Here is a 243793-nt window from a genome sequence, read left to right as displayed (position 1 = left end):
GGGGTTCCACTCCACGTTGGATATTGGGGTGAGGGGGGCTGCTGCTTTGCACAAGGAGGGGCCTTGCTAAAGGGGTGTGGTGGGAGAGGAGGCTGTGGCTAGCAGCCCCTAGGCACCATTTGGTCCTTACTTGCCACTGCTTGGGCACCAGATATTATGTTCATTTTTTAGTTGGGAGGGGGGAGAGCACAAAGAAGTCTGTTTGGCAGGGGGCTGAAATGTGCATGGCCTGGGGGTGCTCTCTCTCTCTCTCTCCGGGCATGTCTAGTTCCAGCTGGAGCTGTGGGGACAGGGAGGTGCCGGCTGGGGACCCCGAAGGGCTGCATCCTTTCCTTTGTGTCTTCCTGTTCCTGCTCAGCACGTGTTGGTGTCCCCATGAATTTATTCAGTAAATGTGACCCCAAATGCTTCCTCTGTCCTGCATTCTATTCCCACTCGGCCTTAGACCAGCGCTGATGGCCCAGGGCACGCTCTCACCTCCCCAACACCCTATTCCCAACAGCCACACGCAAAATGGCCCCAAGAAGCCAGCGCTCTGGCCCTTTCTCCAGCAACCTTCTGCACCAGCCACATCGGTTTTCAGAAGGCTGCAGGGAGGGCTTGTTAAGGGCCTCCGCCCCAGCAGCAAGGACTCCGACTCCCTCTGAGCAGGGACGGCCTTCTATTAGCCCATTGGGTCTTCTTTGGAAGAGAAAGCAGGCCCCTTGGCCCTTGGCCGCCCTGCCCCTGACTCCCAGCTGAGCCCCCCAAGTGCCGATAGGCATATTGGAACTGGAGAGAATTCCAAAATGAAAGGAGGGGATTTAGTCAGCCCTCATAGGAAGCGGCCATAGACTGAGTCAGACCCTTGGTCCACATAGCTCAGTATTGTCTTCACAGACTGGCAGCGGCTTCTCCGAGGTGGCAGGCAGGAGTCACTCTCCCAGCCCGACCTTGGAGATGCTGCCAGGGAGCGAAGAGAGGCTCCATCCCCTCAGGGGCGTATCTTCCAGTGCTCACACATCACGTCTCCCATCTAAGAGGGGGCAGTTCATGCTTGCAACCACCAGACCAGCTCACCTCTCCTTCCTGTTACTTGCGGAGTTGATTCCTGCCAGGCCTGCCTGAACTGTCCAACTGCACAGCCAACCTGTCCTCTGGCTACCGGGGGGGGGGGCGGCCACTGGACCCCGGCCCCCAGTTCTCCTGTTGCAATGGTGAGCAGGCCTGGTGGGGAGGTGTCTGGGCGTGGGCTGAGGCAGCTTTCCCCCTCTGGCTCAGCCCCCCAAGACTTATTCCTCTGCTCCAGAGTTGGGGGCAGGGAGGGAGGGAGGAGTTGGCAGGACACTTGTAGCTGCTCTGCAGCAAGTGCTGGGGGGGGGGGCTCCTGTTGGGACTGGCAAAGTAACCCCCCTCCCCCCGAAGGCAGAGGAAGAGGATTCAGTGGGGAGGATGTGGGCCCACCCCTGGAGCAAGAACACCCCCAGCTGGGCCCAGCCAGCCCCGTTCTGAACTGCAACTAAGCTGCCATAAGAAACTCTTCACGAAAGGAAAGGCAAGGAGCGTTTTTATTTTGAATCCTCCCCGAAGGCTCAGAGCAGGTCACAGCAATTAGGAACAAGTAACAAAACACTTAAGTCTTCATTTAGACAACAACAACCAGCCAGCAATTCACACATTTGGGAAAAGGAAAACCCAAACCAGACATGCCATTTTAACTCTGGCAGCAGCTTCACATTTCTGAAGAGTTGCCTGGTTTTGTTTTGGGCTCGTCAGATCTGACGCTTTTCCTGGATGGTGAACAGAAAGGGGCAGCGGGGGGGGGGGAGCAGTCTCAGATCTGTCCGTCACTTTGGCACCCAGCTGTTCCTTCATGAGGCTCAGCTCATTGGGGACCCCCCCCCATTTCATCCTCACAGCAACCCTGCAAGGGAGGCCAGGAGAGAGGCTGGGCCAAGCCACAGGTCCGGCCTCTGGGCCTTGCAGCTGCCAGACTGGCCCGGTGAACTCTCCCTCTGGGCACGGCCAGGGCTCCGGGGTCACCCCCCAGATCTCGGGGAAGGAGTCTGGGGGCACTGCCAGGGGGGCCTGCCGGAGGAGTCCGAGTCTGGCGAGGCAGGGAAGGGGCAGGGCTCCATGGCGGCGGCGGCAGCAGCAGCAGCAATGCCTGCTTGGCAAGTCTGGGAAAGACCCCCTCGGCCTGCCGGGGCATTCTGGCTCCGCACCCTCCGGGGCCTGCTGAGCGGTTGCCCTGCCGTTGGGCGTCCCCGGGGGGAGGGAGGGAGGGAGCTCCCGCGGAGGGCCTGCCGCACAGCCCCCTGGGGGTGGCAGGCGCTGCTTGATGGGGCTCTGGCCTGTGGCCGCCACCTCTCTCAGCAGGGCCTCCCGGGGGAGTTGGGGACGGGGCTGCCCTGGGAAACGCAGTGAGCGCAGCCGAGTGGCTCTCCTGGCCCAGCCGAAAGAGCTGCTCAGCAGGCCCCAAGCTGGCTTGACGGCAGTGATGGTGGGGCCACCGGGGGGGGGAGTCTCATGAAGCCCCAGCCGCTGGGTTCCCCCCACATGAGCCAAATGGGGGCCCTCTGGAGCCAGCCGCTCAGGGGCCCGAGTCTCCATCTCCCCAGCAGCTGGGATCTCGCTGGGGGCTCCTCATCCCACCCGCTGGCCGAGATAAGCCCCTGGGGGGGGCGCCCTGCTGGCCTGCCCTTGGCCCTCCCGCTGGGGTCTTCTGCCTGGCCTACCCAGGGGCCCCACGTCAAGACCAGACACGTTCAGAGGGGAAGAGCCCCAACGGGTGCAGCGCCACTCTTCTGCCCAGCTGCAGAGAGCGACTGACACACGTGGCGGGAGACCCAGAGCCCCCCCTCCTCCCGCCCCCCACGGCAGACAGACACATCAGTACGATACAGAGGAGCCACAGGTGGGGGCTCACGAGGGGCGGGCCCTCAGGGGCAGGGCACGGGCTGGGCTGCTGCTGCCTCTTCCTCCTCCTGCTCCTGGTCCTCAAAGGCTCGGTGTGCGCACTCCAGGTCCTGGAGCACCTCCAAGAGGCGGGCGGCTGCTGGCCTGCTCCGGGCGCGGGTGTCTGGGGACAGAGGAGGGAGGTCAGAGGGCTCCGTGGAGGGGCTAGAGGCGTTCTTCCTTGCCCGGGTCATGGGCATCATCGGCCGTCCATCCAGGAGATGGAGTCCCTCCCACTCGCTTAAGGGCTGCCAGGGCACGTGGGGCGGGGAGGAGAGCAGAGCCCCCTGACTTCCAGCTCTTGTGGGGGTTTGAGAGGATCAGAGGAGGTGGGGAGGATTTCAAATGAATCGGATCTACGCAACGAAACAGAAGCCATGGCCTGCCCATCGCTGGTGGAGTTCTCTCTCCACACCCATTGGCTGAGCTGCTGTGACGTCACGCAAGGTTGTGGGGGAGAAGATTCAACAGGGGAATGCTGAAAACGGCGGCGCCGTCTGCCAGAACAGCAGCAGTAAGAAGAGGGGAGAAGAGCTGCTCCGGCTGGGGGTGGGGGGTGCCGAGATCCCAGGAAAGAGAAGGCCCTGCAGCGGGCCGGAGTCACAAGCACTTTCCTCCGCCTGGGGGACCCCGCTGGCAATGGGGGAACTACAGAAACTGCCCTGAGGCAGGGGAGACTCCTGGCTGCAGCAGCTCTTGCCAGGGCCTGCCTGGGCTGGCTGGCTTCAAGGACACGTCCAGGGGGGCTCTTTGGGGGAGTCCTGAGCAGAGCTGCACACCTGCTTCCGCCCCACAGTTGCTATTGCATGTTCCTGGGAACACAGTATATCAGGGGTTCTTGAACTGGGGTCCCCAGATGTTGCTGGACTACAACTCCCATCATCCCCAGTCAGGAGCGGCTCATCCTAACAAGCTTGGGGGGGGTTGCTAGAAGGGGCACAGTCGTCTCTCCTTCCCAAGCTGCGTTTGCTCCTCTCTCCCATCCCACCCCACCTCAACATTAGCGAGAGCCGTGCTGCCTGCAGGCTGGCCATTCATCAGGTAGAGCTGTGCGGTTAACCATGCAGCTCTACCTGACGGGTGTCCAGCCTGCAGGCCGCATGGCTCTACGTGGGGTGGAATTGGGGAGAGGCAGCGGTGCCTCCTTTGGAGCACACCCCCCCAGCAACAAACCATCCTCATCTGGGGTAATGGGGGCCCCAAGGTGTGGAAGCCCTGAAGTCAGCCGAGCCTCTCGCTTCTGCCGGGGGCTGTTGTGTCTGGGCCTCTCCAGAAAAGACGGGAGAGCCACACTAGCCACCGTCCCCACTCGGACATCGGAGGGGTGATGAGGGGGTCAAGTGCACTGCCCAGACGAGGGAGTGGGCACGGTTTGGCCCCCCGTCCGGAGGGACCTGGAGATGCCTCGCTCTGGCCCTGAGCCCAGCCCACAGGGACACACACCACCAGCCGGCCGGCCGAAGCGTGAGCTGCCTGCTCTGCTCCGCTGGGCCCTGGCCAAGCCCACCCCGCTGCTTTGGCCTACTGAGCAAAACGGACCCAGCTTTGCATTAGAAGAAGGTCGCCCCGCTCTGTGCGACCAAAGGGAACCACAGGGGGGCTCTGTGGGCACCAGGAGTCGAAAGGGACTGGGCAGCACCCTTGACCGCCCGCCCCACTATAGACCCACATCCTCGGGGACGGGAGGAAAGGGAGAGCCCAGAAGGGACGCCGCAGCACGAGTGGGCCGTACAGCAGAGGATCTGGCAAGCATAAGCCCAATGCCCGGAGGCCGGATTCTGCGCTGTGCAGCACAGGGGCAGCCACGTCCTCAGTGAGTCATTTTGCGCCTCTTGGGAACCACAGAGAGAGAGAGAGAGAGACTGAGCGCGTCTCAGTCCTACCTTGGGGGGCTCCGTGGCCTGGCTCCATCCCGGTGGCTGCTGCCCTGGACAACTCCACGCATTTCTCCCTGGGGAGATCCAATCGGCGTTAGAGCTGCAAACTCTCAAACCAACTGATTCGCGCAATGAAGCCGCGGCCACTTGGACAGCAGGCCCCGCCAGACCCCTCTGGCTGGAGGAGGAGGAACACTTTCGCTTGAGGCAAAGCCACATGGAATCCAGATTTTCTCCAGAACCTCGACCCCTTCTTTAAAAAAGAGCTTTCATAGGATGATGCTGTGGGTTTTCCCCACACACAGCTGGGCAGCCCAGCCCGGCCAAGAGAGCACCCACTGGGGCCGCTCTCTCTACTCAAGCAGTGCCCAGTTCGACCGAGAAGCCACCTCAGCCTAGACCAGCGGCCCCAACAACAGCGGCCCCCAGAACACCACTGTTCCCTGCCCCAAAGGCCCCCCAGCGGCCTGAGTCTCCGTAACCGTTTCACCGAAATGGGCAGGCAAAGCATCAGACCCGGAGCGGTTCATCCTAAGGAGCCAGAGGGGCCAAGGTGGCGGCTGGGGTTGCTCCTCTCCCCCCCTGCTGCCTGCAGGCTGGCCATCCGTCAGGTAGAGCTGCACAGTCCATCGGGACAGAAGGCCAGCCTGCAGGCAGCAGGGGTGGGGGGGGAGAGGAGCAACCCCAGCCGCCGCCTTGGGCTGAGCCGCTACGCCAGAACCAGAGGGAAGCTCCATCCAGGTCATCTGTGGTTCCCGGTTCTTTTGATGGGGCCGAACCCGTTGGAAGGGGGTCCCTTGTGACGGGAGACGGAGGGTGGCCACTGAAAGCGGCAGCGCCCCATGCACTCCTCCCCCCACCCCCACCCCCACCCCGGTATGCGTGGCAAGTGCTTTTGTGGCACGACACCGGGCACCCCAGCTTGCCTGCCCACATAGGCCCAGGGAGGGCTTGTCCCGGAGGAGAGAGGAGACGATGGCCTCAGACAGCACCTGCAGGACGGGGCCGTGAGCGTGGGCCCCTCGCTGTGCAGGCCATCGCCTCAACTGCCTGCCGCTGCCACCCCCCCCACCCCTTCCATTCCATCCAGCCCCACTTCCCCCATGCACCCCACCCTTCTCCACTTCCCCGCTGCCTGACTTGGGGGCAAGCGGAGATTTCAAGCTGCAGTGAGAAGGAGGCGGGGAAGGAACTCTGGCTTGGCTGCCTGCTGGCTGCTTCCCCCCCCTCCTCCCCCCACACCCTGGTCCGTGGAGGGAAAGCACCCAGCAGGCAGCAAAGCCAGGAGCCCCTTCCTCGCCCCCCTCGCCCGGCACTGTCAAGCTGCAGCTTGACATCTCCGCTGGCCCTGCAGGTGGGGCAGCCGGGCGGTGGGTCTGGCCCTCTGCCCTAAGGTGGGCGTCAGCACTGGGGTGGGGTGGAGGTTTGCTGGGCCCAGCCACAGAGCCTCACAGACGCCGTCTTCTCCGGGGCACGAGACCCCCTGCAATGGGGTGTGTGTGTGTGTGTGTCACACGGCGGGTCTCGGAAGTGGCTTCCGCCCTTTCTGCGTTGTGACGACGCAGTCCCTACGGGGACAGATTGTTCCGGATTTAATCGCTGCGATATACAGCTAGGCGATCCCAGGCCAGCCCTGAGCGGCCCAGCTGGTCATCCAGGCCCCCATTCAGGCAATGCGTTCAGTCTAAGCGGCAGAGCATGGAGAACCCAGCATGGCCGAGCCCAGTCACACCAGGTGAGACCCCCGGCCCATCCAGCCCAGCACTGGCCCCTCCGGCTGGCAGCAGCGCTTTCCCGGCTCTGGCAGGGAGGGGTGGGTCTTCCGCAGCCCGTTCGGCAGGCCAGGCGGTTGCCCTCCCCAGAGACAGGAAGCTGCTTTGAACGGAGTCAGGCCATCGGTCCCTCTGGCCAGCTGTCTGCTCTGGCATGCAGCAGCTCCCCAGAGTGCCCGGCAGAGAGGGGCCCTGGCTGCCCAGCCTTGCAGGGGGAAACCGCAGCCCTGAAGACCGCCATGGTCTGGAGCCCCCCAGGGCTGCTGCTGCCGCCTCCCCAGCACCTGAGCAAGGCAAGCCGAGGTGAGCTGTGAGCCCGAGCAGAATGAATTCCTGGGCAAAGGGCTCCCTCTGGTGGGGAGACCTGGCGCTACAAGACACACTCTGGCCGCATGAGGCGCCATCTCCCCAAATTTACAGTGGATATGAATTTCACAGGAAAAAAGCCACAAAAGCAGGTAAACTTGACTTGGGATAGGTCCTGAAGAATAAGAAGGAAAGGGTTCTGCTTGGCCCGAGGACCACTAAGGGTAAGATATCTGGGGAGGGTGAGCAAGTGTCAGGGTCCCAGCAGGTATCCAAGGACACCGAAAAGGGCTCAGTGGCCCAAGGACGCAAGTTTGCTTTTTGGAGGTGCAAGATGTTGTTCTCTCTCGCGCATGAGGCTTCTGCTAGCCCTTGAAGGCCAGTGACTGCTCGCTGCAGGACACTACTGGGCATAGTTTATACAGGTCACAGATTCTGGCTTTCCTTGTGGCAGAATCTGCCTTTCAAGTTTTGGGGCATGTCTTTGATCTTCTGTGTTTTAACCACATCCTTGTACCCACATCGTTGCTTGAGGCCTACAGGAATTCTCCGCCATTCTGTGGGGATTCCCGCATGCCACAAAACAAAACTTCATGTTTTATTCAACCCAAATAAGAGTTTATTTGCTTCGACTCCATGTAGCATCTCCAGCCAGGAAGTTCTCTCCCGTCCCCTCCAGCTAGATGATGGATTCTCCTCCACCCCCAGCACTGCCCCCCCCCAAACACCTCGCTCTCCACTGACCTGAGCTTGTCTCTGCCCAGCAGAAGCTGCCTGTATATCACCTGGGCCTCCGTGTCTGGGTCCAGAGGATCACTCCAGTCGCCGAGTGTCACAGCAGAATGCGTGCGGCTGCAGCCACGAACTGTAACCAAAGCAGAGCCACGGATGGCCTTGTAAGGCGGGGGAATGGGTGGCCCTACCTCGTGCAGGGTCTGATCCAACCTGGGGCCACTCTTCAAGGAAGCTGAGAGCCGAGGTTCCCAATGTCTGTGCCCCAAACCCTAACCTTGAGTCTGCTCCAGCCATGAAGCCCCCCCCCCAAAAAAACCTTCCCCTTTAGGTGAGAATTCATGGTCCTGGCTGCAGCCATGCCACAAAATAAAACATCGGATTTATTTTTCCATCCATATTTTTAAATGGAAAGGCGACTCGGAGCTGTACAAATAAACTAATCAAGGCGGGCGGTTGGCAAAAGGTCGGCAGGGGAACTGATGGTGCAAAGATGGGCTGACGGGCAACCACCACCCAAGGGGACCGAAGAAGTTTCTTCCCCCCCATGGCTCTAACTGGGTCCTGACGAAAACCGTATTAAACTATAAATGAAGCGAATGCCCAGCAAACCGAGTGAGGACCCGTCTGAAATGAGCCCCCCGCCCCGGGGCCCCCAGCCCCCCCGCCCCCCCTGAGCTGGGTTACCGGCACGATCCGTCTGCAAGCAGCACGTCCAGCGGTTGCCCCGGAAGGTGCCCGGGTGGCAGAAAGGGAGCATCCACTCGTTGGAGATGGTGGCCTTGCGGACGGCCGAGAGCCACTGGTTGAGTTCGTTGACGTTCTGCGCAAGACAAGAGTTCCAGAGCTGCTGCAGGGCCGGGGGGGGGGCGGGGGCTGCTGCTGCCCCTTCCCTGCCCCTCCCGAGCCGGAGATGCAGCCGTGGAGGCCGGAGGTGCTCTGTAAGGGGGGGGGCACTAAGGCTGCATTTCTTTCTCCTGAGCAGATCAGATGTGAAGCCAGCCCACCGACCCTCCCAGGCTCCAGGCAAGGGGCTTTTCCTTGAGCGGCTGGTCCTCAAGGGCCAAGGGGCCCCCCAAGGAGGCACAGTTGCCTCTCCTCCCTGGAGCTCCCTTCTCGGCTCCTCTCTCGCCCACCCCACTCGCAGGCTGGCTGTTGGTCAGGTAGAGCCGTGAACCTGAACCGCACAGCTCCGCCTGATGCATGGCTCTCTCTCATTAAGCGCTGGACGGCCCAGGAGAGGGAGGAGCAGAGCAGGGAGCTCCAGGAAGCAGAGGCAGCCGTGCCTCCTCCGGTGCCCCCCCCCCACCGCCCCAGCCTTGGGATGAGCCGCTCCTGCTGGAGACGCTGCCGGGGCCTGAACCGGGGCCTCCTGCCCCCAAGGCCACTGCTCCGCCACCGAGCGGCTGCCTTACCCCCCAGTTCAGGGGTCCAGTTTCTCACTGTACACATGTCTGCATCATCGTGGGCCACGGTCCAGCCCTGCAGGAGGAGTGAGGGGGATCGCAAGGCTGGGGAGGGAGAGGGGCCCAGGCAGGAAGCCCCCGCCGCTCTGTCCTGGGGTGGGGCCACAGTTGGCCAACTGGGCTGTCGCCTTGGCTGACACCCCCCCCCCCCAAGGCTTCAGGTCTCACACGCCAGGGAGGGACTCGAGCCGCTTTGCTGCAAACACCGATGCTGGCCGGTGATGCGCATTTAAAATGGGAGCAGCTGTTTCCGAGCTGGCCACTGCCCTCCAGGCAGAAATCCAGGATTTGGGCAAAGCTATGATTGGGCACCCAGGGGTGTCCTCCACCCCCCCCACACACACCCCAAAAAGGTGCTAGCACAGAGAGGCGTTTATCCTCTTCCCAACTTGGATTTCACACCCTATGAAACACTGACATGAATCAACTACCTCGATTTATTGGGCAGGGGCTCCCCACCCTTGGGCCCTCAGAGGCTGCTGGACTACAACTCCCATTGCCTCCAGCCACTGTGGTGGGAGATGATGGGAGTTGTAGTCCAGCAGCATCTGGGGACCCGAGGTCAGCAACCTCCATTGCAGAGGATCCTGGCCAATGAAGGCTTCCAACTTTTCCTGGGAGTTTCGTGTGTGTGTCCGTCGGGACCCACCCGCTGCCGCTGAAAGGGCCGGGCCCCCGTGTGTCTGAATGCCAGGGCCCAGCTCACCCACCGGGGCCTCCCCCTTCCCCACCCAAGACGGCCGCCTTCCGGGCCTGGGCGAGGCCAGGCCTCACCTTACACTGGATGTACATGGTGAGCAACTGGCCTCCGTTGTCCCGTGTCGTTATTTGCATCATGTGCGGCTGCTGGAAGGCATTCTCGTCGACGCGCTCCACGGCACAGATCCGCTGGACGGGGATGGATGTGCGCACCTGGACGTGGGGGAGGAGAGCAGCCCCACTCCGGGTCAGCTGGGTGGGTGCCATTCCCACGCACTCTCAGCACCCTCTTTGCAGCCAAGCAGGACTGCTGCCAGACGGCTGCAAACCTCTTCCACTGTGGGCTTGCCTCAAAGCAGGGCTCCCGAAAAGAGGGGGCTAGTACCCCAGCGGTACTTGAAGGGCTCCCGGGGGCCCTCCTCACGCTGCAGCTGCGCTGTTTGCTCCCCATTTGTGGATTGCCAGCTGGAAGCCGATGCGTCCTCCGTGTCCGCTGCAGAAGGGGCGGGAGGAGGGTGAAGCCCACCCTCCTCTGTTCCTGATTGGCTGGCTACGTGCTGAAGCTCAGCAGGCCCCTCCCCTCAGCCTGACTGACAGGCTTCAGAAAACTAGCATTGAGGACTCCCATTGAAATTAATGGGACAAGTAACCATGTCCCATGAATGGCAGCAAGACTCCTCCTGAGTAACTTAGTGTTGATGTGAGCCAGTGACTGCAGCCAAGGCACTGGCCCCAAAAGAGAGCCCTGGAGAACCCCACTGCTGACATCTCTCCATTGTGAATACTGTCGGTGCATTCCCACCCTCCCAATCCACTACGTAGCTCAAATGGACTTCAGCTAATAAGCCTTATTTGCTTTATACTGTGCTGCAATCCCACCCAACCCGCCCAGCCGCCCTTGTTCTGGACTAGCTGCAACCAGAAGGCTTTCTGCACTGCTCCGTCGTCACTAGAGCTGAGCAGTTTTGCTCAACAGCCACAAAGGACAGCAACCTGTTTATCACGTAGATGTGATCCCTGAGAGGGGCCGGGATTAGCAACCCGCCCGGCTGGGCCCCCCTCGGCTCCCCGCTCCCAGTACACACACCTGCCATTCAGGAGACTTGGCGTAGGTGAGGGTCTCGTTGCTCAGCCAGAAGTAGCGCTTCTTGAAGGTGAACCGGGAGACCAGGTGGAGGCCGTCAGCCCTGCGCTTGTTCAGGTAGCCCTCCTTGATGGTGGCCGAGGGGTGGAAGGGGGCCCAGGGCTCCTTCTCACGGCCTTCTGAAGACAGAAAGAAAGACCGGCAGACACCTTCCTCGGTCATATTGAGAGGCTGCCTGGTACGTGTATCTCCAGGCGGTGCACACAGTTCAGAACACAACAAATACTAAACGGAGTAAAGACAATTAAAGCAACTTCACAGAGTCAACACGCCCTCTTGATCTACCCCAAGGCCCAGCGGGGTGTGAATGTGGCCCCAGGAATCTCCTTGGCAGGGGCTAAAGGCCTCCCACATGCACACCCAGGGACGCCACGTGCTGGGGATTCCATGCAGCCGAGGAACCGAAGCGGGTTAGGGTTAGGGTTAGGGTTCGGGGCAGTTCCCTGCATGCACCAGAGCGTCACCTAAACTTAAAACCTCTCGGCTGCCTTGAACCAGAATCAAACCCAGAATCAAATCACTTTCCCTGTTTTTATCCTGATGTACATATTTTGTTTGTAAAAATTTTTTTAAACCCCAGTTAAAACACAATCAAATACTTTTCCTGGTTGTCGTTGAATTCATTTTCCAGAGTTGGTTCACAAGCAAAACAATTCCAGACCATTCTGCACAAAATGCATCTAGACAGGCTCCAGATCTGTTCAATCTGCTACAGCCCTTCCTTGTGCTGGGCAGGCGGCTGGAGCAGACGACCTCCCAGGCCCCTTCCAGCTCGGACATTCTGGGATTTTGTTATTCCAAAGCATCTGAACCAGTTACTGAATCACTTTTTAAAACTCCATGTCTGAACGGGGTGGGGGTGGGGGGCTAAAGGGTACTGGTGAATCGGACTCAGACGGAACCCAAGTTCCCAAGCGGGTTCTCTCACCACGCAAAGTGGCCTCAGTGCCCCATCCGGGACAGCAGGAGTTCCATCTCTACAACTCCCATAGTTTTTTGGGGGGGAATGTTAAAAGATGGGGCAGAATCCAGCTTCCTGGGACTCTCTCGTTTTTTCGCAAAGCAACGCCCGAGTCCTTGAGGCTACAAGGATATGCTTGGACGCATGTAGCCAAAGCCTGCGGGAATCTCTCGGACGCAAGGGTTTGAGGTGGGGGTCTCCGGCCCCTGGAGCTAGCGCGCCCTGAAGGATGCAGAGGGATCCCGGAGGGAGCTCACCATTCTCGGCCTCCACGTCGACGAGCCTGTCCAGGAAGTCCTTGACTTGCCCCACGCTGGCCAGGATGAAGGGGTGCAAGGGCTCCATCCACTGCTCCTTGCCGCGGCCCACCTGCAGCCCCAGGTTGCCAATGCTCTGCACGGCCTGCCCGGGAGAAAAGCCGACAAGGAAAGGATCGTGGGGGGGGGAGGGGGGAGAGGCCTCCTCCAGATGACTCACAACCACCCACCAACACTTCACAAACCAAAAACTGGGGCAGGGTGTATGCAGCCCCCATATGCTGGCCCCAGGAGTGGCATCTTCCCAAGGGGGTGGGGGAGGTTCTCACCCCCCCCCATGGTTGCAGCTGGCCTCGTTTTGAGCGGTAACCCTCTAGACCAGGCTGGGCTGGGGGAACATCAGGGCCGCCAGGAAATTCAGGATGGACAAAAGGAAGGCCGTCTTCACACAGGGCACCCTTAGTCGATGGAATCCTCTGCCACGGGATGCGGTGATGGCCACCAGCTGGGGTGGCTTGAAAAGGGGCTTAGACAAGGTCATGGAGGAGGACAGGGCTATCCATGGCGACTAGGCTGGTGGCTCTAGGCCCCCTCCAGCCTCAGAGGCAGGACGCCTCTCCATCCCAGGGGCAGGGGAGGCACCGCAGCAGCAGGAGAGAGGGCCTGCCCCTTTGACCTCTTGCCTGTGGGCTTCCCAGAGGCACCTGGTGGGCCACTGTGGGAAACAGGATGCTGGACGAGATGGGCCTCCTCAGGCCTGATCCAGCAGCAGGGCTGTTCTGATGTCCTTATGACCCATCTGGACTCTGACTAGGAGGACGACGACTAGAACACACCCTTGTCGAGGCTCTGGGTCCCAATGAAATCCTCCCAGATTCAATGGGCCCTGATCAAGCAGAGCTTCTGACCCCGCCTGTGGCTGCTGCCCACTCAGAAAAACCCTGGAACAAAGGGGATCCAGTGCCCCACCCGCTACAGGGCTCCTGTCCCCTCCCCAGAAGCCCCTCCATGCGCCACTCGGGGGTCAAGCGCCAGCCCCAGAGTTAAAGTGCTCACTAGAGGCGGCCAGCTGAGCTGCCTGCTGGAGCTCCAAGAGGGGAGAGGGCGGCTCGTTCCAAGACGACCCTTTGAGCCATTCAAAGTCCAGACTCGCTGGTCCAGCACTCCCCTTGCCGGGCTCCAGAGTTCCGCTTCTACAAGGGCTGGAGCTCAGCTTTTAAAAAAAAAAAAATGAATGCTGAAATCCAGGCAGATCTGAGAGGGCTAAGCAATCTGGGCGAGATGCTTAAAATCTGGGTAAAACCTGGAATTCCCGGGGGCATGGCAACTCTCCCCTCTCGATCTGGGCACAGACAGGTATCTGGAAGGCTGGGCAGGTTCTTTGGGGAGATGGGCAAGTGCCTCTACACCTGGAAGGAAGGTGGGGGCTCCCCTGCACAGCTCTCCCACTTCGCCAGAACATCTGGCCCATTATATTTCTGCTCTCTCAACCATCTCTCTCGCCCTCTCTTTCTCGCTGCGACACGCAAAACCATCAATTACTTTGTGGCAGCAACCCCCTGTAGAAACCCTGGAGTCATCCACATAAAGGCACCCCACCCCAAGGGCACGGATCCCCACCCCAGCCATGGGGCAACCCGGCAGGGGTGGTACCTTGGCCAAAAGCAGGAGGGTGCGGCTGGTCTGGGTGTCGGCATGCTGCTCGCGGAGGCTGAAGAGCTTCGGGGTCAGGATGGCCGGAGCAAAGAAGCGGAGGAAGAGGAAGCCACTGATGGCAACGTACTTGGCATCCTGGGGGAGAAAGCACAGCAGAGCCCAGCCCCACCTCAAGCCTCAAGATCAGACGCGCACAAAAGGTTCTCTGTTGCGTCCGTCATAAATACCTTGAAACAGACCATCCACACCCTCCTCTCTAAATAGAGAGAGATGGACAACATCTGGCCGCATGGAACTCAAAACGGCCCAGGGGGCTTGATGCCAGGAGCACTGCCAAGCTCAGTCTTCAGGGGGGGGGGCGGTCTTCCCGGCACGCAAACAAGCGGCTAGTCCAGGTCTCTGATGGGCAGCTCTTCACTTGGCCCCACAGGAATTAATGCCACCAGGGAAAATACTGGGGTGCAGCCGGGTGGGGCCGGGGGCTGAGGCTGCCCTGAGGGACCCCCTGCATGCTCCGATAGGAAAGCCCAGCTCACAAGGGTCCCACCTGGTTCTCCATCCCGGGGAAGCATTTCTCCACTTGCTTGTGCAGGTGCTTGAAAGACACCCTCATGGTGGGGGGGCACCTCTCCACCGAGCCCACAATGGCCTCCACAATGTCCCGCAGGTAGCCCTTCAGCACCTCCAGGCTGCTCTCTTGGATCCGGGCCTCGGACAGGGAGCTCTTGAAGGAGATCCTCCTGGAAATCCCATCATGAGAAGAACATCGGTGAGGAGGCGGAGGAGGAGATTCACACACCGCTTTAGAGCAAAACGCCCTCGAAGCAGAGAAGGTGGTTTTCCGCCTGCAAAGGATTCACAATCCCAAAAGCGGCCTGCAGGGCTGGCATGCACAGGGGCCTCTTCGACTGACTGCTTAATTAGCACGTACAGAGCCAGGGAATTGGTCAGAAAGCTAATATAGAAGCACTCCCCACTTTCCCAATAGTGTTGGGGTTTGTGGTTTTTGGTAGAAGGCGGCTTCCTATAGGTATGTACAACACACACACACACAGACACAGACACACAGAGTTTACAGTTTCTTTCCTCTATGCCCACGTATGCTCCCCTTATCTTATTTAGGTGGGATGCTCCCCATTTTCTGGTGCCTGTTCCTGGAAAACTGGGTCCTGCAGCTGCCTTGGTTACCATTTTAGTGGGGGGTGCATCTCCCCTCCCCCCGAGTCCCAGGAACAGAGATCTCGGAGCAGGGAGTGGAGGTCCGTCTCGCAAGGGCAGCACAGTGCATGGTTCTGTGAGAGAGGTGGGGGGGGGTGGGAGGGGGGGAGAACTGGGGCATGAAAAGCGTGCCCCTCTCTTTATCCGGGAAGCACTGGAAGGGGGGCACACACATGGGGGGACGTCTATGGCAGCCGCAAAATGGGCTCTTCTGGTCCACCAAATCCCTCTCAGCCCATGGAAAGGAAATCATTCGTCGTCCAGGGGTCCTCAGGCCTGGAGACCCAAATGTTGTTGGGACTACAGCCCCCATCACCCTCAGCCACAGTGACCATGGGAGTTGTAGTCCAACATCATCTGGGGAGCCTCGTCTGAGACCCCCAGCCTGGTCTTTCGAGTGCCACAAAGCAGCACTTGGTGGTTTCAGGTCCAGGGCTTCATTTCAGGTCCAGGGCAACCCACACGTGTGTGTGTGATTTTCAGAAGGGGAGCAGCACCACAGCGGGCGGGGGGGGCGCCTTGGGAGCTGCTCAGGCTTCTGCGCATGGGCGCTCGATCACACATGCACGCTACTCCGTCCCGCCACATCAACCCTTGACGTTCGAACGAAATGAACATGCTTCTCCGAGACCTTAAATACGAATGGCTTCTAAAGTCCAGCCTCCAGGCACAGGCACACGTGTGCAGAGGCGCTCAGGCAGCTGCGTAGAAATGTGCTCCCCAGCCCAGAAAACCCCAAGGCCTCTCTGCCATCTCTCACGGCAGCCACCCAGCAGGACCCAGACATGGAGGAGGCCGGCTTCCCAGCAGCCCCTGGTCTCTCTCCATGAGGAAAGCGCCAGCTCAGCGAGACACTCGGCGCACTGCCATGCGCTCCTCGAGAGCATCCCAGAGATGGCGTTGCTTAGCAACGGGCAGGAGCCGCTGAATCCTTCCTGCAAGCCCAGCCTGGCTTCCAGTGCCGACCTTCTATGGGCCGTCCTGAGGGAAAGACACACACCGCCGCCACCACCACCACCACCCCATCCGCACCCCACACGTCTGTAGATACAGGGGTGACCCTCACACAGATCAAGCACGCTGCCCCCCCCCCAGCAACGCCCCAGCCATGCTATCAAGAAGACAAGGACAGAACAAGCTTCTCCTGCCTGCACCAGCAAAGGCTGATTCTCACGAGGGTTAACCCTTGGCCTGCGCCCAGGTTTTGATTGTGTGCGCAAGGAAAAACTGGCGGGGGGGGGAGTGGTCGTGTGGGTGCCCCGTGCTGGGTAGGGCAGCTTTCCCTCCTAACCAGCTGCCCACAGGTGCCTGCGTGTCACGGTTTCACTGCCCCCACCGGGAGGTCTGTCTTCCCAGGTCAGGCTCGTGAGAAGCAGCCCCGCCTCTCCCCCCCGCCTGCTCCCTCGGGACCCCTCCATCCCCACCAGGAGACCTTACGGCCTGCCACCACCACCGACACTCCACACACACACACACACACACACACACACACACACACACACACCTGGACGCTGCACCAGCCGAGATATCACGGCTCTCCCCAAAGAATCCGAGGATGGTGCTGAGAATTCGCTTAGAAATCCCCAGGCTGGGGGATTCTGAAACGGGACCCGAGATGGGGTTGCACTACAACTCCCATCATCCCCAGCTGTGATGGCTACAGGAGGACACTGGGGATGGCAGTCCTGGAGGGGGACAAGCAGGACCCAAGGCTGAGAAGTCCCCAACTAGTCACTTCCCCACAGAAGTGGGATCTCCAGGATTCCTGGCTTTGGGCAAGCCATGTTGAAGCCCACTCCCTCCATTTGGCAGAGGTTGTCCAAGTGGAGAGCTGTGTGCGGGGGGGGCGGGGGGCGGGGATCGTTCCATGGAAACAAGGCTGAAGGTGCCACTGGGCTTGCACAGGCCTGGACATGCTGGCCCAGTTCCCTGGAGTTTGGCCACTGGGCTACCATTAAGGGCAGGCGGGTCCCGTCCCAACTCTCAGGCCCAAGACCTGACCTTACCCAGGTGGCAGATGGAGGCTGCTTTCCTTCTCTGTGAGCTGCCAGCAACCACCGTATCCTAGGTGGGGGTCACTGCCCACCACGTCTTTCCCCCACCAAGTCAGTGGGATTTCGAGTGGGGAAAGGGCTCGGCAGCCCCACCTCCCATCTCTGCTCAGGCCCTTGAGGCTGCTTTTCACCCCCCCCCCCCGAAATGGAATTTCCCTTACAAAGAAGCAGCCGGGCCTGCGCCCATCCACGTCTAGTTTGTCCCTGCTGGACCTCAGACACTTTGCAGAAGCCAACCAGGCCCCTCCTGGCCGAGCGGGGCCTTATTGGCTGCCCTTTGCTCCACGGGCATCAGCTTCACAGCAACCACCACCTGCCTACAATCCAGGATCGGCCAGGGGTGGGCCACTGAAGCAGGCAGGCATCTTTTGGTGGGGCGGGGGGTGGCGGCATTCGCTTCCTGGGGCTTTTTGCTGCTCTGCTGGTCTTCTTCAAGAGCACCTCCGTTTCCAGCAACCTCTCTGGTTCTGCACAAGGAGGGATTTCAAAGATCCACACACAACCAATACCCTTCAGCTTCACAAAACCTCATTTGCAGTTCCGTCTCAAATGTCTCAAAGAGCTTGGAACACAGGGGATCTCATAGGCACCTAGGAAGCTGCCACTCACCGAGTCAGGCCCTTGGTCCATCTAGCTCAGGATTGTCAACCCAGACTGGCAGCGGCTTCTCCAAGGGTGCAGGCAGGAATCTCTCTCAGCCCGATCTTGGAGATGCTGCCAGGGAGGGAACTGGGAACCTTCTGCTCTTCCCAGAACGTCTCCATCCCCTGAGGGGAATCTCTTCCAGTTCTGCTCACACTTGCAGTCTCCCATTCATATGCAACCAGAGTGGACCCTGCTTAGCTAAGGGGACAAGTCATGCTTGCTGCCACCAGACAAATGGGGAGAGGCCCACAGCTCAGTCGTGCAGAAGGTCCTCCCAGGCTCCATCTTCCCTGGCAGCATCTCCAGGATGCTTTCCACGCCCGGCGTTTAGCCCATATTTTATTGATTTATTTTTATTTATTAAAAGCTTTAATCTACCACCTAATCCACAGACTCAGGGTGGTGTAGAAAGCAAGAACAGCATCCAAGATTTTTTGTTTTGTTTTTTTAAAATTTAAAGGGCAAACCCCTGGCAAGGAAAAAATGTCTTCAAAAAGGTCTTCAAGGGAGGAGGCAGACCGAATCTGGGGTGGGGAAGAGAATTCCCAAGTGAAGGGGCAGCAGCAGAGAAAGTCCTTCCACGGGCCCTATATGGGGGGGGGTCACATTTTGGCCAGATTTACCCCGAAGTCCCTGTGAGCTCTCAGGGAGCAGTTCACACACAATTTGGGTTTTTCATTGCACATTAGACTGCAGCCCAATTTATATCTGGGGTTAAAAAAAATCCACTTTTTGAATTGGGGGTGGGGATGGGAACTCTGAACTCGCAGTGAAACACGCCCTGGGGAGGCCACAGGCTGAACTTGGGGCTCAGCCATTACGCCACAGCCCCTCCCCAAAACTTCCAACCCTCCTGAACATCTATCTTGCCCCCCCCCCGCCATGCTGAAATCTAAAAGTTCACCCTCAGCCCTCGACCCCCACCTCCACAGCCCTGTGGGGATCGGCTGGGCCAGAAGAGTGACCCCAGCCCCCCCCCCCACCAATCATGGCCACAGGGACTCCATGCGGGGCAGCAGGGGGCAAAAGCCCCCTCCTCCCTGTGGCTTTACCCTCCGCTTGGCAAGCCAGACTCCGGGGACCAGGGCCGGTCCCAACCACCACCCAGCATGGAGGCCTCCCGCCTCTCTGGCCTCTGCCTGAGCTGCGGCCGCTCACAAACCAGACCCCCCGAGCAGCTATTTCTCTTGGCCAGCAACGTCCCGTCGAATTATTCTGAGAGGCACAAACCATCCACCTGGCCGGCTTTGCCATTTCTGCTTTAATTAGCATTGAGGAGTGAGAAAAGCTACCTGCAAATGACACCCACTTTCACGCCCTGCTGTTTTAAAGATTTCTCACTGCCTTTACCACCCGCAACCCCCCCTGCTCAGCAAGTGCCACCGCCTTGCTCCAAAATCAGGATTCTTCCAGCCCCCCCACCCCACCCCACCCCTCCCGGCTCACACTTCCGGTGCCAGATGCACTTCCCCTGGGATCGCCCTGCTCCCCTCCCGGAAGGCCGACGGGCCGACAAGCAATATCTGGAGGACACGCAGGACAGCCGTTCCGTTGCCCTCCTAGATGCCGACACTACAGGACCCCCGAGGAGTGGACCTGCCCAGAGGGTGCTCAGCATGCAGGGCAGAGGCCCCGATCCCCCAAAGGAGGAGGGCAGAAAGGACAGGGGGTCTGCCTCTTCCCTCCTGGGATGACCTTCTGGGCTTGGGTGCAGTGAGAGAGCGAGAAAAACCTCTCCCTGCTCCACAGAGTCCCCTGAAGTGGCGCAGCGGAGAAATGCTTAACTAACAAGAAGAAGGTTGCTGGTTCGAATCCCCGCTGGTACGTTTCCCAGACTATGGGATACACCTCTATCGGGCAGCAGCGATCGAGGAAGGTGCTGAAAGGCATCATCTCATAAGACTGCGCGGGAGGCAGCCATGGTCAACCCCTCCTGTATTCTACCAAAAGAAAACCACAGGGCTCTGTGGACACCAGGAGTCGAAATCAACTTGACGGCACACTTTACCTTAACTCCACGCATGATTTTATAGACCTCTATCATGTCTCCCTTCAGTCATCTTTTTTTTCTGAACTACAAAGCCCAGGTGTCGTAGCCTTGCCTCGTAAGAAGGTGCTCCGGGCCCCTGCTCATCTCGGTCGCCCTTATCCGACCTTTTCCCTCTGGGTTGACCTTTTCCAGTTCTACAATGTCCTTTTTTAGATGTGGTGACCAGAATTGTACGCAGTACTCCAGGTGTGGCCACACCATCGTTTTGTGTAAGGGCATGATAATATTAACAGTTATATTTTCAGTCCCCTTCCTAATGATCCCTCGCACGGAATTGGCCTTTTTCACAGCTGCCACACATGGAGTCGACACTTTCCACGAGGTGTCCACCACGACCCCAAGATCCCTCCCTAACCAGCAGCTCAGACCCCCTTCAGCATATGCAGTATGTGAAATTGGGTGGTTTTTTGCTCCGAAGTGCATTACTCTACACTTGCTAACCTTGAAACTGCATTTGCCATTTTGTCACCCACTCCCCCAGTTTGGACAGATCCTTTTGGAGCTCCTCACAATCTACTTTGGATTTCACGTCCCGAAAAAGTTTGGTATCATATGCAAATTTGGACACCTCACTGCTTACCCAAATCTCTCCATAATTTATGAGCAAGTAAAAGAGCACCGATACCATTACAGATCCTTGGGGGGCCCCACTCCTTATTTGCTTCCATTTAGCGGACTTTCCATTTATTCCTACTCTCTGGTTACGGCCCTTCAGCCAGATCCCAATCCACACATGAACCTCTCTCCTTAACCCACGACTGCTAAGTTTGCTCAAGGGCCTTGTTTATTTACCTCATTTTTCTATGTAAACTGCTTTGTTGAAAAGCAGAACAGAAATATTAACAATAAATAATACATTTTAAAAATATATTAGAGGATCAAGAATAAATTAAAAACCCTTCTCTATACAAATAACATTTGAACAAAACACAGGGAAATTGACTCTTGTATATGCAACCCTGGCCAAACAAATCTAAAGGGTGCCGTCAAGTCGATTTCGACTCCTGGCGGCCACAGAGCCCTGTGCTTGTCTTTGGCAGAATACAGGAGGGGTTTCCCGTTGCCTCCTCCCTCGCAGGATGAGATGATAATGCCTTTCAGCATCTTCCTAGATCGCTGCTGCCCGATATAGTACCAGCAATGGGGATTCGAACCGGCAACCTTCTGCTTGTTAGCCAAGCATTTCCCCGCTGCGCCACTTAAGGCAGGGTTAGGGTATCAGGACTAATTTACTTGACATGAATGAGAGGAGTTCAACAGAAAGCAAATTTGTTTGTGGATGAGGAGCTCACGTGTCTAAATTACTGGGATAAGAGAAGAGAGCAGTGGGAAGAGAGGAACCACTTGGCCTGAAGCTCATGTCGGTCTGTTTGACTTGTGCATGTGTGCTGCAAATCCGCGCCACGTTTACGTTCTATATATAACCAAATAACATTTTCAGTATTAACACAACAGTCCCAGCCCTGCAACTGACACCCTGCAAAGCCGATGAAGCAGGTCCCTCCTCCCCCTCCCGCCATCTGTGGTGTCAGAAGGTACCAGCCAGAGCTGGGCGCCTCTCTCCCTTTCTCAGCACCTCCTTCCTTCCTTCTGCTGGAAGAACTCCAGAATCCCTGCCAGAGCTCAAGTTCAGCTTGAAGTTACCAAGAGTAAGTGGGAACACATGCAGAGCAGCGGGGAGGAGGTATTCACACCACCACTCCCAAGCTCCTGCAAGAAGCTGATCCCTTCCTCTCCACAGTCAGGTCGCTTCTCTCTCACTTCCACCGTTTGCAAAAGAAACACTGCAGCCCACCAGCCAGCGGCTGGCTTGCTCTGGACTAGTCGACTGCAGGCAACACGTTTGCGGGAAAGGTGCATGTTTGAATGCTCTCCCACGACAATGAGCATCTGGATGATTGGGGCGGGGGGGGAAGAAGGAGTTTGAGAAAGGGCAGCCCACTTCATGACACCCTGCACCGGCTTCCTTTTGCCACCTGATTGCAGCTGCTTCTTACGGGGGTCTGCAGCTTCAGCACCACTGAACACCCAGAGGGCCTCTTTCTGAGGTGACCCCAGCCAGTCAGGAATCACAGAGCTGATGTGATAACTTCATGACACCGTGCAGCCTGATTTGGTTATAGCATGAGGTCATGGAGCCCAAAATTAAGAGTAAGGACAGGAAGACCGGCCCTCCGTCTTCCTAACAATGCCATGTAGCCAGTTCAGAGGAAAGGGCCTCCTGCCCTCATTCTGAATAGGCAAGCATTTTTGCTCCATTTCACAGGACTCCTGCTCAAGCACCTGCCAATATAAGGGAATGCGTTTCATGGGGGGAGTGCTCCCCCCACTCTCTCTCTCTCACACACATACGCACCATTTTGGGTCAAACCTATTTAAAATAACCTCCCAGGTAACACAAATGTATATGGGAAGGAGAAGGGTCTAGCCGTGTGCATGGATTGGGATTTGCTCTCAGCACAGCCACCTTCTGGATTCATTGTCCCGATACCCAGGAAGGTTCTCCAGACAGACACCAGCCCAACCTGAGCATGTGGCAGCCCTCCGTGAGCAGAGCCCCTTGCCCTCACCTGGTCCGGCTTAGCTCTATCTTGCACGGATCCAGTTCCACATACTTCTTCTCCTCAAAGATCCGGTTAATTATGGCCTTCAACACGTCATGGAGGTAAGGCATTCCCACCACCTGGGAGGGGGCAGGAAACAGGTGGGTTTGGAAAAGGGGGGGGGGACATGTTGGAAAAGAACAGACATGGGAAATAGTTAACAAGAAGGCGGAAAGAAAAGGGTGATCAGAAGTACATCGTGCTGATGTGCCCAAAGCACACGTCCACACTGCAACTCATATAACTTTTTGTGCCATTTTAACGGTCAGGACTTCCCTTCAAAGAACGCTGGGAATTGTAGCTTGCTGAGAAGACGGAGCTCTGTTAGAAATCTCAATCTCTGCTCTCGGAACTAAAGTTCCCAGTATGGACCAGGACGGACCATGATGCCAGTTTCAATATGCCCTAAATATTTTGGGCGGCGCTCGCTTCTCTGGCTCTCACTCCAGTGCTGGCCACACTAAATGGCAGCTGTGGCTGATCAACCCGCCTGCTCCCTTCTAGCAGGGGAGGAGAGCACGAACTGCCCCCTTTGTCTGCGCTGGCTTGCATCTGGATGGGGGGCCACAGGGGAGCAGCGTCTGCTGCAAGACCTCCCGCTCGCTCCGGGGTGGGGCCATCGCTCAGTGGAAAGCAACTGCTTTGCAGGCAGAAGGACCCAAGCGCGCTCCCTGGCGGCAGCATCTTTCTCCAGCTGGGAGGGCTGCGGAAGGAAGACTGCTGGACCTGAAGCCGTGGAGAGCCAGCAGGGAGAGTCCTGAGCCAGATGGCCCGGGAGGCTCAGTATAGAGAAGCTTCCTCGGTTCCTGTCCATGCTGAGATTCAGAGCTCTCAGAGGCTCTGCTCCAACCAAATATTGTAAGACCTCGATAAGGATCCTTCGACTGTCCTGGAGGCCCCTCCTCAACGTCTGGAACGTCCCGAGAACCAAGAGGGCCAAGCAAGCCACCGAGAGCAGGAAGGGCGAGGAAGGCATCTCTGACCAGCAGCAACAGCTGAGTTCTCCTGCTTGGGGCCCCAGGTCCAGCCTCTGGCCATCGTGGCTGGGGGTGGTGGGTGCTGCAGTTGTCCACAACATCTGGGGGGCCAAGTTGGAGAACTCCGGACCAAGTCTCTTCACGGGGGAAGCCGGTTTTGGGAAAGAGAAAAGTCCACGGCCTTTTAAGGCCCCCCCACCCTTCCACCCCCGCCTTGTGGCCACCCCAGCCAAAGATCGCACAGGCAAGAGTGGAAGTCGTCAGGCAGCCAGCTGGAGCCAGCTCTGTGCCAGTGTCAAAATCAAAGTGCCTCCCGGGGAGGCCCATTAGCCACACAATGCAGCGCCTCCCCCCCTTTGGACCAAGAGGCCTGCTGCTGTGCTTTGTGGCTCCGCATGAAGAGTGGCTTTGCACAGCCTGGGGGAACCTCCTCTTTCAGCAGGGCTGCCTCCCCCCCCCACTCCACAAGGGTAACATCCGAATCCAAGCAAAGAAAACCCAAAAGCTCAGCACACCTCTAGCCAAAACATGCAGGACGACTCTCTTTTCAAGCAAGCAAGCAAGCAAGCAGCCTTTCTGCGAGCACCTCCTTTTTCTTTAGAGCCCCCCCCCCACAACCGGCTGCTTCTTCCCCCACCCCTCACTCACCTTCATGAACTGCTCCATGGATTTTGAGGCCAGTGAGTTGGAGCGGAAAAGAGTGTTTGGATCGGCTGGAAGAACAAAGGAGGAGGAGGAGGAGGAGGAGGAGGGCTGGGGTTACTCAACGTGGAGAACTTTGTGGTGATGAAACTCAGCCAGGTGGCCACCTTGGCGCAAGACCCCGGTTCCGCTCCACCCTGAGTGCGGGGGGCCCTTCCTCCCGTCTGCCATGGACTGAATCAGTCTCTTGCCTCTTGTTATGGAAAGGGCAGAGCTTGCAAGGCAGACTGGCCAACCCTTTTCACCACAGGGGGAACCACCAGCTCAGACCAGACCTGCCTTTCCAGGAGGTGCAAGAGGAAGCCCATTGAGGAGGAGGGACAACACCAACCCTGCACTGACCCAGGAGACCAGCATTGCCTCAGAGAGGTGCTGGCTCTTCTGATTGGGTCCCAGAGCTGCCTATCTCCGGAAGCGGGGAACGCCTCTCCCCTCTTCCAGCTCTCCCAAATAGGGGGCAAGAGGACCCCTCGCCACTGGGCCAGACACGGGTCAAGTCAGCCTCTGCTGCTGGCGTCCAGAAAGGGGGTCGCTGAATAGAGCCACACACTCTCTGCCAGGGGCCTGCCTAAAACTCGTTCTAGTCAGTTGGTTAGTGTCTTGTATTTTCTTTTGAACTCCTGCACGCCTCTCTGTAGTCCCTCTTCTCCTCGGTTTCCCCCCATTTCTTATTCTATGTCCAACCCTTATTTCTTAATACATTTCATATCCTTCGAAGTGGCTTCAGGCGGGTTTTAAAAGGTTCTGGAGGGTGACTTGCACAACTCTTGGCCATGAGCCTCGGAAGGTGGCCAGCTGGGAGGGTGGCTTGGAAAGGGGCTCAGACACATTCAGGGAGGACAGGCCTCTCCATGGCTACAGCCCACCTCCAGCCTCAGAGGCAGCAAGAGGCCTCCGGACCCCAGTGGCAGGGGAGCCACAGCAGCAGCAGCAGCAGGAGATGAGAGGGCCTGCCCTCCCCTCTTGCCTGGGGGCTCCCCAGAGGCAGCATCTGGTGGGCCACTGTGTGGGAAACAGGATGCTGGACTAGGTGGGCCTCCTGGGGCCTGATCCAGCAGCAAGCCTGTCCTTAGGGAAGGTCATGCACTACTGATGATTTGGCTTTAGACCGATATGCTTTTTACAACAATGAATGCACCACTGAGACCCCTGAAAGGCCAAGCTGAAGACAGACCGTCCTGGAGAGAATCTATCTATGTGGCTGCTGAGAGTCGACACCGACTTGGTGACAATCAACCGATCAACCAGTCACGGTTTGTCTAGAGCTGGGCTCTGTGGACTCCGGCTACAACATGCCAATTGAGTCCCAAGCCAGACATCCGAGGGTTGCTTGAGCTGTGTCTGAGCCGGGTCAGTGGCTTTAGCTCAACTGGTGGCAGCCTACCTGGAAGCAGGAGCACCCTTCTAAATGGGGACCAGAACATTCTCTCTACCAAGGGTGGATCCCGTGAAGGCAGAATAAACCCTGAGTCCGTCACAGAGACTGGGGCCAAGGATGAGTAGGGAAGCCCAGGGCGCTTTCTGATCCCAGCCAATCAGGGATCACATTGGCACGAAGCGTCACAGCAAATCCCATCTCAGTCCTGAAGCCACTAGGTGGCTTCGGGCAAGCCAGTCTCCCCTCAGACTCGTCTTGCCACATTTCTGCATGACTAATATTCTGCACGAAGAGGTCACCAAGCCTGACACAGCAAAAACGGTATTTTGGAGCAGAATTGCAGACTTCTCTTATCTTGCACAACTCGCTTTGCTTCCGCCAGTCAGGACAAAGGGTCTCGTCCTAATCCGTCAGCTCCAGCGGTTGCCGACACCCCCCAGGCCTGACCCGCCCGCCCGCCCACTTTCAAACCTCTCTCTGAAACACACAAGGGCAGGAAAGAGGCTCCGGCTTGACAATGGCCTCAGGGAGCTGGATTGGGAGGCCGAGGGCGCTTCCTGCATTTCCTTCCCTTTCTCCATTTCCAGGGAACCACAACACCGATGCCGCTTGAGCCATGCATCCCTCCTGGGGGAGTTACTGGGCTGCCGAGCACTTACTTGTCCTGGAAGCCTCCCCGGCATTCAGGTAGTCCAGGAGGGGCACCACCAGGCCTTGTCCAAGGAAGATCTTGACCAGCTTGGTGGCCACATCCTGGCGACTGTCCACCGAGCAGATCTCTTCCAGCAGGTCCAGGGCCGTGAGCTCCTCCTTCCCCTGCAGGCCAACACAACAGCACCCAGCCCCCGTCACGAGTGCCGGCCAGGATTTCAAGCCTGCCTTCCTGGGTGCCAGAAACCAACCTGGGTGCAGATCCGAGCCCTGGAACAGCCTAGAGAGATCACCTGGGGTGTTTTTGCACCGGCCGGGCTTTTTCTGCCAGTGGGTGGCTCTCGGTGCCCCTGGAAGTGGCCAGGCCTCTCCGGGGGTCAGCGGCTGGCTTGGGCTTCCCCAAGGAGGTGCTGCAGGATCCTGCTCTGGCCGGGATCGGTGTCTCTGCACCCTGTCTGTCTGCCGGGTGAGGGTTGCCCCCAGTTGCCCCACGGCTGCGCTTGGACTCTGCCCTCCAGCATCCTGAAGGTTTCCAACCCAGCCAGGCCCGGATGCGCCCCTCTTCCAGATGGTGCAGCTCTTCCCCCCACCCCACCCCTTTGTGCCCATTCATTTCCAAAGCACCCTCTTCTGACTGGTTCTCTTTGGACTCCACACCCCTTTCACCACAAGAAATAAAACCCCCACACAGCTTGTCTTTAGCATTCAGCCAGTACCCACCTCTGGAGGGCACAAGACGGACTCCACCAGCAGGTCTATGAGCGGCTGGTAATACTTGGAGGGCAGGATCCTGTCCTCAGCGAGCTGAACCCGCAGCCTCAGGGCCCCCAGCTTCCCCCTGCAAGCAGAAGGCAGTTGGCCCAGCCTTGGCCCCAGCACCATACAAAGACCAGAGGCAAGCGACTCATTAGGAAGCTGCCACAGACTGAGTCGGACCCTTGGTCCATCTCGCTCAGCATTGTCTTCACAGACTGGCAGCGGCTCCTCCCAGGTTGCAGGCAGGAATCTCCTCTCAGCCCTCTCTGGGAGATGCTGCCAGGGAGGGAACGTGGAACCTGGATCCTCTTCCCAGAGCGGTGGCTCCATCCCGCAAGGGGAAGATCTCCCAGTGCTGACACTTCTAGTCTCCCTTGCAGATGCAACCAGGGCGGACCCTGCTTAGCAAAGGGGACCAGTCCTGCTGGCTACCACAAGGGCCAGCTCTCCTCTCCTCTCCTCTCTCAAGGCCGCTTGGAAAGGCTGCCCAAACAGGCCCAGCCCTCCGGTGACCCAGGGTGGCTGCTGGGTCCCAACCAGGACAGGGCCCCAGCAGCCGGGCTCCGCCCTTTCCCCCCAGCACGGCCGCAGGGCACACGGTGCAGCCACCTTGCCAGAGCTAAGCAGGTCTCGGTGTGGCCAATGCCTGGATGGGAGACCCACGGATGCCGCCCTTGGGGAGCAGCACACAGCTCAGCGGAACGGCAGGCAGGAGGACCCAGGTTCCCTCCCCGGCGGCAGCAGCAGCCTCTCCAGGACAGGCTGGGAGGGACGCCTGAGCCCAAAATGCTGCCAGCCAGTGCAGACAGTCCGGAGCCAGCGGGACCAGCAGGCTGGCTCGGCAGGGAGCCGCTTCCCATCTTCCTTCCCATGCGGAGATTCCGGGCGATGGGATGCTTTGCTCCAAGCAAAAAAGTCTCAGACCTTCTAGTGCACAATCCTGACCCCGAGGGACGAAGGGACTTCTAGCAGCTTCCTACGGAGCCACCCCCGGTCTGGTGGACCCAGCTCTGGGCTTCGAGGGCGCCCCACGGGGGTGGGGGGTGGGTGGGCTTCATGCCTAGAATCCCGACGTCTTTTTCTTTCCCAAAAAGCCTGCAGAGGGGGTGGGGCCGCTGTCTCAGGGCGGCCGCGTGGCGAGAGGATTCTCAAACCTGGGCCCCCCGGAGGTTGTTGGACCACAACTCCCAGAATCCCTTTGGCCATTGTGGCTGGGGATGATGGGAGCTGTAGTCCAATGACAGTTTGAAAATCCCGTCTTAACCCTGTGCCTCTGCACCACAGCCCCCCCCCCCCGTTCTAAATTGCCCGCCTCACAGGCAGCTGCGATTCATCACAGCTAACTTTCCTCTACATGGCCAACAGCAATTTCATGGGGGCAACTTGAACCAGGGGCTGAGGGGGGAGGGTTGGCCCCTCCCACTGCAACTGCAATTCAACGTGTGTGTGTGTGTGTGTGTGTGTGTGTGTGTGTACGCACATGCATGCACGCACCCATGCACGCACACCCTGTGGCTGCTTCTTGAGAAAGGAAAGTGTAATGGGCACTTCCAACATGGAGCTCTCGCGTTACATCTAGCTTAGCCCCTAAGTGGAAGGATTGGGCCCATCACCTGACCATGATCTCTTTGCTGGAAGAAGCTCCCCATTTACCCAGCATCCTCCTCTGCACCAGGGAAGGGAAGAAGCCGGTACCATCCTTTCAGAGGGGCCTTCTGGAGGACGTCCAAAGAGAACTCGACCTGCAAGGGTGCAATCCAGAAAGGAGCATTGGTTACTTGCCGTAAGGGCTTCTTCCTGCTGCTGGAACAGAGGACATCTCCTGTGGGTTATCCTTCCTACATTAGAAGGATGATACTAATTAGTTGGAAGCTTTTAAGGGCCTGAGAAAGAGAGCCCAACCCAGTTTCTAACGCCCAAGTCTGTTACTAGCAGAAAAACCAGCCGAGAGCAGGAGGAGTAATAATATACTGTGCAAATGGGAAACGGTGGCCTCAGCAGTCCAGGTAAGCCAACAGGGTGGGCCAGGATGCCCTCCATTCCAGCAGCAAGGAGAAGTCTTCACGATAAGTGTAGTGATCAGCCTCCCCTCCCCATAAAGAGTTAAAAGGAAAGGAACCCTGTCTTGACTGACAGGCTGGTGAACTTCAGGGCTCAGCTAATCAGCACACCAGGTGGGTGGGACCTAGAGAGCTGTTGCCAGGAAGAAGGGAGTTCCTTGTTAGAAGAAGCTAGGCTGGAGGTGCACAGGAGGACATGTGGCCATGTGGCCCATTGGTGAGATGTCCTCTGTTCCAGCAGTAGAGACGAGGCAGATCAGAGGAGAGGCCAGAGGGAAGGAACAGCTAGAAAGAGAGGAGCACAGCGAGGTGACGGTCCAAGCCCCTAAGTGTGGCCTCATTCCAGGCAGCAATCCTGACTGAGGAAGAGGCAACCTCTGAAAGTGCGAGGCAGGGAGATTCCGCCTCGGGAATTCCAGCAGATGTCGGCAAGCACCACGGCCAGTCTGGTGACAGACACCCCTGAGGAGAGGGATCCAGGCCAAGTGTGAGAATCCCCGGCTCCAGCTCTCCAGCCACTCAAGACCTCTCCGCCCCTTGTAGCTCCTGTCACGCCCACCTCCTGGAGGGGTTCCAGACCAGATCCAGACGAGACCTCCTCCAGGGAGGAGAAGGACCCCAGTCCCGGCCCAGCAGCCGGACTCCTCCCCACTGGATTGGCTGGGCAGCCTTTTGGGTGGGATTCTGAGCCACACAGCTGTGATGGGGGAAGAAGCCAGAAGCCGGCGGAGACGGCAAAGGGCACTCGTGGAGGCCAACCAACCATGCCAGGAGGCCAAGGCTTGGCCCCTTGCAAGGATGGCAAGCTTTCAACCAAGACAGAGATTCTCAACCCTGGATCCCCAATTATATTGCTGGACCTCAGCTCCCATCACCCTAGCCACAATGGCCAAAGGCCGAACCCCCACCCCACCCCCCTGAGCTAAGGGGGACTCCACCATCGGCTCTGCCTTTAGGTGTTTGGTCTTGCTCTGGGGTCTTGCTCTGGGGCTCCCAGCAGGGCCTCGCCGGGGCCCTCCTTGCCACTCACCCGCCCCAGGAAGTCATTTTTGCCCACCATGTCCCAGTCCCACACTTCCACCACAAAGGGGGTCTCTCCGGCCGTCCCCTCCTCCAGGACAAATTCCAGCAGCTCGTCCCAGTGTGGGAAGCGGGTCTTCTTGATGATCTGGAGAGGGGCAGAATAAAGGACAAGCATGAGCACCCGGGGGCCCCCATCCCAGCCCACCTGCCCCATAGCCAGCACAGCCCTTGCTCCGAGCTTCTTCCTAGAGGCTGCATTTCAGGGGGTGGGTTCAGGGTTAGGGGCAGAAGTCCAGTGTGAGGCTTTATTCACATAATCTGAGCCGTTTGGGAAGGGCGGTATATACATCAAATAAATAAATAGATAGATAGATCAATCAATCAATAAATCTACGTGTTTCAGCAGAGACACTTTGGTTCAGAAGAGAAGGTCCACCGAGGTCTTTACTCTTTCTCCCCTCAAGAAAATGATTAGGCACAGGGGCGTAACAAGGCTGGAGTGGGCCCAGAGACAAAAGTTTAAAATGGGCCCCTCGCTGATACACACACACACACACACTTCATGTGACTTGCCTCGGGGGGGGGGGCTCGAGGCGTGGGGGCCCCCAGGCAGCCGCCTCCCCTTGCCTAATGGTAGTTACGCCCCTGATTAGACGCTGACTGTCCCCCTGCAAACAGTTTATTAGGACTCACCACAAATCAAGGAAAGGGTGCAACAGGAACCAGGCAATTCAGCCGGCTGAAGGTGCTCAGCCTTCCAGGGAGATCTGCGGACCCTGTGCCATCCAACTTTTATACCATTTCCCTGGTCACAGCTGCCCACTTCTGATCTCAGCTGCTTTGAAATCTGGTTTCCCCCCATTGGCCTTGATCCCTCATCACTTGTTCCCCACTTTTGCATGCCCCCAACTGGTCATAAGAAGATAAGAAGAGCCCTGCAGGATCAGGCCCCAGGAGGCCCATCTAGCCCAGCATCCTGTTTCACACAGTGGCCCACCAGGTGCCACTGGATGGGAGCCCACAGGCAGGGGGTGCGGGCAAGCCCTCTCTCCTGCTGTTGCTCCCCTGCAACTGGCACTCAGAGCCTGCCCTGAAGTCCACGTAAATAGGGCTTCCCCACTTTGCAGCTGCACACAGCCAGGCTCTCTTTGCAAAGCCGAGGAAAGACAATCGGGGTTGGGAAGAAGCATTGTAGAGGGAAAGCAGGAGGGGGGAGCCCAGCCAGCCACCCCCACCCCACCCCAGTGCCCTCTGTGGCCCCCCCTCCAGTCCTCCCCACACTCTGCGCTTGACTGCCGATGCCAGCACCACGGAGCCCCGGGAGAGTGTCGCCCCCTGAGCTGGAAGACTGGCCGGCCGGGGTTCGAGACCACCAGGGGAGCCCTCCCTGAAGGCAGCACTCGCCTCTGCAAGCCAGAGCTGGACGGGGGAGAGCAAGCAGGGAGCACATCCGTGTGGGCAGCATGGCTGGCCAGCGTGCTCCTCCGCCTCCCCCTCTGCCCGGGTCCAATGCCTGAAGAGGGCTGAGGACCATTTCCAGTGTGTTTGTCGAGGGTCTAGCCCCAAGATGCCAAATCAGGAGTAAGAGGGACTGCCCCCCGCACCACACACACACACACACTCACACTCAAGGCCAGGGGAGAATTATCCAGCACTGGAGTGACTGCAGCCATCTGGGCTGGGTCCTGGGAGGGTTATTATGAAGGCCTCCTGGTCAGGCTGGGACTTCCCCAGGGTCCCCTCAGCAGGCCTTGGGGTTCCAGCTCTCAGCAGGTTCTCTGGCTTGGATCTCCCAGCCCCACCACTTGGCTTGACCGCCCGCCCCACGGCCGCCCCAAGTGCCCGGACGGCTCCAGATTCTACTCACGGCTGTTTCCAGGACCTGCCCGTTCCACAGCACCCGGGCAAACGGGTCTGAGGTGCCAGAGATGTCCCGGGGAGCGAGGTCTCTAAGGGGAAGAAGAGGGCAGATGGAAGCCAGTGAGAATCCGGCGGGTCGGGGGGGGGCATCTGCAGGAGGGATGCACGTTATGGGGGAGCCTTGAGGGCCCGAGACCCAGGATGTGTCTTTGGTTGCCTCCACTGGAGAAATGCCTCAGAGGCTGAAGTTGGTGGCAGGAGGACCTGTGATGTGTGTGCGCGCGCAACATCTCTCAATGCCATGGAGCTAGAGTCGACACACTCCCCCAGATCTGGGGACGAGGCAGAAAATTCAGGGGATGATTGACGAGGAGGAAGCCCTCACGGCCCAGACAGGAGCCCTCTGTACCAGAGAAGCCGTTCCAACACCCCCTTCTGGGGCTCAAGCATACAGCTCTGTCCTCATCCTTAGAGGGGTCCCTTGAGGGTCCAAGAGGTGGAGGCAGCCCCCTTGGGGCCAGCGGGGTCAGCAGCAGAGCCTGCCAGACTGGGCCAGGCCCTTGACCGGTCCCAGACTTCCCCAGGAAGAGGGAAGGGCCGGCCACAATCTGCAGGAATCTCCAGATCCTTGGCTGGAAGAACGTCTAACCTGCTCTGGTGTTGCTCTCCAAGGTCCTGACTCCCTTTGACTGGCTCTTGCTCTCCGTTGGAGCTGACCAGGGTCTGAATCCTACCCAGGACATTTGCCTCTCCCCAGACCCCTGCCTCAGCCGAAACCCGGACTGGGGAGAGGAGACTCCGGGGCTCTGCACGCAGCAGCCACCCATCTGGCCCACTCCCAGCAAGACCCTTCGCAGTGAAGGCTGCGCTATTCAGCAACGGGGCCACCATTAGGTGTGGGGGACTCAATCCTGTGGGAAGGGCGCAATGCAGACGTGGAGTGAATGTGGCACATACCACGAGCAGCGTTGCCTTTTTCCAGCTATCATCAATAATCAGAGGGAGGGTGGAGAGAGGATCTAGAGGGCCAGTCTCAGGCTGTGGCCTGAGGCTCAGGCTTGAGCGGGAGAGAGACAGGTTCAAGTCCCCGCTTAGCCACAAAGCTCACAGGCATCTCCTTGCAGCCTACCCTACTTTACAGGGTTGTTGTGAGGATGGGGGGGGGAACCGTGTATGCTGCCCTGAACCCCTTGCAGGAATGGCAGAATAAAAATATAATTAATCAATATAATTTCCCATTTGATATAAGACAGTACTTCTGAGCATAAACAGGGCCGTTCCCTTCAGCAATGAGCAATGGTAACATAAGGACATAAGAAGAACTCTGCTGGATCAGACCAGAAACTCATCTAGTCCAGCATCCTGTTTCCCACAATGGCTCACCTGATGCCTCTGGGAAGCCCACAGGCAAGAGACGAAGGCATGCCCTCTCTCCTGTTGTTGCTCCCCTGCATCTGGGATTCGGAAGCCTCCTGCCTCTGGGCCTGGAAGTAGCCTATAGCCATCAAGACTAGTAGCCACCGATAGCCCTGACCTCTAAGCTCCACCTGCTTAAAGCCATCCAAGATGGTGGCCATCACCATGTCCTGTAGCATAGAGTTCCACAGATTAACCTGCTGCTGCTGCACACTCAAAATTCGAGTGCAGGGCTGAAACAGGATTCAGCTCTTGAGGCCCAGGGCCCCTCATTTGTATAGAAATAGAGCCTCTGGGAGCAGTCAGGAACAGTGCCCACATCTTCCTTGGCAATCCTTTGAGAACCCGGTCCAGAACAAGCCACGCAGGGTGGCCCTTTGGGGAGGCACGGGGTAGCACAGCCACACCACCACCACTAAGCCTTCTGCTGGTGCGCCATCCCCCCAGCCCATAGCCCGCTCCCTGTCAACACCCCTGCAATCCTCTTCTCTCCGACTGCTCACTTGGTTGCCTAGGCACCCCTCTTGGTTTCCAGGGAGGCAGGATGCTTCCTTGGCTCCGATGAGCTCTCGCTCTCTCTCTCAGATGAGGCAAAAGGCCACGTTTATTTTCCTGCCCCCCCCCCCAACCCCCAGCCTTCCTGTGGCATCACACCTGCGAAGCAGGGCAAGGCAGGCAGGCAGCCAGGCGCTCCAGCTGGCAAGGGGGATGGTGCCAAGCCTCTCCCCCGAGCGGGGCGAGAGTCCAGCCTGCCTTCCTCAGAGGCAAAGCCTGCTGATCCGAAGGCTCCTTGCTGACGCCCGGAGGTGTGGGACCTTTAAGGCAAGCGGAACAGAGCTTTGCAGCCCCACTTCAGGCAAAGAGCGGTTCCTACAGACGTGGAGCCATAATCCGTGGAAGAGCACCTGCTGGGCAGGCAGGCAGGCAGGAGGGCCATCCCGGTTCCATCCCTGGCGGCAGCTGCAGGGAGGGATGAAAAGGACCCTCACCGGAATGCCTGGAGAGCTGCGGCCAGACCACAGAGACAACACTCAGCTAGACGGACCAAGGGTCTGACGCGGGGAAAGGCAGTTCCCTCTGTCCCAAAGCTTTGAAACCGCCATGCTTTCTCAGGGGCAGGTGTTTCCTTTCCGGCCCTGATCCAGACTGCATGCGTGCCTGCCTATCCCCCAGTCTTCACTAACAGATACTTCTTCTCAGCGGGCTAACTGCTGGTCCCTTGCGCACCCCCAGATTTCTTCCCGCTTTGAGGAAGTCTTTTTTACTGGCCTCCAGAGCATTTTGAACTCGCCAGTTCCAAGCAGGCGTGCAAGGGCTGCTGTCCTGGGCAGCTCCAATTTCCCTGCTCCATAAAATAGACAAGGTGCCTCCTTGCCCAGCGGGCAGGATGCCCAAGAGGTGTCAGGTGGCAAAGCAACTCCCTTCCAAGAAGGGTGTCTCTTAGACTGGACAGGAGGGCGGGGCGGGGGGAGAAGAGTTTCTACCTTCGGGAATCTGGCCCTCCTCCGTACTGAAGGGGCTGGGGAAGTCCTCCGTTTCAAAAGGGCTTGTGCTGCGATTCGGACGCTGAATCGTGTTTCGAGCACGTCCCTATTTCCAAGGCCTCGACACAGTGGATCAGCTTGTTACATCTGATTTCATTTTAAAATCTTTTGATCGTCTGAGGTCTGAATTTGAGTGACCACAGACGGCTAACCGGCAGTTGGTTCAGCTTAAACCTTTGCTAACGGAGCTTTTGGGACCAGATGCCGTTAATGGCTCAGGACCTCCATCCTTATTATTAGATTTGGAACATTTAAGGGATGGAGCTAAACCAGTGGTTTTTCATTATGAAATATTTAGAGAGAGAGAAAGGTAAGATGGATATGAATTACAGACGAGGACTTAGCAATAGGGAGCTGGAGTGCCCTCTTCTTGTACACCACTGGCACATGGCCCTGAAGGCAGCGAAATGCGCTTCTTTAGACCTCCAAATGAGGGTGATACAGCAGAAGCTCCCGTTTCATACTGATTAGACACCACAGAGAAGGATCAGAAGAGGCTGGCTGCAGACTCCCAAAGGCAGGCGATGCCATTCAGAGGATGGAACTCTAACTCTCTCTCTCTCACTCACACACAGTCTGGGACCAAAGTATGGAATCTATCTATCTATCTATCTATCTATCTATCTATCTATCTATCTATCTATCTATCTATCACAATGGATTCTCCAGGCATGGGGAATTGCCAAAGGACAGCAATACAGTTTTGGAAGGACAAGTAAACAGTTGTGGGTTATGGAGGTGTGTTCCTGAGCACGGTATGAAGATGTTTTTTTCGGGGACAAATTTGTTGCAATTTGGTCTAATTTTGATGTATGGATTTTGAAGATTATATTTTACAGGATTTTTTTTGGGGGGGGGACTTTTTGTTTGGTCCCTCCATTTCTTTCTCGTGGTACGGAGATAAATACTGTATTTTAAATATGAAGATCAGGAGGGAGGGACTATCTCTCTCTTTGGTTTGTTTTCCTTCAAAAAAATTGATGATATATGAATTTTAGTTGTATTGCTTACTATTTGAAATAAAGAAAGGGGGGCATCTGGGGACTCAAAGCTGAGAGCCCCTGAACTATCCTGCCTGTATTTCTGAGAGAAATGAATATATTTTGCCATGGCCAAGAAAGTTTTATCCAAATGGAAAGTTCAGCCAAGAACTCGAACGCACCGGTAACGCCAAGCTCCCCCCCACCACCACCCTTCAAACCTTTTCACAGCTCTCTGTTCCTTGTGTTTTTCCCCCCATAAGCTGTTAATTATCTCACTTCACAAGAGATTTTGGGAGGGAGGGGAGAGAATTCGCACTCGGCTTCAACAGCCACAACACCTTTTCCTGACAGCACCCTATCTCTTCACACTGCCGGAGCGAGGAGGCTGCAAATCGCCCTGTGTGCAGCTGTCTGAAAGATTAAGGACAAATCTCAGCTGCCACAAAACAGGGCCATTCCGCCTCTCTCCAGCGTCCTCGGACGTATTTTTCTCATTAGAGAAAAGCCCCCGGAACAAGGGGCCGGCTCACAAAGTTGATCACCACCATCAGCACCGCCAGGATGCAGACAGAATTCTGCAACTTCTGGGCTTGGGGTGTTCCAAGGGGCACGGAGCCTTCCCTGATCTTTCCACACACACACACGGCACAACAGGATGCCACTGGAAGATCCTCAGGGCACCAGACCTCTTGCGGAAGGCTGCTGTGGCCCTAGCGGGTTGGGAGCAACCGGCCCTCTCCCACCCCAGCACAGCATCCCTCCAGGGGCTGTTGCTGCCGCCCTCCTGGACTGAGAGGCAGCATAACTTTTAATAAATCTATCAATACATGGTGCGGGGTGTGCATGTAACTACACTCGCTTGCATGCCTCCGCCGTCAATGCCGCACCCTTCTCCCTGTCCAATCTGCTCCCTCCACCAGCGGTTCATTGTGGTGAATGCGCTTTGCCACACCTGGCTGGGAGTGGGGCGGCCTGCAAGGCGGGTCACCAGAACTGTGGGCTGGAGCCTGTCCCAGGGCAGCCAAGGGTCCTCTGGCTCTGGGCTGGCCGTGGGGCCCTGCTGGACAGGAAGGCTTCCTGGCTGGGCCCAACAACAGCCCCGCTGCTTCTGGCGTGCCCCTAGTCCAGACTCCTGGCCTGGTCCATCAGCTCAGGTCAACTCCTGGCTCCCGGCTGACAGCTGCCCACTGCTCAGTCCTCGTGGGGAGATGCCGCAAGCAGTCCTCTCGGCCTTCGCGGCAGACAGTCGTTTATTTCTCAAAGCACTCCGAACTTATTTACGGCATGCTTATCCCACCCTTCCTGCAGGGAGCTCAGGGCATCCTTGCCTGGGTCCAGCAGAGCAGGCTAGAGGCACCACTTCTAGAGCTGTTGAGCCAGCAAAAGCCTGGCATCAGCGGGCGAGCTACCTCTCACTTTACCGTCAGCTTCCCAGGATGGGCGACAGACTAAGACATCTGCTCTAGGAGACGAGGAGCTGGAGCAGGCTCTGCCCCCCCCCCGTTCCCTACCTGGCTTCGATGACATGGCAGCAGAGCACCTGCTTCTGGGCCTCCTCCAGCACCTGCAGCTCCAGCGAGATCTCCCCCTGCACCTCCTCGTTGGGGTCCACCCGACTCAAGTTGAGCCAGCTGTCAATTCCTGCAGTGGGGAAGAAAGTGCTCCTGTCTGCGCCAAGCAACATCCAGCCACCCCACCCCACCCCAGCCGGTGACAAGGATCTGTGCAGAATCTCCTCTCAGCAGAATGTCCTGGGACTTTTACACACAGCCGGCTTTCCTGGGAGACTTTCCTGCGAACTTGAAGTTGTCCCCAAAAACTGATGCAAACAGTTGATTTTTTTAAAAACTTTTTTTTTTTTTAAAATCAGGCTACACTCAACGTGCAGTGAAAAACCCAAATGGTGTGTGAATTCCCCGAAAACTCACAGGGACTTTGGGGCAAATATGGCCGATATGTGAACGCACCCCCCCCCATTCCAGAGGAGATGCGAGTTAAAGGGCTTTAAAAGCCCCGTGTGAAAAAACTTCCAGTTAACCGTCTCCTAGTTCTATTCAAGCCACCTAAGGGCACAGCGGGGAAATGACTTGACTAGCAAGCCAGAGGTTGCAGGTTCAAATCCCCGCTGGTGTGTTTCCCAGATGATGGGAAACACCCATATCGGGCAGCAGCGATATAGGAATATGCTGAAAGGCATCATCATTTCATACTGCGCTGGAGGAGGCAATGGTCAGTCCCTCCTGCATTCTACCAAAGACAACCACGGGGCTCTGTGGGCAGCAGGAGTTGACACCGACTTGACGGCACACTTTCCCTTTACCTTAGTTCTATTCCGCTGCCAGGGATAACGTGGCAGGCAGCCCAGCCCGGCCGTGCCACCAACCAAGGCTGCAAGATGGCGCTAGCGATCACCTCCCCCTGCCCCATCCCTACCATGATGCTACAGGGACCACCCCCCCAAATATGTCAACATCAAGTTGGAAGGTGGGGGCTGTAAAGCCGAGACTAGGGGAGGACTGGCAGGAAGAGGCTGGCAAACGTGGTTGTGTTTAGAAGGTTCTCAAGACGCACAACGTGCTCCACAGCACAATGGGAGGCCAGAAGCATGATGGCAACACAACATTAGGGGGCGCTAGACCGCGGCAGCACGATAGTTGCCTTTGCCTCGCCCAGAGCTGGGAGCCATCTTGAACCCCAGCTTGCAACAGCAGCACCCCAGGAATTTTTTCTGGAGTGGGCAAAGTATATCCACATATCCATAACATATGTAAACAGAAATCTAAATGCTGGCTGAGAATCCATGGGAGGCGGGGAAGAGAACGGCCCCCTCTTTTAAGGTTGCTGTTGTTTAAACCACAGAGCTGTGATCTGGAAGGACCTCACGCGGCCGTCCCCTTGCCGGGGCTGAGCTGGGCTGTGACTGGCGGCCAGGGAGGGGCTCTTCCTGCTTGCCTTCCTTGGCTTGACAACAAACATTTATAGACCGCTTTTCAACAAAAGTTTCCAAAACAGTTTACACAGAGAAATAATACATAAGATAAGATGGCTCCCTGTCCCCAAAGGGCTCACAATCCAAAGAGAAACGTAAGACAGACCCCAGCAACAGTCACAAGAGGGATGCTGTGCTGGGGATGGAGAAGGCCAGTTGCTCCCCCCATGCTCAGTAAAGAGAATCACCACGTTTAAAAAGTGCCTCTTGGCCCACTTAGCAGGGGTGACTCAAAGAATGTAGATAAGGGGGGTGCTGCTGCTGGAGGCCTGGGCACGACTGCCTTGCAGTTCAGCTGAAGAGCAAAACTCTATCCCAGCATTATTATTTCATACCCAAAAGTTCTTCCAATTTGGGGCCACCCCAATGCTGCCTTTACATGCCACTGTCTTGATGCCCCCCCCGCAAGAGACCATTGGACTCTTCCAGCACAGAGGCCACCTGAGATCCTGAGGGTGCCCCCCCTCCGCCACCAGCTGGAAGCACTGTCCTCCACCCCCCCACCCCCCAGCAAACTCTCCCAGCAGAGGGCAAGGGCACACACGCACACACATGCGCACACACACAGCACCTACCCCGCGGATGGGAAGAGATGAAGCCTTTGCTGAGGGAGATCTTGCCAATGACATCATCGTGCCTGCAAAGAGACAAAAATTGGGATGGGAAGGGCCACACTGAGGCCAGAGGAGGCCAGGATCGAGCCCATTTTGCCTGGGGAAGACCAAGGGCGCACTGAGGCATCTGCCACGAGCCGGAGAACCAAACCCCGATTCCTGACAGTGAGACTAAAATTTTTAAAATAAATTTTTGAATTAAAATGCAGCAAAATATTTAATAAGCTTGATTTCTGCTATAGGATTAACTTAACATGCAAATAAGACAGATATTGATACTCTGCTAACTGGGCAAAAAGGCCCCCTTCAAAGTGGTGAGAATCATATGCATGTTTAACAGGTTCTTGAACAAGTTGAAGGAACTTTTTCCCCTTGAAAAGTGGTATATAAATATTAACAATAGAGAGATTCAGTAAACGTAAACACCACTTTGTGAAACAGGGCATTTCCCCACAGCAGCTAACGGCGAAAATAGTAGAAACATCCAAACAAGAACTCCAGCTCAAAAGGAAAAACTACAAACCCCGAGGAAGGCCACAAGACAGACTGCGGCATCAATCAATCAGTCATCTCTATTATGGTCCAAGACCAGCAGGACAGACAGCAGCATAAAAGTCACTCAGCAGCTCCAGCCATCAGCTAAAGAATTATATGTATAAAACCAGCATTAAAAGCTAGCCTCAGTTAGAAGGCAGGAGGAACAAAAGTGCCTTGCCTTAGAAAAGAGGGGAGGGGGTAATTCCCCAGATCAGGATAGCTACCATTGTGGGGCCACCACAGACAAGGCCCTGTCTCTGCCTCCTGTCAATGGGCCAGAAACACACAGAGACGTTTCAGTTCCACGGCAGATCTCTGCTCACATGAAGCTTCTGGGGTGGTGCCCACAGGGGGTCCACACAAACAGGGAGCCCAGTGGGACAAAGAACCCTGTGGGGAAGACGGAGGCAACGGGTCTCCGCAGGCAGAGACATCTGCAGCACTTCACAGCAGGAAAGCTCACAGCTAGAACAAAATAGCATCTCTGTGCTCCCTTACATGGGACTCGTGCATAGGAACAGAGGAAGCTGCCATTTACTGAGTCAGACCACTGGTCCGTCTAGCTCAGTATTGTCTACGCAGACCGGCAGCGGCTTCTCCAAGGTGGCAGGCAGGAGTCTCTCCCAGCCCAGTCTTGGAGATGCTGCCAGGGAGGGGACTGGGAACCTTCTGCATGCAAGTAGGCTGGGGCTCTTCCCAGAGCAGCCCCAACACCGCCTAAGGGGAATGTCTTCCAGTGCTCCCATGTATCGTCTCCCATTGAAATGCAACCCAGGGCAGCCCCTGCTTAGCTAAGGGGACGATTCCTGCTTGCTGCCACAAGGCCAGCTCTCCTCCTAGCAAACATGCCTTGACCGCATGACGCTCGTGGGTCTTTCCCCACCCCCCACCCAGCCCCAGTTTGGGTTTTTGTCGGTTTCTACTGCCAACTTCCTCCTCGCACAATAGGATTACCGTCCTGCCAACCGCTCCGGCACAGAGGGAGGGAAACGCCACCTCTGCTCCCGCCCTACAGAAACCACCGTTGCCTGCCAGAAAATCAGAGAATTGGGATTAACCCAGCAGCCAAGTTCAGGGTCAGTGCAGGCCACGCTCCACTCTGGCTTGGCAGACTCCTTCCTGCGGGGGCCTTATGATCCCCGAACATCTTGTGCAGTAGCGAATTCTGTTCTGCTGCCTTCACTGCGATTTAAATTCCTGTTTCGACTGGCTGTGTGTGTTTGGGGATTTTAAAATTTTATTTTATGTTAAGGCACAGGTATCATGCCCATACAAAGCTTGAACAATACATTGGTAAATGTTCTAACTGAGCATTAATGCATATTACCATTAAATGAATATGCATACCATGTCACTGAAAAGGAAGTGTATGGAGGCAGACAGTCATGGAAATTACTATCCCAAAACTAAATAATGCGTATTTGTTTACAAATTTATCTGCGGTTTCATTTTCTTTTGAATTATTCAAAGTTTAAGTATAACTACAATCCTCCAGATACTAATTAACCAGGATGGTGGCAAGATTTTTTTTTTTTAACTGTAAACCACCCTGGAAGTTTGACTGAAAGCCTGTATAACTTTCAGTCAATCAATCAGTGGATCAAGTGTTATGTTTGTTTATTTATTTTATGTGCATGTAACTATATTTGCTTGCACTCACCCCTTGGAAATGCCACACCCTTCTTTCTATCCCCATCTCTCCAGTGTCTGAAATTTAGATTGTAAGCTCCTTGGGACAAGGACCTAACTTTTGCTCACAAGCAAAAGCATGAATGCTGATAGAAATCAGCCTCAAGAGGGTTCCCTGCGATCCCCTCCTTGGCGGGAAGAGCAGCAGGCCCTGGGTCCATGTCACTTTTCTGGCCTCCACTCGGCCCCTTACCCGATGGTGTCTTCATCCAGAACATAGAAGGAGAGGTTGTGGAACCCCATGGGGAGGTGCAGGGTATATTCCTCTCCCCAGAAGGGGTTCAAGTTCTTCCACACCGTTGCAGTCCTGCAAGGTAAAGGCAGAGGGACAGTCAGTGCCAAACATCCAGCCATCTTGGAACTGTCCAAAGCACGGGAAACAGCCATGCCACAATCCCCCACCGGTATGCCCATGCCACACCATGGCACCAGGCATGTGGAACTCCCTGCCTCAAGAGGAGCCTTCTCTCTGGGCACTTCCCTTTGGAGAGGGAAAGCAGGACACCAAACTGGTTATATAAAATAAGATGCATGTAAGTGTGGTGTTTCACGATGGGAAAAGGCCTGGTATCAATGAGGGCTGTGCACATGAATGCTCCTGGCGTGGCCATCCTCTGTGCCTGCTACGCTTGCTACACCCTGCTGTGCGCTTGAAGAGGACTTGAAGGCGTTACAGAAGCTGCAGACAACTTCATTGATCAGGGCCTGGCTTGCTACTCCCTTTGGACACCGTTTTTGTCTTCTTCTTGCCGGGGAGGGAGGGAGGGAGGAGAGGGTCCAGGCCACAGGGGCCCCCTCGGCAAACTGCGGAGGAAGCCAGGGTGCCCGCGTTGCTGTGACTGGGCAGCTGTGCCCCCCCCCGCCTCACCCAACCTCCAGGGCTAGTTCTGCGTGGAGCGGGGGCCTGTTGGCAGTTTCCAAGCCTGCGCCAGGCTGTGCGGCCAGGGTCCATGCGCCGCTTTCCTGGTTTGCGGAGATGCCCTGCGAAGCCGTCCCCAGCTCTGCGGTTCTGTCCACACAGACCTCTGGGGCCCGGAGGAGGCAGCCGAGTGCTAAATGCCCCCCCCTTGCCCTCTTTTTTTAAGCAGGGCATCCGAATGCCTCGCGGATGCCCCCAGAACTAGAAACTAGACGCCCTTTGCGTCAGCCTTGGCTGCTCCCTTTGGGGGAGGGGGACATGGGTGCCCTGCTGCTGCTGCTGCCCCCACAGCCACCCCGCCACCCCAGACCCCTCCAGTCTCATGTCTCCAGGCTTTCCTTCCACGGTGTGAACCCAGAAGCAAGCTGTCCAGACAACGCGGCAGGTTCTCCGGTTTTCGTATCTCGGGGGGCTCGGAGGGAATTCTCCGACTGCCCCCACAAGAGGAATACTTGATCTTGGGGTGGCCTCTTCTTGCCACACCAAGCGGCTGGGAACAAGAGCCTGGACAAGGGGCCCAGCGCCCTCTGCGCCACTTTCGTCCTCGCCGGGTTAATCGTTTACCCATCCAAGGATGAATCGGAGCAGCTCAGATCTTGCTCTCACTTCGAGCCCCTTGGAAGACAATTAACTCGCTCCTGAGCAAATATCTGAGGAGGGACCAGGTGGGACAGGCGTGTCGCCAGGGCCCGTGGATGAGGGCACCGCCCAAGGCGCAGTGGATCTCACCGGCTGCTGCCACCCCAGGCAGCAAGGGGAGCAGAGTTCCTTCGGCCTGCGGCACCGTCCCGTGCCAAGCTGCCAGGGGAGCAATACCAGCAGCACCCCTTCCACCAAAGGGGAAAGGGATGGATCTGCACCCCGGGCAAAACTACGAGCTCTCTCGGCCTGGACAGGCAGCAAGGAGGAGGGCAGGCAACCTGGGCTATGCTGAGCGGCTCTGCAGCTTAGAACCAGACAAGATCTGCTTTGCTTCCCCTTGAGATGCAAACAGAGAAGAGTTCTTCCCCCCCCCCCCCCCCACACACACACAGACTGAGGGCATTTGGGCGTTCTGTGTCATGCTTGGTTTCTGTCACTAGGTGTCGCTCTGTAGCCCCCACAATACAAAGAGGTGCCCACAGCAGGTCACTTTTGCTTTCGCTTTCTGGAACCAGGCAGAACAAATCATTCCAGTTTGCTGCTGGAGGGAGATCAAACTCATCGACACTTCAGAACAACAACCAGCGCTGCAAGCCATCTGGGACTGCCCCTTGGAAATGCAAGAGGGAGCCGGAGTTCCCAAGCTGGAAGTCTCCCCCAGGGAGAGAAAACTCTCTGGAAATGGAAATCGAGCATGTCAGGGAGAAGGCTGTCTTGGCATTATTCTCCCTCACGCACTTTCCTTCTACAGGCAAAAGGTTTCGGGGGTGGGGGAGCAGGGGCGTCACTAGAACGGGGCCAGGGGAGACAGTTGTCTGGGGGCCCACTGCCTTGGGGGGGGCCCAGAGGCAAGTCACATGACTGACTCCCCCAGCCGCGTACACGCCCGGGCTTCCTTCAGTTGTATTCATCCTCCGAAACTGATGTGAGTGTTAAGCCCGGGAGCGACCAGAACCGCATGTCTTTCTCTAGTACCATTCAATGACTTGCATCATCCACAATTTACAAAACCTTTTTAAAAATAATTGAGGATGATGTTCTATTATGGCACATAGTATGGATATATATATATATAGACAGACAGACAGACAAATTTTTACTCTGCTTTTGGTTACCACTATTCAGCCTCATTTAAGATTTCTTTACTTCATGAGCTGAGCTTCAGTGGGGGGGGGCATTTTAAAATCTTGTCACTCCAACCTTGCTACGCCCCTGAGGAGGAGAGAGTATCTTCCCATGATCTCGCAACTGCTTTCGAAGCAGTCTGAAGAGGTCCCTACCGTCTGCTTGGTTGGAAATGGAGATTGGCCTGAAGGTTGCGTTGCCACCATGTCCCCCAGAATTTAGAGTAGCCCCCCACATTTTGGCTCCTCCGCCTGGATTTCAAATGTGTTGCCCGGATTTTACTCTGGGTCCAATCACATGGGAGGGCAGAGAAGGAGGGAAAAGTATAAGAATCTGTCAAATAAATAGAATGCAAATTACTTGCCGCATAATTTGCATAATTTGACTACTGTGCAAATTAGGCCACCCGGATTTGGGAAGTTTGAATATGGCAACCCTACCCGAAGGCTATGACATGACGTGCAACAGAGTCAGGCAGCCCTTTGGCCCTCTCCACTTTACAGAATGATATGGGTTTGTTCCAGACTGGGATGGCTTCCCCCTAAAGAATCCTGGGAATTGCCGTCTGCTGAGAGTGAAAACTCTGTCACAGATCCCGATGCACCCTTTGGGGACGACAACAACTCCCAAGATTCTCTCGGGAAGAAGGGCCTCTCCTGTTCCAAGTGAGGTTGTTGGCTGGGAGTTATTCAAGGGTGTCCTCCAGGACAGGAGACCACCCCACTGTTAATCGCGGACTCAGTATCCATGATTTCACGTATCCACGGTTGGGGAATTGACACCCGACCTTAGTATACGCAGGGGAAAACCGGCTTTAGAAGGGTTAACCTGGTGTATCCACGGGTTGGAGGAGGGGTGGCCGGAAATGATCTGGGAGGTCATTTCTGGCTGCCATTTTGAGAGCAGGCGCCTCAAAATGGCTCTGGTATTTTAAAAAACGGGGAAGACCATGCAGTATTCAGCCGCCCCCCCTTTTAACTATTTGTGGGGACTTCTGGACTATGGGGGACCCATGAGGCATGTTAGGCCATTTCCCCCTGCACTTAAAGGGCCATTTAACCCTTTGTTTTGCCATTTTCCCGACCCCTGGGAACCGAAGGCATTGGCCCAATGCCTCCGTATTCGTGGTTTCCGTCTCCGCGGCAGGAGCGGAGAACGGAACCCCCGGCGAATACGGAGGCTCTCCAGTCCAGCATCACCCCTCTGTTGCGGCCACACATCAACCGAGCCACCCGTCAGGGGAGACGGAGGAGGCGTTCCAGACTTCCAGGTCCCACTTGTGCTCACCTGGCCACCACCTCGTTGTCAACCTTGATGATGCAGTAGGGGTCGCTGGTGCCAGACCTTGGGGAACCAAACACACACACACGTGAGTATTTTTTAAAGCTCCTCATTGTCGAAAAGCGGTATATAAACATCTCGACCACCACCACTTCAGCACGCTTGCTTATGCCTGCAGTTTTACTCAAATTTCCAGTGTGTGATTCAGCCGGGGGTGGGGGGAGCGACTTCTCTTTGCGCGGGGGGGGGGGCTTGCTCACTTCACTCCGCTTCCACCAGCACTGCTATGGTGGTTTGTCTGTCTGACCGAAATCCTCCCCGCCCGGCCCCTCCTTTTCAGGGGAAAAGACAAGACACAGAAGTCGGGGGTTCAGATGCCACCCTAAACCTTGGATCAGCACGATGGAGTGTGGATTTGCTTCCGTGAGCCGCAGTCTTAGGTGCCCCGTGCTGAACTCCGTGGCTATCCCCCTCCTCCTCTTATTTCTCCTCTTGGCCACATCTTTGGGCAAACAGACGCTCACGGCAGCCACGCGAAGCTGGAGCCTGCACTCTCAGATCACGAAGAAGAGGAGGAGAGCAGCTGCCAAGCCCCTCGCTGGCCCTCTCCGCCTTTCTCTTGCACAAGAGGAGATTTGCAGCTTCCCCTTTCACATCAGAACCAGTCACGGCTCCACCACGTGCCCACCTTGCTCCAAAACGCTGCGAGGTTGAAACAAGCCAGGGCCAAGCTGCAATTCCAGATCCTGATGCCTTGGCTGAGTGGGGTTAGGACACACTGTCAGACTAAGTTCATCTGTCAACAGGCCAGCAGGCCAGGGAGCAAACCTCCTCCTCCTCCTCCTCCTCCTGCTGTGTGCAAAAGAAGAGTGGGGGGGAGGCAGAGTGCGCAGAGTATGTGGCTTGCCGAGGCTCACTCGCCTCATAGCACTAAATTGCTTTAATGAATGGACAATTGAGAGCTTTAGCACTGCATCTGGACGAGGCCTGTGTCAGTTCTGGGCTGGTTTAAGGCAGGGCTTCTCAGACTTTGCCCCCCCCCCCCGAGATAGTCTTGCTGGACTACAACTCCCATCATCCCCAAATGGCCAAAGGCCTTTGGGACAGGGGGTGATGGGAGCTGTAGTCCAGCACCATTTGGGGAGCCCTGCCTCAAGCTCCTCCCTGCCCAGCAATGTGGCAATGCAACCAAGCCAGGAACCTCCCCTGAAGTGGGATCCAAAGCCAGCACGAAGCCACAGGACTGCGGAGAACAGCCAGCGTGACACAGAGCCACCAAGGGAAACCCTGCTCCATGTCATTCCTCCCCAAGAAACAATGAGATCTGGAAGCCGGTCAGAATCAATCCTGACTAACTGGAGGCCGTCCTCTGAGATCTCTGTCGATTTCCAGATCTCATTGTTATTTGGCAGGAATCCAGGGAACCAGGGGGGTCCCTGCGGGGAGATTTTGGACCACAAGCACAAATCCTTCCACACTCCAAGAAGTATGGCTGTGCCCATCCTTGCCTCTCCCTCCACTCCTTCGTCTAACCCCATGGGGGTGGTCTCTGGGGCTGACTTCTCCTTGCCATCCTTGTGGGACACCCCCCCCCCCGCATTTGGCAGGTTTGGTTCTGTGCAGCCAAGAGGCGCAAAGAAAGGCCGGCTGCCGGACTCCCCCCCCCTCTCGCTCTCGCCTGGCCACCTGCCCTGCTGAATCCGTGGGGCTGGCCTCTCTCTCTCTCTGGGGTGTGATGAAGCCCCGCCCTGCCTCCCCCTCCATTGTTTATAGATTACTATCAGCCTGAATTGCAGCTCGACCCCTAATTCAGCCTGCTGAGCAGAAGCAGCCCGGCAAAGCCAGATGGATGCCCCATAAAAGCTGCTCCGTGGGAGGAACGGGGGCGCTGCTCCCTTTCTGTGGGGTCCTTCTGCGGGGCCAGGGCTTCTGTGGAGTTGCCTGGGCAGGACGCCTGGTCTCGGAACAGAAGCCCCCCCCCCCCCCCAGCGCCAGCCGGTTCGCCAGCTCCTGAAGCCAGCCACACACAGAGAGTGGTGTCCCGACATCCATGGAAGCCGTAAGTCGGACTCGGCTCAAGGCAGAATCCTCCCTCTCCCGCGTCCCTTGAGAGCTCCGGCCTGCAAGGACCAGCCTGCCTGCCCGACAGAGAGGGCCACGGTGGGCTTGGCCCCGGCCCCAGCCCAGCCCAGAGCAGCAGCAGCAGGAGGTCAGAAACCCCGTCCCAAAAAGCAGGAGCGGCGCCCGGCAGGCTGCTGGTCCTTAGAGCTATGGGGCCTGGGGGAGATGGGCAGAGGCCCCTTTGCCCGCAGGGCTGCTGATCTCTGTGGGTGGGATCCTCCTCCTTCACGGCTTGGCTGCACCCAGAAAAACCCTCACGCGCTGCAAAGCCAAGGCTGGCAGCAGAGTCGGACCCCGAAGGTCCTGCAGCCGGTTCGGAGGAGGAGAACTGCGAGGGGTCTGCGTGTCTCTCTGTGCGCAGCGAGTCCTGTGAGGAACGGTCGGTGGGCTGGAGGAGGAGGTTTCGCTGGGAGAAGAGACGGCTCAGGAGGGACCCTCACGGTGGGAGCCTTCTCCAAATACCTCTGAAGGGCCGCCCTGGAGGAGGAGGAGGAGGAGGAGGAGGAGGTCGTCTTGTGGCAGCCAGCCTGACTGGTCCCCTTCGCTAAGCAGGGTCCACCCTGGTTGCATTTGAAGGGGAGACTAGAAGGGTGAGCCCTGCAAGAGATTCCCCTCCGCAGGGGATGGAGCCACTCTGGGAAGAGCATCTAGGTTCCAAGTTCCCTCCCTGGCAGCCTCTCCAAGATGGGGCTGAGAGAGACTCCTGCCTGCAGCCTTGGAGAAGCCGCTGCCAGTCTGTGAAAGCAGTCCTGGACAATAGCTAGATGGACCTATGGGGGGGGCCCCTCTGTCATGGGTGCCATTAACCAGCTGTGAGTCAGAACTCCTTACCCAGTGCCCACCCTGGACCATGGCCCAGGGATCTATCGGGAGCTCCCCCCCCACCTGCCTTTTGCTTGCCCCAGAGGGCTCCCAGGGCCAGCTCTCTGCCTCCAACACAGCAGCCCAGCCAGACACTCCGGAGGGGCTCCGGAGCCCGGCATGGCAGGAAAGACCCCGGCCGGCCCCTGGCCACTGACCCCTGTCATCCCCTCCTGCAAGCAGAGCAGAGGGAGGGAGGGGAAAGCAGCCGGCGGGCCTGATGCCTGCAAGCCCAGCTCGGGCACTTCCTGGAGCAAGGGTCCCCAGGGGGGATGGACTACAACTCCCATCACTTTGGCTATTGTGGCAGGAGATGGTGGGAGTTGTAGTCCAACCATGCCCAGGGACCCAAGGCTACGAGCCCCGCTCTGGCTGGCCCCTTTGGCAAGTGGGATGCTGGCCTTGACAGAACTGGGGCAATGCCTGACCCAGCAGGGCTTTTCTTAGGGTTACGAGCAGCAGCTCTGAGCTGAAGAGCCCCGGTTCAGTTTTCTGCGGTGCCATTTCCCCCCCAGGGCGAGCGATTCGGCAAGCGATTCGGCAAGCAACTCCCCCTCGGTCGACACTTGGACGTGCTCACGGAGTCACATCCTGGGTATGAAAAGGCCGCGGCCCCAAACGTGCCCCTTGCTGGCTTCCAAGGTGGCCCCATCAAAATCAAGAGCACTTACTTCAGAGAAAAGATACTGAGGAGGGGGACCTGGGTGATGTTGTCACTTCCCGGACAGAAGCTGAACATGTGGGGCAAAACCTGCCCCACTGAGATGCACTTTGCCACTTCTGCCCCCCCCCATCTCCCGTGCCCCCACTGGGCGGCTCTTCGAGGGCCTTGAGCCACATCCCGGCTTTGCCTCGCCCAGCTCTGCCCACCACACTGAACCCCATGGGGTCCAGATGTTCTTGGACTACAACTTCCATCACCCACCACCACAGTGGCTGAAGGCTAGGGGTGATGGGAGTTGTCGTCCAAGAAATCTGGGCCCTCAAGTGTGAGGACTTCTACTTTCCTACATCTCACCGATGTGCTTCCTACCTGCAGAAAAGAGGCAGCTAACCTGGCAGGACGAGAACAGAAGAGCCATCCTGAATGAGTACGAAGGTCCATCTAACTAACCCTATCTCCCGTTTCCGACAACAGCCAGCCAGATGCTTCTGGTACCCCCACATAGGGTACTCAGAGCTTCCCCATTCTTCATCCCCTAGCAACCGGTGTCGAGGGGTAGACTGCCTCTAAACCTGGAGGCTCCATTTAGTTATCACAGCAGATAGCCCAAGAATCCATAATGGTGTGCTATGGGAAAAACACAAGACCCCTCTCTTTTATGGGCCCAAATCACTCACTCATTTTATTTTATTTAAAATATTTTCTATACCACCCAAAACATACGACTCTGGGCGGTTTACAGTTAAAATCTCTTGCCCATCAGTTTCACAGGATGCCCCCCAACTCCTCCTGTCCGCTTTCCCCAAATCACACACCATTTTCTAAAACCCCTCACCTGCACTGTATCCCCACCACCCGGGCAGGGAAAGGGCTACCATGGCCTGTGCTTGTGGTTGCCTGGTATGGAGAGGGGTGGGGCCTGCAATAAGCCCCACAGGGGTTGGTGGGTCTCACCAGCCCCATATCCTCCTGCTGGGATGGACTCTCGGCTCCTGGCTTCTCGTGGAGAAGCTGTTGAGAATTTGCTTGGCTTCTATCCCGCCTCTTCCAAGGAACTCCAGGAGGGAGGGGGCATCCTTCGCTCCCCCCCAGCTTGTCCTCACAACCTCCCTGTGAGGTAGGCTGGGCAGAGAGTGAGAGGCTGGGCCAAGGTCACCCCTGAGGGGCGGGATCCGAACTCAGGTGGTCTCCCAGGTCCCCGGGCAACAACTCCAGCCTGCTGAGCATCCTAAATCTGCTCCGGCTCCTTCATGGGGGGGGGGGGCGGCACTTCCCAGAGGGGTCTTCTGGCTGCTGATCCCAAAGAGGGCCAGAGTCTCCTCCGTCCCAGGAGAGTGATTAGAGGGGCGGGGTGATCCTGACCCCAGGAAGCCATGTCACTGCCCGCCCCGCCCCCCACCCATTCTGGGCAGCCAGAATGATCAAAGCAGGGGGTCTCAAACTTGGGTCCCCAGAGGTTGTTGGACTACAACTCCCATCGTCCCCTGCCATGCTGCCCAAATGGCAAGGGATGATGGGTTGTAGACCAATAACCTCTGGGGAGTCCAGTTTGAGGGAACCCCTCTGGATTAAAGGTTTGGAGCACCTTCCCTGCCTGGAGAAGGTAAAGCGCTTGGGACTTTTTAGTTTTAGGAAGAGCTGGAGAGAGAATCTGCAGGAAGAGGCTTCTAAGAAGACCACCCCATGTGGAGGAAACAGGGAGAGAGAGAGAGAGAGAGAACTTCTTTCTGTGCCCCCCCCCCCACACCAAACCACACCCCACAGATCAAAGGCCACATTTCTCCACACCATGCAGAATTAGCATATGGAACTGGCTGCCACAAGATGTGGCAATGGCTAATGGCTTAGACCAAGGGTTGCTAGCAGAGGGGACTAGCACCCTTAGGGGTCCTGGAGGCCTTCCTGCGGTCCCCAACTGCTGCAGCCGCGCCCTTGGCTTCCAGCGTAGCATCCCCTGACCGGCAGGCTTCCGAAAACCACGGCAGAGAATTCCGACTCCCACTGAAGTTAATCATTGCAGTCAGATTGTTTATGAGGAACTTTGTGTGGATTATACGTGAGTCAGTGGCTGGATCCTGAACGGCGACACTGACATTTATGGGGAGGTTTTATGTCTGTGCACAAACACACACACAGATTTCAGTGTCACCCTTACGGAGCCCAGCAAGTTCCTTTGATTGCCATGAAAGAACTCGCGAGTAACCCCCGTCTCCCTAACCCTAACATTTCAGTCTCTCTCTCTCTCTGTGCGCGCGCACACACACACATTCTCTCTCTCTCACCCCCCCCAGAAAAACCCCTCGGGGGGGCGGGGTACCTGAGCTGCTTCAGCTGCTCGTCTTTACGGAAGGTTGGGGACCCGGGCATAGACGGCTCTTTGGAAGCACGGAGGACCCGCCAGCCCTAAGCGAGGGGCGGGGGGCGGCGGCTGGCTGCCCCTCATTCTGGGCAGCTCCTGCTCCTCCCTCCCTCCGATCCTTCCCCAGCGTGAAGGCGAGCCGCGCTGCTGCCTGCAGGCCGGCCATTCCGCAGGTAGAGTGCTCTCCTCTCTGGGGCAGCGTGAATGGCCCGCCTGCAGGCGCCGGGCCGGCTGGACGGAGCCTCCAGCCTCAGAGGCAGTGTACCTCTCATTGCCGGCTGCTGGGAGCGGCGGGCGCGCGCCACGTCCAGCCGCGGACACGCGCGGTGGGGCCACTCACACGTCCTTGGCGGGCAGGTCCCTTCCCTCCACCACGCGGAAGTGCAGCGACGTGTTCTTGGCCATGCCGGCGGCGGCAGCAGGGGCAGGGGCATGGACGGGGCTCCGCGGATCCTCGACGGCGGCGGAGGCGCCTCCCTCCTGCTGCTCCTCCTCCTGGGCTGCCCAGATGCAAAGCGCCGCCGCGGGCCGGGAAGTCGCCACGCCAGCCAAGCAGGGGAACCGGTCCGCCGAGTGCTTCGCCGCCGACTCGGGCAGCCTCTCAGCCTGGCTCGGCTGCTCCGGCGGCGGCGGCGGCGTCCCTTCTGCCCTCGTGCCCGGCGGCCGCAGCTGCAGTAGCGGCTACAGGTGGCCGCCGGGGCGGAGGAGTGGGGCTGGCCCGCCCCCTGGCGGCCACAAGAGGAACCACCGCGCGCCCCGGTCCGGGGGAGGAGGCGGGCGGGCAGGCAGGCAGGCAGGAGTCCTACAGGTGCACGAGCCACCTCGTGGCACCCACTGTCTGCTTGCTGCCTGTCTGCTGTGTCAAGCGCGCCGGGCTGCACACTGGCGTGGGCCGCCCTCTGCAAGGATAATTTGTTTGTAGACAATAATAATAACAACAACAATAATAAATTAGCGGCTCTGGAGGAAGAAAGCAATAGTGGGGCCCATAGTTGTGGGTGCCCCGGGTGCAGCAGTGCCCGAAGAGCTTGAACACCATCTCGACACTTTGGGCATCAGTAAAAGTACAACACATCAGCTACAGAAGGCCGCACTACTCGGACAGCAGGAGTAATAGGACAACGCGATCTCCGATGTTAATTTAGTTATCCTAGACCCTTGGAAAGGGCCCGATAATGAAAGTACGAAATCCAGTCAATAGCATCTGGGACTGTGTGTAAATAGTATCATCATCATCATCATCATCAATTAACAGATATACAAATAGAATTAAAATGGCATGTAGCACGTATAAAAGACCTTATGAATAAATGCACAGATTGATAATCAAATGCGCACATGCTGCAAAGACAATTAGGTCGTTTGACAAATATATGTCTGTGCAGTTTAATGTAATTTGCAATTTCTCCCATTAGATTAAGAAGAACCCGTTTGGTTCATACACAAAACCAGGTATGTCACAGGTTTACAGATTAGGAGACGTGCCATCTTTCGGTCTCTTATAGTGAATCCCACTTCTACTGTCAATAACATCCAGATACGGTAACCGTGTCACAAGGAAATGCCAGTTAGTATTAAATCAGGTGGTGCAGCGGGGAAAGGCTTGACTAACAAGCAGAAGGTTGCCGGTTCGAATGCCTGCTGGTCTGTTTCCCAGACTAGGGGCAGCCATACAGGAAGATGCTGAAAGGCCTCCTCTCCTCCTGCTGCGTGGGAGGAGGCAGGCCGTGGTACATTCCTCCTGCATTCTGCCAAAGACAACCACAGGGCTTTTCTGTGGGCGCCAGGAGTTGCAATCGACTTGACACTTTATTTTACCTTTATTAAGGGTTAGGATTACCTTGAAAGGCTCGTACACTTTGCCTTAAAAGGAAAGATTCCAGATCTTATCGAGGAGGTGTTTTGTTCTGGCTCCTTGCCATAATAGGTTTTGCAAACATTACACATCACCTACCAATTTTATTGAGGATATATTCCCCCATATTATTTGAGGAGAGGAGAGCTGGTCTTGGTAGCAAGCCTGACTTGTCCCCTTTGCTAAGCAGGGTCTTCCCTGGTTTGCATTTGAATGGGAGGCTTGATGTGTGAGCACTGTCAGATCTTCCCCTCAGGGGATGGAGCCGCTGCTCTGGGAAGAGCATCAAGGTTCCAAGTTCCCTCCCTGGAATAATTTCCAAGAAAGGGCTGAGAGAGATTCCTGCCTGCAACTTTGGAGAAGCTGCTGCCAGTCTGTGTAGACAATACTGAGCAAGGTGGGCCATAAGGACAAGTTAGGCAATGCATAATCCTTTTAATGCCAATAGGACTACTTGGTGCAATTTTCCTCATGTCAACCATCACTTTTAAGTTTAACTGTAATTAAATATTGGTTATTCTGGTCATCTTTTTTAGATTGCAAGTGCTTTTGTAACATGGAACTATTTCATTTCTTTTTTTAAGTAAACCTCTGAATTTTTGTTGAACAGTGATATACTCGTATTTGTAATAATACTTACTGTATATGTTATGTACAATTAATTGTTGTTGTTGTTGTCAATGCTATGTACTGCAGAACTCTTAAGAAAAAAAATTAGATTCTTGGACAACTGCGCCATGTATGAGTATACAACCCAAGATCACCACATTTTCTCTAACAGAAAGATAATTCAGAAGTGATGATGATGATGATGATGATGATGATGATGATGATGATGATGATGATGATGATGATATTTCTGTCTCACCTTTTGGCCCTTGACAGGGTCCCCAAGGTGGCTTAAGTTACAGACATCAAAACTAACCTAATGCAATTAAAAAACAAAACAAAACACGTCCAACATTCAGCAGTTTAAAACAGATGCCTTTGCAAAGCTCACCAGCAGGACCTGAAGGTGGTGGCCACCCATCCGTATTTGTGGGTCCATTGTGTTTCATCTTCAGAGGTATACTGCCTGCCTACATGGAGGCTCCATTCCTGGCTTTTGCAGTCCTCTGTAGAGGCCCTGGGTGAAGGGTCTCTAGCAGGGCCCTCGGCTGCGGCACCAAATTGCAGCGGGCGAAATGCTCTGGGGGAAGCCACGGCAGCAGTCAACCTGGAGGGACACTGTCGGTGCGTCTGCCTGGGGGCCCAGCCCTTGGCCTGCTGCTCGCTGACTGGGGTGGCCACGGCTTCTTGGGATGCAACCAGAGGTGGATGGGCGAGTTGGCGAAGCCATGTAAGCAGACGGATGTCGTGGCAAGGGGCCATTCTTGTCGCCAGAGATTCCCCTGCCCTTGCCTAGGCACAGGGGCTCTTCCTCACCCCACAACACGATCACGGTCGTATTTAGATCCCGGTCCTTTGCAGCTGGAGACGGTGTCTGGTAGGGAAACAGCCCCGGCGGCCCACGAAGGGGGTTGCCTGTCTCGAGCCTGGAGGCGCTGCGTCTTCCAGAGTCCGGCCTGCCGCCCCCTCTCCCCCCCCCCGCAATTCAGCCTGCCACTAATGATGGGTAAGGCGCGGATGCCGGCTGAGGAACAGGATATGCCGGAGCCTTCATTTCCTCCCCCTGCGCAACCTGACAGGGCCAAATGCAGGGCTGGGTGTCAGCAGCGCCCTCCCGCCAAAGCCAGCAGGAAACGTCGTCAGGCTCAGCCTTGCTGCCCAGCCATATCGCTGCAAGCTGGCGGAGTGAATGGCTTTGTCGACAAACGGAGGGGTCTCCTCGCCATCGGGTCTGTGGAGAGGCGGCAGTCCGGCAGGAGGGTCAGAAGGCGGCAGAAATTCGCTTCCGCACAACCCCAGCTTCCTTTCTTTGGGGAAATGCAAGCTGCTAGTCCTTATTATGGTTGAGCAGAACGTGAGGAAGGTTTAGCCTGGAGAAGAGAAGACAGGGGGACAGACAGCCTGCCTCGTGCCGTGGGGGGAGGGTTCAAGCAGAGGCGGAGTGACCCCTGTCAGGGACGCGGTGGCCGCTTCCTGCAGTGGGCAGCAGAGGTTGGACTAGGAGCCTCTAGAACAGTCTTGCTCAACACTTGGGGAGTCCTGGACCAGGACACTATTCATGTGCTGTTTCCTGGACCAGCAGTTAGTAAGGGGGTCGCCCCCCCCCCACCCCCAGGCACCTCCCCAAAAGCCATTCCGGGCAGCTCTCCGGAGTTCATTTCCAGGCAGCCCCCACTGCTGGGTAATGTTCATGTCGAGGAAGTTGGCCAGCAGCAAGGAGGCCTGCCCGGGAATGAGCTCTGGAGAGCTCCCACTGTGGCCCCCATTTTTGTGTGGGGGGTGCTGGTGCTGGTTTTTATTAGTGATGCCTCACGGACCGGTGGTTGAGAAACCCTCCTCCCGCCTCTTGTGACTGCGGGGTGTCCCTGCGGGTGTTTCCTCCTAGTGAGGTCTCAGGCGCTAGAGGGGATGCTGAATGAGACCCCCAGTCAGCAGCAGAGGGAGAGACTCTGGGGTCCCGCACAGCCCCTTGCCCCTTCCCCTGAGTTGTGCAAACTAGTCCAAATGGGCAATCATCAGTTTGCACAATTCTGCCATGTTTGCTGTTCTGCGCAGTTTATCCTGCTGAATGAGCATGATGGAATCGGCACATTTTTTCTCTTCTTGTTTCTGAGTTCTCTTATGGACTTCCTGCAAACATCAAGAACATGTCCATGATCCCGGCTCTTAAAAGGCCTCCCCGCCACCTCTCCCTTTCCCTGCCCTGATTGCTGAGGAAGACCAAGTTGAGGCTGATGACCCCAGCAAAACAGAGGGGCCGCAGCCTACCCCAGGGGCTCTCACACCCGGGTCCCCAGATGTCGCTGGACTACAAACTCCATCACCCCACCCCCCGCAGGGTTCCCTAGCCCCACCGGAGTCCAGCCCGCTGGCCGTGCAGTCTTCCACACCTCACCTCTGCAGGCATCTGTGCTCTGTGGCTTCATCAAGAGAGGCGCAATTGGGCTGCTGATCCTGCTAGCTCATTCGGCTGTCCTCCTGCTAACTGAACAGAAGAGGCACCTTGTAAGGTGGCGATTCTCTTGATTGAGCAGGGGGAGAGCAACTGGCCCTCTCCATCCCCAGCACAGCATCCCTCCAGAGGCTGCTGCTGGTGCCTGGTGTCTGCCTTGTGTTTCTTTCTTAGATGGTGAGCCCTTTGGGGACAGGGAGCCATTTTTATTTTTATGTATTTATGTCGATGTAAGCCGGGAACTTTTGATGCCACGTGGCAGACAAATCTTGGCCACAGATGTCATTCCCAGCTGCTGAACTGTTGCTGTGCAAGGCTCAGGCAGAAGCTTCTCACCTGCATGGACAAACCCCACAGCCGGGGCTGTCTGTATAACCCAGCGACAAACAGCACGACCCACGGGGGGGCTGGATCAAGGCGGTTGAGTCAATGGCGCCACCATCAGCTCGCTCGGCTGCAGACAAGGCTGTCTCCAAGCAACGGGTTCCTGCGCTTGCCTTCTGCTCCGAGGAGGGGGAGGCCCTTTTGTTGGCGAGCAGGCGGCCAATTGCTGTAGGACCCCACGGATGGGTCTCCAAGCAGCGGCTGCCTGCACGGGGGCGGCCTTGGCTCCTGGGTGGGGGCGGGGAGCCGCTTCCAGCAAGCCACCCCCGCCAGCTCCAGGCTGGCTCCCTAAGTGTGCGACCTTCTTCTTCTCCTCCTCCTCCTCCTCCATCACTGGGTCTGCCTTTGGGGTTAGTCGTGGCCCAGGCACTGAGTGGCCGACCTAGCGGGGTTGTTGTGAGGATGATCAAACAGGGCGGCGGGGGCCGGGCGAGGCAGGCAGGCAGGCTCCGGGGAACGAGGAGCCTGCAGTGCAAGCTGTCAGTCAAGGGAGCTTGATGCCGCTGGACCTGGGGAGCGGCACCCGCCCCCCCAGCCCGCTCGCCGCCGCCTCCTCCTCTTCCTGCTCGGGTAGCAGCAGCGCAACCCGGCGGACGCGCCCCCAGCCGGGAGGACGCGTGGCCATGGCAACAGTGGAACGTTGTGCTGCCCGTCTCCTGGGCAACGGGCAGGCGGGGCGGGGCGGGGCGCGCGCTCCGCGAGGGTTTCCCAGGCAGCTGCTGCTGCCGCCTGCGGTGGGGGCCGGTCGGGGCCGGGCTCAGGCAGGGGAGCTGCTCGCGGCGCTGCCAGGGAGTGGGGAGAAGAAGAAGGAGATGGCTGAGGATCTGGAGGAGAGAGTGCGCGCCGCTTTCCGGGACAAACTGCTGTTGGTGTAAGGTGGCGGGGCGGGGCGGGGCGGGGGGAAGAAGCTGGCCATTCGTCAGGTAGAGCTGCGCGGAACCACGCAGCCCTACCCGACGAACGGCCGGCCTGCAGGCAGCGCGGCTCTCGGGTGGGGCGGGAGGGAGGGAGAGGAGCAACCTTGGGCGCCCCCCCCGGCTCCTTAGGAGGAGCAGAAAGGGACCACACAGGCGAGTGCAAACTGGGAATGGATTGGGTTGGCCTAGACCTCGCACGAGGCCCCTGAATGCGTTTTAAAGGCTTCTTGCTCTAGTGCTTACTTGTTTGCTCAGAAGTCAGTCCCGGGGGGGTTCATTGGATGCACCCTTCGGTTGCAAGCCTGGGGGCGGGGGGGGGGCGGGAATCTCTGCATCTATCAAGCTGCCACTGAGCTCAGTACAGTCTTACCTACACTGATTGGCAGCAGCTCTCCAGTTTCCCTGCCCGGAGATGCTGTCAGCCAAGGATGGCAGCACCTGGGACCTGAGTTGTGGGGACTCCTGCAGAAGCTGTGAAGCTGCCTCATTGCACTCCGTTCCGCCTTCTGGCTGGCCCCAGGCAGCTCTCCTCTCCAGGGCTTGGGAGAGTCGTAGTCCTCCTAGTCTTCCTACCTGGAAATGTGGAGGGCGTTTGTGTTGGGAGGGCTACCAGCGTCCGATCTGTGGGGTGGCACAAGGGCAGGTCCAAGTCATGGCTCCGAGGCTGTGATCACCCAAGTCGTCGTCGTCTTCAGACATGATGCCGTCCGGGTTGACAGGCGTCTGGACATTATTATTATTAATAATAATTCAGTTTCTATACCGCCCTTCCAAAAATGGCTCATGTCGCTGTGTGAGGGTTGGGCCTGCATTCCTTTTAGGGCAGGGGCCCTTTCCAAGGCAAGGGACAGGCAGGACGTGGACAGCAGCTGGACACATGTTCCAGGTCATGTGTGAATGACCCAGTGTCCACTGCACACGGATTATAGGGGCATTGGATGTCGTGTGTCAACAGGGCTGTCATGGAAGCCAGACCCCTGAGCAGAGTCACAGCCCTGGCTGAAGAATGCAGTAAATCCTGGCCAACTAGTCACCTGAGCTTTCCTTGGCCGAGGGCCTCTGCATCCTGGCCAGGGAGGTGCGATCCATCCTCCCCACTGAGCTCAGGAAGGCTTGCTTCTGAGTGAACACCCATCAGTGGCCCAATAGTGTCCCACTGTGGAAGGGCTGGTCCCCGAATGGCCGGGATCGTCTCCCTCTCCCCCACCCCACACTTTGCCGGGTGCCTCATTGCCCTGCAGCCGGCTGCATGCCATGGACGCTGGGGGTGGTGAGCAAAGGCCTTTGCCCCACGGTGGGAGTGTGACCCCTGCCTGCCTGCCTGTTTCTCTGTGTGCCAGGGAAGCCCCAGAAAGAGAGGGCAGCTTTTTGCCGGCTGCCTGCTGCCTGCTGGAGAAGCGGAGAGAGCTGGCTGAAGTGGAGCAGGCCCTCCTGGCCCAGAAGGAGGTAATGGCGGCGGCGGCGGCTGTGGGGCTGAGCAGACGTGCAGCAGAGCTCCCCCCCCCCCCACTGCAGCACCTGAGAATGTGCTTCTTCCTGCCTTGTCAGATGATCTCCTTCCTGCCTTGGCCAAGGCACCACCTGGGCCTCTGCCCGGATGGCAAGGAGGCAACCTAGGGCTGGTTGCCTCCTTGCTCGCCTCCCCTCGGGGCATGCAGGACTCCCCCAACACACCACTGTGAAGAGCTCATCTGCAAGTTCTCCAGGAGAGGAGCTGACTCACCCTCCACACACTCCCCCAGGCTCCTGGCTTCCTTCCCAGTGTGAATTCACACTCTGTTCAGAGGCTCCAGGACGAAAGAGCTCCCACTTTCCTGGCAAATGGGAGAAAGCGTGGGCTATTCTTGGGAAGGAAGAGCCAGCCAGCAGGTGGCGCTGTGGAAATTGTGCAAGGTTCCTGCTGAGGGTCTGACCAGTGCATGGAATCCCCCTGGGGAAGAAGCTGGAAGCCCCCCCCCCCCGCCCCCATGTGAATAAGCTCTCCTTTAGAGCTTGCACATGGTGCATTCTGCTGCTGTCTGGAAGGACCCTTGGTCTGCGGGAAAGCTGATGGATTTGCTCTCTGGTGCCACTTCTGCTCAGAGCTGCCCAGGGTGGGGTGGCGGTGGGGGTGTGTGTGTCATCATACACATTTGAGAATCAAGGTGCTGTTGGGGTCAGGCACTGGCCAAGGGCCCACGTGGGGTGCAGCTGCTTCCTCTCCCCAAGAATGAAGGTGCCAGGGGTCTCTGGGATGAACCCCCACTCCTGTTGCCTGGGGTGTGGTGTGGTGGGGTCTAGCAGCAGCAGCTCCTCTGACATGACTGCTCCCCCCATTCCAGGGAGGGCTGCTACTGCTGCATCTCCCCCCCCAACTCCATGCACTGAGGGGGAGGTGGGAAGGAGCTGTCCTGCCCCCAATGGGCCCCCTCCTCACCGTTCAGCAGTTAGCTGCACTTGCCTGCCTAGGCATGGTGCACCTGGCGATATGGTGCTTAGGAGGTTGCCCTATGGCCAGAAAAAAACAACCTCCCTGCTCTTATGCCTTTAGCCTTAGCTTGATGAGACAGAAGCATGATGATCACCTTCTCGTGCTGGATGCTAAAGGCATAGCCACAGTGGCAGGCAGGGAAGTTGGCATCCACAAAGGCAAAAGAAACGTGTCTTCCTCCCCCTGCCCCTTTGTCAAAGGCTCTGTGTGTGTGGGGGGGGGTGATGCACCTCTCCTCCCAGCCCCCCAATGGATGTTCCTCCCCCCCCCGGCAGGAGTTTCAGATGAAGATGGAAACCCTGCAGCAAAGTCGCCAGCAGCTAAAGCACAAGGAGGAGCAGCTGAAGGAGGCCATCCTGAAGTTTGACAAGTTTCTGAAGGTCGGGGGCGGGGCAGGGTGGTTAGAAGTGTGTGTGGCGGGGGTGTGTGTGTTGTTTGCCAGTGTGAAGCCCTGAAAACCAGAGTGAAACTAGGCTAACACATGTGAATGCATAATTTATTAAATGAGTGTAATACATTCAGGGCTGCCCTTAGGGCGGGGCAAATAGGGCGACCGCCCCGGGCCCTACTCTTTCAACCCCCGTTAGAATTAATTGGAAGGGGGTCCCACAGTGGCTGATTTGCCCCAGGCCCCGCCCAGGCTCTCGAAGGACAGCCCTGAACACATCTGTGAGCAGAGGCGCTCTAACCCCTGGACTTGGGGGGCGAAGTCCGGGGCCTCCGTCCACACCCCCTGGGGGCTCCCAAATCCTCTTCAGTCTGCCCTGGGTGGTGTGGTTGCTGTTGGCCTGCACTGCGTCAGGTGGCTGGATGTGATTTTGACCTGTGCTGGGTGTTTTAGAGACAGAGCAGGGAGTGGGAAAAGAAATATGTGGGGAGGGGATATGTTGGGTTGTGTGTTGAAAGTTTCTGCTCATGCCTGTTTGCATAAATAGACCAATTTGATATTCCTACATTCTTGTGAGTTCAGTTTGGGCCCTGAAGAACCCATGTGTTAAAAATTGTGTGTGTGTGTGTGTGTGTGTGTGTGTGTGTGTGTGTAGGAGGAGGATGCTTAACTTGCAAGGAGGGGAGACGGGCCAGTCATGTCTCTCTCAGCCTAGCCTACCTCACAGGGTTGTTGTGAGGATCTACATCATAGCCATGTACACCGCTCTGGGCCCCTTGGAGGAAGAGTGAGCTATAAAGGTGTGGCTGGACTACAGCTCCCATCATCCCCAGCCACAGCAGGTCCTGGCCGGTGCAGCTGGGGATGATGGGAGTGGTAGTCCATCATCTCCCTGCAGGGAGCTGCATGTGTGTTTGGGCTGTGAAATGGGCGTGGCCACAACCCCCCTCTTTGCCAGGAGAACGACGCCAAGCGGAGGCGGGCGCTGAAGAAGGCAGGTGAGGAGCAGCAGCAAGTGGCCCAGAGGGGGGCCGAAGCCGAGCAGCTCCGGCAGGAAGTGGCCCGGCTGCTCGTGGTCAAGGAGCAGCTGCAGCAGCGCCTGGAGGCCCATAAGGTCTTCCCCCAATATCTGCAGAAGGTTCTGGAAAAGACGGAGCAGGTGACAAGGCAGCGGGGGGGGGGAGCCCAAGCAAAAGAGACCCCAGTGCCAGGTGAAGGAGCAGCAGCAGCCGGCCAGGCTGAGCTCTTGAACCACGATGCCACACTGGAACATAGGAAGCTGCCATATGCTGAGTCAGACCCTTGGTCCATCTAGCTCAGTATTGTCTACCCAGACTGGCAGCGGCTTCTCCAAGGCTGCAGGCAGGAGTCTCTCTCAGCCCTGTCTTGGAGATGCTGCCAGGGAGGGCACTTGGGACCTTCTGCTCTTCCCAGAGCAGCCCCATCCCCTAAGATGGGAATATCTTGCAGTGCTCAACCATGGAGTCTCCCATCCAAATGCAAACCAGGGTGGGCCCTGCTTAGCAAAGGGGACCATCCCAGCCCCTCCCACTGTTGTTGACTCTGGCTCCCTCCCTCCAGTTCCAGGAAATCCCAGAGCTGATTGGCCGGTTCCAGACCCTGCTGGCTACCCAGGCCGCCTTGGTCCAAAGGGAGCTTGCCGGCCGCGAAGCCCTGGAGGAGGAGCAAGCCCGTCTCCAGCAGTTTGTGGAGCAGAGCAGCAACCGGATCTTGGAGCAGAACAACCGGGTGGCTGAACTGCAGGCCCAGCTGGAGCAGGCCCACGCCCGGGTGCTGGAGGGGGTGAGGAGGTGGCGGGGGCAGCACCCTGTAGCTCTCTCTCTGGCCCAGAGGGGGCCGGGCGGGGGGGGCATGCCTGGCCCTGGGGCTGAGAGGGAGCCCCCCCCCCCGAGGAGCTCTGTGGAAGCTGGAGGCAGCTGCCAGCCGGAGCCTGGGCCAGGAGTGCCTGGAGGCCTCCACGGGGCAGACCCTGATGGCACACTCCCTCCTCCTTCATGCTGGAACGCTGGCTTTTGTGCCTAATGCCTTCTGGCTTGGCTAGTGGGGGGAGCGGCCAGGACCCTGGACAATCACAGTCTTCTTAGACTTATGCCTTTCTTTCCTGTCTGTCCCACCGGCCTGCAAAGGCTCTAGAAAGAGGCTTGTGAACAGCCCTGGGCTGCGGCTTCTGAGGGCGAAGACCTTGGCCGGAAGGACGGCAGCCGGATTCGCCCCCCACTGCCGCCACCTCCTGGCCTCCCTCCGAACTGCAGCCGCCCCCCAGCTGGGACTCAAGGGCCCGGCTGGGGTGCAGAATCATGTGCCACCCCCAGAGGGAGGCCCTGAGAGGCCATGCAGCAGCGCATGGGGCCGAGGGAGCCCCACCGCTGGAGACTGCAGCGGGTTGGATGTTTGTCCTGTGGCCGGTGGTGACCCTAGAATTTCGGGGCCTGACTGAAAAGGGACAACCCTGCCCTCTCACTGCCCATGCAAACGTTCAAGAACTGGCCACGTCCCACCCCTTTCGCCGATCAGAGCACATTCAAACAGACGCCTTCCGTAAAGAACCTTTCTATTCCACCAAAGGCTTTCCCCACACTCCGATGTTTCACTCTACCTGTTAAATGAGCCAGACCCCAGCGGCAGCATGAATGTTGCAGCCTTCTTGTGGATGTGCTGGTTCTTGCAGAAGCGCCTCCATGGGTGCAGAGCCTGGGCTGGCAGCAGCTCTGGAGACCCCCGAGGGCAAGGGCTGGTCGGCCTTAGCCAAGCCAGAGAGACAGGAATGAGGTCCCTTAGAAGTGGGTCCCGTTTTTGCAGGCTGGGGTTCAAGGGGGCTGCTGAGCATTAACCCTAGTCGTCGGCATTTGGGGGAAGCACTGCCCCTTGCATCAGGCCGGAATGCAGCTATCCAAGGCTTGAGAAAGCTGCACTTGTTGAATTTCTGCCCGGACGCCTCCTCCCCCAGCTCGGCGTTGAGCTGAAAGACCAAGGCAGAGTGTGGCTGCACAGAGCCCGGCTTGTGCAGCCAGCATAGTATGAGACGGTGCAAAGTCTTCACGGCTTATATTCTGTGGAAGTCACGGTGGGCACCCTAAGGGGCAATGCCCATGGTTTAGAGCACAGATGGCAAAAGGCGCCTTGCGTCTCAGGTGGGGGTTACGGGGGGGGGTGCAACACAGCACCTGCAGGTCCATGCAAAGGGCAACATGGCCGCCGCCGCCCCCATCCGGTAAAGTGGGGCAGTGTTGCTCTGCCTGGCCCTCCATCTCGTGCCCCCCCCCCCGGCAGGACTCCAGCTGGACGGGCATCCAGAACACAGCAGCCAGGAACACGCTGGAGCTTGGCCAGATCAAGCTGGCCGCCCTGAACCTCTACCAGATGGTGGCCAAGCACAGGCCCCTGCCAGCCAACGTGCCGCTGGAGGAAACGGAAGCCCAGCTGGATGCGGTGAGTGGCGGTGGGGGGGGGGAGGCGGGGCGGGCAACCCTGAGGCAGTGGGAGCGATGTCTGGGGCCGGGCCCCACTTGCCTTCCGGACAGACCAGCTGCAGGCTGGGTTGCAAAGGGGCACCTTCCTCTCCTTGGCCCAATCCATTCTCAAAGGGGAGCATTCAAAGGGCTGAAGACCCTCCTCCTCCTCTGCGCACAAGGCAGCCCCAGGAGAGGAGCCACAGAGCGGGGCACTCCCTGGCCAAGGGTGCTGCTCCCCTGCCCCTTTCCGGGAAGGGCCCCTTTCCCTGCCTCCTCTCCTCCTGCACACTCTGGGTGGGGTGGGGGGGGGGCTTGTGCCCTCACCAGGTCAGGTTGCAGGGAGGCAGCCAAGCCTCGTTGAGGGGACTTCCCTGGTTGGCAGAGGAGGTGGCGATGCAGGGAGGGATCCGTGATGGGGGCACCACATGGCAAGACGCCTGCCTGCCTTTCGTGGCCCCCCGGGGGTCTCAGGCAGTCTCCCATCCAGGGACTGACCAGGCCCAGGCCTGCTTAGCTCCAGCCAGGCGCCTCGGCCCTGTTCCTTCCGCTCCTCCCACACTCCGGGGCCTCACCCGAACCCTCTCCCAACTCCAGGTCCAGCTCTGCATGCAGGACTTAGCCGAGATCCTGGCTGACTTCCGCCGCCGGGAGACGCTGCCCGCCCCTGCCCGGCCTGAGCCAACGACGGCCCCCCGGCCTGCCCCCCGGCTGGAGCCCGGCTAGCCCCGTCCACATCGGCTGCTCCCACAACTTTTGCGAGGAGCTCAGGAGGCAACGGCCACTGCTCCACGAGGGTGGCAGAAGGAGCGGCATTTGTGGGCCAACGGAGTCAGGGAGCAGGGCGGCAGCAATTCTGTGGAGGCAGAGGAAGCCCAAGGTGGTCTCATCACTTGGCATTCTCTTGCCTTTCAGACTGCAAGCTCATCAGGGCAGAGACCTGTCCTCAGCATAAGCATTTCAGTCCCCCTTGGCAGCCAGAGCTGTGGTCTGGAGAAGGCAGCCCCTAGCATAAATTGGCGTTTTGCCCACGGGCTCCGATGACAGCCCCCGGCTCTAACCCCCTCTCTGCCTGAGCAGCCGAACGCCGACCAGACTCGCTCCCAGCTCCTCCTGCATTGGACTTCTCATGGGCCTCCGACTGCAGCCACTCTCTGGGCTCCAGGGAGTGGCGGTGGCCCCCAGGCGCCTGCCCCCACACCCCTCTTCTGACCCAGGGACCTCCCTCTTCACAGTCTCCAACGGCTTTGCCTGGGACGATTCCATCTGCCTAGCACGTAGTGGCCAGCACCTGTGCTACCAAGAGCCGGGCATCTGCTGGAGGTTTCCAGACAGACGCGCCGTTTCGGATTCCCCCGCAGTAAGAAATAAACGTGTCACCGTTTAATGTTTTCCTCGAGACGCAGAGTTTATACAGGAAGGACGGGGGGTGTGTGTGCGCGCCCTACATCCTCTTGCGCATCTTGCCCTTCTTGGCGGCCCCGCGCCCGAAAGCCGAGCGGCGCAGCTCCTGGACGCGCCTGCGGTTCTGGGCCTTCTGGCGCTTGAGGCCTCCGCCCTGCAGGAAGCGCTGCTTGGCCGCCAGCTTCCGCTGCTTCAGGATCTGCTGCTTGGACTTCAGCTCGGAGCGGACCCTGCCCTGCTGGGGGCGAGGGGGGGGCCCTCGGGGGGAGGACGAGGCGGGGCGGCCACCTGGGGGGAAGCAGAGCCGCGTGACCAGAGCGGCCGGCTCCCCCCTGGCCCAGCCCCCGGAGACGGCGGCAGGGCCGAATTCTGGCGCAGCTGAGCTCGAGGATCCCCCCTCGCCAGCCCTCACGGTGGGAAAGGGGCAGCGGATGCAGGGGGGCTTGGCCTGCAGGGGGGGCTCGGCCTGCAGGGGGGTCACTGTCTGCCCTGCCTTGGTGCTGCTGCTGCTGCTGAGGAAAGGGCCGGGCACGTGGCATTCGCTATAGGTTTTTTTAGGAGACCGGAGCCCAGTCCAGCGAGAGCTCCTCTCCTAGTCTCTCCTTGTCCTCATTCGCTCTCCTCTCCCGGGTCCCTTTCCCCCTCATGCGCCCCCCCACCCCACAACCCCCCCAGTCACAAGTCATACGGAAGGCATGCACAGCCATCCATGCGCATGCACAGCATGGGGAGAGGAGACGGCGGTGGAGGGCCCCCTCCCCGCCGCTGCTCCTGCTCCAGCTGCCCCCCTCCCGGGCCATGTGGCAGGCCACTCCCTTGGGCCCTCCCCCCAGACCCCTGGCAGCAACACCCTGAGAACAAGCCCCCCCGCCCCGCCGAGAGCCAGCAGCCTCTGCCAGCAGCCTCCAGAAAGGGAGGGGTTTTCCCAAATGCTTTTCCTGGGTGTGTGAGATCAGTTGGGGGGGGGCGCACCCCAATGGAGCCCCTCACTGGCAGCGGCAGCAGCAGCAGCACGCACTCACCTCTGCTTTTCGGCTTCTTCCCGGCTCGGCGCTCCCCTTCGGCCTCCGAGTCGGAATCCTGCTCGTCAATCTTGTTCCTCTTCCGCCACTTCTCATAGCTGGGGCAGCGCGTTCAGGAAGCCCAACAGGCTCACCCCCCCCCACTGAAGGCATCGCTGCCCCCCCACGGCAGGCCAAGAGCAGGCAGAACAGGCGGCCTCGGGGGCAGCGGAGACCGGGCGGGGCCAGGGCCCCTTGGAGGATCCCCCCCTCCCCGAGGCCGCGTCTGCCGGGCGTTGCTGGTGGGGAGAGGGGGAAGCAGGAGCAGCCGCGGGCGATGTGGGGAGGGCCCCCAGTGGCCTCAGTGGCTCTCCCGTGGGCTTGGATGGCGGTCCGTGGAGGGCAGCCACACGGAAGCCCCAGCTCAGAAATGCTGCTGGCATGCCCAGGGCAAGAGGGCCACCCATAAGGGGCCTCCTTGTGGGCTTGCCAGAAGCCTCAGCGTGACCACTGGGGGGGCCGGGATGGGGGGACCCGCCTTGGCTCGCCTTAAGTGCTTGCCGATTCCTCACCTAACCGGGGGCCTTGGAGGACGGGAGTCCTAGCCTCCCCTCCCCCATACTAAGGGCCCCACCCATGTTCACGGGACACTAGCATCCAGTAGCACAGAGTTCCACAGGCTCCTGCTACGAAGAACCCCCTCTTCATGGCCCTGGAGAGCTTGCCAGCGGGAAGCCCTCCTTGCCCCCCGCCCGATCTCCCCCCGCTTCTTCCACAGCTGGAAAGATACAGGTTGCTCTTGTAGGAGCTGTTGATGTAGGCGCCGCTCTCCGTCCGGATCTTCTTCTTGTCCTCCTGGCCTGTCTGGCCCACAAACCGCTTCCTCTTCCGGTCCCTGCAGCGCGGCAAGAGGCCGGCAGGGTTGGAGCAACCGCGGGGCGGGGCGGGGGAGAGGCGCAACCCTTTGGGAGTCCGGGGCCTGCTGGCGGAGGGGTCTGCCCACGGCTCCGAGTCCTAGAGGCCGGCTAGAGGCCGGCTCCTTGCGGAGTGCTGCAGAGGAGACCCTCGTCGCCCCCCCGCCCCCCCCGGGCACTCACCACTTCAGGAGCTTCTTGCTCTTGTTCAGGTTCTGGTTCTCATCGCCCAGCAGGTCCAGGACGGCCCCCGAGGCCTGCTGCTCAAAGGCGCTGCCCTCCCCGCCGACACACAGCCTGGCGACGCAGAGAGAGAGCGAGAGAGCGAGGGGGCCCCCGCCGGGGTCAGGAGCAGCTCCGCCTGAGGAGACCGAGCCCCCCCGCCCCCGCCCGAGCCCCCCACCTACCCCCGCTCGCTGTCGAAGTCTTTGGGCCGGTAAGGGACGTAGAACTCCTCGTCCCGCTGGGTGGGCTGCGTCCGCTTCTTCCCGCTGCCTCTTCCCGCCGCCGGCAACGGCTGCTTCCGTCTCCCTCCCACCACGCTGGAGAAGACATCCTGGGGCAGAAGCGTCAGGCAAGTGAGCAACCGTCCCCCAGCAGGAAAGCCCGCCCGCCTGCCCGCCCAGACCCACAGGGCCCTTCGGCAGGACGGTCTTCCCTGGGCGGCCGAGAGGGTCCCTCCTGGGAGGTCTGTCTGTCCGCGGAGGAGGCGGCAGCGGCTGCAGTCCTCCAGACGCAGCACAAGAGGGGCAACGTCTGCGCCCCGAGTTTCCGCATTAGATGTAGTGACGGGATGTGTCGGAAAGAAAATAAAGGTGCTGGTGAGGGCTTGTATTGACCAAATTCTGGAGAAGTGCAGAAGGGCCATTCATAAGATCAGAGGGAGCTGCCATCTACTGAGTCAGACCTTGGTCCATCTAGCTCAGTATTGTCTACCCAGACTGGCAGCGGCTTCTCCAAGGTTGCAGGCAGGAGTCTCTCTTTCGGCCCTATCTTGGAGATGCTGCCAGGGAGGGAACTGGGAACCTGGATGCTCTTCCCAGAGTAGCTCCATCACCCCCTGAGGGGAATAGCTTATAGTGCTCACACATCAGGTCTCCCACTCATATGCAACCAGGGCAGACCCTGCTTAGCTAAGGTTAGGCTTGCTACCACCAGACCATGCTTGCTACTACCTCTTTCCTGGGAGGTGGAGTGGGATAGAAAAAACTGGATGACAGCATTAAAAAACCAACAACCCCCCAGAAAGCCCCAAGTGGACAAAATCCGGAGTCACTGTCCCAGAGACACAGCTGAGCGTCTTTTTTGAGCAGCCCTTTCCCAAGTGAAAACTCTGTGCATTTCTGCCCAGTGTGGAAATCCTGTCAGTTTCCTCACAGTGGAACAACTTTGCAGTTCCTTCCTTCTGACACTCTCGACACATAATAAAACAGGCCGAGTCTTGGTTTATATTTTGCGTGCACGGTTTTGAGTCAGTCCAGCTACATCTAATTACTTTCCTCCATACATGGCACGTGTTGGCTTTTAACTGCATCTCTAGTCCTTGTAGACGGAGGGGAGGTCAGGAGAGACGCTGCTGCCTAGGATTTCAAGCCATCCCGGGGGCGGGAGGGGGGGCGCGATCTGTTTCCCGCATCGTTCTTTGACCCTGCCCCCCCCCCCCCCGAGCTGGCAGAAGCAAACTGGTGGGGAGTCAGACGCCCTCTGCCGATCTGGCTCAGCGGCATCGTCTCTGCAGGCTGCCGAATCCAGTTTTGTCCGACTGCAGAACTGGGCTACCTTGGAGCATTTCCCCAAGAGGCGTGCCCGGACCCCCCCCCCCCCCCGTGGCCCACCTCCTTACCTGGAGGGCCTCCTCCCTCTCCGCAGAGTCTTGCTGGGGGGCAGGTGGCAGCGCCAGGGCCCGGGCCTTCTCTGCCGCTGCGCAGCGCCTTTCCTGCTGCTTCCGCTGGTGCCGGTCGATGAGCTGCCGGTCGCGGCTGCGCTTGGTCCGCATGACGTCACTGGCCAGGGTCTTGCTGGTGGCATTGATTTCAAAGATGGTCTGGCAGGCGGAAGCGCAGCGGAGTCAGTGCTGGAAGCTCCCCTCCAGGCCCAGCCTCCGCCAAGGAGCCTTGGTGGCCAAGCAGAGAGGAGAAGAGCAGCTCCCGGGGGCAAGGCTGCTCTCTGCTGCCGCTGCTGGGCCCACCGGAGAACGGCCCTCTGCAGCCGCAGCAAGCGAGACAGAACGAGGCTCTGCCGGGGGGCCTCTGCCTCCCAGGCGAGCCTCCAGCAGCAGGCGCCGCCATCTGGCCAGCAAGGGGGTCGACCGGGCCCCTAGAGCGGGCCTGGCTTCCTCTCCTCTTGGCCCTCTGCGGCCTCCCTCCTTGCGTCCCCAGTTCAGGAGGTGGGAAGCCACCCTGCTTGGGGAGGGGCCCCTTTCTCGCCCTTGTCCAAGGCGGAGGACACTGCAGGGGGCCTGGGGGGGGGCACACCCTTGCCAAAGGCACAGAAACAGCTGGGCTTGGTCACAGGGGCAGAGAGGGCCACCCCACACCCCCGCCCCACAGCACGAGAGCAACGAGAAGAGGAAGGGGGCTTGGCCAGAGGCAGCGTGCAGAAGGTGCCGGGTTCCCTCCCTGGGAGAGACTCCTGCCCGAATCCTTGAAGAAGCCGCCCCTGCCGGCCAGTGCGGGCAATACTGAGCTCGAGGCACCGAGGGCCCGACTCCGCGGAAAGCAGCTTGCCGGGTTCTTTTGTTCACTGACCGCTTTGGAGCGATAGGTCTTGATGCTGTCCACAAATTTCAGGCGCTCCATCTCATCATCCTCAAAGCGCAAACCTTAAGAGAGAGAGACACAGAGCAAAACAGAATTGCTTTTGTTTGATTTCGACGCCACTTCTCGACCATCAGCTGACGGCATTTTAAAACCCAGTTTTGAGGACTTCCCAGGAGGCAGAGCAGGCAGGGACCCGAGACGCGGAGGTGTGTGGACAGGTATGGAGTGTGATGAAATAACTAAAACATTAATTAATATTGCATTGAAGACCTGGCGACCACAACACATTCGAGGCCAAACCAGAACAGCGAACAGAACATTTGGAGTCGCTTGGATACCACACACAGTCAACCTCTGCAGCAAGGCAGGGCAGTCAGACCATCCTTGACGCACGTTCAAGGACCACCCACTTTCCAAGGGGGCCAACTGGGGCATTTCCGTCAGAGCCTCTGATCTGAACCTGCGCCTTGAAATTAGGGGGCACATCTGGAACAGTGGCTGATGCAGAGACGCAGGGGAGCAGATCACCTGCTCGACCCATTTGCACAAAATCGGCACTGGGGGCCATTTCAGTTTAGAAACTAGAGGGGTCTAACCCCAACTGGCTTTTCCCCACAGAAGGGCAAATGCAATGCCGGAGTGACGCAGCCCGTTGCAGCACCTCGGGAGGCTCTGCACGTGCCGACCTGGGCTCAGGTGACACGTCATGTGCTAGCAAGCATGAACTGCCCTCTCTGCTAAGCAGGGTCTGCCCTGGTTTGCACCGGGGTGGGAGACGACATGTGTGAGCACTGCAAGATATCCCTCTTAGGTGGGAATGGGGCATGCAGAAGGTCCCAGGTTCCCTCCCTGGCAGCAGCATCTCCAAGAAAGGGCTGAGAGAGATTCCTGCCTGCAACCTGGGAGAAGCTGCTGCCAGTCTGTGAAGACAGTCCTGAGCTGGATAGACCAGTGGTCTGACTCAGAATACGGCAGCTTCCTATGTACTTTTAAGCAGATGCTCTCAAGTGGTTCAAGCAGCTGCCAGATCAAATGCCCGCCCTGCCCCCCGAACTGGGACTGTGGTAGGGGAGGGGGGGGAGGCTTTAGAGAGACTCCCCGCAGTCCTGATTTCCACTGCCCCACCCCCTGACCAGGCACACCAGTTCAGAAGGGGAAAAGCTCCAACTGGTGGCAAGGAACATCTTCACTCCCCTTGGCAAGTAATGCACATCGGGGGTGGGGTGGGGTGGGGTGGGGTGGGGGGGCATGCAAACACACATCTAGATGATCAGGACTCCAGCTGGGCAGATTCCTGCCACAATCCTGATTTGCAGGGGTCCAATCCAGTGGTTATTTAACTTTCAAGAAGCCAAGAACATCCAGAGAGGAAGGCACAGCCTGACCCTCACATGGAGCTCTGAGCCGATTCCTGTTGAGGCCGCCCAGCCAAAGCCTCCCAACCCCCCACCCTGCCCGGCTGAGAGAGACTCCTGCCTGTAACCTTGGAGTGGCCGCTGCCAGTCTGGGTGGGCAATACTGAGCGAGACGGACCCCGGGTCTGACTCAGTCGGCGGCAGCTGCCTAGGTTCTACCTCCCTGCACTCACTGAAGAGCGGGTGGATGCCCAGGAGGCCGAAGTCCATCTCTTTGGCCCTCTTGATGGACTCTGGCGAGGGGCCCGGCCGCGACTTCAGGTACTGCTTCTGGGCGTTGTCGGACACCCGGCGCAGCTCCCGCAGCTCCAGCGAGCGCTCGTGGCTGCTCTGCAGCAGGCTCTCCTCGTCGTCGATGACGCTCTGGGGGACGCGGCCAAAGACGCCGTCTGTGTCTGAAACGGGGAGGAGAGGAGAGGAGAGGAGGGAGTCATCTGGGCGGGCAGTCCAGGACGCCCAGCATCCGAGCCCAGGCCAGGGGAGGAAGACTCAGCCAGCCGGAGCCAGGAGCAGCGCCAGGCCCCGAGAGAAGAGCCACAGGCCCACCCCGGCAAGGCCGAGCGGGGCCCGGGGCCCTTTGCTGAAGGGGGCTGGGCAAGGTCACTGGGGGCAGGCGGGAGCCGGAGAGGTCTGCCGGCGGGCAGCGCGGAGGCATCGCTGCCCGCAGGGGCTCCGGCCGGCCTCCGGCTCCAGTCTGGGGCTGCCAGAGGCCCGTGTGGGCGGCGCACGGACTCCGCAGCTGGCCCGAGGGTGGCTCAATCTGCGGGAGGCTCTTCCGAGCAGCCGGGCCACGGAGGTCTGGGCCGCGGGAGCTGCTGGGGATGTGCCCCCCGGCCTCCACCGCCAGCCCCCACAAGGAAGGCTGAACTTTGTGCTCCGAACAGGCCGTGACAAGGGAGCGAGACGCAGGGCAGGGACCTCCGGGGACGAGGGGCAGCGCAACGCACAGGGGAGCCAGGCGCGATCGAGGGCCCGTGTGGGCCAACTGCGTCTCGGGGGCTCGGCTTCACCACCGAGTTCTGCTGCGCTGCGGTTGTGCCTTTCAAGTCCCCGTTACTCGCCACCTTGCAGGGTATCGACTGAAGGACAGGCATCCCGCCCTGTCCCTCCAGCAGCTGCTTAGCCCCAGAAAGCAGGACCGACAGGAGCCCAGCAGGCTTCACTGCAACGACAGGCTCCGCCATCATTCTGCCGGGGGTGGGCCAGCCGGAGACTCTCCAGCGGCTGCTGGGCTACAACTCCCATCATCCCCAACGTGGTGATTCTCTTGGTTGAGCAGGGGGAGAGCAACTGGCCCTCTCCATCCCCGGCACAGCGTCCCTCCAGTGGCTGCGGCTGGTATCTCTCTTATGTTTGTTTTTTAGACTCTGAGCCCTTTGGGGACAGGGGAGCCATCTTATTTGTTCATCATTTCTCTGTGTAAACCGCCCTGAGCCATTTCTGGAAGGGCGGTATAGAAACTGAACTAAACAACAGCAACAGCAACAACAACTCTGGCTCTGAAGCATGCTTTAGGTAACTCAGGGAAGGGAAGCGAGGAGAGAGATTTCGCGGGAGAATGGCCGATGTCTACATGACGCTCTCGACTGGGGTCAGACCACCCGGAGGTCCTTTGGGCGTTCTGCACCCTCGAGGCTTGGACGAGGGCCAGGCCAGAGCAGGCCGAGCGACTCACCTGCAGGCTTCTCATGCGGGCTGGCCAGGACCAGCGGGCGGCCCAGGAACAGGTGCAAGTCAAAGACGTAGGGGGCCTCGTCGGGGGCCACCAGGGAGAAGGCCGTGCCGCTCCTCCCGGCCCGGGCCACTCTGCCTGCGAGGCAGGAGAAAGGAAGAGGAGGGGGCAGCGTTCAGTGGCATCAGACAGGAAGCCGCTATCCCCCCCCCCCCCCCGCTCAAGCCGGGCCTCTGGAGGCGCTGCAGACGGCCTGGCTGCTTTTCCAGAGTCAGCCTGGTAGGAACGGACCCACGCCGCCAGATTCCCATGGGGCTCTTTATGGGGCACCTTACAGAGGACGGTTGTTTAGAGCAGGGCTACACAGCTTCCGGCCCCCAGGTAGGGATGGACTACAACCCCCATCATCCTCGGCTTTTGGCACCTGCCACCACAGAGCTAAGCTACAGGAGTCACACAGAGGCCCGCCTTCCTGCCCCATTTGGCCTGCCAGCCCACGGCCCAGATCCAGGGAGTTGCTCTGTCCCCTCGTCTCTGGGGGCCAAGCCCCCTTTGCCACCCAAACAGCAGTCTCCGGCGGGAACTAAGCAGTGCTCCTCGAACGGCCCTGGGACCGGGGCAGAGTCTCGGAGAGCGCGAGCAGACCGCGCTGGGCAGGATGAACCAGCCGCCAGCCGAAGTCCGCTTCGCAGGCCGAGCTGCGCAAGGCGCCAGACCTCAAGAACTCACCCACGCGGTGCAGGAAGAGCTTGGGCTTGGCCGGGAAGCTGTAGTTGATCACGTTGTCTAGCAGGGGGATGTCGATCCCGCGGGCAGCCAAGTCCGTGACAATCAGCACGGAGCACTTCCCGTGAATGAACTTGCCCACGTTGATCTTGCGAGCCGTCTGGTCCAGGGAGCTGTAGACGTGCGTGCAGTCCAGGCCCTGCGCCGTCAGGAGCTGCCGAGGCACCAGCACGGAAAGAAAGCGGGGTCAGTCTGCGCCCCCCCCACCCCCCCCCCCCGGGGCCATCAGCAAGCAGGAGCAGGTTGAGCTCTGCCCACGTCCCTCAGGCCTCCAGGGCCCCAGCACCGGACTGAGCCGGGAGCCTCCCGGTTTCTGAAGAAGCGGCGTAAGCAAGTTTCTAGCCCTCGTGGCTGGAAATAAGAAACTTTGGATTCTGCCGCTTTAGTCTGCTTGCAAATATTCCGTGTGAATATTTCACACGGCTCAAAGGTGTCGTTTGTGATGATGATGTCGCAATTCAAGCTGGCGGACATTTAAGGCTGAAGTGGGCTAACTTGTGAGGATGGTAATGATCAATTAAGATTATAGTGGAACCTAAGAAGCTGCCATAGACTGAGTCAGACCTTGGTCCATCTTGCTCAGTATTGTCTTCACAGACTGGCAGCGGCTTCTCCAAGGTTGCAGGCAGGAGTCTCTCTCAGCCCTATCTTGGAGATGCTGCCAGGGAAGGAATTGGAACCTTGATGCTCTTCCCAGAGCGGCTCCATCCCCTACTAAGGGGAATATCTTCCAGTGCTCTCACTTCTAGTCTCCCATTCATATGCAACCAGGGTGGACCCTGCTTAGCTCAGGGGACCAGTCCTGCTGGCTACCACAAGACCAGCTCTCTTCCTTGCAAAAGGGAAGTAGGCAGATTACTTCTTACCAGAACTAGTACTTTTTAAACACGGAATTCAAACGAGTTAGGTGAATGATGCATCTTCACATCATGAGATTTTAAGGCATTTTGAAAAGGAAAGTGTTTAGGTCACCAGGCCTCATTGGCAGCAAGTAAGGGGGTCAGTCTAAGTCTCAGCCAAGGGGGCCAAGCCTGGGACCCCACAGGTGTAGCTAGACTACCGCTCCAGCAGCCTGGGGCTGCCGGCTATCACTGCCACGGCGTTTCCCTGTGCAGACCCAGCCGGCCAGGCCCGTGAGCAGCCAGGCCAAGGGGGTGAGTGGCACACCAGGGCACGGCCTCTGGACCCAAGAGCAGCGCCAACATCCAAACAGAGCTACTGGCAACGGAGGGTGCAGATGACCAATGCGGTTCTGCCCAGGCCCGTAGGATTCCTTTCCGGCTGGGGAGGAGCCAAAAAACTTTGGGGAGGGAAAAGGAGAGCTTTGTGGGGGGGAGGGGAGCCCCCCCAGTCCCCCCCCAACCCCCTGCACCCCCAGCCCTCCCACACCTCCTTCAGGTACTCCGTGTGGTGCTTGGTGGCCACAAAGACGATGGTCTGGTCCTGGGGCCGGAGCACGGTCCTCAGCAGGTACAGCAGGGCGGCCGGCTTGTCATCCGCTCGCACGTGGTAGAAGGAGAGCTGGGGAGGAGCAGGAGTGGGGTGAGTGGCAGGCACTGGGCAGGACGCGTGTGGGTCACACAGGGGCCTGCCCGGACATACACACACTCACTCACTCACGCTGGCCGCAAGAGCCAAGCCAAGCCAGGAAGGACCCAGCCCTGCGGCCATTCTCAAGAGACACACGCAGGCCAGGCCAGTGGGGGCCCCGCGGGGGAGGAAGGCGCCAGGCCCCCCAAGGCTGCCTCCCCCAGAGCGGTCTCTTGGTCTCGCCACAAGGGGGCAGCACTTGCGGGGATCAAGAAGCAGGACAACGCAGAGGGAGGGAAGGAAGTCGTCACCTCCGGCGCTGTGCCATCCCTCCGGCTCCCTCAAGTGACCAGGGCCAAGGCAGAGGGCGGGCGGCTGGGGGCTTCTGCAACGCCCCCCCCCACCCCGTAAGTGGACCTGTCTTCTTAACAGCTTTTGCTGGGCACTGTGTGGTCACTTCCTGCCTACTTCCGACTTTCCTTTTCCTTAAAGCCAGCTCATGAGATCACCCGGGGGGGGGGGAGGAGAGGGAGGGAGCCCCATCCACTTGCAAGGGCTGGGCACAGAGGGGCACCTCAACCGCGCAGTCTGTGATGGCGTCAGCCACCCCGATTCGAGATGGGCGACCCGTCCACGCAGAGGCGCAAGCGGGCTCACTCGTGGACCGCCTAACTGGACCGGACCAAGTTCGGGACACCTCAGGGGCGCAGTTGGGATGTTGCCAGCCCCCTCAGTGGGTGAACATTTGAGGCGGAGGCCGGCTCCTTGTGAAGGTGGTCATTATTATCAGTTAAGAGCCTGGCAAGAGGAAAGCAGGCAGATCAGAACTTCTTGGTTTTAAGAAAAAACTGGGAGAGGGTGTACTTTTGGAAGCCCATCCCGGCCCTGCACCAGCCAGCTGAGCAGCCAGCCCTGCCCCGGACGGGAGAGCCCAAGGGGAGGCCTGCCACGCGCCACGCGCCACCCCTTCCCCGCCCCCCTGCGCCCCCCACCCCTCCAGGCTCTCCCACCTTGAGCTGCTCACTGAGCTTCGACTCCACATCCAGGCGAATCAGCACCGGCTCCGTCAGGCCTGAGGAGGAGGAGGAGGGAACGGGTGGGCCCTGGGCGCCCATGCCTGGCCCTTCAGCGCAGGCGGGGCAGAGCCAAAGGCAGAGGGGCAGGCCTCGAAGCTGCCCGCCAAGCGACAGGCGAGACCTTTCTGCAGCTGCCTGCAATCCGGCCCTGCAAGCAGAGGGGCCCCAGCACACAGCCGGCTTCCCCCGAGGAGCACAGGGGCATTCCGGGGGGGCGGGGAGAGAAGAAAGGGGCCGCCTGCCCAGCCGTGAGGCCTGGTTGAGCCCCAAGATGCCGCGTGGAAGGAAAGAGGCCCCAGCACCCCCACCACGCCTGGCCCCCCCGCCCTTGGGGCTCTTCTCTTCCCCCAAGTGCTGGTAGGGCCGGCCCAGTTTTAACACCACCGGCTGCAGCGGCTGCACAATGTGGCCCGCTCCCCCGCAAAGCATGTGCATGTGTGTGCGCACATGTGCATGAGAGCAGAATGCAAGAGCATTGCCCCCCCCCTTACCAGCTCGGGCGAACTCCACCAGGAGTTTGGGCAGGGTGGCCGAGAAGAGGACCGTCTGCCGGTTCTCTGGCAGCCTCGCGAGGATCTCCTGCAGCTGCTCTGCAAAGCCCATTTCAAAGAGCCTGGCGGGAGGGAAGCCGGGCCAAGGGGTCAGCAAACAGAAAGGGGGGGGGAGAGAGGGAGGGGGGGACAGGCAAGGGGACCCCCCCCGAGCAGGACTCAAGACCCACCAGCACGCCTCTCCCCAGCATCCACCTGGGCCGCACCAGCGCCAGAGGCCCGGAACAGCTGCTCAGCCCTGCGTCCCCACTCAGCGCCCAAGCCCTCCCAAAGGGCCAGCAGCCACACTGACCTGTCCGCCTCGTCAAACACCACGTACTCCACGCTCTGCAGCTTCAGCTTCATCTCCAGGGCCACGTGCACCAGGCGGCCCGGAGTGGCGATGATTCTGGGGGGAAGCAGAGGGAGAGGGCGGCCGTGAGCGGGCTCTTTCCCCACAGCTGTCTGCCTGGGGCGCAATCCGAACCCGGAGCAGGGAGGTGAGGAGGACCCAAAGCCCATCCATTGGGCTGCAGAGGCAAAGCCCTGAGCGATGCGGTGAGCCTGCAGCTGCCCACGCTGGTGGGAGCGGGGAGCGCCCCTCTCCAGGGATGGAGGCAGAGCCCAGGCGGGGCAGCCAGAGCGCCAAGGCCCTGAAGGGGAGACTTGGCAAGAGAGCCCTGGAAGATCTTCCCCTCCGCAGGGGATGGAGCCGCCGCTCTGGGAAGAGCATTGAGGTTCCCGGTCCCCTCCCTGGCAGCAGCATCTCCAACGAGAGAGGGCTGAGAGAGACTCCTGCCTGCAACCTGGGAGAAGCCGCTGCCAGTCTGGGTAGACAATCCTGAGCTGGATGGACTAGATGAGGGTCTGGCTCCGGATATGGCGGCTTCCGGTGTTCCTAAGGCTCAGCCTGCTGCCTCCCACTGGCCTCGCTCCTGGGCAAGCGGGACAGGAGGCCTGGCACGGGGAGGGCAGGGCAGGGCAGGGCTGGAGTGGCCAGAGGGAGGGGAGATGCTGCCCACAGACCGACCAGCAGGCCCAGCAGCCTCGGGGCGGGATTAGAGCTCAGACTCACATGTCCGGGTTTTCGTGCAGAGCTGCAAACTGGTCTTCCATCCTGGGGGAGAAAGTGGACGTTCGGGGTCAGCGAGACGTCGCTGGCACCCCTGGCCTTCCTCCAAGGACCCCCAGAGAGCTGCTGCCTCACCCCCGCGGCTTCTGGGCTATCCGAGGCACTGGGCTGGCCGCCATCCGAACCGGGAACCCCAGGCCACGGGGACCCCTGGCCAAATGCAGTGGGGCTCTTGGGCGACGGTGACTTCAGTGAGCCCTCAAGGGTGGGGCAGGCCAGGGGACCCCAACACGGGACTTACTTGTCTCCTCCCAGGATCAGGGCCGTTTTCAAGCCAGTGAACCGGCCCAGCTGCAAGAGCAGAGAGAGGAGACGTGAGTGGCGGGGCCTCCGGCAGGCTCTCGAACCTGCCTGGGACAAACTCCCGCCTCCCCGGGAAGCAGAGCGGAGGCAACGCAAAGAAAGCCACAGGCAGGCACCGGACCCCTCCACAGAGCCACGTCCAGGGAGGAGGCTGTCACTCTGGGGCAGGTCCCAGATTCGACCCCCAGCCACGTCTCCAGGTAGGGCTGGAAAGGACCCCTGCCTGGAAGTCTGGGGCGATGCTGCCAGTCAGGGTAGACAAGACTGAGCTAGGTGGGTCAACGGCCTGAATCACTCTAAGCCAACTCCACGTACGGACGTAGGAGATGTGAATTGTTTTAATAACTGTTTTGTCCTATTGCTTTTACTGTGTATTTCAATCTGCGTTGACTTTTAAATATTTTAAATTTTGTACACTGCCTAGAGAAGTACATATTAGGCGGCACAAAAACCATGATAAATAAATAAACCGCCTTGGGATTGTTTTTGATGAAAGGCGGTATATAAAATTTAACAACAACTACAACTATAAATTTTAGAAATTAAAAGGAGAATGAATGTTAAAAAACATTATCACTCAGGAGATCTCAGGCTGAGAGGACTACATCAGGTATTATTATATCACTACGTGCCACTTGCTTTACTCCTCACAAAGCCTTGTGGCGGTATGTTCCACATGCCAACAGCGGATCCCCCGCGATTCTACTGGCATGGCACGAGGACCAGCATGCCTGCCTCTGAGAGCAAGCCACGAAAGGCCTTTTGGGGCCCCTTTGGTCTCAGACCTGCTGCATCTCTGGCCTACCTCCTTGGTGAACTTGAGGGTCTGCAGCGCCAGCTCCCGGGTGGGGGACAGGATGAGGGCCCGGGCGCCTGTCTTGGCACTGGGCGCCTTCAGCTTCTCGAACATGGGGATGAGGAAACAGGCCGTCTTTCCACTGCCTGTCCTTGCCATGGCGACCACATCCTTGCCGTCCAGAATCACAGGGATCGTCTGCAAAAGAAGCCAGCCCCGCGTCAGCAGAGGCCAGGCCAGCCAGGCAGGGAGCCCCGTTTGCAAGCATGTGGCTCAGTCTTGGGTGGGGGGGGGGCCTGTCTCCAGTGCTTGCCAGAGGTCGTTGACTACATTTCCCAGCATTCCCAGCTGCAAGGGCCTTTGGCTGGGGATTAGGGGAGTTGTAGTCAACCACACCTCCTGTTGTAGTCAACAGCAATATAGAAATATTTCAAATAAACAAACACACATACATCTGGGAATCCCTGTTACAGGCGGTGACTCGATTGAGAGAAAAAACCCACCATGGATTAAATCTGCAAGCACTTGCTTATGAAAACATGTTCTCTCAATTGCAGGGATCTGTTGCAGTGGGCGCCGTCTCAGAAGAGGCCTGCCCCTTCTCTGGCCCACAAGAGAGGATGCCTCTTCCCCACCTGCAGCTTTTTAAGGGCAACTTAAAAAACAAAACCAACACATTCTCAAACCTGCCCTGCCCGATTCATCGGGGGCCTGTTTTGGGCGGCCAAACCTGTCTCTAACTGAATAAGCAAATGTTTTGGCCGAAGAGCCGCATTGACCGACGAAGAGGCCACGGTGGTCCCCATCCCGGTCACGGGGCGAAGCAGAGCCGCGGCGGTCTGAGGAGCTCACCTTCCTCTGGATGGGGGTGGGGATCTTGTATCCTTTCTTCATGATCCCTTTGAACACAGGATAGCCCAGGCCTGGGAGAGAAGGCAGTTCCGTGAGGGCCACCCCGGGGAGGCCCGGGGGCGGCACAGGACCCCCACCCCACAAAAGTCTGGACTTCTAGACAGAGAGTGAGCCGCACAGGGCTGGTCAGGCGCCAGGGAGCCTAGGAGCTGAGCCGTGGCGCCCAGATATTCAGAGGCAGAGGGGCTGAATCAGAGCTCCCTTTCTCCCAGGCAGCTCTGTCTGTTCCTGCTTGCAAAGAGGATAAAGAGAAGCCCACTCAGTCTCCCCCTCCATACTGCCTGCCCCTAAGTCCAGTAATTGTGCCGAGCGTCTATCGTGTGGCTCCCACATCCAAAGAAAACCTTATCAAGTCCTGGAGAACTTAGTATCATCCTGACACAATGGGGTGCCAGAGAAAACTTGGAGGCATGCCTGAAAACGCAGCCTGCCTGCAAACCCCAGGAGGACCCCCCCAGGAGGTACTAGATCGGCCAGCCCCCCAAACACCCCTTGCTCACCCATGGACTGGAATCCCCCTGACTTCTTCTTCTTCTTGTTCTGGGCCCGAACCATTTCCCGGAGATCTGGCTCGACATCCGAGGCGCAATCCGACGCGGGGAAGGCCGACACGGTCATCTCGTATTCCTTTGAACAAGGCAAAGAGATATGGAAGAGCACCATATGGGTCACGTTGTCCCTGGGCACGAGTTCAGAATCTTGACAGATGTGAACACTTCAGGGAACCAGCTCTTCTAAGATGCAGAGCCTTTATCCAAAACAATGTACTTTTCAGTCCTTGGCCTTAAAGGGATCTGAGTGCACATGAACACACACACAGAACCGCAAAAGCCGTTGTGTGATTGTTGTTGTGATTGCTTAATTGCTGTTTTATGATGTTTTAATTGCTAATTGTTGTTTTATAATTTTTGATTTAATTGTTAACTGATTTTTATGGTTTTGTTTTAATTGTGAGCCATTTTGGAAGGGCAGTATAAAAATCAAATAAATCAAATCAAATAAATAAAAGTCAAGCAATGATTTGCATGTGCAAACAAGGCCATCACAAATCTCACACCGGCAACTCCCGGCCCTCAAACTCAACTCACTTTATCAGAGTTAGTTCAACATTCAGATACCAGAAATCAAATGCTACACATGGACACGAGAGCCAGACACTGGTCTCTTTAGCATCGGAGATTTTGAGTGTCAAAATGACTAATTTTGGCACTTGCTCCCATACAGAGCCACGGGTGGGGTCAAACATGATGACCGCAGCGGTGTACAAGGATTGATGGCAAACAGGCCCACTGGGCTGGCATTTTGGCTACACTGCAGGGATGGCGGAAGCCTACTTAGAGCGTGGACTGGGCACTGCAGCATAGGAAGCTGGCGGAGTCTCTCCTGTGAGCTCCGACTTTCATCTCAGTCCCAAACCTGTCCCCTTTGGGGTCAGAGAGTGAGCTGGGAGGGCAGGGCAGTTGGTGGCCCAGCAAGCGCTCTCCCATGGCTCGTAGTCCAACTCCCACTAGGGTTGCCCACATTTCATGGCCAGAATGAGGGACACAATTGGGGGGGGGGCTGGCTGGCAGGAAGGTGTATGCACCGTGGTCATCGAGATCCCGAGTATCACTGACGTCTATGTAACTGAATTAGATGCTCTTGAATAAATGAGGGGCAAATGCTGTCCCTCTAGGGACCGACATTTCATCCCTGAAACGAGGGACACCCTGCGTCATGGGGGGCAGTTGGCAACCCTAACTCCCACCATTCCAGCTAGGGATGATGGGAGTTGTAGTCCAGCCACAGCGGGAGAACCGCCGCTTGGCCACCCCTGGGCAGGAGGGCCGAGGAGGAGGGAGAGACGCTGCCTGCGGGGCCCCTCCTGAAGGAGACCTGCCAGGCCAGGCGGGGTGGCTGCTGCTGGGGAAGAGCCATCCTGAGGAGTGGGGGGGGGGGCGGGGGGGCAGCACCCAACCGAGGAAGCGCAGCTGCCTCTGCTTCCCAGCTGCAGCTCGGGTGGCCGGCTTTACTGCACAGCTCTATTGACTATTTTTTACATTTCGTGTCCCGCTCTTCCTCCAAGGAGCCCAGAACAGACTATCGTTTCTCCTCACAACAACCCTGTGAGGCAGGTTAGGCCGAGAGAGAAGTGACTGGCCCAGAGTCACCCAGCAAGTCTCCTGGCTGAAGGAGGACTTGAACTCCGGTCTCCCCGGTCCAGCACTCCAACCACTGCACCGCTCTACCTGACGAATGGCCGGCAGCAGCCTGCAGGCAGCGCGGGAGAGAGAAGCGCCAGCAGCCACCCGCCGAGCTTCTGCCTGCCCGAGCTGCCCTGCGGCGGAGAGCGGCGGGACCCGCGCCCGTCCTCCCAGCCTCCCTCCGCCTCCTCGTGGCTGCCTCTGCCGGCAGCTCCATGCAGCCAGCCGGGGAGCCCCCGCCGCGCCTCCTTCAGGGCCCCTCCCTCCCTCCTGCCCCGGGGTACCTGCTGCTCCGGGTCCCGGTCCCGGTCCTTGCAGTGCCGCTGCTGCCTCCCCTTCCGCCGGGAGGCCTGCACGGGAGCCATGGCCGCGCCGGACCGGGTCCTCCAGCTGCTGCTGCTGCTCCGGGCCGAGGAGGAAGGAAGAGGCCGCCGCCGCCGCCACGCGGGGCCTGGGCCGAACCACAGCCGCCGCCGCCGAGAGGGGGCGCGCTCTCCACCTTCGCTCGGCTCTTCCAGGCTGCGCCGCCAGAGCGCTTCGCCCCCCCCCCCCGCCGCCCAGGAATGGTTTCTTCCAGCCCGGGTTTCCCCGCCCTCTGCATGCAAGGGACGCAGTCTCCATGGTGTTTCGTAGACACTTCGGGTAGGTTCCCTGTCGCAAGTGGGCGAGAAGCCTCCACGTGCGGGGCAAGCAGCTACTGGGGAATCCGTCCGTGTCAGTGACGAGGAGCAACTCGAGGGCTCTGGAGGAAAGGAACCCCCGCCCCGCCTGTGGTTCGCCGCATTCCGATCCCTCCTTCGCTTTGATCCCCACAACAACCCTCCAAGGCAGGCCGGACTAGTGCGCTTCTTGGGCACATGACGGAGGACCTCCGCCTTGCAACACGAGCCACGACTGTTGCAGCAGTGCCTTAGTCTGTACTGCGGGGCAAGTGGCGGCGGGTCCCGCCCCGCGGCCTGCCCCTTTCGGTGGAGGAGGCGCGGCCTGCGCGTTGCTACGGACTCCACCCCGCGCCCCCCGCAGCTTCGGAGCCGTCTCGAGTGGCAGCGGCACACGAGAGCCGGAAGTGGGAGGGCGGCTGCTGCTGCTGCTGCTGCGCGGGACGCCCGCCGGGCTCCTCTCTGCAGCAGGAGGTGAGAGGCTCAGCAGCAGCCGCAGCAGCAGCAGCGGGGAAGCCTCGCAAGCGCAGGGAGGGCGAGCGGAGCCCCGCTGGATCCATGAAGCCCTCGGCCGCCGAGCTGGCCGCGTCGGGACTGCAGGCCCCGCAGCTGCAGCGCGGGGGCAGAGCGGGCTACAGGCTCCGGGCCAAGCCCTCCTACGTGGACGAAGCGCTCTTCGGCGGCAGCCGCCAAGCGGGGCGCCGGCAGGCCGCGGCGAGGGTGGCGTTCGCTCCCCCGTGGGCGGACGAGAAGGCCCGGCCCCTCCTGCCGAGCTCGGAGGCAGCGCAGCGGGATGGCGGCTGCTTGGCGAGCCCAGCGCCGTCCGCCGGCACTCCGAGGAAGCCGCACAAGTACAGGTAAGAGGCGCGCGGCAGGAGCAGGAGCCCCGCCCACCAGCCCGGGCGAGGAGGACTTCCTGCAGCCCGGGCTCCCGCAAGCAACAGGCGGCTGCCGAGGCCGAACCCTCCAGGCTGGCAGCTGGGCGGCCACCTCGCCCGGCCCAGTGTGCGTCTGAATTCAGGCTGGTTTGCACGAGCACACCCACCCCTGCCCCAGAGAAGGCAGTCTCTGCCCTGTCAGCCAGCCAGGCCCCTCTAGCTTCCCTGGAGAGGCCGGGGGGTGAGCTGGACACGTTTGCGCGGAAGATGCCAGACACAGACAGACCCCGCAGCCCCTGGATTTTGCTCCCTTTTGCACATCTTGAATTAAATGTAGAGCGACAACGTGAATCCATTAATCAGTTAGATTGATGCAAGGACCTTTTCAATTGAAAGGCACCCCCCTCCCTCAGGTTATGCTTTTTTTAAAGTGTTATTTTTAATAAGAGTGTTTTAAATTTAACTACAAAGGGCAGGCATTGTCTCAGGGGAGGCATCATCCCCCGCCTTAACGCACACAGGATGGGATGCATTTCTGAGATGGTGCCTGTGGCAACACAGATGTTCATTACCAGGAAGTATAGCATGTTTTTCCCCCTTAAATGATTTTTGGACCCATCTTATGCTTGTTTACTTGGAAGCCTGTCCCACTGAGTAAGTTCAGTGGGACCTACTCGCAAGAAAGTGTGGATAGGATTGAAGCCATAATTGCATGCAGGTTTAATCGACTAATTGGATTAATAGACTACTAAGATTGCTTTAATTGTATGACAGCCCTGATTAAACGGAGATGGGCCCAAGTCCACACCGGAGCTCTGCTAGGAAGGTGTTCTGTCTTTGGGGAGCTCAGAGTTGAACTGACCAAGGGGGGAGTTTCTAGCGTTCCCTCTACTCACCCAAGCCCTCAAGATGGGGTGGGCTGTAAGTCCTACCGTGTTTCCCCGAAAATAAGACAGTGTCTTATATTAATTTTAGCCCCCAAAAATGCACTAGGGCAATTAGCGGTACATCAGAAATTACTGCTAGGTCTTACTTTCAGGGTAGGTCTTACTTTCAGGGAAACAGGGTAGTAGAGGAATGAACAAGTTCAGAGCAGTTTCTCTGTGAGCACTGGGTGCTGAAGCAGATCCCTTTGGGCAGAAAGCCTCTCTTTCTCCTCCTCCATGCAGGCTGAAGAGTCACACCCCATCCTACTGTGATGAGACACTGTTCGGCCCAAAGCCAGGAGGGCAAGAGTGGCCAGCTCCTTGGATGGAGGAGGCTGTAGCTAAGCTCCGCCCTCTGCTCTGGACTCCGCCTTCCGCTCCTCGAGACCGGCCAGACCTTTCCTCACACCCCAAGGAGACTCTGGTCAGAGCCCCTCGTCGGGAGATGCCAAGCTCCCCGGGGACAGAAAGCTTTGGGACGCAACACAGAGAAGAGCGTTCTTCTTGGAGACGTCCCGAGGGCGATTCAGACTTGGACAAGCAAGCCGTCCTCCTCGGCCAGCCCCCCAGCCAGTCCCTCACCCGGATCTACAGTGGTTCTGATTGGCCTCAGACAGCCCCCCACAAGCTGGGTGCAAGCAGGCAGCCCGGCTGCTCCCTCCCAGCGGCCTCCGCAAAGCCTCTCTCCAAGCCATGGTCAAAAGGGGTCCCTGTGTCGCCCTCCGCCTCCAGGTTATCGAAAGCTACAAGCTTATGCAAGCCAAGGCCCCCCTGGAAATAAAACTGCTCACCCAATCTAGACTCCTTGCAAAACCTCACTGAATGGCAAAGATGGGTGTGGAGTAGTCAGGCTGGCTGTCCTCCTCTCCGGCCACTCTGCATGCATTCACATGTGTTATTGACCCTCCACTCGCAGGCCGTCGTGGTCTTTGCCTTTCCTTGCAGAGTCTTAAGCATCCCACAGTGTTCAGGGAGGCTGGCTCGCTAGTCAGTGTGTTTAGGATGGTAGCCTTCCTGTGAGTTGTGTTGCTTGCTAGGCATGCAAGAGAGAGAGAGAGAAGGGGACACACCTCCCGAGAGCTTTCTCTAAGCAACAGACCTCGCTCGCTCGCTGGGCGGGTGTGCTCAGTATTTATTGCCAACCATCCAGTGCCTGCTTACCAGCGAGAAAAAGAGAGAGAGAGGGGCCACAGCTGGGCCTCACCTCCTGCCCCTCTTGCCTCGGCCCTTCTTCTTCCGCTTGCCCCGGAGCAGCGAGCGCACCAGGTAGCCCTTCCACAAGGCCTGGATGAGGGTGGCGGCGCGGACCAGGATGGCCAGCTCCTTCTCGGCTTTCTCCTTCTGCTCCCGCTTCACCCTCCTCTCCTCCTTGATCTGGCTGTACTCCTGGTCCAGCAGCTCAAACCTCTCCCTCAGCTCCGCCAGCTGGGCCTTCTCCACCACGTAGACGGCATCAATCTCCTCGTACTCATCCTGTGGGGAGGAGAGCAGAGGCCTGGGACTTGGGAGCGGCGCCCCGAGGGCGGCCCTGCCTCACCCCTGCTCTGTGGCCTGGGCTCCAAGAGGGCTTGGACAGCCACCGCCTCCACCCGCTTCCCCCAGGGGCCCTCGTGGGGCCCTGTAACTGCCCTCCCCTCAGCAAGAAGGCTCCAGGGCTGGGTCTGAGGGCAAGTGGCAGCTGCAGCCTCAAGCGGCTTTGCGTTCTATGATGGAAGAAAGGGGGGCGGGATGTCTGGATACAATAAAAAAGAGGGAAAGAGGCTTCAGCGGGGTTTTCCCTCCTGTGGCCCGAGAACGTCCCCCCATGACGCTGGATGTTCCCTAGGAGGTCAGAGTGTGTAAGGCCAAGGGGGCCTTGTTTCTGGCCTCCCTTCTTAAAGCCCCAAGTCTGACCTATCTAGCCACTGGCTTTCCTGCCTTCTGTGCCGTTTTCTCTTCCGCAGGCCTCGCCTGAGAAAGAGAGAGTTACTGTGCAGGCGCCTTATCGGAGTAATTCTTACGTCAGCCATTTCCCTGAGAAATGGCTTCCTCTTTGCCTGGGTGTAGACGGAAGCCACCCCTGCCAAACTGAAATGACTTTTGGGCCATGTCCAAGAGATGTTAGAAGCCACGTCGCAGCGTAAAGGCTGTAGTGAGCATGCGTGGGGCTTGGGAAGTCTACATCTTCCGGGGCTGTGAGGATTCCCCACCTCCCCACGGAATCGGATAAAGGAGCAGCCAGGCGAAGGATGCATTAGGAGCTGCAGGCCAAAGAAGGGATTGGTATCTTTCCTGGGGTGCTTTCTTTGGGAACAGGGATGCTGGTTCAGCAACCTCTGGCAGCAGCCTCCACTTTAGGAACCCCCAGGCTAGAGGGAGCTCACGGCCAGGGCCTCCGCTGGACTTCGTGGGCCTTGCACGCCCTGCTCTCCTTTCCAGCTCCCTGCTTCTCCCAACATGGCCATGCAGCCAACTTCTGAGTGCCTGGCAGGATTCCCATTCTGGCGGGAGAACTGGGGGTGAGGGTGAGGATGGCGTCAGGGGTGGCTTTGTAATCTTGAGAGGGTGCAAGGGAGGAGGGAGAGTCAGCACCCCACGGCAGAGCAGAGGAGGTTTTGCTGCTGGGAGTTGGTGAAACGACACCCTCGGTGGGGGGAGGGAGAAAGAGGAGCCCCGTGGGCGGTGGGGAGTACCTGCTTTTCTATCATTTCGGCGTCATACTTCTGGACCCAGTTCTCAATCTCCATCTCCACTTTGTATTTCTTCTGCAATAAACCGCACAAGAGGAGCATTTTCAGCTCGAAACCGGAGAGGGTCTTTTCTGGGTCACCCAAAGCAGCCCCTGCCCTGTGTGATGAGCTTGGCCTGTGGGGAGCAGTCCTGCCTGCCGGCTCGGGGAGCCATTCTCCTCCTCTAGCGCAGAAGCCTTGTAGGCGCACGGAATGGGGTCTGTGTGCAGCACACACACAATGGATGAGGCGTGCAAACTTCTTCACGGATTAACGTGACTGTCCTTTGCATGGGTGGGGTGTCTGGCCCCGCCTTGGCTCTCCAAAGGGGGGGGTGTCAGTAAATGCTGAGCACTGGTCTCCTCCCAGGAGGCCTGGCTCCAAGCCCCACTCCTCTCGGAGACGGGCTCTGCTTTCTCCAGGTCTGGCTCCATACATGAACAGCACTCTTTCTCAGCTCAGAGGTGAAACAGTTTTTGCTGTCCCAGAGGAAGGAGCAGGTCTGGGGCCGCAATGCATCGCCAGCCACCTGCAATTGGTGTGAGAAGCCACCCGGCCTGCAGCGTTGGGTTGGCCTTTCGCCTCCTGCTGCCCTGTAGAGCTGCCCACCTTTTGGCTGCTGGACAAAGTGCCCCCCCCCCCCCGGATACTTCCACAGGGCACCCAATCCGCCTCTTTCCCTCTCGGGGGGGGGGCGGTGTGGTCTGGGCTGCAGAGACTGATCTGTGGTCAGCTGTGGAATGGACGGCCCTTTCTCTGGAAAAGGGGACTGGGCTGCATGGCTCTTGGGACCCTTCCTGGTCTGTGGCTCTGGCCCCAGCCGGCTCGTGTAACCGGCCAAGGCCAGGGCCGCCCCCACCAGTCACTGACTGCAGTGTGCCAGGAGCTTGACCAGCTGGCCCTGTTCTTGCTGGCCCAAGCAGACCCCAGTGGGGGGCTGGGATGCTGGGTGCAGCATATTGGGTCACGGGTCTCATGTGTCCAGCCAAGGATGTGTGTGGCAACCAGGCCGGTAGGCTTAAGCTGGCCACTCCAGGACCCTCGGGGTGGCTTTGTGCACCCTCCACCCCGACCCCCCCCCCCCGGTTACCTTTCGGAGACCGAGCTCCGAATCCCGGTCCTCGGTGATGAGGGTGCTGAGCTGGGCCCGGAGCTGCTGGAGCTCTTGCTGAAGCTTGGCACACTTGGCCTGGGACCCTCGCAGCTCCCCCTTCTGCTGCTTCTCCGCTTCGGTCCGGGTGCGCTGGATTTGGCCGTCGGAGATCTTGGCTAAATTGTGCAGGTGGGTTTTCAGTTCTTTGATGATGGTGTTCTTCTTGGAAATCTGGACAGCAGCAGGTAGGGCGCGATGTGGGGATGTCCAATCCAATATGCAGCAGGATACCAGGATAGTCATATGGAGAGAGAAACACAGACCAGGAAAACGACGGCTACTCACCAGAGGTATTCAAAACCGAGGGTCGGGGGAAGAGAGACCCGGCATGGCTGCTATCGGCCACCCTGTCAGCTGCAGGACTGAACCAGATGGGTTGGTTGACATTCCCTAGCCTAACAAAGGCATATACTGGTAGTGGCTTCACGTGACCAGTAGCCCCAGTTTGCCCTCCACAGCCAATTCTCCCTTCAAACTGTCTTTGACCACTTCTGTAATGTCTTCCATGTGCAGAGTGTCAGTCCTAGCTCACTGCGCTCTCTGTAAATCATAAAGGCATGGCTGGCTCACACTGCCAGTCGCCACTGTGCTAGCCTGAGAGCCAGTGAGGTGTAGTGGTTAGAGTGCCGGACTAGGACCGGGGAGACCCGAGTTCAAATCCCCATTCAGACTTGCTGGGTGACTCTGGGCCAGTCACTTCTCTCTCAGCCTGACCTACTTCACAGGGTTGTTGTGAAAGAGAAACTGAAGTATGTAGTACACCGCTCTGGGCTCCTTGGAGGAAGAGCGGGATATAAATGTAAAATAATAATAACAACAACAACCTGGTCTCCCGTGTGTTAATCTAGGGCTCTTAACCCCTTCCCTGGGCTGACTTCCCTGCTGAACTGGCCCTCTTCTTGGCTTGCCTCTGGAGGGGAAAGGGTGCGCCTTCCCCAGGCCCAGCAGCCATGGATGGGAGAGCGGGATGCCTCAACTGCCCGTCAGAGCTCAGTGGCTCCTCCTGGAGCAAGGAGGCATCTTGCAATGGGTTCCCCTGCTGAGGAGCCATCGACTCAGCCCAGCGTCAAGGTTACTGGCAGTAATGACTGATCACTCTTGTGGGAAGGGAGTCTCACACAGGAGCACCTGGGTTCAACACAGTCACAGCTGCTCAGGCAGAGAGCAAAGGCAGCCAAGGGAACCCCTGAGAGTTCCCTGTCCAAGGCAGGCAGCTCTGACTGCAGCGCCAGCCTGTAGCACACTGGAGCAGCCGAGAGACCTTGCAGAAGGCACAGCCGGAAGCTGGAGGTGGGCAGGAACTCTTTTCCTGACAGAGGAAGCCCCTCCTCCTGCAGCTCAGAAGCTGGGGGCAAACAGACACACACTGTCTCTTTTCCCTGCTTGTTCTCCTACAGGGTTATCCATGCCAACTGTTGTAATTAATACGAGACTAGACTGGACAGTTGCTCAGTTGCCCCTGAGCTGGTCAAATGCCCAGTGGTCCTCCGCACCTCATCATCTCGATGCTGGATTGCTGCTGCTAGCTCATCCTCCAGAGCTGCAATCGTCTCTGTGTTTTTCTTGTCTCGGAGGGCGATTTCCTGAATAAACCTATGTTTCTCTCTTTCTTCCAATGGGGTTGTCAGAAGCTTCTCAAACAGGAACTCCCTCAGCTCGGTGAGGCCTCTAATTAACAGATCAGAAGAGGTATCCCTGCCATAGGCAGAAGCATCCCTGATGGCCTGACAAGCTAAGGGGTTCGCATAAAAGAGACGCACGATATTTCGGACAGAACCTTTTAGGCCTTGTACGAGCAGGCTAAGGGAGCCGTCTGGATCCTCTGCTCCCAATATGACCCTTCTGGCCGTGCCCTTATACAGAAGGTCGTCTTCTTCAAGGCGGACGAGTGTGGCTTTCAGATTGTTTGAAAGCTGCAGATGTTCTCTGAGAGCCTCTGTAAGCTCAGGTCCCAACGCCACGTAGAAGTCCTCAAGGTTCTCCATCACATAAGCAAACATACTGACCAGTTCCACTTTAAGGATGGTCTCATCCAAGACTGATATGATCCTCTTGGTCTCAACGGTGGTCAGTTTTGACCGACCAGGATCTAGGATCTTCAAGGGCATTTTGAGGGTCAGTGTCCGGGTTGCTTGACCCACCGGGGACCGGCTTGGATCAACAGCTTCATATACCCGATTGAGCACTTCAGTCGCCATGTTGTCAGCGAGGCATGCACAAAGCAAGAGCTACTCAGGTCCACAAGCAGACTAGGTCTTCCACACCAAGCGTCCAGATGCTCTAACACTTCCGATGCATCCGTTTCTGGGAACAAAGCAGTTAATAAGACAATGTAAGGCCACAACATTAGAGCAAGAGTAGAAACTAGCTGTGTAAAAGAGATGGCGGCGGCAGCGGCAAGAACTTGCTTGCATTCTGGCTTGGTGGCCTTCACACCAAGGAGGAGTGATGGGAAGGTACAGTGCAGTCCATCTACCAGAGCAGACATCCCGGACAAGAACTGCTTGTGGGGGGAAATGAGGCAGGCGGAGGGAGAGGAGGATGGATGGAGAGGTGGTCTGGGATCCATGGTGGGATCACAGTGAACTGTATCACGGCCTAGCCAGTCATAACCTCCCCCCCCTCCTCCCAGGAGTGAGTCAGTTTGAGCCCCAGATCTTATCTTAATGCCCACCCAGAACTGGAGAGAGCCCGCGAGCAGCAGGAGTCCCCAAAGGAAGCTCCTTCAGGGCCTGGGCTTCCCGGGCCACTGCCCCAAGCCCTCTACAGAGAGAGCTTCTCCCAAACCCCCACACCCCCTGATATCTGCAAGCCAGTGCCAGCAACAAGTTTGGCGGGAGCAGGGAGTGCAGAGGAGGAGTGCCCAGCCCCAGAGGGCTGCCCCCTTCAGGCTTCCCCTCTCCAGGAAGGGAGGAACCTAGGAAGCTGCCATATACTGAGTCAGACCCTTGGTCCATCTAACTCAGTATTGCCCGCACAGGCTGGCAGCAGCTCCTCCAAGGTTGCAGGCAGGAGTCTCTCCCAGCCCTTTCTTGGAGATGCTGCCAGGGAGGGAACTTGGAACCTTCTGCTCTTCCCAGAGCGGCTCCATCCCCTGAGGGGAAGATCTTGCAGATCTGCTCACACTTCTAGTCTCCCATTCAAATGCAACCAGGGCAGACCCTGCTTAGCTAGGGGGACAAGTCATGCTGCATACTACCAGACCAGCTCTCCTCTTTCTGGCTGCGAGTCACCTTGCTCCCTTGGGCCTCTCTGAGGTCCTGTGGACTGGCCTCATGGGGCAACCAACCCCCCATGGGGGTTGGGGGGTAGTATTGTTACAACTTCTGACTGAAGTTTTGTTAGTAAAATGCTTGGTAATTAGCCTCAGAATTTTCCACAGGTGGGAGCTAAATGCCAGGAGCTAGCGGGGGGGGGGGGAATCTCTGTGATGGGATGGTCACACACAACTGGTCCAAGCAAACAGCTGGGGAGACACCCTACAAAGGAAACAAAACGGGAGAAAATTCTCAACGTGCCTAAAAATAAATAAATTCCTTAACGGGCCCAGCATGTTTTTGATTTGCCATCCTTCCTCAGGGACTATCACCAGAAACAACTCCCACAGCAGACTCCTCCTCAAACAGTGGAAGGCCCGCTCCTTGAGCACGGCAGTCTCGCTTCCTCTCTCCTGGCTACACATTGACGCAAGGTGTACGTAAGAAGAGCCCTGCTAGGCCCAAGGCATCCTGTTTCGCACAGAGGCCCACCAGATACACAGGAACACACAGGAAGCTGCCATATACTGAGCTGGTCTATCTAGCTCTGTATTGTCTTCACAGACTGGCAGCGGCTTCTCCAAGGGTGCAGGCAGGCATCTCTCTCAGCCCTGTCTTGGAGATGCTGCCAGGGAGGGAACTTGGAGCCTAGATGCTCTTCCCAAAGCGGCTCCATCCCCTGAGGGGAATATTTTACAGTGCTCACACTTCTAGTCTCCCATCCATATGCAACCAGGGCAGACCCTGCTTAGCTTAAGGGGACAAGTCATGCTTGCTACCACAAGACCAGCTCTCCTCACCTGTCCTCACCAGATGCCTCCAGGGAGCCCACTGGCAAGAGGTATGTGCCTGCCCCCTCTCCTGAGGTTGCTCCCCTGCAATTGGGATTGAGAGGCATCCTGCCTCTGAGGCTGGAGGTGGCCCACAGCCACTAGACTAGTAGCCTGTTGATAGACCTGTCCACCATGAATTTGTCTAGTGGTTAGTTGTGCCTTTGAGACGGTGTTTCCTCCTGGCGCCCACAGAGCCCTGTGGCTGTCTATGGCAGAATACAGGAGGGGTTGACCATGGCCTCCTCCCGCACAGTATGAGATGATGATGCCTTTCAGCATCTTCCCATATCGCTGCTCCCCGATAGAGCTGTTTCCCATAATCTGGGGAACCTACCAGCAGGGATTCAAATACTCCTTTAAAGTCATCCAAGCTAGCAGCCACCACCACATCCCATGGCAGAGAGTTCCACAGATTATCTACATCCTTGTTGCACTGTCCCTCCTGCTTTCCCTCCACTCACTTGGGTGTGGTGCCTCTGGGAAGCCCACAGGCAAGAGCTGAGGGGGACATACATGCCCTCTCTCTGGCTGTGTCCTCCCCCCCCCCCCGCCCGCAATGGGGATTCAGAGGCCTCTTGCCTCTGGAGCTAGCTTGGAACCGTCAAGACTAGTCGCCATGGATAGACCTGCCCTCCATTCATTTGCCTAAGCCCCTCTTGAAGCCACCCAGGTTGGTGGCCCGTCTTGTGGCAGGGAATTCCATAGGTGAACCATTATGCACTGCCTGGGGAAGGTGCTTCCTTTCGTCGGCCCTGTGTTTCCTGGACATCGGTTTCATGGGGTGGCCCACTTCCATCTCCGTCCCTTGTAGCCTGGCCCTACGCTGGTGCCCGTCATCATGGCATCTTGTAGCAGGGAGTTCCCCAGGCTATCCATGGGAGAAAGTCCTTCGTTTTGTTTGCCCTCATTGAGTCTGCTGCATCGCCAGGCTTTGGCCCTGAATCCTAGGGGGGCTGTGGCGGGCGGGCGGCTTTTCTTCGTTTCTCCATAAACAGAATTGTATAAGATTTTAATTGCCCCGCCAGTCCACAACTGCCCCCCCTCTCCCCAGGCCAAACATGTGCTGGCAGTGAAGGTGCTGCCACCCCCCGCGCTTTTGGGCAGACTCACCGAAAAGGAGCCCCCACAAGAGGCACCGGGACGCCGCTGCTTCCCTTTTGAAAACAAGGCCGCGTCCGCTTGTTGCTTAGCAACCACGACTTAGGGGCGGGGGAGAGATGGAGAGGAACAGTCCCACTCCGGAAAGGGAGGAGCCTAGTTGGGGCGAGTGACCAATCAGGCGCTTAAATATTAGTTTCTTCTCCCCTTCCGCCGCCAGCCGCCATGTGTGCGCGCCTGCCCAATAGGATGGCCGGAAGACTTCCTTCCCGTTCCGCTCGCCGCCTCCCAAGACAATAACATTGTACTTACACTTCCTGTTTCTGGACGCTAGACTTCGGCTAGAGTGCCACACGCAGTCCGAACTTCCTGTAAAAGTTGACGAAAGTCCTTGTTGGCCATTACTTGCTCAGAGAATATAGACTTAAAATAGGGTAGAGATAGAAAAAGGTCTCTTTCCATTCCTGTCTGGATGCACACATTGCAGCAGAATAAAGTGGTGGTGGGAAAGGCTGTACCAGTCCAGAGGTGAAAAATAGTGCCCCGCCCCATAAGTAAAAACAGCAACTCAGCCCCTCCAAGAAACTGTGCAAACAGAAAACTAGCATAACAGGGAGGAGGAGTCTAGGTCAGCTTTTGGTCTGCTCTGCTTTTCAAGTTGCATGGAAAGTTTTGCTCTAATGGAGTATTGAACAAGGTCCTACTAATACTTCCCGAGTGCCTAAGAGACGAGTTGCCGTACAAACTTAAGAGTCACAAGTACAAGCAATGGGCGGGGGTGTTTCTCCCCTCCCCTCCCCTCCCCTCCCCCCCATGCTGCCCTCTCCCCTTTATTTGCAGGCTGCTGCAGCAGCAACAGCAGCAGCAGCTGGTCCTCGGGAGTGGGGTGGGCTGCCCAAAGAGGTGCAGCTGCCTCCGCTTCCTGGCAGCAGCTTGGGTGCTGGCTCCGCTCTCTTCCCGCGCTGCCTCCAGGGTGGCCACCATTCCTCAGGAAGAGTTGTGCAGTTAACTACAGGCTGGCCATGGGATTAACCTCCGCACAACTCTACCTGACAAATGGCCATCCTGCAGGCAGTGCAGCTCTTAGACTGTCCCAGCAGAATATGCTTGATCCCTCTCCCTCCGATGTCTATGCTTTGAATGGCCTCCCTCTCTTAATAATGTTGAGGTGGAGAGAGAGGCCTGCTGTAGTTGCTCAGTGTTGAAGGGGAAATGCACTCTGTGCATGCTCAGGGGTGGAACGAGGAAGGAAGCTGCTGCTTTGAAGAAGGGCCACAGATTGGGCAGGGGCTGAAAGGAGGAGGGAGCTGAGGGTGCAGGGTCAAGATCCAGCAGTATCTTGTTTTTGGTTGTGGTGGTTTTGTGTTCTTGTTCTGTCTCTTTTATTTTCTGGTCTTAATGACTTTATATGGGGACAGAGAGGTTTGTATTTTAGATTAATAAATGAAAAGAGTCAAGCTGCAGAGTTGCAGGACACCCAACAACTGTATTTGCAAGAGGTGGAGATGACTCTGGGGGGAGGCCCCCCTCCAGAAACAGTTTTCCACCCCTGACAGTTTTCTGGACTGACGGAAAGGCACTTTTCATATGCTCAGAGTGCATTTCATCCACAAAGCTCCCCCCCCCCCCGGAGTGCACTCGGCACCGGCTCTTCCGGTGCCTATGGCTGGCTTATGACATGTGGAGGCGTTGTCAAGCTTCAAAGGCCCCAGAGCATCTCCATAGCTTTGCAAACGAGTTGTTGTTATTTGACCAAATATTCTACCCAAAAGGACCATAGATGTCAGAGTTTGTTTTTGCATATATATTTGGCAAAGATGCAGTGAAAAACGGAGTCCAGCATGGATGTGGTTGCCTTGCAACTCTTTGCGGCATCCTCAGAAACCCCTTCAAGCGAAAACGCCCCCCGCCAGAGTCATAGGAAGCGGCCATCGACTGAGTCAGACCCTGGGTCCATCCCGCTCAGTATTGTCTTCCCAGACTGGCAGCAGCTTCCCCAAGGTGGCAGGCAGGAGTCTCTCTCTCAGCCCTGCTCTGCGACGCGTGTGCACGGAGGGGCTGCCCGGCGGGGAGTCCGCGGCGGCGGGGGCTGGTCCCGGTTGGGGCTGGGCGGGCCGCCGCCGCCGCCGCCACTCCTGAACGGGCTGCATTACGCGCGGGGGCCACCAGCTGGCTCCCCCCCCCCTCCTCCTCTTCTCAATCCCCGCCTCCGCCTCCGCCTCCTCCTTCTCCGTCGGAACTTGGACGGCTGAGCAGGAGCTCAAAGCCCGACGACGCCCGCCAAGTGCCGCCGCCGGGGGAGGAGCGCGCATCCCCCGCCCCGCTCGGAGCCTGCCCGCCGGCCGGGCTTGATGGGGGCCAGCAGCGGCCCGGCGCCACCGAGAGGAGCTGCGCCCGCCACGCCGGCGGCTTCCCGGCCGCTGGGAAGCTGCTGCTGCTGCTGCAGCTGCTGACCGCTGGAGGGGGCGGCCGGGCCGGGCGGCCAGCAGGGGCCTCCCTCCCTCCCTCCCTTCCTCCGTCCCGGGGCGGCCGGAGCCCGGCTGGGGGCACCATGGCCGGGAAGGCGCAGCAGGACGGCGGCGAGGACGAGGACGACGACGTGCCGCTCATCCTCACCCTGGACCGCGGGAGCAGCGGCAGCGGCAGCAGCGGGAGCAGCAGCAACAGCCCGCCGCGCGGGGGCTGCTCCGGGCAGGAGGCGCCGCTGCCCAGCCTAAGTAAGCCCCCCCCCCGCCGCCGCCTCTCCCCCCCCCCCCCCCGCGCTGCGCTGCCGCCGCCGCCGGTCCGGGGGGCCTGCGTGACTTCCTGCCACCGGGGCGGGGGTGGGTCGTGGGAGCTGCTGCGCGGGGTTGCTTGGAGGCAGCCCCCCTGCGGAGGAGGGCCGTGGACGCTGCTGCCGCCGCCACCGCCGTGCAAAAAATATGCCCCGCCGCCAGCTGGCAACTAACTTAGGGGGTCGCCGCAGCACAGCGCAGCCCTCCCTCCTCCCAGGAAGAAGGCGCCGCCGCCCCCCACTTGTTTTCAAACAGGGGGCGGGGTTGGGCACGTGCCCAGGCCAGTGCAGTGGACAAAAACAAACCGTCGGAACAGACCAATACAAGATGCTCAGGACTGGCAGCACCAATACGGAGGCGGATGCAACTGATACTTCTATGTTGCACAGGAAAACATCAGAGCAGCAGCAGCAGCAGCAGCAACGCTTTCAGGGTTCTCAAACTTGGGTCCCTTGCTGCTGTTGGAGGACCACTTCCATCATCCCCAGCCCCAATGGCCTTTGTGACTGGGCATGATGGGAGTTGTAGTCAACTGCAGCTAGGGACCCAAAGTTGAGAACCCTGTTCTAATCATTTAAAAGCCTAGGCTTTTAAAATGGTGCTGGTGCCTGACACTTTTCAAGTGATTTATTATGATTATTTCATTATCTATTGCATCCTTTTTCAACAACAGCAAAAACACTCAAAGTGGCTTACCTGGCAAAAGGAATAAGGAAAGGTTTCCTGTCCCAAAGGGGCTGACAGTCTGAAGGGAGACACCAGCAGCAGTACTTGGAGGGGTGCTGTGCTGTGCTGTGCTGAGCAGGGCGGGTTGCTCTTCCACTGGAGCACTGACTGCTTTCTACCGGTCAGAGCCTGGGTCCATCTCGCTCAGGACTGCCTACCCAGACTGGCAGCGGCTTCTCCAAGGCTGCAGGCAGGAGTCTCTCTCAGCCCTCTCTTGGAGAGGCTGCCAGGGAGGGAACCGGGAACCTCCTTCAGGCAAAGCAGATGCTCTAGGAAATGTACTAAAAAGAATGACAGAGAATGACCTGGTTCCCAGGGACATAGGAAGCTGCCGTATACAGGGTCAGACCCTTGGTCCATCTCGCGCACTACAGTCATCCCGTGCGGACCATGGTTTTACCAACCGCGGTTTAGAGTATATGCAAATGGCAAATTGTGAGAGGTCTTGCCAACCGGGACCTGAGTATCTGCGTTTGGCGAGGGGTTTCCGTAACTGTGGAGAGGTTTCAGCCATTTGGGGTTGGGGGTTCAGAGGTTCGACCTGCTCATTCCTCTTGGTGACCCTTGCTGAACTTGCTGTCCCTTCCTAATTTAAAATGCCTTTGAGTGATTTTGGCAGGGGTTGGGGGCAGTTTAAAAAATGTTCGATCTGCTCATTCTTCTTGGTGACTCTTGGCGATACTGCAGGGTTTTTTGTGTTGGGTTTTTTTTTTTTAGCAATTCTTTTGGTATCTTTTCCCCTTTATTTTTCGGTCTTGTTGCGGCTGTGGTTCCTCTAAGCCCCTCTTTCCCATAGACTTGAATGCCTCGCCAACCGCAAATTTGCCAACGGTGAGGTTTTGCCAGAACGGAACTCTAGTGGCTGGCAAGGGGTGACTGTATGGTCTCCCCAGACTGGCAGCGGCTTCTCCAAGGTGGCAGGCAGGAGTCTCTCTCAGGCTTACCTGGAGATGCTGCCAGGGATTGAACCTGGGGCCTTCTGCATGCAAACAGGCAGATGCTCTTCCCAGAGCAGCCCCACCCCCTGAGGGGAATATCTTACAGTGCTCATGCATGGGGTCTCCCATTCAAAGGCAAACCAGGGCAGACCCTGCTTAGCAAGGGGGACTGTGTTCCCTCTAACAGGGCTTCCCAGATGTTGTTGACTACCACTTCCATAATCCCCAGCCAAAGGCCATTGAAGCTGGGAATTCTGGGAGTTGTAGTCAGCAACATCTGGGAAGCCCTGTGAAACAGACAGCGGCTACAAAAAGAGAGACATTTTATTTTAAAACTTCAATTCTAAACAGTGGTTCTTCTGGACATTTCAGTACAGAGAAACAGTTTCCAAATGAGCATAAGGAACCAAGGAAACACGAGGAAAATGCATCCAGGCCAAGCTGCACCTCCTAATACTGTGCAAGAGTCCTTGCCAGGAGTGTTCCCGCCATCACCTCTAGTCTCGGCTTCCGCAGTGAGCCTGGCTTTCTCGGCCTCTCCGCTTCTGATGGTTCGCTTCCAGACGGATCCTTCCGCTTGGGCTCAACTCCCCCCCCCCCCGCCCGGATTCCTGCAGCTCCCCTCCGCTCTCCAGCCCTGGCTCTCCCAGCCTCCCCCTGGAACTTCCACTCCTCACTCGGCTCTCCCACTTTCCAGCTCTGACTCGTCCTCTGCTGCCGCCCAGCCTCCTTTTATTCTCTCCCCCGCCTCGCCCCACTTCAAATTTTCCTCAACACACCAATCAAAGCAAACTCACGTTCCCTCCATCTTTTTTTCAACATACCCCATCAAATCAAACTCTCCCTCCCCTCCAAAATTCTCTCTTCCCTCCCAAACCAAACAGAGGACAGGAGCTGTGGGCGTCTGACCCTGCATGGCTTTTCCAAACACAACCTGGGGCTGAGCAGGTGCACCAAGAGAGGAAGCTCCGGCCTCCTTCCTTCACAGGTGGCCAGAGGTTGGTTGGCACAGAAGGGAGTCAGCGAGCCGAAGGCGCCAAGCAAGCCTGGCTGAGAAAGCCCCCTTGGCACCGAGGGCCTGAAGGTGGCCTTCTCCTCCCAGTCGGGTGGGGAGGGGGCCGCTTCTCTCGAGAGAGGCGTCCACACATCCTGCTCGTTGGCTTGTGTAAAGAAGGCGGCTTTAGGGCTGTTGGGGGGGGCGATGCCAGAGTCCGAGAGCAGGAGCTTCCCCCACGGGTTGTGTGGAGGCTTTATTAACTTAATTATTCCACTGGAGCTGATGCCAGGGATGCTAGCGCTTCCTTTCTGTGCTTGTGTCCCTGAGATGGGACCAAAGAATTTGGTCTTTGTAACCTCATAGCAGTTATAACCTCATAGCTCTGAGCTCCTTGGAGGGAGAGCGGGATATAAATGTAAAAGTCAATAAAATATGCGGAGCTCTCTTCTGGGTCCGCCACGCCTTGTCAGGCTGACCATACCAAGCTCCGCCGCGTGAAATGCCACTTGCCGCCAGTGGGGAAATGCTAGACTGCTTGTAGTATAACAAAAGCTTTCAGCTGATTTGCTCCCATGAAATCCATGTGGCTTACTTGGGCTGTATGTGATGCATCACAGAGGCTGTTTTATTTTCGTTAAATAGACGGTTGCCTGTAGAAGCATTGGCATCTATTTTGCTGAATCACAGGATCCCATTGCCTGTTTCGCCGGACAAGGGGGCGGATGCGGCTTGGCTGGCTGGCTTGAGTAGTCTGTCCTGCTCCACGCTGACCCTTCTGCGGTGTCTCTGCTCCCCAGAACTGCAGGAGTTCTCAGACTTGCATCCCCAGATGTTGCTGGGCTGATTTCTTCTTTGTTTTTCTGTGTAACCCGCTTTGCGCACTTGGTTGAAAAGTGGTAGATAAATATTCGTCGTCGTCGTCACAGTCGTCGTAGGATTCCCATCCTCCCCAGCCACGATGGCCAGATGGGCATTGTAGTCTTAACGTCCTCTGGCGAGCCTGGTTTGAGAAACCCCTCAGTTGCCAGAGTCCGCAGCGCCTGGTTATTCTTGTGTGTTTGTCTGTCTCATCCCCACAGGAGTAAAACCGGGCCTGGTGCGCTGCTTTCAACAGCCAAGAGTGAGGGAGGCCGTACTTGGGAGCTTTTGTTTTGCTTGGGGAGTTGAGAGATGCAATGATCTGGGGAAAGTTGGCTTCAGGCCTTTCAATGACCAGAGGGGCCCAATTTTATGGAAGGGGTCTCCAATAAACAACCCAGCCCCAAATAACTGAGGAGCTTCAGGCGGCGACCAGTTGGTGCCTCTGCCAACAGACTCCCTCTCTTGCCTGTTGGAATTTTTCTGGATGTGCCCACTTGCTGACTTCTGCAGCCAGCATAATGCTCAGAAGGGCACTGACATCTTGTATCACCCTTTGCTCCTTTATGTCGCTTTGCCACCAGAGAAAGAGAACTCTCTTGCGTTTCTCAGGGGTGCTGGTATATATTGGGCCTTCAGTGTGTTCTCTCTGCCGTTGACACCAATGGGCTTCACGCATGTGCGGGGACCATGTCGGAAACATCCCAAGCTTCTCAGTCCTTGTTCTGTCGGGAACCTCGCTCCCGAATGCTCTCTGCGGCTGTGCCTCTCTCTTCCCCTCTGTCTTCCATCATCCATGCTTCTGTAGACTTTGTTGGGCTTCTGTTCTGAGCTTCTCCTGCAAGTACTGGTGGTTGGTTTTGGGGTGGTTTTTTTTAGATCCTTCTTGTTTTTTGTTAATTCCCTTTATTTATCTTTCTCTTTTAGTTATTTCACGTAGTTAGCACTTTGTTTTTTATTTCGATTTCCTTTACGATCTCACCACACCCCTCCTGATCCCGTCTGGGAAGGGAGATAAGTACGGTGATCCGCATGGTATGGCGAGCAAGATAGTATTTCAAAAGGGTGTGTGCTGTGAGGGCCAAGTTACCATCATCCGACATCCATAACAAATGTCTCTTCTGCCTCGGTGAAGCGCACATGCTGCTGGCCTGCACAGACTGCCAGAAATTCACAAAGCCAGCCAGAACAGAGCTTCTCACCTTGGTCCAGCTTTTGGGGAGTGCGCCCTGCGCACTTCACAACACTTGGTTGCCTCCAGTGCGAATAACACATTGAAGCCCCTCTGGGAGTAGGGATGTGCACGAACCAGTTTGGCGTTCTGTTCTTGGAATGCCGGACAGCCTTGGAACCCCCGTGTTCGAACTGGTTCGAACGTGGAGGCAGGGTGGCTTTAAGGTGTGGGGAGGGCGCTCTTACCTCCCCCACCGCGTTCCCACTTCCAGCACTGCTTTAACAAATGCTGGTGTGCTCTTGCCGCCCGGGTCGGCGTAAAACCAGAAGTGGTGTGCATGCATGTGTGAACGCTGAATTCAGATTATATTTCCAGAATGGCTACAGCACTGGGAGGAAAGTTGGACCAGCAACAGAAGGCTGCTTTAGATCAGTTGTTTGGGCTCATCGACACAGATGCTTATATTAATAAATAATAATAATACTAAATTCCTGCCTCTGAATTCACGCCCATGAATTCAGCGTGTTTGGACATCGTTAAAACCTCCTGGAAGAAGCTGCCATCTTTGCCACAACCTACGAAGCGTTTAGAGAGTTTTTATTGGGTACAATTAGAAGAAGACTCTTCCGTCTTCCTGCAGAAGCACCCAGCCCCAAACTTAATAGCCGCAGAAGCAGCGTTGAATAAACCCAAGCCATGACCAGGAGCAGGAATAACCGCAGGGGCTTGTGTCCCTTGAATGTGAGCAGTGCACCATCAGCAGCGGAACCTGGGGGCGGGGGGGGGCGATGTGGATTGGGCCCCCTCCTGGCTGACTTCCAGACCAGCAAAACTAGTCTGAGCTGGCGGAGGCTCCTCCAGAAATGTCCATCGTCAGACACACAGACACGCAAGAGCGCCAGGCACGTAGGGAGACCTCCTGGACAAATGCCACGCTCCTTTGTTATGAAGCCCAGAGATGGGAAGAGTTCTGGCTCATCGGCTTGACTGGAGAGAGCCTGGGCTTGGAGCCCTCAGGCAACGAAAGGGGGAGAGGAAGGCAGGCGGCTGCAGCTCTAACCACTGCACAGCTGTTTTTGTTTAGTTGATACAGTGCAGCTTGGATGGGTAAAATGAGAATTCCAAGCAGGGGGGCGGGCGGCAGCAGCCGGCAGGATCCCTCGCGTGCGCAAGAGAGAGAGAGAGAGAGAGAGAGATTGAGGGTGCAGGAGCTGCTCATAAACACCCGACTGGCGAAGATGACGGAGCTCCGCGGGCCTGCCTTGTGTTGGGACTCATCTGTGCCTCGGATGCCTTGGCCATAGCCAGGATTTTTTTCCATCTAAAATGCCCTGAAAATCCACGCGAAGAGCAAAAATAATAATAAAACCTTGCCAAATGGATGCGTTCCCTGGGAGGCCATGAAAATCTAATCGCTGTTTGTTCCCAACAGTTGTTCCGCTCTGTGCGTCAGATGTTCCGAGTCAGCGCCAACGAGTGGAAAGCAAGCAGACGCAGCCGGGAAACGTTGTCATTTCAGAGCTGCCGTTTGAATGTCTCCTAGTGCTTTGAAAATCTTTTATAGCCCCACGGCCACCTGTTCCCATAACAGAGCAGTTGAGCAAGAGCGCGCAGGCCGCGTGCCTGCCCACTCCCAGTGCAAACCGGCGGAGGGAATGGCCGTGTGCCTCTGCATTCTGACGGGAGCAAAGGAGGGCAGTGCTCTGGCCGCACCCGAGCCAGGCTCACCCTGGGAGAGAGGGGAGAAAAGCAGGGGCCGAAATATAATGCTTCCAGACTTGGAAAGGTTGTTAGAAATGTTTCCTCTGCCCCCTCAGAGGCTGTGCAGGAGGCAGCCAGTTATTGGAGGAGGGAGATGCTCTTGGAGAGATCCGAAAGTGGAGTTCGTAAAAGGTCACCGGAAGCTGACCAGATGCATTGGTTGGCTGCATCCATTCGTGGCATCCGCCTCACCTTCCTTGCCTGGCCTGCACGTCTCTCTCCCTTGGCCACGGGTTGGGCCACGTTGGGCTGCCCCTCCGGAGGAATGCTTGGCTTTGCCAAAGGAGTAAGGGAATCCGAGGGATTCCGTCCACACACACACACACACACACACACACACACACACTCTTGTGGAGTGCTCCTCATTAGATTGGAGGCGTCTGAAGTCAAGTGGGGCAGGCAAAAAAACAGAATGGAGTTAGCTGGAACGGCCGATGTCTAATGCAGGGGTTCCCAACCTTGTTGGACTACAACTCCCATCATCCCCAGCCATAATGGCCTTTGCCCATTGCGGCTGGAGGCGATGGGAGTTGTAGTCCAGCAGCCCCAGAGGGCCCAAGATTGGGAACTCCGAGTCTAATGATATGGTCGCAAACAGCAGTGGGGACAAATAAACAAAGTTGCTTGGTTGGTTGGTTGGTTGGTGAGGGGGTCAGTCGAGCCTTGTCTTTGCTCTCTCAATGGCAGCTGGAGGGTTTTGAATGGCAGCTCTGGATGAGTCTGAAGCGGGATGAGACACATTCACGGAGGCCGTGGCCACTAGACTGGAGAGGGGCCAGCCGCTCGGGGAGCACCGACGGGAGAGGGCGTTGCCCTCTTGCTCCTCTTGGAGGCTGCCCAGATGCACCCAGAAGCCTTTGGCCTCCTCCAGCAGGGCTTTTCTTCTGCAGCTGCTTCAGGGGACGGAGAGTCCCTGGCACTGTGGTGTTGGGGCTTCTGTTTGCAAGGTCCGGGCCCCAGAAGGGAAGGGAAGGGCTGCCGCGGCTCGGCTCTCGGCTGTCTGGCTGATGCAGCGGCCCAGAGGAAAAGCCCCGCCACGCCCTGCCTTGGCCCTGTGTGTGCAGCCCAGCGGGTGAGTGGATACCTTCCGATGTCGCTTCTTGAGGCAGGCGAAGACTTTCCTCTGCCTTGCTGGTAGCCGTTGTTCCCGAGGTGCAAAAGGATGTTTCCTCGTTCCCATCCCACTTGGCTTCAGAGACACCAACAGTTCTGACCAGCAGGGTGCAGATGATGGAAGATGGCATCCAGTGAGGCTCCTTTTTAACACGCTGATGTTCAGCAGTGAGCCGCCAGCTCCCTGTATCCCCCTGACATCTGCTGGTTTTGAATCAATGACAGTTCCTTACAAAGTTACGACATCTTGTGCTGCAGGGTAAGGGGTGGTTGTGTGTGGCTTCCTGCTGTAACGAGCATTTCATCATGCATTATGCATAGGAGCTCATTTCATAAAGCTGTAGACTAGAAACATGGGCTGAATCATCGGGGAGTGTCTTTCCAAAGAGGCCGGCGTTAAATATTAAGTGGGTTGCTGCCCTGGAATTCCCACTTGGCTTCATTCTGATGAAGGGAGTCACTCTAAATCAGGAACTCGGTGGACTGTAGCTGTAAACCTCTCTAAAAGTGCGGCTCAGCAAGGAGAGGTCAGGGAATTGGTCGCTGCCGCTCGGGGCGTCCAAGCGGCTGCTTTTGATTTTGTGTGTGTGAACTGGGCGTTCTGCACTGCGGATATAAATACCTAAAATTCCTTTAAAGGCGAAGAGTTTGGGACGGAGCAAAAATGTGCCGTTCTTCTTGGCGGTTGGTGTGGGGGACGACAGTCTTCTAAGCAACACACACACCATGACTTTTACACCCTGCGTCTGAATGCGGAGGCAGCTTGTCCATGAGGCGAGGGAGGCAGCAGCCTCAAGCAGCATGCAGGCGCCATCCGGCCCCGGGGGCCTGGCCTGGCCTGGCCTGCCTGCTGAAGCCTCTCTCCCTGGTCCACGCTTCTCCTGGCTGCCTTTTGGGTACATAGGAACCTAGGAAGCTGCCATATACTGCGTTGGTCTCTCTAGCTCAGGATTGTCTTCACGGACTGGCAGCGGCTTCTCCCAGGTTGCAGGCAGGAGTCTCTCTCCCAGCCCTCTCTCGTTGGAGATGCTGCCAGGGAGGGGACTGGGAACCTTCTGCTCTTCCCAGAGTGGCTCCATCCCCTGAGGGGAAGATCTTGCAGCGCTCACACATCAAGTCTCCCATTCATATGCAACCAGGGCAGACCCTGCTTAACTATGGGGACAAGTCATGCTTGCGACCACCAGACCAGCTCTCCTCTCCGGGCCGGGCTGTTAAACTGTGGGTTGGATCCCAGTCGGCCTCCAGCTTAAAAGCCCAACGGAGATGCATGCGCAGAGGAGGGAGAGGGTGGAGCTGGACCCTCCCTCTTGTGCTCTCTCCCACCTGCAGGCTGCAGCCGGTGCTGTCTCGGTGGATCAGTATTACAGCGAGGACACAAAGGAGAAGTGAGAGTGGAGAGGAACCCGGCGGGTGGAATCCCTGAGGCAGCAGTTCTTAAAACTAGGGATTCCACTGAGTCCAGTGCAAAGAGCAGCAGTCAGCTCTGCAGCACGTGATGCTGGCGGGGGGAGCCAGGCCCCCTCCAGCCATAGCGTGCTGCCGCTGCCGAGGAAAGTGGCTGGTCTCCTCCCCGGCAACTGTGGCCCTGAGGCGTGGGGCGTGCAGATCATCCTGTCTTCCAATGGGGTGGGGTGCTGCCCCCCCGCCCCCGCACGCACTCACCGGTCCAGGAGGCTGCTCAGCTGTGTCTTGGCACTTCCCATTTCAGGTTGTGGGGCATTCTCAGGTCCCCTCTTTGTACAGCTGAGTGGGAAAGCATTTCCTGGACTATGGGAAGCACCTCTATCGGGCAGCAGCAGCAGCAATCTAGGAAGGTGCTGAAAGGCCTCATCATCTCCGACTGCGCGGGAGGTGGCCATGGCCAACCCCTCCTGTCTTCTACCCAAGAGAACCCCAGAGAGGAGAGCTGGTCTGGTGGTCGCAAGCAGGACTTGTCCCCATAGCTAAGCAGGGACTGCCCTGGTTGCATCTGAATGGGAGACTTGATGTGTGAGCACTGGAAGATCTTCCCCCCAGGGGATGGAGCCGCTCTGGGAAGAGCTGAAGGTTCCCAGTTCCCTCCCTGGCTTCTCCAAGATAGGACAAGATTTTTTTTTAATTGAACCAACAAACTACCAAAGCATACAGTACTGAGAGAGACTCCTGCCTGCAACCTCGGAGAAGCTGCTGCCAGTCTGTGTAGACAATACTGAGCTAGATAGACCAATGGTCTGACTCAGTATATGGCAGTTTCCTATGTCCCTATGTTTTTCTGTGGGTGCCAGGAGTCGACACCGACTCTGTGGCCCACTTTACCTTTCCACTCCAGGGAGCAGCTGCAAGGGGAACCGGATATTTAAAAGCTCTCTCGTGGGTGGCTTTGCAAGATAGGAAGCTGCCTTCGACCGAGTCAGAGCTTTGGTCCATCTAGCTCAGCATTGTCTGCACGGACTGGCAGCGGCTCTTGCAGGTTGCAGGCAGGACTCTCTCCCAGCCCTACCTGGAGCTGCTGCCGCTGCCAGGGGATGGACCGGGAACGAACCGGGAATGACCTTCTGCAATGCAAAACAGAAGTCCTTCCTCTGAGCAGCAGCCCACCCTCCTGTCCTGCACTTAGGAAGCCCGACTTTCGGCCAAGCCTCCCCCGTGGCCCAGATGACAGGCAGCAGCAGGCCTCTCCAAGCTGGTCATTCACGTGGGGGTGTGATGGAAAGTGGCTTGTACCAAAAGGCGTGGCGGGGGGGGGGGGAGCCCGTGCATAGGCATGCAGAATCCTCCCCTGCCAGCCATTTTATCCCCCCTCCCCAGTCCATCCCTCCAGGCACTTCTCTTTCAGCTGCTCTTCAGTGAGGGACAAGCCCCGGGCTTCTGCTTCGCTAGAGGAAACTGGCTTCTCGTGTCCCCAGTTACCTGGCTGCCCCACGCTCGGCCTTTTAATATTGTAACTCACATGGGGGGGTGTGTGTGCATGGGGGGGTGGCTCAGGGGAGTTTCGACTCTGTGCAGCAGCTGTGAAGAAGGCACATTCCGTGCTAGGGAGCCTGAGGGATGGGGATGGGGATGGGGAGCCTGAGGGATGGGGCCAGCAAGAAAACGGCTCATATTCGAAGGTCTTGATCGGCATCTGTGGTGTGGCGGCGTCTCCAAAAGGGTATTGTGGAGCTGAAAAAGGGTCCGGAGGCTGGAGCCGCCACCTTACAAGGGAAGGGCTGCCATGTGCACGGACCAGTTTGGCGTTCTGATTTTCGAAGGCCGAACAGCTTTGGAACCGCCGCCCCCCCCCCCCGTGTTCGAACCGACCAGGTCCTTGGCCATCCCAGGAGACGGCTTGCCAGGAGCTTCGAAAGGCAGACGAAAGGAAGCCGCCCTCCCCGCGGGGCGCAAGGTGGCCTCCTTCCCTGGGGAGGACTGTCCGGCCAAGCGCTTGGCCTCCTTCCAGAGGACGGGGCGGGGGGGGGACTTGCTCTTCCATGGGGCTTTTCCTTCGTTTGGGCTGCAGCCCTGCTTTTCAAAACCTTCTTATGTGGCCTTTTCATAGTCTTGGTTTTAGCATAACTACCTGAATATTTCAACGTAACTCTCTGTGTGTGTGTAACTTTCTTGTGAGCTGCCTCGGCGCTTTCCGGCTTGAAATCCTTCGGCTTGGCAGGACCCTTTTGAGAACAGAAGTCGCTTGCGCAGCCTTCCTGCCACGGGGAAATGCAGCTCTTTTTTGTGATGCGCGTGCAGCGTTATAGGACCAAAACAGAAGGGTAAAATCTGAAAGAAGGCATCGGAAATGGGACCGGCACCCTCGGACAGTGCAGGGACTGCCGGGTCAAAACCCAGGCAGGACAGAAGCACACTTAACGGACACGCCGTGACACTGTTGTCTTCGTAGCAGCCTGTAATCAGGAAAGCGCCCTTGTGCCTGGAAGAGGAGCCCTCCAACTTGGGTCTCCAGATACTGCTGGACTACAGTGCCCATCATCCCCCAGCCCTAAGGGCCTTTGGCCTAAAACGTGGAATGGAAATGGAGTAAGCGAATAGACAAGTTATGGATGTGCTGCCACCGGGCGGGGTGACCACTTGCCTGGCTGGCTTTAAAAGGGGACTCTATACCTCCGCGAAGGTCAATCTGAGCCATTATGACTCATCACAAAGGAGAAGAGCTGGTCTTATGGGAGCGAGCACGAATTGCCCCCTTTGCTAAGCAGGGTCTGCTCTGGTTTGCATTTGGATGGGTGACTACATGCGAGCGCTGTCTGATGGTCCTTAGGGGATGGAGTTGGAACTCCGGGGATGGAGCATCTGCTTGCATGCAGAAGGTCTCAGGTTTATTCCCTGGCAGCATCTCCAGGTCGGGCTGGGAGAGACGCCTGCCTGAAACCTTGGAGAGCTGCTGCCTGTCAGGGTAGACGACACTGCGCTCGATGGGCCGATGGTCTGACTAGGAAAATGCTCCGGGAAGTTCCGTCCCGCGAGCTCACTGAGGACCCACCAGGGCTTCCCCCTTTCTCTTCCTCTTTCTGGGGGACTCCCCTTCCTAGCAGATGGAGGGAATTACGACTTGGCCAGCGAGACGCCCAGCCCTGCAGCCGGGGACTGCCTGCCTCGCCGGAGCCGTGCAAGACGCAGCTGGGAGATGAACTACCAAGAGGCCGCCATCTACCTCCAGGTGAGTCCCTTGGGGTGGCTGCACAGATGCAGGAAGCAGGACGTGGCCAAAGGCTGGTTCCCACCGTGACGAACCGGGTAGGAGGAAGAGCCTCCTCGCCTCGTTACTTGGGAGCTGGGCATGCCCCTGTTTCCTGCTCCTGAGCAAGGGAAGGCCAAGCTGGAGGCGGCAGTGGCGGGGAGGGGGAGCTAAGCAGCAGCTGCACCCGTGACCCAGGTCTTGAGCAGCGGAGGAAGCCAAGCCCTCCGCCCCGGCTGTGGCCGAGCACCCCATCCCTGCTGGCGCCTCTGGCCACGGGAGCACTAGCCTCTCCTTCCCAGCCCTAGAACTGGGCCGGATGAAGAGGCGGAGTCACCCGGGCACTGGGATGCTGGATGCCCGCTGGTCTGCTGGCTCCCCTCTTGGGTTCCCTTTGCTCCAGCGAGGCAAAGGTTTGGGTCCCGCTGCAGTGGTGGGTCGACCCAGACCAGACTCCGGAGGAGAAGGTGGGGATCAAGCTCTCCCATGTCTCTGGGGGTTCCCCCCCCCCTGCCGCCGCTTCGGACCTCCGTGTCTCTGCTTTGAAGCCTGCCGGTGCTGGTGGAGGAAGTGTGTGATCCTTGCCGGAAACAGACCAGGGCCTCTCTGGAAATGGCAGCCGCGTTTTCTAACCAGCCAGGGGGGCGCCAGAGGAGGTTCAGCGGCCTCTGCTTCCTGGCAGCCGCTCAGGTTGCTCCTCTCTCGCCCATGCTGCCTGCAGGCTGCCCATTCATCAGGTGGAGCTGCCCAGTTAACGGCACAGCTCTACCTGACAGATGGCCCGCCTGTAGACAGCACGGCTCTCGGGCGGGGCGGGGGAGAGAGGCGGAGCCACCCGGGCGGCAGCGGCTGGGAAGCAGAGGCAGCTGTGCCTCCTTAGGAGCAGCGGCTACTGCCTGTAGAGCTGGGAGCCGGGGAAGGGGAGAAGGGCCTTGGCAGGAGAGTGTCCGTGTGAGGGTGGTGGGGCCCCCTCCGCTCCCCTCTTCTCCTGGGCCACAGCAGTGAGACCCGGCTGGGCTCCCAGCTGATGCAGAACCGCGAGCCCCAGCGGGTTGGGGGGGGGGAGGAACGCAGGCCCCCCTCCTGCGGCCAGCGGGGCTCTCTCTGCTGGCCGGCCTGACTCTGGGCTTGGCGTCCCCTTCCCCGCTTCTGCGCAGGAGGGCGAGAACAACGACAAGTTCTTCACGCACCCCCAGGACGCCCCGGCCCTGGCCGCCTACCTCTTTGTGCACAACCACCTCTTCTATCTGATGGAGCTGAGCACCGCCCTGCTGCTCCTGCTGCTCTCCCTCTGCGAGGCCCCGGCCGTCCCCCTCTTCCGCCTCGGCATCTATGTAGGTACCCGGGGCAGGACGGGGGCAGCAGGAAGGGTCCCCCTGCCGCAGGAAGGCCCCTGCGGGGTTGCAGGTGAATGGGAGGCGGCAGGATCCCCTCTGGGGACGAGGCGGCCGCTCTGGGCAGAGCACCTAGGTCCTGGCAGCCTCAGGGCCGAGAGAGACAGTCCTGCCTGCCGCCTTGGAGAAGCCGCTGCCCGTCTGTGCAGGCGATACTCAGCTAGAGGGACCGAGGGCCTGACTCAGGCTGTGGCAGCTCCCTCTGTCCCTAAGCGGGAGGCTGGCTAGGACAGCAAAGAGGACGCTTTTGCAGATTTATTTGCATCAGCTTAGGGCCGGGCCAGGCCATCCAACCCGGCACCGGTCCGGCCACCCAGGCTGAAGGCTAGTTGGCTCAAGGGTGGCACCCCGCTCTTCAGACCCGGGGAGGCGCGGCTGGTCCCCTTGGCTCAGGTGCCCACTTGGAGGCTGGGCGGGCCGTTCAGGCCCTCCTGTGCCTGGGAGCTGCAGGGAGACGCCGCCGCCTTCCCCGCTCTGGCCCGTCTGCTTGCAGGTCCACGCCACCCTGGAGCTGCTGGCCCTGGCCGTGGTGGTCTTTGAGCTCCTGATGAAGATGCGCTGGCTGGGCTTCCACACCTACATCCGGCACAAAAGGACCGTCGTCAAGGTGAACTAACCTACCTCACAGGGTTGTTGTGAGGAGAAACCTAAGTATGTAGTACACTGCTCTGGGCTCCTTGGAGGAAGAGCCGGATAGAAAATGTGCAAAATAAATTAAACAAGCAAACTGCGGCTCACCCTCCCGCCTGCTGGCTCTGCGGCCCGAATCCGCCCCTTGGGGTGGAGCCGTGGGGCTCGGCGCAGGAGAGCCGCCGAGTGGAGGGGCCAAGCAGGCCCAGCCGCCTCTGCATCCCGGAGCTCTGCTGGCGCCTCTCTCTCCCATTCCGCACTGCCTGCAGGCTGGCCATTGGTCAGGTAGAGCTGTGCAGTTAACCGCCTGACTGCTAAGCCGGAGCGGGAGAGAGGGGGGAAGAAACAGAGGTCGGGGAGGAGAGGCAGCTGCGCTCCTTTGGCGCCCCCACCCCCTGCACGGCCCCCCGCCGGCTCCTTAGGATGAACATCTCTTGGTCTGCTGTGCCAGGAATTCCTTGTGGATGGAGAGGAGATCTCCCCACCGCCGTCTGGACCACAGAACGGCAACACAGAGGAAGAACCAGCAATGGAGCAGACGGGGTCCCCTCTCCTGCTTGGTTGCCCTCCAGGGATCCAGACTCTGGGGAGCTCCCCTCTCCATCCCCAAGGAGGCGGTGGGGGGGGCCGTGTCTCACCCTGCTGTCGCGGGAAGAGGCAAAGAGCCACGCAGGGCCCTCCAGTCTTGGGGTGTGTGTGTGTGTGTGTGTGTGTGTGTGTGTGTGTGTGTGTTCTTCCATTGAAAGATGGAGGTCCTGCCCTCCCCAGCACCGCAACACCCTCTGTCTTTAGATTTACCAGGCGCTGCTCAAAGACTTCCCAGGCGAGCTTCAAGTCTAGAGAACTGGGGGCTCCCCCCACCCCAGAATTAATTAAAATGGGAATACTGGAGCTGCTGAAAATGGGGTCCAACCCCAGTTCCAGTGGCACAATTGCAGCTCACGCCATGTGACTGTGTGGAGAGCCCCCCTTTCCTGACTTATAAAGCACCCAGGCGGGATCCCTCCCCCCCCATTCCTTTTTCCCGTGGTCACTTGGGCAGCTGGGTTTCTCCTCCTCTGCAGTTTTCTGTGCCCTCTCCCCAGGCACCTCCTCCTCAAGCGACGGCACAGCGTTGGCCGCGTTCTGCTTTGCCTCCGCGGTGCCGCTTGTCACCTTCTCCGCCTCCTTTCCTTGCAGACTTGCGTTCTGTTGCTGCAGCTGGTGGAGGCAATTGTGGTGCTGGTGCGCCAGACGTCCCACGTCCGGGTCACGAGGGCCTTGCGCTGCATCTTCCTGGTGGACTGCCGCTACTGTGGAGCTGTCCGGAGGTGAGGAGCTGACCCCACCCCACCCCTGCCCCACACGGGAGTTTTCTCTCCCTGCCCCGGTCTGTTTACTTGCGAAGCCGACCGACCGGACGCCAGGGGGACTCTTGTGTACATGGGGTGAGTTGGAGACGGCAAACGCACCTGACCCCACAGTGGCCCGCAGGGGATGATGGGCGTTGTAGCCCAACCACAGCCGGAGGGCCAGACCTGTGCAGGCGGTCCTGATCCGGTGATCGGACTCGGAATTAGGCTGCTTCCTGGGAGGTCCAAGCTGGAATTGAAAACGAGGCCGCTCCTCGGGAAGGCGAACGGAAGGAGCAGCCAGGGCCTTTCCAGCCCCCTGGTTTGCGCCTCTGTTGCTGAGCACCCGTACGGCGGAGATCCCGCCCGGATCCCAAGCGCCTGCCCTAGAAAGTGGCGCTCACCTGCGCAGCATCCTTGCGCCAAAGCGATGCCCTTCCACGAGCGCCCTGCGAGTCAGGATGTGGGCCGCAGTGTCTTCCCCACATTCCGGCTGTGGCAGGGGGGCAATCCCTCCCCAAGAGGGCTGTTTCTGCTTGCCTCCCAAAGGCGCTGGCTTCTCTGCCCCGGGAGCTCCCCGAGGGGTGCTGCTGCGGCCACCGTCTGGCTCCCCCCCGCCCTCCTCCCCACGATGGGCTTCACACAGAGTGGTGGGAAGGGAGGCGGCCCCCTTGCACGGGCGGCTTCGTGGGATACAAGGGGAGCCCCCCAGACGGGAGAGTGGCCCTCCGCTTCAGCCCAGGGCAGTCTCCCACCCAGGGGCTGCAGCCGGGGTCTCGCTTCTCTTCCTTTTTAGACTATTTCTTCCTGTTTATTTCACTAGGTAAACGGCGCTGAGAAGGGTTTTTTTCCCCTAGTCAAAAAGCGGAGGGTGACTGCTCTTCTCGATGATGATGATGATGATGATGATGATGGGTGTTTCTTTCAGAAACCTGCGACAGGTCTTCCAGTCCCTGCCTCCGTTCATGGATATTCTGCTGCTGCTGCTCTTCTTCATGGTCATCTTTGCCATCCTTGGTAGGTCGCTGGGTCTGCTCAAGAGCCCCGCCCCCTCCCTTTCCGTGGCCAATGAGCTGGCTCCGGCCAGGGAGCCTGGCCTCCCTCACCTGCAGCCAGCCCCCCTTGGAGTCCCCGCCTCGCCCCATGTCGCTCGGCGGTGGAGCCCTTTCCCAGCTGTGGCTCCGGAGCGCCTTCCCCAAGGGAGCTGGGCTGGCCCCGGCACAAGGACTGGCATCCTTTCGGCAGCAGCAGGGGGAGGCTTGTGGACTTGCTCCGGGTTTCCAGGGTGCGGCAGGGCTGGTTTCAGTGGCTCTTGGGCGGCTTCTGTGCTGGTTTCTTGTGGCGGCTGCTTCTGCAGCCTTATGTTGACTTTTACACGGAGCTTTTTGCACGTTTCCTGTTTTGCTGTTTTAAAGTGCCTGACGCTGTGGGAGTCCCATACTCAGGGACGGCTTAGGCAGGAGCTAAATAAAATAAATAAGGCGTGGTTGGGGTGACAGCAGAGACTTTGCTTGAATCTCTTTGACTAGGAATACAATTAAAAGGGGAAATATCTGTGAAATGTCTTGAGCACTTTAGAAAGCTGGGCTGGGCCTCCGCATCCCCTCCGGTTCATTCTCCAGCTGCCTCTCTCCACTGCTTTGTCTGACTCTGTACAAAAATACAGCCGTGAAGAGGCAGGGAAGAGATCTGGGCCGTGTTCTCGAGGTCTCACTGAATCCAGCTTAAGACCAGATTAAGTGACCGAGAGCAGCTGCAGCTGCTGAGTTGGCGAGTGTAGGACGTCCGTTGACGTGCGTTGTCTCGAAATCCTCGGCGCTGGCCTGAGAGCGGTTGTGTGCCGAGGCCTGGGCAGTGCTGGGGGCGCCCCGAGATGATCAGGCATGTCTGGAGAGTCCCTTCAGCCCAAGGGCGTTCAAGGCAGCTTGTTCAGTGGTGTCTAGGACAAGGGTGGCAAAGCCGCAGAACCTGGCTACGAAAAGAAAACACTTTGAATAGCTGGCAGAGAGGCTGACCCACTTTGTGGGAAGGAGGCTGGAAAGTTGTGAGGCTAAATCGAATGGCTCCAGATGGGACGAAAGGCCTTGGGGGCAGCCCCAGTGCCCAGAGGGGAGGGCTGGAGGGAGGCGGAGGCGGAGGCAGTGCCGCTGTAGAGCAGGGCTGTGTTTGGAGGGCAGGGGTCCCTCCTGGGCCATGAGGAGGAGGCATGCTTTCGTGGAAGGGCAAAATGTTAGTGGGGAGGGGCCTGGGGGTCTTCCTCGCCCGACCCCTGAGCGGCATCCACTGAGTACAGCATCCCTGAGAAATGGCTCCCCAGCCTCTCTCTGGGCATCTCTAGGGAGGGAGAGCCCGCCACTGGGCAAGGCCGGCCACGCCACTAACCAGCAGCTCTCCTAACACGAATACGCCCAATACGGATATCCCGCTTTTCAACAAAAGTTCCCCAAGCGGGTTACACAAATATGAATAAATGAAATGGCTCCCTCCCTGTCTCCAAAGGGCTCACCGTCTTAAAAAGGAACCCAAGGTAGACCCCAGCCCCAGCCACTGGGGGGGGGGGGCTGCTGTGCTGGGGATGGAGAGGGCCAGTTGCTCTCCCCCTGCTCAGTGGAAGAGAATTGCCACTTTAACAAGGTGCCCCTTAGCAGGGGATAGCGGAGGACTCTCGTGTCTGGCTCGGATCGGCTTCCTTGCCCTTCCCAGCCCCTGGTTCCAGTCCTGCCCTCAGGAGCCCAGAGAACAAGCCTCCTCCGCCTCCTCCCCCCCGCCCCCCATGGCAGCCCTTCAGATGTTCGGAGTGGGCTCTCGTCTCCCCTCTTGGTCTCCTCCTGCCCAGGCTAAGCACGCCCAGCTCCTTAAGGCCCCTGGTGGGGGGTCTGTCCAGCTTGGGAGGAGGGCTGGAGGTCCACGGAGTCGTGCAGGCCCCGGGCCCCATACCTGGCAGGGCAGAAGTCGGCTGGGATGGGAAGGGGTGGGGTGGGGTGGGGGGAGGCTGCGTCCAGCCCACAAGCCGCCAAGGACGGTGTGGCCAGCCGGGTGAGGTCCTGAGGAGGAGGCCGGGCCAGCGCCCCCTTGCTCTGGCCTGGGGGCCGCTTGGTTGCTGCTGAGCGCCTCCCCCTGTGGCATGGGGGGGTGGCTCTTCTTCTGTCCCAATGGATCTCTTTTCTCTTCCTTCCATTCCTTGCCCCCCAACCTCTCTAGGCTTCTACTTGTTCTCGCCTAACAAATCCGATCCGGTAAGTGGACGCACATTCTGCAGACTTCCCTGGAAGCCTCCCTTGACGCCGGGGCTCCTGGGGCGGCCTGCGGCTGGATCGCATCCCTGGATCGCAGGGCTGGAATGGGAGCCACGTCCCTGGAGGGCAGCGTGGCCCAGCCGTGGCTGTGCAGCCTGACTCTTGTTTGCAGAGGAGCAAGAGAGAGGAGGGGAAGCCCCCACGCCCCAGGCCCCACTCCTCCGACCTCGCTAGGCCCCAATAGCAGCAGCAGCAGCTTTTGCTGCCAGAGGGTCGCCTGAGGGAGGGGGCTGGCGGGGGGGGGGGAGCAGCAACTCTCTTTGCTGAGGCTGCACGTCTGGAGGGGACGTTCCTGAGGGTTGACTCTTTGCCCCTCATCCGGGGGGGGGGGACTGGGTGGCGTCCAGGCTGCAAGAGAGCCCTTCACAAGGACTGGCGGGTGGGCGGGCGGGCGGGGGAGAGTGGCAGCGGTGTGGTGCTGACAGCTGGTTTTTCCCTCCTGCAGTATTTCAGCACTTTAGAGAACAGCCTTGTGAACCTCTTTGTCCTCCTGACGACTGCAAAGTAAGCCCCTTTGCTGCTCCCCGGCAGGTTTTTTCAAGAGGGGGCCACGTGTGCCGAAATCCACCTGCGTGTGGTGTGGGCCGCAGGGATGTGGCATGGGTGACAGTGGGGGCCTGTAGCCTGTGAGGGAGTCCGAAGTAGGGATTTTCCAGCAGTAATGCCAAAGCAGCCCCCAGACCAGTTCAACCAACTGTGTTCGTGCAAAGGTGCCGGCTGAGAGCTCCTCGCGGATCAGTTTTCATCACTGCGACAAGAATATCAGACTTAACTGTTCCTGAGGAGACTGTGGGGTGTATTCGGTCAGGGCGCATCTCAGTTCGGACACCAGGTTTACGTCACTGAGGGTGGCTCTCAGCTTCCATTTCAGCAGTTTTATGGAATTTCAAGTACGTTTCCTCTTCCAGAGTCTTAATTGCAAATACAGCCACCATAATCTCAGATTGCAACTACAAATGCGAATTGCAAGTTCATGTATGCTAGCTAATGGGGGGGGGACATTTTTTGCTAGACATCTCAGGTGGGCCTCACCCTGGGGTCAGGCGGGCCAAATGCCCTTGTTGTTCTAAATGTCCCAGAGAAGGTCTTCACCAGCATTTGCTCAATATCGCAGAATACCACAACTTTGTGCAGCTCCACAAACTTTGGAAGCATACACAACTTCTCTCATTCTGCTAGCGCAGGCCTGCTCAACTTTGCCCCTCCTGCACATGTTGGCCTACAGCTCCCTTAATCCTTGGCTATTCGCCACTGTGGCTGGGGATAATGGGAGTTGTAGTCCAAAAACAGCTAGAGCGGGGGGCAAAGTTGAACAGGCCTGTGCTAGCACAACCTTAATCTGGAATGGGTGTCAGACCCCCTTCTGCTTTCAGGCTTTGGGCATCCCTGCCACTCCGTGCCTTTTTGTGAGAGAGTGTGTGTGTGTGTGTGTGTGTGCAGTTTCATTTGCTGTGCTTGTGCAGTGTTCATCTTGAGCAGCCAGCCACTCTTCTGTGAGCACGGAGGTCCTAGTGCGCCTGGGACACTTATTTCTAATGAACTACTCAGATCTCCCATGAAGCACCCAAATCAACTGCCAGAGGTCCAGTGAAGGACTCCAGTGGCAGGCACAGCCGTGGCTTCCCGGCAGCGCAGCTCGGCTTCTTGCTCCTCTCTTCTCCTGCCCCGCCAGAGACCTGTTCTGCCGATAGGCTGGCCGTTCCTCAGGCTAACTGCACAGCTCCACCTGATGAGTGGGCAGCCTGAGAGAGAGGTGCAAACGGAGCTGCTGCCGGGAAGCAGAGGCGGCTGTGCCTCCCGGACGGGCTGCTGCTGCTGCTGGTGGTGTAGCCTGCTGTGGGCCAGCCTCTGCCGGGCAGGAACCCCCCCCTTCTGCCTCTGCTGAATGAGAGAGCCTGACGTCAGCCAGCTGGTTTCTCTCTCCTTTGGGGTGTAGTTTCCCGGACGTCATGATGCCTTCTTACGCCCGAAGTTCCTGGTCCTGTATCTTCTTCATCGTGTACCTCTCCATTGAGCTCTACTTCATCATGAATTTGGTAAGTCCCGTGACTGCCGCTTCAGCCCTCACAGCTCTCGTGGAGGTGCTCTGGGGTCCATCTCTGGGGCAAGACACAAGGCTGCAGGTGACCCTCTCTTAAAGGTTTTGGCCGCACCTTTCTCGCTCTGTCATCTGCTCAGCTCCAAAGGGAAAGGGTGCCATCAAGGCGGTGTTGACTCCTGGCGCCCCCAGAGCCCTGTGGTTGTCTTTGGTAGAATACAGGAGGGGTTGACCATGGCCTCCTCCCGCGCAGCATGAGATGATGCCTCTCAGCATTTTTCCTATATCTCTGCTGCTGCCCGATATAGTCTGGGAAACAGACCAGCGGGGATTTGAACTGGCAACCTTCTGCTTGTTAGTCAAGCATTTCCCTGCTGCGCCACTTAAGGTGACCTGCTCAGCCCTAGCCCATCGTTAATGTTTTGGTGGTTTATTGCAAAATGTAGTCACAGTCTTAATTTTTTTTTTTTTTTTAGCTCATCCTCAAGCATGAATAGGGTTTATGGAATAGCCACTTCCTAGATTTTCCGTTCGGGTTCCTTCCCCTCCCTCTTGGTGCCCTTAATTTTCTCTCTCTTTCCTTTTATCAATGTCCCAACAAGGTCTGTCATAATCAAGTCGTCTTGGGTTCCTTGATCCAATGCTTACAACAGGGCTTCTCAAGCCTGAGTGCCCGGATGCTGTTGGACTAGAGCTCCCTCTGACCATTGTGACTGGGGATGATGGGAGTTGTAGTCCAACAGCCTCTGGGGACCTGGGCTTGCGAACCCCCACCTTACAGGGCCTGAAAGCCCCGTGGTGTCTCTCCCAGGTGCTCATTGTGGGTGCAAGTCTGAGAAGCCGGAGGGATGCCAGGCGGGGGCCTGGAAGCAGCTCTAGTTTGGACACAGCTGTGGAAAGGGAGCTGAGCCCTCACGGGCATTCACTGCCCCCACCCCCAGTTTGTATAGACAGACGTTTCTTGTACTGCAAAGAATGTGGATCCTGTGGTTGGGACAGGTTAATCTCTCCAGAGCCCCAGTGCCCTCCTGCAAGGAGAAGCCTCTTTGTCACGGAGTAAAGAGTATTGTGCTTGTACGGTCGGGATCTCTGCCTGGTCCCTGCTAATCTCTTCGCTTCCTGCCTAATCCCCGGCTTCCTGATAGCCAGTGTGACTTGGAGGCTTTTGCAGTTCCCCTGCTGGCAATCCAAAAGGGCTTTGCAAGCAAGCGTCCAGCTCTCTGGAAGTCCCCAGGATGCCACCTAGTGCTCCTTTGGGCTCCTCTGGACTCTGGTGACCCCTGGACCTGCTCTCCTTTCGCTGGCTGCGCCTCTGCCTGCTCTCTGAGTGAAGATCACCTGGGCTCCGGATGAAGCTGCTTCTGCCTGCTTGACGTTTTATGCACAGGAGGGAGCAGGGGGAAGAAGACTTTTTAAAAATAATCTTTTATTAAGTTTATTAAACATTAGAAAGATACATTAACATTACAACAGAATAAAGAAACATTTGCAATATGCTAGAAAGAAAGAAAGAGAGAAAGAAAAAGAGAGAAAGAAAATGAAAATTATGTACAGTTGGTAATAGATTCTGTTAGACTGGTATATCGGTCATACTTCTGTATTCAGTCCATCATCTTCTTAACCATTTCAACCAAGATCTTACTCGGATTATAATAAACCGGGGAAGGAGACTTTTGTAAGAGACGGGAGCCGCCTCTTGAGGTGTCTCCTCTCTCTCTGCCTCGTGATGGCAACAGGGTTCAGGGTTTCCCTCCATCACGAGAAGAACCAAACGTCTCCTTTTCTGGTCTTCACGTAGCTCCTTGCTGTTGTGTTTGATACTTTCAATGACATTGAAAAGATGAAGTTCAAGTCGCTGCTGCTTCACAAGCGCACAGCCATACAACACGCTTACCGCCTGCTTGTCAGTCAACAGGTATGTGGCGCTCGGTCTGTGTGTGCGTTTGTGTGTGTGTGTGTGTGTGTGTGTGTGTGTGTGTGTGTGTGTGTTCGTGTGCATTCCCCAGTTTCTGCTCGTGGGTGGTCAGCCCTCCCAACTAAGGGCAGGGGTCGGCTGGTGGGATTTGGGGGTCCCAGGAATCTGGCGCTCTGAGGCACGCGTGGATCTCAGCCGGGGCGGCAGAAGGGCCTTCCGCTTGGGGGAAGGCAGAGGCACACATGGCCGGAGCACCACCAGCTCCCTCCACAGAGCATGCTGGGTGTCCCAGGCCGTGGCAAATTTTCTTTGGGATCTAGGAGCCAGCCAGCCCCACAGGCAGGAGCCGGGCAGTGGGCACTTGACAAACACACCACACTTGGAGATGCACCAAGCAAAGGGGGGGGTGTACAAATGGGCCTCTCTTGACCTGTAGCCGACTTGGAACAGAAACGGGGCGGCTGCCAGGGACAAATAAAGGCTTGGGTCAGTAGCTCTGCCTCTCGAAGACCCTGGTCCAGGCACTCAGGGTAGATGTCGAGGTGCCGTGGCTCCCTGGTGTGTGCAGCCATGCAGAGAGCATCACCAGCGGCAAAGGGCCACACAGCAGAAGGCACACCCTAAGCCACCACACCCTGTGAGAACCGGAATGGCTGCTCTCTCCCCTCCCTTGTCTTGGCTGGGTGCCGTGGGGGCACCTTGCGATCAAGAGCCTGTTCACCTCCATCACCTCCGATGTCCTACGTGCCGCCACGCGCCAGCAGGGGCCATTGGTTGTTTGCAGCAGCCTGTGGGGGAAGAGCTCCCGTAAGAGAGCAAAGGAGCAAAGCAGAAGGGGCCGTGAGCCGCCCTCCCGTCTCTCTGCCTCTTCAAGGTTTCTGGGCAAGAGGTTTCCAGAACATCGCAAGAACGTAGGAAGCTGCCATAGACTGAGTCCGACCCTTGGTCCATCCAGCTCAGTCTTGTCTACCCAGACTGGCAGCGGCTTCTCCAAGGTTGCAGGCAGGAGTCTCTCTCAGCCCGATCTTGGAGATGCTGCCAGGGAGGGAACCTGGAACCTTCTGCTCTTCCCAGAGCAGCCCCATCCCCTACTAAGGGGAATCTCTTCCAGTGCTGCTCACACTTCTAGTTTCCCTTTCATATGCAACCAGGGCAGACCCTGCTTAGCTAAGGGGACAAGTCATGCTTGCCCAAGACCAGCTCTCCTCCTCTCTCTTCCTCATCATTGATGTAATGACCCAGAGTATTTGTCTCTTGAGACATGGGAGACTTCGGTCCAGAGCTGGTTTGGAACATGGCAGTCTTTGGGTTGTCTTGGGACACGCCACCCGTTCCTTTCTAGAGCTGCGAAATCAAGGCAGGCTGAGAAGCCTCTGGGGAAGCCGGCTGAGCTCTGGGCTCTCTCTGCGGCGTGCAGCGTAACTTACGACAACCTTCTCCCTGTTTCTAGAGACCCTCCGGGATCTCCTTCAAGCAGTTCGACGGGCTGATGCAGTTCTACAAGCCTCGCATGGGCGCCCGAGACCGCTACCTGACCTTCAAAGCCCTGAGTCAAAGCAATACCTCTGTAGTCAGGTGAGGACTCCCCCACCCCCACCCCACACATCCCCACAGAGGGGCAGAGCATGTGGGCACAGATGGTCTTCCACAAAGAACTGAGTCGCCTGAATCCTCACAAAGATGAGAGGTGGGAAGTCCCATTCTGTGAATTCCCTTATTTAGGTGGTGCAGGTTTGTTTCCAAGGATAGTATCGCCTTGCCAATGTCTCGCTGCCTCTCTGGCCCAGCATCATGTTTCCAGCAGCGTCCAGTTGAAAGCCTCTGGCAGGTCCATGAGCAGGGCCTGGAGGGGTCAGCCCCCCACCCCTGCCCATTAGTCCTCCCATATCTGGTGTTCAGAGGTATTCTGCATCTAAGCATGGAGGCTCCGTTTACCCTTCCTGGCTAATAGTTGTCGATAGACCTCACCGGCTCTGTGAATAACCCCCTGTTTAACGGTGCACAAGAGAACCCCCAATGGAAATCTCCGTCTTGATATATAAACAACTTAAACCATGAAGTATCCCTCTTTAATCAAATTTACGTAATCAATAATACCACTTCATTAATTCCAATACATTGAGCCCAAGTGCTAAAATCCTTCCTAAGTATTCGCACCTGAAAAACACAGATTAAAAAAAAATCTCCATGCCTATCGTATAAAGTTTATAAACATGGTCTCTAAAAAGGTCCAGAGAATGTTTCTTCTATGGACCCCAGTCATTGCAATGCAGGTCAATATGATGTCGTTAACAGAGCTCTGTGGATGTATCTCGAATCTCCATATGAAAATGTTGACGGTTTCAGAGACGTATGAGGATATCTTCATTTTGAAGAAGGCTGAGGGGTGGTCCAGTTCCTGGCCATAGGACCTGTAGGAATTTCAGAGTGAGTGAGATTTCTCACTGGACCCTGTAAGGACAAAGGACATGCCTAAATGAAGGGGGGGAAATGTGGATAGACATCTAGCAATTGGTGCGAAAGTTGGCTACAACGCCATATTGGTTTTGAACAACGCGTAGTGAACCATACTGCAGTTTTAAGTTTTTTTAGAATTTTTCCCATTAAAGTGATACCCAATATAATGTGTACATTGAATTCCTCATAAAATCTTCTATCGATAGGAACTAGTTTCATTCCTTTATCTGAATCTTTGGCTGAGTAATGAGATTTTCTATACTGGTGTATTGTGAAGGATCATCATGGGACATATTTCTTTGAAACCGTTGACATTTTCATATGGAGATTCAAGATACATGCATAGAAGAAACATTTTCTGGACTTCTTTTAGAGACTATGTCTATCTACTTGATACGATAGGAGTGTAGGGGGTTTTTTTTAATGTGTGTTTTTAAAGTGTGACTGCTTGGAAGGATTTTAGCATATGGGATCAATGTACTGGAATTAATGAAGTAGTATTGTTTATTCTGTACATTGGATTAAAGTGGGATACTTCATGGTTTAAGTTGTTTATATATCAAGAAGACTGAGATTGAGGCTTCTTTTGTGTACCACATCCTGGAGGCACCTTCACCCAGGGATCCTGGCAGGTCTCAGAACCGAGCCCTGAGAAATGTGACCTCCACGCAAAAGCAGGCAAGAGAGATGCCGGCTGCAAGACCCTGTCCTGACAGAGGCTGGTTTTCTCTTTCAGTCTAGAGGAGATGTACAGTTTCTATGAAGTTGTCGGCTTAAAATGGAAGGTGAGGGCTGTTGTTTAATGGTTCCTTGATTGGGGGTGCTGGGTGTGGGGTGGCAGACCAGAGTGGGGAGAAGGGCGGCATAGCAGCCGGCCGAGGAGAGGCTGGGCAGGGGGGTGCCGGGTGGGTGGGTGGCCGGAAGAGGCGCCTTGTGGCGAGCAGAGAGACCCCTCCCTAAGGGTGCCTCTTCCATTTCCAGGCCAAGAGGAACCGGGAGCACTGGTTTGATGACCTTCCGCAGACGGCATTCCTTATTTTCAAAGGTCTTTTTTTTGGTGGGGGATGATCTCAAGGAAGGGGTGTGGGAGTGGGGAGGGGGGCCAGGTGAAGTCCTCTCTGCCCCTTGCCCGTGGCAAATCCCCCTCCAGCGCCAGCCCTCTGCTTCAGTCCCGGCCAGCCACCAGCCTCCCCGGCTGCTGCAGCCGCCTTCTGCTTTGGGCCCGGCCACCTGCTGACTAGCCCCACGGCTTAAAGCACGGGGACCTCCCGGGCCTCACTCACGCCGGGGGTGGGTGGGCGGGGGCTTCGGCTAGGGACGGGCTGGCCCGCCGGCTTGCCTTGGAGCTCCATTCCCTCCGAAGCCCGGCCCGGCTGTGGGAGCGGGAAGGGCCGCCCTGGCAGGAGCAGGGTGCTCAGCCTCCTCGGCGCTCTGCTCTTCTCGCCACAGGCATTAACATCCTGGTGAATTCCCGCCCCTTCCAGTACACCGTCTGTAAGTATCCGACACGAGCCCGCCTCGCTGTGCCTGCTGCTTCCCTGCCTCGTCCTTCAGCTTCTTTGTCCGCCTCGAAGGGGGGAGCTCCTCCCCAGAGAGGACAGCTCTGACCTGCTTCTGCTTGGGGGGCCACCATGAAATGCTGCCCCTTTGCGTCCGGCGCCGTGGGCCGCCGTGACCCGGAACCTTCCTTGCTCTGCTAGGTAGGAATGAGCCGGAGCGGGGCCTCAGGCGCCTGCTCGGCTGCAGCCGGAGATCCGCCCTCGCTGAGGACGGGGGGGCTTTGTTCCTTGCTCTCCTCATGCCTCTTCTGGATAGGAAGGGTGTGTGCTCCCCCACCCCCCGCCATGCCAGAATGTCTCACATGGCAATTGTCAGAGGATGCCGAGGTCTCCGTACTTCTGGCTCTTCTCTGGGCTTGTTATGGCCGTGGCCACATATGACGGGCTGCGCTGCCCTGGAGTAGGAATGAGTGATTCTCTTTGTTGAGCAGCGGGGAGAGCAACTGGCCCTCTCCGTCCCCAGCAAGGAGCTTCCTTCCAGTGGCTGTGGCTGGTGTCTCTCTTATGTATATTTTCTAGATGGTGAGCCCTCTGGGGACAGGGAGCCACTTTTGTCTGTCTGTCTGTCTGTCTGTCTGTCTGTTTGTTTGTTTGTTTGTTTCTATCTGCGTAAACTGCTTTGGGAACTTTGGTTGAAAAGCAGAATATAAATATGCGTTGTGTTGCATTGCATTGCCGTAGGATAGGCCAGGCGGGGAAAGGGGCTCCGGAGACAGACAGACAGAGTGGAGTGGGCAGCAGGGTGCGCGTCCGCTTGGCAAGGGATCAAGACGCTTCAGGGCCAGCCGGGCCATTCCAAGGGCCACTTCTGGATCCAGGGTGTGCCTCTGACGGGCCCCTCGGCTGCTGGGTGGGAGCCAGGCTGGTGGGTGACGCTTTCCCCCTCCTGCTTTGTAGATTCTCTGGTGGCAGTGAACGGCCTCTGGATCCTGGTGGAAACCTTCATGCTCCGAGGTACAGGACACACCGACCTCGCTGAGGTGCCCCCTGGCCTCGCGCGGTCCTCCCCCGGCCCCATGGCATAATTTCAGGGTCTCCCTGAGATGACGCCCTCAGGAGGAGATTCTTCTCCCTCTCACATAACACTTGAACCAGGGGTCATCCCATGAAACGGATTGCCAGGAAATTTAAGACCCACAAAAGGAACTGCTTTTTCATACAGAATTCTGTGGAATTCTCTGCCAAAGGTATTCTCTGAGAGACAACAGCCTGGATGACTTGAAGAGGGGTTTAGCTAAATCTAGGGAGGTGAGGTCGATCAGCGGCTACTAGTCGGAGGGCTACAGGCCAGCTCCAGCCTCAAAGGCAGGAAGGATGTCTCTGAGTACCAGCTGCAGGGGAGCCACAGCAGGAGAGAGGGACCCCCACCCTCACCTTGAGCATCTGGTGGGCCACTGTGGGAAACAGGATGCTGGACTCGATGGGCTTCCTTGGGCCTGATCCAGCAGCAGGGCTGTTCTGATGTAAACTTGGACTATAGCTCCCATCCTCCCCAACCACAAGGAGGGCCAAAGGCCAAAGGGCCTGATCCTGCAGGGCGGTTCTGATGTTCTTGTCCTTTTCCAGGTAGCTTCTTCTCCGGAGATGTTCCCTGGAGTTACATCGTCTTCCTCACAAGTAAGTCTTGGTGCTCCCAATACAGTATCCAAGAACAGGTTGAAAAGGAAGGGCTTCCTCCTCCGGCCTGGTCAGTCTGTCCACACTGTGCCATCTTCAGGAAAGGCCATCCTCGGGGACCTCCAGCAAACCAGGTGGCGAGCTGCACGAGGACAGCCTCCTTCGGCAAGCGCTTGGTCCGTCAGGATGTCGGCTGAGGCCCCTGGTCACAGCCCCCTGGGGCCTGATCCAGCCCCCGCTGCGTGCAAGAGGGGCCCGGCTGCCTCTCCTGGGCCATGTGGAGGTCAGCTGCTGAAAGGCAGGCCTGCCAGTTGTGCCCCCACCTTTCGGTGACCTCCTCCTCTTCTTCTTCTTCTCTGCTGCCCACAGTCTATGGGGTGGAGGTGCTCCTGAAGATCAGTGGATTGGGGCCGCTGGAGTACTTGTCGTCGGGCTGGAACCTGTAAGTGAGCCGCAGTGGGAGGGGATGTGGCCGTGGGCTCCCGTCTCCCCAGCTAAGGGACCTCTTGCTCTTCCCCAGCTTTGATTTTTCGGTCACTCTGTTTGCCTTCCTGGGCCTCCTGGTGCTGGCCTTCAACATGGAGCCCTTCTACTTCATCGTGGTCCTCCGGCCGCTGCAGTTGCTGAGGTCAGTGCCACTGTGGCTGCCCAGCCTCTGGCGGGAAACCTGCCGGGAAGGAGGAGAGCCCACCAGGGCATGGGGCAGACGGCTCCGGGGTCTAGCCGCTCTTCCAGGCGGGAGGTTCTCCCGGGGCCCGCTTCTGCCCACTGGCTGGGTCTTCCCCTCCAGTCGGCCGTGAGACGCCCGGTCTTGCTGTGGCAGGCGGGAGGGAGGCTGATGTGAAGGTTGGGCGGCGGGGGGGGTGTTTGGGGAGGGGTGCATCTTCGTGCAGCTGCCACTCGGTGCAGCATCTGTGCTCCTCTGAACGCAACACGCACGCCATGCGCAAGAGCACTCGGCACAAATGCAAAAGGGGCAGATGCAGGGTGGTGCGGCCATGATTTCCAGCGGAGGGGGCTGGGACCAGGCCCATGGAGAAGGGGCTGAAAGAGCAGGGCCGGCTGGGCGCGGCGGGGGCAGAGGTCCTCGCGGAAGTCACCCCGGGTGCTTGTCTCCCCCCTCCCGCTGGCAGGCTGTTCAAGCTGAAGAAGCGCTACAGGAACGTCTTGGACACCATCTTTGAGCTGCTCCCCAGGATGGCCAGGTACTTACCGGGAGGCGTGGGGTGGCGCGGGGCGGCATGATTCCCGGCTTCTGTGCTTGGGGGACTCCCTCTCCGTGGCCAAGTGAGAGGCCCCTCTGAATTAGGACCCCACACTGGGCTAGAAGAGAAGGACCGGCTGCTGCTTGGAGAGGCAGGACTGTGGATGGGGAGGGAAGGAAGGAAGGAACAAACAGCCCCTTGCCCTCCTCTCCTTATTGTTCAGTGGCGCTCAAGGCCCTTCTTGGAGGAGTTCCCCAGCAGTTTGCGCCCAACTGACGAGGTACCACCAGGATCACCTGCTCCCTGCTGAATCTGCCCCCCTGATGAGGTGGGCCAGGAGAGCTGCTGGAGCTTGTTTGTCAAGCATGTGGGGCAGGGCCTTCTTGGTGATTGCCCCCAGGCGGTGGAACTCGCTCTCCGGTGAGACCCACCTGGTCTCTCCCTCCCTCATGGAAGACTGCCCTTTTCCCTCAGGCCTTTGGCTAGTGAGTAGCTGTCCTCTGATATCCTTTTAGCTGGTTTTGTAGCCATGCCTGTTGGTTTATAGTGGTATTTTAAATGATATTTTTATCATCACTCTTTTAATTGGCTTGTTTGTTAATCTGTTGTTCACCAGAATGAAGAGTGGTATATACATGTAAATAATACACAATTAAATCAGGCCTGGGTTTGCATCCAGGATAGGAGGAGAGCTGGTCTTATGATAGCAAGCATGAATTGTCCCCTTTGCTAAGCAGGGTCCACCCTGGTTTGCATCTGAATGGGAGACTGTGTGTATGAGCACTGTAAGATATGGGGCCGCTCTGGGAAAAGCACCCGCCTGCTTGCATGCAGAAGGTTCCCAGTTCCCTCCCTGGCAGCATCTCCAAGATTGGGCTGGGAGAGATTCCTGCCTGCAACCTGGGAGAAGCTGCTGCCAGTCTGTGAAGACAATACTGAGCTAGATAGACCAAGGGCCTGACTCAGGATATGGCAGCTTCCTCTGTTCCTATGATCGTCTGCAAGTCTCCCGATGGTAGGAGGGCTTACCTGGTGGCAAGAAGAGACCTCCCACAGCTGGGTGGGGCTGCCGGCTTGGACGGGGCCCTCCTGCCCAGCGGGACCTGCATGCACGGGGCCACTTCCCCACCCTCTACCTTGCCTTTTACGAGCACCCAGTCGCAAAACGGGAGCAGGGATACGGCTGCAGAAGCCAGGGGCCGGACCCGGTCGAAGGGGGCTCCCTTGCTTCCAGGGTCTGGTTCCCTTGTGGCCACCTGGGCGTGGCTGGCCTCCAGGGTCACCGCCATCACTGTGGGCCTTGTTGGGGGCCTAAGGCGGCCTTTCGCATTAGCTAAGCTAATAATAATAGAGAGGCCAGCTCTCCTGTTGGCTCATGTCTTACCGCCGTTGCTCTCCCGCCTTTCTACCGTAACGGTCGAACACTCAGTCCAACAGCATCAAAGGCAGCCGCGGGACCAGAAGAAGAAGCAGCAGCCGCCGCCGCTCTCTGGCTTCAGAGGCTGCCCTTGTCGGGGTTTGAAGCGGTGCTTCTTGGAGGACCTGCTGGAGGCGGTTCCTGAAATGGGCTGGAGCAGCCTTGGGAAGCCTTTCCCTACAATGGGCCGCTCCCAAACCGCTTGGCGGTGAAGGGCCTCCGGTTTTGTCTGTCCTTCGCTTCAGAGCCTCGGGAGGGTTTTGCTGCCACCAAGACGGGGGTTGGATTCCCATCCCCGCCCTGGGTGACGGACTCGGTCAGCAGAGCTTCTCCCCACCCCCACCCCGCACCAATAGGGTGGCCCTAGTCTGGCTTCCCAAATCCGGGGGCTTAATTGGCAGATTATGTAACCTGGCTTGAGAATAATGTTTGAGCAGAAGAGTGACTGCGCGTTTCGCTGCAGAACTCTGCCTCTACAAGGGCTATTGCTTAGCTATTTATTTTATTTTATTTTTTAAAGAAAGCTGAAATCCGGGTGGCTCTGGGTGGGCTAAGCAATCTGGGTGCGATGCTTAAAATCTGGGTGAAACCCGGAATTCTGGGGGGGGTGGCAACTCCTATGACCCTTGGCTTTCTTTCCCACAGCCTCGGCCTGACCTTGCTCATCTTCTATTACTGCTTTGCCATCGTTGGCATGGAGTTCTTCTCAGGAAAACTCTACCCAAACTGCTGCAAGTGAGTAGCCGGCACTGTCGTCGTTCTCCTCCTCCTCCTCCTGGGATGCCGTTCCCAGGCCGTGCCCAGAGTTATCAGCTGCCGGTGGGCTTGCCAGGCAGACGCAGACCCTAGTGTTTAGCACAGGATGCAAGAGCTGGGGAACCATCCTGGGGAGGCAGGTGGAGGGGAGAGGAGAGAAGAGGGTCTGTTTTACATGACGGCCAGGGAAGTCTGACCAGGGCCTGGACTGTGACTAGTAGGAAGCTGGGGAAAGGTGTCCCGGGGGCACAATGCACGACAGTGTGGTAGCCTCCCTTGCTCCTGCCTCCGGGTCCCGAGATCCCTGGTTCCCATCTCTCCCTCCCTGCCCTGTCCAGGAATCTGGAAACCTGAATCTAGTAAGCAAAGTAGCGTTATATGGGGGTGGGGGTGGGGAGATGCAGTGTAAATGGGATACTTCATTTCTGTTGCAGAACTGGAATATTTGGGGCCTGGAGTGGAGCACAGCTCTGATCGCGTGGAGTCAGGTTTCCTAGCGGAATCTGACTTCCTGTTACTCCTCGGAGGCTGATGTTGGGGCCAAGTGGGGAATGCCTCCCCATCCCAGAAACGCTGGGCAAGGAGAGCTCCCTGCAGACAAGGGTTCAGGCAGGGCAACCTCTAGTTTCAGTGCTGCCGCCTCCTCCTCCTCCAATGTGGTACTTCCTGGCTGCCCCCCCCCGCCACACCCGCCACTACCCACTGAATACAATGGATGGTGCACAGGCACGCACACACCCTGGCAGTGATTCAGGCCCTCTGCGGAGTTCAGTGTCGGATGCATGGAAAGGGCAGCTGCTGCCCCTGAGGGGACATGTGTGTGGCGAGTGCTGGGAAGGGGCACTTCATTTCCAGGAAGGGGCTAGCCGTCTTTCGCACCCGGTGCCATTTCAAGAGAGACGGCCCAGCAGCATCAGCTTCACATGGCAGTGGTGGCGGCGGTGGCGGCAGCATAACCGGCCCGTCTGTCTGTCTCCCATGAGGGGAAGGGTCATCCGTGGTGCCGGAGCTGGAGCTGGCCACGTTGGGGCCTGTGGCCGGGGATCCTGGCTCCCAGGGGGGGGCGGAGGGGAGGGGGGGTCCGGCCGAGCACGTGGGCCTGCGGTGCTGCCCTTGCTCTCTGCGCGCCCCCCTCTCACGGCTGGCCGCTGTGTCCCTGCTTCTCCCCGCAGCACCAGCACGGTGGCCGACGCCTATCGCTGGCTGAACCGCACCGTTGGGAACCAGACGGTGGTGGACGAGGGCTATTACTATCTCAACAACTTTGACAACATGTTGAACAGTTTTGGTGAGCAGAGAAGCCAAAGAGCCTCATCCCTGTGGAATTTATTTGACTGATTTATTGTTAGATTCCTATGCCACCTTGCATTAAAACCATCCCGAGGCGCTTTACACAAAAATTAAAACAAGACTGTAAAAGTGCACAATTAAAATATAAGCTAAAATGTAAAAAGATAGATTGGACTAAAAAGATTTAAAATACAAGCATAAAACAACCATGCAAAATACAAAGAAGCAGCATTACAGACCATCATATCAAAGCCTGGGTAAAAAGCCAATATTTAACATACTTTCTAAAAACTGTGATGGAGGCCGAGGAGTGAATAGCCACCGGGAGAGCATTCCAGAGTCTGGGGGCAGCCACAGAGAAGGCCCTGTCCCGCGTGAACGACAACCGAGCCTCCCTCGTTGTTGGCACCTGGAGCAGAGCCTCCTCAGATGACCTCGTCAAGCGGGCAGCAACCCTTGGGAGCAGGCAGTCCTTCAAGGATCCCGGGCCCAAACTGTTAATAGCACTTAGCAATAGCACTTACATTTATATACCGCTCTATAGCTGGAAGCTCTCTAAGCGGTTTACAATGATTTAGCATATCATTAAGGGCTTTAAAGGTCAAAACCAGCACCTTGAATTGGACTCAGAAACAAACCACCAGTGCAGCTCTTTCAAAATGGGTGTGATGCGATCCCAGCGGGCAGCTCCAGATAAAATCCTAGCTTCTGCATTTTGGATGGGAGGTCTTGCTGGGAATTTGGTACAAAGGCAGGCAAGAGATTTAAACTGCCTGTGGGGCAAAAATTGGCTGCCGTCCTCCTCCTCCTCCTCCTCCTCCAGCCCCGCCTGACCTCTAGCAGGATGTGCCCGTCTCGGCCCGCAAATTCCCTGCTCTTTTTTCGCTGGAGGCCCTTCCCGTCATCCTCGCAGTGACCGCAGCAAATGCAGCCCTGGGGGAGCCCTGGAAATCTGTGCTCCCTTGAGCAGGTGACTCTGTGCAGGGAACAAGGCTCTGCTGGGGTCCAGGCTGGAAGCTTTTGGTCTGTTTTTGCCTCTGTTCTTGCGGCTGATCGCTTGCGGGGTTTCAAAGACTGCAGCCTGTCCTGACCACGAATCTTTTCTTTTCTCGGGCCTATTTGACTGGGGGATCCCATTGTCCACACCACCACGTGGTGGGCTTTGCTGCACGATCAGAAATAAGCAAGGCATTGAGTTCAAGAGGCCTTACTTCCAAGTGGGCAGGCATCGGAGTGCAGCCTTAGTGTCGTAACCGCCTTTGACTGTCAGTGATCTTCGAAAGTGTCCAAGAAGCCGGTCAAAAGCCGACTTCAGCACTGCAGATGGTGTTAAGCAGAGCCACACTTCCTCTGCAGAAGTGTGGCCTTTTGCCCAGACGGCATGGTTTCCTGCAAGGTCAGGCCTCCTGGGCCCTGGAACGGAGAGATCCCCAGCGGGGGCTGAGGTCCAGCACTGAGCACCTGTGTGTCTTCTCTCCCCACTCCCCCCCCCCTCTGCAGTTACCCTGTTTGAGCTGACAGTGGTCAACAACTGGTACATCATCATGGTAAGTGGCACTCTGAGGGAGGGGGGCTGCTCTCCCCGCCGTCTCCCCCTCTGTCAGAAGGCAGCTGGCTCTTTCCATGGCAGCCTTTCCATGGTCTTTCCATGGCAGTCTGTCGCCTGCCGGGAAGCGCTTTGCGTCCTGAGCATTGCGAGGAATACTCTGGGCAGCTCAGCACATGGGGATGAATAATCTGGAAGCCCCCTTCTCCGCCCCCCCCCGCACTGGAGAATCCCTAAATCCAGGGGCTTCTGATCAGCTGCCCTTCTCCCCAAAGTGCCCCTCCTGCCTTCGCAGCTCTGCCTCCAATGAGGGACTCAGGCGGGGGCAGGCGCTGAGCAGAGGACAGAGTGAACCTGAAGGTCCCGCCAGGCCCGGGGGAAGAGCCGGGCTCTCCTGCTGCTGCCCGTTCCTCTCTCAGCCCAGGCTCTTGCCCTCCGGATCACTGGCGTCTTCCTGAGGGGTGGGAGGGGCTCCAGGGAAGGGAGGCTTCGCCCGGGGGGCGGGGGGGGCAGAGCGGGGCTGGGTCCTCCCTGCCGCCCCTCCAGCCGCCCACAGAGGCTCCACTCTCGCCTGCCTTTCCAGGAAGGGGTGACCTCGGAGACGTCTCACTGGAGCCGCCTCTACTTCATGATCTTCTATATTGTCACCATGGTAGGTGGGCAATCAGCCCAGGAGGCTCCACCAGGCTCTTCTGGGGTGTGTGTGTGCCTGTGTGTGTTGGGGCAGGACTAGAGGTTTCCTTTGCACTGGGAACAGCCCCCAAGACCAGGCCAATAGCTGTATTTTCCAGTTGTGGAGTTTTCGCAAGCCTGCTCCCCTGCTGCAACAGCCTTTATTGACATTTTGAAGGCAATCTGCCCAAACGGAAGCATTTTGCCGCGGTTGAGCGGGTAACCTGGAGAGCGCCCGGGGAAGGGCTGGGAAAGACTCCTGCCTGTGACCTTGGAGAGCGGCTGCCAGTCAGTGTAGACAATCCTGAGCTAGATGGTCCAAGGGCCTGACTCAGGAGAAGGCAGGTCCTGTGTGCCTCTCTGGTTTGATTTATGGCCTGTTCCGTGCCCAAGGCTGGGGGTGGGTCGCAGCGTGCTAATCCGTACATCTCCTGCTGCTGAGGACTGGGCCCCCGTTGGACCTTCTCCCGGGATTGGGATGAGCTGTCCTTACGCCTTGTCCTCCTCCTCTCCGGCTTCCCAGGTGGTGATGACCATCATCGTCGCCTTTATACTGGAGGCGTTTGTCTTCCGCATGAACTACGCCCGGAAGAACCGAGACTCAGAAGGTCTGTGAATCGGGTTTGCAACTGGTTGTCTCTTCTTTTCTTTTTTGCCCTTTTTACATCCATGTGGACAAAAACAAAGAGGCTAGGAAGTGTCTGGTTTCCAAGGAAAGCTGCAGGCATTGGAGAAGCAGCAGGAAAACTTGAAAGAAGGCAGGGTCTTCTCAAGCCCTTTGGCCTGAAGATGCGACCTGCCTTTCAGACAAAAAAGCAGCTCTTATCCGACAGCCTGTTTGCTCTAAAGGTAGCAGCCTGGTGTGGCATTTGGGGTGGGGGGAAGCGGGGAGGAGGACACACCGGAGCTGGAACTGGGGCTGGACCAGACGCTGCTTCTGATCAGAAGAACAATGTTCTTCTCTGGGACTTGGGCCAGTTCAGGGTCTGGGTGGCTATTGGCTGCCTCCAGGCTCAGAGCAGAGAGCAGCGGCAGGGGCTTAACCGCCTTCATCATCATCATCATGACCCCCTTGCCTGGGGGCTTCCTAAAGGCATCTGGTGGGCCCCGATCCAGCCAGGCTCTTCTGGTGTCCTGCCGCCGCCGTATGAGGCAGCTTCAGGGGTTACAGCTTCCCGCTGGGCTGGGCTGGGGGTGCTCAGCGGCTCCTGCTAGCTGGCCAGAGAGGCGCCTTTTGAGGTGGCCTCTCTAGCGGTTGCTGGGGTGAGTGTATGTGTGAGGTTTTCTGCCCCTTCCGGGCGAGGAGGAGCCCCTTCTTCTCCGGTCTCTTCCCCATGTCCACTGCTCCGGGCAGCCCCCCCCTCCTCCTCCTCCTCCTCAGTGAGGCCAGTGGCAGCTTCCGGTGGCGCCTGCACCCTCGGGCGGGGAGCCTGGGCATCCTGCCTCGCCCCTCCTGCCTCCGGCCTCCCCGCAGCTTTCCGATGCCGTTGTGGTCCACGACATCCTCTGGCAGCTGCTTCGCCTTCTGGGCAGCTGGACTCTTGGCAGGGAGCCAGTCTGGGGTTTTGCAGCCCAGCAGGTTAGGGAAGCAGGTGAGGCCCGAGGGAGGTGGGGAGGAGAGACACCCCCCCCCCCCGATAAAGGGTGCCCAGATGTTGTTGCCTGCAGCCCCCAGCCCAAGGCCAGGGCAAGCCGAGGATGCTGGGAGGAAGTTGTCCATGACATCTGGAGACCCCTGTGACAGGCAGCACGGCAGCAGAGGGAGAGGAGAAAGCCGAGGGCTCCTCTCTGTGGAGGGCGCGGGGGGGAGGAAGAGAGCCGGAGGGGACGTGGCCTGCCCAACACTCTCCCTCGCCTCCTTCTCGCAGGACCCTCCGGCTGCTTCCTGACCTCCAGCTTCACCCCCCCCCCCGCTAACGGAGCAAAGAGCACCTTTTAAAAACAGTGATTCTCTTGCATTTAGCAGCGGGAGAGCATCTGGCCCTGTCCAGCCCCAGCACAGCACCCCTCCAGTGGCTGTTGCTGGGGTCTCCCTTGTGCTTCTTTTTAGACTGTGAGCCCTTTGGGGAGAGGGGAGCGTCTTTATTGATTGGTTTTCTGTGTAAACCTCTTTGAGAGCTCTGGCTGAAAAGCATTCTATGAATATTGGTGGTCGCCCGGGAGGTGAGGCGGCTGGAGAACCCTGCGCAAGGGAGGCAGGGCTGGCAGGGGCACCCCCCCCAGATGCCGGGGTCAGGGGTGGGGCCCACTTCGCCCCAGTTGCTCTTGCACAGAGACCGTGGGCCTGCCCCCTGCCCCGTGCTGGTCTGGACGGCTCTTCCTCCTCCCGCTCTGCAGAAGACCCCGGGATTGTGCTGGAGAGGGAGGTCTCCAAGGAAGAGATGGCCGCGGTCGCAGAGCTGTGCAGGAGGCGCCACGCGGGGGCCTCGGCTGCCGGCCAGCTGCTCAAGGTCGTCGCCCAGATGGACAGGCACCAGGTGAGGGCGGGAGGCGCGTAGCCGGGAGAAGGTGCTGGGATGCCACCAGGGGCTCCTTTCCTTTCTGCGTAGGAGAAAAGAAGTGGGGATTTCAGGCGAACATCCATACAGCAACTATGTGTGGGGTTCCTCCTCCTCTCCCATGGCCCTCAGCCTCGTGAGAGAGAGAGAGAGACTGACTATTGCGGTCTCTCTTGGGCGCCAGTCAGAGGCCGTTTCCGTCTTCCTTGATCTCACCTGTGATCTTCTGTCGCCTTAGCAAACGTCGATGTTGTTCCTGGGGCGGAGATCACGGACCAAAAGCGATTTAAGTATGAAAATGTATGAAGAAGAGATCCAGGTAAGCAGCCTGCCGCTGAAAGTGTCCCGGGTAGCCCAGTCCCTGAGCTGGGACGGATCCCATGGTGGAAATGACCCCAGGCCTGCGGAACCGAGGGTCTCGGGGGGGGGGGTCTGCGAACTGGCCGCCCCTCTGCCTGCTGAAGGGGTTCCTTGTTGATGGCCAGAGACTTCCCTTCGGCTCCCCAGTAGAGGTTCCGTCCAAAGTGGCTCACAAGTTAACCTTCCGTGCCACACGTGGTGGTGGTGGTGGTTCATGTGGGGTGATTGGGTGGATGCCGCTTTAGACGGGGGGGGGTCAGTTCAGGCCTGGTTTTGAGCAACGTCCCTGAGCCTCTGAAGCGCACAACACACACCTGTTTACGACTAAATTAAAAGCCTGGATAAAAGTGTTGCTGTTTCGAGGTCTCTCCCTTTTAAGTTGTGTGTTAGACTGCAGATGTGTACATAGGGCAGTATAGAAATGTGTGCCTGATGCATGGATAACTGGAGCGCGAGGGGGAGGCTGGTGCATCTTCTCTCCAGCTGGGGGGCATCAACTTCCCCCTCAGCAGCAGCCCCGGCGCTTGTGGGGCCCCCACCCCCACCCTCCCGCCCTGCAAGGGGGGTCTGAAGGGCTGGCCCAGCTGCGGGAGGAGGAGGTGCCCGCTCTGCAGGCCTCCCCGTCCGGGGCCAGGCAGGAGCGGAGTGGAGTGACGGTGCTGCTGCTGCCGCTGCTGCCCTCCTCTCTCTCTCTCTCTCTCTCTGCACAGGAGTGGTATGAGGAGCACTCCAGGAAGGCAGCAGGGCGGCGGCGGCAGCGGCGGCTTCTCTGGCACGAGGACGACCAGCTGCTGGGCTCCCCCTTCCAGCCGCCTGGCTCCCGGCAGCGCTCGCAGACGGTCATCTAGGCCCTGCTGGCGGCAGCTGCCTCTCCTAGGCATGGACCGCCTCGTGCGCCGCCCTCCCCCTCCTCCTCCGCTGCTGGCATTCCTGTGGGGCGGGGGGGGGGGCAGGAGGGGCCAGGAACCCGGCTCTGGCTCACCTTTGCTGTCGGAAGGATGCCAGCTGCAGTTCCCGTCCCAGGAAGAAGAGGCCCCTGCTGCACTCCGGGGGTGACGGGAGAGGTCCCACGACCCCGGCGGCAGCAGCAGCAGCAGCAGATCCCACGTTTCTGGGAGTCCCTCCTGGTTTGCAGAGCGGGCTGGGCAGGCCCGGGAGGCTCATTCGCTACACCAGGTGCAGCTTTGGGTTCTGGGTAGGGCAGAGGCCCACTTGACACGCAAAGGGGTGGGAGGGGCCACGCTGCGTGGCCAATGGCAAAGGGCCTCTCCCCGCGCCCTGGTGGAACTCAGGCTGCTGCCCCTCCGCTCACCTGGACCACTAGCCAAAGGAGCCACTTTGTGTCTCACACCTGTGTTGCTGCCTCCCCTCTGCCAGTTAGGGAGCAGCGACGGAGAGCTTTCCCCCAGTAATGCTGGGGTTCAACCAAGCAGGAGTCTTGACCAAGGAAAGGCTTCAGGAGGCTTTTTGAAACACACCTCCTGTTCCCTTCCAACATTTAAATCTCACCAGAATCCAACAGCTTGCTTGAAATCGGTGGCGGGGGGGGGGGGCGGCTGCTGCTGACACAGTGGCACCTCCCCTCCTGCCAGGCCCGATTTCAAGAAACCAAGTTGTCAAAACCCTCCCGTTGACCCTGAGCATCAGAACTGGGACTTGAATTCCACAACTCAGACACTAGACCCAGTTCAAGGTCAGTCTCCGTTGTGCTGTTCAGGGTCGAGTTCGACTTGTGATGCTGCTCAAAGTCACACTCAGAGGGGTGTGTGTGTATGTGTGTGTTTTCCAGCTTGCTTTCTGGAAAGCAGGGTCCCCCTCCCATCACACACACACGCGCCCCAGCAGTTCAAGAAAGCAAGCTGCCACAGCCAGCCCTCTACCAAGGCTGACCAGATTTCTGGCTGGCCTGCTGCAGCTTCTCAACTGGGGAGCGGCAAGCAGGCCTGTCAAAAATTAAATGCCCTGCCCCACCCCCAGCGGAGATCCGGCTGGACCCGCCGAAGAATGCTGGTGGAACTGCATTCGTGGAACTGGATAGAGTTCCAAAGCCACAGGAGCGGGTTCCGTTGGACCTGCTCGCTGTGGGGCCTCCCTCTTGTCACTCGGGGAATTCGTTCTGGGAGACCCAAGAGTGGGCTCATCTGTCTGTCAGAACCTCGTCGGTGCAGCCCTGATGTGTCCCTTTGATGACTGGGTCGCTCACTTTTGCCCCTCGGTTTGCACTCTTCCCTTTGAGGTTTTTCAAACAAATAAGCTAGGGACAATTCCAGAAGTTGTTTTCTTCCAAGTTCCCGGCAGGCTGGAAGGAAAAAGCCGTTGGCGCATGTATGGGGCATCCCCTGCTCGCTGTCCTCTCCTGAGTTTCCTGACACTTAGCTCCAAAGACAATCACTTGCAGCGGTTTTGTGTGCTGGGAGCTTGTGTGGCAACTAGGACTCGGCTGTCTGACATAGTTATACAGATCTTTCTAAGCACATTTAATAAACCGTTTTAAGCAGTATCTTTTGCTTTTTGCATTAACTGGGGTGAAACTGACCGGCAGTGAGAAGCAGACCGTTGCCTGCGTGGGAAAGCACGGCTTTTCAAACAGGTGCTCTGGAAGCTGCAGGGCCTGCGTTTCTCGTTCTTGTCCCGCACCTAATGATTGGGGGCACTCTCTCCGCCGCCCCCCCCCCACACACACCCCCGCAGTAATGCATGCAGCAGCTGAAATATCCACTGGTCCATACCCTGTTTCCCCGAAAGTAAGACCTACCCTGAAAGTAAGACCTAGTAGTAATTTCTGATGTACCGCTAATATGCCCTTGTGCATTTTGGGGGGCTAAAATTAATATAAGACACTGTCTTATTTTCGGGGAAACACGGTAGATAATTCTGCATGCATGCCGGAAAGGGCTGAAGCAGCTCTTTTGGAAGTAGGCCCCTCTTTGGGAGGCTGCTGCCCAGAAGGCTGCTCCCTCCCTCCGCTCCCACTCAGACCCAGTGACGCTCCAGGCCAGCTCGGGCGTCGGCACGGTGCCTTTATTAGGAGGACAGACACAGTTGTGTGCTTCGAGGCCGAGAAAGGCTTTTACAGGGAAGGGGAGGCCGGCCTAGAAATGATGGCTGTAAATGCTCCACTGGCGGCAGCAGCAGTCAGTCCGAATGATGCTGTTGGAGGTTCCCTGCAGAAAACCAAGTAAACAACACCCCAAAGCCATTTCCTGAGTGACCCTTCCCAGCGCTGGGTGGGGCGGCGAAGGCAGACGCTGGGTTACAGCTCACACCAGTTCAGGGTCACAGTCCAAAGACTTCCAGCAGCCAGTAAACAGACACCCCCTTCCTCCCCCCCCCCCCCACCACACCACGTGCAAACCACCCAGCAGTAAACATTCATGGAAAGCAGTTCTGGGAGATCCCTCAAGCACAGCTTTCTAGCTGCGGGAGACCGAGAGGTTTTGGAGACCCTCTCTGGCCGTCTCCGGGACGCAGCATCGGCCATCACGGACTAACTAGCCCCGTAGCAGCACTTAACTTGAGAATGTCACCACCCTATCCCAAGAGCCCCGGGGGGGGGGCTAGCACGCCCCTTGCGTAGCCTAGTGAGGTAGATTGTGGGAGAGCAAGGACATGGGGAAGCTTCCTTACAGACACCAGAGAATGGGAAGTTGCAGGCTGGCTCTGCAGAGAGAGAGAGACACACACACATATATGTTTTAAAGGCAAGGAAGAAGAGGAGGAGGGTGCCTCTGAGCATACGCAAAGCCCAGAACTCTGTTTCGAGTGCCAGACCTGAGACAGTGGTTCTTTTGCACAAAGGCCCACTGCCGGTTGTGCCCCAAAGCGGGCTTCATTTTGGCACCTGGCTCCTTCGCAGACGCCTGAGTGTTTAGCTACCGGAACACGTCGGGGTTGGTGACCTCCTGCAGGTCACCCAGAGATCCGCCAGTCAACCCCAGTCTCCTGCCTGACTGCACCACTTGGGCTCTATTATGAGAAGAGACCAGGTAACAAGCCTGCCCCACAAGTTTCGCTGTCACTTGGCGCACCCTCCTCCCTGAAAATACGCCAACCCTTTACAACTTCTGGGTAGTCCAAACGCTTCGGAGAATGAAAAGCCCAACCAGCTGCACCACTTCTGTGGAAACCTGACACCCTGGAGAGTGGCTGCCGGTCAGGGTGGGCCATCCTGCACGCGACAGACTTTGGGCCTGACTCCGCAGCGGGCGCTTCCTATGCGACAGAATCCGGCTGTGGTGGAAGGACGTGTTTCCTCAAATGGGTTTGAATAGATCCAATCTGCATACGACTTATCCAAGAGAGGGGGTTTTTTTTTTGGAGCCCAGCACCCAGAGCTCCCTTCCCGCCATGCTTCTCCCCATCCGTGAATCCACCCGCTTGCAGCAGCTGGTCAGTGCTCTGTTGTGACAGCCGGGAGTGGCTCTTGCAGGTCACAGACTGCCGAAAGCGGAACATGCCCGGATCTGCCCCCTGCAAGCAGCACAAGGTTGCCCAACACTCTGCCAGGGCCGGTGTCGGTTTCCTCTGGAGGAACAAGGACACAGGCGGCCTGCCTTGTGGCCGGCTCATCCTGCCACACCGGCTGAAGGGTGAAGCAAGCCAGACGCCTGGAGCCTGGGACCGCTCCGAGTGTGGTCAAGGGCTGGCGGAGGAAGCAACCTGCCTTATCATCGCTCGGGCCGAGAAGCAGCCTCACAACCCACCCGCAAAAATGGGAAGCGAGAGGCCACAGAGCGCATCTCCCAAGCTGCACAAGACGCTCTCCCCCTCCAAGCCGCAGTTTCACCCTGACCCTGTTGAACAAGCAAGCAGAAGCAGCAGCATTTCCCGGCCAAGCTGTGCTGGGCTCTTTCCAGACTAGCTGCTCAGCAGCAGCAAAATGCCTCCGTTCAGGCAAGTCACATTTGGAACGTAAACAACGGGGGGAGCAGAATCTCGTGGAAACGGCGTCCTAGCTCTGTATTGCGGCGATTAAATTCGCAACAAGGCAAATTTGGAGATGTGAACGGCCCCCCTGCTGTCTGTGTAGGGGCTGCGGTGTCATGACGCAGGAGGTGTGGAGGCCACTTCCAAGAGACGTCCTGACCCCGTTGCAGGGTCTAGTCTGGAGAGTGCCCAGGTGGCAGCCAGGGAAGCAGAGGGCTACAGACCCAGTAAGCGAGTCAAGCGGGTAAAGACGCTGCATTTGAGCTTTGTAGGAACCCGGCCGGACCCCATGCTGATGCGGCTTTTCCCGGGACTTCAGACACGCCTGGCAGATGCATCCTTGCCCATGGCACATGCACTCACACATCCTTCTTTCGTCCCACTGCTGGACAAATCCATTTTCTAAGCACTACACACCACCCACAAAATCTGCGTAGCAAGGGCAATGCGTGTTTGCCTGCTGGCATCTTGAGCACATTTTAGGCAAGATGATGCGCTCTCTCTTGTCTGTATAGTTTGTTTCTTGGGGAACTGGCTTGTGACGAGCAGCACGGAAAACCCGAGTCCTCCCTCCGTCTGCCTACCTGCAGCTTCTAAAGAGGGCATCTAAAGCCCTCCCCGTAAAAATGTCCACGTGGCCCCCTAAAAATCATTTAAAAGCCAACACAAAATCACTCTTCTGAATCTAAGAAATGCCTCTCCTTCCAAGGAGTCAAGACTGACAGGGGCTGGACACCCCCCCACCCCCCACCCCGATCCTGGCACAGGCCCCCATCTGGTCTGCCCACCCCGGGGTTGCCCGCAGGCCAGAGGGTGCTGCTCAGAGGGCGGTCCCTGGGGGCCTGTGCCTGCGAGACCCGAGCTGGGCCGCCTCCCTGCAGTAGCAGCAGTCGGGTTCCGATGACGAGGGCTGTTCAGAATTCGCCAGCAGTGCTGGGCGCTCCGTTGCAAGGCAGGAGGCGGATCAAGGGGGGTGGTGGTAACATCCAGCCTGCATCAGCACCACCACAGTTCTGCGGCCACAAGACCAAGGGGGGGGGGCGGCAGCATGAGCAGGAAAGAGGGCCTGCCCCCCTCCCCTCTCGCCTGGGGGCTCCTCGGAGGCCACTCTGGGGCACAAGATGGGCCTCCTTGGGCCTGATCCAGTAGGGCTGCCCAAGAGGCCTTCGTCAGAAGGTGGAGATCCGGATGACTCTGAACTCGGTGAGCAGGGCCACCGTCAGGAAGACCAGGTAGTAGGCGATGAGGCAGCAGCCGTAGCCCCTCCCCAGCTGGAAGCGCTGGGCGGGCACCGAGAGGAAGGAGAAGACCAGGCTGAGCCCCAGTGCCCCGGCCAGGACCCACACCAGCAGGCCCGCCGGGTCCAGCTGCAGAGAGAGCGGGGAGGAAGGCCGAGTGAGTGCCTCGCCCTGCCCCGACGGTACCAGCCCTGGACGCCAAACGGCCCAGATTCCTACGGGCAGAGGGGAGGGGAGGCCGAGGCTCCAGGCCAAAGACCCCCCCCCCGAATTCTTGACCTGGGCCGCCCTGCCCCACCCCTTTTGCCCCCTTATTTCAGACTCCTTTGGGGGGCACTTCTTCCTTGCCCCCCACTTCCCACGGCAGCCAACCCAACCGGACCAGCAGCCCAACCCCAAGCCTCTCTTCGCGGGAGGAGGAGGAGGAGGAGGATCCCTGCAGCAAGCAGGAAGGCACCTGGCAGAATCCACACAGGTGCTCTCTGGATCCATCCTCCTCTCCTCCCGGGCCCCCCTCCCGAGAGGCAGGCACCAAGGGGGCGGGCGGAGCGTGGCCACCCTTACCTTCACGGCCAGCTTGCCGCTCGTCATCTGCAGCAGGCAGCCGAGACCCACGCCAACAAGCATGTCTGCAGGCCAGTTCAGGAGAGACCGTCCGTTTGGCTGGGGAGGGGGGCTGGCTGGGCCCCAAGGGCGGGGGGGGGGCTCGGCCAGGCAGGGGGCAGCCCAGCGCCCTGCAGGGGGCGCACTGGGGCAGAGGCAGCAGCTGCGTCTCCCTGCGCCAAGAATTCTCTCCTGTCTGCTGGGCTGAACTGCAGGAAAACGTTTCTGATGGGGGCGGCGGGTGTTGGGGGGGGGCAGCAGAGCGGCTCGGCCCCTCCTGCCCGTCTTTGCCACCTGCATTTTGCAGCGCTGCTCCTCTCCCCAGCCATGGACTAGTGGTGGCCGCCCATTTGACCTCCTCACAACAAATGCGGGCATTGTGCAAAGGGGACTTTGGGGAGGTGGGGGGGGGAACAGCTGCTGCCAGTGCCAGCCATGTTGTTTCTCCCCCCATTCCCCAAGGACTTACTGCCACCCCTGCTGGTGCCCTCTCGAGGACCACGGCACTGCTGGCATCAGCCCCCCCCCCTCCTCTGGGGTCAGTCCTAGGGGTGCACTTTTTAGCAGGATCTAACGCAGTCAGAAGAGGATGATTCAACCCATTGACAGAGACGGAGGAGGAGAAGGAGGAGGTCTGCGCAGAGTCTCCAGCTGAGAGAGAACAGGACTTTCTATCAGGGCTGCACAACTGTGGCACAGCAGCTGTTGGGACTACAACCCCCATCATCCCCAGCAGTCAGGAGTGATGGGAGATGTAGTCCAACACCAGCAGGAAGGCCAGAGTTGGGCAGCTCCTGCTTAAGATCCCACCCTCTGCTCAAATGACCCTCCTCGGGGCGGCTTCAACAGAGCATGGAGATGCTGGGGGGGGGGACGACAGGATGCTAGAGCCCCTCCACCGATCTCTGGTGCTGCCGCCACTATCACCCGCGCCCCCCCACCCCCCGTAGGCTTGTGGCAAGTCCAGGCACACCGAGAATGCTTCCCTGCAGCAGCACCAGATGACTGCTGTGTGCTGGGGACATAAGTGTGTGTGTGGGGGGGGGGGCTTTCCCACATGTCCTGCTTGTGGGCTCCTTGGGTCCACGGTGGACACAGCAGCAGGTCGCCTTTGGGCCTGATCCGGTTCGCCTCTTCCCAGGAGAAGCCGGGTGCGTGCAGAAGCCAAAGGGACAGGCCGAGATCTCTTGGCGCCCACCCGAGCCCCGGAGCAATAGTGGCTGGTCCTAATGGGCTGGAGGGGGGGGGGCGTTGGGGTGGCCAAAGGAGACACAGCTGCCTCTGCTTCTCAGCAGCAGCAGGAGGCGCTCCAGAGGCCCCCCCCCGCACCCTGCCCAGGCGGATGAATGGCCAGCCTGCAGGCAGGGCGCGAGCCAGAGGGAGAGAAGAGCGAACCAGGCTGCTGCCCGGAAGCAGAGGCAGCTGTGCCTCCGTCCCCGTCCCCAGCCCCTTAGGGCGAGCTGCCCCTCCCAGGAGGACCCAGCCTGCCTGCCTGCCTGCCTGCCTGCCCCCCACGCAAGGATACTGAAGATGATGCCTCCAAAGCAGGCCGAAAAGGCCATCCGGGGGTATCCCTGCCGAGCCATGGTGAGGTCCGAGAACATGTCTGCAAGGAGAGGGAGGCGGAGGGAGGGAGGGTGGAGCGTGCCGGCAGCTCCCCCTCCCCTGGTCCCGCCAGCGGCTGGGGCTGTAGAGGCAAGAGCCAGACCCAGCCCTGCCCCGTCCAGGCCTCGGTCTGCTGCTTCTAGCTGCTGGCCGGCCGGCCTCTCTGCAGGAGCTCCAGCACCAGCTGTTTGGGCAGCATTCAGACTCTGCCCGTCTTGGGACCGGCTGGGCTGCTTTACCCCCTTCTCCACTGCCCCCCCCCCCGATGCTGGTGGCTCAGCCTGCACCCGATCGCCACGTGCCACTCAAGGGACAGGGGAGCCACCAGGGAGCCACGGCAGAGCCAGCCAAGGGCCAAGCGCCTCCCTGCCCGGCACTCACCCCCAATGCTGTTGCCCCAGGCCAGCAAGGTCAGCCCCAGGACGGTGTTGCTGAGGGAGAAGACCACCCCCAGGGTCCTCAAGATATTCACCACCTCGGTGGCCGCCGCGTTGATCCACATGGCACTGACCAGGAAGCCCAAGAAGGCAAAGACCTGTGGGAGGCAGCAGGAGAGAGACGCCGACTCGACACCGACACCCGCCCGGCTCGGAGCCGTCTCGGTGCTCACACACGCCACTTCTTTTTTTAGACACACACGTGCATATATAATATATATATATACACACACACACACACACTGCAGCAATTGCTGGGGGCGGGCTGCGTGGGTCTCTTTTGTGGCCTGCAAGCCAGCCGGCTGGCCTGGCCATTCCCCGGGCGGAGGATGAACCTCTGCCTTGCATGGCCAGGAGCAACCCGCAGCCAGGATCTTCCCGGCAGGGCAACGGGGTTCCAGCCAGACTCCGCTGGGCCTCCCTTCCGGCAGGCCCATTCATCCTGCAAGGCAACCCCCCTCAGGGGGTAATAATGAGGCCGCTCTGGGAAGAGCGCCTGCACACCTGCATGCAGAAGGTTCCCACCCTGGCAGCAGCAGCATCTCCGAGAGAGAGAGAGAGAGAGAGAGAGAGAGAGAGAGAGAGAGAGAGAGAGAGACTGACTCCTGCCTGCAACCTTGGAGAAGCCACTGCCAGTCTGTGCAGACAATCCTGAGCTAGACGGACCGAGGGTCTGACTTGGGTATATGGCAGCTCCCTGTGCCGCTATCCCAGGGTTTCCCCACTGCTGCCAGAAAGCAGGACCACGGAATTGCAGCCGAGATGCTCACAAAGTGAAACCGGGGTGGCTCCTCGTTCCTCGTCATGCAGAAGACGACCAGGGCCAAGGCGGCCCCCCCCAGGACCACCAGACCCCAGACCGGGAAGGCCCCTTGGATCTTGTAGAAGCCGTCTGGAAGAGAGCGGGAGGAAGAGAGAGACTGAGCCCGCTGGCCAAAGGACCGGGCGGGGGTGTGTGTAGGCAATGGGCAGGGGGCCCAGGAAGGAAGGGAAGGGCCCAGGCCCACGAGGCCCCCCACTGGGCCGGAGCAGCAGCTGTGCCTGGGGGGCAGGGGACCCCCGACTCACAGGAGCCAGACTTGAGGGCCAGCACGCAGACCAGGGGCCCGGTGGCCAGGTGCAGGCAGTTGAGGGGCCGCTTCCAGTTGCGGTCCTCCCGGTCTGGGTCCACCACCGGCACCGTCAGCAGCAGCACCAACTCCACCGGCAGCTGCAGAGACGAGAGACAAGAAGCGGGAAGCGGCCGCCACATCACTGCTGGCGGCTCTGAGCACCCCCAAGCCAGAGGGAACCTCTCCAGCCCCCCCGAGGGCTTGCGCCACCCGCCCCTACCTGGGTGGCTTTGAGGAGCCGCCAGCAGCAGGGCTTCCTCCTCCACTTCCGGTGGTCCAGGGGGTTCAGGGCGCTGGCCAGGAGCTGCCGGGTGCTCTCCTCCTGCGAGGGCAGCAGCGGGCGGTATTCTTCCCCTGGGCGGGGCGGGAGGGGGGCGCGTCAGGCAAGGAGCCTCCCAGGCACCCGGGACAGCCAGGCCGGGGCCACCAGGCGCCTCTCGCCTCACGGGGCCCGCAGAGGGCAGCCCGGCCAGCCCACTGCAAAGGGCCTCCTGGCTATCTGCACCTTTCCCAGCCCAGCCGTCTGAACCGAGTCTGAACCGCCAAGTTCTTGCATAACAACAACAACAAATATTTATAGACCACTTTTCAACACAAGTTTCCAAAGCAGTTTGCACAGAGAAATAACAAACAAATGAGATGGCTCCCTGTGCCCAAAGGGCTCACAACCCAAGAAGGAACATAAGGCAGATGCCGGCCACAGCCACTGGAGGGATGCTGTGCTGGGGACGGAGAAGGCCAGTTGCTCTCCCCATGCTCAGTAAAGAGAATCACCACGTTCAAAAGGTGCCCCTTGGCCCAGGGAGCAGGGGTCTTGGATGAGAACTTCCGGCTTGCAAGGTGGGGGTGGGTGGGTCGGTCTCAAATCCCTCCCACCCCCGGCCTAGCTCAATTTTTGTCACCCCCACTAGACTGATCGTGGCAGTAATCCTCTGGGCCGCCAGCAGCAGAAGTTCATGGCATTTACTAGGCGTCCCTTGGGAATGGCACCACATGATGATGCCGTGGACCTCCCAGAGGACTGGTGGGGAACTCAAACGGCAGACTCCGGCCGTCCAGGCAAGTGCTACAGCCACCAGGATGGCCCCCCATTTCAGCCCCCCCCCTCCGGTTGCCAGAACGGAGCCCTACCTGAGAACGGGCTGGTGAAACCAAGGGAGGGCATTCATCTGTGTTTATATTTACATGCTTATATAAAACAGACCGATACATTTAAGTAGAACTAAATGTGGAGATGACTTTCTGTTCACTGTAGGTGCAAAGAAATGCAAGAGAGCGTGCTCATTCAGATATGCCTATCCTGACTTTTCCACAACACGGGCCCTCGTCCCAGGCAGACAAACCGAATTCAACACACACACACACCCCCGATACAATATCAGTACATTTGAGACAAAGAACCAGCAGCAGAAACCAAGCAATCCCACCACGAGAGCCACCAAGAGGGAAGGGGGGAGGGTCCCATCCTGCTCTGGGCCAAGAGGGAGATCTGGACGGCAGCTGAAGGCCAGCGGGGGGGCGCCCAGCACCCCGTCTCCAGGCGGGCATCACTGCCGAGAGGCCCCTGCGCTGCACACCCAGCCGGTTTCCGGGGGCGGTGGGACCCAGAGCAGAGCAGTCCCCAAAGGAGCAGAGTGGGCCGGATGCCAGGGGAGGAGGCCGAGGCCCTCTTGGGGCAAGAGGGGCATCCCGGGCTCCGCGTGCTGCACGGAGCGGCCTCCTCCCAAGCCAGACCCTCGCTCCAGTGAGCTCCGGACTGGCCACGACTGTTCTCGTGGCCTTATGCTCAGTTTGCTAAGGAAGGGGGCCTCCAAAGGCCTTTAGGTCCAGGCTCCAAAATGACCTAGGTGCCCCTCTGATGGGAGAGTCCCCACTGGACCCTGGACACAGTGACCAGGACAAAGAAAGAGTGGGGCCACCCCAGAAAAAGCCCTGCTCCGGGTGAGGCCGTGCTTCAAGCAGAGAGACACACACCCCTCCAAAAAACCAACAAACAAAAGGTCTCCAAGAAGGAGGACCCCTCCCTCCCTGCAGGGTTTTAGAAGCCACCCACCAGCACTGTCTGGGGGCTTGACTTACTGTAGTCCACGCTGGAGGAATCTCCGTCTTCAGAATCTGTTCCAAGGTCTAGAGGGAGGTGGAGAGGCCGGCCACAAAAGAAGGCGGCCAGGAGCCCAAGTCAGTGGGGAGCCAGTCAGGGGCTGGTCCCATCCCGCCAGGGGGTGCCCAAGCACACCACCCCCTTCCTGGCCTGCAGACTGGCCATCCGTCAGGTAGAGCTGGGCAGCAAGTGTGCAGCTCTACCTGACGAATGGCCCGCCTGTAGGCAGCCCAGGAGGAGAGAGAGGGGCAAGCACCCCAAGCTCCTGCCAGGACGCAGGGGCCGCTGTGCCTACTTGGGTGCCCTCTGACTGAGGGGGAGGACCAGACGCCTGGCCAAGGGCCCCTTACCTGGCTCTGCCGGGCTGGGGGGCGCCAGCCTCTCTCTCCGCTGCCTCTTGTGCAGCCAGGTGGAGACCACGACTGTCGCCACGTAGAAGATGTACAGGCAGAGGTAACCTGGGGAGGGAGAGACGGGGCTTCACTCCCACTCGGGCCCAGGCCCCGCTCCCCTGCCCACCCCGGCCCCTGCCTGGTCATTCACGCACCCCCCCTCCAGGACGCTCAGTCCAGATGGTTCCTCCTGCGGACAGAATTCCCCCCTTTTTTTAATTTTAAAGAAAACAAGTAAATTGCGTGGGAGATGCATCCACACAGCTTTCGTCAGGGGGAGGCTGTAAAGAGCATCCGTCTCCTTTGAAGACCCCACCCGCCCACTAAAGAGGGCCAGGGCAGCGGGGTAGGATGGGCAACATCCCTCCGCCCGTCTGACACCACGGACTGAAAGGGGAGAGAAAGCGGACGGGACCAAAGGCTTTCTCTTAGTTGGGCCACCTCTTCAAATCCCTGCAGTGCCTGGATGGGGAAGTGAAGCTGCCCCCTGACCCCTTTCCTTTCTACATGTGGGGTCGCTGGGGTGGGGGGTTATTCTGGGGTTGGAGGAAGAAAAGCATTTGAACATGCGATTCTCCCCTCCGTGGCCCAACGAGACACAGTCCAGGAAGAGCTTTGCCATTCAAATCTGTTTGCTTATTTCAAACCTTTCATTAAAAATGACGTTTGCAGCACAATCGCTATGCTCCTCTGTGGGTGAGAGGTCCCTTCAGAAAGCACTGCACCCACTTCTGGGAGGAGGGCAGGTCTATCACCAGCTCGGCAGAACCTCCATGTGCAGAGGCAGTATACCCCGGGACACCAGATGCCACAGGAGAAGACCATTGCCCTGGTTCCCTGGAGATAACTGGCTGGCCATTACTGGATAGGGGGCAGCGGATTAGTCAGGCCACCCCTTGGCCCTCCGCTACTTACTCAGGGCTTCCGCCAAAGAGACCTTCTCAAAATAGAGCGCCACGAAGGTCAAGAACACAGACACCATGTAGAAGACGGCGTCCCGGAGGAAGGGCCTGGAGGCAGCCGTGAAAGGCCTCACCAGGGCTATACCGCCAGCCACAATGGTCGTGACGAAGATCCCGGCACCTGGGAGGAACACACAGACCGCACCCCACCAGGTTAAGCTCAGGAAGCAGCCGTCTCCCCCCTGCCCCCACCCCAGACACACTTTCTGGCAGGAAGGCTTCGACAAGGAGGGCAGCCTGGTCCCAGCCCTAGCACAGAGGAGGAGCCGTCTGCCTCCTCCAAGTACACGCTCAGAAAACCCCAGCCAAGCCAGCTCCCCGACACACACACACACCCTTTGGTAACACCTGCAAGTGGGAAGCCCCAGCTCAGAAGAGGCATGCCTATGGTCCCCCACATAAGAGGGAATGCCTCTTCCGAGGGGATGACACAGGCTTTATCTGCAGACAGAGGAAAGCCATGCCTCTGAACTCTTGTTTCATGCAGGTCTGATCCCTGAACTAAAACGCTCCAAGATTCCCTTAGCTGAATGGCAGGCCAGTTGTAGACGGAGCAAGCAAGCATGGACGTTCCCCGGGGAGGCAGACAAAAGTACACACACACACACACACACACACACACACACACCAGCAAACAGGAGGGAAAGGCAGGAAGCAGAGAGCAAGTGGCAGCACCATCTCTGGGGCGGGGGGCGGGGGAGAGGGGGCTGCACATACCAAAGAGGGCTCCGATGGCCAGGCCAGCAGTCCGTGGGTCGGAGAAGGCCACCACGGCACTGAAGACGTCCGGCGCGCCGTTCCCAAAGGCCAGGAAGGTGACACCATGGAGGAAAAGGCTCAGGAAGCAAGAGTAGCGCTTGCCCCCTTGGGGAGCGGGCCTGATCCTGCTGCTCTGAGTGCCTCTCAGGAGGTCCACGCCATGAGCTCCCTCCCTCCGGCCAGGCCTCTCTGCACCTTCAGACTAGGAAAGGGGTGCCGGGCAGCAGCCACTAGAGGCCGGGACTAGGACCAGGGAGGCCTGGATTCCAAGTCAGCCACAACGCTCACAGGGCCAGTCACTTTCTCTCTCTCTCTCTCTCTCTCAGCCTAGCCTACCTCACAGGGTTGTTGTGAGGATGTCCTGTGGATGCTGCCCTAAGTTCCTTGAAGGAAGGGCAGGGTTCCACTGTGGGTCAGTGGGGGCTGCCGCAAATGTTATGGTGCACGAGGAGAAGAGATCTTTGGGAGGTGCTCATGAAACCCCTGCTGGGGTGAGGCACGGCCCCATGCCTGACTGTGCCTCAGTTTCTCTTCTGTCCCACTTCCACACCTTCAGGTGCTGCTACAACAGAGCCCTCCACGTTGCACCCACCATCACACCCCACGAGCCCAGAGGCCGGCACTGGGGCAGAATTCAGCCTCTCATGAATTGCATCTAACATTTGGGGGGGGGAGGGACTCCACCCCCCTGCCCCAGAGGGTGTGGTGGGTGCAAGAGACTGCCCACTGGGGCCTCTGTGCTCTGCACTGCCCACCCCCCACAACTTACAGGAGGAGAATAAATTATGCCAGCCACAAAACCAAACGATCTATTTAGGCTGCAGCGGCCAATTTCCCTTGGCAGGGAATGCCCCATTTATTATTTTGGAGGGCAGAGGCAAAGGTTCATCTCGGGCAAGGCTCAGCCTCAGAAGAGTCCCCCAGCCTCACCTCAAACCCACACAGAGAGAAATTCTTCTCCTTCTCGCATCACACTAGACTTAGGGGGGTCATCCCATGAAATTGATTGCTGGGAAATCTAGGACCAGCAAACGGAGGTGCTTGTTCACACAACGCATAATTGACTTGTGGAATTCTCTGCCACAAGGTGTGGTGACAGCCAACAACCTGGATAGCTTGAAGAGGGGTTTGGAGAACTTCATGGAGGAGAGGTCTATCAACGGCTACTAGTCGGAGGGCTATAGGCCACCTCCAGCCTCCAAGGCAGGATGCCTCTGAGTACCAGTTGTGGGGGAGTCACAGCAGGAGGGAGGGCCGGCCCCTTTCAACTCCTGCCTGTTGGCTTCCAGCGCCATCTGGTGGGCCACTGTGTGAAACAGGATGCTGGACTAGACAGGCCTCCTTGGGCCTGATCCAGCAGAGCTGTTCTTATGGAGTTGTCTTCATGCAAGAGTGCTTCTGAGAATATCAAGAGTGTGCTTCCCCTCCCTCGGCTCTTGCCCCACCCTGAAGACTTCCTGCCAGCCAGACTTGACACGGCAAGCCTGCCAAAGGGGCTCGGCGTGTTTCTAGCTTGTGTCCCGCTGAGCCCCAATTCTCAGCGCCTGGGGAGAGTCTGGAGGCTCAAGTTGGAGCTCAGTGGCAGAGCCTCTGCAGGTTCCATCCCGGGCGGCAGCATCTCCAGGGAGGGCCGGGAAAGACTCCGGGGAGAGCTGCTGCCGGTCAGTGGGCAGCCTGGCGACCCTGGGCCTGAGACTCGGCAGAGGCCCGAGCCCTAGCTGCCCGCTCCCGCCCCTCCACCGCCCCCCAGAGTCCAGACGGGCTGGTGGAGCGCCTGGCCCCGGCTGAGCAAGGATACTGCGACGTTGTGGGCCAGCTTCAGCGTGGTGGAGATGGCGGATAAGTTGGGGCAGAAGCTGGAAGCGGAAGCGAGAGAGTCAGAGCTGGTGCTGCCCGCCTGGGCTTCAGTTTCTGGAGGAGGCTGAGGCTGCTGCTGAGCTCTGCAGGACCTCCTTGCAGGGCAGGATTTCTCTGCAGGGGCACCGAGGCTGGCCGGGGCCATGCAGTGGTGGCTTTTTGTGCCTCCCGTGTAAAAACACAAACTCCCCGCAAGGGGGAAGAAGCTAGCCCGTCAGATTGGGGCGGAGAGCTGGCCCGGTGGGAGCAAGCAGGACTGGTCGCCTTTGCTGAGCAGGGCCCACCCTAGACTCAATATGTGAGCCCTGGAAGAGATTCCCCGGGGCGGGGGGGGGGATGGAGCCGCTGCTCTGGGAAGGGCAGAAGGTTCCCAGTCCCCTCCCTGTCCCCCCCCCGACGGGCTCATTCATTGCTCCCCATGTCCGAAAAGCGAGGGGAGCCCCCTTTCCCTCCTTGGGGCCAGAAGCAGAATTGAGACCCCTCTGGACTTCTGCTTACAATTTCTCCGCCGTGACGCCCAGAATGACAAACAGGTAGAGCAGCCACAGCGCCTGCAAACAGAGCAGAGACAAGCCCGAGTGACGAGGGGGAGGGAAGGCCCCCCCTCCGGCCCCATCAAACCCTCCAACGGAATAGCACATGTCCAGGGGAAACCTCCAAATCAGTAGAAGTGGGGGGGGGAGGGCTGCAATCTGGGACCCAGAGGCCGGCCGGACAGGGACCTCTGGTCCGGGAGACTGTGGGTGAAGTCCAATCGCCAATCGGCTCCGGGACGGATCCTGCCTTGTGCTGCACGTGCAGTGAGCGCGTCAGTCTGGGTCGGAGCCACGAAGTGGGACTGCTTCAGAGCTCAATGCCCAGGGTCGAGGGTTGCATCCCGGCTCGCCTTCTGGTGCAGCCGCCCCGCCCACCCGAGACGTAGAGGGCCCTTCTCCCACGAGAGACTCCTTCCCCCCCAGCCAGCAGTTCCCTCTTAGTGGCTTTTCAAAGGAGCACATCTGGACGGGGTTGATCCCCCGCCTTCTAACCGGCTCCCCTGGCTTAGAGGCCACATGCATTCCAAGGCCCCATCAAGCCCCGTCTAGCAGGCCTAAAAGGTAGCCGGGCAGACGAGCTTAGGGAGCAAGTGCCGGGACTTGGGTGCCACCACAGAAAAGGCCCCCTCTCCAGGAGCACCCCACCCCACCCCCAAGATCCCACCCCACCTGGAGCAGGGCTTCTGACGGGCAGGTTCACATGGGGGGGGCAGCAATGGGATTTCTGCTCACTGGCTCTCTGGTTGGGTGCGAACTGCGAAGGCCAGCAGCAGCAGCAGCAGCAGCACAGGTGAGACCTAGCGGAGCAGGGAGGAGGAGACTCGATCCTTTTGCCTAAGAGATCTCCAAAGTCTGGAGCTGGATGGGGGCTGTTTGGATGCAGGGAATCCTGGCCTTGTGGGGGTCAGGGAGGGAGGGGACAGCAGCCACCTCCTGAGTGTCCGCTGGAAGTGAGCACGTGAACATTTAAAAAAAAAAAAAAAGAGTGTCCAGGAAGCAGTGGGCATTTCTGCTCGGGAAAAGCAGGGCTACCCTCTTCACGCTGCCATGCGCTACAGGAGCAGACTGCGCATGGAGGCGACAACCCAAGAGGCCCCCCGCTGTGCAGAAACGAAGGGCCAATCCATCCAGTGCCATCACTAGCACCATGAATCCCCCCCCATGGACTGGAAAAGCAGGGGGCAGGAGAAGTCTACCCGGAGCCCCTGCCACGGTGCGAGGGGCCAATCTGGCTAGCCTTTAAAGGAAAGGTCAAGGCCATCAGCATTACGTGTTGGGACTGAGCCCCACCCGTAGCCTGGCTCTTGGCACCTTAAGTCGCGAGGCAGGGGCTCAGAGGTCCTCCCCACGACCCCTTCGCGCAACCTGGTGCTGAGAGGCCTTCAAAGGAAAGCAGAATCCGGGCCGCCCATCAGAGTCCTGGCTTCAGCTCAGCCACGCCAGCCCCCCAACGGAGACCACCTGCAAGGAACCCGCAGGGCGCCCCCCCCGCCCCGCCCTCTTGGCCCTTACATAGAGCGTCACCACCAGGGGCTGCAGAGCTGCTGGGAAGACGCAGAAGACCCCGTTGAGGTAGTTGAGGAAGCCGCCGTCCATCCGGCAGTCGGGGTTGTTCTGGATGAAGGAGCAGCGCTGGGTGCTGTTCTGCTTCCCCACCTCCTTGCACTGGGGGGGGGAAAGAGCCAAGCCAGTGAGCGGGGGGGGGACGGGGGCCCCAGCAGCCAGCCTGTGGCCACGCAACGCCATCTGGACCCGCTGCCAGCAGAACGGCCCCAAGGCAGCCAGCTACAGAAACCGACACCCTCCATTTGGAAGACAGCGGTACAAGCCCCGAGTGCGAGAGGCGGCCAGCAACATAACGGCCTGCAAGAGCAGCAAGACTGCCACTGACTGAACGGTCTGCAGCCTGGAGCCATTAAAAAAGCTAAGAGCAGAAAAGGGGGTCCGAGAAAGACGGAACCAGGACCTGAAATCATTCCCCCGGATGTTCTGCGGACGAGCAGGCAAGGGCCTCCCCGGCTGGAAGGAGACCAGGCAGAGGCCAGGAGGGTGTCTCTGGGGAGGGAGGAGCAGGGTCCCCTCCCCTCGGTGCCAGGCAGCTCTGGAGAGGGGAGGCCCTTCCAGCCCACCTCCCTGCTCCTGCAGACGGCAAGGCAGCCTTTCCCTCCCAAAGGCCGCCCTCGGCCCGGCCCGGGATGCTGCTTGGCCCCCGCCTCGCTTCTCCGGCCGGCTGAAGGTGGTGCCACTCAGCAGGGCGAAGGCCTCTTCCCCATGCCCTCCAGGCCCAAGCCTGGGCTCCTCCCCAGCTGCTTTCCTCTCCTCGGGGTCACCCCAGACCGGCACAGAGAGGAGCACGTGAGTCATGTGACCTGGCCCGTTTCCGGGGGGGGGAGTGGGGGGGGCGTCATGCAAGCAGCCACTTGGGCCTGGTCCCAGCCAGCTCTGGGGAGCTCCCGGCTGGCTCCTCCACAATGGCCGGCAGCTGGGCGCACCCTCCGCGATCCGGACCATCAGCCGACAGAGGCTGCAGGCAGCACAGGCCAGCCAGCGACAAGCCCGCCAAGCCAGTCGGGTCGAGGCCACACCGCAGCAGCAGCAGCAGCGCAGGGAGCCGCTTGGTCTGAGACTGCGAGCCCCCTGGGGCAGAGACCTGCCATGGCTACCGGATGACTGTTTCCTGGGAAGGGGCTCCGTCGTGTGAACAGGGAGAGGGTCATCAGTCCAGGGCAAGCAGGGAGGACCCCGGAGCCCTAACCCACTCCCAGGAAGCCGCGGCTGCTGACTCCCTTCCGACTCACATCCACGTCTGGGCCCGAGGCCTGGACCCTGCTGCCGGAGGGCTCCACGTGCAGGGCGGATCCAGGGGTGTCGGCGGCGTCCCACGCTCCCAGCAGGGAGCCTCCCGCGCTGGCCTGCCCGGCTGCCACCCAGGCCAGGCTGAAGAGCCACAGGGTCGCCGACGCCATCACGCCTGGCCAGAGAGCGCCCGCATCACCTGCCGGGGAGCCAGGAAGTGGGGGGAGCCGAGAGCAAGCGAGGCGCTCCCGTCCGGCTCCAGCAGCCAGCAGGAAATTTCGCAAACTCCTGCCGTTGGCCCAGAGAGGGAGAAGTCGCCTCCGTCGTTGTCGTTCAGCAGAGAAGGGGGGCACTCTTCGCGACGGCTGCCACTGCGGGCGGCTGCGACCTGCAGAGGAGCAAGAAGAAGGCGGCCAGTGAACTAACTCTCCAAGGCTTTCCTCCGAAGGGCTGGGTCGGCACAAGGGCCTGGGAGCAGCAGCCCGCTTTCATCAGCAGGGCCAAGCCTCTTCTCCGGTTCCAGCCAAAAGCGGCCAGGCAGAAGCTGAGCTCCGGCATTAGCACCAAGAGCTCTTTTCCCGGGTGGCACACACAGCGCATGCGCAGTCTCTCGGCACCACACTGCCGCTCTATAGCCGCAGCTGGTCATGCCCGGGGACCAGTGTGCCCCTGGCAGCACCTGAGCCACACTCTCCTCTTGCAGGGAGGCGTTTAGAAGCCTTCACAGCTCCCGGCGCTTGCGCAACACATGCATGCGCATCTGGACTCCTGTGCAATAAACAGAGTGTCCACAGCCCTCTGTTGGGCTAAGAGAACAGCAGCTAAATAGACAAAGCTCTGAAGTCGTAAATGCCAGGCAAGAAGAGCTGAAAGGGTTCAACCTGAGCCTCTCCATGGCAGGAAACGGGCAGCCATCGAACAGGCTTGCCACAGCCGCCACCACGCACAAAGGATCGGTTTAAGGGGACGCCCATCAGAAGAAGGTTCCTGCCACTCTAGATACACAGGAAGCGGCCATATACGGAGTCAGGCCATCGGTCCATCTAGCTCAACATCATCTACTCTGACTGGCAGCAGCTTCTCCAAGGTTGCAGGCTGGAGTCTCTCTCAGCCCTATCTGGAGATGCTGCCAGGTTGGGTCCCTGGAAGCCGCCTTCATGCAAAGGAGGGGCTCTGCCCCTCAGCTCTGGCCCCATCTCCATCAACAGCTCTATTCACACGATCTGCTCAATGCATATGCACAGACAGTCCAATGCAGGCACAGACAGATCTGCACACAGAAACCGTGACTCGAACATGGATGTCCAAGGCACGTCCAGCAATCCCTTTCATCTCTGTGCCCTGAACTTCAAGGGGCCTGCACCCAGGTTCACTTTTAAAACAAACATGCGTACAGTCATTCACACAAACACATGCACGTGTGCACAGACACCTGTGTGCATGTACAAAGCAATGTCTGAATAGGGCCAAAGTGAGCAGCATGGAGAGGACAGGTCCCTGCCCCTAAGGGCTTGAATCCAGGAAACTCAAGAAGGGAAGCAACAGAGAAAGGGGAGGAAAAACGAGGGAGCCAGAGGGGCATCTGATGGCAGTTTCAGCTGCGCTAAATCAGCCTGGCCTCTGCCAGGATCTGGCCTCAGGCAAGCTAGATGCCCTCACAGCCTCCCCTTCCCCATCACCCAGAGAGAGAGAGAACCACGGCCCTCCACTTACAGGGTGGCTGCTGGAAGGAGGATTGCCACAAGATGAGACACGCCAAATGCTCTGAATATTCAAGAGCGCGCTACAGATGCCAAAGAGCATTGCTCCTGTATGAGCAGGTATTTGGATTCCAGTCCTTCCTCCCTTTCCCGGGAAAGCTTTGGGTCCATCCTCAGGTAGTCCCTGGCTACCTGCTAGCAGACATCAGCAAGCTTCAAGGTCAGCCTCTCGCTTCCTCATCTTCCGAGGAAGCGCCAAGATCTGCTGCGGGTGGGGGACGAACCACAACTCCCCCCAACTGACACCGGCCACAAACCGGAGTTTATGCACAAGGGAGAGGAAATTCAAGAGCCCCCCCCTCCTCCCCCTCCTCGCATGAGTCATGCGGGTGCTAAGCTCACTTCTGGTGGATCCCACACTGGGGCAGCTCGTGCAAGGGGGGCAGGAACACTTTGGGCACCTTAACAAGTAGCCAGTTCATCGAAGCAGAAAGCTTTGCAGTTTATCCAACAGAAGTTTTTTGAGAAAGGCAACCATGCAGATTAATTGCTGGCTAATGATATAGCTAAAGAATTTAAGAAGAAATGAATTCCACCAGTTAAGTCAATGGAAATGGGGACATTGACAAGCTGGAATAAAGAGGCAGCCCAAGAATCTGAGATATTTCTCAAAAGATTCTTATTCCCCCAGAGAAGAGAATTTCTCCAACAATTACAACTCCCCCAAATCTCAGGGGAACAAGAAGGCTTTCCAAATAGCCAGCTGAATAGATCACCAGGCCCTGAGGGTCCTCCTTCAGAATTCTCTCTTCACTTCAAGGCAGAACTACTGCATCCTTTCCTTTAATTAAAACTATTTAACCAAGGTATGAGTAACAGGCGCATTCCAGACTCATGGAATCAATCAATCCATGAGGATAGTCCTGATTTCAAAACCTGATAAAGATCAGTAAGTGCCTACAGACCAATTTCTCTGCTTAATGTTGGTCATAAGAAGTTTGCCTCAATTCCGGCACAAAGGCTGCATGTGGTACTTTCAGCTCATCGGATTCTCCACAAAATCCATTCTTGCATTTACTCCCCACTGAGATTTGCAGTCATCACAAAGGGTTTTCCAGGCAACCATAAATAAATATCTTAAGTAAATACATAAGAGGTTGAAGAAATAAACCAGAGGCCACCAGTATAAAGACAAACAGATCAAACCAGTCCACAAACTCGCTTCAGCAGCACACATCAAACCCGTTAAACGCGGAGAGAGAAAGCAGCGTGTGTTTGTTGCCTGGACTGCCTCCAGGGGCCACAAGCAGCAAGGCCCTGCCTGCCACCAACCTCGCGCAGAAAAAGGGGGGCACCCTACAGAGGGATCTCAGGAGCTGGGCAGGTTCAAACACAGACCCCGTGACTCTCCTGGGCGCTTGGCGGGTTGCTACTGTAGGCAGGCCGGCTCACAACAGCTCACAACGCACCCGATCCCAGCCCCAGCTTGTCATCGTCTGGCAGAAGCTCTCAGCCTTTTTGCACCTGCAGACCCCCCAGATCCTCAAGCGTCACTGATGGGTTATAATTTTCTAGTTCAAATTCAAGGAGAAAAGGCCCCATCATATTTGATTATAAGGGCCTACCAGTGGGGGTGGGGAGGGCACTGCAGCAGCCCCCACAGCTCTTACACCTCTGGGATTCTGGCTTCCAGGAAAAGGAGGCGTAACACCTCCTGTGTGCAGCTGTGGCTGTGTGCATGGCGCATGCAGGGGTCTCTCCACCAGGCCACCTTTCAGAAATGAAAGGCTGCAGGTATCCGGCTGCTTTCTACAGCACCTGGCTCAGGTATTGCAGGGACAAGAGAAAGAAGCCAAGGAGAGTGCTTTGGGGGCACTTTGGGGGATGCCCTTTTTCAAGTTAGACAGAGCACTTCAAGAACAGAAAGCAAGGAGGACTTCTGTGCAACTTGAAAGCTTGCATCACCTTAACCAAGCCAACAATGCAAGGCGGGCCAGATTCTTCAGCAGGGCGGTTCGGGACAAGGAGGAAGGAAGGAAGGAAGGGAGCTTTCTCCCGTGCAATTGATTTATGGAACCGCCAGCCAGGAGCTTAAACGGCTTTCCCCAAAAGGAAGAGACCAGCTCCTGCGGGGTTCTGACAACCGGGCCTGCTGCCGCCTTGAAGGCGCGCGAGGATGGAGCGCTAAGAAGCGAAGCCGGCCCGGGTCTGTCTGTGCAGAGCCGGGACTCCCCGCAGCCTGCTTGGGACACCCGCGAACAGGGACTGGGGACAGGCCCGAAGAAGTCAGGAGCGCCGCAGCGGCAGAGAGTGGCGGGCTGTGGGTTGGGGAGTCCGGGGGGGGGGGGATTCTCTCGCCCGGCAGTGAAGCAGCCTTAGGCAAGCGCGGCAACAGACTCCCTCCTATCATCTCCAACCGGCGATACGGGAGGATAAGCCAGTGCCAGCAGCCGCCCCGCTTTAGGGAACCTTCAGGCGCTCTGCAACCACGGCGAGCATGAGACATAAAGAGAGCCTCCACGGAAGGAGCAGTCTATCTCAGGAGGACACACCCGGTCTTGGGGACGGATGCCTCTGGGGCCTTGAGAGAGGAGAGGCGGCCAGCCTCCGGGGCACCTGTGCCGGAAACAAGCCTAGCCGGAGAGCCGGGGGCGGGGCGGAGGGTGGCGGTCCAGCCAAGCGACCCCGGAGGCCACAGGCGGCCACCAAGGGGCGAGCGGGACCAAGTGGCAGCCTCACTTCGCTGCTGCTGCGGGGAGGAGCGGCGTCGCTCTCGGGGCCCTCCGCGGCGGCCAGGCGCGGCTCTCCCGGCCTCCTCCACTTCCCGGCAGGCAGCAGCAGCAGCTCGCGGCGGGGCTGGCTCGCTCCTCCCTCTCCCGAGAGCCGCCGCCGCCGCCGCCTGCAGGATGGCCAGTCCAGCCGTCAGCAGCAGGCCGAGCTCCCCGGACGAATGGGCAGCCTGCGGGCAGGCGCGGAGTCCCCCGCGCGCCGGAAGCAGAGCCGCGCGCCCACCTGCCGGGCTCGGAGAGCCGACCGGGACCGGGACCGGGACCGCGCCCCTCCTGCCCCGCTACTCACCGGCGGGCGGCGCTGGCAGCAAGGTCCGCAGAGTCGGAGCCCCCCGCGGCAGGCTGGCCGGGCTGCAACATCCCCCCGCGCCAGCCGCTGCTGCCTAGAGCCAGCCCAGCCGGCCGCAGCTCCGCCCCCCCGCGGGCTGGCTCGGCCCCTTCTCCTGCCCTCGCGGCGGCGGCGGCGGCTTAAAGGGGAGGGCCTCCCCCTCCCCCTCCCCCCCCACGCTTGCCGGTCCGCGCCCGGCGCCCGCTTCCCTCGTATGCCTGGCCTGGCAGCATCCTTGGAGCAACCCCAGCAGCAGCTCAGGCGCCCTCGGAAGGCACCCAGCCACCTTCCAGGAAACGCGCGTGCGTGCCGCGACTGCGGCCAGACCCTTCCCCTGCCTCCGGACCCCCAAGCAGGTCGTCGTCGTCATCTCCACCCCCCCTCCGCCCGGCCACCTTCCGACTGCAACAGGGTGGCGGCCTGCTTCGCGGGGCCCTCATGCCCGCAGAGCCCGCCGCGCTCCCCCCCAAAGGATCCTCGCGGCGCTCTGGACGCGGGATCAGCCGGCACACTTTTCCTGGGCTTACTTGGCCCGCGTGGTTCCCTAGGGCAGCGGCATGCGCTGCGGGCCATGGCTTTCGGCTGGGCCGCGGGGATTCTCTGCCACAGGCTCAGGCTGCAGGTGTGCAAAGGGCCTTGGGAATCCTCACGACTTGACACAGAGGCAGCCCATTTTACAGTCGAGGAAAACTGAGGCTTTTCTAAGGCCGCCCCACAAGAAGCTCAAACCCTCCCGGCCTCCCTGATCCACACCCACATTTCTACTCGTGACCTGCCCCATCTGTGAAGCCTTTGGTGGCATCGTGCATGTTTCCCCTGCGCTTGCAACCTTATGCAGATGTGCGTGGCCGGCACTGAGCACAGCCGGGCTGCTGCCACATCAGCACAGAGTCCTAGAATGCTAGAGCGGGAAGGGGCCTCGGAGGTCCACCCCCCTCTCTGCCTGGTGCAGGAAGACGGCTGCCCAGCCTCTGTCTGAAATCCCCAGCAAAGGAGAGCCAGACACTGGCAAGCAGCACAGAGATCACAGGGCAGCGAGCAGCAGAAGCTATTCTAGGTGGGCAGTGATTAGGACTGAGCCTCTGTCCCTCCCTAACCCCCTTTTCATCCTGGGCTGCAACCCTAAAGCATGTGACATAAAGAGCAGAAGTGACTTGAAGCATATGCAGAGTGCCTCGTCCCTTTGGCGACTGGCTGTCTCTGTTGCTGTTCTTTTGGCCACTGCAAAGGCCATTTGGACCACTTGGCCCTTTTGCAAACACATAAACCTACGCAACAGATTTTAAAACTTAAATCCCTTGAACCTTCCTAGAAGTGTCATCAACACAAAATGGCTTTGCCTGGTCAATGACAGACTTCTTTTCAGCCAGGATGGGGTCCCAAATCCACTTACAATTTAAATCAACTTTTTTTTAAACAGAATTGTGTGATGTTTGAAATGTCTTCCCTGCTTCCCCCCCCAAAAAAAAAACATGGGATGCTCCACGCAGCTACTAATCTCGCGACATTCAGCACAGCAACAGAGGCTGCATCTGGGCAGCAGGCCTCACACGCTCTCTCTCTTGGGAAGAGGCAGCAGACTCCTCCAGTGCTCAAGGCGCACAAGGCAGGCGGAGGTGGTGGGGCCGGGGGTGGGGGGGCTCTGCTGGTCCCTGGTGGTTGGTGTCAGCGCAGGACAAGTTCCAGGCTGGGTGTGGGGGGGGGCGGGAGACGGGTTCTGGGGGCGGCTGGTCGTGAAGGCACCAACCCACAGAAGAAGCAGCTCCTCTGTGTCAGAGGCGGGTCCAGAGTTAGCCCAGGCCCAACCCCAGTCTGGGCAGCGGGGGGGAGGGGGGGCAACGGGGTGAAGGCAGAGGGCCCAGGAGGAACTCCAAAGACTTGACCCTCCCTGACCGCCCCCCCCACCTTGTAGTCTGTTACAAACACGACTCCATGTTTCTCAGGGGGTGGTTTGTTTATTTTATTTACTTATTGTTACATTTATATACCGCCTTTCATTAAAGCAATCCCAAGGCAGTTTACAGCAAAAAATTTTTAACACAAGATGGTAAAAAAGACACAATTAAAATATTAAGTGTGTGGGCGGGGATATCAAACAAATCTGATTAAAAAATTTAAAACAAACAGCATAAAAGCCATAAAGGTTATACAGAGCAGCAGCAGAGAACCAAAGAAATGCCTGGGCAAAAAGCCAAGCCTTTACATTTTTTCTAAAAGCTGTGTTGGAAACTGAGGAGCGGATAGCCATTCCAGAGTCCTGCTCCTGCCATGGGAATCCCCTCACTCACTGCAGAGGAGGCTGCAGCAACTGCGCAGCGGACTAGGCTCCCCAAGGTGCCCGCCTCTCCTCCTCTGCCCCTCTCCCTGCCCCCCCAGGAGAAGAGTGAGCGAGGGAGGGCCGCTGCTCTCTCTCTGGCCGGTGGTGACATCAGAGCCTTCGGAGATTAGGGGGTCAAGGCAGCCACAGCAGCTCCTCCAGGATCACATGCTCAGAGCGGAGCGACTGGACCCAGCCACCCAAGGCCTCTTTCGGCCAGGACAGGCCAGGGCGTTCTGCTGAAACAGCCCAGGCCTCTCAAGGTGGACTTTGGTGCCGCCGAGGCCGGGTCTCCGAGTGCAGCAGAAGGGGCACATCCCTAGCACGTGTGTGTGTGTGTGTGTGTGTGTGTGTTGGGATGAAGAGGTTTGAGGAGCTCCTGGAGGGAATGCGCTGCCATTAGGTGTGGTGCTGATGGGGATGTTTAAAAACAATCCACAGATTACTGGCTATTAGAGGCAGATAGTGAGTGTCAGATGGAACCTCCATGTTCAAAGGCAATGTACCTGCTGCTGGGGAGGACCACTGACTTTATTTTAGGCATCTGTATCCAGCCTTAGAAATATAATTTTCCCAAGGCAGTGGCTTACAGAGATGAATCTGAGTAAAATGTACAATCATCAGTTTAAAAAAAAAATCAAAACCGATTAGTGAAACATCCATCCCAGTCTGAACGGATCAAAGGCAGTGACAGCAGAACCGGTCGCTAAATGCCTGATGGGACAGAAAGGTTTTCAGCGCACCACTAAAACTGGGAAGAGAGCGGGGCTTCGTGGCAAGCTGCTCCTAGGGAAAGAGCTCCACTAGTGGGGAGCCATCACGGAAGAGTCTCTGTCCCCCAGAGCCACCCCTCGGACGCGGGTTAGTACGGGGTCAGAGAGCAGAGCCCGGGAAGCTGAGCTCAGGGGACCCCAACAGGTCCCTACGGGCCCAGGTGGCCCTGAAGGTAGCCGGGCTCAGGGCCATTCATGGCTTCAAGGGCTGGTCCGTCCGCACTAACTGGAGCTGGGAAGCGCGCCATAGCTGAGCAGCCGAGTCCCTGCTTGGTATCCGGGGGTGGTCCCAGGCTGGAGACAGCTCCTGTAAGGGAGGGGCGGGCAGGTGGGGGCAACCACTCCTGCCTGAAACCCTGAAGAGCTGCTGCCAGTCAGAGCAGACAATCCCGAGCGAGATGGACCAAGGGTCTGACTCCGTAGAAGGCAGCTTCCTGTATGACACACATGCCAATCAGAAAGGAAAGGGGAACGGCTGCCGGACGGGGGCCAGATGTACATGCTGTCCTAGCAGCCTCCTGGCAGCCTCATTCTGCACCCAGTGTAGTTTCCCAGCTGCCTTCAAAGGAGAGGGTGTCACCCTGCAGACTGTGCAGGCCCTGGAGCGAGACCAGAGTCCAGGGGATCAGGCACACGGCCCTCCGGGGGCTCTCAAGTTCCCGAGTCAGCTACAGCCATTCCTGGCGGAAGCAGGCACCGCAGGAAACACAGACTGTGTGCGAAAGCGTCCACTGCGGCCCATCAAAGCATTGCAAAGAGAGGGGATGCGTGTGGCTGGGCGAAGGCTGGCCGTAGCGAGGTGATGTTCCCGGTTGGGGTTCGCTCGATGGAAGCGTCGGCCTCCGATTCAGGTGGGGCTCGGAGAGCGCAGGTCCGGAACGGGTCGGACAGACATGTTCTCCCGGCAGAGACAAGGACTCGGTCTGCTGCTGGATCGGGCTGGCAGGCAAGCAAGGCCGCCAGCAAGTCAGGCGCGAGGCCCGGAGCCCCAAGGCGCCCCCCCCCCGCCTCCTCGCAGCTGGTCTTCTTAGCTAGTTTTAAAACCTTTGATCTCTAGCATTTGCCTATCTCAATAGGACAAATATGGATTTGAATGCGACAAATTTTTATATACAGCTTGTCCCAAAGCGGTTTACAGAGATATCAATCAATCAAATCTCCTGAACGCTGCAAAATATAAATCAAATAAATAAGTAAATAAATAAAATAAAAGAGGCAGTGCATCGGACCATAAAGGCGTCGATCAAATGCTTTCACATCCTGAATGTTTTGTTAGTTGGTTCTTATCAACAGCAGGGATGTTTCCTGCTTGTTCCCACAAGCGTCTCTTGTTCCAGGGAGAATATGTCCTTCGGATGCAAAACCAGGCCAGCTCAACCGGCAGTCTCTGGTCTCCTCAGTAATTCAATGTGGGGGAAGAGGCCATGCAACCCATCTGTCTTACCAGCTCAAGGCACTTGTTTGCAGGACAGAAGCATCATAAAAGGGCACACATTTCACCAGACACAAGCAACACACACATCCCTTTGGGGAGTCATTTCCCAGAATTCAGTGAGAATTCCCCACACCAAGGCATCTCTTGCTTCCTGAATCCTGAGCAGGCCTAGTCGCCATCTTAGGTTTTAGCCGGTCAGTCCCAGGTACAGGTTCAGGTGCAGCCAGTGGGCGCATCACAGGAGAACATGGCAGCAGTGAAGGAGGCCAGCTCACTGTCAAAGGCACTTCTGAGCTTCCAGCGACAGCTCTCAAAGGCATCTGACTGGCTGCCTTTGGAAAGTGGATGCTGGGCGAGGAGACCCCGTTGGTCTCATCGAGCGGTGCCGTGGAGCCTCCATGCACACAGGCAGTCTACCTCCGCAGACCAGGTCCTGCAGATGAACAAAGAACGACCAGTGCTATGAGAGCCGCTGCCCTGGGACTGGGTGCACACTGGAACTCCCCGGGTTCAAATAAAAGAAGTCACCGTACTTCCCTTCCAGGGTCCCTGGCTTGGGGTGAGAAGATGAGACGCGGGAAGCGCTTTGCACTCCCAAGAGCGCTCCTCCGCCCTGCGCTCCGCACGAGGGTCCGTCTTGCTTCCATCCCGCGCCCCGCTGGCAGCTTGTTCTGAGGAGGAGCCCCGCTAGTCGGAGGGAGCCTCCACGTGCAAAGGCAGTCTACCCCTGAAGGTGGGGGACACACACACACAAAGAGCAGGGCAACCTTCTCGCCCTGCCCGCCCGCCCGCCCGCCCGTGAGCTCTCTCGGCAAGGGAGTCCGACTGACGGCTCCCTCCCTCTGGAAACCGAATGCCCGACGAGGGGGCTGCAAGCCCCGTTCTAGGCAGGGAGGAGCCCGTGAGTCGGGCTTGCTTCCGAGTAAGCCCCTCCGCCTCCTCCAGGAGACCGAGACGGGGCCAGATCCGGGGGCTCCCCCCCACCCGCTCGCCCTCCTCCTCCTCCTCCTCCTCGTGGCTGGGGCTCCCTCCTGGGGACGTGGCCGGCACAGCAGCGGCCTCGGGTGAGCGAGCGGCCCGCTGCCAGCCGGGCTCCTCCTCCTCCGGCCGGCGGCGGCGTGATCAGCGGCGGCTCACGTGGTGGGGGCCCCCAGTACAGCCGCAGCAGCTGCCAGGCGCCCGCCCGCCCTGCCGTCCATGGCGCTGCTGCCGCCTCGGCTCCTCCTGCTGCCGGCGCTGGGGCTGCTGCTGCCGCCGCCGGGCCCCCTGCAAGCCGCCGGGCCCCCCCGCTTCCCGGGCGCCGGCTCGGAGCCTCCCCGCAGCTGCTCGGTGCTGCTGGACCCCGCTTCGGGGCAGCCGCAGATCGTGAGCGGCTGGCACCCCGCGGCCGTCGCCTGGGCCAACCTGACCGAAGGGATCCGGGACACCGGGTAGGACGGGCGGGCGGGCGACCCCAACCCCAACCCCGACCGGCGGTCCTCCAGAGGTTGCTGAACTACAACTCCCATCAGCCTCAGCCGCAATGAACTGCAGCTGGGAGTGATGGGAGTTGTAGTCCCACCCACCATATCTGGGGTGTGTGTGTGGTCCCCACGCTTCTTCAGAGAGCCCCTGGCCGACTGAACTCCAGATCTGCCGGCAAGAGTGTCTGTCGTCGGGGGGGGGGGTAGAGTCGCGCGCCCTTCCTCCGCTTGCTGTTCCTGCCGCTTAAACAGCAGCAGGAGTCACGTGTGGGGCCTCTGCCTCGCCCGCCCCATCGAGGTCTCCGTGGGGAAGAAGCTGGACCTTGCTAGTAGTCACATGACGGGCCGTCTCCTGACCAAAGTGCCGGCGCGCGCTCTCTGCCTCTGCCTGCTCTCGTGTTGCTGGCCAGGTTGTCCTCAAAGGGAGGGGGGCTCCCTTGCTTAGCCCCCCCCCCGCTCCTCGAGATCAGTGGCATCAAGTTAAACTCCCTGGGATGGATCCCTCCCCCGCCTCTGTCTGGGGGGTTCTCCGGTAGGGAGGCGGTAACTTGCCTTCCCTTCGCTGAGAGCAGCTGGGCAGGGAAGCCACCCACAGAGGGGGGCCTGGCTTGGGCCCCATTCAAGGGCTCCCAAATCTGGGCTCCCAGATGATGTTGGACTACAACTCCCATCATCCCCAGCCCCAGCAGCCGCCTTGTAGTGCCAGGCGGGAAAGGGGAGCATGCAGAGGGGAGGGGTTCTCCCAGCCCTGAGCCCCCCCCCTCTCTCTCTGCCAGGTGGGCCGCCTTGGAACTCGCCACCAACGCACAGTACAATGACAGCCTCCAGGCCTATGCCGCAGGGCTGGCGGAAGCGGCCGTGTCGGGCCAGGTGAGTGTCGGCGCAGAGCACGGGAGAGAGGGCCAGGCGCAGCTGGTCTGTCTCCTCGCCCTCCTTGCCTCTCAGGCTCACTAGGGAGAACATGCCGCGCGAGGCCTGGGCTTCAGGTCTGGAGAACAACGAGGTCATCTCTGAACATGTGCAGAGTGCCCTTCCCTCTGCTTTGCACCTTCACGGAAAACAGAGTCGTCCCCTTGCTGCTCTGGGGCAACTAGAGAGGCAGCAGGGGCGTCCGGATGGTCTCTGGGTGGCGGATTGTAGCCTGGGCACCACCCCGGCCGGGGCTGCAGATGGGCCCAGCGCGGCAGCTGCAGCGGAGACGGGCGGAAAGGCAGGATGTCCCAGCCAGGCTGAGCCGGGCTCCTTCCGGGCCGCCTTCTCGGCCTCTCGGCTTCCCCTTCCTGGTCCCGGCCTCTCGGCCTGCCTGTGTCTGCTCTGCTGGGCCCCCTGCACGGCTGGAGGGCTTGGCTGGGGAAGAGCTGTCTGTGGCTCAGGCCTCCCACAGACCACGGGGGGGGGGGAGTGAGCACCCGCTGCCTGGAGTGGGCCCTCTGCCCGCGGCCCTGCCCTCCTCTCCCCGAGAGAAACTTCCTGGCTGCTTAACAACAGCAGCAGCAGCAGCAGCAGCAGCAAATATTTATAGACCACTTTGCAACAAATGTTTCCAAAGTGGTTTTCATGGAGAAGCAATAAACAAACAAATGCTGGCTCCCTGTCGCCAAAGAAGCATTGAGGCAGACACCAGCAACAATCGCTGGAGGGATGCCGTGCTGGGGGTGGATCGGGGCCGGCGTGGGGCGTCATGCCTGAGCCAGGAAACTCTGCGCTGCCTGTTCTCCCTGTCTCAGACTTGAGTCCATGCCCTCCTTGCTCTCTTGCTCACCCCCTAGACGAACCTCCCCATTCAGAGGCAGTCTACCAGAACACGGTGCCAGGTGCTGGGAGGGGTGGAACAGAAGGTTCCCTGGGCTGGCGTGGCCTGATCCTGCGGGGGCAGTTCAACCAGAGTGGCTGCTCCCCCCCCCCGCCGTCCCCTGACTCTCTGCCTTGCGCCTTGCAGCTCATCTACATGCACTGGATGAACACCATGCTGGGCTACTGTGGCCCCTTCAAGTACCAGGCGGACTACTGCCAGAAGCTGAAGGGCTACATCGAAGCCAACCTGGCCTGGATGGCGCAGCAGATGGAGGCACAAGCAGACTCGCCTTACTGGTACCAGGTAGGGATGGGTGGAGCATGTTTGTCGGCTGCCCCCAACGCACCGCTCTGAGTGGTTTGCAGGAAACACGCCACGCAAATCAGAGCGGGAATGTAGACAGTAAGAACAGCTTCGAAACAGGCCACAATTCTGCCCCCCAAGTGCTGCTTGTGGGCTTCCCAGGGGCATCTGGCTGGTCACCGTGAGAAGGATGTAGGAAGCTGCCTGGTCGCTAGTCTGTCCTCGCCGGCTGGGTCTGGCTCTCCAAGCTTCCAGGCAGGAGTTTCTCCCGGCCCTGCCTGGAGATGCTGCCAGCAGGGACGGAGACGGGGAGCGGATGCTCTGCCTCTGAGCTGCGGCCCCAGCCCCACAGAAGCAGGGTGCTGGACGGCCGGGACCTTCTGCCTGACCAGGGTTCTAACCCGGCTGCAGCTGGAGGGAGAGGCCGGTTCTTCAGCTATTGTGGCCAGGAGCTGCTGCCTGTCAGAGACTGGAAACCGTAGGTGTGGGCAGAAGGAAAGTGTGGCGCCCGAGGGTTGCTGCCTGGCTGCCCTGGGCATCGTCTCCTCTCTCTGTTGGCCTGCTTGCTCCAAAGAGCAGCCCGAGTTGGTTGGCATGGATGCATCCTGCACATGCAAGCAGGCGGGTTTGAGCAGGCCCTGCCCACTCCAGCGAACCAGGCGCAGGAGAACGACGTCCTGGGGGTGAGCTGAGTAGGGACGCCGGGGTGGGGGTGGGGGTGGGGGTGGGGGTGGGGGTGGCGCCCTCAGGGCAGTCTGCTGTGGGCACCTGCCTTCCGCCTCCGGGCCAGTGAGTGGCTCTTCTGCTCCCCGCCTGTCCAGGTCCGCCTCGCTCTCCTGCAGCTGAAGGGCCTCGAGGATGGCTACAACGAGCAGGTGGCCTTCCCCACCGGCCAGTTCTCCATCGCCCCCTTTGGCTTCCTGTGAGTCCCCCTTCCTGCTGTGTGCAAGGCCTGCGTGGGAGGGGCAGGGGCAGCGGGCGGGGGGGGGAGGCCCCGGGGCCTGGAGGCGCAGCTGGGCCGGACTGTTCAGCAGATGCCCCGAAGGAAGGTGTGGACCAGCGGAGCTGCTCGCCTGGGTCTGCCCCCGGTTGCTCTCTGGGCTTTGGGCCTGCATGTCGGCCGCCACAGCCCTGAGGCTTCCACACGCTCGTTATCGGTGTAATTAGTGGGTTTCGCCTCCATTGGGGCTGCCGTGTTTATTTTTCTCCCACGCTTTCTGCCTCCGTGCACTTCTCACAACAGCCCTGTGAGGTCTGTTACCCGGAGGCCTTCGCCCATGGTGGTCCCGGAGCGGGCTTTGTGCCTGGGGTCCCCCCAGCCGAGGATCCCAGCGGTTGAGTCACTCGACCACGTTCATTGTATTGATTGAACACCTTTTATATGCTGTCCTCAATAAAATCTCAGGGTGGTTTACAATGTAAAGAGACAGCAACTAAGACCCCAAAAGCATATCAGACGGATTCAAATGACCATAAATGCAACTTTAAAACAGCATACACTGAAAGCCTGATGAAACAGGTGTGTTTTCAAAAGTCATTTAAAAACAGCCAGGGATGGGGAGATTCTGATGTCATGTGGGAGGGTGTTCCAGAGCCTCGATGGGGCAACCCTAGAGAGAGCCCGCTTTTGGGTCACCACCAAACGAGCCAGCGGCAGCCGCAACCAGACCTCCCCCGATGATCTTAATATGCGGCTCCTCACTCTTGGGCCCCCAGATGCTGCTGGACTACAACTCCCATCATCCCCAGGCACACCAGCGCTAGTGGGTGTGTGCTCACTGAGGGGGCAGCGGCTGCCTTCTCAGCAGTGTTCCCTCTAACGGGGATCCCCAGCTGTCGTGGACTGCAACTCCCATCATCTCCAGCCAAAGGCCACTGCAGCTGGGGATGCTGGGAGTTGTAGTGGACTGCATCTGGGAGTCCTCTCAGCCCACCTGCCTGGCTCCCTCCGCTAGTCTGTTCCAGCTCGGGGGCGATTTGGAAGACCTGGAGTCGGCCTTCAACAAGTCCGGAAGGCAGCGGGTCCTGGGCTCCGGGTCCTGCTCAGCCCTCATCAAGCTGCTGCCCGGCAACCGGGACCTGCTTGTCTCCCACGACACCTGGAACACCTACCAGGCCATGCTGCGCATCCTGAAGAAGTACACCTTGCCCTTCCGGACTTCGCGCACAAGTGAGCAGCCCCAAAGCGGGGGGGGGGCCGGGGGGGGCAGCCAGCACCCCAGCTGAGGAGGTCTCCGGCAGGCCCTGCAGGTGGCGTCCACGAGGGGGGCTGGAGCAGCGATGCTCTTCACAGCAATGAACAGCAGCCGGGACCCCAAGAACCGCCAGGCTGGGGCGAAGAGAGCGGCGGCTGCCCTCTCGTCGTGCTTCGCGGCCAGCTGCTGCCGCCAAAACGGAGGGTCTTTGGGGAGCCACAAGAGGGCCGCTTGTTCCACGGAAGGGAGACCCCCCCCCCCCCGAGCTCCAACCCCTGCCCGTCATCCTGAGCCTGCAGAGAGCTCCCCTCCGTTCTCCGTTCTCTCAGGGATCCAAAGAGAAGCCCTTCTTATTTCCCCATTTGCAGACGGGGCTCAAGCCAGAGCCAGGCAGGGTTGTCGGAACGCGGCCTGCTGGCTGGCTGAGAGCAAAAGTCCGATGCCAGTGACTGTTGGGCATGTCCCCAGTGCTGCCAGGGGGTGGGGGGGTGGGTGGGTAGGTGGGGTGGGGCTTCCCCGTGCCCCTCCCCCATGCACTACTCTCTGTTTCCAGCACTGGGGGTGTGTGTGTGTGTGTGACAGCTTTGCACTGAAACCAGAGGCGCCCGGAAGCACGGCGATGCTGGGTGGGAGGGAGGCGAGCGGGGCTCCCAAGGGCATCCGGGGAATGCAGTTTTCCCTGGGAAAGCGCTGGGAGGAGCGTTATTTCCCAGCGTCCCTTTTGCCTCCTCCCAGCACCTCTGCGCTTTCTGCTGCCGCCCCCTTTGTCTGGAGCAAAGCCCACCCCCACCCCGCTGCTGGAAATGGAAGGTACTGCCCTGGGGGGCAGGAGAGAGAGCCCCCCCGCCCCGCCATCCCAGCACGGGCAGTTGCGGCAAGTGGGTCAGCATCAGCCCCGCTTTTTGTTTCCCAGAGCGGCCCGCCACGGCTCTGCCTTCAGAAGCCCACAAGCAGGGGGTGGACACAAGCCCCCCCTCCCCCTGTCACAGCCCCCACCCCCCCGGCTTGGCCAACAGGTTTCCGCACTCTTGCTCTCTGTGCCGCACCAGACGCCTCCAGCCCGGAGCTTCTCAGATACACCGGAGGCGTGAGCTGCTCTAGGGAGCGGCCCCGATTCCCATTCTGCTTGGCCACAGAAGGGGGTGGGGGGGGTGCAGACCTCGGCCCACCCTTCAAGGCGGGCACCAGGGCGGGCCGTGGTGTCTGTGGCCGGGAAGGTGCTGACGGCTGCTTTTGTCTCCAGGTGGCACCCCCATCCCTGGGCACACCCAGGCTTTCTCCTCCTACCCGGGCACCCTCTTCTCTGGCGACGACTTCTACATCTTGAGCAGCGGCTTGGTGAGTCCTGCCTGCCCGCCCCCTCTCTGCAGGCCTGGAGGGGCTGGAAGGGCCTGGCCCCGGAGGAAGGGGCGGAGCACCACCGCCCGGCTCTATGCTGCCTGCCCCAGGCTTTCCCCATTTCCCCCCACACCACAAACACCTCTGTCTCCTGCCAGCCCCTCTTCCGGCAAGGAAGACCCTGCGTCTCTCTAGTCCAGCATCCCGTGAAACCGATGGCCAGGGCATTTCGGGCCGGCCAAAGGGCAGACCTCTTCCACACAGGGCCTTGTTGGTTGGTTGGTGGGGTCCTCTGCCAGCGGGTGTGGTGGTGGCCAGCCGCTTGGGTGGCTTGACAAGGGGTTCAGACCCATTCAGGGAGGGCAGGGCCATCCACGGCTCTGGGCCCCTCCAGCCTCGGAGGCAGCTGCAGGGAAGCCAAAGGCAGGCGAGGGGCCCCTGCCCTCCCCTCCTGCCTGTGGGCTTCTCTGGGGCGTCTGGTGGGCACTGTGGGGGGCAGGGGGCTGGGCGAGGCAGAGCTGAGGCCTGATCCAGCAGCAGGGCTGTCCTTCACGTGCTTGTCTGGGCCGTTCTTGCGTTGGCTCCACTGCCTGCACCTTCCATGTCAATGCGCACGGAGCTTTGCGCAGCACACCAGAGCCACGGCCTGCCCTCGCTGCGACTGCCCAGCCGCTGGGCCTGATCGGAGCGTGTCTCTCTGCAGGTGGCTCTGGAGACCACCATCGGGAACAGCAACGGGGCCCTGTGGAAGTACATCCAGCCCACGGAGAGCGTCTCGGAATGGCTGCGCAACGTGGTGGCCAATCGGCTGGGCCGGAGTGGGGCGGAATGGGCGCGCGCCTTCCAGCAGTTCAACAGTGGCACGTGAGTCGGGCGCGTGCCTGGGAGGCCTCGTGGGGGCCGCTGGTGGGCAGCCAGCCAGGCCCGTGTCCTCCCCCAGCTCTGGAGGTTGTCTCTGGCCCTCCCTCTGGAGCCTGATGTGGGGATTCGGGATTCCCTCTCTGGGGATGTTCTGCGGGCAGCTGCTGCAGCACACGAGGCCCCAGTGAGTCATGCAGGGACAGGAATGGACTCGGGCCGGCAGCCTACCTTGACATGGATTTTGATCTGAAGAGCTCCTTTAGGTGATAAGGCATGTGCCAGCCCCTTTTCTCCTCCCTAAAGGTGTCAGTCGGCATGGCCTGCACCCTTTAGGGAACGTCTCCACCAGAGTTGCTCTTACCCCTGGACTTCGGGGCCAGAGTCCAGGGCCTCCCCACCCTCTGGAAGCCCCCCAACCCTCTTCAGTCTGTCCTGGGTGGTGTGGGTTGTGCCCTCTAGAACCTACATGTTAATTAATGATGCAGTGGGGTGGGGGGGGTGGGCTCCAAAGGCCTTTCGGTCCAGGCTCCCAAAGCACCGAGGTGCACCTTTGATCTTCACAGCCGTGAGTGCCAGAAAGCTGCTTTTTAAAAAAAGAAAGAAAGGTGAGGTTCTCCGGGAGCGGAATTGTGTTTTCTTCCGCACGGTTTCTGTGCTCCTTCCTGCCGAACTCCAGGAAGCCCCTGCCTGTAGCCTTGGGGGAATGTGGCTTAGAACTTAGCTGTGGTTTTCCGGGCAACCACGTGGTGGCCGTGTCTCCTTGGCAGCCCTGCCCTGCTGTGTAAGATTTACCTCCGTGGAGAGCAGCTGGATTTGCTAAAGAGCCACTTGGGGAAGGGGGCGGGGGGGGGGTGCAGGGGGGAGCTGCTTCCCACAGGCCTGTGGCCAGATCCCTGCTCTCTGTGCTCTCTTGGGCACCTGGGGGTGGGCGGGCAGGTGCAGATTGTATTATTTATTTATTTATTGTTAAATTTATATACCGCCTTTCATTAAAGCAATCCCAAGGCAGTTTACAGCAAAAAAAATTAAACACAAGATGGTAAAAAAGACACAATTAAAATATTAAGTGGGGGAAAAATATTAAACAAATCTGATTAAAAAATTTAAAGAGCAGCAGCAGAGAATCAAATAAATGCCGGGGCAAAAAGCCAAGATTTTACATGTTTTCTGGCACCTCTGGGGGCTGGATTCCGTTCAGGGCCCCCCAGCTGCTGACCCCTCGTGCCAGTGCCTGGTGCTTCCCAAACCTCCCCCTGCTTGGATTTCTCTGCAGCTACAATAACCAGTGGATGGTCGTGGATTATAAGGCATTTGTCCCGGGCAAGTCCAGTCTCCAGAAGGGCGTCCTCACGGTTCTGGAGCAGATCCCGTAAGTGTGGCAGGCTGCAAGCGCTGGCCGCCTTCCTCCCCTGCCCAGGGCCGTGCCGCCGTCTTCTGCGGGGCTCTCCTCTCGCCTGCATGGCTTGGGACGGTTCTTGGCTTGCTGGTTGAGGCCTAGACTTTGTATGCTGGGTTTGGGTGTGAACGTGCCCTCCCAGCGGCTTACCGGCTGGACTGATGAAGCAGCGAGCCCTGCAGGCTCCAAAGCCGTGGTCCATGCTGGAGTGGCCACGAGAGATGCTTAGAGCGGGCCAGGCATAACTGCCCCCCCCCACCCTCGGCTGGACGCCTCAGATGCTCTGTCTGCTCACTGCGGCTTCTGTGCTGCTCGGTTAGAGCTTGGCCATTCCGCCCCCCACCCAGCGCTTCGGAAGCGGGACTAGGACTTCCTCGGGGCTGGCTGATGTTGGCTGCTGGGCTCTTGGGACCCCTCAGCACTGGTTATGGAAAGGCTCCCTCTGATTCCAGGACACGCTCCTGCACCTTGAGACGGGAGCTTCGTGCGGATGGGGACGGGAACCTGGCCTGCGGGACGTTTCTTTCGTTGCATACGTTGACTGTGTGTGGCTTCCTGCATCTCCACTTGTGTGTGTGTGTGTGTTGCGGGGGGGCCACAATAGGCCCTCGCCGGCACTGGGGCCGGGGCGCCTGCCGTCTTCTGGTCCGGAAGCCTCCGTGGACGCAGGTGTGGCCTGGCCTCTGGCTCCTGCTGAGCCCGTTTGCCTCTCTGTCTCTCGCAGGGGGATGGTGATGGCGGACGACAAGACCGGCCTGCTGTACCAGGAGGGCTACTGGGCCAGCTACAACGTTCCGTAAGGAGTCCTTGGCTCTGGCTCGGGAAGGGGGGGAGCCGGGGTCTGTGGGAAGGTGCTCCCCAAGGAGAAGAGACAGAGAAGCAAGAAGCAGCCCGGCAGCCGGGCCCAGAAAGAAAGAAGGGCTGGGAAGGCAGCGGGCTTGGGAGGCAGGATCCAAGCATTCTTGAGGGGCTACAGCCAACGGCCATGTGCATGCAGCTTCGCACCACCACGATGGCAGTAATTAGGTGTAGCAGCGAGCCCGTGGGGTGTGTGTGTGGGGGGGGGCTGGCACTGCAGCCGTGGGACACCCCCCCACCACCACCACCCCGCAGGTTCTTCACACTCTCAGTTTTGAAGCAGACTCTGAAAATTCTTCCCCTTTGGGGGGTGTTTAGAATTTCCTTTTTGTATTCCTTTCTGTGGTTTTTGTGCTGTTCCTGTGGAAATCTGGTGCATTTTATCTTTGTAAGCGTGTGGATGTGGTTTGGAAACGTGGGAGATCGAGACACACACACACGCACGCACGAGTGGGGTGTCTATGGAATATATATTCCTATATGAAGGGTCTCCACGTGCAGGTACTTCACAGAGATCTTCAACGCCAGCGGCCTCCCTCAGCTGGTGCAGAAATACGGAGACTGGTTCACCTACGACAAGAATCCCCGGGCCCAGATCTTCCGGCGCAACCAGACGCTAGTCCGGGACATGGATTCTATGATCCGACTCATGAGGTGAGGCGTTGCTGGTGCCGCCCTCTGTGGGTGTGAGTTGTCTGCATACAGAACATCAGAGCAGCCCTGCTGCTGGATCAGGCCCTGCAAGGAGGCCCATCGAGTCCAGCCTCCTGTTTCCCACAGTGGCCCCCACCAGACGCCTCTGGGGAGCCCCCAGGCAAGAGGTCTGTGCCTGCCCTCTCTCCCCTGCCACTGGGATGGAGAGGCATCGTGCCTCTGAGGCTGGAGGGGGCCCATAGCCACCAGGCTAGTAGCCATGGGTAGCCCTGTCCTCCAGGAATCTGTCTCAGCCCCTTTTAAAGAAGCCAGAATGTGTCTAACTCCCTTTTAAAGCCATCTAAGACAGGGGCCACCCCCACAGCTTGTGGCAGGGAATTCAATGCATTGATGGTGCGTTGTGTGAAGATGTGCTTCCCTCAGTCCACCCCCCCCAACCCAGGATGGGGCCGGAGCTCTATGCCGGGGCGTCTGCTCGGCCTGCGGGAGGCCCCGGTTCCCTCCCCGAGAGAGGCTCCTTCCTGAGCCTGAAACCTGGGAGAGCTGCTGCTGCCAGCCAGTGTGGACGATGCGGTGCTAGACGGAGCAAGGCTCTGATTCCGTCGGAGGCAGCTGCAGCGTCCTGAACAGGGGCATCCTGCTGCCATCCGGCGACCTTGAGAGCAACTTCTCTGCCCCCACTTCTCCCACATGATATACTTCTTTTTGTAAACCTCTGTCATCATCCTCCGTTGCTTCTTCCCTAAAGGGAATCATCCCGGCCCCTTGGCCTTTCCTTGTCGGGAAGGAGCTCCAATCCCACCCATTCTGGGGGTTCTTTCCGGCCCCCTCCCCAGCGCTGAAGCCGCCTCCTCCCCCCTCCCTCTTCTCTGCCCAGGTTCAACAACTTCCCCAGGGACCCCCTCTCCCGATGCCAAGCCTGCAACCCGCCCCAGAATGGCGAGAATTCGATTGCTGCCCGCTCGGACCTGAACCCGGCCAACGGCACGTACCCCTTTGGGGCCCTTCGCCAGCGGCCGCATGGGGCCACCGACATGAAGGTGAGGGGCTCTGTGGGTGGAAGGAGAGCCGGGCGGGGAGGGGGGGTCCAGTCTGGAGAGGAGCTGGGAGGGTTTCTGCCAAGGGGCGGGGCAGGCAAAAGAGCGTTGGGAGCGCCCGGGGAGCGGACTTGGGTGCCTGCTGCTTTTGTCCTCTGCTGCTCCGGCTCCCATCGGTCTTGGGTGGGGGGGAGGGAGAGGAGCAACCCAGGCCGCCTCCTTTAGCAGCCCCGGCTCATTTGGGACAAGCCGCTCCGGACAGGAACGTGGGGCGCCTCTTTCCCCAGAGGCAAGAGTGGCAGGCCTGAGAGCCTGTTTTTGTTCGGGAAGCCCAAGAAGCCGCCGTGGGTCTCCCTGGCCGAGGGCTGGGCGCAGGCTTCAGGCTTGCAGAGACTGCTTGGTTTTCGCGACCAGTCTGAGGTGCCCCAGCGGGGGCCAAGGATGGTGGCCGTGGCTCCCTTCGCCGGGGGAATCCGCCCCTGGGGTGTCCCTGCAAACCGGGGGGGGGGTTGGGGTTTGCCGGCCTCAGGACTCCGAGACTGGCCAGCAGAGCTTTCCCGAGACCCAGCCAAAGGCAGCCCAGGGAATAGGAGGCAGGCCAAGGTGGCCGAGGGCGGCTGGTGGCTCTTTCTGCTTCCAGCTGGGCTGGCTGTTGTTAGAGGCTTGGAAGTGGGGCAGGTCCACGGCCAGTCATGCAGGGCCCTAGCAGGAGGCTGTCGGCATGCAAATGATGGGGGCAGGGGGGGGCTGTGTGGGAATCTGCAGGCCCCACCCTAACCTGTTTGAGGGGTGCCACTGAGCCACGGCTCCTCCCCGCCCCCCCAACACACACATACACACACACACCCCAGGTCCGTCTTTCTCCCAGCCTTCGGCTCCCTGGGAAAGAAAGTTTGATCTGGCTCCAGAGGTGCGGAGTCAGGGGGCACCTCTCGCCTTGCTTCTCTTGGGTCAGGCCGGGGTGGGCGGCTTTTTGAAGAGACCCTTAGCAGTGAGGAATATCTGGGTCTGGGGGGACACCCAGGCCTTGCAGGGCTGCGCCGGGCACCCGTCTGGCCCCTTGGCTCTCATGAGGCCGGCTCCCACGGCTCCAAAGCGGCCCTTGCAGCCATGAGGTCTAGGAACGGGATTCCCTTTTTGAAAATAAGAGCAGAGCCTCTTGGCACACGCAGGCATGAGCGGCCTCTGCAGCCCGGTTGGTGCCCGGAGCTCTCCGTGTGCTCCTAGGCCGGAGGGCTCAGCCTGGCCCTGGCTCCCGCTTGGCCTCCCCCCGGAGCTGTGTGGGGCTGACGCGGCCTCCTCCCCCCCCCCGCCCTCAGGTCACTTCCCTGGAGCTGGCCAGGAACTACAGCTTCATCGCCACCAGCGGGCCGACCTGGGACGACCTGCCCGCCTTCCGGTGGAGCGCCTCCCCCTACCAGCGCCTGCTGCACATGGGCCACCCGGACCTCTGGAAATTCTCCCCCGTCCAGGTCTGCTGGGGCTGATGCCTGCGGCTGGGTGCTGCCCCTGCCCTCTGGCAGGCTGTCTTCACCGGAATCCTGGACTTCTCTTCTGGAGAGAAAGGGCTGCTTGGCCGCGAGCGGCTGTCGTCAGGGCTGGGTGTGCCGAGAGGCCGGGTGGGGGTGGGGTGGGGGGCACAAGGGAAGCGGGTGCTGGAGTGGCTGCCCCAGAACAAGGAGAGAAACAAACCCCCCCCCAGACCGAAAGTCCCTGCCTAATGTCCTGAGCCCAGAACGGTGCTGGGAACAGGGGCGGCGGCGGCTGCCTGTCGGGGCCGGGGCCAGAGGGCAGGGGAGGGGGCTGGGCAGGGCTGAGAGGAGAGGAGGCAGGTCCCACCCTGAGATCAGTTCGAAAGCCCCGGAGGGAAGGCGGCCACCAGCCCACGGTTTGGGTTTTCTCGGCGCTGGGACGCTGTTTCCTTCTCTCAGCCCAGCTTTGCGCTCGCTTTGCCCCTTGGCTGGCTGGCGGTGGAGGGAGGAGGCGAGCCCTTCGACTTGGTGCATTCCCTGTGCAAAGCCGCAATGCCCTCGCCCGCCCCCAAGGCCCCTTGCCGCCTCTTCCCCCCAGCAGCGCCGGCTCCATCCCTCCCCCTCTCGGCCCTCGCGGCCCTCTTCCTCCCCGCCTCGTGCAGGACCAAGCCAAGGAGACCCACTGAAGTGGGGCAGGGGGTTCCACACCACCGCGAAATAGCACCGTGTCTTGGGCTGCACACAGAGCCCACGGCTGTCCTTTCTTCTCACCGATATTCACATGCATCCTTTTTTTTTTTAAGGGAGCCTTATTATTTCTCTCTCACACACAATATGAACATTTGTGGGATGTGTCCTTTGAGAGATGCCACCCATGACCTTTGATTTGTCCATCTGTGGGGTATGTCCTTGGGCTGCACTCAGCAGTTACTTGGGAGTAAGCCCCAATGAGTCCATTACTTGGAATAAACTGCATAGAATTGGCCGCAGTTCTCTGCAACATTTGCTTGAGAGGCTCCTTGATCCGATGTGGCCGTGAAGCCGTAATATAAGTCACAGACCTGTCCACAGAGCTTATTCTGAGGGCCTCTCTGGTCAATACTACTAGGACTCTGCAAAAGCAAAAGGAAAGGAACAAAAGAGTGGGGAGGGAGGGAGGGAGGGGCGTAAAAAGCAGTTCACGATGTTTATGATGGTCTATGACCATAATAGGTCTAAGTGTAAATAATCCGTTTATTATGGTCTGTGACCAGCAACAAACAGAGATCTGCAGTAAACAAGGTAAAAAGCAAAATAAGCACCCAACCACAAACAAAAACTGGCACAAGGACTGTAGAGTGTTGGGCTTCCTTGACTCTTTTGGCCTGGCCTGGTTTCCAAGCGGTGCCTGTTCGGCAGCCCATAAATGGAAGAAGACAGTGACCTCAGAATTCTTAAAAAGCGGAAATAAATATTTCTGCCTTAAAGGCACACACACATTTCAGACAGGGCAAGTTTGGAGTTGCCCAATTAGTCAGTCAGTCAGAATGCTGTGTTTTATTTAGAAGTTATAACCTCCCTCCCAGGAGCGAGAGAGTGAAAGAAGGAGCTAGCCACAGGCTTTCCTTGAAGTCCCAGAATAAGGGGGAAGGCAGCCGGGGGGGGGGGTCCGGTCAAAGAACCAGTAGCGGCACATCCTCACGAGCCAGGGGGCACCTCAGATGGCTTCTCTCTCCCCCATGCTGCCTGCCATTCATCAGGTAGAGCGGCAGTTAACCATGCAGCTCGACCTGACAGATGGCCAGCCTGCAAGGCAATACAGCTGCGCCAGCCCCCAGTCCACTCTCTGATTGTTGCCAGGATTTTGCCAGAGGAAGCAAAAAGAAAAGGAGCAAATGGTCGTCACTCCTGCAGGCCCGCTCTCCTCCTGAGAGCTGGGCTGGGGGTGGGGGGAGCTGGGCTGCCTTCCCTCCGGAGGCTGCCGGGCCTCCCACCTGCTCTGAGCTCCCTTTGCTGCCCCAATGTGCCGGAAGAGCGCCAGAGAGTCCGCTCCCCCCGCCTAGAAGGGCCTCCGATACCCGGGCTAGCCTGGCTGGCTGTGGGTCAGAAGAGGGGGCAGAAGCTCCTCCGCATGCAATAACCCTTGCAAAGGCACCCTCCTGGCTGGTGCTGCTGGGACACCAAATGTGCCGTTTGGGCCGTGACCCAGTGTGGCAGTGACTCGCTTTGGGAGCCCACCGAAGCCCCCGAGGGGGAGGGGGTGGCCAAGGGGAAGGACCCAGAGGCAGCTCTGCCTGGCGTGTTCCACGTTTCATGCTGCCACAGTTTCGCAACATGTCCACTCCATATGGCCCGGGTTTGCCATCGCGGTAGCTGCACTGCCAGCCGTGTGCCATCCATATTTACAATGCCTTGTTTTGGGCTTTATTGATGTGTTGTCGTCTATAACGTCGTATATGCGTTGCAGGGCAGTAGCGGCATTTTTCCATTGTAGGAGGCTTGCCCCGTAGTTTATACGTTGCAGTGTGGTGTGCTGTGGACGGTTCAAATCTCAGTGCAATGATTTGTTGATCTTTACAGCCCCTTTCCGTCCCGTGCACGAGAAATATATATATATATTTAATTCTGCCTGAGTTTTTACGCAAAGGTGCAACCTGATTCTCATCTGCTTTCAGCTTTTGATTTCGATCAAATTTGCTTTTGTTTTTTCAGACACGTTCATATTTCCTCTTTTTCCTTTTTGCACTGTGGACTGGCTGGAGCATTCAGTAGATTGAGGATCTGTTGATATCTAAGGGCGTATCTTTTTTAAAAAACATATATTTCCGCTCTGTTTCATTTCCCGGTGCTCTGGCTTGCACAAGCAGAACAGAAGGAGCTGCGCTTCCCCATTGAACGAAATCATTTATTTCTGTGCAGTCCCATTTCTCGGCTGCAAGGCAATGAACTCCCCGCCCCACCCCCGTTTACTGCCAGGAAGCCCAGTGGACTAGCAAGCCGGCAACCTGCTCTCCATGCCACGTGGCGTGGAGGGCTCATTCCACAGTTCAAGGATTTGTTGATATCTAAAGGCCCCTCTCCGTCTATGGGGATTTTTTTTTTTTTTGGTCGGGGGTGGGGTGGGGGGGCTCGGGTTTTTGCACAAGAGGCAAACAAGGAATTGTAGTTTGCGCCATGATGGGCCCCCTAGTGGCGGCTTTGTGGAAAACCTCCGAGAGAAAATTTTTTAAAACTCATCAAGGCCTCCTCCTCCTCTCTAACCCCATTGGCCCGAAATGGGGGGGGGGGGGGCAGTGAATGCGACTCAGGTGGGATATGGACTCCCCCTGCCCGGAAAACCCGCTGCAGTGGTGGGCAATTTGAACGGCCACAACCCGGCCACGATGCATTGAAAAAGGCTGCGCTTGCGCTTTTCAGCCGCTTGCTAAAGGTGTCACACTTTGCAACACTTCAAGCGGCACAAATCTCCTCATCCGGAAAATGCCCGGATGAGAGCCGTGGGAATGTGGAAGCCAGATCCAAGCGAGAGAGGCCGACGGAGAGAGGGGAAGCCGCCCGTGGTGTGCTTGGCCAGAGGGGGCGAGAGGCGGGCGGGCGGGCACGGACGGGGGGCAACGCTCACCCCCGTGAGGATCCTCCTCTGGCTTGGGACGCCCCCTGCGGCAGATGCCTGCTGGAAGCCAGAGGGGGGGCTGAACAGAATGGCCCGTGATCCGGGGGGGGGCCGAGGAAGCCGCCTCGAGCTTCTTGGCTCGCTCCATGGCTAGCAGAAGTTAGGCCAACGATGAGTCAAAGTGGCCGGACTCTGGCTTGCCAGAGCAGAGCGACTGGAGCCAAGAGGGCTGCTGGTGGAGGAGCAGGAGCAGCCTCTCCGCCAGAGTCCAGCAGCTCTCCAGGCCAGCCAGTGTCTGCTGCCAGGCAGAGCTCGACACCCCCTTGCAGCTCTGGCCACAGGACTTGGGGTGTGGGCCCTGGAGGAGCCTCTCTCCGTGGGGCAGGGTCCGAAGGTGGTGCTTCCTCCGGGCTCGAAGCTGGGTGGCCTGTCCTCATGGCTTCCCCAGGGGACACTGCTGGCATCCTTCACCCTGAGGCCCCACCCCACCCCCCTGCTTTAAAGCCAGCCAGGCGTGATCCACCTAGATGGGCTTCTGGTTTGGGCTGCCGCCTTCCCCATCATGCCCCCCTGCTTGACCCCTGGAGCCCCCTCCCCATTCTCTCCCCACCAGAGGCGTAACTAGGGAAAATGGCACCCGGGGCAAGCACTGAAATGGCGCCCCCCGCGCCACAACATACTACATTATACTTAGGTTTTTCCTCACAAGCGCCCGCCGCCAAGCCAGGCCACTGACTGGCCGCCAGGTGCCAGCAAAGCAATGGGGGGGGGGCGTGGGCGGCGCGGAAGGGACTGCTCATGGGGGATGGGCTGCTGCACCCTTGACTGCTGCAGCGCTGCTGCACTGAGCAGGAAACATTTGTATTAACAATTAACAAAAAAATTTTAAAAATTAAAAAAAAAATTGTCATGTCGGCGCCCCCATGTGACCAGAAAAGATGGCGCCCGGGGCACGTGCCCCCCCTGCCCCCCTATAGTTATGCCTCTGCTCCCCACCCTTACAGCCACCCCCCGTTCCCTCCTCCTCTCAGATCTGCCTCCCTCCCCTCTTGGCTCCTCCTTCCTCTGCAGGCCACCGGTGGGCTGGGGTCGGGGTGGGGGGGCTGCTGTGCCACCCCCAGAAGGGGCCCACGATCTGCAGCCAGAAGGGGCCTGTTGCTCTCCCCCCCACCGCAGCCCCCCGCCCCCACCCCCGGGGCACACGACTCGGGAGCGAGAGGGCTGGACGGAGCAGCAGTGAGCAGTTTTAATGACGCCCCCGAGCCAAGCCCGGCTAGGCGGCCGTGATGTGCTGGACGCCCAGCTGCTCCTGGAGGTGCCGCAGCTGGGCCAAGGAGATGTTGTTGCCGCCACACACGACCACCACCAGCGAGCCCAGCCGGGAGCTCAGCTTGCCCTCCGCCTGCAGCCTCTGCAGCACCCCGCCGTAGACCGACGTCAAGGCGGCGCCGCAGGCCGGCTCCACCAGCATCTTCTCGTCATCTGCGGGCAGAGCAGCGCCGCGGTCACGTGGGAGCGAGGACCCGGGCCCCCCCCGCGCCCCTCCCCTGCAAAGCAAGCACCGTCCATCGTGCTCCGCCAGGTGGCCGCACCAGCCGGGGCAGGCCCAAGAGGGCAGGGGGGGCCCCGGGGGGGCCCTGCAAATGCCCAGGAACCAGAGCTCACCCACAGGCGCAGCAGCAGCGGGGGGGGGGGGCTGGAGAAGGTCCCAGGGTCAACCCTGGCAGGCAGCAGCAGCAGCAGCATCTCCAGACAGGGCTGGGCAAGACCCGTCTGAGCCGCTGCCTGTCAGTGTAGACACGACTGCACCCAGGCATTTGGCAGCTGCATCTCTCCCCTGCTGTCTTAAACAACCATATGCTAATAACGATCTAGGAGGGGAGCTGCTCTGGTGGTCGCAAGCCTGACTGGTCCCCTTAGCTAAGCAGGGTCCACCCTGGTTGCATTTGGATGGGAGACTAGAAGTGCCAGCACTGGAAGAGATTCCCCTCCGCAGGGGATGGAGCCGCTCTGGGGAGAGCAAGAAGGTCTCAAGTTCCCTCTCTGGCAGCATCTCCCAAGATCGGGCTGAGAGAGAGACTCCTGCCTGCACCCTTGGAGAAGCCACTGCCAGTCTGTGAAGACAATACTGAGTATGGTCTTCACAGGTCTGACTCAGACTATGGCAGCTGCCGAGGTCCCTATGATCCATAAATCACATCCGAAAGGGAGGTGGGTGGGAGAGCGGAGGAGGAGGCTGCGTCTGGCTGTGCCAGGAGCTGCACTAAAGGTCAAGTGTGCCGTCAAGTCGCTATCAACTCCTGGCGGCGCCCCCAGAGCCCTGTGGTGGTCTTGGGTAGAATACAGGAGGGGCTGACCATGGCCTCCTCCCGCACAGTATGAGATGATGATGCCTGTCGGCATCTTCCTGCATCGCTGCTGCTGCCTGATATGGTACCAGCAATGGGGATTCGAACCGGCAGCCTTTGGCTGGTCAGTGAGGCCTTTCCCTGCTGCGCCACTTAAGGGGGCCCAGAGCGGCACTACCTACCCAGAAACTTCTCGATGGCCACCACTGCCTGCTGATCGGTGACAACCTCGGAAAAGACGGGGTGCTCTTGAGCCAGCTTCAGGGCTTCTGCTCCCACAGTCCTTGCGCCAAGGGTTTTGGCCACGCTGGACCCACAAGGGGACAAAGAAAGCCGTCAGCTAGGCTGGGTTATTCCTTTCCCCCTTTTGGATTCTAGGTCTAGGTAGCCCCCACACGGGGTGGTGGGAAGGAAGTCGCCGCACACCATCTAGGCATGCAGTTGGGGGTCAGATGCCACACCGTGGGGCTAGGCCTCTTTCTTCAATCGCATAATGTGGGGGGGGCGCGTTTCCCCTAATTTCCGCACACCCCTACCCACAGCCCCTTTCTTTGCAAAAATCTGGACACACGCACACACTTTATATGTGGAAGGGCAGAAGTGTGCAAAAAAGGGAGGGGGGGAGTCCTGTCTAGTGTGACCCTCCGTCAGTTTACAGCAGCCACTGGGAGACCTGGCATACCTGGAAGCTGGCGCACCTGTTTGCCAAAACGAAACTAGCAGCAGCAGGGGAAAGGGGGAGGGGAGCCGGCAGCCAGCTCAGCCAGCCGTCGCCCCCCCCTTCCACCCTGGCCCACCTCCATCCGGGTGGGCCCCACCAGCCCAGGCAGGGCGAAGAGGCCTCACTGGAGGGCCCAACAGCGCTGGCTGTGGGTGGCTGGACCAGGAGGCCTTTTTCTTTTGTTCCAAGCAGCCATGGTGGGGAGGGCTGGAAGCACAACTCATTGGGGGGGGTCTCCCTTAAATGATGACCCCCCCAGCTGCTATTAGCCCGGGAGGGGGCCCTTAGGCTTTCGGCCTCAGGGAATGGGGTTCAGCCAGAAGCACTGGGGACAGGCAGCAGTGGCCCTTGTCCTGGGGGCTGCCCCCCTCCCCGCCCCCCCCCCAATGGCCAAACGCTCTCCTTCTGGCTCACCTGGTAATTTCCGGCAGCGTCACGGGCTTCCCGGCTGCCAGGGCGGCATGCAGGCTGTGAGCTCCCCTGGTCTCCAGGGCAATGAGGGGGACGTCGCCCCAGCCCACTTGGCGGAGGCCCTGGACCACCCCACACAGCAGCCCCCCGCCCCCCACCGAGAGGGCCAGCGCCCCGGGCTTGGAGGGCATCTGCTCCTGCAGCTCTTGGACCAGAGACATGTGTCCTTCCCTGCAGAGGAGGAAGAGCGGGGGGGGGGCAGGTCAGTGCCACAGCTGGAGCGAGGAGAGGGCTGGAAGTGGGGGAGAGGCGATAGGCCCCCCCCCCGGGATGACTGGCCTCCTCCCAGAAAGGACGCTGCAGAGGTGGGAGAGATCCAGAGAGGGGCACCCGGAGGCCTCAGAGGGTGGGGGCAGCCTCCTTGCCAGGGCTGGGAAAAAGGGAAGCAGCATAGGGGAGGTGTGAGAGAGGTTTGTGAGGCCATGCCGGTTTTCGCTCTGTAGCAGACAGACTGAGAGATTCTTCTCCTCTCGCAAAACTAGAAGCCGGAACCTCCAGCAAAAATGACTGGCAGGAGATCCAGGACCAGAAAGAAGTCCTTCACACGCAGCACATGGTCAGTCTGTGGACCTCACTGCCACAAGATGCAGTGATGCTGCATTGACATCCAGGATGTTGTGCCCAAGCGGCCCAACTTTAACCTTCCCTCTGTTCTTGGACTACTACTCCCAGCATCCTTGTGGTCGCTGTGGCTGGGTAATCCAGCAGGAGTTGGAGGGCCAGAGTTGCCCCCCCCCCCGGCCTGCTTTCTGGCTTGCTTTTGGTGGGGGGAGGGGATCAGCACCCTACCCACCATTTAAACCCAGTTGGTTCAGATATCCTTTCCTGCCTGGATCCTCCTCCTCCCTGACCTCACAGCTGGACACCTTCCCCCTTCACACTGGAACCCGGAATTCTGCACCGGTCACAAGCATATTTGCTTCTTCAACGTGAAGCCTGATTTTCTGCCACAGTGGGACCCCCACTCTATAGATCATCCTTGGCTACATTTTGCTCTGCCACACAGGAATAAAAACGGGAGCCTGGATCTTTTCCCTTGTGGGGCAAAAATAAGCTGGGTGTGTGTGTGTGTGTGACATTTTCAGCAGAAAAACAGGATCGAGGTATAGTTCAGAAGTCCACCCCTCTCTGGGCTTCTGCTTTAGGTTGAGGCCTCTCAGGCCGCAGACCGTCCAAGGTGGGGGGAGCTGGGCAGGTCAGAGGACACATCACGGCTTCCTCCCCTGGCGGAGCTCCTCCTAGGCAGTCTCCCGGCTCCCTACCCCGCTCCGGGCTGGGGGCCCAGGAAGTCCCAGTGGGGGAGTCACCAGCAGGCAACCCGAGCAGGGAAAGCGGACCAGCCAGGACCACGGACAGATCCCCGACGATGCAAGGCAGGCAACGAGCCAGGACAGGGGCGGGCAGCTTGGGCTTTCCAGCTGTTGTCGAACTGCCCCTGCCATCACCCCCCCCCCCCCCGGCACAATGTCTTGGTGGGAGAGAGCTGGAGAGTCCAGGTTGCCTCCCCCGAGCGAGGATGTTGTTCCAGCAAAGGTCTGGGGCTAACAGAGGGCTAGACGGAGGCCTCCTGTTTTGCTTCCCCTTCAGGAGCCCCTGGGGCTCAGAGGGGCCATGCCCCACTCCTCCAGCAGTGCCAGGGGGCTCCCTGCATCCCTGGGTCTTCCGGGGAGAAGTCCGAAGAGCAGCGCAGAGCTGCCCCTCCCTCTGGACAGGCGGGTGTGGGGCTCCCTCCCCACCCAGGCTCTTTCGGGGGGTGGGGGGGCGTTTCCTGGACCCAGCCTCCCGTGCCCCCCAGCCCCTCCTCAGCCTCCTCCTCCTCGGACCCCTGGGCCACAGCACGCCCAGATCCAGACCTTCAGCCCAGACGCTGCATGCCTGGCCCGGCATGGCAATCCAGAGCCTGGAGGCGTGCAGGCGATGGAGCATTGGCCAGGGGCCGGGCAGTGAAAGGGCCGGCCTGTCACTGTCGGGGCTGCAGGAGCGCCACACGTGGCAGGCGCAGGCCTGGGGATGCCCTCCCGCCTGAGTCCCGGTGGGTGGGGGGCAGCAGCGCTTGGGGTCCTCCACGCCACCAGACCATTCCCGGAGAGAGAAGAAAGGGAGCCAGGAGGCAGCAGGGTGGCCAGGAGGCAGCAGGGTGGCCAGCGAGAGAGAGCAGCTGCCGAACAGAACTCCCACTCCTGACCCCCTCCCCCGAAAATATGTCCCCGAGGGCTGCTCAGCGGCATGGGTGCCCCAGCCTTGCTCTGTACGCCAGCCGCTGCCATCCAGAAACCCAAAGGGGTCCCCTGCGGGAAGAGGCAAGACTCTGGCAGCCTCCCCGTCCTCCTCTGTGGGCCACGTACCAAATGAGGGGGTCGTCGAAGGGCGGCACGTAGACCCACCCCGGGTTCTTCTTCACCAGCCCCTTGGCTTCCTCTATGCTCTCGTCCAGCATCTGCAGAGAAGGGAGCTCCCTTATTAGATGCAAGTCCTGAGGAACGGCGGAAGAAGCCCCTCTGCTGAGGGGGCTTCCAGGTGGCCCTCCACCCTGCTTCAGCCTTACACCAGCCCTGTGAGGTAGGTTAGGCAGAGAGGCAGCAGGGACTGTGCCGTGATCAATGAGTAAGCTTGGTGGCTGAGCGATTTGAACCCGGGTCTCAGCCTGGCACTCCAGCCACCACACCACACGGGCATCCTGCCAGCGCCGCCCAGAACAGGGCTGGGCGGACCCCGAGCGCTCCGTCCCGCCAGCCCAGCCCCACACCTACCTCTCCCACCACGGACACGGTGCTCCCTTCATCTTTCAGGCGCTCGATGGTGAAGGCCGGCGTGGAAAGGGGCAGGATGATGGTGGCCGGGATGCCCAGCATCCGGGCCGAGTAGGCAGCCGCAAGGCCAGCGTTTCCCCCTGGAAGGGAGCCCAGTCAGTGGGGCAGGACATGGGGGGGTGCTCATGAGGACAGCCTCCCCTGCCCATCCTCCCTCTGCATCAGGCCTGCTCGACTTAGGGCCCCTCCCAGCCATTTTTGGACTACAACTCCCATCACCCCCAGCCACAGTGGCCAATCGCCAGGGATGATGGGAGTTGTAGGCCGACAGCTGCAGGCGGCTGGGGGGGCAGCGGCTCAGACAGCCGCTGCCTGCCAGGGTTGACCCTGAGACCTTCTCCAGGCCCCCTCTGCTCTGTGGGTGAGCTCTGGTTCCGGGGCATTTTTAAGCCGCCACCTGGGGACTGGAGCGTTCCCAAACCGGGACACAGAACCATCTGCGGTTTGGGGGGATGTGGAAAGCAGCGCATCAGCTGCAAGGGGCTCAGCAGCAGCAGCCCTGCTCTCCGTGCAAATCCAGGCGATTGTGGGCCCTCTGGAGCGGTGCCCCCCTCTCCCCCCGCCCCGCAGGGCCTTACCTGAGGCGCAGACCAAGTGCTGGCATCCCCGCTCAGCCCACTGTGGAGGCAAAGGAGGAAGGGGCTGCGTCAGTGCTCGGCAGCCGGCAGGGATGGCCTCAGGGCCAAGGGACGTGGACAGGCCCCCCGAGCCAGCAGGGGCAGAAATATCCCTCTCGAGTCCAGCAGAGCAGAGCCCTCTGGGCCCCAAAGCCAGCAAGGTCAGCCCCAGCCGGACCTCCCTGAGGAGGGGAGTCCATGATGAGGGCACCTCCCCCCCCCCCAGCCCACACTCCCCACCACTGAAGGCAGCAGCAAACCGGCAGGCTCCTATGGGAAGAAGAGGTGGCCCTCAGCTGCTCTCCCTCTAGCCTCACTGCAGCCTTCGACTTCCGCGGCAGTCTCCCCGTGTTGGTTTTAGACTGGGAGCCCCTTGGGGCAGAGACCTGGCATCAAGCTCTATGCAAAGCGCCACGCCCATGGATGGAACAAACAGCCGCAATATCTGGGAACCACGGGAGTGACCAGCGAGGTGCGTTCTGAGTGACTGGAGCCATCATCTGGTGCCAGCAGCAGCACAATCATATTCCGAACCCAGGGAGATCTCCACCCAGCTCCCCGGTGGGGGCAGCTCCCTGGGCAAGAGGTTGGCTGGAGGGACATCTGTCAGGGATGAGGACTGGAGCCTCTTCCGGCACTGAACCGCAGGCTGGACTGAAGAACCTCCTCCAAGTTCCTTTCCAGCACTCTCAAGTTTGGTGACTCAATGATCCCGTATCTCTGCACCCAGGTGCCTGTGCTTCTGCGAATGACTCGGCCTGCATTCGTTTTTAAAGTGCCCCTCAAATGCACGGCGCAGACAGGAAGCAGAGGGCTGTCTCTGGGTTCAGCATCAGAGCGCGTTTACACGTGACTACCCGGACGTATCAGTCGCTGTGCCTGCTGTGTACAGGTCTGCATCTGCGTGGCTGGTGCACATCTCGTGCCGGTGCTGCAGAGAAATGGTGCAGCGGGGAAATGACCTGCCTAGCAAGCCAGAGGTGGCCAGTTCCCTGCAGGCATGCTTCCCATGGGGAACACCTCTACTGGGCGGCAGTGAGATAGGAAGAGGCTGGAAGGCATCCTCTCATCCCGCGTGGGAGGCGGCCATGGTCAGCCCCTCCTGGATTCTACCCAAGGCAGCCACAGGAAGGCTCTGACTCAAGGGTCGACATGTGCCCTGGAGACGACACCTGCTGGGTGAAGAAGGGTCCCTGCCCCACGCCGCCAGCCCCTCCCCTCCCTACCGTTTTGCAGAAGTGCCCAATGCCCCGGATCTTGAAGGAGCCCGTGGGCTGGGCGTTGTCCAGCTTGAGGTAGACCTGGGTGCCGGCCAGCTTGGAGAGGGGAGCGCTCTCCCGCAGCGGAGTCTTCACGTGGAGGCTCTTGGTGGCGGAGGCCATGGCGGAGGGCGGTCCGGGCCACGGAGCTGGGGGGTGAAGGGCGGCGGGGGGGGGCATGACTAATACTGACCCCTACTCTGGGCACCACGCGGCATCCTCGGGGCCTTTCTCTGGGACAGTGAGTGCCCAGGTGTTGTGAATGGGCAACCCGGGTTCCTTCTGGCGAGGAAGAGCACCTGCTGCGGTGGGGAAATCACGGCGCCGCCAGCGTTTGAACGTGCGCCACCCTCTTCTGAAGGGGGGAAGCGACTGTCCCTCACACACCCCAGGCATGTCGGGGGGGGTCCCGAAGGGCTGCTCTGGGAGGGGGGGCTGCGTGTGGCTCTGCTGGTTCCCACCTACCTGCCCTTTGAGGCAGCTGCCCCCCCCCGCCCTCACCGAGGGCTGCCCTGCTGGAGCCCCCCTTGGTCAGCAAAAGCTGGCGACATTCTCCAGGTCTCAACAGCCTGTTTGGGGGGCTCAGATTTGGGCTCTCCATCCTCCTCTTTCTGCTGCCCTGTGGAAGGCAACGGGGGCCTCCTCGGGAGGGTGTCCCCAGCCACAGCTTCCTGGGGCGGGGGGGGCCGGGGCCCCCCCTCCCCGACGCCCACTCCCTGGTGTGCCCCCTGCAGCCGGGCAGCCTCTCCCTTCCCACCTGGAGGGACGGCGTCCTCTGCCCTTCCTCAGGGTTCAGGCTGCTGGCCGACCGCCCGAGCACCCGGTGCCTTTCCACATGGGCGAGCCGCTTTGGACCCGAGTGGGGCCTGTGCTTTTGAGGGGCTCCTCAGCCTCACTGGCATGGACAGCTCCCACCCCCCAGCCCCACCTCCCTCTTCCCCATCTGCTAATGGGACAGAGACGGGATGGCTGAATGGATGGTCAGAAGCCTGCACATGGGGAATGCCGCCCCCCCCCCGCCGGGACGCGCATCCTCCCTTGGCCTGCCTGAGAACTTTGGGTCGCAGCCTGCCGGGAGACTGACATTGTGCTGCAGGCAGCTGCCCTCCCCTCAGTCCCCCCACAGACCCCTCCATTCTCCCCCACCCCCCAATTCTGCTGCCAGTCACAGGAGCCAGAACTGAGCTAGATGGACTGACACCCGAGAAGGCCACCCCCCATGTGCTTCCTGTCAGGACAGGTCGGTCAGAGGTGATTACCTGTGGCAACTAAAATGGAACCTCTGTATTCAGGGGCAGTATACCACTGGATGACCAGACCATGGGGGGCAGGGGGGAGGGAAGCAAGAGGGGATGGGTATCGCCATCCCTCCCTGCCCGCTCCTTTCCCCTGGCATCTCAGTGGAGAACTGAGCAGACGAAGCAGACACTCCTGCGTCTAATCTGGGACAGGCAGTTCAGAAGTTCCAGCCACCGCCCTGCGTCTCTCCAGCAGCAGGATTCACTGCCAGGCAGCCACGTGCCTGGGGGATCTGCTGCGCTGGGATCTCTCCCTGTTAAACCAGGATCCCTCCCAGGCAGCAAGGCGGGTTTCTTCTCTGCCTGAGAGGAGCAGCCTCGGCCTGGGCAGGTGAGATGGCCGGCCGGCCAGTGAGGCTCATGCACGGCAGCTGCCTAGGCAGGACAAACAAAATGTAGCCTCTCGGGGGCAAAGACTGGCCTTCTGCGCCCACGGATGGCACAATATAAAGGAAGCTGAAGAGGTTCCTCTGAGCAGGTCCAGCACAGTTGCCGTCAAACCCCTTCCGTGGCTGAGCCTCTGCTGGTTATCCCCATTATCCCCCAGGCAGACAGGCTGTGACCCCCAAGGCGGAGGAGATGCTCACAGAGGGAGAGGCCAGCCTTCCAGGAGACCTGCGGGGAGAAAGAGAGGGAGGGCGCTTACCTGCCCGCGTCAGAGCAGAGCCTTTGGCCCTGGCCCGGTGGTGGCCGCTGGGAGCGCAGGGGGCCTTTCTTCTCCTGGGGGGTCACCCGGCGCCCCGTCTCAGGGGGGATCCTGCTCTCTGTCTTGGCCCCACTTTATAGGCGGAGGGTCTTGGCGTGGAGGGCAGTTGGGGGAGGGAGGGAGGGAGGGAGGCACTCCCCACCCCCACTCTGACTCTGCTCCAACCAGAGAGAGGCCGGCCAGGCAGCAGCTAAAGGGAAAGAGGCAGAAGCCCGGCCAGAAAGGAGGAGGTCAGTGCCAGGCAGGCGGGGAAGCGGGGCTCCTTGCAGAAGGGGAAGAGCCTCTTTCAGTCGGGGCAGGCGGGGGGGGGGCAGAGAGGAGACAGGCGGGCCTGTTGAGGGAGGGGGCTGGCTGGGGGGGCAGAGCCTCAGACAAAGGGCCCTTCACTCTGGCGGGTTCAGAACCGGCTCAAACCAGGCGGCCAAGCTGGGTCTGGAATGATGATGAGGCCGGGGAAAGAGTGAGGGGGGGAGAGAGAGCACACTGCCCCCTCCCCCAGCAGATACAGAGGCACAGCTGATTAATGGGGGGGCTGCCTCTCCCCCCCCCGCCCCGCCTCTGCCAGTCATTCTTTCAGAGAAGGGTCTTGCAAAAGCCTGATCAAGCCTTCCTGTGGTTCGATCTGCCTATTTTGAAGGACCCCCCGTGGCCTGTGCTGAATCAGGTCTTTGCTCTCCCTAGCAGGGGCGTCGCTCGGGGAGAGGGGGGGACGTGCTCATCCCTCTCTCTGGAGGCCCCTTGGAGTGAGGGAGACAATGATGGAAATAGGGAAGGGTGGATGGAGCTGGGGGGGGGGGCAGGACTTCGGACCCATCTGCTCCATCCTAGCGACACCCCCAGCTCCCTAGTCCAGCAGCTTAGACAGACATCAATCATGTGCCTCTGCAGCAGGGTCAGTCCCTCTTTGCCGGAACCTCGCCTTGGTGAAACCGGCCCCCATTTGGCTTCCATTTTGTCTTGTGAGAATGCTGGGTTTCGGAGCCTGTGAGTCTGAGTGGTTAGCGTGGCCCTTCTTGGGGGTGAGGGTCCCAGATCCGCCAACCTCTCCGTTTGGTGCCGGTGTCCTTCGCAGGCAGGCAGTGCACATGCATGTGGCGTAGGAGCTCAGGCCCTGGCGCCTGCTCTGGTGGGCAGGGTTTATTTTGAACTGTTGCTAACTGATTAGAGGGCCGTTGTATTTCCCTAGCCTCCTTTTACAAAAGCCACCTAACAGCGCAGTGGGGAAGCAACCTGCCTAGAGAGCAGGAGGCTGTCGGTTCGAATCCCTGCTGGTGCGTTTCCCCCAGAGTATGGGAAACTCCTATATTGGGCAGCAGCGATCTAGGAAGGTGCTGAAAGGCATCATCTCATAATACTGTGCGGGAGGAGGCCATGGTCAACCTCTCCTGTATTCTATCCAAGAAATCCACGGGGCTCTGTGGGCGCCAGGAGTCGACACCCACTCAACGGCACAGCCACCTTGGACATGCTCCTGCCTTTTGACACAATGGCCGGACAGGTGTCTGCAAAGCGAACCGATATTTGGAAAGCAGTGAGCAGTTGGGGCCACGGCTGACGTTTCCAAGGGGCCTTGACACACCACCATGCCAAGGCATGCATGGCGCCTTGGCCACAGACCGCTGCTGCCTGTGTGCCAACGCCCCATTGGAGGCGCTGACACATGCGCAGGGGAGGTGCGGGCAGTGCTCAAGCTGCCCACAACAAGCCTGCACTCCAAGATGGGCGTCCGTGTGCTGCTGGCTCAGGCTCAGAAGAAGAGCCTCTTCTTCCTGTGACTCTCGGCTGGATCCTCCCCCTCGTCTCTTCAGCGAGGAGGATTGTTCCTCCGTCATCCTACGTTTCCATCCTGATGACTCTGCTTGTTTCACTATCCTTCCTTCCTTTACTATCCTTCCTCCCTTCCTTCTACCAAAGGGGCATGAGATCTATGTCCGTGACGCTGCACTGAAGCATGCTTTGGTTCCCAGGAGTCCTCGCTCTCTCCTGCTTTTGCTACAGGCTCAGAGGAGGGCAAGGAGAGATGGAGGGTCCTTCCTAGGGAGGGCGGCTCAAAGGAGCGAGGGGGAAGGTTGCAGGGGAGGAGAAGGGGGGGGCAGCAGCCGGCTAGTTCTCTGTGGCTCCATCCCCAGAGCAGGGCTAGGGCCACATTCTGAGGGAACAGGGCAGGATTGGGCCCATCCCGCCACGGGTGGCCCCTTTGCATCGAGGTGGGGTTTCTGGGGACCCCCCCCCCACTCTGGCCCTTTCCTGGGAATGAGAAACCTTGACTAGATGGGGAGGGAGCCCAGCGGGGCTTCTGCTTCCTCCTGCTCAGGGAGAACCGCCCCTTTGTTCTGCCTGGCCTGGGAAGGGCCTGGACCCTCCCCGAGCATCTCCTTCAGCTCATCATGCTCTGCTGGCTGGCCCGGCACCCCCACTGCTGCCTGGCACGACTGCTTCGTGGCTCCCCCTTTGGAGAAACTGCCGCTGGCGGGTTAGGTCCCATTTCTCCAGGATTTCTGCTGCAAACACCAAGACCCAGAACGTTTCCTGGCCTTTGGGGCCCGCCCCCAAAGTGGTGGCCGCTGCCCGCAGTGGTGAGGTGACCCCAGCCTCTGGGGTGTGTGTGTGTGTGTGCCAGAGGCAGTGTGGGGCCGCCGGGCTGGCTGGACGGACGGAGTGTCAGGGTGGAAGAGAGACAGCCGTGAGCCAAGCAGGCGGGACACCTACTATGCCCAGGTGGGTCGGCCCAGACCGGCTGCTTCTGGGGCCCCGGCGGAGCGGCCGGTCTGAGAAACAGCCTCCGGGGCGGATTCAGGGCATGGCGGGAGGGCCGGTCGCACCCCAGAGGCTCCCCCTTCTGTCTCTCTCTGAGCGCCGGGCCCCGCATGGCTGCAGAGGGGATGCCAGCAGCATTTCCTGGCTCTGGGTGGGTGGAGGTGGAGGGTCCGGAGATTGTGACACTCTTGGATGCCATGGCAACGGAGGACATCAGAGCAGCCCTGGGCTGGATCAGGCCCAAGGTGGCCTCTCTCGGGCTGCATCCTGTTCCCCACAGTGGCCCCCACCAGATGCCTCTGGGAAGCCTGCAGGCAAGAGGTGAAGGCAGCCCCCCACCCTGCTCTCCTGCCCCTGGGATTCGGAGGCATTTTGCCTCTGAGGCTGGAGGTGGCCTAGAGCCACCAACTAGTAGCCACCGCACATGGAGACCTGTTCTCCATGAATTTATCTAAGCCCCTCTTAAAGCCATCCAGGATGGTGGCTATCACCACATCTTGTGGCAGAGAATTCCATAGGTTAGTTATGTGTTGTGTGAAAAAGTCCTTCCTCCCCCCCCCCCATCGGTCCTAAATTTCCTGGCCTTCCCTTTCCTCTCTCTCTCCCCTCTCTCCACACCATGCATGATTTTGTGCCTTCCCCGTCCCCACTACAAAGCGCTCCCTCCAGCTTGCCGCAGAGGAAGTTGTAATACTCCAGTGGTCACTTTCCCGAAGTCTTCATGGCCAGCTGTCTGTTGCGCTCATTTGCTTTGTGTGAGGCTCTTCCACGGGTTTAAAAACAAACTTAAAGCCAGCTGAACCAAACAAGTCAGGTTTTATCTGAAAAAAAAATGATTGTCCTACAATCCATGATCAGCAGTTTGAAACACACCTTGGCAGCTGCAATAAGAAAACCTCTCCCTCCTTCCCTCCCCCCCCCACTCTCACACCCCCATAGGTGCTCCGGAGCCAGGCTGCAACTGTGGCCACCACAGGTGGGTCCAGCTAGGTGCAATGTTAATTGCATGATTCTTAGAGGGACAGTCGAAATGGTGGTTTAATTTAACATCACTGCTTGCCTGGTTGTTACAGGTGACTCTGTGGGCAGGTCCGGAAGATGTTCAGCACATTTCAGACCTTTTTTGCATGGTCCGTTTGATCATTCGTGAAATGATGGTGTTTTCCCTAACTAGGCTTGGCAGCATCTTCTCAACAGGGCAGACTGGGCCTCAGCCACTGCGAAGTCTGGACTGGGGCCCAGCACCCAGCATGATGATCTGTTCGTGTCCATGCACCCCTATTGGTGCTCCAGTGTGGACCAGAGATGACCAGATGTATCCAGCCTTTAGTGGGAGACTTGACAGCTGAGGATCATGGGAAGGGGCTGATCCCGGAAGAAGTGACTCCCGAGTTTGATCAAGCCGGCCTGGAACACAGAAAGGGGGGCCAAGCAGGGCCGGTAGTTAACCTGGGGTGGGCCAGAAAAGAGGGGCCGTCTCTGGCAGATGGGGAAGCTGAAGCGCGCACACACTATAGGCCTTGACCCTAACCCTAACCCTAACCCTAACCCCAACCCCAACCCCAACCCCAACCCTAACCCTAACCCTAACCCTAACCCTAACCCTTGAGGTCATAAGGAGAGCTTCGCACGCTCAACTGGTCTGAATGCGATGGCCAATATCCCAGGCTTCCCCATCCGTTCACAACCATGATGACATCTCAGACTCTTGAGGGGATTTGCTGAAATGTATTCCAGACATATTCGTTGGGCAGAAAGGCCCCAGCTTGAATATAGCAGTGACATAGTCCATGCATGGTGAAGTGTGACGTTTGTGCAGTTGTGCAAGGCTGCTGTGGCGCAAGCGCACAAGGGGCCTCAGTGGTGTTGTGTGGCTGTGCAGCCCTGACATGGAATACAGAACCCAGAATGGTTGCAGCCTGGTCACTCTTTGCACAGTTCTGGTGTTTGTGCAGCCGCGTTGTGCACAAACACTCCATCCCACCCTGTGCGCAACGTTGCGCAGTATGCCAGCCGGCATTGCCCATGGGGCCTGTGACAGTCCGCAGCTGGGCACACAGACTGCTGTGGACTCCAGGGCCAGGCTTTGCCTCCAGCCAGGACAGTATGCCTCTGCCTGCCTGCACCCATGGGATGTTCTCGAGGCCCAGGGAAACAGCAGGTGAGCCCGGCAGCGTGACAAGAGCTCCAGGCATCTGCACTCTTGGCATTAGTTGGGCACGCTCTCTAGCCTGTGGAACCCCCAGGCTCTGCGTTGAGGGCATCTGTGACACTTTCCTCCTCCTCAGAGGTGATGACTCCTGCAATGGGGTCACGGTAGGAGGTGGTGGCGGCCTGTGTTTCGTCCTCAGAGGAGGCTCCCCACAAGGTCATCGCAGGTGCTCCGGCCCACGCCAGGAGGCGTCCTGGCCTGAATGGAAGCACCAGGCAGCCAGGAGGAGGAGGAGGAGGCAGCCTGCCCAGCACAGGGGCAGTGAATGAGGGCAGGCTGGCCCAGTGATGGCCAGGGCCCCCTGTGGCCCTCCGAGGCAGGGACACCCCCTCAGTCAGTGCCAACGGCATGGGTTGCTCAAGAGTGCGCTGTGATCAGCACCGCACAGGAGCAGCACCCTGATCTGCTGCCTCCCCCCCTCGCGCATGGGGGGGCGGCCCCTCTGGGGCAGGAGCCTCCCCTCTGCAGCAGGAGCAGCCCACACATCCCTTGGCCCAGAGCCCCCGGCGGTGGTGGGGCTGGCTGGCTCCTGCTTTCACTCTCCCTCCCCATCACCCCCAGCCAAGGGGCTTTCTTCTCCCCCAAGCGGCCATCAACTGCGCCAGAGAGAGAGAGATCCTGGGGTGATGAGCTTCGCCTTTGCTCCTCCAAACATGAGGAGACAAGGCGACCTCTGTTTGTGCCCCGAGGAGGAGGAGGAGGAGCCGGGCCAGCTTTTCTCCTCCTGGGGAGACGCCTGATGCCAACGAGCCCACCAAGGCGGCAGCAGCAGCACCAGGCAGGCACCCTGGGAGCCGGAGGACGGCCCTCCCCCCCCGCTTCCCACGGGCCTAATGAGGCCTCCCCCCCCCCCAGACACACTCCGCAGAAGGGCCTTAATGAGCACTTGCGGGTTGCATAAGAGGACAGGGAGGCCGCCACGCCACCGGGGCACCACCGGGGGGGGGGCTCCAATGTGCCCTTACGCCACCGAGTGCCACTTTGGTGACCCCAAAGGCGGGGGGGGGGAGTCTTCCGACTCTTTTCAGCGTGATGAAGCGGAGCCCAAATGAAACTCCTGGATGCATTTCTTGTGAAGAGCTGTGTCCCCCCCCCCCCTCGCCCCATATCCCTGCTAGAGAGAGAGAGAGAAGACTCCAAGCTGTCCACATTCGATGGGGCATTCCTGGCGCAATGGAAAAGTGGACACTCAGGCGCTTCTCTTGGTCTTCTGCTGCACATATATATACCAGATCAACTCTACACCACAAAACCCCCAGTCGTCATATTCTGCTCTCCTGCTTCCCTGCCCCAGGAACCATAGAAATTGTGGTTGGATTCTGTGCTCGAGATCTCCCCCCCCCCCGCCACACACCCACACCCACCGCTGCCTCCAACTCTAATTTCCAAAGAAAAAGAAATGACTGTAAGACCAGCTTAAGTTGATCGTGTAGACCAGGGTTTATGTTTTGGGACTACGACTCCCATCACCCTCAGCCACAAAGGCCGTATCTGGGGATGATGGGAGTTGTAGTCCAACAGCATCCGGGGGCCCTGGTGTGGACCACCTGCCTAGGAGCACAGGAAGCGGCCTTAAGCGGAGTCCCTCCCGGGGTCCATCTAGCTCAGCCCTGTCTACACTGACTGGCGGTGACTCTCCAAGGGTTTCCGTCTGCCCAGCCCCACCTGCTGGGGATGCTGCCAAGGACTGAACCTGGGACCTGCTGCAGGCAGGCAGGCAGGCAGATTCTCTTCCACTGAGCGGCTGCTGCCGCCAGAGCCCCCTCTGCCACGCAGAGATTCAGCAGTCGGCTCCGCCGCCTTCTGTGGGTGCACCCTTTGCCCGTCTTGCTTCATGGGTTGATCATGGCTGACGTGGGTGTAGGTGTCGCCATCTGGGGCCTCCTCTCTAGACTGCCGTCCTGGTGCCCAGTCGAGTGAAGCGAAGTTGTGCCACAGAGCCGGAGGGGACTCCTGGCAGCAGCCACAGAGCCGTGTGGTTTTCTTGGGTGCACAGTGCGCCAGAGAGAATCTGAAGCAGGATCCTGTTGTATTCCCTCGAGTAGTTCTCTTTTGCGTTTTGTGGTTTGGAAGTTTGTTCCAGTGGAGATCCTGGACAGAGAGGGGGGAGGTTGGGGGGCAGTGGTCAGAGTGTGGGGCGGTGTGGGGGGCAGTGGTCAGAATGGGGAAAGGGAGGGCAAGGAGAAGGAGAAAAATGGAATCCTTTCTGGAATAAAGTCTTCATTAAATCCACATAAGATTGGGTTTTTTGTGTGTTTACGAGGAAAGCAGTTCTAAAAGATCCCGACCCCAGATCGGGTCCTTGGATAACTGGAGGGCCAGGGGGGGCCCGGCCCCTTCCCACCCATGCACACACAGGCTGATGGTGTCCATGTGCAGCTGCCCCTGCCCAGGGGTGGGACTACTTCCTTGCGCAGACCTTGAGCTGAGCTTGGGCCCCTGGCAAGGCTCGCCACCGAGAGAGGCATCCCCCCCCCGTGGCCTGCTGGAACTCCCAGGTTCAAGCCCCGGCAGTGTCTCCAAGCCGGGCAGGGAGAGACCCATCTAAGACCTGGGAAGGCTGCTGCCAGTCAGAGCACACACCGCTGCTGAGCTAGATGGAGCCGTGGACGGATTCAGGAAAAGGCAGTTGCCCATGTGCAGATCTGGCAGCTTGGATTCGATTTGGCCTGCTGCCGCCCTCGCTGCTGACTCGGATGACGGGGTTCAGCATTAACTGGGTCTCCTCAGACTCAAATCTGCTCAACCATAAAAGCTTGAAGTGCGTCATCAGGGTCCACGAGATAAGAGCGCAGCGGAACAGTCTGTGCAAGGAAAGGTCTGTGCTCCGCTGCGGCCTGAGTGGAAACAGCTGCATGGCGGGATCGCAAGCTGCCCTCTGCTGAGTCAGACCCTTCTTGGTCCTTCTCGCTCAGCACTGTCTTCACAGACTGGCAGCGGCTTCTCCCAGGTTGCAGGCAGGAGTCTCTCTCCCAGCCCTGTCTCGGTGGAGAGGCTGCCAGGGAGGGAAGCGGAGACCGTCTGCATGCCGGTGGCTCCTGAGAGTGGCCCCATCATCCCCTAAGGGGAACCCCTGACAACAGCAGTGCCCACACATCAAGTCTCCCATCCATACGCAGCCAGGGCAGGCTTCCAGCCTAGAGCTGCCAACGGTTTCTCCCTGGCCTGCTCCTGCGTCTGTAACAAAGGTCGGAAAGGGGCGCGGCGCGGGGGGGGGGCGATTTGAACAGGTGAGTTTCAGGAAAAGCACTGCCGGGTGCATTTCCGCCTGCCAGCTGCGACTGGAGGCACAGGAGCAGCGGGGCTCCGGAAAGGAGGGGGCAAGCGCCAGCTCCCTGAATCCCGATGGAGGAGGAGGCGGAGGAGGAGGCGGAGGAGGCCTGAGTGACTGTCCTTCCTGGAACTCCCTTCTCTCCGCGGCCTTCAACGGCCGGCAGCCCACCGCGGAGCAGCCGCTGGCAACATCGACTGGCAGGCTGCCCTGCGCGGGGGGAGAGGAAGGACCGCTGCCGAGGACGAGGCCGCCTCCTCTCCGCCGCCGCCGCCGCCCACCGGGCTGCTTCCTCCTGGGAGAGAGCAGAAACTCCCCTCGCCGGGGGGCCTGAGCGAGGACTTCGCGGCGAACCCCGCCAGGAGGCCAGGCAGAGGGCGGCGGGGAGCGGGGGGCGAGGGCGATCTGGCGTGCGCCGAGCGGCGGCTGCAGGAGGGCCTGGCCGGGAAGCCCCTCCGTGCCGGACTGCTGGCGGCTTTGCACGTCTCTCAGGAACCCCCCAGGTCGGGGAGTCTTCTTCGCAGGTCTCCCTTTTGCCTTGCTGGGGGGCGGCTCTCGGGGGCAGCAGCAGCGCCGCGGCCCGCCCCCCCCTCCTGGCAGGGAAAGCCAAAGGCGGTGTTGCCGGAGTGCTGTGCAGAGACTCCAAGCGGAGGGAAGAGGCGAGGGGCTGCGGGGGGGGGGCTCCCAAGGCCACCAGGAGGCGCTCCCCAGCTCTAGCCTCTGGGTGTGTGTGTGGGGGGGGGGGACCCTCCACTTTCCCTTTCAGGCTGCAACGCCTCCCTTCTCCTTGCTCCCTGTAACCGGATTTCCTACTTTTCTCAATAACGTCCTCCTTTGATCTTATAGGGCTCGGGTTAAAAAAAACGTCGCTGGTTATGGGGTGAGGGATTGAGATGAGTGGGTCACCTTTGTGGGACCCGACTCTAAGTGGAGGGGAGGGCCCTTTGCTGGGGGAGCAAAAACCAGGCTGGCCAAGGCTATGAGGGCCCCCTGCTAGCCGGTCAGAACCACAGCCTGTAGAGTGGGGTGTGTGTGCTTGGCTAGCTTTCAAGAAAAAAGGATGCAAGAAGTTTACGGAGGTTTGAGCCAGGATGGCTAACCGGAATCTCCTCCGCATGGAGAGGCAAGAGACCGGGGATAAACACGGGGAGGGCTGTTAACTCTTGAGTCTGAGCTTCCCGGAAAGATCTGGCTGGCTGCTGCGTAACCTGTCAAGGCCATCTTCTGTGGAGGCCAGGTTGCTTTCCCCGAGGTGCAGGGCCTTTTCTGCTGTAGCCCCAGGATGCCTGGATGGCTCCCTGCCTGGGCATCCCTCCAGAGGAAGGTGAAGAGGGCCTCTCTTTGCTGTTCTGCTCTGGGAAACTGGGTTGTCTAACACACTTGCCTTCAACTTTGCTCTGATTGTTTGGTTTTGCTTAATTGCGTTTTTGATTTTTAATTAGGCCTGTATTGGGACAATAGAATAATGAATGGAATCAGGCACACTGGGGCAACTTTGCATTTGTTTCAAGATGAATGTAGAGAGGCCCTGAATGGCAGGCCTCTTTGCTGACCTTGTAGCCTGGAGGAGTGGAGTGGCCTCTCCCCCTCCCCCCTCCTCATTTAACATTGAAAACTCCTCTGGGTAGCCACACTGGACAGTGGCCCTGATTTTCTTCCCCACAGCCTGGACATTCAGTCAGCCCAGGGCATTGTGGGGGACAGCATGCCAATGGGGGCCACCTTGCTTTTTGGTGGGGGCCCCATTTCCCCCACAATGCTCCAGAGTGGCTCAGCTGTCTGGCACCAGAGACTGCTGCCCAGCGGAGTCTCTGACACCCCTTCCCCATTTTCAAAGAATGAAAAAGAGCCGGGGGGGGGAGGCAAGCCAACTGCCCCTGCCACACTCCAAGGGCGACAATGAACAGGGCAATGGAAAACCGTCCCCACTCGTCCCCAAGGGAGTGGGGGGGGGGCTGCTGCCAGCCAACCCCAGGACGAACCACCTTGCAAGCCACAGCCATGAATGGAGCGGCCCCATGGCCCCAGATCCAGGACCCCCAGCTGGGGGACGAGGAGGACAGGTCAGGTTATGAGGCAGTGTGGGGAGGCCTACAGCCCAGGGCCTGCGTGACCCTGTATCGCCAGGCCAGCCCCCACCCCACACACCCAACGAACCGGGGTCCCAAGTCAGCACCACCGGCACCACCTGAGGGCCCAGCCTGGCCTTCCCCCTCGGACTCAGAGAAGCCCCCCAAGAGCTGCCAGTCCTGGAAGGGCAAGCCACCCTGGGCAAGGCCCCCTTCAGAAGCAGGGCCTTCGCCCAGGGAATGGTGGGGCCAGTGTGCCATAAAAGCTGGAGGAACTGCCTCCCCGCTGGGCTGCTGCTCGGACACATCTCTGCCGGGAGCTGGCCAAGGTCCTGACCCCTTCCCCTCTGAAGACTTGTGCCTCAGCAGAGACCTCAACTTGGCCTAGAGCAGGAGAAGCATGAAAAATAGCGGGGGGGGGACACATCCCCACACGCCCCTATTTTAAAACCATGTTCTAGCATCCCATGGGATTGTATGCTGCTGTCGTTTTCGATTACACATAGCTTTGGCAACGTATACTCTACTGAAAGATGGCATTGGCCATACCGGCCTCGCCGGTCTGGTCCAGCAGGACTCTTCCTGTCTTTTCCTTTGAATGACTGCATTGATGAGAGGATCCGCTTCCGTTGCAGAAGATCGCCAGGTGGCGTAGCTCATCCCACAGAAGCCCAAACGGAGCGAAAAGCGGTTCTGAGCAGCTCTGTCTTCTAGGCCGCCTCCACGATGCCAGGAGAGGAGGGGAGGCCGTTCCACATGGTGACTCCTCTGCTGGAGAGCGCGGCCCTCTCCCGGGCTGCGGGTACAAAGGTCTACATGAAGCTGGAAAACACCCAGCCCTCTGGCTCCTTCAAGATCCGGGGCATTGGCTATTTCTGCCAGCAGGTGAGTGGCTGCTGCGGGCATGCTGGCCTCCACGGCTGCTTCGTGAGGAAGGAAGGCCTCTGGCATGGACTAGGAGAGGTTGGAGGCCAAGGCCAGCATGGCAGGCCATTAAGCCAGACAGAGGAACAGAGGAAGCTGCCCTAGACTGAGTCAGACCCTTGGTCCATCTTGCTCAGCATTGTCTTCACAGACTGGCAGCGGCTTCTCCCAGGTTGCAGGCAGGAATCTCTCTCAGCCCTAGCTTGGAGATGCTGCCAGGGAGGGAACTGGGAACCTTCTGCTCTTCCCAGAGCGGCAGCTCCATCCCCCGAGGAGGCATCTTCCAGGGCTCACACTTCTAGTCTCCCATTCAAATGCAACCAGGGCAGACCCTGCTTAGCTAAGGGGACAAGTCACGCTTGCTCCCACCAGACCAGCTCTCCTCTCCTCATTTGGAGAAGCGTGCTGGGGCCAAATTCAGTCATTTGGCCCAGCACACTTGGGTTGTCTGTTTGGTTTTGGGGGGCCTATAGCAGACCTGGAGGGTGGCTTCTGATGGGGATCAGGACCATGGAGTGTGTGGGGGAAAGGATTCCACTCTCTGCCTCTGCTGGGGTTCAGATCTGCAGCCCCCCTGGAGCTCAGTATTGCCTGCTCTGGCTGGCAGCCGCTCTTTAGGCAGGAGCCTCTCCCAGCCCTACCTGGAGAGGCTGCCTGCCAGGGCTTGATCCTGGGGGCCTCCTGCAGGCCAATATGCAGATCCCCTCCCCTGCTTTGTCCAGGGCAGGAAGACCCAGCAGCTGCCGCTCTGGTTTGTTCTGCTGCTTCTTGTAACGCCAGGCGGCCTCGCAGGGCAGGCAGCAGCCCCTGGAAGTGACGAGCTCTTCTCTCCTGTCCATTGCAGGTTGCCAGGAGGGGCTGCCAGCACCTGGTTTGCTCATCAGGTAAAGCCTTTAGAACCGGCCTCCTCCCGCCTGAGCCACAGAAACAACCCTCAGGAGGGGACCCAGCCCTTCACCAAGCCCTTTGATCTGCCCGGAGGGCTAGAGGAACTGACCGGTGTTTGGGGGTGCATCCCTCCTCCTCCTCCTCCTCCTCCTCCTGAGCGGCTGCAAGAGAGAACCACCCCAAGTCTGAAGGGGAGCGGGAGGCAGCAGGCTGCTCTAGGGGACCCGGCTGTGAGCTTGTGCCTGAGAGGAGGCAGGCACCGGCCACACACACCCACACCCCGTCCCAAGGCACAGCAGGGAGTTCTGCGGTGAGGCTTGCCAGGCTTGGGGTCACACCTGAGAGGCCACCACCATTAGGAGCCCCGGATCCCTCTCCCTGCCCCCTGCCCCCGCCGGCTCCCGGCTTCAGGGGCCTGAACCTTATTCTGCAGGGGTGGGCTGTGGCAGAGCGGAAGTACTGCTGTGGGGACGGGGCGGGGGGGGGGCTTCAGCATCCTTGCCTGAGCCAGAAGGGTCGGAAGAGGGCAACGGGGCATCCTCAGGCCAGAGGGGAGGTGCAGCAGATGTGAGGGGCCTCCTCCGGTCAAGGGGGGGGCCTCCCGGACGGCTGCTTCCTCTGCAGCCCTGGACTCTGCCTTGGGGTCTGCCTCGGGTGAAGAGGCGGGCCAGACCCAGGGACGGGGATCGCTTGTGGGCCCCCCGGAGGCTCCCTCTTGGGTTGAGTGGGGCCGGCTGCTGGCCTGGAGGGGGCTTGGGCCGGCCCAGCGGGCTCTTCTTGCGCGCTTCCTCTGCCCTCCTGCAGGGGGCAATGCTGGGCTTGCTACCGCCTACGCTGCCCGCAAACTCGGGATCCCGGCCACCGTCATCGTCCCCGGGAGCACCCCCCCGCTGGTGGTGAGGAAGCTGGAAGAGCAGAGGGCGGAGGTGGAGGTCTTTGGAAAGGTAAGCGGGGCCCGGCAGGCGGGCGGACTGCTGCAGCTCTCCTGCTGCCGCTTTCCGCAGACCGGGCTCTCCAGAAAGCCTCTGCGGCCTCCCCAGACACAGCCAGAGACAGGCACCCTTCACTGAGGGGGGGCGGTGTCCCTCTGCACCTGCACCAGCCCCTCCCATCAGGTGGAGCCTCCCTGCCTCTCCCGCAGCCTCTCCCGGCTTCCTCCCTCCCCCCCCCCTTGGGAAGCCACTTCAGACCCATCAGGGCGGCCTCCGGGACCATCGTTGGCTTGTGAGCTGCCTAGACAGAGGCTTGGCCAGCACTAACGGTGGCAAAGGGTTGGATGCAGCCATGAGATGCAGCCTTGCCCCTTGCCGGGGGGGGGGCAACCCCACCCTGCAAAAGCCAGCCCCTGCATGCTTTGAGAGGGGATGCCGGCAGCAGCAGCCTCCTCTCGCAGGCCTTTTTTGCAGGGGCGGTGAGGGCGGCCCCTCCTTGCAACGTTCCCAAAGAGCAGGTGGCGGGAGCGGGGCACCTTGGCGTCCCAGAAGCCCACTGCCTGAGGCGACTGCCTCGCTGGGGCTCATGAAAGGGCCGGCCTGGCCAGCAGCTGCTCTCAGTGGAGCCCGTCTTGCTTCTGCTTCCGCAGGTGTGGGACGATGCCAACGACCGGGCCTTGGCGCTGGCTGAGAAGGACGGCTGGGTCAACGTCCACCCCTTTGACCACCCCTTTGTCTGGTGAGAGCTTTGGAGAGGCATTCCAGGGGAGGGCGCTCTGCTCTGGCCTCCCTCCCAGGAGAAGCACCCCGCCCCCGGCCCGGCCCTCCCCTTCCTTCTCCTGTGGCCTGCCAAAGAGACCCCTTGTTGGGCCCACTCAGGTTTCTTTGTGACTTGGGTTTTCCTCTCCTCCAGAACTAACAGCCTTTTGGAAGAAAGTGGTTGGGTTGGTTAGCATGTGGTTGGGCAGGATATTAGAAAGTCTATATTTTATTGGGCGGTACCCAAGAAATGGCACAAGCAGCCGGTTCACAGTTTTGTGCAACATCTTCTGGCTGCCGCATGCATTTGTGCTGCTAGAACCCCCGGGAATTAGCACCGATTTCAGAAAAGCCTCTTTGGTTAGGTTGAGGGAGTTGAGCCAAGAGCTTCATGATTTGACGGAGATCTGCGGTTAATTTCTGGCAAGGCTGGCTTGGTGGCTTCACTCCCAGAAGCAAAAAGACCTTTGCATGGTTAGAACATCCTATGGAGCCGAAACTGCTTTGTCTCCAACTCCTTGGCGTTTGAATCAGTTTTCCATTTTGGAAGCCTTTGCATACATACAAACCCCTTGAATTACACAGCAAAGGCAGGAGAGAGTTCAGAAGGGGGGTCCAATGTACACTGCAGCCCAGGGGCGGCCCTTGGATGTGTGTTCCGTTGCGCTTGTGCCGCTCAGCTTCCAGCCAGGAGGGCCTCCCCGTAGGGATCTCTTCCGCAGGTCCTCAGCTGGGGCTCTCCTGGGGAAGAGGAGAGAGAGCCTGGACTGGGCCAGTTCTCAGGGCTGCTCGGGTGCCTCCTCTCCCCGCAGGAAGGGCCACAGCAGCCTGGCCCAGGAGCTGCGGGACTGCCTGGAGGCCAAGCCTGGCGTGGTGGTGCTGTCGGTGGGAGGAGGAGGCCTCCTGGCTGGGGTGGTGTCTGGCCTGCAAAAGGTGGGCTGGCGGGACGTGCCCATCGTGGCCGTGGAGACCAGAGGCGCCGACAGCTACAGCGCAGCCCTCCAGGCCGGGCACCTGGCCACCCTGCCGGAGATCACCAGGTGGGTTCTCCACGCGGGAAGTCACACACGCCCCCCCCCCCGCCCCCCCCCCCCGGCCAAGGCTGTGTCAGAAGCTGCGGTCTGGATTCCAGCCCACCTCCTCTCTCGGACGGCCCCTTTCAAAACACGCATTGAATCCACCTGGCACAGTTACGTAAATCAAACCATTTCCCAAGAAGCCCCCACCCTGCCAAAAAACCCTCCCCAAGGGGTCAAAAGCACCCCTGCCACCCTCTGACGTTCTTATCCGGCTCCCCTGTCTTTGGGCTCTGCCTGTTGGCAGGAACAAACTCGCCTTCCAGGCCATGGGCAGAGAACAGAGTCACTCCGGATCAACAGGTGCAGGGCTTGTCCGCAGCTCAGCAGCGTCTGGCCTGGGTGGGACTAGGAGAGACTCCTGGCTGAAACCCAGGAGAGTGGCCGGAAGCCAGTGCAGGGAATATGGGGGTCCGACTCAGTGGGGCCGCTTCACCTGTCCCTAGCCGACTGCTTGGCCCAGGCCTGCAGCAGCTATGAGGAGGAGCCCCTGCCTTGCACCCAGGAGGGCCCAAGTTCGCTCCCTGGCTGCGGGCTGGGAAAGGCCTTTCTCTCCCTGAAGGCCTTGAGAGCCATCGCCAGACTATGCTGAGCTAGATGGACTCAGTGTCCAGCTCAGCACCAGAGGTCTTGTGCCCAACTAGCCTTACGAGGAGGCCCACGACGGACGCTGCAGCCATGTTGCCGAAGCGAAGCGGGTCTGCTCCGTGCCTGGCTCAGCCCTCTTTCTGCCAGCCTCAGCCACCCTGAGCAGGGGGGGAGAGGCCTGCAATCAAGTCGATACGGAGATGGATACGGCGGATATTGATATGCCACTTTCCAACAAAGTGGTTTACACAACAATATAAATAAATATAAAGTAAAATAAAATACTGAATGCAATACATTGAAGCCAGCCAGCCTGGAGAAAGAGAAGCCCAAGGCCGGCATTCCAAGGGGAGCCGGGCAACCTGCGCCTGGGCTAGCTGCAAGAGATGAGTTGGGAGGAGGCGGGTTTGGCTCAGGGAAGAAGCAGCAGCAGCAGCCTCCGCGAGCAGAGCAGCAGCGCCCTCTGAGTGAGAGCCGCAGGCAGGCAGGCAGGCAGGCGTGCTCCAGTTGTGTCAACCGCCCGGCTATTTGCGCTCTCTCTCTCTCTCTCTCTCTCCCCCCCCCGCAGCGTGGCAACGTGCCTGGGGGCCAAGACGGTGGCACAGCGGGCTCTGGACTGTGCCAGCGAGTGGCCCATCATCTCGCATGTGCTGGAGGATGTGGAGGCCGTGGCGGCCGTGGAGCACTTCCTGGGTAAGTGGGGCCGGGGGGGGGTCTCCCAGAGGGTGCCCGCCCGGGGGTGGGGAGCGAGGCTGGCCCCTTTGCTCTGCTCTTGGGGTCCCCTGAAGTGTCAGACAGACCCAGAGCACGGAGGAGCTCCTGGGGGAGCAGCACACACAACTGCAAGCAAAGGCTGCCCCCTCGTGGCTGTCAGGGGTGGCTTTCTTTGCCCGGGAGCATTTCCAGACAGCAGACTTTACTGGGAGTTCCAATTTGCCCCCCAAAACTGAAGCCAAAACTGTTTTTTTAAAAAGGTAAAGGTAAAGTGTGCCACCGAGGTGGTGTCAACCCCTGGCGATGACAGAGCCCTGTGGCTGGCTTTGGGAGAATACAGGAGGGGTTGACCATGGCCTCCTCCCGCACAGTGTGAGATGATGATGCCTTTCAGCATCTTCCTAGATCACTGCTGCCCAATATAGGTACCAGCAGGGATTCAAACCGGCAACCTCTGGCTTGCTAGTCAAGTCATTTCCCGCTGCAAATCGGGCTGTGTTCCAATGTGTAATGAAAAACCCGAATTGCGTCTGGAGTGTTCCCGATAACTCGCAGGGACTTCAGGGTGAATCTGGCCGAAATGCAAGCACACACCCTCCATTCCGGAGGAGGAGCGAGCTAAAAGCCCCTCCTGGAAATGCTCCCGTTCCCGCTCTTGGGATTAATGTCAGTTTCAGGTCCCTCTCTCTCTTTGGCCTGCTTTCTCTGTGTTTTCCCCAGCAGGAGAAACAGCAGCTATTGGGGTTGACAGACGGGGGGGGGGGAGGGGAAGGGGAAGGGTTAACTTAACCGGCCCCTTCCCACCCCATAATGCCTCCCCCCACCCACACCCACCCAAGCAGTATGAGAGTTTACATTGCTAGCAGAGAGGAAGAGGAAGCTGACATGGTAGCCCCAGCACACTTACACATATATTAGATGTTTCGGCTGGGAGAAGAGGACACAAGATGCTAGGCAGGGGAAGGAAGCCTCATCACGTCGGAAAGCAGCCTTGGTGACTGCAACGGGAAATGGGAGAGCAGTCGGGGTGGGGGGAGCGGCGTCTTAACCCTGGCCCTTCCTGCTCCTTTTCTGCTTCCAACCACCCCAGCTGCTTTTCCACCCACAAGGGAAAATATATGGGGTTCCTGAATCTTTTCCCTGCTGGGAGAAAAACCGTGTGAGGAGGAAGATGGCAATGTTGAATGGAGCAATGGCTCGAGGGGAAAGAGTGGAGTAGTTCCCTCCGGCTGTTGCTGTCCTTCCACTCAGGCTGGCAGCCTCCTGGGACCACTTTCCAGGGTTTTTTTGTTTTGTTTTTAAAAGACGCCTGTGCTGCTTCCGGGGAGTGAATGTCTGGCTGGCTCTGCAGGGTTCAGCCCAAGGCTTCATGGAAGGTGGGGGCGACATCGGGAGGGATGGGGTGGGGGGTGTGTGTTCCAGCCCTCTGTAGGAGGAGGCATCATGCAGTGCCTCAGAGAAGCTGCTTGACCCAGCAGGCCTCCTTACCTGCCCTCTGAGCTCTTGCAATCAGGCTGGGCATTTTTCCTTGGGCTGGGTGGGCAATGCTTCGGGGAGCCCCCAAACAATCAGAAGACAGGATAGCTTGATTGGCACCTTTTCTGGCCAGTCGTGGGAGAGGACGCTCCAGCAGCAGGAAGGCGGGATTGCAGGGCGCTCTCTCTCTCTCTCGCTCTCCTGATGAGGCTGTGAGTTTCCCTTCTTCGTCCGGGCATTTGTGTGCTTGCGGGGGGGCGGGGAGGCACAGCCCCCCTGCCATTAATGACCAGCCTGCAATGCTTCCTTCTCCTCCCCCAGATGATGAGCGCATGTTGGTGGAGCCGGCCTGTGGTGCCTCCCTGGCTCTGCTCTACTCCGGCCACCTCCAGCAGCTGCAGGCCGAGGGGCGTTTGTGCAGGCCCCTGCCGGGCCCCGTCGTGGTCATCGTGTGCGGGGGGAGCGGCATCCAGCTGGAGGGGCTCCGAGCCCTGAAGAGCCGGCTGGGGATGCCCTGAAGGCGGCCAGAGATCATGGCCTGTGGCGGGGGGGGGCTTCCCTCTGGTTGACTCGGACCACCGTGGGGCTGGGATGGGGAAGGAACCCTTCCAGCTGCTGCTAAGGGCAGCTGTTTGCCCCGCCCTGACCCAAATGCCAGATTGGGGGTCAGGAAGGATTCCGCCCCCCTGCCCCCCTCAAGGTTCAATTCACCCATGAGCCCAGGTTGGGGCTGTTCTGTGTTACCCTGTGATAAGAAGGCTTGGCTGGCTGGCTTGAGCCATGGAAGACGACTGGGGGATGCTTCAGTGCCCTCGCTTTAAAGCCACACCCCCGGGCAGTGCTAAGGAGTACTAAGATGTGGTGTGCACACGCTCAGTCCCTTGCTAATAAAAAGAACCGCTTGACTCCTGACTGGTCTGGCTTTTGACTGGAGGCCACCCAATGGGCACAGCAGGGAGCAAGATGCAAGCCGCAAAGGGAGGGGGTCGCATCCTCTGCAAGCGTGTGTGTGTGTGCACATGCCAGTTTTGTTTTCTGCCTCATGCCAAAACTCCCTGCACCCCAAACCCTGTTTTAAACAAAAACAAAAAACTCTCGCATGTCCGAAATGTCCCAGTCCTGCCTTCTCCTTGTGGTGCCAGTTTTTTCCTTGCAGAGAGCCGGTTAGAAATCGGGGTGTGTATGTGTGTCTCTTAGTCCTCTTCTTCTCATGACCTCTATTTGATCTGCATTTTAAAAGCAAATCATCTTCAATTTGGAGTTGCCTTCAACTTGGGTAAATATCGGCAACAGTTCAAGAACAAGATTCCCGTCCCCCCCTGCAGTTTGGAGTGGTACAGTCTGTTCTGCCACCATTTTTTATCTAACCACGAAGAAGCACACAGAGCAGCAGCCTTCTGCCTACGGCCTCAAGTGGTCTAGTCCAGCAGCGGCTGGGCCACTGGATTCGGCTGAGGGTCTAGAGCAGCTCGGAGGGCTGCGGTGCTCCTTGACACCATCGGACGCCAGCGCTGGGCTCTGGCCCAAGCGAGCACCTGCTGCCTCCCTCCAGGCCTTGCCGAGGCCGGCTCTGTTTTCATCCCCTCCAGATCTCTGCCTCCTGCCGGGGATAAGTCAGCACGGAGCTCCCTCACCCCTCTGGGAGGCTGCCATTGTGAGGCCTGGGAACCCTCCGGTTCAGCTGCAGCTGCTCTCTCTCTTGCCACCCCTGCCAAGGCTGGGCTGGTGCAGGGAGCTCTGCTCCTCCCTGTGTCCGGCCTTGACAGATGCCCCTTTCCCAGGCAGCAGGAGGAGGAAAAGCACCCGCTCAGCAGCAGATCCTGCACAGTGGGGTCCACAGAAGCAGCCTCACAAGAAAGTCCTGGGAGTGGCGCTCTGCAGACAGCCCCCCCCCTCTCTTGTATTTTGGGTGGTATACAAATAAGTTACACACACACACACACACACACACACACACACACACACACACACACACACACATACAGAGCTTTGGTTGAAGATAAAGCATCACTAGATTGTTTCTTGCTTAACCATGAGATTTCCCCTCCTCCATAGAAAAATACTTTGCTCCTAGTTGACTTTTTCCCTTCTCCATCTTCAGCCCAGTTGGCATTCAGGTATCCTACTCACTTGGGTTGCTCACATGCTGGCAGTACTAATTCCAGGTCTGCTGTGCCCTTTAAATGCTGTGCAGTTCTTTTAAGTGCAATCTAGTCCTTCTTTGTTGGTGAATTCTTTTTCCTACACAATATCCCAACAACTGCTGCAATATCAGGATGCGATACTGATGTAATGAACGGTAACTTGCCAATTCCCAGTCTGTAGTTTTCATTGCTTTCCAGAGACTCATTGGATTCCTTCTCCTTTAAGAAACCCACTTCCATTGGAGTACTCTTCTGCCTTTATTATACCAAGACACTCAATTAAGGCCATTCTCTTTTGCCTCTGATTGAGTGTAAACTTCCATCATCTCATCTGTTTATTTGTATCCTGAGATATTTCACCCAAATCTTTAATTTCTACTTCTTTATTTAAATTCTTCACAATCTCATCATAATCTTTCTTATCCTGATGACAAACAGTCAGATCATCTACATATATAAGAATGTATGTCCACCTTCCTTCCCTTTCTCTAGTATACAGACAAGGATCGGCATTTCCCTCTCTACATCCTTCCAGAAGCAATTGACTTAATTTCCCATTCCAAGCTATGGCTGCTTGTTTAAGACCGTATATACTTTTCTGTAGTTTATACACAAGAGTTTCTTTACCTAACTTCTCAAAACCTGGAGGTTGATGTATGTATGTTGATGTATGAAAGAGGGATATATCCCCTCTTAGATATCACCACATAAAAATGCTGTCTAAATGATGCACATCCACTAGCTTAGATGCAGCAAGTGCAAGTAACAGGCTAATCGATGTGCACCTAACTATTGGTACAAAGGTCTCTTCATAGTCCTCAGCATATTTATGTGCATATCCCTTAGCAACCAACCTGGCTTTATATATTTGAATATCTCCTTTTTCATCATGCTTAATGGTAAACATCCCTTTGTATCCTTTAGCCTTTCTGTTTCCTAGTAACTCTCCATGTCTTATTCTTATGAAGTGAGCTGATCTCTTCCTTAGCAGACTGTATCCACTTGTGTGTATCTGAATTGGGTATTCCTTTTGTTTTATGCCAACTTATAGATTTGGGTATTTTCTCCTCTTTTGCCTCCAAAGAGAATCTTTTAGGTGGAATCCCTTGATTAACCATATTTGAACATCTCACCTCTAATTGTGGTTCAGTCACCACTTCTTGATCAGATCTCTCTGCAACATCAAGATTGTTGATTTTGTCTTTGTCATTGCAATTTCTGTCATTGCAATTTCTGTCACTGCAATTTCTGTTCAGCTTTTTCACCTGTGGGAATAACTAAGTCACAATTAGATATCGTATTGACATTAGATTTTTCTTTCTCATCAAAGTAAGCAACACTGCACAACTTGATAGTGTCCGTAGCAGGGCCAAGTAGTCTATAATTTTTACTGCCCAATTCATATCTCACAAAAATTCCTTCCTCACTTCTACAGTCCAGCTTTCCCCTCTGCTTACTTCTGAACACTTTGATGTGCTTTAAACTGGGTTTTCTTCCTTTCCACAATTCAAAAGGAGTGAAATCTTTGGTTTTAGTAGGTAATCTATATTGCAGATGAGTTTCTGTCTTAATAGCTCCCTCCTGGTACTTATTCCCAGTCCTGCCTCAAGTGACATACTTCTGCACATTTCAAGTAAAGTCCTATTTTTCCTTTCAGCTACTCCATTTTGTTCTGGAAAATAGGGAATAGTGCTTTTAAGCTTAATTCCCTGTTCCTTTAAATACTCCTCACGGTTGTTTCTGCCATTTTCACCACTGTTGTCACTACACACAGTCTTAGGTTTCTTCCCAAATCTGTTAGTGACTTTGCACACATACTCTCTGAGATTCATCAGTACTTCACTTTTCTCTTTCAGCAAATATATACATACATAGAGAGAAAAGTGATCAATTAAAATATATATATATGAATTTCTCCCTGGTGTTTTCACTGAGAAGAGACCATGAATATCACTATGGATTAAGTCCAAGACCTCACTAGACTGAATTTCCATGTTTGAAGAGTATGTAATGTATTTCTGATAGCATTTGCTTTAACACACTCAATGCACCTGTTTTCAAACTTGCATGGCTTTATTTTTATACCTCTCAGCTGCTTCATTTCCAGCTTGAAGATGCTGTCTTTACTCCAGTGACCCATCCTATGATGCCATAAGGTTATGCAGTCCTTCTGCAGCCCCTTTTTGTAGAGGTTTTCACACTCAGTAAACTATTCTGCAAACATGGCACATAACAGAGTCAGAGCCACCACTGGGCGGGTTTTTTCTTTCCAAAGAATGGGCTGCTGTGGTCAGGAGCCACACCTGGGGCCCCAGCCACATCTCCTGCGACTGATGTCAGACCCAAGGGCTATGGCCATGTTAGCAAACAGGACCACATGCCCCGTTTGCAAGTAAACATTGGCCAGTGCCACATCTGCAACACAGCCAGGAGCAGCACACTAAACATTGACTGCCATTAGTAAGTTTATGACCATAATTTGGACTGTTCCTTCCCTTTCCATTTGTTTTCTTCCCCTTCTGTTTGTTTTCTCCAACAAACAAACTCCAACAAAACTTCAAGTCACATTCTCTTTTATTTGCAGGAAGTTAATAATACTTTTGTGATGCTTAGTCAAAGTATTTAGTGAGAGCCCAGTTTGGCTGGTTCAGGTAATCTTTTCACTTGCTCTTATAATTCTTTCAACACTCCCAAGAAAGAGTCTATGTGCTCCTGTAACTTTCCCCCATCTTTGAATCTTTTGTTGCACAATTTTAGCATGAGAGAGGCTTGACGGATCATAGTTTTCTGTTGGAAAACCTCCTTCAATCTCTCCCACTAAATGATAGATCAATTGGTCACATATGCCCCATGGCCTGCATGTCTGCAGCATCTGATACCTGCTGCTCTCTTCCATTCTCTAGTGGTCTCTGTTCTTACAGAACAAAAGACAATTCAAGACTATTTAGCTGCTTCTTCATTTATTTATTTATTTATCATATTTTTACACCACCCCAAACTTGTGTCTCTGGGTGGTTTACAACAAGATTAAAAAGTAAAATATTAATTAAAAACAAAAACAAAAAATTTAAAAGCAAGAAATCACTCAGCGTCTCTACAGCTGGATGCATCTTTGTAGACCTGAAAGACGTTCATAAACTTCTTATTGCATATTTTATTATTTTCAGCACTCTGGGCCCATAACCCCATGTAGCAGAGTGTAACAGAGCAGAAACTGAAGCTAGTTGAGTTTATTGAACAAAGTTAAAGCTAAAGTGTGCCTTCAAGTCGATTTCGACTCCTGGCACCCACAGGGCCCTGTGGTTTTCTTTGGTAGAATAGAGGAGGGATTTACCATGGCCTCCTCCCGCACAATATGAGATGATGATGCTTTTCAGCATCTTCCTATATTGCTGCTGCCTGATATAGTACCAGTGGGGATTCAAGCCAGCAATCTTCTGCTTGTTAGTCAAGCATTTCCCCGCAGCACCACATAAAGTTAAACACAGGTTTATTACTTAGCTATTGCCAAATCATAAACAACGGTCCTACTCTGAGTGAAAGATCCTCCTAACAGAAAAAATAGCCGTCTCCAGCATCCAGTAAGAAATACAAACTGACCAATCAGTCTACAGAACTGAGGGCTGACACCAATGCTCTAAACTCTGCCCCAAGCCTAGACCCAGACAGACAGACCAGACGCCAGTGGCAAGAACACAGACCAAGTCTAGACACATCAAGTTGTAAATCCAACACTCCCTTGCTGAAGGTTTTCAAGCACAGGCTGGACAGTTGTCTGTCAAGGATGCTGCATCATTCTGGTTTCCTTTGCTGAGCAGGGGTTGAACTAGAGCCCCACAAGAGCCTCCAACTAGATGATTCTACTCACCCAAGACTTCTTTAATTTGATTACTAGCAACATTTTTTTAAAAAAAAGGCACTCTCCAAATATGCCCCAAAGTCAGAACAGGGACTTGTCATTTGCCTTGGACAGACTCAAAGAGAGGGAAAGGCTGATGGTGCAGAGAAAGGGGACACATCCTGGAGGTGAAGATGTAGCAGGACCTGAGGACCAGCGAAACGGAGGAGAAAACGGGGGTGGTGCGAGGCTGAAGAGGACGGGAGATGCTGACGTGGAGCTGGACCCTGTAGTGCTTCCTAAACGAGGCACAGCTTTCTATTTACTTACTGGGATTTCTGTTTACATGTATTTCTATTTATTTAAATTGATGCGCTGTCCCAGCGGTTTTGCCGACGCCGGCTCATGCATCGGTGAGGATATTATTATTGTTTATCCCCATCAATATTTATCCGCAGTCAGATTGTTTTGACTGCAACTTGGCGCTTTAATTAGCAAGTGCGCCTTCTCAGACTAATTTCTTTGCTACTGTCTTCATGCATTATTGTCATAATTATTTTTAATTATTACCGTCCTGTCCCTTTGCTGCTGTGCTTTCTGCTGTGGGTCATAAGAGAACAATCAAAACAGAGCTGCTCAGTACGACGAGAGTTGCAGGGCTGAGGGAGCAGAAAATCTCCACTTTGTCATGCACTCGGATTCGCCAGAGCGGTTCCGTCCCCGGCCGGCAACCCATTTTCAACAGGCCGTCTTTGAGTTCGCTGGATTTGGCAGATGGCGTGGGACTCGGGTATCTCTGGAATGGCCCCCTCCGTGTACCTGCCTGGGACCTCCCCTCCCCCCTCTGCCGAAGGTCTGGTAGGCGCTCTGGTAGAGGCAGGGTCTTCTTGGTTGTGGCACACAAACTCTGGAGTGGCATTCCTAGAAAGGTGCACCAGGCTCCCTCACTGCCCAGCTTCAGAGGAGCAGTGAAGACTACTCTGTTCAGGTGAACCTTTTCCAGAGACCATGTAGCCCAGCAGCTAAGTGCCTGAGTTCAGCCCTCCTTCACCAAGCAGCCTTTGGAAAGCCATTCTCTCCCAGTCGTAGCCAGATAATGCACAGGAGGTGCTTCACACACAAAGTGCTATGCAAGTGCTATTATGGGTATTTTTGACATTTTAAAAGTGGTCTCCCTGGGATTTGTTCTGTTCTGCTGCTGTGATTTTTGCTCCGCAGTCAGAGAGCTTTATTTGTTTGCTGTCTGATGTTCTCGTTTTCGATTGTGGCTGACATACCATGCAACATGCTTGCACGTTGTCACATGGCATTCACACAGCTCTTGTGCAAGTGCAAGAATTGCACCAATAGAGTGGGCTGGAAATAACGGCTGGACCTGCCATCGTACAGCTGTGTTCGTGTCATCTTTGTCTTCATGCAAAAGCTTTTTGTGGAACTGCATGAATGCAGTGTTATACCACACATGCGACGTTGTGCAGTATGCTAGCCAGGGTTTTTTTAAAAAATTAACTCTGGTTGCCAGGGAGAGGAAAGAGACTGAAAGTAGGCCTAACTTGTCCCTTTAATTTCAGCGGGATTACTTGCAGTAATTTTCCTTACCCTGTCAGCCAGCATTACTACCTTGTGAGGACCCAATTCCTAAAAGGCAAGATACAGATCTTTTTCAAATGTTGGTTTTTAGCAAGTTATTTTCACCTTTATTTGAATAATATAAGCTGCCAGGAGTGCAGGGGAGAGATTCATAAAACAAAATGTATTTGTATGTGGCCTATCCTGTGCTCAAGGCAGCTGATGATAATACAGCAACATATCATTCATTTAAACAAAAATGCAGCAAAAGCTAAAGCCAGCAAGCTTTTCAGACCAGCAGCCCCTCCTGTGCTCAGCTTCAACAGAGGCCTCCCTCCCTGCAATAGTGGGTCACTCTTATGCCCCTTTCTAGCTACTGGTTGTACACAGGAAGGCACAGAGGAAGCTGCCACAGACTGAGTCAGACCCTTGGTCCACGTAGCTCAGTATTGTCTTCACAGACTGGCAGCGGCTTCTCCAAGGTTGCAGGCAGGAGTCTCTCTCAGCCCTCTCTTGAAGAGGCTGCCAGAGAGGGAACTTGGGACCTAGATGCTCTTCCCAGAGCGGCTCCATCCCCTGAGGGGGAATCTCTTCCAGTGCTCACACTTCTAGTCTCCCTTTCATATGCAACCAGGGTGGACCCTGCTTAGCTAAGGGGACAAGTCCTGCTGGCTACCACAAGGCCAGCTCTCCTCCCTTGGTGGGACACGTTGGTCACAAATGGCTTGGGGGGGGGCATCACTAGAGAAGTCCTGCCTCTCAATGGGATTGGCCTGACTAGAGGAGGGGCTCTGAGGTTCGAGCTGAAGGATCTGGGCTTTAGGTGTCTCCTCTGGGTGGGACTAACACCAAAGTTAGGGGCAGGCCAAGGTCAGAGTCAGAGACTGGCTTCTGCTGCTTGGCTTGTGGGGTCCTGCTCTTTGCTCCACTCCCTCCACCCACATCACATCAGAGAGTCCCTAAACCACCCTCCAGATGTTGCTGAACTACCATTTATTGTGGCTGGAGATGCTGGCAGTTGTCGTTCAGCAACATCTGGCAGGCCCCACAGTAAGAACCACTGCCCTGAACCATCAGATGCTGCTGCCCTCTTGGGCTCTCTCTTTCTCTCTCTCCCTCCCTCTCCCCTTGATAAATTGCACTGGCCAAGCCACCCCAGGAGATGTTTTCAGGAGGACGGAATCCCATAAATCAAAACTGAGCAATTTTTTTTTTTTGGTTCTTAAAAAAGTGCTTCCAAGGAGTGTTGGGGGCTGGTGAACCCTATTACACGGTGCTCCATTAATTATCACGAAGGCAGTCCAACCTACTCCTAGCCATTTTTTATCTCAAGTCTTAAAACTGATTACTTTCCACCTTCCACAACCCTTCCCCTTCTGAAGAGCAGAGCAAGGCCAGGCTCAGAGAGAGAGAGAAAGACAGACTCACAGGCAGCGCCCATCGCGGACATGTGCAGCAACCCCCCCTTGTGGGGGTCATGGCAGACCCCACTTCTAAGTGCAAATGGCAACTTGCATGTTGGACTGTGCCCCGCCCCCATCAAAAGGTAGAGGGGGAAGGTGGGCAAAGGAGAACATCCCTCCCCTTGCATGCAGACGGCCCCAGGTCTAAACCCCGGCCTGACAGCATCTCCAAGACAGGGCTGGGAAAGACCCCAGAGAGCAACTGCTGGTCACTGCCGAAGACCCCGAGAGGGTGGCATCCAGGGTCCGACAGACAGGGACGGGACCGCTCCCTCTGTCCATCTGGCGCTGAGGCACAGAGCATCTGCTTTGACCCCTCCCAGGTCCAACCCCTTATGTCTGCAGGTCGGGCTGGGGGGAGGCCAAAGGCCAGTGCGGGGGGGCGGGGCTTGCTGACTAACCAAGCACCAGAGCTTCTGACAAGTTCAGCTCTCGCTCACTCTCTCAGTGACAGGAACACATACTAAGGGCTTTGGGCCACCCCAAAATACGTCCCTGAGGGCCTCATGGCTCTCAGGGATGCCTTTCCAGGTGGCAGCACAGAGCACTTCCTGGGGAAAGGGAGGCAGTGGAAACCGCCCCCACCCCACCGGCTGGACATGCATGCACACACACATGCTAGCACCAGGGCAGCGTTTGCCAGGAACTCTGCAGAAGCACGGCTGGTGGTAGACTGGCGCTTCTTGTTGGAGATGAACTTCCAGTGCCTCGACCTTTTGCACCAACTGTCCTAATGACCACGAGGGGCATTGGGAGTAGAGACGGTGAGTCAGGGTCTCCCTCTCGGTCCCTGCTCTATGACCCCTGGACTGACTCTGCAGCACTTCCTGTGTGGAGTCACAATCCTTCCTTTCCTGGTAGAGAGCAGATGGAAACATCTCTCTCTCTCTCCTTACCTATCCACTATGTAGTCCTTTAGATTAGAGATAGGTCTTTCCTGTCTAAGTGTATTTAACCAATAAATGTCTAGTGTTTAGTCACACAAGGATCTCCATGTGTTTTCTCTAAACAGCTGCAATATCCAACCCATCCTCTGCTACCTCCTCTGTCACTGGAGTGTGTGCTCATTCCTTAGTGCTCGGCTGTTTTACCTATTGTGGGTAAAAATCAACAACCTCTAACACTTCTTCCATCACACTGGTGCTTCATTTGGCTGCCAGCCACGGTCCGAAACCCTGGGGAACTTCTTCAACGGGTGCAGCTTTGCCTTCTCACCAGGAGCAAGCAGAGTTCAGCGCACCTTCTCCACACTCACAAGTTTCCTCGTTAGAACAGTCCAGCTCTGGGCTCCCTCCAGGGTCTCTCCCAACCTGGGCAGACCAGGATCTCCAACAACAACAGGTCTGAAAGGACGCCTGCCGGTGGCCCCGGAGTCCTGGGTGAAGGAAGCTGTGTAAGGCCACACTTGGCCCGAAGCAGCACTGCATCCATCAGGCAACAGGTTCCCACCACATTGGCACAAACCAGCCAGGATTGTTAACATGATTCCAGTCAGGAGGCCCCGATCTTCTCAGAAGTGATTTGCTCAGTTTATGTCTCCATACTGCAAGGTGGGAAGCTGGGGGTGGGGTGGGTGGATGGTCAGGGTCCATTCAGACTCGCTGCAGCCCACCCTGACCAGGGGTGAGAGGAGGACAGTCTGCAGAACCGACTACTTGAAGAGGCAAACTATGCATGACGCAAACACACATCGAGTCCCAAATCTGTTGTGCTTTGTTTTAAGTAAAGGATCTTATGCGGAGGGGGTGGGGCACTGAGCAGAGAAGTGGCTGGGGGAGGGGCTGTTGGATTGCTCCCTCCCCCAACCACGGTTTCCCCCAGCAGCTTGGCAAAGTGGGAGTGGGCCTGGGGACCAATCATGAAGATGGGCCTGTGTCTCCCTGTACCCCCCGGGTCAAAGTGGGGTTCAGGATCTGCCAGTTCGGCCAGTCTGGGCTTGGTGGCAGCAGCCGCAGGCTCGTCTGCCAGGGTTTCCAGGGGATCTCTTGCAGGGGCTTCTTGCCTAAGGGAGAACTCTGGCTCCTCACGGAGGGGTTCCTTGTCTGACCGGTTTGGAGGCCAGCTCTGCATCAGGGTGACCACTCCCTCAGGCTCATAGAACTTGAAGGTTCATCCTTCAGGGGGACCATCCTGATTTTCTTGGGGGAGCCCCCCCCATGACCCCTCCATATCACTTGCATATTCTTCTGGGGTGCTGATCTCCCCTGCGCTGGATGTCAGCTTGGCCCCGAGCCAGACAGGCACTTCCGGTCATCGGCCATTTGTTCCTCTGCAAGATGGATGCCTCTCGATTCCAGCCCCCATGTGTATAAAATCGCAGGTGAAGATTGCAGGCGAGCGTGTGGCTGTTTCCCCACTCCTGGCCACATCGTGAGTGCTGCTGAGTGTGCTTGAGAATTACAGCTATTCTCTACGCACAACCACTGCGGTGAGGCTGTATCTCCTCTGATTAAGCATTCTTAAGTTCTTAAGACTCAAGTTCTGATGGTCTTTTTCAGTGCAGGAAGCACAGAAGAGACTGTACAATAAAGGAAAACAACTTCCCTCACATGTCTAACTGAACTGGACCCTCTCTTATTACTCACAGTCAGAGATCTTCCTGCTGTCTCCAGCCTCCAGGCTGTGGCTGTCCCATTTCCCCAGCAGCTTCTCAGCCAGCTCCTTTCTCAGAACAAAGCTTTCTCTTCTCCTGCTGGTGGCTGTGAGTGTAGTTCCCGCCTCAGCCTCTGGATTGGTCCTTCGGTTTTGATTTTCCCGGGCATTCCCCCTTATCGGGAAATGCCCGCCCTCTTTCCAGCAGTTGCTCCAAATGAAGTCTGGTCCTCTCTCCAATCCTTCCCATCACTACAGATGCTCAGCTGGAAGACCACAAGGAAGCCCAGCCTCTCTCTGCTTTGGGCTGTAAAATGTGCAAGAGTGTGAAGTCTTTTAGGGGTGCTTTCTCCCCCTCCCCCATCCTCAGCAGGGCTCTCCTGCTTTTAAAAGCTGCACAACTCTCAGAAATAGAACTGGTGCCAGGGCTCCTCCCAGGGACGGCCAGGGTGACACAGAGGTAGTTGCCTTGCGTGGCACACCGGCCACTGATCACAACTGGTTGCCAAGAACTACTGCAATGAAATCACTCCTCTTAAACCTCTTAGGCTCCCCGGCTGACACGCTCAGATGTGGGAAAGTGCTCTTGTGCATGTGTGAAAATTGCACAAGCACAGATGCACGGTGGTACAGCCATCATGGTCCCATTGTGCGACCCTGCTGCGTAATTTTGCGCTTGTGCTGCTGCGTGAACACAACGCTACCAAGTGTGCGCATGACACTGCGGTGCATTGAGGTTCTGGCTGTTCGGCAGGGATTCCCCCCCCTTTGCCCCCCCCTTTCTGCCTCTGATGGGGCCTCCTCTCCTCTCTCCCACATCACTCTCCCTGCCCCTTGGCAGGTCCACAGGGTTAGGCTCAGGAGCCAGTCAGCTGTGCCTTGGTGCTACAGTTTTCACTTTGCCACCACCTGTCAGCAGCAGGCACAGCGGACGGGAGGCAGCCCTGCCGGGAGCAGGATTGGGGTGGGGCGGAGAGGGGCGTTCACCCTCCCCTCCCCCCGTCCCGCCCCAGTCGCAGTCCAGCCCTCCCTCTGCCCCAGGGGTGCATCGTGTTGTGGGCACAGAGAGTTAATGGCTTCCAACAGCAGGTGGGGGGGGGGATCCAGATTAGGAGGGCGGTCCTTGCCACAGCAGTCCCAGTCTGGTCGGACCAAGAGGCCCATCTTCCTGCTCCTTCGGAGGCCACCTGGAAGCCACCTGGCTCCACTTCTGCCCCAGATGTTGAGGCGTCTGGGCTTCTCCTCCCTGCTCCCCCCACTGGCGGCCCCCTGCAGATGAGGAGGTGACGGCCACCAGGACTATTTCCACTGCCGTGCTGGGAACTCACCCATCTCTGCAGACAGGCAAGATGCAGAGGCTAATATGCCGCAACCCAAAGAAACAAAAGTTTTTGCCTCTGCCCCACCCCATCCCAGAACACAACATCTTTGGAACTCAGTGCTGTTGGATAAAGACACAACCAGCAGCATCAGCATGGCTGGGTGTTGTGTACCCCGTGTCTTAAAAACAAATGGAAATTTTTCACTTGGATCAAATTCTCCACTCCAGATTCTGGGCCAAGGAGAGCTGGCTTCAGTTGTAGATAATATATAGAACTGCTCTTACTTTACAAGATTTATTCTCCTGTGGGAACATAGGAAGCTTCCAGCTGCTTTATACCGAGTCCGAGCCTAGGTCCATCAAGCTCAGCATTATCTACACTGACTGGCAGTGGCTTCTCCAGGGCTGCAGGCAGAAGTCTCTCCCAGCCGTACCAGCCAGGGAGGGAACCTCCTGCATGCAAATTGGGTGCTCTGTCATTGAGCCCCCAGGAACCATTTTTATTTTGCCTAATGTATTTTGCTTTTGCTATTCAAGAGAATAACCGAGAAGCTCTGCAGGCCACTGACAGCCTGCTTCCAGCCAGTGAGGTATTCGCCTCCCTCTCCAACTTCAGATATTTCTGCCCACCATTACCCACAGTCTTAGGGACCATACACTTTGAAAGAAAGCACACATGAAGAGCCCTGCTGGATCAGGCCCAAGAAGGCCCATCCAGTCCAGCATCCTGTTCCACACAGTGTCCCACCAGGTGCTTCTGAGAAGCCCACAGGCAAGGGGTGCCTCTGAGGCTGGAGGTGGCCTATAGCCACCATGACCCCAAGATCTCTCTCGTGGTCAGTCACCGACAGCTCAGACCACATATATGTGTGAAGTAGGTGTTTTTTGCCCCAATATTCATCACATTACGCTTGCTTACATTAAACCGCATTTGCCATTTTGTTGCTCACTCCCCCAGTTTGGAGAGACCCTTTTGAATTCCTCCAGTCTGTTTTTGATTCCACTACCTCAATAGTTTGGCATAATCTGCAAATTTGGCCACTTTGCTGCTCACCCCAACTTCTAGATCATTTACAAACAAGTTAAAGAGCACTGGTCCCAGTACAGATCCCTGGGGGACCCCACTTCTTATATCCCTCCATTAGGAAAACTGTCAATTGATTCCTACCCTCCGTTTCCTGTTTCCTGTTTCCTAACCAGTTACCGATCCACACACGAACCTTTCCTCTCATCCCATGACTGCTAAGTTTACTCAAGAGGTCTTGGTGGGGAACTTTGTCAAAAGCTTTTTGGAAGTCCAAATATACTATGCCAACTGGATCATCTTTATCTACAAGCCTGTTGACACTCTCAAAGAACTCCATAAGGTTAGTGAGGCCAGACTTTCCTTTGCAGAAGCCAGGCTGGTTCTCCTTCAGCAAGGCCTATTCTTCTATAAGCTTAACAATTTTGTCCTTAAGTATGCTTTCCATCAATTTACCTGGCACTGAAGTTAAGCTTAGCTGACCAGCCTGTAATTTCCCAGAACCCCCTGAATCCCTTCTTGAAAATCGGAGTCACATTGGCTACTTTCCAGTCCTCTGGTACAGAGCCTGAATGTAGGGACAAGTTACATATTTTTGCTAGGAGATCAGAATATCCAGTTATTGGGGTATTTGGTCCACTGGGACTTGCTTATTCTCAGTATCGGGCTGCTGCTTGTTTCAGACGCCTGAGCTTTGCAGAGACTCACAGGCTTCTTCGAAGTCCTGCTTCAGCCTATGAATGGAAAAGGACACCCCAAACTCTTTGAAACAAGAAGGGGTTGTCACGGGTGCGTATTTTCTATTAAGCCTGAAATTGTTATACTAGATCGTATCAGTCCATGCGGTTCGGTTTCTCCTGGACTCAGTCCAGAGAGGTGAGTTTTCTCTTTCACGTCAGCATAGCCAGAGGAGGAAGAGGACACTCCCATCAGCTAGATGCGGCGGCTGCTGCTGCTTCCGAGGCCTCTGGGCCTCCCTTTGCACAGAGATGCCACGGACTGGATCCCTCCCCGTGTGCCGTCATCTCTGTGCCCTGCTGTTTCCAGGGAGTTTTGTTGGTTTGTTTCCCAGGCTCAGCACCACCCACGTGTCTCATTGCCAGCAGCTGCAGGGAGCGCTCCATAGATCGGACCAGGTGAGCAACTCCTCCTCTGCCCCCCCCCAAAAGGTGCTGCCACCATAAATGTGGTCACTGCTTTTGCTTCCACCAGTAACCTTTTTCAACTCAAGGCCCACCTTTGCCTATAGGGACATGAGAAGATAGGAAGCCGCCGTCTACTGAGTCAGACCCTGGGTCCATCTGGCTCAGGATTGCCCACGCTGACTGGCATCGGCCTCTCCAAGGTGGCAGGCAGGAGCTTTTCCCAGCCCTACCTGAAAATGCTGCCAGGGAGGGAACCTGGACGCTTCTGCATGCCAGCAGAAGCCCTGCCACTGAGTTAAGGCACCATCCACCCCCAAAGTGGCATTCATGGGTCTCCCATGCAGACACTGACCACACCAAGATCTGCTGAGCGTCAGCATGGAGTGCCCTTCGGCCATGCTCTGGAACCCGCCACGGGACTCACTTTCCATTTTGCACCAGCCAACATGACCCTCTTCCTGTTTCTCTCTCTCTGGGTTACCAGAGGAAGGAGAGGGAAAAGGCTCTATTCTCTTTAACAACTACTACTATTACTCTTACTACTACTACTACTTATATAGCATCTTCAACCAAAATTCTCAAAGCGGTTTACATAGAAAAATAAACAAGACATAAGTAAGATGGTCCCCTATCCCCAAAGGGTTCACAAAGAAACGTAAGGCAGATACCAGCAACAGGCACCAGCAGATACCAATAAGGCATCCAATAAGGCAGATACTAGCAAAAGGGATGCTGTGCAGGGGCTGGAGGGGGCCAGTTGCTCTCCCTCTGCTGCATGTAAGAGAATTGCCACTTGACAAGATGTCTCTTTGCTCAGTTAGCAGGGATATTGCTGCACAGGAGGGGAAAGTGCTAAAGCCGTCTCTTCTTACCAGAGTGATTCTCAAGTTTGGTCTCTGGTGTATTTGAACCACAACTCTTATTATCCCTTGTCCATCTAGCTCTGTATTCTCTTCACAGGCTGGCAGCGGCTTCTCCAAGGCTGCAGGCAGGAGTCTCTCTCCCAGCCCTTGAGATGCTGCCAAGGAAGAGAACTTGCAACTTTCTGCTCTTCCCAGAGTAGCTCCATGGGGCATTGTTGCCGGAACCTAAGGGGTATACTCGTGGGTCAAGTGGGCTGTAACCCAAAATTTGGCTTAAAATAAGCCAAATCTGGCTCCATCCCCTGAGGGGAATCTCTTACAGTTCTGCTCACACTTCTAGTCTCCCATCCAAATGCAACCAGGGCAGACCCTGCTTAGCTAAGGGGACAAATCATGCTTGCTACCACCAGACCAGCTCTCCTCTCATAATACTGGTAGTTCAACAACATTGAGAGGCCCAAGTTTGTGTGAAGCAGCTCTTCAAGGAACAGGCGGCCCATCCTGTTCCCCACCTTAGTCTGGGAGGTGACCCACATGTGCACCCAGCAACCCACCGGCTGAAGAGCAATCTCTTAAGGAAAGGGCCAGGTCAGACTTGCAGTGCATCAACAGGCCCAGTCCAGTCCTAGGCAGATGGTCTACTCGTAAGTGAAGTTCTGGTGGCTCACCTAACGCACAGCATATTCTGTGGGCGTTTTGCGCAGCACGGGTGGGGGGTGCTCCTGCGTCGTCCAAAGGCCAGTTCTGCATTGTGCCAGTGCCAGAACTGTGCGAGGGGGTGTTGCATGACTGCATAATGGGCATATGTGATCACGCAATTTCAGTGCTTGTGCAAGTGCGCTCGAGTGCAATGTACATTTGGAAGACACAGCAGACGCAGGCGCCCTGGCACACTAAATGCCCGCAGGCGGACCCTGTGCAGTCTGGGAGTGCCACAGAACTCAGCTGGTCTGACTCCCAAGTAGTGTGGCTGCTGGCTTGTCACATCACAATTGCCAGCCAAGGAAGCCTGTAACCTGTGAGTGATAAAGAGTCTCCAGCAGAGAGTTCTTCAGTGCCCACCCAAAAACTACAATTCCCAGAGTCCTCTTTGTTGCACCCAGGCCTCACTGGTTCTGCTTAAGGACCAAACAACCCAGGATGCTAATAACATTATTTAATTTCAGTTTTTCCCTCCCTTCCCCCACCAACATAAAAGCAGCTGTGGTTGGGAACATGGGTGTGGGAGGAGAGGGTGTGAACCCTTCCCTCCCTCCCTCCCTCCCTGCAGTCCCAGTAAAGATCACTTCTCTGACCCCAAAGCCATTTGCCTTGTGAAGGAATTTGCCTTTGGCACCAGTGGATTTAGTGTCACAAGCAGCATGTCCCCCAGTGATGAAAGGCAAGATTCCCAGAGGAAACGCGTGAAGCGGGCCCCTGAGGGCGGCATCAGATGGAGTGCCAATTCTCTCTCGGAGGCAGCATGGTGGCCCACCCGGCACCCCTCATGGATGGCTTGCCAAGGAAGGAGGGTGGAGGAGCACCCAGCTGCCTGTCCTCTTTGTTTCCCCACTAGAAAAGGAAGGGAGAGGAGAGGAGAGGAGAGGAACTGGGGGTGTGGTTTTAATGGGGGCCAGGAGGGCACCTCTGATGCTCTGGTTCAAGGGCCAACCTGTCATGGTCCAGCACTGGAGGTGGCACCCTCGTGGACAGCAAAGGCAGCTCTGATCCACGGGGTGCAGCAACCCCACTGGAGATCCTCTGCACAAGCCAGGATGAACAGACCACCCTCAGGCACAACAGCAGCCACCGCCTGAGGTGACCGCCTCGCCTTTCCTCATGGCAGGGCCTTCTCGGTGTGGGTCAGAGCCCAAGGCCAGTCATGACACTGCTGAGCTGGTCTTGGGTTACAAATGCAGTGCACACCCATCTGCTTCCTACTAGTTGAAACCCATGGATCCTGGAGCGAATACTTTAAATCTATGGAGGAGAGATCTGTCCAAAGCGGATAGCCATAACAGCTAAATGGACCTCCCAGGTTCCAGGTTCAGAGATCTACCTCTGTTTATAAGATTCTGGAAACAACAGAAGAATGGTTGCATCTACAATCCTTGCTTGTGAACTAATATTACCATTATTACTTAGAACATATTGTTTATACAACTGAACATATCCATAAAGCGCTTTGTGCACTTCATAAAGTTTGCAAAATGGTTGACATAGCAGAGACCTGATTAGACAGACCTTTGTCCTGTTCCAGCAGAAATTCAATATTTGACCAGAGCTTTAAAAAAACCACAAAAAACTTGAAAGCTGTTCTAATGCACAGCTTTGTCTGTTAGAGATTGTGATTTTGGAGGGGGAAACTGGTTTTTTGGGGGGTCCCTTTTAAAATTGCAAACTCAGAGAAGGACACCACCACCCCATTTTTTTTAAAGTACCACACGTGTTAATGGCTAATCATCAAAAGCATTAATGGCTAATCATCATCACTTTGGTTCCTTTTCCCACCACCCCCTCACTCAGGTTACCACAGTGGGGCATTGACCATTCAGTTGACTTAAGGTACAATAAATAATCAATAAACACAAAAACTTTATTTGTTTCTTCTTTATACAAAATAAAGAAACTAGGAGCAAAAAACTATAATACATCCTTAAACTTGTGTGGCCTCCAAGAAAGGTTTGGATTGGACTGGTGTTTGCTAACGACATTCCAAAGTTGTTTGTTTTATCGGTAGTTGTGGTTATATTTCCACCAAAATAATATTAATAATAATAATTAATAATAATATATTAATAATAATAATAATAATTAAAAAATTCCCTCCCCAATTCCCTCTGAACAGATTTAAATCAGTCCTGCAAGTCGTTCCAGCACTTACCACGAGGGGGCGACGTATCACCAATGAATCATTTCCCTTTTTCCAGACAATTGTCAGGTCCGTTTTCCGCCACCGTCGAACACACGGAAAATAAAATTTCTAATTAAAATAAATCGGTTGTCCGTTTTTGTGTCTGACTTAGAAAGAAGAAGGGGAAAAAAACCAAGACCAAACCAAAAACCAAACCCCAAAGCGAGGCGCAATCCTGGGCTGGGGCAGGAGGGGTGCGCACCCCCCCACCACCCCGCCTCTGCTCTCACATCCTTCCGACTGTGAAACGGGCGAGTCCAGCTTTGGTCCAAGGAGGTGGCGAAGGCCAGAGACGCGCTGCGGAGGCTCCGCAGAGAACGAAGGCAGCCGCCGCGGTCGGGCGGCCCCGGGCGATGCGGCTGGGAGGGGCGTCTCCACTGGGCCCACCCGGGGCGAGGCAGTGGGATACGCAGGTCCTTGGGCGGCCCCGAGCGGGGAAGGAGGCCTTGCCAGGCGCTATTTGGCATCTCGGTGGCGCTTTGGGTCCTGGAGTCTGCGGCCCCGACAGGGCGGGCAAGGGCTGGGTGCGGGTCCGGCGCGCCCTCCGCGAGGGGGCGCTCTACCACACGGCCGTCTCGTTGAGCTCCTGGTTGGGGTGCGAGAGGGGCCCCCCGCTGTAGTTGGACATGGAGAAGGGGGGGCTCGGCCCTCCGCTGAAGACCTCTCCCGAGATGGGGTGCAGCGCGCCGGGCAGGCCGGGCTCCGGGCTCGGGGTGTCGGGGTGCGAGATCATATCGGTGTACCTTTGGTTCTCGGAAGCGTGGTGCCCAGGCAGCGGGGGCTCCAGGGCGCCCAGCGGGGTCGAGCCGGCGCCCGAGGTCGGGATGTAGCTGGAGTCGGCCGGCGACTGCGCCTGCGAGGGCGGGCCGTGCGGGAAGAAGTCGTAGTTACCCCCCGGGCCGTAGTAGTCGCCCTGGTAATCTGCGGAGAGAGGCGGGCGAGAGGGGAGGAGGGCGCGTGAGAGCCGGATCGGGACCCCAGCAAAGCCCGCCGCCGCCGCCGCCCGGTGAGGAGCGGGCCGGGCTTGCAGACAGAGGAGGGGGCCGCTCGGGACGGAGGGCGGCGGCGGTGGCGGGGGGGGGGTCTTTCGCAGCAAAACACCAGCCTGAAAACACTCAGAACAGATTTGAGAGAAGGGACGTGCGCCTCTTCAAAGCCGGAACCAGCCATACTTCTCATGATATTATTATTATTGTTGTGTTTTATGTGTGCGTGTTAATTAAAATATAATAAATAATACATACATAATAAAAAATAAATTCTGACTTGTTTTTCTTTCTTCTCGACTACAGTTATATCTGGAGTATTGTGGATAACAACAATATTGATAATAAAATTCAGCCATCCCAGGTCCTCGGGAAGGACTCGGTGTCTGGCTAAAACAAACCAGCCAATAACACCTGCCTGACTGTGCAAACAAGAAATAATAAAATAAAATAAAATAAAATAAAATAAAATAAAATAAAATAAAATCATCCCCATGCCGGCTGCGGTGGAGATCCCCTTCCAACTGCCGCGCCACCCCTCTGTCCAGAACGGCTTCAGGCCCAGGCAAAGAGGGCCCGGCCGGCTCAGGCGAGCGGGCGCCTCGGGCGGCGGGAGGCAGCCAGAAGGGTCGGGCCATTTTCGCGGCTTTGCATAGCAGAGGCATTGCAAGAGGCGCTGCAGGCGGATCATGCCCACTTGGGGCGGTGGCGTGGCGGGGGGAGGGGAGGACATCTCGGTGCTCCCCTGCAGTTCGGCTTCGCTGCCGGGGCTTTGTCCAAGCGCAGGAAGCGCCGGCTGACAGAATAGGGGGTGGGGAATTACTCAGAGTAGTCCCAATGAAATTAAAGGGAGTGGGACAAGGTAGGCAATGCCCAGCCTGTCCTTTTAATTCCGCCTGGGGGGTCACCACCACCTCCCAGCTCTCTGGTGACCCCCGGACTCGGGCTTGGCGCTTGCAGGCGCTCTTTCTCTAAGGGGGCGGAAGTGGGGAGATGTGGGTCGGAATGCAGGACCCAGTTCCATTTCACATGCACTTTTGTGGGAGAAGAGAGCCCGCGAAGCCAACCACTAGTTCCAAGGAAATCCTAGGTGCACCTACCTGGGAGTAAGCTCCATTGAAGACAGTGGGATTTACTTCCGAGTAAACCTGCATACGCTCCAGCTGCTCTCCTTGGCTATACATACTCATTGCATGTTTGCCCACAAGTAAGTTCCACTGTATTAGATCAGGCTTATTCCCAAGTAAGCGGACTTGGTATTCCAGCTTTAGTCAAAAGCCATCCAGATCCGGCGAGATAAGCGAAAACTGTTCAAAATTGGAGGGTGTGGGGAGCTATTCAAATAAGAGTTCTGATTAAAACCCAATTTATGTCTTGTTTGGACCAGAGAAATCCTTCATAATATTTTAACCGTTCGTAGGAGTATAGACATTAACTGGAAAAGGTTGCAAATAACAAATTAACCAAGTTCACACACACACGTTTGTTTCTTGCAGAGCAGTCTAGGCATATTTACTTGGAAGTAAATCCCAGGGCGAATAACGGGCTCACACACCTTTGCAAGGGCGTGGAGAAGGCCCGCTTCCGTGCCACGGAAGGAATCTCGGTCCTTCCACGACCGGGAGCCAAAAATCCCGCCGCCGCCCTGCCGGGCCAGCCGGGGCATGCTGACTCGGAGGTCAGCCCCACCAGGCGCGGAAGACAAACGAGTGAGCTCTAGCAGAGGAAGGAAGGAAGGAACGAAGGAAGGCATTGATCATCCGGGGAAGTTTCGAGGCCTATGAGCCAGGACCGCTAAGGGAAACTCCGTGGTCGGAAGCAGCCTGTCTCTGTTCTTCGATACCGCCATCCCTTTGCAGGGGCAAAGAACAGGGGGAGACTATAGCTCTCAATCCCGCCTTGTGCGGAGGGCCCCCGCCGCCCACCCCGTGCATTGCTGGTCTGATCCCGCCGGGCTTTTCTGGTGCTTTAAGGAGCCTTCCTTTCGCCGGAGTCTGCATCTCAGCTCCTGCCTGCCTGTCCGTAGAGGGCTCTTTTCCGACGTTGTCTTTTAAAAGCAATTCAAGGAGGATTCTCCTACGATACCCGCGCCAGACCCACCCACCCCCACGCCGCCGCCAGACAGGATCCTATTTCCTACATCACAGAGAATACCAAACGGATTTTCGGTCTAGTTTCTGGGAGGATTTGTATGTCCTCTAGATCGGCACCTAATTCTTTCCCTTTTCTTCCAAGTTCCCCGTCCCCGCTTCTGTCCCCAATCTGGAATAAAACACAGGAAGCTCACAGACGCTTCTTGCAGAAGGCGCCGTTCATGATCAGGCGAACTGGGAGGGCAAATCAAGCCGAAGCGAGGCTGCCGCCCCGAGCCTGCTTGCCGGGAAGGGGTTCATTTCGCATCCTCGTCGTGGGAGTCAGAAGATCGGGCCAGAAAACGTGGTTTCTGAAGGCGGGGGCGGGGAGGACTTGGAGGGCTCCACACTGGGTCGAGTCAATAAATTACACCCCTCCCTTCCTCCCCCCCCCATCCTCCGCGAGGGGCGGGTGGCGTTTTAATTCGATTAAAGGGACACCATCCCCTGCCCGCCCCTCCCTTTGGAAGCCAAGGTCCGCAAACACGAGAACAAAGCTCAACCGAGAATGGCCTCCCCATCTCTGGAATATGCGAGATGTGGGGGCCGGATACATCTGCTACTTTCTCAACTCCCTGAATGATAACTTTTTAAAAACAATCAGCAAACATACATTTAAAAATAGAATGCGGCAGATAGAATAGAATGCGGCTCACAAATAAAAGAAACCGCCGCAAACAGCTGGATTTTCCCCGCGTTGAACAGGAGATGCCCCCCCGCACCTGCCTCGCACATGCTGGGTGACCCTTTGTACCCCTCTCCTCAGACGCCGTTTGGACAGAAGCGGCCAGCAGCCCCCGCCTCGCCCAGCCTGCGCTCCCCCCCTCCCACGGTGCTGCTTACAGGGGACACTCGCCGCCTTGCTCCCGCCTCTGACACCGGAGAAGGGGCACCCCCGCCTCTGCCCTCTCTCTAAGAGAGAGCCGCCTTCCCCCTCCGGAGCCCTCCTGGACAACATTCAGGCCAGGAAATCTTGATGAAGTGGGCCTCATCCCCAGCGGAAGCGTTGCGGCGGGGCCGAGGCCCAGAAGGCGGATGCCAAGGCGGCGCGCCGAGAACTGCAAACCGCCTGGGCGGGCTCCAGACGGGCTCCAGCGCTGCCCTCCAACCAGTCCGGTGCGCATGAAGCCAGTCCCGTCTCGTGCCCCTCAGGAGTGCAGTTTAGGCGTGACTAGCTTCGTCCGGATCCTGCTCCCCGGAATTCGCAGCAGAGTACGCAAAAGGAAGGGGAGTGAATGGCGCCAAGTCACCGCCCCGCCGGATATAACTACAGGCGGGGGAAAGAATGCTGGCGAGGCAAGGGGTGGTGGTGGTCCCCGCCGCCGCCGCCGTCCGGCAAGAGCAGGCCTGGCCTTCTGCCAGCGAGGTCTTCCTCCCGACCTTCTCTCTCCAGCACTGCTTGGGCCAGGTGTCCCTTTGGCGCGTACGGAGCGCTCAGGGGATCCATTTTAAGGGGCTCGAAATCGCCCGGGTGGGGGGCTGGCCTTGGAAGAAGCCGCCCCCCCCTCCAGCAGTGCGTGGGGCGGCGGCCCTCCCCTCGCTCCTGGGGTTCGGCCGTAATTGGCACAAATGCCGTCTGAAAGGCGGCACAAAGCGGGGACAGCTGGCGCTTTGTCGTTCCTCCCCGCGTGGAAGCAGCGCAAGTCTGGAGAGTGCGGGGCGTCAAGGGGCCGGACTTTAGGGTCGCCAGAGCCGGACCCTCCCGCACAAAGCCCCTTTTCCTGCAGGCGGCCGGCGGGGCGGAGCGGCAGCGCCCCGGTGGGGCGAGGGGCGGCGAAAGGGAATGGAGGCGGGTGGGGCAAAACCGTGGCAAGCGACGCCGCCGGCCTCTTCCCCCAGAGCCCTCTCTGGGCTAGTCAAGGGTCTCGGGCGGGAGAGAGATGGGGAGAGGCAGACAGAAAGAACACGGGAGGAAGAGAAAGGGCGGGAAGTGGACGCGAGGACGAGCAAAGGCGAATGAAAGGCCGCGGGGTTTGGGGAGCGGATGGAAGGGCGCGTGGCAGGCTCGCTCTCTCCCTCCCCCCCGCCCGCCCGCCCGCCCTTGGAAGTCACTAGGAATTTCGTGTCTGTAGAGAGAGGAATGGGGGGCAAGGCTACCTCTCCTCCCGCCCCGTCGGGTCTACCCGGCGCAGCCTTTTTTTTACCTCCGTAGTAAGTGTACGGGGTGGAGCCCAGCATCTCGGATTCATCCAGGCGGCCTCCCAAAGGACGCATGCGCCGAGGACTCCGGAAGAACGCGTGTCTCCGGGCTCCCAAGGCACTCAGCTGCTTCATTCTCCGCTCCTTGGACCGTCGGTTCTGGAACCAAACCTGCGGGCCGAAGGAAAGAAAGAGGCAGCCGTGAGACTCCAGCTTGGCTGAGCAGCCCCGGATCCTCCACTCGCCTTCCGCAAGGAAGTGGGACACTTGTCCTCCTTGTTCTGAACCAAACACAGCGAGGACACCTGGCCCGGGAGGGAAAGGGTTAAGGGGTTCTCAAACTTGGGTCCTCAGATTTTGTTGGGACTACAACTCTCATCATCCCGTGTTTGAGGAACCCCCCCTCCCCACCCGCCGCAGTTCTCCTGTGGCAAACACACACACAGCAAAATAAAACCCCCGAGAGCAATTTTTAAAAATCCTCAGAGATGGCTTGGGAGAGAGCTCCCGGGGAGTAGCAAAAAGGCCCGATTCTGCGGGGAGCTCTCCCTGGAAAGGGACCAGCCCAGCCGCATGCGTGGGACCTGGGGAAGGGGACCCGACTCTCCTCGCAATGGAGCTCCGCGCGGGCTCCCTCCTTCTCGGCCCTCTTCATCCAGGGGGCCATCAAGGCTGGCCTAGACGGTGGTTTCGAATCTCTTAACAGCCTTAATTCGTATCTGAGCAGGGCCCGCCTAGAGGGGCAGAGAAGGGGGCTGCCTGCCGCGCGGGAGGAGCGAAGGCTGGAGACGGCAGGGCCCTAAGTCTGTGGCGGCTCCTCCACCGCTTCCCCCCGCCCTAATTACTGCTAGTAGTAGTAGTAGTAGTGGGTAGACATGCATTTATTTGACTCGTAGGAAATACCCCGAGTACGAGTAAACCAAGACACATTTCTACGACTATTAATAGTCAATCAACCTGTAAATCAGCTAAGCCCAACCGGCGGCAGTTTCCCCCCTTCACCTCTTGCTCTCAGCCTGGCGCCCCTGCGGGATGCAGAGCGAACTGAGCCCCCCCCCCGTTCTGGGGCGTATTTTGCGACTTGGCTTTTGGAGGGTTCGTGCCGTGCGACAGTTCACTTCACGCACGATTCGGGTTTCCCCCTCGTATTGGAACCCAGCCCGATCCATGTCGGGTAAACAAATCTTTTTGCGCCAGGGTATCCTTTTGCCCCGAACTGGCAGTAAAGCCTCGCAGTCAACCGCGCTAAAGCCTGCTGTGGGGGGGGGGGGCGGTTTAAACCGGTTTCACTCCAGTTAGTATTCCCAAATGACCACCGTGCGGAGGACTCCCCAGCAATAAGCATCGCGCTTCTCCTGGCTGAGCGGGCTAACCCCGCTCAGCCTAGCCCTAACCGGTCCCCCCCCCCGCCCGGCCCGGGCCCGGGCCCTGTTCCTCTCTCCAGCTCCCCAGGTACCAGCCAAGGCGAGGGACTGGATTGGAGCGCTGCCCTTCCCGAAACTGGCCGCCCGGGGCTTCTTCCTGAACTTCCGGGGGAGGGGCACCCGCAGTTTCCTAGCCCCCTCTGCCTGCCTGCCTGGTGTCTGCCGTTTGGGGCTGAGAAGAAGGTCTCCGGAGCGCGTTCAGCCAAGCCAGAGACCAGCTCGCCCCGTCGAACTGCAGAAGGGTCGCCCTCCCTGGGCGGGATCAGAGGTCCCACCATCTTTCCTTTCGAACCATGGCTCCCAGGTACTTCTGCGAGGCCCACAGACAGAAGGGCCAGGAAGACCACCGTCCTTTCCTGGCTTGTACCCGCAGCACCTGGAATTCAGACATGCATGGAGCCGACGGGAGGGTCCGACCTTCTGCGTGGTTAGTTGGAAGGGCTACTTGGGAGTAAGCACCACTTAACGGAAAGGGAGTTACTTTTGAGTAGGCATTCCTGGGGGCGGGTGGAAGTGCGCGCAAAGAAGTCCGGGCTCAACCTCCTCGCCGCCGGGGACTCCACCTTTTCGCGGCCTAAAACGCCTCACCCCCCAGTTTGCAGTCTGGGGACAATCGCTCCGGGCTGCCTCACAGGGCTGTGGCGAAGCCTGCCTGAAGCGCGCTTGGAAAAGGCGCCATGCGGCGGTCCTGTTCTGCGCTCCTTCCAATTCACTTTAGATAATGATTCGGTTTTGTTTGCGAACTGGCATTCTAACCTGCATTAGGAATCTGCTGTCGGGGTAATAATGCGACCCCACGCCTATTTACTTGGAAGCCAGTCCCACTGATTTCTTCCGAGGTAAATGGGGTTCGAAGGCAAGTCCCGTCGAAATCAGTGGGGTTTAGACTGCAAGGGTTGGGATTAGGAAGGCCCGTGGAACTCAGCGCAGCTTATTCTCAGGAGACATGCATAGGATCTTTCCGCCGCGGCTACTCTCTGAGCAACGGCCGGTGCACATAGACTGTACTTGAGACTGAGCTCTGTGGGTCTGGGTCTTACTTCTGAGGAGGACTAAGCGGTAAGGCCGAGCCTGCCTTACCTTTGCCTACTTGCGTGGAGGGGGGCGGGGGTCCAAGGAAAGCAACGCCTAAGTAAAGCTCAGTGGACTTTACCACTAAGTAAATGCGCCTAGGAGACCAGCTGCCGGGCGCAATGCCTATTCCTCTAGCATAGCACCCCTATTCCTTTCATGGGCCCCCCAACTGCATTTGCTCCCATGGATGGAATTGCCGCTCAGTCCCCGCATGTTTCTGCCAAGCAAGGCTTGCTCACTTCGGTAGGGCTTGCTTTCTAACAGGAACGTTTAGGGCTGGGGGCTTTCCTGGTCAGCCCATGAAGGGGTCAGGCGATGGACAAGGTCGTGGGATGTTTCTGATGGAGCCCCCTCAGAGCACACCAGTCTGTCGGATGCCACAAGTTCCTCTTCATCTTATGTTGAAGCTGCACACTAAAAACGATGGATTGTCTCCTTTAGTTATATCTCTTAATAATCCATACATTAGTAAAGTGATGAAAATCATTTTCCAAAATATTTGATGGTATGCAGGGAAAAATTAAATGATGATGATCGGCAGCATATATCCTTTTGCCGAGGCGCGGCCCGGAGATTGCTGTTGCTTTGCCGCTTCTCCAATTTTCCGCGTTTGTTGGGTTTCTCTTTTTTCCTTTGCGGGGGCAAAAAAGGTCGTTCATGATCCAGAGGAGGTCAGTTCCCGAGGTTCACGCTGACGACAGCCTTTGATGTAACCTGGCCCATGCAGAAGCGCGCCCCCTCGCGGCAGGTGCGGAGGTGCGACTGGGGAGGAGGTGGCGCCGGCTGCATTCCAAAGGGAGCGCGGGGCCCAAAAATCAAGCAGGCCTCTGAGGCGCCGCCGCCCAGGACCAGCCAAGCCGCCTCGCGGCCGGCCAGCCAGGCCCCGAGGCCAAGCTCTGGCCGCCAGGGAATGCCTCTTACCTGGATCACCCTCATGTTGAGCCCCGTTTCTTGGGCCAGCTGCTCCCGGATATGCCTGGTGGGTTTGGGGGTGGCCGCAAAGGCAGCTTTGAGGGTCTCCAGCTGCTTGGCCTTGATCGTGGTCCGTGGCCCCCGCCGCTTGGTCCCCGAGTTCTGCTCCTCATTCTCGTTGTTGGTGGTCTCTTTGTCCGAGGAGGTGGAGTTGTCGGTTTCTTTCGTGTCGTCCTGCATCGGGTCCTGGATGTCCGGAGACAGACTGCGGTCGGTGCACGAAGAGACTGCCAAGGGAAAGGGGAGAGGGGCTGTCACTGGGGGCTGGGGGGGGGGCGAGGGGAGGCAGCAGGAGGCCCGCTGCCCGCGGCGCTCAGGGACCGAGCCAGCCCCAGGCGGGCCTCCGTTTGCAATGAGCCATCGGCGCTTACAGGGCCCGGGGTAGCCGGAGGAGACCCGGGGAAGGGAGAAGGGGAGCCCGCTGGAAAAAGCTTCCCCTCTTTTAGGGGATCTCGAAGGACAGGAGTCCCCCGTTTCTACCAAGCTTCCCCGAAAGAGGCGGCTGCCGCCCACGCAGCAGTCCCCTCGAGGCGGGGAGGGGTGTAGCTAGGAGGGCACTGGCCGCCCCAGGAGGACCTCCGAGGAGCCCGAAGATGCAGGGCTGGAAATGCAATCAATCAATCGATTCGTTAATGAATCCAATCATGAAATAAAGCCGCCTGCCAGAGGAAGGCACCCGGGCCTGCGGCGCCATCCCGGCCGAATCTCCCCCCATACACCAGATCCAGCTCGGTCGGCGGGGAGCGGGAAGCCTCGCTCTGCAAGGAGGTCGGTGGGGACCGAATCTGCCCTGGGCACTCCTGGGACAGGAAGAGGGGCAGGCAAAGTGGGGGCTGCTGGGCTGCTGCCTCAGCACCACAGATCCTCGGAACAGGATCCTTGGAAGCAGGCCCTGCCGCTAGAGGCGAAGGAAATTTGCTTCCTACAAGTCATAGTATGAAACAGAATTCAGTTGGGGCATCCTGGCCGTCCTCGTCTTGACGACACCCCCCCCCCCATCTCTTCACTTGCTCCCCCTCCCGCTTTTAGACGAGAAGGCCTTGTTGGCCTGCTCCGCAGCTCTTGTTCGGTCTCCATGTTCACCCCGCTCCCGAGAGAGGAAGGAGGCCCCCCCGGGGTGGATTGGTGGCGGGAGGCTGCCCGCCTCTGAATAGCCAAGTGTCCAGGAGGGCGCCGAGTAGGGCCCTCGCCTGCCATGGGCCTCCCGAGAACATCTGGCTGGCAGAAGCCGAAGCAAGGAGGGACCGGCCCAGCCAGGCCAAGAAGAAGCAACAGCGCAGGCAGGCGGAGTGGGCCACCGAGGTGACCTGGAGGTTTGCTTGAGACCAGGACTGCCCGCCCCCCCGCCGCCGCAAGGACCCCTTCCTCTTGTCCTCAGGGGAGGCGGGGAAGGTGATCCGATCCAGGGAGATGTCCACATCCCTTCCTCCCTTAAAAGACAGGTGTGTGGGGTGGGGGCAAGGCAAAGCAATCCCCAGGCCTAGGAGTGCCCCAGGCCCGGATCCCAGGCTACCGGGCAAGGAAGTCGATGTCAGCAGCACCCAGGACGGAGACATTCGCCTCTTCTTCCCTAGTCTTCCTCAAGGGAAGGGAAGCCGGAGAGGCTGGGGAGCGACTCCGCTGTCAGCCCTGGGGTCCCTTTCGGACGGGGAACCATTCGTGGCAAGGAGGGGCCTGTCTTTTCACCCCGGGGCCTTCCCTTGGCAGGAGCAGCAGGACCGAGAAATACGGGGACTGCTTGCTTCCTCTCTCCCCCTACACGCTGCGCACCCGGTTCAGCGCCCAGGGGTTAATTCGCCGCCATCCTCTTCCCTCGCGGCCGGCACGGCCTCCTCTCCGCCCCATAACCACAGCCCTCCCCAGGGCCAGACCCTCCCCTCCTTTTCCGCCTGGCTCAATTTCGATCGGAAGCCGGGCGAGGGTCTCTCTTCCTTCCTTCTTAAGTTACTGAGCAATATTTGCGCTCTGTGCTTCCTTCTTTTCGGAAAAGGATGGAGCCCAAGGAAGACGATCTGGGAAGGCTCCGCAAGTTCCATCCTTTGTCCAACTGCGTCTGCCTCCCCGTCCCCCGCTTGGCTAATTCCTCCTGCTTAGTCTCCATTTGGATCGTGTTTAGTCCCCATTTGGATCGCTAGCACCGCGGGGCAGAGACTGACTTGCAGCCTAGTTCTGTGGGTCTTGCCGCCAACTACGTCCGGAGAAGGCTGAAACTTTGCTTTGGAGAACACTCAAGGCAGGGACAGGGGTGTCCTCGTCTTGCTAATAATACCAATGCTGTTAAGGCCGCAGACCTATGCACAGGTACTTGGGAGGAGGAGCAGAGAGAGGGGCTCCCGCCTAAGGCACAGACAGGACAGCACAGCGGGGGCGGGGGCGCACGCCAGGGGCTCCCGCTCCCCGCTCCCCCCCGCCGCCTCGGAGCCTCCGGGCTTCCCTTACCCGAGTTGAGACTGCCTTCCTTCAAGCTGGTCGAGCTCAAGTAATCCTCCTTGCAGACGAACTTGTTCTCGTCGATGATGTAGAGCTCCTCGCCCGTCGAGAGCTGCTTGTTGCAGACCATGCAGGTGAAGCAGTTCAGGTGGAAGACCTTGCTCCGCGCCTTCCGCACCAGGTCCGAAGGGGAGATGCCCTGCGCGCACCCGGCGCATTTGGTGCCGAACCTCCTGGGGGGAGAGCGGGGAGGGTGGGTGCGCGGAAGCCAAATGGGGATGAGCAGGGAGCCTGGGGAAGGGGGCGCCTGGGGCGGGGGCGGCGCTTAAGGCGTGGCAGGTCCCTCCCTGGTTCCGCCGAGCCGAGCCCAGAAGCCGGGGCCGCTGCCGCCGCCGCCGCCCCCCTTTCGGCCCTGAGGCTAGGCTGCTGGGCTCCACCGGCTGCCTCCTTGCGGGCAGTTCTCCTGCGCGAGCTGCTCTGGCGCACCTCCCCTTCATCTCAGCGGGTCTTGCGAAGGAGAGCTGTCGGCGGATCCTGCCTCAGGATTGGGACCCACCTGCCCAAGGCCTGCCCCGAATCGAGCCCACACCGGAAAGCCTCGGCCCAGGGACCGAGGTCTGTGAACACCGCCCCCCTCCCCAGTCTGGGGAGCGCATTTGGGTGAGAAGTGTGTGCGCCCAAGACCCTCTCTCTCTTCAGCCCCCCAAGTGCGACGCGAAAGGCGCCCAGGGAGAGAAGGAGGCCGCCCGCAAGTGAGGCGGAATCGCGGGCTGAAATGTGACCTCGAAGAGAAAAACAGCAACTTTGAGGGGGTAGTTTCCCCATGTCAATTCCAATGCCCCCGTCCAGATACGAAGCAGGCCAAGCCAGAAAGCAGAGTGGGACCCCCGGCCTCCTCACCCAAACCCCATTTTCTCTCCACAACGGCCTGTAGTGACGTTGATTTAGTGAAAACATTACAACCCATAAATCAACCCCCCCTTCTCCTTGGGCATAATAGCCTCATCTGCTCCTTATCAAAAATCGTTCGAGGCGTTTAAACGGGTTGGTGGGTGGGTTGGGGGCTCTTTTTTAACCGAAGAATCGGGGGCGGAATTGGCTGGAAAGGCATTTCGGATCGCCCATGGATTCCAGGCCCCTTACATGTGCAAAGGCGGCTTAGCGCCCCCCATTCAGAGACCCTGGCCTTGGGCTTCGATGCCCGCAGAGCTCCAGCCCCTCCAACCCCCCCATCTCCTCCCCCCCACTCCTGCCGCCAAGGCCCCCCACCGCGCCTGCTGTTTCCATCACTAAACAAATAGGCGCGTTTACCTCAATTAGGGGACGAAAACAAAGGCCGGAACGAATTTGCATTTTCAAATGAAGTGCTTTTGTGGGGTTTTTTTTTTAGGACAAAAAAATGCGGGTGGGCGAAAAGTCACCCCCCCCATTAGTTCATCTGCAAAGCCAAGGCAGGGAATAGCCCCCACCCGCCACCTCGGGCTTTCGGGAAAGAAACGCAGCCAGAAAGACACCTTGAGAAAAGCGATCATTCTCCGTCAGGATTGGAGCTCATTTCTGGCTGCCAAAGGGGGAAATGCGGTGGTTTGTTTATTTTATTATTATTATTATTAGATTTTTTTTTTTGCCCACTGAGGTGATGGGTTTTAGGGGGAAAATTTGTTCTTATATCTTGCTATGAAAATACGGGTGTCCTCCTTTCATTTCTATATACCGGGAGTCAGAAGAGGCAAATTTGTAATCCTCTTTCCTAATAGAAGGCTTCAGTCCTTTGCACGCTTACTCAAAAGGAAGCCCTATTGAAATCCGAGGAATTTACTCCCGAGTAAACAGCACAGGATTTGCCTTTAAATGTTTAAGTCTTTTTGTGACCCTAATAGGCCAGGGGGAGGTGGCAGATGGGGGGACTCGGATTGCAGACCCCTTTCAGTGGAGAGAGATCAAGAGGGAGGGAAAGGGCTGTACTCGTACACTGGCTAGGAAGTTCCACATCCCAGAACCTCAACCGCCTCGTCGGGTCTCTGTTGACATCGGGGGTGCCAGGAGCATGTAGGCCCCCCTCGAGCGCCCCCCCTACAAAAAACCCAATGGCGCTGAACATGCCTTTCGCACAGTCCGAAACTCGAGGTTTTAGCGGCATCTCATTCCACATCCGACCACGGTAACAGCCCGAGGCTATGCATGTTTACTCCGAAGTAAGTCCGACTGAAATCAGCGAGGGATTCCTCCCAAGGAAAGAGTGCCCACTGTGCAGGCAAATCAAAACAAAACACCCTCTCCTGCATACAAACACAGAGTCTGTCTCGAGGAGCATAGACTTACTCCCTGGGAAGTGTGCTTAGGGTTGCAGCCAAGAGCGCCCGGCCCGCTCCCACTGGGTTTATCTTAGCTACACCCAGCTCGCTGTACCCCGCCTGTGAAGAGCATGTGGACATTCACCGCGGAGGAAGAGCCCAGCTGCGCGGCCAACCTTTTGCCTCCATTTCTGTGCTCTGAACAAACCCGGGGCAAAAAACAGATTGCATTCAGTCTGTGGGGAGTTTGTCGCCCCCACCCCCCATTTTCTCAGAGGTCAGCCTCGCTTTCACTGGGACTATCTCCCTCCTACTCAGGGTCCTACTCGGAGTGCAGTTTCAGGCTGCAAAGCCTTCGCACACTTCCTAGGGGGAAAGCCCCATTGAGCTCAGTGGGACGACTCGCTTGCCAGGAAAGTGGCGCAGAATCAGGCCGTCCCTTGGCTGGCTACAAGGTCCGTGAGGTGGTGGCCAACGGGTGGGGGAGGGTGGGGGAGGGGGTTCTTCTCTTTGGGCTTCCCTCAGCGGCTCGACTGCAGAGCCTGGACTGCCCCGAAGGGCGCCGGCACAGCCCAAGTATCGCCGCCGGGCTTGGAGCCCTCGGGGGCAGCCGGCGGCGGTGGGGGCGCTCACCTGAAGAAGTCGTTCTTGCAGTAGAGCTTGCCCTCGCGGGAGAAGCACTTCTCGGTCAGGTTGCACTTGCACTCGCAACACTGCACGCACTTGATGTGCCAGGCCCGATCCAGCACGTTGAGCAGGAATCGGTCCAGGATTGGCCGCTCGCAGCCGGCGCAGTGCACCATCATCGCCGCGGCGGTGGTGGAAGCAGCAGCCGCCGCCGCCGCCGCCGGGCACGGGCAGGGGCCTCCGCACGCAGCCGCCCCGCTGCCGCCGGCCCAGGGCCGCCTCCGCCGCCTCCTCTTCCGCCCGCCGCCGCCGCCCGCGTCTTCCCTCGGGCGCTCAGGGCGCTCGCCCGTCGGTGTCTGGCTCAGGGGCCGTCGAGTCCGGTAGCAGCGGCAGCAGCGGCGCCCCGGCTGGGAGGCAGCTGGCTTGGACGCCGTCGAGGCTCAGCGCAGCATGCCGGGCCCCTGCGCTGTGGCCAGCCTGGAGGAGGAGGAGGGGGGCGAGCGAGGGGAGGAGAGGAAGAAGAGGAAGGCCCCGGCCCGGCAACGCGTTCCCTTCCGTCCGCCTGGCTGCTGCTGCTGCGGCGGCGGCGGCGGCTTCCTCCTCCTCCTCCTCGCGGCCGGCGTGTGGATGGCTGCCCGGGACTTTGCTCCACTTTCATGCTGTTCCCATCGCCTAGCTTTGTCTCCCGGCTTTAGTAATTCGCGCATCCTTATTCAGATTTGGTGACGTCGGGCGGCACGTCGGGGGGGCGGCGGCCAATGGAGAGGCAGTGGCCATGGCAACCTCTTAATTTATAGCATATCTAAATTGGCTCCAGCCTCGCGCTTGGCGCAGAGGGGGAAAAAGAAGGCAACCCTATTGTGGAGGGGCGAGAGTTTCACCTGGCTTGCCGGGCTCTGTGAGTACTTTGCCTTCAGACCTGGGGCGGAGCGGTGCATGCGGATCGGGGCCAGGGGGCTGGGGAGGCTCTGGGGGGGGACCAGCTGCCCGCCCGCGGCACCCCCTCCTCTCCCCCCTTGAGAAACCGGTCAGCGCTGGGAGCAGAGCGAGCCATGCTGCTTGCCCACCCAGAGAACCGGCTCGGAAATCATCAGGTGTGCGTGTGTGTGTCCCGGGGGAAGGGGAGCCATCCCGGCGAAGTTGGTCTTTCCTAGCAGGAGGCTAATTGGTGGGGGGGAGGCGCGTTTACCTGCCAGGAAGAGGTCCATGCCAGGAAGGGATGTCAAGTTTTCGGGCTTCCCTCTCTCCCCCTCCCTCCAGGAACTAGGCCGCATTTTGCTTAAATTTGGGAGGCTGTTTTCATTTTCTCCGGCGTTGTGCGCGCGCGCGTGTGTTTGGTTTCCTAAAAGAACCGGTCACTCCTAGATCAAATGATAAGGTGCCCCAGAAACCAGGACACCCCCCCTCCCCTGCTCCTCCTCCTCCTAATAAAAATGAAACTCAAATGTTAGTTTCCTCCCCAATAGAAAATACAGCCCATTCCAGGATTTGAAAACTGACCAGGCAAGGAGTGTGCGGAGGAAAGGATCTTGAGGAAAGAGGCTGTCAAATCGTTTTCCAGTAGCAAGTTTACGCGCCTTCCCTTTAGAAGCGTCCGACCGGAGAGGAGCAGCGATTCCTGAGATGCATCAGGGGTGCGAAGTTTTGAATCCATGAACAGAGGGAGAGAAGAGGGAAGGGTGGTGAGAAAGAGGGACGCCGCCGATTTCCATCGACAACCCACCTTAACAAATCCGAGATTCCTCCTGGCCAGTTTTCTGGACGGCCGCGGCTGCCCTCTGACCTGAGAGTAAGGCCCACTGACTACAGAGAGACTTCCTTCCGAGTAACCAGGGCTGCATCCTGTGGCCCAGGACTCACTCTGCCTGTATTCCAGATCACTCTCTGGACTGACTTCGGGAGCGTGGGCACTGGGGGGGTGGGGGGTGGTCCTCGCCCTCTTGCCGCTGTTGCCTAGGAATTTGGAGAGGGGCTCTGGCATTCTCCCCCCGCCCCGCCGCCTCTTTTTGTCATGCAAGGTGCACTGACAACAGGGGACAGGAGAGATTAAGTTATCAGGGTTCTTTCTGGCTGGCCCCCTCAGCCCCTCTCCCTCCGAATGGGAGGGGCTGACAAGCGTCGCACAAAGCCGCCCAGAATGTCCTGGGCCCCAAATACAGAGTTAGTCATTTCATTCAGTCTGAGAATGGAGAGAACTCTTTCCCCATTTGTGGGACAACATGCCTAGGGTGGGGGTGGGGTGGCGTGCGAGGAGGAGAGGCAGCAGGGCATCAAAGAAGGAGCCCCCCCCCGGGAGAAACCCCCGCCCAGATCCCTCCTTCTCCCGTTGCGCCTCAACCCTCAACGCCTCCAGCTAAATG

The 243793-nt window shown here is 58.4% G+C and overlaps 11 protein-coding genes and 2 long non-coding RNA genes across 28 annotated transcripts in view; 6 read left to right on the top strand and 7 right to left on the bottom strand.

The window, feature by feature from the left end:
- Positions 1-1529: 1529 nt before the first annotated feature.
- On the bottom strand, positions 1530-52241 carry RASAL1 (RAS protein activator like 1). 6 transcript variants are annotated; one of them, XM_053280322.1, is made up of 21 exons: positions 51869-52241; positions 45530-45586; positions 41750-41863; positions 39292-39353; positions 37239-37368; positions 31792-31873; positions 29959-30069; positions 28495-28583; positions 26806-26923; positions 26094-26250; positions 24003-24067; positions 22345-22457; positions 14355-14547; positions 13805-13942; positions 12152-12296; positions 10877-11052; positions 9865-10002; positions 8312-8447; positions 7637-7757; positions 4821-4888; positions 1530-3061 (listed from the first exon to the last, which is right to left on the bottom strand). In XM_053280322.1, exons 1-21 carry the CDS (start codon positions 51931-51933, stop codon positions 2922-2924), a joined length of 2418 nt encoding a protein of 805 aa, XP_053136297.1. In that variant the 5' UTR covers positions 51934-52241; the 3' UTR covers positions 1530-2921. The 6 variants fall into 6 exon arrangements, with proteins under 6 accessions (XP_053136297.1, XP_053136295.1, XP_053136298.1 ...); XM_053280320.1 differs by having other exon boundaries at positions 29932-30069; positions 51869-52240; XM_053280323.1 differs by having other exon boundaries at positions 29932-30069; positions 51794-51869.
- A 5269-nt stretch (positions 52242-57510) lies between these two features.
- On the top strand, positions 57511-65464 carry CFAP73 (cilia and flagella associated protein 73). Its single transcript, XM_053280369.1, has 7 exons — positions 57511-57699; positions 59086-59191; positions 60491-60595; positions 61562-61762; positions 62185-62406; positions 63895-64053; positions 64671-65464. The coding sequence occupies exons 1-7, from the start codon at positions 57641-57643 to the stop codon at positions 64797-64799; spliced, it is 981 nt and encodes a 326-aa protein (XP_053136344.1). The 5' UTR covers positions 57511-57640; the 3' UTR covers positions 64800-65464.
- On the bottom strand, positions 65435-82851 carry DDX54 (DEAD-box helicase 54). The gene is made up of 20 exons (XM_053280362.1): positions 82771-82851; positions 80804-80930; positions 80244-80314; positions 79401-79589; positions 78534-78583; positions 78236-78277; positions 77474-77569; positions 77122-77243; positions 76565-76626; positions 75414-75545; positions 73968-74178; positions 73242-73376; positions 71740-71961; positions 70140-70213; positions 69236-69436; positions 67800-67948; positions 67576-67689; positions 67269-67373; positions 66500-66597; positions 65435-65765 (listed from the first exon to the last, which is right to left on the bottom strand). Exons 1-20 carry the CDS (start codon positions 82849-82851, stop codon positions 65518-65520), a joined length of 2529 nt encoding a protein of 842 aa, XP_053136337.1. The 3' UTR covers positions 65435-65517.
- An 852-nt stretch (positions 82852-83703) lies between these two features.
- Positions 83704-87733, top strand: RITA1 (RBPJ interacting and tubulin associated 1). Its single transcript, XM_053280370.1, has 2 exons — positions 83704-84002; positions 85193-87733. The coding sequence occupies exons 1-2, from the start codon at positions 83704-83706 to the stop codon at positions 85728-85730; spliced, it is 837 nt and encodes a 278-aa protein (XP_053136345.1). The 3' UTR covers positions 85731-87733.
- IQCD (IQ motif containing D) lies at positions 86067-94251 on the bottom strand. Its single transcript, XM_053280368.1, has 5 exons — positions 94011-94251; positions 90304-91114; positions 88748-88981; positions 87622-87693; positions 86067-86422 (listed from the first exon to the last, which is right to left on the bottom strand). Exons 2-5 carry the CDS (start codon positions 91006-91008, stop codon positions 86150-86152), a joined length of 1284 nt encoding a protein of 427 aa, XP_053136343.1. The 5' UTR covers positions 91009-91114; positions 94011-94251; the 3' UTR covers positions 86067-86149.
- Positions 94252-96147: 1896 nt separating this feature from the next.
- Positions 96148-137477, top strand: TPCN1 (two pore segment channel 1). 3 transcript variants are annotated; one of them, XM_053280360.1, is made up of 28 exons: positions 96148-96715; positions 108854-108978; positions 110154-110330; positions 110884-110997; positions 112200-112330; positions 113280-113368; positions 115553-115587; positions 116093-116151; positions 117584-117683; positions 119484-119600; positions 121051-121175; positions 122794-122842; positions 123039-123102; positions 123507-123551; positions 124514-124570; positions 125183-125233; positions 125603-125675; positions 125754-125861; positions 126367-126438; positions 126662-126766; positions 128501-128590; positions 129784-129899; positions 131402-131448; positions 132031-132099; positions 132643-132727; positions 134457-134596; positions 134856-134936; positions 135688-137477. In XM_053280360.1, exons 1-28 carry the CDS (start codon positions 96550-96552, stop codon positions 135823-135825), a joined length of 2628 nt encoding a protein of 875 aa, XP_053136335.1. In that variant the 5' UTR covers positions 96148-96549; the 3' UTR covers positions 135826-137477. The 3 variants fall into 3 exon arrangements, with proteins under 3 accessions (XP_053136335.1, XP_053136334.1, XP_053136336.1); XM_053280359.1 differs by having other exon boundaries at positions 108851-108978; XM_053280361.1 differs by lacking the exon at positions 126662-126766 and having other exon boundaries at positions 96154-96715; positions 108851-108978.
- A 507-nt stretch (positions 137478-137984) lies between these two features.
- Positions 137985-159215, bottom strand: SLC8B1 (solute carrier family 8 member B1). 4 transcript variants are annotated; one of them, XM_053280363.1, is made up of 16 exons: positions 159080-159215; positions 154304-154689; positions 153018-153170; positions 151468-151520; positions 150911-150968; positions 149071-149176; positions 148307-148474; positions 147350-147457; positions 146978-147025; positions 145119-145252; positions 144855-144996; positions 144557-144678; positions 143731-143884; positions 143270-143350; positions 141706-141770; positions 137985-141270 (listed from the first exon to the last, which is right to left on the bottom strand). In XM_053280363.1, exons 2-16 carry the CDS (start codon positions 154469-154471, stop codon positions 141073-141075), a joined length of 1758 nt encoding a protein of 585 aa, XP_053136338.1. In that variant the 5' UTR covers positions 154472-154689; positions 159080-159215; the 3' UTR covers positions 137985-141072. The 4 variants fall into 4 exon arrangements, with proteins under 4 accessions (XP_053136338.1, XP_053136341.1, XP_053136339.1 ...); XM_053280366.1 differs by lacking the exon at positions 159080-159215 and adding an exon at positions 158741-158969; XM_053280364.1 differs by lacking the exon at positions 159080-159215 and adding an exon at positions 158554-158707.
- A 1838-nt stretch (positions 159216-161053) lies between these two features.
- Positions 161054-164712, bottom strand: LOC128338158 (uncharacterized). Its single transcript, XR_008312533.1, has 2 exons — positions 164177-164712; positions 161054-164076 (listed from the first exon to the last, which is right to left on the bottom strand). It is a non-coding gene; the product is annotated as an uncharacterized LOC128338158 (long non-coding RNA).
- Positions 164713-164762: 50 nt separating this feature from the next.
- On the top strand, positions 164763-178000 carry PLBD2 (phospholipase B domain containing 2). The gene is made up of 12 exons (XM_053280208.1): positions 164763-165073; positions 165883-165976; positions 167046-167204; positions 168026-168126; positions 169160-169374; positions 170643-170737; positions 171441-171601; positions 172872-172967; positions 173719-173790; positions 174354-174506; positions 175384-175546; positions 176863-178000. Exons 1-12 carry the CDS (start codon positions 164841-164843, stop codon positions 177028-177030), a joined length of 1710 nt encoding a protein of 569 aa, XP_053136183.1. The 5' UTR covers positions 164763-164840; the 3' UTR covers positions 177031-178000.
- A 3809-nt stretch (positions 178001-181809) lies between these two features.
- On the bottom strand, positions 181810-193730 carry LOC128337804 (L-serine dehydratase/L-threonine deaminase-like). Of its 2 annotated transcripts, none has more exons than XM_053279182.1 (9): positions 193547-193730; positions 190778-191027; positions 188801-188982; positions 187536-187575; positions 186898-187037; positions 186493-186584; positions 184091-184318; positions 183138-183262; positions 181810-182089 (listed from the first exon to the last, which is right to left on the bottom strand). In XM_053279182.1, exons 3-9 carry the CDS (start codon positions 188954-188956, stop codon positions 181881-181883), a joined length of 990 nt encoding a protein of 329 aa, XP_053135157.1. In that variant the 5' UTR covers positions 188957-188982; positions 190778-191027; positions 193547-193730; the 3' UTR covers positions 181810-181880. The 2 variants fall into 2 exon arrangements, with proteins under 2 accessions (XP_053135157.1, XP_053135158.1); XM_053279183.1 differs by lacking the exon at positions 190778-191027 and adding an exon at positions 190719-190746.
- A 5291-nt stretch (positions 193731-199021) lies between these two features.
- Positions 199022-209408, top strand: SDSL (serine dehydratase like). 5 transcript variants are annotated; one of them, XM_053280380.1, is made up of 8 exons: positions 199022-199036; positions 201782-202031; positions 202915-202954; positions 203763-203902; positions 204541-204629; positions 205462-205689; positions 206882-207006; positions 208825-209408. In XM_053280380.1, exons 2-8 carry the CDS (start codon positions 201873-201875, stop codon positions 209019-209021), a joined length of 978 nt encoding a protein of 325 aa, XP_053136355.1. In that variant the 5' UTR covers positions 199022-199036; positions 201782-201872; the 3' UTR covers positions 209022-209408. The 5 variants fall into 5 exon arrangements, with proteins under 5 accessions (XP_053136355.1, XP_053136356.1, XP_053136353.1 ...); XM_053280381.1 differs by lacking the exon at positions 199022-199036 and adding an exon at positions 199088-199580 and having other exon boundaries at positions 201861-202031; XM_053280378.1 differs by lacking the exon at positions 199022-199036 and adding an exon at positions 199089-199580 and having other exon boundaries at positions 201785-202031.
- A 17610-nt stretch (positions 209409-227018) lies between these two features.
- LHX5 (LIM homeobox 5) lies at positions 227019-242393 on the bottom strand. Its single transcript, XM_053280424.1, has 5 exons — positions 241440-242393; positions 238522-238745; positions 236032-236309; positions 232618-232783; positions 227019-228276 (listed from the first exon to the last, which is right to left on the bottom strand). The coding sequence occupies exons 1-5, from the start codon at positions 241610-241612 to the stop codon at positions 227915-227917; spliced, it is 1203 nt and encodes a 400-aa protein (XP_053136399.1). The 5' UTR covers positions 241613-242393; the 3' UTR covers positions 227019-227914.
- Positions 242094-243793, top strand: part of LOC128338235 (uncharacterized) — a 2626-nt gene continuing 926 nt past the window's right edge. The window contains exons 1-2 of the long non-coding RNA XR_008312553.1: positions 242094-242331; positions 242900-243793. The exon at positions 242900-243793 is cut by the window's right edge and continues 926 nt beyond it. This is a non-coding gene — a long non-coding RNA (uncharacterized LOC128338235). The remainder of the gene's footprint in view (positions 242332-242899) is intronic.

Source organism: Hemicordylus capensis, chromosome 15, assembly GCF_027244095.1.
Source record: "Hemicordylus capensis ecotype Gifberg chromosome 15, rHemCap1.1.pri, whole genome shotgun sequence".
Classification (NCBI taxonomy): domain Eukaryota; kingdom Metazoa; phylum Chordata; class Lepidosauria; order Squamata; family Cordylidae; genus Hemicordylus; species Hemicordylus capensis.
Note: the sequence above shows the minus strand (reverse complement) of the source record. Positions and strands in the feature narration are given on the sequence as shown.

Coding starts and splice junctions, on each gene's coding strand:
- PLBD2 (XM_053280208.1), top strand. CDS start 164,841: ATGGCGCTGCTGCCGCCTCGGCTCCTCCTGCTGCCGGCGCTGGGGCTG. Junction 168,127..169,159: donor ATCGCCCCCTTTGGCTTCCT/GTGAGTCCCCCT, acceptor TCCCTCCGCTAG/TCTGTTCCAGCTCGGGGGCG. Junction 175,547..176,862: donor ATGGGGCCACCGACATGAAG/GTGAGGGGCTCT, acceptor CCCCGCCCTCAG/GTCACTTCCCTGGAGCTGGC.
- CFAP73 (XM_053280369.1), top strand. CDS start 57,641: ATGGCTGAGGATCTGGAGGAGAGAGTGCGCGCCGCTTTCCGGGACAAA. Junction 57,700..59,085: donor CGGGACAAACTGCTGTTGGT/GTAAGGTGGCGG, acceptor TCTGTGTGCCAG/GGAAGCCCCAGAAAGAGAGG. Junction 59,192..60,490: donor CCCTCCTGGCCCAGAAGGAG/GTAATGGCGGCG, acceptor CCCCCCCGGCAG/GAGTTTCAGATGAAGATGGA.
- LOC128337804 (XM_053279182.1), bottom strand. CDS start 188,956: ATGGCCTCCGCCACCAAGAGCCTCCACGTGAAGACTCCGCTGCGGGAG. Junction 187,576..188,800: donor TTGGGCACTTCTGCAAAACG/GTAGGGAGGGGA, acceptor TTGCCTCCACAG/TGGGCTGAGCGGGGATGCCA. Junction 187,038..187,535: donor GCACTTGGTCTGCGCCTCAG/GTAAGGCCCTGC, acceptor GCTCCCTTCCAG/GGGGAAACGCTGGCCTTGCG.
- RASAL1 (XM_053280320.1), bottom strand. CDS start 51,933: ATGGCCAAGAACACGTCGCTGCACTTCCGCGTGGTGGAGGGAAGGGAC. Junction 8,448..9,864: donor CCATGTACATCCAGTGTAAG/GTGAGGCCTGGC, acceptor TGTCTTGCGCAG/AACGTCAACGAACTCAACCA. Junction 7,758..8,311: donor CTTGCAGACGGATCGTGCCG/GTAACCCAGCTC, acceptor CTTTGGTTACAG/TTCGTGGCTGCAGCCGCACG.
- LHX5 (XM_053280424.1), bottom strand. CDS start 241,612: ATGATGGTGCACTGCGCCGGCTGCGAGCGGCCAATCCTGGACCGATTC. Junction 236,310..238,521: donor GGAAGGCAGTCTCAACTCGG/GTAAGGGAAGCC, acceptor TTCCCTTGGCAG/TCTCTTCGTGCACCGACCGC. Junction 232,784..236,031: donor TCAACATGAGGGTGATCCAG/GTAAGAGGCATT, acceptor TTCGGCCCGCAG/GTTTGGTTCCAGAACCGACG.
- SDSL (XM_053280380.1), top strand. CDS start 201,873: ATGCCAGGAGAGGAGGGGAGGCCGTTCCACATGGTGACTCCTCTGCTG. Junction 203,903..204,540: donor AGGTGGAGGTCTTTGGAAAG/GTAAGCGGGGCC, acceptor CTGCTTCCGCAG/GTGTGGGACGATGCCAACGA. Junction 204,630..205,461: donor TTTGACCACCCCTTTGTCTG/GTGAGAGCTTTG, acceptor CTCTCCCCGCAG/GAAGGGCCACAGCAGCCTGG.
- TPCN1 (XM_053280359.1), top strand. CDS start 96,550: ATGGCCGGGAAGGCGCAGCAGGACGGCGGCGAGGACGAGGACGACGAC. Junction 123,552..124,513: donor CCCCTTCCAGTACACCGTCT/GTAAGTATCCGA, acceptor CCTGCTTTGTAG/ATTCTCTGGTGGCAGTGAAC. Junction 134,597..134,855: donor CCCAGATGGACAGGCACCAG/GTGAGGGCGGGA, acceptor CTGTCGCCTTAG/CAAACGTCGATGTTGTTCCT.
- DDX54 (XM_053280362.1), bottom strand. CDS start 82,851: ATGGCTCCCGTGCAGGCCTCCCGGCGGAAGGGGAGGCAGCAGCGGCAC. Junction 80,931..82,770: donor ACCGGGACCCGGAGCAGCAG/GTACCCCGGGGC, acceptor CCTTGTTCAAAG/GAATACGAGATGACCGTGTC. Junction 69,437..70,139: donor AGACCTATCGCTCCAAAGCG/GTCAGTGAACAA, acceptor TCCGCCTGCCAG/ACCATCTTTGAAATCAATGC.
- IQCD (XM_053280368.1), bottom strand. CDS start 91,008: ATGGCGACTGAAGTGCTCAATCGGGTATATGAAGCTGTTGATCCAAGC. Junction 88,982..90,303: donor TCCAGCATCGAGATGATGAG/GTGCGGAGGACC, acceptor GCTGCTGTCCAG/ATTTCCAAGAAGAACACCAT. Junction 86,423..87,621: donor CCGAAATGATAGAAAAGCAG/GTACTCCCCACC, acceptor TCCTCCCCACAG/GATGAGTACGAGGAGATTGA.
- SLC8B1 (XM_053280363.1), bottom strand. CDS start 154,471: ATGGCGTCGGCGACCCTGTGGCTCTTCAGCCTGGCCTGGGTGGCAGCC. Junction 144,997..145,118: donor GGCTCCTCAAAGCCACCCAG/GTAGGGGCGGGT, acceptor TCGTCTCTGCAG/CTGCCGGTGGAGTTGGTGCT. Junction 143,885..144,556: donor AGCCACCCCGGTTTCACTTT/GTGAGCATCTCG, acceptor TGCCTCCCACAG/GTCTTTGCCTTCTTGGGCTT.
- RITA1 (XM_053280370.1), top strand. CDS start 83,704: ATGAAGCCCTCGGCCGCCGAGCTGGCCGCGTCGGGACTGCAGGCCCCG. Junction 84,003..85,192: donor AGGAAGCCGCACAAGTACAG/GTAAGAGGCGCG, acceptor TCCTCCATGCAG/GCTGAAGAGTCACACCCCAT.